The sequence below is a fragment of the Amia ocellicauda genome, chromosome 4, assembly GCF_036373705.1.
Source record: "Amia ocellicauda isolate fAmiCal2 chromosome 4, fAmiCal2.hap1, whole genome shotgun sequence".
Classification (NCBI taxonomy): domain Eukaryota; kingdom Metazoa; phylum Chordata; class Actinopteri; order Amiiformes; family Amiidae; genus Amia; species Amia ocellicauda.
This window is the reverse complement of record NC_089853.1, coordinates 38,481,741-38,770,098: the sequence shown is the minus strand read 5'-3', so window position 1 is coordinate 38,770,098 and position 288,358 is coordinate 38,481,741. Positions and strand designations below refer to the sequence as shown.

The 288,358-nt window shown below is 44.2% G+C and overlaps 4 protein-coding genes across 7 annotated transcripts in view; 1 reads left to right on the top strand and 3 right to left on the bottom strand.

The window, feature by feature from the left end:
• The window catches only part of mtss1 (MTSS I-BAR domain containing 1), a 64,677-nt gene extending 43,984 nt beyond the window's left edge, over positions 1-20,693 (bottom strand). The window contains exons 1-4 of the mRNA XM_066702096.1: positions 20,376-20,693; positions 20,119-20,209; positions 9,679-9,740; positions 8,505-8,578 (exon numbers count right to left, since the gene is read on the bottom strand). Coding sequence (XP_066558193.1) covers positions 8,505-8,578; positions 9,679-9,740; positions 20,119-20,190 — 208 coding nt within the window. The 5' untranslated portion in view covers positions 20,191-20,209; positions 20,376-20,693. The remainder of the gene's footprint in view (positions 1-8,504; positions 8,579-9,678; positions 9,741-20,118; positions 20,210-20,375) is intronic.
• A 7,496-nt stretch (positions 20,694-28,189) lies between these two features.
• On the bottom strand, positions 28,190-34,664 carry osgn1 (oxidative stress induced growth inhibitor 1). Its single transcript, XM_066702095.1, has 6 exons — positions 34,467-34,664; positions 32,495-32,568; positions 31,851-31,987; positions 31,540-31,731; positions 30,690-30,781; positions 28,190-30,394 (listed from the first exon to the last, which is right to left on the bottom strand). The coding sequence occupies exons 1-6, from the start codon at positions 34,472-34,474 to the stop codon at positions 29,362-29,364; spliced, it is 1,536 nt and encodes a 511-aa protein (XP_066558192.1). The 5' UTR covers positions 34,475-34,664; the 3' UTR covers positions 28,190-29,361.
• A 6,944-nt stretch (positions 34,665-41,608) lies between these two features.
• On the bottom strand, positions 41,609-47,722 carry pigu (phosphatidylinositol glycan anchor biosynthesis, class U). Its single transcript, XM_066702094.1, has 12 exons — positions 47,557-47,722; positions 46,820-46,884; positions 46,291-46,350; positions 45,969-46,031; positions 45,599-45,708; positions 45,299-45,399; positions 44,943-45,040; positions 44,685-44,839; positions 44,392-44,535; positions 43,931-44,055; positions 43,657-43,799; positions 41,609-43,511 (listed from the first exon to the last, which is right to left on the bottom strand). Exons 1-12 carry the CDS (start codon positions 47,684-47,686, stop codon positions 43,398-43,400), a joined length of 1,308 nt encoding a protein of 435 aa, XP_066558191.1. The 5' UTR covers positions 47,687-47,722; the 3' UTR covers positions 41,609-43,397.
• A 15,728-nt stretch (positions 47,723-63,450) lies between these two features.
• ptprt (protein tyrosine phosphatase receptor type T) lies at positions 63,451-260,350 on the top strand. Of its 4 annotated transcripts, none has more exons than XM_066702091.1 (33): positions 63,451-63,752; positions 104,614-104,739; positions 120,508-120,782; positions 123,510-123,591; positions 126,247-126,362; positions 129,132-129,306; positions 141,302-141,595; positions 165,937-166,233; positions 171,814-171,923; positions 182,567-182,768; positions 184,408-184,510; positions 187,221-187,494; positions 195,422-195,458; positions 204,031-204,166; positions 214,769-214,795; positions 222,777-222,928; positions 225,280-225,357; positions 225,686-225,721; positions 230,705-230,892; positions 237,511-237,598; positions 241,804-241,880; positions 242,022-242,058; positions 242,201-242,298; positions 242,697-242,813; positions 244,919-245,073; positions 247,767-247,902; positions 249,945-250,094; positions 251,105-251,278; positions 251,662-251,793; positions 252,364-252,489; positions 254,548-254,711; positions 257,303-257,438; positions 258,229-260,350. In XM_066702091.1, the coding sequence occupies exons 1-33, from the start codon at positions 63,677-63,679 to the stop codon at positions 258,280-258,282; spliced, it is 4,428 nt and encodes a 1,475-aa protein (XP_066558188.1). In that variant the 5' UTR covers positions 63,451-63,676; the 3' UTR covers positions 258,283-260,350. The 4 variants fall into 4 exon arrangements, with proteins under 4 accessions (XP_066558188.1, XP_066558190.1, XP_066558189.1 ...); XM_066702092.1 differs by having other exon boundaries at positions 63,452-63,752; positions 214,766-214,795; positions 249,951-250,094; XM_066702090.1 differs by having other exon boundaries at positions 63,452-63,752; positions 214,766-214,795.
• Positions 260,351-288,358: the final 28,008 nt, after the last annotated feature.

Here is a 288,358-nt window from a genome sequence, read left to right as displayed (position 1 = left end):
CTGCGCTGGTGACCGCACACAAGCACATAGGCCCCCTAATCAGCCCTCCCTCGAACACACTGCCAGCACTCTCCCTGTCTCAATGCAAAGCTATTTAACACAGCAATTAACAGAGCCAGCCAGCTCGCGTTTCGTGGACTAATTATAGGTGTTCCAGTGGCAGTTACTCAGGGGGGCGTCTGCACAGTGAGATCAGAGTCGGCGCTTACTGTGTTGGACTGTGATTTGTGCTAATTACCCTGGCGTCGCAGCCTGACGTGTCTGTGATTACACTGTTACACTGGGCCGTAACTCCAGTCACTATGCTACCTCTCCCGGCGGTCCGGCTACATCCCAGATTCAGTCCACGACACTCACAACACCAACCCAATCTCGCTTCAGTCCACAGCCATACACACCACCAGTTCTCCGCCTTGTCCTCAAAGCAAGATGCCAAACCCCACTCTGAAGATTGACACACGGCAGTTTGACCGCTCCCGTGTGTCCGGACTGCACCAGACTGCTGGGCAGAGAAATCCAGAGAGACAGAGAAGAGAATGTGTGTACTATATGCATGTATTTATGTACATATGTTTCTTTAAATGCACAAAGTGTCTGTATGTAGGTTTACACACACACACACAAACAGCACTATGTGGAGCTCTGAGCCCCTCTTTCCCCACTGTCACCATGCAGGCAGCAGTGCATTTAGGCTGCTGAGGGAACACATGGCAGGGCTGCCTGAGCACGCTGGAGGAAAGTTATTTAAGTAAAGATGTGCACCCTGGCAACCAACCACCTACCCTGTAATCTGTAACCGTGACAACCGTAGACTTCATTTTCTCTATCTCTATTTTCTCTGTGTTCTCTTTGCCTCCCTCTCTTTAATTCCTGAATACGCAAACCCAAGCGGCCGGCTGCACAGCAATTGTATCACCAAACCACAAACACCATGGCAACACAGCAACATGGCAACCGGTGGGTAAACAGCGAGTCACAGAAAGAAAGAAAGAAAGAAAGAAAGAAAAAGAAAGAGAGAGAGTCGGAACAGGTGAGTGAGAGACAGAGCGGGGTGTGGGGTGGCCTTGATGCCTCTCAGAGTGCTCTCTCTCACACACAGACGCGCACCGCGACAGGGCAGCGTGAGCAGAAGTGACAGGCCATCAGGACTCCAGAGAGTTGGATCAGACTGCCCTTCAGGATTCCGATGGCTGAAACCTAACCTCTGTGCGTCTCAGCGTCTCCTCTCACCGCCTCTGCCCCAGTCACTCCCGACAGAGCAGGCAGGGGCAAGGGCCTCCGCAGCTGAGCAGGCATTGTAAAGCGAGACTTTGGCTCACTCGAAACCCGCCCCAGAGGCCCGAAACGGCACATTATGCCTCTCACTGAAACCAAGAGGTCTCTCTCCAGAGGGCTGATACATACATAAACACACACACACACACACAAACACACACCTGTATCAAGTGTGTGTGTGTGTGTGTGTGTGTGTGTGTGTGTGTGTGTGTGTGTGTGTGTGTGTGTGTGTGTGTGTGTGTGTGTGTGTGTGTGTGGTGGGTGGGGGTGGGTGGGTTATTTCCTCGGAGAGTGAGAGAGTAGGACCCAGACTGACAAAGACATCAGGGCTTGGCCTGGGATGTGCATTTCCAGACAGGAAGCCCCGTCATATATATCTGGATACTTTTTTTTTTTTTTTTTTTTTAATTATTATTCATAGTTCAGATTTATTTTCTAAATTGTTCTTTTGTTTCTTGTAATTAGAAAAGGGCACGTACAAGGTACAGGGACAAGTAGGGAGTTGAGCGCTCTTGTCTTTCACTACAAAAAATTAAAAACCTTGGTAAGATTTCAAAGTCAAAGAATGGGAACTTTACTTTAGCTTTACTTTACATTACTTTAAAGACACACACTGAAGGTATAAATGGAAGTCCGGGAGTCAGTGGAGGCATGTGGGGAATTAGGAGACGCTGGGCTGGGGGAGCAGAGGAAGCTACAAGACTACAGACCTGCCCTGTGACCAGCAGACAACCCACATATGAGAAAGAAGAGTTTGGAAACATCGGTAAAAATAGAGCTCAAGATAAAACACAGTAAAGCAGAAAGAGCAGAAGATGCTGCAGGGCATAGTGATACAACACCACACCCACATACCACTGTCTGCCCCTTCACAGAATGAGAGGGGGGAGAGAGGAAAGGAAGGGAGGTGAAGAAAGGGGGGGATGAAGGGAAAAGTGAGGGGAAAGTAGGGAGAGAAGTGAGAAGGGAAAAGAGGTATGTGAATGAGTGTATGTGTGTGTTGGGGGGCAGTAAGTCAGCACTAAGGACAGCTGGTTCTGACTGTGCGTGACTCCTCTTGGCCTGAGGGCAGCACTCTGTGGAGCCCAGTCACATGGGAAACATGGAGTTCCCTCTCCCTTTCCCTCTCTCTCTCTCTCTCTCTGGGACTATCTGACAGCCCGCTTCACAGAGACTCCCTGACCCTGCGCCAGACATCGTCAGAGCCAGTAGTCACACCAGGGCTTTCCAACCACAGACATCTAAATATGCACACTGCCCCTCCACCACAGCCAGCGCAGGAACAGCTTCACTGCAGATACAAACAGGGTTCTTTGATAAACCTTCAACTTCATTCATGTGCATATACATAAATATACACATTTTCAATGCCTTTTCTGCCTTGTTTGGCAGATGAAAATGGTTAAAATTTGGACTCTGGCGTGCCACAGCCCCCGTACAAGGCCTGTGCAGAATTTAAATTAAAAAAAAATAATAATAATTAAAAAATAAAAAGGCCCAGGGCCAAAGAGATTGACATACTGCAGTTAAAAACCAGTTATGTAAAAGAACATTAAACAAAAATTAATGTATTTAATTTTACGACTTCAAAGAACTCCAAGCAGTTTCAGAATTGCAAATGTGAACTAGAACAGACTAGAACAAAGTTCCCCAAGCAGGATAAGGGGGAGGAGATGTGGGGGGGTGGGATTGTAAACAACAGCTGAATTAATGAACAGACAATTCTGTGATGTCACACAAGTTTCTAAAGCAGCGGGCCTTTCCGGAACCTCCACTGTGCCTTCCAGCAGCGCAGGGCTCCAACCGGCTGATTGCTGTGATGAGGTAACAGCCAGGTCAGAACCCATTAATAAATCAAATGAGCCGGACCAGCTGCAAAGCTGGCAGACAGAAACGGGAAGAGCCTGCTATCGGTGGCTGGTCCACCTTCCACGAGCCTGCCAGCACCGTGCTTCCAAGTACACCAGCCTAGGGCATGGTCACTCGCAATTGTGCCACCATGCCATCGCCTGTACACCACTCTGCCATGCTTCTGCCCTTTCTCCTTCATGCTCTCATCGCCTCCTGCTTTGTATGGCTCCAGCCCTGATGCCCACCGTCTGAAGCGGTGCCAGGGGGGGCTGTTGGCAATCGTTTAAAAACGCTCAATGCATCTGTGAGCCGATCCTGCGCTATAAACCCCACCACCACTCCCCCTGTGTCTGGCCTGTCTCCAGTGTTGTCTCTGCAGTGGGGATGACTGGGGCCAGCAGGGGTGACAGCTGGGCCCCTCACCACCACACTGTCCCAGGACACTGACTGGGCAGCTGGGAGGAGGCTGTGGCTGGGGGGGGGGGGGGGAGTCAGGCTCTCAGCTGCCCTGCCCAGACCCAGCCTGTCTCCAACAGGTGCAGGCAGAAGACTCCACCTCATATCAAAGGATAATAAATAGAAAGATAAAACTAAGATAAAAGTCTGGGAAGCGGACTCCTGCAACGTACCCAATTTCGGCTATTTGACAGTTTCAATTTCTCAGACCTCTCTCTCAGGTCTCACTCATGTTGTGAAGCAGCAAAGAATGGACGCGCTGGACAGCAAACCCACTGCGGCTGAAGCTGCGCAATTTCATAAGGCCGGGCTCTGTGGGACAGTCATTGCGCCGTAGCTCTGGACACACGGGTTAATACACTACCTCTGCTCCTACACTGGCGCCAAGCAGGACCTCCCAAGCAGGAGCCCATCACCCCAGCAGAGATCAGGATAATCCTCAAGAAGAGAAGGGAAACGGAAGCAGCTAGAGGGTTTGATTTAAAAGCTTGACAAATAATGAGAGAATAATCGCAAAGCACTAGTCTGACAGTCAGGGAGGGGTTCAAATTAACCGGGGGGGGGGGGGAATCTTAAAAAATATTTTTATTTTTTTCCATTATACGGATGTAATGACAGCCCATTACACCCCCCCCCATTTGGAGACTGTCATTTTCACTTTTCAAACGGCATTTTGTGCTAGTCTGTAATTTCCTCGAATCCTAATGACATCCTAGAGATTTGCTCAGAGTGCTCCGCCGAGCGCCTCAGCCTAATTGCGGTGCCTCCATGGCAAGAGACGGAGACAGAGAAACAATAAGGAAAAGAGCAAGAAAGAAAGAAAACTGAAGGCACAGTCGAGCAGAAGAGCTATCTAGTCCAATCACGGCCCAGCCAAGCCCAGCCCAGTCCAGCCCGTGAGTAACTTCTCACCAGGAAACTGCCTGCCAAGTGGGAGCGGAGATGGGAGCGCGATGCGGGGGGAGCTCGGGCAGCTGTGCATTTCCTGTGTGGCGGGCAGATGAAAAGACCGTACCCGGCCCAGGAGGAGGAGGCCCGTGGAAAATGAACGGCACTGCCACCAAGGCACACCTCACAGGGCCAGGACAGGGAGTGGGAGCAGGCTGCTTTAAATAGAGCATGGATCAGAAGGCCCTGCCAAGACTGCAGCATGACAGCTGAAACTGGAGGCCCTGCGATGCACACTTGTCTCGGGAAGAAGGATGAGACGCACACTGCTGCAGGAGCACAGAGAGGGCCACTGCAACCAGGACGCAGGGCAACACGGCACAGAAACCGCTCTGCCTGCAAACACAGGGACTGATCACAGTCTACCTGTAGTGTTTATTTTTATATTCCTTAAAGAAGTGAGTTTTCAGCTGAGAGTGCCCAGGACAGCAGTAGGGAGGCCAGAACACAAAGACTGTACACCCCCCACCTCACAGCATGTGTCTGCCAGTGTGCGTGTTTGTGTATGAGTGTGTGCACACGTTAGTGCGTGCGTGTGTGTGTGTGCGCGCACACGCAATCAGTGACAGAAGCTCAGTGATTTCACCCTGGCTGATGCAGCCTGTTTGTTTCGCAAGCCCTCAAATACTGACCACAAGGCACAAGCAGTCAGCAGGTTAACACCAGATGTGCTGTGAGTCACCACAGTGCCAGGGGGGGAGAGGGCGGGATGAGTGGAGATACGGGTCTGCCAACATCAGGCCTCGATGCTCACCAAAAGGGGAGGCAGGGGAACAACAGGTTCTCAGCCTGCCTCCACCACACATCCAGGACAAGTTCTTCTTCCAAACAGATTTGAACTAAGCTAAACTTTCGGATTAATCAATCAAACGAGCCTTCATTGATTAATTGATTATGTTGTGAGGACCACTTAAAAAGATGCAGGGTAAGCTGGAACAAGAGACTTGCAGAGGAACCGAAAGAAGAGGGATCACCAATAGGAGATGCCTCCGCTCAGAGATGAAAATCTACAGCAGGAGGGAGAGAGATACACCCTTCCTAATCAGCACACATGCCTAGCCATGACTGAGGACACCTTCCCAGGAGCAAAATACTTCTACCCCACGAGCTCCCAACCCGCCTCTGAACCATCTGTCAGCGGGGCTGGAGAATTGCACACATGGACTGAGCTGCTGATGAAGAGACAAACCCTTCCCCTGTAGTTGTATTATATCAGTATCAATTACGGGCTAATAAAAGACAGATCTGAACACTCTTGCAAAGCAGTCACCCCTGACTTTCCCCGCCCCCACCGCGGCCAGCTGCGACCCATCGATCGATATGCACAGCCAGTATTTATCCCTCCAGCTGAATACCTGCCGACTGAACCACACACTTAGTCAGGGTTTGGCTTCCGATGATTATATTGTATTTTTTTCTCTTTGCATTCCAGCCGAGTCATCACAGTGATAAACCCCTTGCATCTCTCCCTTCTTTCGTTTACCGCTGGCAGGCAGAACAGCGGCTCTTTCTGCCTGTGGGAAGGCTATGGCCAGACTCTTGGCGGTCCACAGGGAGTTGCCCACTGTGGAAACATCGGAGTCCAGGGTGGCACCGTAGCTCGGCCCCAATGCCTCCTCCCTGAGCTCTGGGCCGTCTCTTCCTGCTCTGTCCCTGTTCCCCGGTGTTTAGGAGGCATTGGTTCGGCACCTCAGCGCACAACCTCAGACAACAGGCTTCAGGGTGGGGAGCTGACGTGTTTCGTGCTTCCTGGCATTCTGTATCGTGAGGGGTTTATTGCTTTGCCTCTTTTTTTTTTTAATAACTGTCCACTGGCCCAGGGAGCAAAACTTGCACAGGCAGGGAGCCCTATCTGATGTCTAATGTTCAGAAGAATGCAAGAGCTCCACAGACAAGTCCGCTCTAGCTGGGTGACAGCTGAGGCTTAGTTTTCTGTGCTCACTTCCCTCCCCTCCCTCCCCTGCCTTCTCCTCCCCTCCACAGCCCCGCAGGCCTGGAGCTGCCATTCTGCACTCCCCTCACAAGTGGAGGAGGGGCTCTCGCCGTCTCTCTCTCCAAACAAGCCTGTATAGCAGAGAACAGAACAGCAGCTGCGCTGAACAGGAGCTGCAAGAAGCTGTGTTCTCAGGGCACCTAGGGACAGGAAGACATGGCAGCCTGTCAATCTGTCTGTCTCTCTGCTTAGGGCAGCCAGGGACCAGAGGACAAGGCAGCCCAGTCCTGACCTGGAAGACTCACCCTGACCTCCCTGCATGGTATTCCCCTCTGGAAAAAATAATCTATCTTACAAGAACAAACTGTAGCTGGTCCAAGGAAAAGTGCTCAGAGGGCCAAGTAAGCTATGCTGTCGGACTGGCTGCACAGCCTGGCGGGGAGATTACGTCACTCTGCAGGACAGCTGTTCCAGATGTGCTGCCTTGTGCAGACCTCGATATCTGCAGATCATTACAGCAGATTTATGGGAGTGAGAGAGGGATGGAGAGAGAGAGAGAGACAGACTAGGGGAGGTTCATAGATAAGGGAACACACACATACACACACACACTTCAACAAAGAACAGAAACGCATTCCTGGTGTGAAAAACACATTCCAAATAAAACACAGTTAGAATGTCCAGCGATCTGGACGGCAGATAAACCGCACAGAAAATGTGTTTCTTAGAAACGTGGGTGGAGTTGGGTGGGACTTGCAAGATTGTCCAGTCGAAAACATAGTAGGTACTGTGATTGTAAAAGACCTTTTACTAAACTGCAGCATCAACATAGACAAAAAATAAAACAAGGAAGGATGAAAATGGCATAAAAAAAGAGGAGGGGAGGAGGTGGTGTAGTACACAGGGATTTATCGACAAACACACATCAGACGCTTAAAACACAGGGCCACACAGTCCCATATCTACAGAGTGCAGGACGAGAGAGTCAACCAATGACATCAATCCACAGGCAGACCACCCCCATTTGCCGAGAGCCAGCCTGTGCCACAGTGCCCTGGCAGCGCCCCCCCAGCCTGGGTAGTGAGGAGTTACTGCAGGTGTTTGCAGAGCCTGCGGGGAGATCAGGGCTCAGCACAGTCAAGTCTGTCACATTGGATTCTCCTCTTTATCGCTCCTAACTGGAAACACATGGGCGAGCTCAGTCTGTGCTGAAAAACAAGCAAAGCTTCTCTTCCCCTCCCCCTCCCCCGCTCCTTCCCTCCTCTCTCCAAACCTACTGCCCTCTAGCCACCAGTCCTCTGCCTCAAGCTGCAGTGCATGTGTGTGTGTGTGTGTGTGTGTGTGTGTGCGCACGTGTGTGTGTGTATGCGCGCGTATGCGCCCGTATGTGTGCGTGTCAGTATTTATTTCTCCATTTTCTTTCTTCTATTTAGTGTTTGACTGACAAGCAGAACCAAGAACTCATGATCAAACGAGCAAACGGAAAAAACAAAAACATAAGCATAATCCCAGATTTCACCATCAGGTTCCTGACTGGCTGCAGGAGGCCTTCTTTAAAGATGAAAATGGCTGTGTGTGGAGAGCCGTTCATCTACATATTTATTTATCTGTGTGTTTTTTTCACATCTGAACCCGGGGTAAAGATTCAACCAAGGGACCAGCCAGCCAGCTGTCTGCTGTACAGAACAGCTTGCACTGCCCAGTCAGTGTGCGCAGGAGGCTGAATCTGCAGCTGAGCATTGGGCCGCCTGCCCCGTCGAGTCAGGGGCACAGATCGCCACCAGACCACCATCGCCTTCTCCTTCTGTACTTAAACCCTCAGTACCCAACATGAGCCATGACACCCTCAACACCCGACAGGCAGGCGCCCAGGTCAGAAAGAACAGAATAAGAGGGGGGGGAGAGAAAGAAATTCACAGAGGGAGAAGGGAGAAATGGAGAGACGGGAACACTTAAGTGAGAGACAGAGACAGAGACAGAGATAGTCAGATAGTTGGAAAGTCAAACGGACAGTCAGACAGGGACACTCTGCTACACTCACCCCTGGTGCCCGTGGCCATGTCAGCCACTTTCTGGAAGGCATCTAGGAATGAGCCGGTGACAATGATGGTCGTCCTGTGGTCAGAAGAGAGAGATATAATGAACACCATGTTTACTGGACATTATGCTGAACACCACACTCACTGAACACGCAAAGCAGCAGGGTCTTCATTCTGCACAAGGTGTACAGATGTCAAGTGTAAACACAACGGGGCAAGGGAGCCAAGAATTACAGCTGGCAGCTCCTCCCTGTACAAGATCACAGGGAATGAAGAGTTTTGTGCAGCACCCCCGAAAACTATAGTGGCTCTTAAACAGGGAACACGAGGAGGAAACTTAGCCAAAGCTGATCTGTATGTTTTTTATGCAACTGGCCCCTTTCCTTTCATTCTTCACCCCCACGCCCTCTGTTGTTGTTTGTTTGTATAAATCTGCTCTTAAGCGGTTTTGAAACACGGACTTCGGCCTTCGACCTCTCTCTCCAGATTCCCTTCCCTATTAAGCGCGACAGCACGGCTGATTCAGAGGCAAATTTCATTAAAAGGATCTATTGAGGAGATCTCCATCATTGCTGGGCAGCTTGCTGGACTCCAAGATCATTTGACAAGCACCCACTCTGTCCCGGCTGCTATAATCTGCAACCCCCTCCTGCATTAGGATCCTGCTCATCACAAAACATTTTTTCTGACCCTCAAGGTGATGATTTCAGCTCAGGCTCAAGAAACACTGAGGTCAGTTCAGCTTGTCAGTTGTGTGTGGTTTCTGCTTTATTGTGGGTTTTAGTTTTGTCCTTCACATACTCCCACCGCCCCGCTCCCTGTAACTGGACAGAGTCTCATTTGCTGCTGCTGCTGTTTATGCTTGCAGACACCACAGCTGGGTGAGAGCAGTAATTGGGCATAGCCAGGCATGTGCTGTGATGTTTATCAGCTGCCGTGGTCCGCAGGGAGATGAAAAGGGGCCTCCCGCCGCGGCTCCGAGGACAGTACCTAACAGGCTATTGGCAGAGGCACCTGACACCCCCCCACCTCCTGGACCCTCCTCTCCTCAGGTCCCCAATTGTCCCTCCTAGATCAGCCTGAGAAAGGTTTTTGCAAAGTTGTTGTTTCTTTTGTATGTGTTTACTTTATCTTCATTTAACTGCAACAGTAAACAGGAAGGCCCCGAAGACCTACCGTAGCTGTGACTGAAGCTTCGCTCCTTTGGTTACAAAATCCTCCCACGCTGGATAACTGGACTGCAAAGCAAACATCAAAAAGCTGCATTATTACAGGAATAAAAAAATATATACAATTACAGTAACATTAATTTACATACATACATTTATATACAGACATCTCAACTTGACAGGGCACATAGGATATCACTCCTCTTCAACTAAGTAACAAACACATCTACACTCGCGACAATTTAGGACATGGTAGAATTCGAGGTTTCCCACATGATGCCTGACAACACTGCATGTGCTTTGCTTGTGGGCTGTGAACTGCTACAATACACTTACATCTGGTGTTGATATCGAACAGTCAAGCCCAATACAGGACACACCTCCCTGACATGCAAGACGCGCCGAACACAAGGGCGCTGCCTATAGAAGTTTCAGAAACTGACCAGCTTAGGGGGCACTGAACGCTCTCACTCTGTGAAAACACCTCTGAAACCCTCTGCCCAGACTTGGACAGCAATCTTGGGTTTAGCCCAGGACACGCTCAGACTAAGGTCACTGTTTGACCTAGAAGTAATCGTGGTGCAGTGCAAGCTGAAGCAGGGGGAAATCTGGCGGCTGCGTTGCGGTGAATTCCAAAGGGAAATTTTTCCGCTGTGGACCTGGGTGTAGCACACTTCCTAATTCCTTCCTCATTAGGATGTCTTGCCAGAGGAAAATGGGGGTGGGGGGGATTTTTTTTTTTTTTTTTTTAATAAATCTGTCATCTTCATTTCTTTCTCAGATGCTTCCAAACTGAAAACCTTCAACAGCTGAAAACCCGACACATTCCATCAGTGTCACCCGTGAGACAAGTGCTCTGCCAGTTCTGCCCAATGGGACTTGTAAGCAGTGGAATCACGCCAGTCCTCGATAACCCCGCGAGGTGTGAAGTCTGCAGGTAACCCTTTGCAGTCATCTTCGAGACTTGCTGCAGTGGATTCCAGAAGAAAGACCCTTCAAACTCTGCCTCCCCAGCCTCCCTCGGGGCCAGGCAAGGTAAACAGAGCTGTGAAGCAGCTGTGTTTCCAGTAGACAGTGTTTCAGCTGCATGGCGGCTCCTGAGACACAACAGAGAGAGCGAGCAGAGAGCGAGCAGAGAGCGAAGGTCGGTGTTTAATTGAAGTGTATGAGAAAGCTGGTAATTGAAGATTGGGGGGGGTGATGCTCACACTCTCACCAGAAACCAAAACAAGCAAACCACAACAATGGGCATCTAGCTCTGCCGGTACAGCGACTTGGAAATGCAGTGGTAGCAGGTGGCTTACGATTTACAATGCAACTGGGCCAGGGTTTACCAATTCGTGATTTCCTGGCAGGACCAGGACAGTGTGGGTGTAATCACCCCCCGAGTGGCTTTTATAAGGGGGTGGGGGATGGGACCTCTCCATAGGAGATCCTGCTGGAATGGCATCCCCAACTGAATCCACCTCCAGTACCAATCCTCCCTTAATTTAGCGCTGGTGACCTGCAGCCACGGCTGGGATGATCCAGAAAGCACTTGTCTCCTTCTGATTCAAGAAAGGCCCGAAGTCCCCAGAGCCGCACTGGGCCTTCAAAACTCCAACACAAGGGGCCATGTGACCTGTGCCTGCCGACAACTCCATCTGCCTGCAGGATGACCAGTATACACTCAGACTCCTATTCACTGCCCTTCCATCCTCTCTCTGGTTTCTGCATTCAACATAAAATTTCACAGGCACAGACAAAAACTAACAGAAACGCGTAAAAAGCATTAGCAGCATTTCATAGCAGCCTGTGGGACAGAGGAGCAGCTTGCCAGCTGGCTAATGGAATAAAACATCTTTTGTGTGGGGAATTGGGTCCAAAAACTTGTTTGATTGTTTGTTACTGTTTGTTTTTTCGCTCATTTTCCAGTGGCATTCCAGTGAGAGTCGTAAACTGCCTTGAGGACTGCAAACTGCACGTCATCAGCATCTCTCAAAAGCGGTTCCTTCACAGGCCCCCCAGCACCTTCACTTCACAGTCCCTCGGACCTTCAGTGATCTCTGAGATGAGCCAAGAGCACGGGGCACTGCCTGACTCTGCCCAGGACCCATTTTGGACTCAGCTAGAGTAGACTGCTTCATTTAGAGCAACTACAGTCTGGGCTACAGGTCTGAGCGCTCCTCCCCTCACCGCCCTCTCACCCTGGGGACACCAAGAGCCATTGGCAATCAAACTGGAAGTCACCGCATCCATCAAGCCCCAATGGAGGAGAAGATGCCTTCAGGATGCTGCATAACGTACTGGAGATCAAAGCCAATACAAACAGCTGGGGAACTGATTACAGAAGCAGGAGAGGGAGTGGGGTGGGGGGAGGGTAAAACAAAAGCAGAACATTTCAACATGTCCAAAACACTGCTGTGCGCTCTGCTCTCCCTTCCGCACTGGCAGGGCTGTGCGGGTGGTGACAGAGGTGGTCAGTAAGGTTTAACATGGGGACCAGTCTCAGCTGGGTCAGGGTTAATTCGTGCTCAGCAAGGGCTCTTGTGGTTGCCAGCCACTAGGTCATTCCACCCAACAAAGCAGAGGCACAGAGAGGCTCAATGCAGATGGCCCTGTGCCCTCATATTTTCTGTTCAAACTGTGCATGTTCCAGTAAGGGAGAGAGCAAAAGAGGACAAGAGTGAGAGGGGGTTCTTGTCCCCTGGTCAGCTCAGACAGGGAGAAGCTGTGAAACGACACAGAGGGGGAAGACGGTGACAGCCACCACCCACCACTGCCCGACCACCCACTCTGCCCCAGCCTGCCCCCCAATCCAGCCCAGCCCGACCCAGCTCAGCACCTGCCTCAGGACGCAGCAAGACAGTGACCGGCTGAGGCACAACTGTATGAAAGGCCCAGAGTGTCGCTGGCTAAGGGGTGTCCTTAAACCACCCTCTCTCTTCTGCACACAAGCCAAAGCAAAAGAAAGCAAAAGAGAGCAAGTGAGAGTGAGTGAGCGAAGCACCCCGGCCAGAGGGCTCTCCCCTGCTTGAGCTCAAGGGAGCCGAGAGGCTTACTGCCTGACGGTCCCTAATCCAGCAGGAAATGAGCCCTGACAGTTTTGCCCTGCTGTAAGCTGTTTTCAGTTGTGTTCTTGTAAAAGCGCTCCACCCTGGAGGAATTCCTATCTTGCTAATTTGGAGATTTCAGTTCCTTTTTTTTTTTTTTTTTGCTGCTTTAGCTGTGTTTGCTGCCCTTCTTCCTGCTCTTCGTCGCAAGGGTCATTCCATTCATTTAGCTTTTATTTCCCGACTGGAAGTTAAGGACGGAAGTCACCTGTTGTGCGACAATGCATCCGTGACAATGCAACCACCATGACAACGCACCACCCGGCTCAGGCTGCAGTGCTGTAGCACCAGCTCCTTGTCATTAATTGGTATCAATATTTAACAAGCCTGTTATCACCCAAAGGCACTGCTGTCGATGCCAGAGGAGAATTTCAGGGGAACCAGATACAAGGGCCTCTGCGTGAGATTTCCTTGATTAATAATTTACAAACGAGATGAGATTGGTGTCTTCTCCCAACTCTGAACAATTTAACTGGAGCTAACGAGGTCCGTGGGGAGAATCGGAGAAGATGGTGGTAAATCATAGATCATGTTGCAGCTAACGAGGGCGGCTACATCAGTAGCAGCATGGTGCTGAGGCAGCCAAGCATTTTACTTTTATAGGCATTAACAAATACATACAACAAGCCTGGACCAGCAAAGGAACAAAAAAAAGTTTAATGGTATGTGAAATTAAACAAGCGGTTTGTTAACTATCCTTCCCAGACAGCAGAGGGGTGAGTCTCAGAGAGAGTAGGGTCCCACCTGCACCCTGATTGTTAGTTTAACTGTCTTGTATTTAACTCTGCACAGTACAGTGCCATGCCACGCCACGCCACGCCACGCCACGTGACGGGACGACTTTAGCTTGTGGGGTGCTGTGTAACAAATGTGTATTGTATTGAACAAACGAACGTGCAGATCCACTGTACTCAGCGAAGACCACACGTGTGGTTGAAACATGTGCCACTGAAGGGCTATTTTCTCATGTAAGGGATTTATTTTACTGCACACACAATCCAGCACAGAGATCTAGTCTGCTGACATTCCTCCCGCTCATAAAAATGCAAATAAGTTGCTAGCAATCCAGGGCTGGGCTGGGAGGGGCACAGCTTCACGGCAACCTTGCGTGAAGAAACCCATTAAAACACAGCGTAACATCCACAGAGACGCATGGAATGCCGGCCCCTCCCCCGACACAGAGAGCAGCCAGAGGGACACCTGTGCACACAGTAAAATGTGTGGGCGGGGGGGGGAGACCAGGCCCTGACTGTCTCTTGTCACGTCCCTGTGTCATAAACCGTCCTGAAGCAGCCCAGCCCCGACATGTCTCAGCCCACTGTCAGGCTGACTCACATGGCGAGCCCGAGCGTGCGGGAAGGAGGGGGGGCGGGGAAGATGGCAAAAACAGGGACTACAAACACACAAGGATAAAGATTCAATGTAAGTACACAACAAATGACTCTGTCCCGCTCCCTCACTCACGGTGCGGTGCATTTCCTGTGAGCAGGCCGCTTGTGCCAGGAGGACACTGCCAACCCAGGCCGGTGTCTGGGGCGGACGCAACACAAAGGTGACAGGTGAGGGGAGGCTGTGTTGATCATTCTAGTTGATGCCGAAAGCCCATCGGCAGGACTTTAGTACACCCTCTCCCCACTGCACCCTCCTCAGTGACTCCAAAACTAAACCCTGAAGGGAGTTCTGTCCCACACCTGAGGGGGAAAGGGCCTCCTGTTCTCAGTCATGACTTTCAATGCTCTGAACGTTGCTCTTTATCTCCGAGACCCTGTAGAGAGTTTGATGAGGCGGTTTGGTCAAGGACCCTGTATTCAGTGGGTCGGAGAATCCTTATCACCTCAGCCAAATCATTCTTCTGAGTCTGTACCCCCCCACACCTGAAGAGATCAATACAAAATGATGTTCCCCAACACAAAGGCCACGTGCCAGAGAGCTACTGGAGTGGGCTGGAGCTCCTGTGGCAGCTCTGGGGTCAGCCAGGGGTCACCCACCTGGAAGCTAAGGACTGTGTACTGCTTCTCTCCAACTCACACACACTGACCCTAAGCCCGTGTGTCCACCAAAGCGTTTTTTCCTAAGGTCGGCGTGTTTTCTCAATTGTTTGCAATGGCAGCGCCGTGTTTTTAAAGCGCCAGCAGCGTTACGTGGCGCTGAGCGTCTTTTTCACGCTGAGCGCTGCACATTTTTTTCTCGTCATCCTTCCTCTCTCTCTACGCGCTTCAGCTTTCCCTCTGCCTTGTGCAAGCATTGTAGTCAGTATTTGTTAGCAACACAAACTATCTGTGACATTAGGTACTTCAACACATGACTGCCGCGGATATTCCGTATAATAGCACTGAAACAGCGCTGCGCCTCCAGAGCTCTGAAGCCTCGCAGTCGGGCGCTTTCAGACGAGCGCCTGGCGTTTTCATCTGCGGAAAACGCTTTGGTGGACACCCCCTGCACCTCTAAAGATAATAGTAGCAAATATCGGATGAGGCAAGTTCTGAAACCCTGAGATGCTGACACAGCACAGCCTGATCTTGCAATGAGAGCAAAACCGGGCACGTAAAAGCAAAACTTGTGGCAACATCTTGGAAATTCCTGCTGATTGCTAAACTCACCGGAAAGCTGCCGCCCTAATATGCACTGGTAGAACAAGTGCTGATGAAGGAATGTCCATTAAGGTGACACTTGCGCATCAGAGGTACTGTCCAGCCTCCGCATGATACATAAGCTACAGGGTCTGTGTTGGGGGGGGGGCACACTGCCTGCCACCAGCACCTTCACACTGCGTCACAGCCCACAGGGAATGCGTGTAAGAACACAGAAAGAATGCATGACGCAAGAGCCCGACACTGACAGCCAGGTTACAAAGCAAACCTGATACGGCTGTGGAAAACAGAGATACAGGCAGGGAGGAAGAGTGAGAGAGAAAGAGGAGAGAAAGAAAGAGAGCGAAAGAGCACGAACGACTGCCTGTGTGTGAAATCTGAGCCTGCTCTCGGCACTGAGCCGCTGGACATCAGCCGAGCACACTGACACAGGCGGCTGAGCCCCCCCAACGACTGCGCCGGTGCCCTAACAGTGGCATGGAGCATCCCCCCACCTCCTGGCTAATCCTCAGCTCCGTCTTAGCAGCAGCAGCCCTGTCTGGCCTAGAAAAAAGCACTGCATGGTTAGCATTAATTCTGTCCTTGTTGTCACTTTTCTTCTTGTATTCGCAGTACTACCTACCTAGCCAGTCCCACAGTATTCGCGCCAGTGTTTAAACACGTGGTGCCATGGCCACAAGAGTGCTGGCTTTGGAATGTGCCCACAATCTTTAAGGTCTATCGATTTATTTCCCCAGGTGTTTAAAGAGCCTACCCTGACTCTACGAGAGAATAACGCAGAGCCAAAGCTCCAGATTTCTTTTGCATTTGCATGGCTGCTGTTCAAACACAGGAAGGTGCACAAGAAGAACAGGAACCAAAGTCCCATAATCCCTTTGTTTAATGCACTTTCCACGGAAGCAGAGTGGCTGAAGGGACCCGTTTCCTCCTGTGACCGTCAGCGGGTGCTTGTGGTCTTGAACACACAGATGGCCACAGAGCGCAAGGGCTCCGTCACAGCAGGACTGGCCGAATAAATGTAAAAAGAGGATCCTCATGCACAGCCTCTTGTTCCCTTTCAGGGCTTTCAGCTGCAGGCTGTCATTCCAGTTCAAACCACTTTGTCACAGGAGTTTATTTGCTTGCCTTGCTTACAGTACGCCATCAGAAATCCCTGGGTTGCCCACGACGTCAACAATGAGAAACTCAGCCTAGTGCAACGACAGCTACCCCACCCCCACCCCCACCCCCACCTCCACCTCCACCTCCACCTCCACCTCTACCACACCAACAGGCCAGACACCGGCACCGGGAAGTAGGACAGGAAAGCTTGGTTTGTGCATGAGTGTGAGAGAGAAAGAGAGGGGGAGACAGCCCTGCACTGTTTGCATTTCATTTTGCATCTCTTTTCGGCAGCAAACTCTCAGACACAGAGTAGGGAGAGAGAGAGAGAGAGATAGATAGATAGAGGAAGAGAACAGGAGAGAGAGAGTAAGTCTGCAGGCCGGGTGCACAGCCAGCAGAGCTCAGACCGGCATTCCACTCCTGGAGGCGGATCCATCGGAGGCAATCAGCTGGCCATTTCGGTCTCTTAATAAAAAGCGCATTATTACAGCCGACACTAATCTCCTTCGAGAGGGAGGAGGGAAAAAAAAAAAAATCAAACTGCTCCTGGTCCTTTGTGTTTATTACACTGGTGCTGGTGCTGTCCGGCTGCCAGCAGTTTGATTAAAAACGAATCGTATCCAGATGGCTGGAGATGCCCTGCGCGATTCCACTATGCTGGTACAGACAAGCCCCAGAGCCCGTGCCAGGCTGCTGACCCTAACGCAGCCCAGGATTTCCACTATTAACTATTAACTTCCCAGGACAAGGGCCTCTCTCAGTCTCACGTGCACACGCAGAGATACACACAGGCCGGATGTATAGGAAACACAAAACACAGATGACAAGTGCAGTGAAGAGAGCGGACACAAGCAGGCATGCCTGGGTCGGGTAGACAGTTCCGGGTTGGGTCTGTATTGACACCACTGGTGCAGCAGTACTGTGAGGGTGAAGAAGCACAAGACAGTGCTGCAACCCTACCCTGATGGTTCCCATGTGGGCAGGGCTCTATAGAGATTTACACACACATCTATACATAAATACAGAGATCATTGCCCTGTTTCAGGCAAAGTGATGGCAGCCAGTAATAATTTCCCCCAGTCCTGTTAAATTACCTTGGAACAGAGAGTTCCCAAAGCACCTCTCTAGCAGTCACATGGCCTGAGTAACTGTTGTGCAGTTAATAAATAAAGAATATAGAGGGAAGGAGCAGGGGGGTGCTTAATTATTTGGAAGTCAATATATTTAGTGGCATACAGATATATTCCTGTCTTATGAATATCAGCCAGGAAACGGTCAGGCAAGACTGCTGACGAGTCAGCAGAGAACAATTATCTGGGAGAGGGAGTCTCGCGTGCTAAAGATTTTTCCTGCTCACAGCTGAGCTGTCAATCGCGAGGCTGACAGGGCAGCACACACGGCTCGGCTCCTGCAGTGACACACGCTCGGACACAGCTGGCAGCTCCCTTCACCTGCGCTTTGCCTCTGACGCGCAAACACACACACTGACACTAATACACACATACTGACACAGATGCATACACACTAACCCAGGCACATGCTTACACACACAGGTATGTGCACAATGACAAAGAAGCACCGCCACAGAACTACACACTGGCACAGACAGGCGCACACACAGACAGTGATCGGGAATCTCTGTTCACTGCCATCTCACCAGCACTTCTGAGTAACAAGGATTACAGAGAGCTTGGCCTGCATGTCTCAGCCCTGTGCACCTGAGTACCTGTGCGAGGGATGAGTGCGTTGAGCAATGGCAGCCGCAGACACACCCAGGAAAGCTGAGCGAGACGGCAATCACAGAGCCGGGCGTCAGGTTCATCCTGGCACAGCCTGCGCTGCCTCGCTGAATCACTATAGAGCTGCGTGCCCCGACACAGGCCGACACTGACACCGACACGCCCCACAGTGCGATGATCACTCACACCTGTACACTCTTCTCCTTCCGTTTTTTCTTTTCTCATTGTTTTAATTTGTTTCTTGTTCGGTTTTTTTTCTTTTCTTTTTTTTATATATATATGTATATATATCTTTGTTCCTAACTGGGCTGTTCTAGCTGGCCTAGCTGTGTTTCAGCATGTCAGAACTACCGGGTACAGAGAAACGATTTTTACCAAAAAGGGGGGGGGGGCTGTACAGCAGAGTAATCACTCTAGCTCACTTCTTGGAGCCATGGTGATGGACTCTCGTGTGGGTGTGTCGGTCTAAAAATCAAAAACAAAACAAAAACAAGACTCCCAGATATTCCAGCCGAGTACAAAACAAAACATACGACGCACATGACATACTGGCTGTAACAGCTCTAGTAATCAATGGGCCAAAAAAAAAGAAATTACACCAACAGTCTTCCATTCTGTTAAAACTGTCATTCTTCAGCAGGTGCCAACCTGGAATCGAATGCCTCCTAAATAAGAGCAGGGTCAGACCGACTCTGCCTGCCCGCCTACGCTCTCCACAGACTGAACTCGGACTCACAATAATGGCAGAAAACCGTCTATAGCCTACCCACCCCGGAACACTCAAGTTCTCAAATTTGCCCTGACGACACAATGACTGGCGCACAATGGCCTACGCTGAAGTGCCCCAGGGGGGGGAGTGTTGCATGGCACACAAGGGCAGCCCATAGCAGTTTATACCCACTTCATCTCGGACCATTCACCACTAGCTACATTACAGCTTCAACCAAATGAGGCTGCTTTCTGCTGGAGCGCAAAGTAGCACATTCTGGGAAGGACCCAGGTTTTAAAATGATACAACTTCGTGATGTCCACTGACAGAAAAGGTCTACCTCACTGAAACCACACCTAAAACCTACGTCAAGCTGTTCCTATTTGTTTTGCTCTTGCTCTTCGGAAACATCAGTTGCACAGCTCGGTGTGTCCGGGTCTGTCCACGACGCCCCCACGCACGCCTGCGCTTCCGCCTCACCTGTGCCACCAGCGCCGGCACCCGGATGAGCGGCCACAACAGCCTGCGAGGCTTTACCACGACCCCACACCACCCCACCCACCCACCCGCCTCTGCCTCCTCCCTCCGGCCCCAACCCCCCATGTTTTCATGTCTCCCAAAATGGCAACTTCAAAAGGAAAAAGACGCACAACAGCCGCCCAGCTGAGAGGAGCCGCGGGCCGGTCCGTGTGCGCGCCGCGTCCTTTCTTCCTGATCCGTCGGCGGCGCTGGACTAAAACTCGGGCTGAAGCTTTCTCCCTCCGGGATGAAGCAGGAATACCTTGACATGCAATGCACAAAGAGCAGCAAAGCCCGGCTCAGCCCAGCCAGAGGGGCCGGAGCGCCAGTGCCCCAGTGCCCCACTGATCCCATGTGCGGCCCGGGCGTCTCTGCCGTCCTGCGGGATCCGGACGGGTGTTCACTAACCCGCGCGTATAGTATGCAAGACACAGCTGTGCTTGAGTTAGTTACAGCAAAAACACATTTCCATTTCAAAAACAACCTGTAAACAGACGTGGCGGAGAGGGGGCTGCAAAATGCTGTGGGTTTCGGAGGGTTTTAGGGATTTCTGACACACAATCGTGTAAGGTCGCAGATCTTGCGCTGCACTAGCTTGCAATGGTGCCTGCATTGCCAGACACTGTGGGGATCCGCAAGTTATAATGTATTGATGCCTGTACGCATGTATGAGCGCATGTATGTAGCACTCACCTTCATGTCATTCATGATGGTCTGGAAGAGCCCCCCCAGCGCGCTGCACTCCTTCTCAATGCCCGCGTCCATGTTTGTATCCACGCACAGGCTGCTCATGCACGCATCAACAGGGAATATACACAATCAGGAAATTAAACATTAAAAAAATCCCAGGGCTCGCTCAAATCCGCCAAGGTGGAGGGAAGGGGTGGGAGAGGGGTGTATTTGGGGAGGGGGGTTGTGAAAAACGGTAATCAACCAAAACAAAAAGATACAAAATCCCAGCGGCAGAAGGAGAAACCGGAGTCAACACTTCGGAGGAAACATCGCTGCAGCGCACAGAAACTCCCGACACGGTCCCTGTCTGCGGCTGCCCGGACACCCCGCAGCGGGACGGGCTGCGGTCCTGCTCAGCGCCCTGTGCTCCTGCTCCCCATGGCCCCGGGGATTCGCGCTGGCTGACGGAAAGACCCCCCGCTTCGTCCTGTGGATGCCCCCGGGATGCAAAGGCCGGCGGCGGTAGCGGCCGGTAAAGTTTCCCCTCGGTGTGAAGCGCCGCTGCCCCAGTCCGGCCGTGCTGCGCGGTGGCTGCTGTCTGCGCGGCGCCGCTCTGCCTCCCTCTGCCTGATTCCCGATCCGTCACAGGGCGGAGCTCCGGCGCCGCCCCTTTCGGCTGCTTTCGTCCTTTTCCGTCAGATCACCCGAACGCTGCCTAGGCCCATATCAATGAATACCTACATGTAGTAATAGATAAATATGCACACATTGGCACACAAAGAAGCAAGCAAACATTGTTGTCTCACTTTTGGGATTGAACTACAAAAGCATTATGTTTACTCTAATGGAGACTAACACCTATTACACATACATGTCGGGAAGAAAAACAACAGGTAATAAAACTAAGCACATGAAAACATCATTTAATAAATATAGTTTGCACCTGCCTTACTTTAGACAAACCGAAGCCCAGAGAGTTGTTGCGTGGGTGGTGCCTTCAGATGAGTGAGACAGTATCACACTGTCAGCTTTCCACGCAGGATCTCATGACCACTCTGTGTGGGTATTAGTCACTCAGTGCCAGGAGACTTCTGCAATAGCACACTGCTGGTGGACCAGACGTGCGTCTTCAGCAGATTTTATCATTACTTGTCCACACTTAACCATGAATCCCAGATGTTTTGTCTTGTTATGTATGTTTGCTTCACTTTGTACAGTTCCTTCTGTATTTGTGGTGGATTTGTTTTCACAGTGAGTCACCTTGGTAATGATAAAAATAATTAATTAATTAATAATCATATACACCGATATATGGTGTAGGTCCCAAAACAGCCCTGACCCGTCGAGGCATGGACTCCACTAGACCTCTGAAGGTGTGCTGTGGTATCTGGCACCAAGACGTCAGCAGCAGATCCTTTAAGTCCTGTAAGTTGCGAGGTGGGGCCTCCATGGATCGGACTTGTTTGTCCAGCACATCCCACAGATGCTCGATTGGATTGAGATCTGGGGAATTTGGAGGCCAAGTCAACACCTTGATTCATCAGACCAGGCCACCTTCTTCCATTGCTCCGTGGTCCAGTTCTGATGCTCACGTGCCCATTGTAGGCGCTTTCGGCAGTGGACAGGGGTCAGCATGGGCACCCTGACTGGTCTGCGGCTACGCAGCCCCATACGCAACAAACTGCGATGCACTGTGTGTTCTGACACCTTTCTATCAGAACCAGCATTCACTTTTTCAGCAATTTGAGCTACAGTAGCTCGTCTGTTGGATCGGACCACACGGGCCAGCCTTCGCTCCCCACGTGCATCAATGAGCCTTGGCCACCCATGACCCTGTAGTTTGTTTGGAAGACACTGGACTAGATGTTAGAACCATTCATATTTGTGATCTTAAGCTTTTTTTATCCCACAGCTGAAGAATGTGATTTACAGCTTCGGTCAAAGGTGATTGATATCTTTATGAATACGGATGATGAAGGAGTGGAATTTCTGGGCTTTACCAATGAGGATATAATCACAGTGACTTGTGTTTTTCCTTCCTTGGACCACTTTTGATAGGTACTGACCACTGCAGACCGGGAACACCCCACAAGAGCTGCAGTTTTGGAGATGCTGTGACCCAGTCGTCTAGCCCTCACAATCTGGCCCTTGTCAAAGTCACTCAGATCCTTACGCTGCCCATTTTTCCTGCTTCTAACACATCAACTTTGAGGACAAAATGTTCACTTGCTGCCTAATATATCCCACCCACTGACAGGTGCCATGATAACGAGATTATCAGTGTTATTCACTTCACCTGTCAGTGGTCATAATGTTATGGCTGATCGGTGTATTTGTAGTTGTCTAGCTTGACATTTTGGTGTCTGGGTTTGGGGTTCAGGGTGTTGTTTAGCCTTAAACTGGGGCAGTCGGGTTGAGAAACACTGCACTCACACTCACACTCGCTCACACACACAGATAAGATACCTCCCTCTACACCGCAGGGGAGATTTGGGCAAGGGCACCACCATGCTGCCTCTGCCTGTCAGAGCAGGGAGGACGCTCATATCTGGAGACGGCGAGGACCTGTGGGGGTCAGGAGGTCTATTCCGCGTGGTGCCCGGCTCGACTCGGATCGGCTCGGCTGTCTCTCATCAGCTATGCCGACACAACCCCCCCAGCCCTTCCCTTCCAACTCCACATCTCTGAGTCACTCAGCAAACCAGGGCAAATCTGACCAGCTGTCATAGTAACTGCAGTAAACACAGGGCATCCCTCCCCGCCCCACTGCAGCTGAATGGGGGAGTGCAGTGCGTTATCTCTCTTCTACCTGCTTTTTATCCTCCTGTGTGACTCCCTGTTGCAGATTCTGCTGTGCCTGGATTGTGTCTTGCCCTGCTCATTCTCCCACCCACACGTGCAGCGCCTGACACCTACTGTGCTGTGCCGTGCCGTGCTGGGCTTTGCCGTGCCGTGTGCTATGCCGGGCTGTGCCATGCAGGCTGGATCTCCAGTCAAGCCCTGCAGCCTACTGGCCCCTGGATTCATAAAGTCAGTGTTCTGTAGCTGAGCCCCGCAGAGCTGAAACACCCCTCCACACATGAGCTCCTGCCATCAAACTGAGAAGCTTGCGATTCCACATCACTGGTGGTTTAAACTGTGGGGGAGATCCCTGCCCCACCCCCGACCTCCTCCAGGTGATAACCTCCCTATAAATCTGTAACACATCGCCTGCCACCGGAAGACACAGACACGTCGAACACTTTCCGAACTCTGTGAATGTGAAGAGCGGATCGAATTAGAAACTGTGCCGGGTCCTACAGCATGTGCCCAACCTGCCTACTGACTTCAGCTGTCCACTGAACTCGGGGAATGCTCCGTTTTTTGTAGTTTGCGTGTGTAAGTCGGGGGGGTTGTCTTTCCACTGAGCAGTGCTGTCTGTGTCAGTTTACTGCATGCATAAAGTTAATAAGTATAAAACTGTTTCCCCAGAAATGATTTAAAGAAACAACACACACACAAAAAACACAGTGATTATCTCATTGTCTCTGGGTGTCTCCTTACTTCAAAACACTGTCACAATGACCAGGGGCAAACTGAGTAAAAATGGAGGAATTCAAAGGTATCCCAGGAGCCAGTTAGATATGACCAAGCCTTACTGAACAGTTTTCTCTGCTGCTCTGGGTTTGGAGCCCTACAATAGGGATGCTCTGTCTGGGAGACAAACTGACAAGCAGGGAACAATATCCTTTAAGTGGTAGGTGGTGTTGCTGTGGTTACCATTGTAGTCCAAGGTTATTGTGCAAGTGCAGGACTTTTCACACACTCACACTCAATAATATCACAATGGTTACACACAATAATACCACGACTGAGCCACTAAAGGACAGGCATGAAACCTTGTTCGGTGTTTCCAGTCGCTGCATTTCTCATCAGGGCTACATCTTGACAAGAGCTGCTGCTGCAGGGTATCTTAATCTTTTACAAATATTTTCCTTAGGAATAAGATGTTCAGTTTTCCGATGGGTAAGACAAGAATCTGTGGGACGGTGGTCCGTTCTCAGACACTGCTGATCTCTGAAGCCATATCACTTCAGAGCGTTCATTCTCAAAGCACTGGACTGTATAGAAGAAATATAAACATATTCGAAGGATAGGTCACTCCTGGCCCGGGGTGTCATCAGTCATCACACATAGACCCAGCCTTACCGTACTAATATCATCTGCAAAGGCTGACATCATAACCCAGCCTCGGAGTCCCTACTTAAAACACTTAAAATAGAGAGGTCCGTCTCTGCTACTGTGTGCGTGGTACACAAGTGTGTGGCACCCTCTGGTGTCCAGCCACGGGAACTAGAATATGCCGCTTCTGTGGAAACAGCTGTAGTTCAGCGTCACTCGTTTAATTGAACCCTTAATTAAATTATGTACGAGCTTTTAAGAATACAATACCACATGTCTAATGAATGACTTTATTAGTTCAATGATTAATTAATGGAACTCATTGGGAATAAAAAGCCTCAGACACAGCGGCTCGCCGGGACGGGTTTTGCCGCAGTTTCACATTCTGAAATGATGCAAATGACCCTGGGCTTGGTAAGTGAGGCCAAGACAGGAATGGTTTAAAGCGAATTTAAAACGCACATTTAAAGACAAATCCTACAAATCCAGAGTTTTTTTTTCTAGTTTCATTAGTTTAAGGGGGAAATGTGTTTTCTTAAGCCATCACTTGCTAACCAAGCCAATCATAATCAACATTGGGCCAATAACATTATGACCACCTGCCTAATATTGTGTTGGTCCCCCTTTTGCCGCCAAAACAGCCCTGACCCGTCGAGGCATGGACTCCACTAGACCTCTGAAGGTATGCTGTGGTATCTGGCACCAAGACGTCAGCAGCAGATCCTTTAAGTCCTGTAAGTTGCGAGGTGGGGCCTCCATGGATCGGACTTGTTTGTCCAGCACATCCCACAGATGCTCGATTGGATTGAGATCTGGGGAATTTGGAGGCCAAGTCAACACCTTGAACTTGTGATTCATCAGACCAGGCCACCTTCTTCCATTGCTCCGTGGTCCAGTTCTGATGCTCACGTGCCCATTGTAGGCGCTTTCGGCAGTGGACAGGGGTCAGCATGGGCACCCTGACTGGTCTGCGGCTACGCAGCCCCATACGCAACAAACTGCGCTGCACTGTGTGTTCTGACACCTTTCTATCAGAACCAGCATTCACGTTTTCAGCTATTTGAGCTACAGTAGCTCGTCTGTTGGATCAGACCACACGGGCCAGCCTTCGCTCCCCACGTGCATCAATGAGCCTTGGCCGCCCATGACCCTGTAGTTTGTTTGGAAGACACTGGACTAGATGTTAGAACCATTCATGTTTGTGATCTTAAGCTTTTTTTTATCCCACAGCTGAAGAATGTGATTTGCAGCTTCGGTCAAAGGTGATTGATATCTTTATGAATACGGATGATGAAGGAGTGGAATTTCTGGGCTTTACCAATGAGGATATAATCACAGTGACTTGTGTTTTTCCTTCCTTGGACCACTTTTGATAGGTACTGACCACTGCAGACCGGGAACACCCCACAAGAGCTGCAGTTTTGGAGATGCTCTGACCCAGTCGTCTAGCCATCACAATTTGGCCCTTGTCAAAGTTGCTCAGATCCTCACACTTGCCAATTTTTCCTGCTTCTAACACATCAACTTTGAGGACAAAATGTTCATTTGCTGCCTAATATATCCCACCCACTGACAGGTGCCATGATAACGAGATGATCAGTGTTATTCACTTCACCTGTCAGTGGTCATAATGTTATGGCTGATTGGTGTAGTTTGCTATCTGGGGAGAAAGATGATGCGACTGTGCACGGGGTGCAGCGCATATTCTGCAGCAGAAAGACAGACACCAATCACAATACACAGAGGGTATACACCCACACAGCCCCCACATGGTATTGGTGTCATTGCATTTGCAAATATTGGCTGCTGTAGGGAACAGCATCCATAGGTGTGCTATGGGAGAATCTGGAGTATCAGTTACATTTGGAGCATGTTTCTACAGAATGTGTGTATGTGTACACTGTACCCTGTAATCCTGTCAGTTTCTGCACAGATCATAGCAGTTTCAATCAGTTTTACTTTTTCCATAAGACAAAATATTGACTCTCGCTTGCAAGCTCTCCACTAACCTGGGCAAAGGACTTCCACCTTGTTCTGCAGTTTAAAGTCAGATAAATACTAAATACAGTGCATCCGGAAAGTATTCACAGCGCTTCACTTTTTTCACATTTTGTTATGTTACAACCTTATTCCAAAATGGATTAAATTCATTATTTTCCTCAAAATTCTACAAACAATACCCCATAATGACAACGTGAAAGAAGTTTGTTTGAAATCTTTGCAAATTTATTAAAAATAAAATAAAAAAAAGCACATGTACAGAAGTATTCACAGCCTTTGCCATTACACTCAAAATTGAGCTCAGGTGCATCCTGTTTCCACTGATCATTCTTGAGATGTTTCTACTTGATTGGCGTCCACCTGTGGTAAATTCAGTTGATTGGACATGATTTGGGAAGGCACACACCTGTCTATATAAGGTCCCACAGTTAACAGTGCATGTCAGAACACAAACCAAGCCATGAAGTCCAAGGAATTGCCTGTAGACCGCCGAGACAGGAGTGTATCGAGGCACAGATCTGGGGAAGGGTACAGAAAAATGTCTGCAGCATTGAAGGTCCCAATGAGCACAGTGGCCTCCATCACCCGTAAATGGAAGAAGTTTGGAACCACCAGGACTCTTCCTAGAGCTGGCCGCCGGCCAAACTGAGCGATCGGGGGAGAAGGGCCTTAGTCAGGGAGGTGACCAAGAACCTGATGGTCACTCTGGCAGAGCTCCAGCATGTCTCTGTGGAGAGAGGAGAACCTTCCAGAAGAACAACCATCTCTGAAGCACTCCACCAATCAGGCCTGTATGGTAGAGTGGCCAGACTGAAGCCACTCCTCAGTAAAAGGCACATGACAGCCCACCTGGAGTTTGCCAAAAGGCACCTGAAGGACTCTGACCATGAGAAACAATTCTCTGGTCTGATTAAACAAATATTCAACTCTTTGGCCTGAATGGCAAGCCTCATGGCTGGAGGAAACCAGGCACCGCTCATCACCTGGCCAATACCATCCCTACAGTGAAGCATGGTGGTGGCAGCATCATGCTGTGGGGATGTTTCTTAGCGGCAGGAACTGGGAGACTATTCAGGATCGAGGGAAAGATGAATGCAGCAATGTACAGAGACATCCTTGATGAAAACCTGCTTCAGAGCGCTCTGGACCTCAGACTGGGGCGAAGGTTAATCTTCCAACAGGACGACCCTAAGCACACAGCCAAGATAACAAAGGAGTGGCTACAGGACAACTCTGTGAATGTCCTTGAGTGGCCCAGCCAGAGCCCAGACTTGAACCCGATTGAACATCTCTGGAGAGATCTGAAAATGGCTGTGCACTGACGCTCCCCATCCAACCTGATGGAGCTTGAGAGGTCCTGCAAAGAAGAATGGGAGAAACTGCCCAAAAATAGGTGTGCCAAGCTTGTAGCATCATCCTCAAAAAGACTTGAGGCTGTAATTGGTGCCAAAGGTGCTTCAACAAAGTATTGAGCAAAGGCTGTGAATACTTGCGTACATGTGCTTTTTTTGGTTTTTAATAAATTTGCAAAGATTTCAAACAAACTTCTTTCACGTTGTCATTATGGGGTTTGTTTGTAGAATTTTGAGGAAAATAATGAATTTAATCCATTTTGGAATAAGGCTGTAACATAACAAAATGTGGAAAAAGTGAAGCACTGTGAATACTTTCTGGATGCACTGTATACTGGTGACTGGTGGTGAATCCAAGTGCTCAGTCCCACAGCCCCATGCAGAGAGAAAAGGGTCTATTTTTTTTACTGACCTGATAACAGCTTGGCCAATTAATGTCAAGAACCAATCTTAAACTTGATGGCTGGCAGTAAAACAAACTTTCATTCATTGTTCAAAGATAAATTAATCAGAACAGACGCATGAGTGTGTGTAAGAGAAATGCAGAGTTCAAAGAAAAAAAGTATAACGAGATCAAATGAGAAATTAATTAGATTTAATATAAAACTTCATATATATAAAAAAGAAAAAGTAAAAAAACAAAACATACATTGTATCAAAGCAATACATCTCTATGTTTATAGTCCATAGACGGACAAAAAAAAAAATCTGATAATAGATCAATTTATTTTGATAGTACTGCAATGTGGAGCCACACTCCGGCCTCAGTTCACACTCGCCACCCACCTCTCTGAGACACTTCCCACTAAAGGCAAAAAAACAGCCCGTCTGTGTGTGCTAGACCACGAGCAGCACATATTAAAGTACAGACAACCACATTTCATGTAAAGGGGCTACACGGATGGAACTTGTTTCTGCGGTTGTGTCGAACTGCCAGGATAAATAATGCCATTCATAACTACACTTCATTCCGATTAATGCTTGTGAACACTGGAAATGGTCAAACTTTTGTAGATTTAGAATTGTAAATCAAATGTGGACCCAACACGGACCAAGAGGATAGCTATGCACTGGAGAAAACGCAGTGAGACAATATATTGTCTGAGTGTGAACTGGTTTTCACAGTCGGCCCGCCCTCAGAGTGCGCAGTTACCCAGTGACCCCTGCTCTGGCGATCTTGAAATCGACTCGAGGTTTTGTACAGGGTGAAAAATGAGTTCAGTGCCGAGTGTGGGAGAGAGATCGACATCCTATACACTCCCTGACCCCAGGCCACGAACAGCTTAACATAGACGAGCTTGAGTTCAAACATTGAACATGCTATGGGTGGCATCATTTATGGGATAAAGTAGCAGCTTTTCAGAGGTTTTGAAAACAAACATCATGTACAAGTGCAATACACTACGGACAGAAACTAACAATGAATGGAGAAATAAATAAAAGGCATGGTTTCCTGTGAATACAGTTGTATAAAGAAAACAAGCAGCTTTTAACCAGAAGAGAAATATTGAGGCCATTATCATCCGCCATGAGGCCGGCAGAGCTCCCCCACGCGCTCGAGGCCTGTGCAGAGGGCAGCGTAAGTGCATGATCAGACCCTGTATCGTCAGAGCGCCCTGCTGCGGCTGGTCTGAGAGCACAGAGGTCAAGAGGGCCCGTCAGAGCAGCGCACACAGGCAGGGCACGATTTCCCTCCACCATTTGGGCTGGTGTTGCTAACAGAAACAACTGTCGTCCTCCTCCACCCCCCCTACACGTGCCGCCCCTCCTCCACCACCCGCGAGCCGCGCCGCCGGGACAGGTCACTGCTGATGGCCAGGGCGCCCCCCTTAAGGAAGCGCACAAAGTTCTCCCCGACCAGCGGGCCCATGGCGTACAGCCCCGGCTCGGCCAGCACCTGGTGGGTGAAAGGGTCCACGTCCACAGGGTTGCGGCGGCAGGAGATTGGCTGGGCTGGGTCCACGCCCAGCCGCCGCCCGCCTTCGGGCAGGAAGGAGAGGTTGGGGTGTGACCCGATCAGCACCAGCGCCATGGACACCTGCAGCACGGTGCGCCGGCCGCACTCGTCCTCCAGCACGCACTTCTTGCCAGGCCGGAAGGAGACCACGCGGTGCCGGGGGAAGCTGGCGTAGCCCGGGTAGGAGCCGCAGAACAGGCCAGGGCTGCTGCCGGGGGGGGCGTCCGGGTCGGCCGGGCCCCCTCCCCCGTGCTGCTGCTGGATCATCATCTGGTGCACCTTGTGGTACTCGGGGTACAGCACCTTAGGCAGCTGGTTGAAGATGAGGCCGGGGTCAGCCACGCCACGGCGGAAGACGTGGTAAACGGGCGCGTTCAAGTGGTGCGCTGCCAGCACGGCGTCCGCGGCTGTCAGCCCCGCGCCCACGATCAGCACAGGGTCCACGTGGCCCCCCAGCTGCCCCCCCGCGATGGCCGCCTCCAGCTCCCAGAAGCTGTGGCCCACGAAGGGCAGGTCCTCACCGGGCACGGCCAGCCGGGCAGGGATGTCGTGCGTGCCCGTGGCCAGCACCACGCTCTCCGCACACACGCAGAATGGCAGCTCCTCCGCCTTGCCCCCCTCCCCTGCCTCGCCGCTCTGCACGCCCCGCACCTCCCACACTGTCCCAGGGCCCCGCTCTGCACCGGCAACCGGCTTGCATGCCACGCGGCGCAGTGACGTCACCAGGGTGCCGCTGGCAAAGTTGTCTTGCAGGCCGCTGTGGGAGACGTAGTGCTGGTAGTACAAGGCGATCTCGGCCGGTGTGGCGCGGTCGTTACGGAGGTTCCTGTGACAAAGAGGGCAAAGGAATGACATCAGGTTGCGGTGCTGATCGGGGCTACAGACGAAAGACATTCTCGTGGTCGTATTCTAATTGTCCAAACTTCAATGCCATTTAGGAGCTGAAACCCAATATTAGTGCCACATAAACAATGCTTCCTAACTTTAAATAAATTAAATGCATACAAGCTTATTAAAAGTAACTGAATTAAGGAGAGGAGGGAGGAAATAAATAAATGCATATACAGCAATGATTGCCCTTGGCCACTAGAGGGTGCTGCCGCCCAGTGCAGCGCTCTCACCTGCGCTTCTCTCTGACCCAATCCTTCAGCTTCAAGCCTGGCAGCTCCATCCAGTTGGCCAGGCTGAGTGTGAGCATGGAGCCCTCCATGGCCTGCAGAGGAACAACAGAGGGGCTGCGTCAGCACCAGCCTCCAGCTCTGGGCATGCAAACCAGGCTGCTGTGAAGAATTAACTTTCCCGTCAGTAGTTTGCATAAAAATAAAGTTTCCACCAACTAAGCAACAAAGCACCGTCTGTTCTGGACGCAGTAAACAAATGCAGGTCCTGCGTCAAATCTGCGCATGCAAATGGTGGAGCACACCGCGCAGGTGTCCGCAGGGTGGCCCCCGACACGCCGCTATTGGGATGGGTGGGTGCCATTTCCAGATAAAGCCGCCTCAACTCCCACCCCCATCTCGCCTCGGCCCGGAGCGTCAGTTAGGGCTTTTGCTGGCCATTTTTTCTCCGCCGCCTGAAGCAGAATCCCAAACCCCAGCTGCTCGGCTCTGATCCCTTCATTCACCATACCTGATCACCTTGCTTAGAAAAACCAAAGGGTGCGTCTCCATTTGCATGTGCGTGCGTGTGCGTGTCCCCCTCTCTTTGTACACGGGAGGAGACAAGCCTGTGAGCAGCTCTTCAGACACGTGGTCCCCAGCCCAGCGTATCCGGGTTTCCTGCAGAGCACACCCTCCCTAACACGGTGTATTAAGACGTCTCCCAAAACAGTCCAATGCACCGCAGACCAGACCAGACAACAACCCTCTCTCTCCGACGCACTCGTCCTCTCCCCCTGCCCCCCAAAATACTTGCCCCTCTGCGTATACCTCCTCTACCCACCCCTCTCCTCAAGCAGGCAGGATGACTTACATGCCAGGCTCCCCCCGGCGGCCCCTTGCCCAAGACCAGGTGCGGGACGGCGCGTTCCGGCTCGTGGCGCCACCGCAGCACGGAGGCACAGTCCATGCCGAAGTCGCTTCCCGGCAGCAGGAGCGAGTCAAACAACACGGCCACCGGGTTCGAGGAACGGCCCTCCAGCCCCTCACACAGGTACTCCAGGTCCTGAGGAGAGAGAGAGAGAGGCAGAAACAAAATGATCATCACTCTCAGTAAGAGGAGGAGCAGGATCTTTAGGTGTGGAAAGCGTGTGCGTGTTGAACAGTCCGGCCGACAGCGCTCACCTGCTCCAGCAGGGACTGGTGGGGTCTCTCCTCCAGTTTTCGCTGCAGAAGAGTGTTGGGGTGTGTTGCCTCTTCCGTTACATAGGGGGTGAACCCTGACAGCAGGTAGGACAGGCAGATCCCCGACGGGCCATTTCCTACGACACGCCAGAGGAATCGGCACAAGAACCACAAACATCACGGTTCAGCAAACACATGAATTAGGTGTTCAAATTTTTATGGTATACCAATCTGAAGTTTTGCCAACTAAGATAGTGTTGGATAATTGCAACAGGAGTACCGGAAAAAAAAAATTCAACTTTAATTACAACAGGAAGTGTTCCCATGCACCGCCCTGCAATCCCCTGCCTGTCAGTAAGAGGAATCTCTTCAGAAGATACTGATCACGACTCAGACACGCCACTGCCCCACGCTCTGCTCCACAAGAATGTAAATCTTTCAGCGCAAACAAATCATAAAAACAGAGGGAGGGAAAAAAAAAACAGAAAAAAAACATACGAGCTCCACACGCACTGGAGAGCCAGCACAGCACGCCACACTCTGCCTAATGGGCGGAGAAGCCCTTAAACCGATCTGATGCTTTTGTAAAGGCTCAGGGAAGCGCAGCCCTACCCCCCAGGACAGTCACTGTAGCACACACTCACCAATGATGACCACCGGCAGCACCTCGGAGGTGAGGATGTGGTCGTCCAGGATAGACGGGGCAGCGCGTGGACACCTGGAATAACAGCAGCGCACACACCGTCAGCACTGGACACTCCATCACCTCAGCACTGACACACATTCAGACACACGCACACACCCAGTCAGCACTGAATATCCACCTCATCAGCACCACACTCACACACTGCAATCACTCCCTACAGCGGTTCCTGCTGCACATTATTTTGTGATCTCTACTCCAATTTATTTAATGCCGAGTAATGTTTCCACCAAATACTTTTTTAAACAGTTACTTTGTAAATGAGGTGAGCCAAGAGAGAGTGTGGGGGGAGAGAGCGAGAGCGAGAGCAGGAATGACTGCCCCACTTCTCTGCTCAAGCACGCTCACACTCGGGTCATGCTGACTCGGCAGAAACCGTGCAGGCGGCTCAGTCTCTCGCACTGCAGGCTCACATTCCCTCCCGCATCAACACCAGACTCACGTACGTTACACGAGGGAGCACAGACGACACTGCCCAAGGCCTGGCCTCCCGCAGGAAAGACACCTCACACTGAACGGAAGGAGCGGGACACGTGCTTTGCTCAGGAATGCAAGAAGATCACGCTTGAATGTCCGTGACTAGGCTGGGAATGTTTTGAGAGCCAAGCACACACACTCCAAATGTAAAAACAACCTTTGAGAATCCATGTAAACGTGACTTACAGTTATGTCAAGGATGGTTTCTTTTCTAGCCTGTATAAACTCACTCTAGACCTGCCCTGCCCTGCCCTTCCACTATTTATCACAACAGGTTTCCATTACCTTTTTAGATCGATTTTCAACCTAAGGAATGTAAACTGACCAGCCAACCTCTAATTAACACGGCTAATGGGCCGTGCCAGGTACAGCACACTCGCCGCCTCAGCACTGAAGTGTTCACTTGCACAAGAAAAGAGGAGCCCAGTCTCCTGGACAGGAAGGTAAGGAGTGCCAAACACATAAGCAAATACTCCCATAGATGCACACACACAGGTGTAACAACATACATGGTATTAAGCCCTTTCACCTTAACTGCAGAGATGACAGGCTTATCTTGCCTTTATTCATGTTAACAAGCTTAACTGGATATGACGCAAATGCCTTAAAACCTACAAAGGATGTAGTGCAAAGGGTTTCCACAGGGTCAGGCAATGTCACAGTGAGAGCATCACCACGTCAAAGCTGTACAGGGTGCGACACACATGAGACGGACAGTGACTGGACTGCGGACAGCACGGCGCACTTTAAATAGCCGGGCCTCTCGGCGGCTCCATCACGCATGTCAATGAGTCTTACTTTCCACCCGCTACGGCCGGGAAATCGGCGCAGCAAGCCAAGTGCAATGTCTCCTTTTAAAGGCAACCCACGACCAAAAACCACCGTCCGTCCGACAGCGGCGACTGCGAGCACGTCCTCCTCACAGTCTGCACAGGGTCCACAGACAGCATGACAGCAACCATTTTAAATCGGCGTTCAAAGACGTCTGTTCTCAGAATACATTTTGAACTAGCAAGTTGTAAAAACAATGACAACATTAGTCTTTTCGTTTGTTTGTTGTTGTTTTTTTAATTCGGATCATTAACGTGCATATAAAAAACTGAACGCGTCCGGCCACCGTACCGCAGCTGCACCACGCCGCGCCGCAGATTACAGCGAGCAGACGGCCAGGACAGTCAGCCGGGTCGGGGCTGGCCGCGTCATTGTAACAGGCGGATACAGACAGGCGTGAAGCCCCGCACAGCACCGCCGGCGGATCGCCACAGCGTGCGTCCCGCAGACACAAGCGCACGCATACTCGCGTCCGGCTCTTTTTCTCGCATCTAACCAACGAACGGTGAAGGCAATGGCCGAAGAAAGAGGGGAAACAAATACAGGGTGCAATTCAAAGAAAATGAAAAGCACTCGGGCAGCAGGCGTAAGCATCGGATACTCACCGGCTCATTGCTAAGCCCGGCCGCAGGGAAGCGAGGCTGTCACAGAGCAGTTCAATACACAGACCGAGGTCGCACTTCGCCCAGTCCTAGTAGTAGGAGCTGAAAATGCATCGCCCTCCTCACGACGCGAGCCAGGGCCACCGGCGCCCTTGAACACGGACGCGCCGCCGGGGATTCACACACGCCGGCTTCCAGGGGGCCGAGGGGCGGGACTCGGAGCGCTGTCTCTCGCCGGCCAATCACAGCCGGGGGACCGCAGAGCGTTGCGCACTCCCATTGGCTGCTGCGCCCCTTACGTAAGGTTCGAATGTTTGTATAATTAGGCCCCACCCCCGCCGCGCTTCCCGAGCCGCCGGCCCTGCACTGTGGGAAGAGAGAGCCTGTGCTGCACGGAGGCGCTCATTTTAACACCAGTCGCAACGTTTTGTTTGATATCTTTCTTTGTCAATGTAATGGTAATAATGATGCGCTCAGATTGGGACGCGGCTCAGGCGCATGCGCCGGTCTGCGCAGTGTCTGGGGTCTGGGCGCTGCAGGTCTGCAGACAGGTGTAGGAGGTGCGCTCACTGCACATTCATGCGGCTGAGTGTTTGGGGGGCCACAGTTGGAAAACAAATTAAGATTGTTATAAATGGTTGGTATTTAATGCTTTTAACTACACCTATAATATATTTAAGATGTAAGTGTGCTTTAATGTACTGCTCTACACATATATCCAACAGTGCTCTGCTGTTTTTGTTGTATTGGTACTGGTATTTCTGTTAAAACATCTTCGCCAGTCGATCTTTTGGCATGATTAAACTAGGCTGTTTCTGATTATTACAAAAAAGTCTTTAAAAACGGTGTGCATACCTTATTGTACAAACTATAAGAACAATTAGGTCAATGCAATTGCAATTGAAGCTTTTTATAAGTTTCCACTTTATGGATTACTAAAGCATTTATTTGGTCTTGTACCATTTATTTGTGTCACCCTAAACAATAACACCACCTCCTACCTGTCTGAACCTCACTGGTGCTGCTACTATTGATACTACTTGAATATGCTGCTCTGCATCTTTGCTCAATCATTTTTTCAAATATGCAAATATGGTGGACATTTCATTTTTGTTTGCCAATTCCAATACTGAATGTCTGAAAATAGTGTTGTCATTCATTTATGCATCAAATACTGTACACTTGCATTTACGTTGCTAAAACCCACTGTAGTCTATGAAGTAGTACAGTGCAAGTACTGTAGTTAGTAGTATTGCAAGATCTAAGATTTTTTTTTCTTCTCCATTAACTGAGGTTTAGGAATTGAAATGCAGGAAAGCAACTGAACACTTAAATAATAAAGTACCAAAAGTAAAATGATTGACAGCAATTTATGCTGTACACTGCAGTTACGCAAAAACATGTAATACATTTACTATCTTACTATTTATATTACTTAAAAAAGGTTCTAAGCAGATTACATACTGATTCAAAATGGAACATTTTCACATAAATATGACATTAAAAAAAGAAGAAGGCACAATATACAGTTAGGTCCATAAATATTTGGACAGTGACACAATAGTCATCATTTTGGCTCTGTATGCCACCACAATGGATTTGAAAGGAAACAATCAAGGTTTGCTTTAAGTGTAGACTTTCATCTTTAATTTGAGAATAGTTACATCCAAATTGGGTCAATGGTGTAGGAATTACACCCATTTTTATATGTGGTCCAAATATTTGGACAAACTAACATAATCATGAATTACCACCAGATGCTGAGTTTCTTCCCTGGTGATGCTCTGCCAGGCCTGCACTGCAGCTGTCTTTAGTTCCTGCTTGTTCCTGGAGAGATTTGCCTTCAGTTTTGCATTATACATCAATACAAACCAATCAGAGAGATAGCAAAAGCATGAGGTGTGGTCAAATCAACTATTGGTACATTCTTAAAAAGAAAGAACGCACTGGTGAGCTCAGGAACACCAAAAGGCCCGGAAGACCACGGAAAACACCTGTGGTGGATGACAAGAATTCTTTCCCTGGTGAAGAAAAACCCCTTCACAACAGTTGGCCAGATCAAGAACACCCTCCAGGACGTAGACGTATCTGTGTCAAAGTCAACGATCAAGAGAAGAAAGACTTCACCAGAGTAAATACAGAGGGTTTACCACAAGATGGAAACCGGAAACAGGAAGACCAGATTAGAGTTTGCCAAAAAAACAACTAAAGAACCCTGTTTAGTTCTGGAACAACATCCTATGGACAGATGAGACAAAGATCAACTTGTAACAGAATGATGGGAAGAGAAGAGTATGGAGAAGGGAAGGGACTGCTCATGATCCATAGCATACCACCAGTGCAGATGGACAATGACCCAAAGCATGCTGCAAAAGTAACCCAAGACTTTTTTAAGGTGCAGACGTGGAATGTTCTGCAATGGCCAAGTCAATCACCTGACCTGAATCCAATTGAGCAGCATTTCACTTGCTGAAGGCAAAAGTGAAGGCAAAACGCCCCAAGAACAAGCAGGAACTAAAGACAGCTGCAGTGCAGGCCTGGCAGAGCATCACCAGGGAAGAAACCCAGCATCTGCTGATGTCTATGGGTTCCAGACTTCAGGCAGTCAAATATTCATGGAACTAACTGTATATGCTTACAACTGCCACCAAATAAGCAAATAAAATGCCTAAACAAAGCAAATATTTAAGAGCCTGTTGTAATAATCAAAGTGTTGATCAGTGTGTGATGTACTGTACCTGCTGTCTTGCACACAACGTGCAACTGAAATACTGGTGGAGACTGTCGATGACGCACATGCACAGATTCAGGGGCTGTGGCTCAATTGCATACTGTAGCTGTAGTGGCGAGGGATCATCTAAAATAAATAATATTTACTGAAATGTTTCTACAGGTTTGACATAAAAAAATATGAACAATGGAATAATTTTTCTCTGAGGCCTGTGGCCCGAGCCTGCAAAAAAGATTGTCTTCTGCTGTTTACACATTTGTGTATTTGCATATTGTGCTCAGACATCTGCACAGCATGTTCACTCACTGCCCTCCCTCCTAAAACACGACTGGGGATATATATGCGACAAGCTTCATCACCTAGTAACAAGCCATCACCACAGTGACTGTGCAAAGGGCTCAGTCTCCAGGGCAGAGCTGCAGTCTGCGCTCAGGTGAGGCCGCCCTGGGGGAAACGCCCACTCCACCATGACAGCTCAACAGGGGATGGTGCGGAGGGCTAAAGAGGAGTCACTTGGACCACACATTGTAAATTGTCTTCATTGTGAAAGGATCATTAAAGGATTTTAGTTAAACAATCCCTTGATTCAGATTAGTTGTAATCCCATGAAGGCAGTTCTGATGTGCCCGATCCCCTGGAATAACCCTAACACAGTGAAAGATGGTCCACTGGCCTTTCAGACATATTTTTCACACTTTCAGCTCTCTTCTGTCTGGTGCCCTTAGGGAGCTCATTGGCAAAAAGCTCGAGGCTCTGGTGATAAAAGACAGCACAGCCATGCCAGAGAGCTGTCTTTACATGGACAGGAGTCCAGGAGTATGAAGACTGACTGGGTCATTATGGGACGAGTCCATAAAATTCTATTATTTACATGAAATGCAAACTCGTAAGATATCAAACTGAGGCCTGCTGGACCAAATCAAAACTGTCCTATAAACAAACTAATACAGACCTGTGGTTAAATTTATTGTGAAGGCACTTTCTACTGCTTAGAAATCCAAACATTTAAGTGTACAAGTCTTTATTTTCAAATCTCAGGTTGCTACCCAATTATAACTCTATAAATCACACAGGACAGCGGCTTGTTGCTTTGTACTTCCTTCTCCCCAATTCAAATGCAAGGGTTCTGGCTAAAGTCCAACCTCAGTGACTTGGCTCAGCTTGACATGGAGGCGTGGAGGACAGTGTTATGTGCCTTCAAGCAAATTGCTTTGGTTATTATATATTTTTTGAAAAGCTTTTAATCCTACTTTAATCACGCAGATTTAGCATTAGAATTATCAAATTTAGTCATTACTTATGCATTTTCTTATCATGATTATTATAGTAGTAGTTGTAGTAGTTTTTAAAATAAAATTCTTCCCACCCTGGTCTTTGGAAACAAGTTTGTTTAATTACGATATAACCACACTTATGACAATGACACGTGATAGAATGCACACAAGCGTTTTAAAATCGACTGTAGTGTACCATGCTAAAGAGTAGTGGTGTGTATCTTTCCCTATCTGACAATTCAATATGCATCTAGACACACACTTGCACACACACAGACACTCTCACACACAAACACACACACACACACACACACACACTCATACACACACTGACACACACACACCCTCCCTCAAACACACACACAGACACACACAGTCATGGGGAAGGGGAGAGATAATGAGAGCCAGACTGTCCGAATGCCCAGCCAAGTCCACTTCTAATCAGCACAGCCTAAAACACAGTGTTTCCTGCAACCTGCCCGAGGAATTCATACAGAGGTGAACTAACAGAGTTGGTCTTTGTTTCGGAAAGAGGTAAAGCGTACTGTGTGACAGAGAGAGAGTGTGTGGGGAGGGGGAGTAAGAGAGAGCTTGGCAGTTGGTTATGTACTTATGTAATGGAATATAGAAATTATGTAAGCGCGCTCAACAATAGACCGCTTCAGTGGTCCCTGGAGACGGGAGGTACACAGTGCGGTGGAGAGATTACGGGCTGATCAGATCTTCCCCAGACGTCAAGATACTGACACTTGCTATGTTCTTCAGCTCTTTTTCTTCGTCATTTTCTTCTTCCAGAGAGAGAGAGGGGGGTGGATTTGGTCCTCTGAATGAAGGCGGGGCTCGAGGCCTGGCTGCCACTGCCATCTCTGTGGCCCTGCACCACCTCCTGAACTCTAGCTCAACTTCCAGTCCAGTCCATACATGCCTTGTCCCTTGGCTGCTGAGATCAGTGGCGTGGAGCTGACCAGCTCTCCCTCACACAGCCCTGCGGACAATGCCCCCCGCACCCCCACCCGGATGATTTCACTAGCAGATACGCAGGAATTCCCGCACGCAGCACACGCCTCTGAGCTCTCGCTTTCTCGCAGGCAGCTCAGCCAGTCTGAGAGTCAGCTGACTGGCACACAGGCATCAGAGCCCGGGCAATCATGGGGGCACCGGATTAGTGGCGCAGTGCAGAGGGACAATGGGGCGAGTGTTGGGAATGCCTGGCTGAGCATTCCTTGCCCCGGCCTGTCTGACAGTGACAGTCTGTTTTCAGTGAATCTGGGGTCTAGTCTGTCAGCACTGCAGGACAGGTGCTCTCTCGGAGCTGAGAGCAGGAACACGTCCAGGGAACACATCCGGCAATTGTTAAACCAACAGGGAATTTAGGGAACGAGGGAAGATTGTTGTTTTTTTAACACATGAAAAGATGTGATAGAAAACCCCACAGGTCTTCAGCCATCAAGGATTTACAGACCTAAAAACCCTTTAGCACTGAGGTTCTCCAAGACCAGGGCAGGCAGTCACTGATTCAGGGGGCCCTGCCGCGTTTAGCTCACTCGTCTGACCGCCTTGCGTGCGTGCGTTCAGAGGGTGGTGAGCCGGAGACAACCCCTCTGCAGCAGGGGGTCCGTGAGTGGGCACTGTCAGCCTCCCTGTGTCTCCGGCCGCTGTCCACAAGACACAGGACACAGAGGTTGTACAACACTGTGACAGGTCGGTCCTGTCACGGCACAGCTGTTGTTGGGGGTTGGCTTGTTGCTCATCAGTGTCAGCAGCTCTGTCTCATTTAGGTAGTTAGAAGCGCCTCCCTGTTCTTTCTTTCAGAGAGATCCCTGAGCCTGTAGCCTACCAAGTCTGGGAGTGCCCTTGAATCTTTCCTGTCCCCATTAGTTTTGTTTGCCTTTCTTTTGTTAGTTTGTTGTTTTTGAACTCCTCCGTGGATATCATTATTTATATTTCCAACTATTAAACATACTGAATAAAAACCTGTCTGCTCACTCGAACCCTCCATGTCATGCTACTCTGTTAAAAACATCCAGTTCAGTCTTGTCCAAAAAAGCTAAATATTGAAAAAAAAACTATGGAAAGAATGCAGAGTCACAGTGAGTGTGTGTGTGAGTGGAGCTCTTAGGGGAAATTGTGCTTGACAGTTCTACAATTCGAGAGAGAGAGAGAAAGAGAAATGCAAGACAAGAATTCCTTGATCGGAAAGTGAATTGAGTTCAAGTTTTTCATTTGTTTTTTTTTTTAGTTTGCCTGTTTCTTTTGTATGAAAATCAGACCCCAGTGGTAAGTTTTCGGTGACTTTGGCAGTGGTCTTTTTAAGTTGAAGAGCGACTTTCTGTTTACCCAGTTTTGCAATCTATGCTGATTTGGTGAGCGGGGTGGGTGAGGGTTGTATTGTTTTGCTGCAGAGTTATTTATTATGGGCTCTGTAAGATGAACCGGGAGATTGCGACTAACAGGTCGGAGACGACTGGACTCCTCCAGTCTCCAGGATCAGCCTGCGCTTTCCAGCTGGGCCAGGCCGTGACTTTGCAAAATGCATGACAAGGCCTTCTGCAAACTCTTGACTGAGGAACTCCTGCCCCTTTGGTACACCCTCACATTCCTGTCAAACAGAATCCTTGGGCTGGGTGTTCACTTCCCCTCAGTAATGAATGGATCGGCCACTTTACTCCACACAGGAAGGGGAGGTGGAGGATGGACTTATCTGATTTCTGGGAACATGTCTTACTAAGAGGTATTTTTTCTGTGATCAAGGGACTAAATGACTAAAGAACTCCTCCAACTATGGGATGGAAGTATGGTTTGGATGTAAAAGTACTGCATAATACTATTTAAAATGATAAAATCAATAAATAAACTAACAAGAAATGTCAATGTTAAGCTGGCTTTCTTGTTTTAAGGAAATATGCCATCTAGTGGTAGAATTTTGTAACTGTACATTTTCAGCTGTTGGGTAATTTCTGTGGCGAGATGCAGGCTGAAGGAACTGGTAACAGCAGTTTCATAACGTGACAAAGTCTTACCAAAGCCTCTAGCACGATATAAATATTTATACAGACTATATATAAAGACTGCAACACACTCTCAAAACAGAAGGAAAAAATACACTGAGAACGAAAACAAAACTTACAAAGGTATTCCAGTGGTGTTTATGTAGTTTTTATTTTTCATATCTCAAAGTAATGTACAAATTATTTAAAAAACAGTTATGTGAACACTCCACATGCCTCACAGCCTTGAGAGCAGATGAAGAGGAAAAACAGGTGAGAGTACATTCTTACAGAGAGACAGAATCGGATGTTACTTCATTATCATTATTATTAATTGAACATTCATACTCCAGAGCCAGGAAAAGAACAGTTTAGTATTGTGAGTCTCAAACCCAGTCTCCTCTGTTCGGAGTGACCGTTGTCCCGGGTCAAGTCACTCCGTCATCCTAACACTTCTTCTGCACCTTATAACCGTTAATACATCCCAGTTAACGACCATTATGAAGACAAACAAACAAAAAACAAATATAAAGCTTCCTTTTGTGTATGGAAAACGAACAACAACAAAAAAACAGAGTTAGCGAGTTAACCCCTATACACAACAAGTGTCAGCAGTGTGCCTTCTGACCCCTGCAAGGCTAGGAAAGATGGGGAAGAAACGAGAGACAGAATGAGGAAATAAAACTGTGAGAGAGAACAAGAGAGAAGCAGAAAGAAATAGAGAGAGTGAAAGGAAGCAGAGAGAAAACACGAGACAAGAAGAATTCCTTGATCAGACACTTGTAAACCCCCCCACCCTCCACAGTCACGCTGCAGAGACGAGTGCTGTGTGTGTTTCTGGGAGGGGGGAACAACCGTCTTGAGTAGTGCCAAACTTTATCTATCCATCCACCACCCACCTCTCCCTCCCTCCCTCTCTCCGCAGTTACTCTGGAACACGTATTGGTTGTGGCCACCAGAAGGCGAAGCTATTTCCCTGAGAAAACTCACACACGCGTCGCACGATCAGACTGGAGATGATGGGGGGTGTGTGCAGGATAGCATATAGTATGATATATGTAGTTTTTAAGCCACCCATGATGCATCACACTAGTGTGGATGCTAAAAGCAGGAAGTCCTGCGAGCTCAGTGCCCTTTAACTGCAGTTACACAACCGCTCCCATCAGCCTGCTGGGAAAAATCAAAATAAACAAAAACACAGCTAAATACATAATAGTGAACTGAAGGAACAATCTCTCCTGCTCCCCCCCCCCCCAAAGGAACAAACGCACACAATCGTTTTGAAGGATGCTATATTCAGTGTTCTTGTGATGGCACTCACAGAGGAAGCTAGCGCAGGACAACTAAACAAGTGCCGTTTAATGCCCGGGATGCTGTAACCCCACCGTATATGGATTTGCATGTGTAACAGCAATGTCTATAGCGGTTTCTTGAGCTGAATGTGCACGTCTCCCTCTGCTGGTGGAGGCCTGTACTGCAGTCTGGGGCCCCTGCGTGGCGCAGAGCTGGGCTGTCCTGCAGGGGGGAGGGAGCTGGATTCCGGGGAGGGTCGAGGGATGCATCACAGGAAAAAGGAGGGGGAGAAACTGAGGAGTCTTAATTAAAGTAAACCCTGGGCTCGCAATCCCTCTTTCACGCTTAATCCTTTTTCCCTTTTCTTTGTTTTGGCAAGAGAGCAGCAGCTGGGTGGTCAGTGTCCCCGCTGGGGTGTAATGTCCCAGCTCTCGCCCTTCTCTCCAACCAGAGCAGCGGAGCCACCACGGAGCCAAATCTGAGCCGTCAGCCCGCGCACCCGCAAAAAATAAAAAGGGATCATAACAAAACAAATACAAATCAAAATGAAAAGAAAAGAAAACTCTAGATGGCAAACCTTGTCCACCAGATACACGCGCATGTGCACACGCGTGTCCGACACATGCTCCCCCCGCGAGACGTGAGGGCTTTATTTGAGCACCAGCGTGGCCTCGGAGCCGTCCTTCCTCTTCAGGTAGAGCCCGTGGGCCATGTGGTGCTCCCTCCGGAGGTAGGCGTAGAAGTAGTCCGACACCAGCAGGATCTGCAGCGACAAGAGTGCATCAGAAATTAGCGTGTGTGCGGACCGTGTGAGTTGTGTTCTCGATAACAATGGTGCGGTATAGCCGGCTGGCATGACAACAGGCAGAATGGACGGATGAAGGCGAGGGAGAGCAGACGGGACCCACCTGGCCAACGTTGAACACCAGGGTGATGGCGTAGTAGAAATTGGAGTTGGCGCTGCCGGCGAAGATCCACAGGTGCCAGAGGACAGGGAACAGCGCAGAGCAGGCCAGCAGCACACAGGACACCAGGAAGATATTCCTCAGGACTGCGGACAGGGGGGCAGAGCAATGTCACTCTCTGTCACGGTCTCTTTCTCTCATACACTCACTCCCTCCCTTCCTCCCCCCATCTCGCATCTACACCTTCTCCCTCTCCCCCAGCAGTGCCGATACTCACATCTGTACAGGTGGCTCCAGACGGGCAGGAAGGCCATGTACAGGGCGATGTCCCCCACCGTGGGGTAGGACTTGAAGATGGAGATGATGGCGATCTGCATGAACATCAGGAAGACGGGGTGCTCCCTGGGACAAGAAGCACCGGAGTGAAGGACTGAGGGAGCAAATCTCCACCCTTGTGTTCTCAAGCAGTCCCGAACTCCTGCACCCCCCACCACACGTTACAACTGCCGACTCTGGTTTCTCACTACCTCTCTGTGGATGTGCGTTAGCCCGTCAAGAGGGAGACTTCAATATGAGATACATATGCATATAGGGCGTTGTCTATAGGTATACATTTATTTATGGATTTATTTTGTCAGGAGAAGACAACCAGTCTCTGCGGCTTTTTGTTAACTCCTCTGATCTCTGAGCAGAAAGCACTACACGACCCACCAGGTCCCGGGATAGAAGGAGCCTTACTTTAGCTTGATGGAGAGAGGGATGATGTAGAAGAAGACGTTGATCTGGAAGACGCAGAGGAAGAAGAGGCGGAAATGTTCGAACATCTCCGCAAAGAAGTACCAGAACAGGCCGATGTTGGGGGTCAAGTCGGGCACGGATAGGCTGCAAGCACAGAGAGAGAAAGAGACTTACTCACATGAAAACTGTACACGGGGGAGAAGAGAAACAGAGAATGGAAGACAAGGAGAGGGAGAGAAGGAGAGCAAGACAGAGAGACAGACCGAGGGAGAGAGAGACGGAGCGTTACTCACATGAAGCCATACACGGAAGGGATGAAGTCCCAGGAGCTGAGTAGGAAGAAGGAGAGGCAGACGATGACCACCAGGCTGCCCAGGAACATTACCCCGTACTGCAGCGCCTGCACCCAGAAGCGGGGGCAGTGCAAACTCACCGGGATATAGAGCCGCTGCAGAGACAGAGACAGCAACAGTCACCTCACACAGCAACAATTTTGCTTTAGATTTGCATCGGTCGCCGTGTTGAGGACCGGAGGGAACCCTGGCATTCACCTGCAGCAGGAACAGCAGCGCGGGTGCGAACAGCGTGATGGGGTAGATGGACTGGTACGTAGCCAGGGCCAGGAAAACCGCACTGAGGAAGGCACTTCCTACAGAGGTACCAAAACAACACAAGGCGTGAGGCTCCCAGGCACAGAGATGCTCTATAATAAACATTTCAGCATCCACATTCAGGATTACACATTATTGTACAGCTGCTGTTAAGTGAAGTAACTAATTTAATAATTGACTGTTAAAAGTTTGATACACAATTAACACAATTTCTCCACAGCCCTACAGGCCCCTATCTCTGACCTATCTCTGTCTCGTGCTGTGGGCCGGGCCTGTGGCGAAGTAGGGCTCCTTACCTTTGATTGTACATAGGATGAACAGGGCGATGACTGCATTGTTGAGCCCACAGGTCGACTGGGCCACACAAGACAGGATCGTGAAAGGATTCAGCAAATAACTAGGGGGGGAGAGAGCGAGAGAGATTGATTAATCGAAGAATAGATGATGTTCTCCCCAATCTCTCTACAATAACGTCTCTAGTTTACAGTTTCAGTAGTCATAGCACACTGGCCTCTATTCTGCTGCACTGAGACACACAGAGAAGCTGGCCGATCACATAAAGCAGGCTGAAGCTGAAGAAGACAGGCTGTACTCACAACAAAGCCACTTTAAGGGGGATGTAGTACATGTCCTTAGGGGTTTGGATGAGCTCCAGGACGTCCCGGGGGTACCGGTCTGCCTCCAGGGCATACTTCTGTTTTCGGAACTGGATAGACAGATCATTATTAATTAAGATAATATGACTACATATCCAACTACAGCTACAATTTCCATGGTTGGTAGTAGTAACAATAATGATGATGACAGTAATTATCCATCTCCTCCCCACACACACTGCCAGGTACAGAACCGCAGAACCCAATGCTCACGCGGAACCGTACGGAAGTGACACGGCTAATGTTTTCCAGGAGGAAGGTCTCCCCCTGTGCGCCAGGCCCGAGTCCCCCTCTCCACACGCTGTCTTACCACAATCTTGTTGTAGTCCTGCACCGCCAAGTACAACGCCACGGCCGTAATGCCATCCGCTATCTGCAAAGACAGCAAGCCGGGGTCAGATCTGCACAGCTACAACACAGCACAACTGCCAGGATGGAGAAAACAGGACAGTCCCACCACTACCCTCCGATGCCCTCCCACTGCAGCGCCCTGTTTCACCGCTGCTGTGCAAGACACTCACTTTCAAAAGGAGCAAAACAACAAGCTCATTTATAGAACCTCATTCTGGTCACTTCATCACCTCCTTTCACAGGGTTAGAAGAAGAAGAAGCAAGTAACAGTATTTACTTACCATAAAAACAAACTCTGAGTAATCTATTACAAAGTGAAAGAGGTATATGATGAGAGGTGTCTGTGGGGGAGACAAAAAGACAAAAAAAATCCTCAATCACAGATAAAAACTACTGATTCAATTGATAACTTTACACTACTAGATAGGGATACTAGGGATCCAGGATGAATAAACAAATAACTAATTCTCATGAGGGAAGGATCGATTGGGACATGTTAGCTGTCCGATATGCAAGAGAAAATACTGGACAGGTATGAAAGATATATATAAAAGAGGAATTGTAGGATTATGTGATTCACAGTTCGCAACCGAGGGGTTTATTTTGGTAGTTAGGTGAAGTTAGACTTGATTAGTATGGGATGTCCACTTGTTTTTCAGGATTGCCCCGGCGGGAGATATACTGCTACATGAACACATGCATGAATAAACAAAGAAAAGCTGCAGAGTACAGCCCATGCACTCTAATGCAGTTCAGTACAGCGGCCCCTTGTTCGGTGGCGGAGGGGTGAGAGGGAAGGGGCTGACTCACTTCGTGGAAAACATCCCCGGAGTACGGCGTCACGCCCAGGTCCAGCAGCGCCAGGCCCTCCACCACTGCGGAGACACGGGGGGTTAAAACATCTGTCAAAGCACCGCAGAGCACCACAGCTTTTAATCTGCAACACGAATGACAGTGGGCAGCCTGATCCTCGTCCACCCCTCGAATAATGTCCTCAGTGCATCATGGGAGCAGGTATCCGTCCCCCCAGTCCCAGCCTCGATTTCACAGCTCAGGCACTGCACTGCTGGTGCACTAAAAAGGCTTTTGTGTCCACTTTCACAGGAACATGGCCAGCTCTCCAACCAGAGACCATTAATACATTCCCACACGTTAGATAATACTAAAACAAAGACAATAATAATCATTAAGGGCACATGCTTGTGTAAACTGAGCACTCATCCAGTATGCACCTGCGACTGCCTGATCATTCAACTGAGCACATGAAACCAGTAATAAAGTCAACTCGTTTAATTTCGACGCGCTACGTCCCCCGGTGTTGCTTTCACGACATGCGGGGAAACCCAACACGTCTCCCCGGGACAGGCCTTCGGAAACCCTGTTTACAGCTCAGCCCGATTTCCACAGTATCTGGTTTAGTTCCGAGAGAGCAGACAATTGACTGTCTGTGTCCGAGCTGTCACAGGGGTGGAGACTGACAGTAGTCCGGAGTCACACATCAACAACAACGCAAAACGTGGCCACCGCCACCTCGGACTGTTGCTCACCTCGTTTCCACGCGTTTAACGGGGACACCACCTCCACCCGCTGCGCTATCAGCTCGGCCAAGCTCGATCTGAACAGTACAGCCCTGATAGTCACGGCTACAATCAAAACCACTGCTAAGGGAGCCGCCATCTTTGCCGGGAGGAAGAAGCCTTCTCCACAGTCCCTCCTGCGGGATGCTGGGAAATGTAGTCACCATTCACTGAGCCCGCTCTAAGAGGCTGCAAAGCGGAAAGGTATGAAACTACAAAGCCGGTAATGCATTGCGGTGCGGAATCCCTTGTGTGTGATTGGTCAGTCAAGCAGTTGGGGGCGGGCACTAGGTCGGTGTGTAAGGTACACAGGTGCGGAGACTGCGCAGACGCGTTGATGCGGGTCCGTGACGAGTTTCTCCAGGCTGGTATTTATGTCCGTCAATTCAAATGCCACATATTGTAAACCAGGGGTTGCGTGGGATGTAAAAATTAACCAAATATGTCCCAATTGATACCTTTTTATTTCCTATACATTTCTGTTAGGGAACATTTATGAACTGTAATTGTTGTTTTATTATTTTGCCCCAAATTACATGTGCAATTTGTAACAGAACTTTTTCAGAAAGTGTAAACATACAGTGAAGGTTCAGGAAAGGGGTGGTGAAGGGTGGCTTTGGGGGGCCGCACTTTGTGAAGCCCTGTTGTAAACGAAGTATAGCCTTTTACACTGGCTTACACACAGGTTAGCATTTGTAACCGAGTCCTCAATTACTTAAGTTGTCTAATTAATGATTCAATTTGACATATTTAAACAATATGCCGGGGAGCGGTGCCTGCGGGGTGGGGGTCACATGACCAGGGCCTATATTAGGGTGGTGAGGCGCCTCGGCGAGCTGCAGCGGAGTTATACACTGAGGAGACCTGCGTGTTGTGAGTCAAGGGAAAGTTGATGTACCTCAAGGAATTGTCCAATAAAGCACAGTTTGTGTTGGGGGAAAAGGGTATTTAAATGTATGGAGCTAATTACACAGACCAATTAAGAAATTGAAGACTCTGTTGGAAGGAAAGGCCCTCCAGGAATTGAGTTTGAGACCCCTGCGTGACACTATGTATACAACAGTACCATATAACATGTCTGTAAATATTCAGTGCATCATGTCTGTATTTATTGTTCACGTTGCCCTGTTCCTGGACATATCTGTCAATGCTTTGGCAACACTGATGTGTATGGATTGTGATATTGACTCATTGATTTAATGTACCAGTCTAGTTTTAACAATCAAGTCCATTGTTTCCAAATCTATGGATACATTTAAGCCTGGATATCGCTCCCCATCTTCCCCTGTATAGTCTACAGGCATCCCTAATGACTCCCAGCGGCCTGTCCTTCAGCCCGCAGTAAGAGTTTTCCTTCTACTATGAATAGTAATCATGCAACTACCCCTATTTTCCAGCAGGGAGCGCTGTGGTTGTGTCTGAAACACAAATCCTCCCCATGGTACCGAGGACAGCTCTCACCTTACGTTGGAGAGAGAGAGATGGCCTGGGTCTGGCAGGAGGGTGGGCAGCACACAGGGGGTGTAAAGCTCACTCTCGGGCATTAAAGTTGGAAGTGTTGTTGTAATGCATTTGGAAGTCAGTCAGAGAGATATTTGAGGGTTTTGTGTTGCTTTCGAAGTTGCAGCACAGGCTTTTCAGGTCTCAAGGTGAAATGTGAAATCCTTTTATTATTATTATTTTATTGGCAGCATAATGTGATATCCCCCAGTTGTCGTCACTCGGAACTATGCACAGCGCTTGTGTGTGTGTGTGCGTTTGTGCGTGTGTTAGGGTGTCTGACATGGTCAATGGCGTCACTCTAGGTCCCCGCAGACAGACTAATCTGCGGTTTGACTGTTGTCTCATTCATTCCTATCCCACACCGTGCAGGTTTAATTGATGCCCGCTGGGTCTTCCATTTAAATCTCAAGGTGGTGTTTCTAAAGGGGATGGAAATGCTTCATTAGTCTGTGTTCTATTATTATCACCCCAACGACAATAAAGAATAAATCTGACACTTTTATCCCCCCCCTCTGATAATAATCAGAAGGAAATAGAAAATTGAATATGAAGACACTTTTTCTGCATGTGACAGTACTTTTTACTTAAGATATTATTGAGTATGCAACATCTTATGGTAGTGTTCATGCCTGTGATCTTGTATTTTGTAGTGGGGAGTGTCAGTAAGTTGTGATAAACCATTTATAAACTATAAATAAGCAGAGAGCTGGAGCTGTGGGTCTGTAGCTCTGTACATGCCTGAGAACAGTCCTCTATTAGCTGATAGCCCACTAGGTGAGCAGGTACAACATGCTAAAGATAGATAAACACATAAATAATTAAATAAATTAAATGAATAAATAAGAAGACCAGGGGTATTTTGTGCCACTGTATCCTGATCCAATTAAAATTTAACACCTTGAGTCTGGTCTCCTCTCCCAAATGCATGCTGGGTAGCAGGCTGCCTTTTTATAGTTTTGTGCAGTAATTCAAGTTTAGGGATTTTTTTGTAAATGTTTAAAATATTATACTGTATTTCTTTTCCAAAAGGCACAGGGGACTTAAGGAATTAGTATGATCCTGGCAGCTTTATTCAGAAGCCTGGCTGTTCATAGCACCAAATTAAAACTTAAGTTAATTAACTACTTGAGTAAGTACAGAAGATCAGCTTTAGCCAAATCAATTATCTATTGGCAGGAGTGAGGGACGCTCTCTCTTCTCTGGAGGAGTGAAATGAACAGGGCTCTTCGGGGTTTATTTATATCTCACTGCTCTGTAAACAAATCGGCCTGTGATAGCTGTTTATGTCAGCCAGGGTGCATTGAACTCTGTTTTCACTCATTTTCTTCTCAATTTCTATTTAACAAGATGGTTGTTGGCCATAAAAAGTATCACCATTTACAAGGTACTCTTGCCAATGCTTGAATTAACCCTTTCTTAGTTCTGACAGCTCATCTTAGTAGAAGTTTGTTCTGTATTCATAAAATCCTCCCTTATATAGCTTTCCTACAGTCTGAAGCAAAATCTGGGAGTGTAATGCGGCCAGGGAAAATACATCAAAATTGCAGATTAAATCAAATGAAATCACACTCAGAGTCTGGCTCTTGCTCAACCGCCGCACCTGTTTGATATCTGCATGGCAGTTGTGAAGTGATGAAGCAGAATCTGTTGATGCTTTTGAGATGGGGCAACGTTATATGAAGATGGCTTTCTCTTCCTGTAATCTCACAGTCGACCTGCCACCTGAAGCATTTCTGACTAGGCAGTAAAGTGTCTTTACACCCTCTGAAGGTGACTTGGAGAGATCAAACATCAAATACTGCTTTGGTCTGACCACTCCTCCTGGGACAGAGAGCTGAATTTGCGATGAATGGCCGGGGGGAGTGTCTTTGTTTGGAACAGGTGAGAGCAGAAGGAGGAGACGAGCTGAAGGGAAGATAATCTTGGCGGTGACTGTAGCGCTGCAGGTGTCTGCCATCAACAGGAGATGTCTTTGTGTGTGTGTGTTTTAATGGTTGTTCCTGTCACTTTCAGCTTGTCGTATGACGGACTCCAGGCGCTGGGCTCTCCCGGTGCTGGCCTCTCACCCGGGCAGTGCCAGAGGAATCCAAGACGTCCTCCTTTTGCCGGCGCTGTGGCTGTAGGCAGTGCTAGTCCTCATATCCTCTGGGTGCATGCCGTCTGCCGTGGTGCTTTAAGAAAGGATCTGTACAGGTTCAGAGCAGCGGGCCAGGTTTTCTCCTGCGGTCACACTTTGGACAGATTGCCCATGTAATTATGTTTCTGTGCTGCAGCCACCGCGGGCACAAGCATCAGGCCTCTGTAATGTTTTCCCTCTCTGGGAAATGGGCGACTGTGAACATGGCACTGCAAGGAGTTAACTTCTTCTTTTCATTTTTTTATTTGATTTGATTTTGATTACTGTATTTCTTGCCAGAGAGTGAAATTTAAAATAATTAAATTAAAGAGAGACAAAGTAAAACACTATTTTAATTGGAATGGAATTAAAGGGTTGGAAACTTTACTGTAACTATAGATTAAATTAATGGCCCTTGGGACTGGAAAAAAAAAAAAAAATCTAATAACTTTCTTTTCCAGAAAAGATTTATAAGGTTAATTCGCATTTTCCATAGTTTGTTGAAATGCTCAAACAACAGCGACAAAGTTCAGTGCATGAATTATATATTCGGAACAGGCAATTTAAAAATTTAAATTAAAGTTGTCAAAAATTATTTGAAAAAAAAAGAATTGTGATGACTCATGAAACTAAGTAAGTTAAAAGTCAGTATCTAAAATCCCCCTTTGTGTGGAGACGCAACACACTTAAAACACTGAACTTCAGAGTCTAAGTGCTTGTGGTTTAATTTACTGAGCTCTGAAAGATAATACAGCTTTTGAAAATTGCTTGTAAAACTGAAAACTTGACTGCATTGTGTAGTCAAGCTAAGTGAGCAATTTAATTTGACTTTCTGCTTTGTTCGCACAGGGAACGTTTCTTTCTGTCATCGGGGCTCTGGTATGACGACGCCTCAGACAATGGGCCAGGTTAGGAACCATGACACGGATGGGACTCTGACAGCCCATTGGATGCATTGTATCCTGAGGATATCACCTGATGTCTGGGCAGAGGGGCCGTGTATAATACCTGTGGTTGTCACTCTCTGTTTCCGACTCTTTAGGTAAGTTACATTTAACAGCAGAGCGGTGGGGAAGGTGGGGGGTGGACGGATGGACCCCACAGCTCCAGCTGCAGAGCCAGTAGCCAGCCAGGAGTGCCGCATCGCTGTGGGGGGTACCTTTATAGTTTCTAAGGCCAGCCTCCTGTCACCACTTAGTTTGTCTGGCGTATGTACCAAGTACAGTTTAATCTGCATAATAGCAGCGTGTCTCCTTCAAGTGCTGTAGAGCTCAATTTTCTTGCAGGATAAGCATGAAAGACTAAAAATGTCATTAGCTCAGGCCGCAGTGGCTTCAGGGAGCGATGCGCTCGTTGTGCTGGGGTCCTGCCGTCGCGCTCTCGCACTTCAAAGAGCCTCCTGCCATCTCCCAGACACATCGACTGGGATCCTTATTGAGCACTCCCTGCCCTTTGCTTGCCGCCGGGCGCTGAGCGCTGTATAAATATACCGCAGCTCACTGCCAAGACCGAGACAGTGGGCTTCAAAGACAGGGAGCGACTGTGTGAACACAATGAAGACTGATAAACACTAATCTAGTGCACGGTGTAGTGCAGTGTGTGGGTTTGTATATGAAGATAATAGATTGATATGCCCCTATATATACATTACTGGATCTGAAGACATCACGCCCTTTATTCCATCCTCCTACGTTTGTGAATGGCTCTTCTGTGACCGGAACTGGAAACGGCAGAACTGTCTAGAGTGCGAAGGAATCCTGGAAAAGCTTTTTCGTTTTTTCTCCTCCCCTTCATCCTCCTCATTGTTATTATCAGGCCTGTCTTTAATGGAAAAAACACAAACAGATGATGAGTTTAAGGGAATGGCACTGGGGTCTGCAGCAATTACCTACTGGATGAGCATCACCTTCCCCCCGCCTGGTTCCCCTCCATCACGGCCTGCAGTGTAACTGGACCGTCCGTGTGTTGTGTCCGCGTCTTCCCTCCCTGTGTTGTGCTGTTCCTGTGTGGCCTCAACCCTCACCTTCCTCTCTCGTCGAAGTTCAGAAGCTTATCTAACTGCTGCTAATGATTGTGCTTCTATAGAGCTTGAAACAACCTGAAACGGATACCTGAACAGCCTGGTTTGTATTTTATCTGGACCAGATTTGTGATCTACTCCCCCTCGATAGCTTGTGGGCTTAGGGTCTCGCCACAATGCTTGTCCTGCTCTGTCCTGTCATTGTGAAAGTGACATAAGATAACATGGCCAACGCTGCATAATCACCTAATCCGGGGTGGGGGTGTGTGGTCCGTGTTTACGGTAGAAGCTCATGCGATCCGTTAATTAATGCTGATGGTCTAATGGGGCTTTAGACACTAGGAGGTGCAGCAGAAAAGCCCTGGGGCGAGGGGGTGGGGATTATGTGGTTCCTGTGCAGGCTGGTCAAGCCCAAGTTAGCATTAGCCAGCGCTTAAGGTTGGAGGTCCAGAAGAGGAGGGACAACATGATTAAAAGCAAAACAACAAGCAAAAGTACAGACTGCAGCAGGTGCCTTGTGCAGTTGTGTTGAATTGGTAGTGCAGCATTCTCTAGTGCCTTGCCTCAGGGCGTTCAAGCACTACTGGGGTCTTACCTCATTAAAGCCACGAAGGCCAGGCGGGACATGCGGTCAAGGGATGTCACCAGCATTGCTGTTGCCTTGGGCCAACACAGAATTGTCCAGCAGGCCGGGGCTGCTGTCTGTGTGTCTGGGCCCTGTGAGGACGGGGTGCTGCGGTGCGAGTGAAAGCATCGGGAGAAGGGGATTAGAAGAGGAAGGCGGATTAACTGAAGTGTTGGTTCATTCTAAGTCCTTGTGAGTGTACGCTGAGCTGCTAAAAAGCTTGTGTGCCAAGTTTTTTAAATGCGGCCCGGCTGTGTGAAGTGATCATGAGAAAGCATCAGAGAAAGAAACAAGACATCGGGTGTATTCTTCTCAACAGCACAGTCTGTTCTGTACCTGCTTTCTTGCAATTAATTCATATTCATCCATGTTATAATTTATTGAATTCCTCTATTAATTAATTGAATTCCACATCTGGTCGTGCCGTCCCGTTGGAGTGTTTTCTTGTGAAATGGCTACGTTAATCTCTCTCTGCAACAGACAGCACTAACATAATCAGAACCCCCCCCTACACACACAAAATAAATCTTGAGTATTTCACAGCTGTGCTACAGTGATTCAATAATAGTATAGAAAAGATTGCGGTAAAGCAGATCAATGAGAAGTGGGTTCGCAGTCAGAAAGCGATTGCTCAGGTCTTCTTTCCTCTGAGCACAAACCTGTAACGGCTGTACAATGTTATTGCTGCTCCTTACGTTAACTGCTGTGGTAAAGAAATCAGATAAAAATGCTATTTATTTTTCATCTTCATATGTAATAATGCACAGCAAGGGCTTTCTGTGCTCCTGCCTGTAGACACATGGGGTTTCGGAGCAGCGTGGAGGGACAAATACAAAAGTGTGTGTGTGTGTGTCACATATCAGTTTTTCTTTTTTGTGTATATTTTTTTAAGTTCTCTTTTCTTAGAGTTTGGGGCTTCATTTTATTTTACTGTCAGACTGCAAGGTGTTCTGCCCATGTCCGCAGTGCCCACTTTTAATGACGAGATGGCAGTTGTCATCGTAAAGACCCTGCTGTTGTCGTGAGCTCCGTTAAACCCAGCTGCTGACTGCAGAAGGTGTTTACTATAAGGGGAGAATACATTAAAGAGAGAAACGCCAATGAATGAATGGGTCTCTCACTGCCTGTAAAGCAATAACAGCCCTGTTTCTGTTCCAAAAAAACAATGGAGTCTTAAGCAGAGATATCAATCTATTAAAAAATCTACGTCTATTAATCATATCCATACATGAAGCACAAGAACTGTATCCTGGCAAATCACTGTACGAAGTTTAGTATGTGTAACGCATGGACTGTAGGGCAATATTAATAGTAATCGTCATCATAATAAAGATCTTGCAAGAGAATAAGACTACGTGTTCTCACATGCAGACTAGCAAGTCAAGAAAACAATGAGAACAGCAAAAAATGATCTAAAAGACTACAGATATTTTAGTGTTCAGAGTCAAGTCTTTCCTCTTATCCTTAACATTCAAAGACAGTTGTTGCACGTCTCAGTGTTTAGAAACAAACAAACAAACAAACAAACATGCCAACTGTGGAGAAGCAGCTGTTCCTTTGTTAGTTTTTAAAAGTCTAAACGCACCCGCTGTTTGATTTTCACAATGAGTTTTTTTTTTTAGGTTGGCACACACGTTTTGCCCATCCTAGCAGGCCATGTGAGCAGAACAGTGTGAAGAAAAGCACGGGATGGTGGCACGCTCCTTGCTGTGTAACTGCACTGCACCGCATGTGTGTTGAGGTTTTGCTCGTAGCTCTTTGTGTGCAGAGCAGTGTTTGTGTGTGTGTGTGTCTGTCTGTCTGTCTGTCTGTCTGTGTGTGTCTGCCTGCTGTAGCTCTGTGCAGCCTGTCGTCAGTATTATTATTATTTTATTTATTTATTTATTTATTTATTTATTTATTAACAGACACCCTTATCAAGTGCGACTTACAAAATATAAGAGTAAAAGTGCAGTAATACAGTACAGTTCAAATCATGATGCAATAAACAAATTCCAATTTACATAAGTGTGTAGGAAATATACAGTAAACAATACAAGTCCTGCATCCTAGATTGGTATTCCATGGCATGTGTGTGATATATATATATATATATATATATATATATATAATTTACACACACACACACACACACACACACGTTTTCAGTGTTTTGGATAGGTGTTTGATGCCCAGACAGAGAGCTTTACTGCAGCGTTGGGAACTCTGCTTCTCTGAGGCAGTTGACGTTCTGCCTTTTATTGGTGCCTCTAAACGCTTTACTGCTTTACGACCTGTTGGAATGATACGTTGTCTCCATTAGGCTATTAATTAAATCAATTAAGCGCACTAATGCTCCAGAGGAGGCTGAGGGCAGAGCGGATTGAAGGGAGCTCCCTCTGTGAGGACTGGAGGAGGCTTCTGTATGAATTCAGAAACTCCAGTGGTGAAGCAGATGTTATCTGGCTCGAACTCCTGTGAGATGAAACAGCCAGTCGGTGAGAGGCAGCCTGAAGAGAGAGGAGGCGAGACGGGGGACCAGCATCAGTCAGGGGTCCAGATCCTGGTCTCTGGCGGTATTTCTGAAGTTGTCTCCGCTGATAAGCGGGGAGGAATGCATTTAGTAATTGTCTTGGCCACCCCCCCTTTTACTTCTCTCTTCTCGTCTTCTGCAGTGTATTTCTGTGCAGCTGTAGGCCCCCACGAGTGTCTGTCTGATGTACGGACAGTAATGATGGTGGAGTCCTAGGGAGGCTGTGTCTAAAGTAGTGCACACAATTATATACCCAGCGGGAAAGCTCTTGATAGTTGGCGATGGATACGCGCAGTTGGGAGTTTTACACTGGTTTTCCCAGGCTGAATTAATTGGCTTCACTCCACAATGCTTTTCCAGTTGGTCTCCCCGTCTACAGTACCTGTTTTTCCTTGATCTTACTGTCCTTTACTGCACTTTTACTGTACAGGTCAGCCTGGCATTGGTTTCTGTGGTAATGTTTTGCGCACCCCAGTCCGACTCCCAGCCGTATCCTCACAGGGGGATTGCCCCTGGGCTCCTACTCCATGCAGTGACTTTTCCCACATCAATATCGGGAGCCCCTGAAGGCCATTCTCTCACTCGGAGGTGGTAATATTAAACGCATTAGTCATCCCATTAAATCATTCCGTTGGGGTTTTCTCAGAGTGTGTGGTTATTAAAGCAGCTCTAATTGGAAGTAAAAGGCATTCTGAGATAATAAATAAATAAGTGAATAAATTAATAAAAAATACAAACCGAGATAAGCCCCAGCTCTCAGGTTTGAGGAGCCAAAAGGTGGAGCTTTTGGGAGTCCAGCTTGACCGATTCACATCGGTCTTGAGCGCCCCTCGGGTTTGGAGTCTCCAGCTCTCCGGTAGTGTGGCGTGTGTGACTTGGGAGGGATCCTGGCAATGGCGGGGCGGAACCCTGACCCTCACCGTCCTCAAATGTGGTCTGATTAAAACGGTTTCCTTCCCCAGGTGCCCCACTGGCCTTTCACAGCACACGCTCACATGTTAACTTGGGCACGGTGTGAACCCCACGGTATGTGCCTGTCCTTATTCACAATCAGCTTGTCTGTTTGATTGGAAACCCGTAAAAGCTGTGCTATGAATCTCTGCATGACGTGTAGGGAATGAAAAAGTCGTCTGAGCTGTGCCATGCTGCCCCCCCCACCATACACGCACACGCACACGCACCTGTTTCATGTAGGTAAATCCAGGGATGTTGACTGACGGCAGTCCAGCCTTATCCAGAGAGGCTGTCCTGCATTCAGGGGGTCCTGGGCTAATTAGCAGCATAGTGTTGTCAGCCTGGAGGGAGAAACCAGCCGACTCTCCTGGAAGTCATTGAAACACCTGTTGCACTCTTAGCAACAGATTAGCGAGGTCCATCTCCACGGGGGGGTGTGTGAGAGTGTGACACAACAGAAAACGGCCAGAAGTGGTCGACACATCTTAGATGACTAAAGGAGCACACGCAGTTACCCACACATAAAATTGGTTGATACTTGGAGCACTGCTGGGCCTGAAGGGTTTAATAATAAACTCGCTAGGAAGAGTGTGCAGGACTTAATTAAGAGGAAAAAAAATATTTAAAACCATTATATGCTTTGCCTGTTAAATTAGCAGCTAATTTTTACAGCTCTGTGAGACGTTGGCTGCTTGTAAAAAAAAATAACCCAATCAATACATCTCTTTTGCGAAACAAAAGGTTAAACACCAGCAAGAAATTAGAAGAGGGGACGAGGTTATTCTTCCTGCACGTCAAGCTTATTACAAGACTTAATTAGCATGCATATGGCGAATGTGGAGTATAATTATCTTAATTTTAGAACTGACTTTTTATGGTGGGTTTCTGTAACAAAAGTTAATTTAAATTACTAATATATTTGAAGAACTGGCTCTGTGATTAGATTACAAATTCAGTTTCTTGTTAACGCAGCACATTTTTTAAAATCCAAAATGTTACGTTAAATAAATATGTGTGTTTATCTAAACAGTGGACAGCTGCTACCGTGTAATCTCGTCGTCGGGCAAGTGTGCACGGTCAGAACGGTCTGTTTTAGTGAGTAATTTACAACACATCTTCAGTAGTGGAGTTTGATTGCTATTATACTTTTCTCAATGCATAGAAAGTGAAGTCACTGATACATCACAAGAGTCGATATCTGGAGAACTGGAGACGTTAAATATAGGCTGATGTCTGTGCACCACACCTTTGATCTCGAGCCTTGTCTGCTTTTGTATATTCCCCTCTTTAAGTGGGAGAGAAAAGAGAGCGGGGGAAGGAATGGGAAAAGAAAGCACTCCGCTACTGAACTACTTCTCATAACTCGAGCTTAATTAAAAAGTGCTGTCATAAGTCATCTTATTTTGGGTCAGGCAGTCTGAGACTCGGGTAACATTCCTGGCTGCACAGCTAGAGATGAGGAACCATTTTTCTGCTGGATCATGCTTCTCTGATGGAAGCGCTTCAACCTGACAAGAATTCTTTACTGCAATCCAATAGCTGGAATGACTTCAGTAAATTCTCCCAGCCCTGCAGCTCACAGCATTATATCCTCATCTATCGCAGGACTCCTGGGGTTGTAACTATTGGCAGCTGAGTAAAGCAGGCGACCTTGTGTCGTAATTTACATATATACCTGGCGAGGCCGGGCTCCCGGGCTGAAGATATACAATGCAATTTATAATACCCGCAATAATAATAATAATAAAAAAGGCAAGATCTGCCTGTTATAAAGAAAGTTGCTTTATTAAAAGGATCAGTTATATATCCATGCTGGGGCAGGGAGACTGTCATATTTAAATCTTGTGCAGCACAGTATAATATAGTTGTCTTTCCAGCTGGAAAAGGCACTTCCCAGGGGACAGATGTGGTGGTATTTATTGCTACACTGAGAGTGATATTGCAATGTAATATAGTGATGTGTTACAGTTATGCTTTGAAGTGGGGAAAAGGCGTACATTTGGGAAGTATCCGAAAGTCTTCATTATTTAGCTGTTAACCTGCCTCCATGAATAATAACCTGTGGCCGATATGCAGGAGCTGTTAGTCACCGGTGGAGAGGTTACTGGGAAAGGAATGGTGGTCTAGCCACTGGAAGACAGAAAACAATAAACTTACATCAGACTGCTCTGCTCCTGAGGAGAGGGAGATAAACACGCTGGCTCATTTGCATTGTAATGATGCTGACCTGTTTGGGGACTTCCTGTCAACGCAATGCAGAGTTATGGGCCCATTTCTCTTGGATAGACCGGAACACAGTCCATAGATCGACACGCTTTATACCGTTTCAGTTACAGCCAGAGAATGGAGCCAGATGTCACAGGTGGAGGTACATTAATACAGCCTCTACCGCTGAGCAAAGGGGTGTGGCTTTCCTTATGAGGAAGTTTTAGGGAGGGGTCTTAGTAACGGCAATCCTTATTAGGGAGTCTTCTGACTATCTCCCAGACTCCCCATTGTGTACGTCCTCTTTGTCTTGTGTTTCAGAGCACAGTTTTTGAAGGAGTGATGTACCTCTGTTGACCCTGAGACTCTTCACAAAGGTATTCTCTGTGGAAAAAGCTGCTGGGACTGGGAGCCTGCAGAGGACGATCCCATCTGGCTTGCTAGCACACAGAGACCACCGAGGAAACACTGGCGTAAGTAATGACATTGAATGTATCGTTTTGGACGTAGAAGTATTTATAGTATTGACCTGCAGACCGATCAGCCCTCTGCTCCTCTTCTATGCTGACCTAAAGCCCAGTCCCGTCCACACATTGCAGGTGCCTCACCCTGATAGGCAGAGCAAGCTAATCCAGTTTCCAGGCTGTCGGATGAAAGCAAAAGTTTTTGAATTTTTGCATTTTATGTCCATTACCATACCAAGCCCGCATACTGTTCCCTTGGTGTTTGAGATAATTAATCATGGTTTTGCTATTGCAGTTAAAATTGCACAAACATTTAGTTTTGTTTTTAACACCCCTGCCTTCCTGATTAGCAAAAGAATCTTCCAAGCTGCTGAAATATCTCAGACTTTAATCTTTTCCTGCAGTCACGCTCCTACGGGGAGCGGCAGGAACTTGGGCAAGGTAATCGAAGGCCACCCATAGGCTAGGAGATCGATAATTAAAATGCCAAAAAGCTTCAGCTGCTATATTTGGAGTGGAATTAAAAATACAGAAAAGGAAATTATAGCCCTGACCCTCTGAAAATATTATACCAATCAGCAGTAAAGAAGCTTCTTTCTTGTTTAATGGCGCATTGATTTTTACATCACTAAATAATGGAATCATAAATTACCTGTCACAATAAAATACCATTAAACTGGAATTTGCACACGGAGGGAACTCCTGCTTATGCTGTCAACGTTTTAAACGAAGAGTGGAGAACTCAGCTGCTGGTCTGTAAGTTCAGAGCAGGATCCCTCTCCCTTTGATCGTAGATGTCCGGGATGTATGTGACATATGGCGGACAGGCCCAGGACAGGCCCCCAGACAAGCCCCGGACAGGCCATGGTGCTTTCTTTAGGTAAACTGGCCAGTAATGTGACTGAGTGTTTGTCAAGGCTAAGAGATTTAGTGCAGTCGGGTACATGCGTGTATGTTTGTATGTATTATTATTATTATTATTATTATTATTATTATTATTTATTTCTTAGCAGACGCCCTTGTCCAGGGCGACTTACAAAATATAAGAGCAATACAAAGTGCAGTAATACAGAGCAGTTCAGGCATAATACATTTTACAAATTCAGAATTTACATGAGTGTATCGGTATCGGGAGCCAGTAGAGGGAGCGGAGCAGTGGAGTAGCGTGTGTGAATCGGGGCAGAGAGACACCAGACGAGCCGCAGAGTTGATGAGCTGGATGAGCTGGAGCGGCGGGTAGTAGCTGCAGGCAGGCCAGCCGGGAGGGAGTCGCAGTAGTCCAGGCTGGAGAGGACCAGTGACTGGATGAGCAGCTGAGTTGAGTAGTTGGTGAGGAAGGGACGGATTCGGCGTATGTTTCTCAGGAAGGATCTGCAGTATGTATGTGTATGTATTTTGAGCAGGGAGGAAGGCATGCTGTGGCTTTTGGCTGTGTGACTGGGGGCAATCTGAATTCCAATCCACAGACTTCAAAAGGAACCAAATGCTAAGTGTCAGTGATTAGATGCAGTAGACAGAAAGTAACTGTTGTCAGTTGACTGATGTTTTGCAGTCTTGCAGGTGAGCTGTCCAGGGAGTTAATGAATCAAGTTTAGTCCATTAAAATGCTGTAATATTCAAGCCATATCTCTGTTCCTTTTTTTTTTTTTTAAGTAAGCAAAATAATGATGTTTTAAATTAAAATGTGAAGCCAACTGCAACTAAACATGCAAATTATGCAAATGAACAGTGAATTAGAGTAAAAAACCCTTCTGGTCATAAATTAACTAATGACAAGTATTTCATTTATTTATTTATTACACAAGTTACTGTAAACTTGGCCGCGTTTCACACCTAATTAAATAATTAATCAGGGTTCTGAACATGGAACGAGTTTCAAAAGGATCTTGATGTTGGATTGAATTACAATAACTCGAACATGGGTAGGAATCTGCATGTGCGTACTGTGTCTAAGTACAGTTACAGGCAAACACAGACATGCTTAGCTGCATGCTTTCTGTGCACAGGCAGCTAATGCTGGTATTGATTTTGTAAGTCAAATTTTGATATAGCAGTTTCTAAATGAAAGACAGAAAGAAAGAAATAAAGGCGGCATTGTCTGAAGAGCAGATAGAGTAGGTGCACATCTCTGCAGTGCTAGGAAATGTGCTTTTCTCACTGACAGGGCCCTTGTGTGTCGGCAGGGGATCCCCCTCTAAGCCTGAGAACAAGTGCAAAGAATATCCAATCAGTGGGCAAACAGACAGTGCCCTGTGGAGTATTGACCACCGGCAGTCCAGAGTCGCAGACAGGGATCTGCAGGCCTGACTGCTCAGGAAGCCAGTCTGAGTTGACCTCCCCAAACCAGGCTGGGTGGTACTGTACTCAGGGAATTAACGTCCAATCTGTCCTTACCACTCAGACTCATTAGCTTTCATGCAGTCACTCCGCCTTATCTGTCAGAATAATTAAAGGATTTATTGATGTTTAAAGGTAATTAGCAAATTACCTGAAGATTAACTGTGCCCTGCATAAATCCTGATTATTATTATTATTATTATTATTATTATTATTATTATTATTATTATTATTATTATTATTATTACTCTTGAGCACAGAGGGTACATTTCCTCAGGGAACAGTAATTCTGACAGTCACATTGTTGATTCATTGGTTACAGAAGTCCAGGCTCAGGCTGTCAGATTTTCATCAATAGAACTTTAGGTGGGGTTGTCCTCCAAAATAGTCCGGAAACAAAATACCAACTCTCACACTTTCTAAACCGCTTCTGCTGAGTGGTGAAACAATACAACAAAGTCACATATTCTATGTTGTGTATTCTATACTCTATTGTAAATATTATATTCTATGGAGCTATTCTGTGTTCGACATCATATGTTGTTATATATTCTATTTGTAGTCGCAAACAAACGCACTGACACTCTTTCTCCTGACAATAAACGCAATATTTTGGTTTAATGCATCTTGTTTATTAAAACTACAAAGTGTCTACTGGAATTTCCAGTCTGAATCAACGGACTTTAAGCCAGTTGCCATTTAAATACTGCCGGTGGATTGTGTGCAATCAGGGGACTGAGTGTAAACTGAGAGTCTCCGCAACAGCAAACTTGTTTTGCAAGTAGATGTCCGCACGGGAGAGCAGGCGTGTGTCTTTCATTGCACCCCCCCGCGCATCCCATCACCGACACAAATTGCGCAATTACAGATTCAGGTTGTGTCCAAGTTTGTTAATTACACATCCAGGATTGCCTTCAGACCCCCCCTCCCCCACTCCAGCCCCTTCCAGTTCCGCCAAAGTCAGCCAGAGCGCAGAATCGTTTTTGGGCACAGCCGGGATGGTGCGCCCCTCCGTCTCCACACCAGCGCTCCCCTCTCCCTGGCAGGCGAGAGCCCGAGCCGAGCGGGAGAGACGCGTCGGATAGAATAGGCAGGTGTAGGGACCCGGGGGACAGAGCTGCGTCTCTCTCTCTCTCTCTCTCTCTCTCTCTCTCTCTCTCTCTCTCTCTCACCCCCTTTTTTTCCCATCAGTTACTGCTACTCAACTGGAGCCGAACAATCAGATCAGGATAGCAGCTTCTGCCTGTAAATGCTCTCCCACCGCAGTACCAAATGCGAGGATACTTTGCATCCATACAGACAGCAAGCTTACGGACTGGCGGCGGGCATGTAAAATAACCCTCACCGAAATAGGATGGACAGAAGGATGTATCTTGTTCTTTTTTCTCTCTTCCAACTACTGGACTTCATACAAGGGCAATTCTTTCCTGGTAAGTTTTATTATTATTTTCCCCCCACTCATTTATTTTTAAATGTAATATTTTATAATTGCTTTATTGATCATTTGCATCCCCTCAACCCACTGGTTGTAATATTACCTTAATATTACCTATTGAGTGGAAAGTGACCGGTATTTAATGCGATGCATAATCTGAAGACTGACGTGTAGATTCACAAACTTTATCCACAATTGTATCCATCTTGCACACAAACCTCGTCCTCGGATATAAAGACGCCGAGTAGAATGCGCATTAAGTTGGGTGTCCAATATCAACCTGTAATTGTGTTCACCTCATCCGTTTAATTTGAGGTATATGTGATAGACTCTTGTCTTTGTGAAATGTTGTCTGTGTGTTTGTTTTGAGCAATGTTAATTTGACTTGTTACACGATGAGCCCCATATATTATTTATCTTAACTGGCACAGTAGTTACCTTTTAATAACCCTGCGTGAGTGTATAAAGTACCAGGGACACTAGCGGACCGGTGCGCGTCTTTACTGACAAATGTGCTGATTATTCTTTAATTGTTTTGGGCACCGGGTGGCCACTTCTATCCCTTCTGCGTTGCTCTCCAACACCAAAAGAAACTTGGCGACAGCTTTCACGGATTGCAATTTTAACTCGATGTTTCTTTTTTTTATGTCGTTTTTTAGATGGGCTGGTGTGTAGACAAATATCGAAACCCCTGGTACTATATCCATTATCTGTCTGGATGATATCTATTTGTATTTTGTGTTATTATCACAAAATCAATGATATGGCCTTTCCAGGTATATGTTATGAGTGTGTGTTTGCCATTGTGTCGGGCAGTGCCCTGCTCTCATGTGAGCTTGCGTTTGCGGTGAGCTGCCCGCATGCCCGTCCCAATGCCCGCACCGCACCGCGCGTCCCCCGCCTGAGAGCATGGCTTCCCGAGCTGCACGCGTGAAATGCAAACTTGTTGCAAAGTTTTGTGTGCAAATTCAGTGCCAGCCGTGCTCCGGCACATTGCCGCTAACAGAGATGGATCACCCCTGTAGAAACGCAGCTGACGCTATTGTGCGCATCCGTGCAGTTTTGGGAGACTGCGTTCAGTTACCTTCCGCAGTCTTTCTATTGAAGCAGCAGCCTGTACAGTAGTCACTAAGGTATGAGAACATTGATCCGCGGAATGGTGCTGTTATACCTTGAAACACGTTTCAAGTCAACTATTAATATTATTATCATTATTGTTATTATTAATAATAATGTTAGTATTAATAGGCTAATACTCATGTTTTATTGTATTTGTTGTTGTTGCTGTTATTTTCGTTTCCTGCGTTGCATAGGTAGTCCTATCAGTAACATATTCAGAGCTGAATTGCAGGTCTCAGCATCCTGATTAATTCCTGATCACTTCGGTGGGTTAATACTATGACTAGAGGCAGACCAATATTTTAACGCATGATTTACGCATCTCGAATTTAATGGTCTCCCATGCTCTATTTGTGTCTATCGAGGCATCGGTCTATTTGACACATACACGTGTATGTATAGGTGTGCAGCTATTTTAATATAGGATGTAAATATTCCTCATGTACAAATTCTCATATCCCTATATATCATTGCAGCGGCTCCCGGACAATTATGATATTCTGCTCTTGTGCGCACACTCTGGCTCCCTCTCTCACACACAAGAAAACACACACACACTCTCTCTCTCTCTCTCTCTCTCTCTCTCTCTCTTACACACACACACACACACACTCACTCACTCACTCTCTCTCACTCTCTATCTCTCTCACACACACACACACACTCTCTCACTCTCTCTCTCACACACACTCTCTCTCTATCTCTCTCACACACACACACACACTCTCTCACTCTCTCACACACACTCTCTCTCTATCTCTCTCACACACACACACACTCTCACTCTCTCACACACACACTCTCTCTCTCACACACACTCTCTCTCTCACACACACTCTCTCTCACACACACACACACTCACTCTCTCTCTCTCTCTCTCTCTCTCTCACACACACACTCACACTTTCCACCGTTAGATGGTGCTCAGGGTACATAGAATTAATTCCCGTTTCCCCGAGGTCGCTTTCAACTATTGCTCAGCGCACAGACTCCGACACAGCGCGTATCTGCTCACAGAGTTCACTGCAGTTATTTATACGGTTCAAAAGCAGTCATGTTTAATTTGGGTCGTGCCCACACTAGTTTCACGCAATGGACTTAATACATGTATATAGTATATATTGCGGAGAGTTACAATGTTTCTTTGTAAACGTTGCTGTTGCTGAATCACAGACTTCTTCCTCGGCACACTGTGGTGAATGACAACCCCCCTGTCTAACGCAGTTTACATCCTCATCACACACACGATCCAAATAAACAGAGAAACGAGGCAGACGTGAATGATGTCGTACAGGATGGGATGCAGATTAAGCAGAAAGCGCCGGCGTGCGGAGACTCGTTCGTCGGCATTAATGACGCTAATTTAGTCAAATCGCGGTGTATAAACACTTCCGCTGGGGACTACAATGATTTACTGACACAGAGGAGAAGGATGATGATGATGATGATGAGGGAGATTATAAATGCCAAGTATAGTAGAGAGAGGCAAAATAGTTTTTCACCGCATGTGATCTCTTGCAGTCAGTTCTCTAATTCAGAATAGCAACATAAGAGAGATTTAAAGAGGATAAAACAAAGAACAACAACTCGGATGTAGCAAAAAAAAAAAAAAAAGGTTGTTGCCCACAATTGGCGCAGCGGACAGGTCGTCCGCTGCGCCAATTGTGGGCAACAACCTTTATTTTGCACCTGTGAGTCAGCACTTAGTATACAGTGAGCACAACATAGCTGTAGCACAGAAGAGTATTTCGTTGTGTTTATTTGATCTGTGTTATTATAATTGAGTCTTTGGTTGCAGTTGTAGATTCAGCTCTGTGAAAGTGAGCCCTCTCTCCGTGGGCAGTCTGGTGTAAACGGCTGGGCTCCGCTCTTGGGCTGCGGGCGCTTGGCTGCTCCCCTGGTCGCTAATTGTTTTAATGAACAGGTGCTCCATAGGTGGCTGCTATTGGACAGCGTTTTGAGAGAGAGAGAGAGAGAGAGAGACGGACAACAATTTGGCAGCCGGTTGGTGCTAATTAAATATCCTTGGCTGGAAAGAGAGAGGTGACCTGCCGTGCTTCTCTCTGTCCCATCCTCCTGTTCTCTCCCTCCCGTTATCTCTGAGTCCCGCATACCGCCAGCCGCTCAGCTGTCACTGTATCAATTGTAATGCCAGGTTTTCCAAAGCATTTTTCTTGTGTGTCAAATCCTGTTGCTTTGAGTCTACCTTTTATGACACCTGTTAATGGACAAACTTCTTCTGATTCGTGAATAGTGTGCAGTTCACGATACCAAGTCAATCTGCAATTAGCCAACTTTTAATATTATTTAATTATTATTATTACTAGAACTTGAATTATCTGTATTGTGTTTGCATGTCATAGTTTGATATATTTGATATATCTGTCCAGATCACTTGCCTGGGAAACGTGTAGTATTGTTTCAATTTGCACACAGAGGAACACCTCTGCAGCAGGACTATTTTAGACCCAGACAAGACTGATGTGGGTTTCAGTGTTCAAGGCACACTTTGTAACAAGTCAGCGACCGTGCGACCTCACACACTGTGCTTCCCCAGTCTCCTGAGCACCATGCAAATGATCCGGTTTGCTGGAATTTGCCTTTTCACTCCTTAGGTTGTGGTGGTGCTGAATTCTGATGCGGTGTCTGTGGCACGGAGGCCCCTGACTTTGTGTGCACCCCTGTAGGAGCTACTCATAAACATGTTAATGTTTGCCCGAGCCACTTGTCCTCGCTGTGTGGAAACAGTTCGTGTACATGCTGGCAGAATCAATTGGTATTCAGAGCACCGTCGGCCCCGCAGTTCAGTCAAGGCCGCTGAGTTGCCAGTCTTTAGGCCTCCTGTCAACTATTCATTTTTAGAAGTTATCCCTCTCTGAATGAAATGATTTATTCTTTCTGGACTGTGGCGTGCTCCAGGTGGGCCGAGTGCAGGTTTTTGTGAGGGTTGTCTGATATTTAATCTTGCCTGAGATGAGCAAGAGGAGATAATATTTTTTGGAATATATAAATATACAAACAAACAGCTAAATAGTTGATGGCATCCCAACCCTGGTAATGTAGGAGGCCAGGGAGCTGGAGAAAGGCAGAAAAGGATTCAGGTTAATGCTATGTGTAAAAAAAAAATGTATTTATGTGTCTATATACAAGAGCAACTGCTGCTTTTATGCTAGTGTCGTGTGCCTGACCTTCACTCCCTCCGCTACTTGGATGGATAAAAATTGTCACAACTCTGCCTCAGAAAAGCATCGAGTCTGAGGCCCGCATTTCAAATTTTGGAAGTCCTTAAAGACTGTGGGACGACTGAAAGCCTGAGCTTAGGGCAGGAATCGGAGTGAAATGACAAGCTGATCCCTTCAGTGCCAGTCATATAAAATTAGGCAGAATTGCATGCAAGCACTGATTCAGTGGTGATTACAGCTGTGTGATTTGAACAGGCAGATGACAAAGAGACGGAGAGAGAGAAAAATAATAAATCCAATTCAAAATAATGAATAAATACTGTTTATAGATAATAAAAATACAAACAGGAACAGTCTGAGAAAAGTACTTCATGTTGCTGGAGAAGTAAAGAAACGAACAGGAGAAGTGGCCCGGAAGCAAGTCTCAAGTGAAGGGGTTTCAGAAGCGCGGCAGTCTGTGATCAGCACTCGGCAGTTATGTGGCTATTTCTGCTTTCGCTACAGACTTGATTATTTCCTATCTGCTCATTAGGAGCAGTCTGGGCTATAATTGTTTCCGCTAACCCCCTTATCATTGGCTTCTGATGTTGCCAGGTAGCAGTGCAATGACGTGATCTGACAATCTGTCAATCACCCCAGTAATTAGTATGCGAGCCCCTCTGTAAGGCCCTGCAGTAGCAGTGTTGGGGAGGCAGTGGCTCCAGATTTATAAGCAGGGGGCCTCTTATCTACTTGGCTGTGCTGTCTAACCCCCCCGTCCCCCTCCCACACACAGCTTTTATGTTGTTTGTCCCACTAATTTACAGCTTCTTTACAAAAGCTGGTCTCTGTCAGCATGTCGAAGCACAAGGATTGTTTTAAAGAGACCATCTCACCCCCCCGCCCCCTCACTCTTTCAAAAAGAATACAACATGTTTCAGTGTTAGACTGGTGTTTAAAACAAAATGTTTCAGTGTTAGACTGATGTGTTTAAAACGAAGCCCCCCCCCAATAAAAAAACAAAATAAAAGCCTTTGCTCTTGCTTGAAAAGCTCTATAGAAGTGATCCATCTTGTTTTCCCTTCACTTCATCCATGCTGTTTCCAACAGCCACATTCCTCTTTGAGCAGCAACAGAACAAAACACAATAATAGAGACTGAAAGGAAACGCTGACACAATCTCTTTGCTGCTGGTCCAGAGATTTATATCTTTTATTTGTATGTACAAAGTATTGAACAAATATACAGTGGTCATCCTGGACTGGACACAGTGCTGTGCAGTTTGCTTGGTGCAGAATAATCAGAAAGATCACACCTGCCTCTCACCTCTGCAACCATTCTGCAGCACTGCCTGCAGTATTGCTGGTTGTACAGGATCTAGGTGCTAGATAATATGGGAGTCTGGGGGTATAATAGGTGATAAAAAGTAATTATTATTTTTTATCGCGTGGCACGTGCATGATTTACAAGACTTCTGTGCAAAGATTTATGAGTGGGCGCCTGAAAGAGGCCAGTCAGATTGATTTATTGTATTGTAACCTGGGAGCTGGTGGAGCAAACACAGAGATAAACAGTAATTTGCTCACCAGCGTCCTGCACCACTGTTTTGAGGAAGGAAGTTGCAAATTCAACATCTGGTCTGTCGCTCTTCAAGGAAAAAAAAAAAAAAATGTACATTAAAAAAAATAATGTGTATAAGTGTTATTTTACTTTACTGGTGGTGCCGGAAGGTGGGGGAGGTTGCAGTGATGTATGTCCAGTATAAATTATTTCAGAAACATTATGGTGAAAGTGCTGGACACCTTTTTGTGCATCTTCTAGCTCAACGAGACACTGTTGGAGTAGAGTTGACCTGCAAGGCAATTGCCGAAAGATGCCTGTTGGACTTGTCTCTGTCCAGACAAGGACTTCATCTCCCAGCATTGCCATCTGTTGAAGGTGAGGACCCCTGAACCTGGGCCGAGCTTGCTGTGCTGTAAACATGCAGAGAAACACTTCAGCTTTCCCAGACAAAAAAAAAAAAACGGGGTCTCTGTGGTCCCATCTGTGTGGGAGGTCTGAGGGGATGTGTTCTACTTTCCATTGTGTTGTCTAGTTTTCCGGTCTTGTGTTTCCTTGATGTGGTCATGCGATTGAGCAGACACGTGGTCAGTAAGCCGATGTAGTGCGGTCCAGCGGTCACTGCCGCAGTCGTCACTGAGAACCTGATCGGTGCTTCCACGTATCGGTGAAACATAATACCGCTGAAATCTGGATCTGAAGCTGTGGATCTAGTGTCTGTTCTGCTGCCAGCGAGCCACATTTGTTGGCTCCAAGTCGCAAACTCAGATCTGCAGTCGTCAGAACATGATGACACACCTCTGTTCTCTGCATCTGGGCTTAGTAAATCCATACAGAGCAGTCAGCGTTCAATGCTGACTACAGCAAGTTTGGTTAAAAACAACTATCACAAGGTAGAACCAGGAGCCCTGTAGTTTTTCCGAGATCCAGAACTCCCCCTCACTGTCTGCCACGCTGGCTTTGTTTTTTGTAATAGACATGCACAGGTTTGTGCAAATGTCTGGTCTGAGTTCCTTCAGTTGCACACGACACAACCCGTTTCCACGATGTGCGGTCTCTCCTGCTCTCTGCCGGGCGGGCTGGCAGGAGACGCATTAAAAAGAGAGTGAACGTTTTATTTTGTTTTTTTGTGTGGAGCTTGGGAAGCACTGGCAACTTGAAGTAGGGACTGACAGTCCCCAAGAGGGTATTGAGAAGAGACAAAAATCCTATTGTCTAGCCCTGTCAGCCTCCTCTTGATTTCGTTTATGCTAAGATTCTCGCAGCACGCACAAGTGTCTTTATGTGCGGGAGGGAGTTTCAGAGCTGCCAGTAAACGCTGTGTAATAACCCAGCAGCTGGCTCGTTTCTCCATCCTGTCTCCGCTGCAGAGGTAGCGCCTCAGGAACGGAGGTATCAATTATTATTATTATTTTTTTCTGTCTGTAAATCAGAAATAATTGTCAGGATCCATCAACAGATTGCAGTTAATTGGATGGAGAATTAGAAAGCGTTTCTGTGAATGCAGAGTTAATTAATGGAGAATTACTTTTGTAATCAACAAGAATGATTAGGAAACAAATTGCACTTCAGGATGTTAAATGCCATCTAGGAGAACACAAGGCCAACGCTTCCCCAACTCCCTCCCCATTTGTCACCGTTAGACACTAGATGGGTTATTTCCAGGGGAATTGTGAGCAGCATTGTACCATCATTATTTTGCCCAAAATAGAAATCTATAGGGCTCTTCTGAAATAGGGGAGTTGTTCTTTTTATTTTATTAGAGTGAGCTGGGGCCAACAACAATAGCAAGAAGAAATAAAATCCAGGAGAGCCCTGCAGTTAATTTTCTGAGCTTCAGACCTGGCGTTCTGTTCTGAAGAGGTTATCTGCGCAGAGCTTCTCTTCACCGACCTGTCACCCCCCGCCTGAGGGTGGCAGGAGACCTGACTGGGGGAATGGGGAATGTGTTTACAAAATTGTGAAGAAAATATATGCATATGACATGTCTCTGCTTCTGTTCCAGACGTGTAGTACTGAGTTATTGCCCAGAGTCAGACATGCATCTGCTTGCAGTTGGTTGTGGTGAATTATTGGCCACTGTTTTCTCTGTGATGAGTGGTCAGATGCACACTGGTATCTTCCAGGCCTCCTGTAGTTATTTCTGTTCAGTTGTGACAGGACCTTCATTTCCATCACTCTGATGCCAAGTGTTGTGCTAATGTTCAGCACTGTTTCCCTTGAACTGAAGGGTTCTAGTTTCCCATTGCAATAACAATAATAAACACAATAATATGTATGTCAACATCTATAGCAAGCTGTTGTCCGTAAGGATTGTGTGTTTAAGGATTGTCTTCAACACAACGAAGGCTAACACACCTTATCAGGAGAGAGTAATTGTTGCAACTACAACTTCTGATGTGAGAATGTATTTATTTAAGGGAAAGGTAACATGGTCATCTTAAAAATAATAAAGCAGGTGTGGAAATACTTTGAGAAACGAACTTGTGAGGTTAAATACTTGACCTCGATGACATCTCGGCGTAGAAAAGCAAATCAAAGAATCAAAAGAGGCAAGTTAATTGAAACAGGACCATTTACAGCAGAGCTACTGTGACACTGTGAGCCCTCCAGGGTCACCAGTGAGGAGAGAAGCTGTGGGGAGACGGGACAGCACAGGACACTGTCAGGGTGATGGGGTGCTGAGCAACGCAGGGCTGTGGTCTCTTATTAGAACAGAATCTTGTGAACATCGCTTTCACGCCTTACCAGACATCATTAACCTGTTTTAGTGTTTTGAGACATCATGCAGATCGCTTATGGGCTAGGCTGTTTGGGTTCTTCTTGGCGAGATTAAAAGAGGTTTAATTGGAAATGGCTAATGGCAATTTACTGAAGTGTCATGTGGCAACATTACTTAGCTGCTCATGAAAAAGGTCAAGGCTGAATACTTGGGTGCTCCAAGATATGTAAATCATACGTGTCTGAGTCGCGTTCAAGAGCGGGCGTCTTTTCTCTCTTGCACACAGAGGAGCGAGGCAGAAGGATCTGAATGTTAGCACTGCTAGGAGATGCCCACGGTACCCTTTCAGTATCAGTGAGATAAGAGGAGCGGGTTTGTGAACAGACAAATTAAATGCATGATATTTCATGATCTAATCTTAGTCCAGTGTGCTTGCGGTGGCAGTTTACTGATCTGCATTGCAGAGGGGGAAGAAATCCCCAAAATACCAAGAGGAAAAATAATAAATAATAATACAATAATTGCCTCACTCTGGATTTTTTTCCCTTTTTCTTTTCCCCTAAAACAATTTTCTTTGAAAAGTCTTTAATATGCATAATACGAGCTACAGCCACTTGATGTCATGTCTCGGATGCAAAGCAGAGAGAAAGTGAGTAGTCTGAAAATCGAGGACGGGATGATAATGAGGTGGAGAGACAAATCCTCGCAGGTTATAAATGGCATCCTATCTGCAGAGTACTGCACTGCTGTCTAAGCCATCTTAGCGTGAAGCTCCAGTAATAAACACTTTGCCAACACTGTATAATAGATTACATTTTCACACTATTACGTAGAAGATTAACAATTGCATTTAATAACAAAGGTGAAAAACTTCTTGCAGCAAGCTGGGAATTTGCGTGCTGTCCGCTTGGCCCTCTCATCGAATCCATGCAAGTGATTGAGTCTGTTCCCTTTGCCTTTGACTATTTTCTTGCATTAAAAAATCTAAAAAAACAGACAACCCCACAGCATCTCTGCATTAATATGCCACCTGCCTCATTTACAAGCCGAATCTTCTCTGTGCAGTTACTGGAAAGTGCTGATACTAGAATGCGTTACGTTTACCAGACTGTGTCTCAACCTCCAACAGCTTTTGTGTTTTGACTGTCCATCGACCGTGACGGTTATAATTCCTATCAATGATTAGCTTTTTCCTCCCCCCACCCCTTAAAAAACAAAACAAAACCAATGTGTGACTATCTCCTATGACTACCGAAGCAGCTTCATGGTTTTACAAGTTGAAGGAAAGTCTGAAAACAAGACGAGCCAAGATGCCACGGTAAGGGGTTAGGTGATTCGCTCAGCTCTAGTGATGTGTTATTACTGTGTTGTAAACCAGCTATTAAAGCCAGTCATTTAGGGTGCACTCTGGTTATGAGCAATCTATTGCTTTCCTTCTCTTGACAAGGGGACACTTCTGTAGTCAATGAAGAATCTCTCTCTCTCCATCCATAACTGCATCCCCCTCACTGGCATTTCACAGGGAGAGATCAATCAGGCTCTGATTGCAGAGCACTTTTTAAATTAGAGAAAAAAATTAAGAGAATCTCTCTCTCTCTCTCTCTCTTCTTGGCTTTCTCTCTCTCTGTCGGATAAGAATATCAATGTTCACCATTTAGAGTCTCTGGTGAGCCTGGAGAATAACTGTGGAAATTAACTGCTGAAATAAATAACGTCTTCTGGCATGAAAAATAGCAGAAGGTTGTATCTTTTCAGTTGGTGAAATCCAGAGCAATGATAGTTTTAAATTGCATGTGGGAAAGCAAAATACATCGGAAATGATGGGGTTCACACTGGACTGGGCTGATCATCTCTCATCCTTGAGCGATATACACCTCCGGTCTCCAGGCTGGGAGTGCTAACCTCAGTTTTTGCAAAAAAGCGGGGGAAGAGGTGGTTGTTTTTCGTGGGCGTCTCTAAAAACTTGAAGAATTTGTGCTTTACTTGTGCTGGGGGGATGGGGGGGAGGGGATACATTAAATAATTACCTAATTAGCTCATTCTGTTTGGAGTCAAGTAAGTGCTGTGTGTTTGTGTGTGTGTGAGAGAGAGCTGGAAGAAAAATATCAGCAGTCTTATATATATATTATATATATATGCTTTCTGCTCCTATACATAGATCGTTAGCCAGTAAATGTACTATGATAGATAACTCTGCATTGGGATGAAAAGGTGTTTCTTGTTCTTGCAAATTTATTTATTTATTATTTTGTACTTCTTGTGCTGTTGGTTTTACACCTTTTTTTACAGCAGATACATCTTCTCTTTATTGGCTTTTTCATTGGGCTATCTCACCAGCAGCAGGGTTCCCATCCTTAATTCACAAAACAAAGCAGCCTGATGTCCTACAAACCTTGTGCATAATGTGCACTCACACACAATTACAGTAACGGATAGGATGTGGGAGAAGAACATGATTTTAAAGCACTATTTAGAATGCAACTCTGTATAGTAGCGAGAGGTAATTATTTTGGATTCATTTATAATTATAGGAGGTACAAGGTGTGTCTGGAGTGTAGTGCGGCTTCTGTTGTTGTTTTTGTTTGGGTTCATTTGTTTATCTTGGTGAGCAGCACTGGCTTTGGAACTAAAAATGCTGAACGTCTCAATAGTTGTTGACAGCAGCCCATTAACCATAGCACAACTAGATCATTTAGATGCGTGTATATATATATATATATATATATATATATATATAGGATAGTGGCCTGTCCATTGGTCTGTCCCACTCGATTGATTGCTTGTTCCTCACTTATCCAAAGAAACCACTCAGAAAAGGAACCACCCTGTTCCTTTAAGGGAATCTGCTTCAACAGTGTGGCTGGGTCACTTGCTCCAGACTCCCAGAAGTCTTTGCGTTATCTTTGTGTTATCTTTATCTGTATGTCAATCTCTCTCTCTCTGTCTCTGTCTCTAGAATAAAATGCTGCTGGTGTTTTCAGCAGCGTGCCATTAAAACCATAGCCCATTGAGCTTACAGCTCATCCCTCTATTTTATACACTGCTGCATGGAAATAAAAATGAATAATCAAGCGCCCTGCTATGATGACTGTGGAATAAAAATGGCATCCTCAGAAATGAACATTAAAGCACTTGGAGCAGCTGAGCTTCGGTGTGTGGCTCATGTGACGGCCCATTATGGCTTGATGATGATGATGCTGATGATGATGATCTGGCTTTTCCTTCGGCGGGCACATTGAGACGTGCATATCCATCTGAGTTGCTCTCTCATCTCTGTTTGTCTTCACTCCCCCCCACCCCAGTGGCCTGCTCTTAAACTCTTCCACTGTGTCTCGTTTGATGGTTACAGTGGTTAATGTGGGAATAAACTGCAGTAGACGCACTGTAAACTCACATTAATGTTTGGATCATTATCGTTGTCGCCTCCATTATCGCCGTTGCAGTTTTCAGGCCTCGTCAGCGCAGCCCCAGCTCCCTGTGTGTGTTTTTTACACACCTGTCGGGAATGAGTGCCGTTGTGTGAGGGCCTCTTGTGCTGCAGGGACCCCTAGTTTATTTTGTTTTTTTGTGTGTGTTTTGGCTTGGCTCTGGTAACAATTCATGAGTTACTGCAGTAATTATTTATTTGTTGGCGTTATTGTTATTGTGAGGAGCATGGTAGGACAAGGGGTGTAGGACAAGAGAAACTGTGCAGCACAATTGCACCTAGTACATTGAAATCCTGCAGTCACAATGGAATCTGCGAATACACATAATCTTTGGGGGGGGGGTGAACTGCCCATTTGTTAATAATCTCTGTAAGGTTGATTTTTATGCTAAGAAACCTGTGTAGCTGGCCACATCTCAAAACATCCCACTGCCGTTGCTGCATCTTCCTCGAGGTTTAAATGTCACTGCGGTGTTGTGTGCGTCTCCTGCGCTCTGCTGCAGTTCAGCGCTTCCCGGAATAGCCAGTTTCCTGCCTAATGAGCACATAATTGACGCAGTTTGTCTGCAGAGGTGTGCCGTCCCATATTCTGAGATTTGTTTTCTTTTCATTCATTCATTCATTCTTTTCTTCTCCCTCTAAAAAAGAGCAGGAATAGGTATGGAAATTAGTCACACGGGCAAGGAACGAGACTCCCTGTGCAGGGCAGTGCAGGCCCAGGCGGGGGGCAGCTCTGAAACCAAACAACAAGGTGTACCAGCTAGCACCTTGCATTTATTTAAATGCACAATGAATATGCCAAGCACTGTGTGAATGGTTGCAATTTGCACTACAGTGGTGCTTTCCAGCGATGATTCTAGCAAGAGGCACAGTGAGTCTCTACCAAGCCCTGTTTACCTTCCCCCTCCTGCCCCCATTGTTGTTGCTGGTTATCCATTTAGTGCTTGCAAAGGGAGTTTTTGCGGCTGACTGACTCGAGGTGTCACTTTCCCTTCAGGGCCTGTTAGGATAGTGCCTGGCTGCTGCTGCCAGCACAGGAGAGGCTCAGAGGCAGTGATCCCATCGTCCCTCTCAGTGCTGCTCTGCAAAGACAAGAAGAGACACAGAGACACACACACTGACAGAAACATCCCTTTGCACCCAGGTTTTACAGACAAAGGGTGCAACCCCTTGATTGATTTATTTATCTATATATACTGTATATGTCGGAAACTGAATGAATGGCACCCATCCCTGGAAACACAAAGACTGTAGCGGTTTTGTGGACTGCAGTGGTTCTGTGTCTTCTGGCGGCACATAGCCCGTCAGTAATGCCCCGTCCTGTAGAGCACCCATAAGGGTGAATCTCCTATGTTCTGCCCCTACACACAACCTCCATTAGCTGAATGCTCTGCTATATGCTGTGAGTCAGGAAATGTAAATCAGAAATGGAGGAAAAAACAATACAGTTCCTGCAGTCATGGGCTTAGTGCATGCAAATTATGACAGCTTATATGAGCGTCCCACTGGCGGGCTGAGGTAAATATAAACAGGTTCATTTGTATGTACGGCGCTGGATTAGCTAATGATGCATTACCGTAATCTGTTATTATGCCGATGGGAATTGCTGCTCCCCGCTGGCCTTGCTGCCATCACACCTCTCCAAACCTGAGGGCACGGATACTCTGCTCCCAGCCCACCCCCTTTGCATCCTCACGTCCTGTCCTCCCTCCCCTCCCACCCTCCAGAGTGTGCCCCCTAGTCAGTCACTCTTAAGAAAGTCGATTTATCACCGTAAGGAGGCCATCATAGTCAGGCGCACTCCTCACTGAGGAAGAACAGAAACCACATTGTTGCCGCAGACTGAACTGAGGTGAAGCGAACGCATTAGTCTTCAAATAAAGACACAGCTCAGCGAGGGTGTTTCACTGCCTTGCCATTTCAAAACCTCTCTGCTACTCCCCTGCAACACTTTGAATACATTCCCCACCTCCACCCACAGCTCTCTTACTCTCTCTCCCGCGCCGCTGAGGGTTCTGATCCGGCCTTATGCAGGACCCCCGCGTCTCCCGCGCTCCTTCCAGCTGAGCAGTATCATACTTAATTAGGCCCTTCACTGAACTTAGCCGTCTGCCTTCCCTGCGCTCCTCATTGTTTTCAGCTCTTTCACAGTCGGGAGCTTTCAAATTACCTCCAACATCTCCTAAGTACTGTAACTTTTTTCAGGGTGGAGGGGGGATTTAATTAAAAATGTACAAATAAAAATAGGTCTAATTAGGCAAATTACCAGTTCAGTTAATGTTCAATTAAGCAATTGAAAACGTTAAACGAGAACACAAATCAGAAACCATCTCCAGAACTGGGGCTTCCTCACACTCCTCCAGGAGAGCTACAGTCCAGTCCAGTCCAATCCAGCTGAAGTCTCCAGCCCTGGTCCTGGAGAACTGGCAGTGTCTAGTCCATCCCAGGCCTCAGTAGTGTAACTGAACCACTTACTGGTGTACTGGGCAAAGATGAATGGCCACTGTACCCGCTAATTGAAGCCCACGATTCTCAGAGTAGTGGGACTCTCCAGGCCCAGAAATGAAGAGGAGGGTGAGCAGCAAGCTACTATAGGTCCTGCTGCTTATGATAATTAAGCCGTGATATCATAGTCAAAGCTCACTTCAGGCATTCCTTTATTCCAGTTGAAAGGCAACTTCAAAAGCTCGTCTTGCCTCAATGTGTTAGTTGTGTTAGTGGGCTGGTCAATTGGGGTCACGCTGCCACCCCGAGATCATGCATGGCATGACTCCCGTTGAGACCACTGGATTGTCCATGTGTTGACCAGCGACTAGGTCTCTATGCGTGTGGCTGAAAGATATTTTGCATACATTGTTGGATTATTCAAAATGTTGTGAATTATTTGATAAACATAGACTTGCTCTTGACTGATTTTTTTAAAGTTTTCTATATGAAATCTGGAAGTTTTTCTTCAGTGGATTGCAGTGGAGAAATATGTACCCCCTCAAGAGTTAATAACAGCTTCATGATTTTCCCAGGCTGAAGAAGACGGGGGACTCGGCACTGTACATGAAGTTTTTTTTTTCAGCTTGAGCTTTAATTTCCCTTTGCTAAAACTTGTGTCTCTTCTTAATATTTTATATCTTGTTTATGTTTTTCAGAGATAAGTTTATTAAGTCTTGTGAGAAACTGCCACAATATTTTGGTGGTGACTTTTCAGATGATTAAAATGCGCCCCAGAGTGCGCTCCGCCGCTGTAATGTGCGCAGTAGGAGGCTCGGTGTTTGCCGTGTGTAAACAGCGTCCATATTTGCATTCCAAAACCATTTGTTCTCATTAGTCTGTGTTGTTGTGAAGCCACCTTTTGATTTGTCTGCGTTTTACCCCAAGGGCCCCTGCTGCAAATGAGGCCCTGTCTCATGTGGGTAATGCAATTAAGCGTTTTAATTAATTAATAAACAAATTAGGGAATTAATGACTTCATGTTGACGGGAATGGCTGATGACAAAAGTTAGTGAGGGATGATACTGGCTTTAATCTGACTCTTCTTTTGTTGAAGGGAGCTGCTTCTGAGTTGGAGGCAGATGCTGGGCGTCTGTTGTGTTGTTGGGTGAGGAGAGCTTGTCTTGTGGGAGACAGACATATGTGAGACGTGTCTCTGGTGTGGTCTCATCAGTCCACAGTCTGCCGGGACATTGTCCTCTTTGACTCTTCCCATTTAATTAATTTATTTGTTTATGTATTTTTGTGGCAAGGAGTGGCCTTTACGTCATGCCGTTTATGTCCTTTACACAAGGTCAGACAGACAATGCAAAAAAATGCACTTTGTTTAAAACGTTGGCTACATTAAAACACAGATCCAACTTTGCAAGTTGTAAAGGTCTGATGTTTGTCAGAGGATACATGAGGTTACACAGGGGAGACCAGCTGTAAGAATGTGTTTTGAATTTGTGCTTGGTGGGTGAGTGGGAGTTCTGGATTAATCTGCATCTGAATTTCAGTGCTGCATCCGTGCCTGCTAGTGGTTACCCTCCAAAGTTTTTTATTTTAATAAATGTATATATTATTTTTTTAATAGATGTTTTCAGTGCTTTTGTTATATAAGAGGATGGGATGAGACAACAGGATCAGCTGTGAGTGAGCATGCTAAGCTCTCTCTCAGGACCCAGCCTAGGCAATCATAGCTTAATCTCTCCTGTCATAGTCCAGTGGCACCGCTGCCTGGGTCCTAGATGAGTGCGGTCAGATGGAGTGGGGAAGCAGACTCAGAGATTAGAGCAGGGAAACATTCAGTGGGGCTGTGGAATAAACTCCCACTGCAGGATCGGCGGGAGAGGCGTAACCTTCCCCGACAAATAATTACACACCGATTTCAGCCCTCTCTGTGGGCTCTGCAGGTCGAGCCAAGTGAGGTTCATCAGGAGCTCCCAGCTGGCATGGAGAGAGCACACTTTAGTGGTTTCTATGTGCCTTTAATCCTGACATGGTTCACAACACCACACGTAGGGAGGCCTTTCTGCGTATGGCTAATTACATGGAAGTGTCATGCCTTCTGTTCATCCATGGGGGGGGATTGTGTAGGTAGATTGAGCAGCGAAAGGTCAGAGCGCACTCTTCGTTGCGATCTGTACTACAGTCCTGGCTGTCACTGAGCGCTGTTCACATGCACGCGTCTCAATTCAGCCACATTTGAACTCCGGCTTCTGGAGCATCTCTGCATCCCAGCTTCAACCACAAACCAAGATTGATTTTAGTTACTACCGTTAAATATCAGCGGATTTTAGCACACCAAGTGTTGCTCGGAAGCAACACGTCAGACCTATAAACACTAGTCCAGATGCGTGGCTCCTGTCCCTGGTTGTGATGCTGCCAATCGCAGAGGGACCACCCCCTCCCCCCACCCCCCACATGACTCTGCCATCTCAGACAATTCATCATCTTCCTTAAAATGCTGACAGTGTAAATCTCACTCCTTCTGTGGCATTACTTGCACAGCTTTCACACTGGGACCCCCAGTCTCTAGTGCGGAGGAGCAGCCAGCTGTCACTCCCTTTATCCTCGGCATCCTGAGGACTTGGAAGGAAAAGGGGAGGGGGGTGTATTTCTTTTTCTTTTTCTTTCAGTTTTTAATTTTTGTTGTGGAGGGGGGGCTTGTCTCTTCTTTCCTTATTCATCCTCTCCATCCTTTTGTTCTATGTGGAACCTCTGTTATATAACTTGAGCTAATTGCCTCATTTTTCAATCCCCACAAAAAGAACTTAGAAAGACCACGGCAGATGTGGCAATTGTTAGCTTTACTGTGTCACACAAAAAAGGTTAGGATACATTAGCATATAAATTAGCTAGAAAAGAAAGAAAAATGACTACAACATTATTCCTGTGGTTCCTGCACATTTCACGGTCATACCTGACCAGACAGGGGAACAGCAGACGTCTCTCCTATCTGACATTAACTGTTTTGAATTGTCTCTGTGGCATTGAGCTGCCTCACAATTAGCTGACCTTCTGTAGCACGACACGGACTGTCCTGCAAACTGCTTAGACATTTGCACAATGGCTACATGGCTGAAGAAATTGTTACGGCTTCCGTCAATGTGAGCTTGGGAGAATATTTGTCATTGTTCCTTTACAAGTTCCTTAACAAGTCAACACATTACCAGAGCACTACCCCCATCTGTGTGGTAGGTATAGCCACGCAGCCGCAGTACGATGACAGATCGGCACATGCCTTGATGAACAGCTAACCACACTGTTCCAGGCGTGCGTTTTGTCACCGCTGACGGAGTCGCCTCTTAATGACTGATGCTGCTCCTGGCTTGTAAACAGCTGTTTCCTTGGAGGAGTCGCGCTGCGTGAAGCGCTCATCGGAGGGAAGAAGTTCAAGAGCAGGTTTGCAGTGAGAGCATCCCTGGATGAGACGCCTCCGCATGGATCAGGCCGGGTCCTGTTGTTATAGCTCCCCGGTGTATCATTAATTACCGTCTTACTTAATTACCATATGGCCCAATGTAATGCAATTCAAACAGCACTGTCTGTCCTCTGGGTAACTGATGGCATCTTCAGCATGCTCCCTAAGGCATGTGTACCAGATGCTGGCTGCACACCTCACAGAGACCTTTGTTTTCTTGAGAAGATGGTGTTGCTTCTCTGTAGTAAATAAGTATTTTAATATCCAGAAGATGCATCTGATGGCAGAAAAAGATACAAAAGACAGAGGAGAAGATAGCGATAGTGACAGCATGAGGATTTTACCCCTGTGGGACTTTAGAATGGCTGCGAGTTACACATGCAGAATCGGAGAAGACTGCTGCGTGGAGTATTAGAGATGGCTAGGCCTAGTGTATTTAACATGAGCTGGTTTGCCACTGGTGCACACGAGTGGGCTCCAAACCACAACTGCATTGTAAACCTACAGCAGAGGTTAAAAGGTTACACACTAGTGGTGCACAGAATATGTGATGTCTTAATGCACTCAATTTAGCAAAGTAGTTCAAGATACAGTAAGGACAGCAATTGACATTTTCCAGGTCATAATAATTCAAATTATAGTTAGATACGATTGTAGTTGCAGTTTTACTGGCAGTCCTGGTGTTGCCCTGTGTAAAAGTCGTTCTTCCTCAGTTAGGCAGTCAGAAGATGAAAGTTGTATTTGTTGCAGCTGGCTGTGCAGCTCTGATCGCTCCTGTAATTGAAATCATGTTTCTCTCTTGATCGGCCGTGCATCGTGGGTAACCAGGTCACCAGGATTAGTTTGTCAGGAGAATTAGTGATCTGCAAAATCACCCCGTAAAGTTCGCAGCATCATCATTCCTTTATATTTTTACTCTCTGCGCCTCAATTATGCAATAATGGCGTGCCATTTATTGCAGATTAATCCTGTTTTACATACAAGACAGCCTTCATTAACAGAAGCACAGCTCTATGCGATTGTCAGCAAAAGGTTAATTACACAATGTCCAGTCTGGTAAACCGGACTGGAAAAATCGAACATTTATTGCCTTTTGCTTTTTTTTAATTTTTTTTTATCAATTCATTTTTTTCGTTTCCATGAATGAGGTAACTGCTCACTCGGTGCAGAAAGGGATTTCATTTTCAGACTCAACAGAGGAGTCAGTGAAATGACTAATGTATCTTGTTAACTTCAGTGTGCTGAAAGAATAGCCATGTATGGTATTCCTTGGCAGAGTTGCAGTAAAATTAAATGCAGATGAGAAAAACTATTTTAACACCATGACAGTGCTTGTCCGGGCTTTCATTTGGCACATCTGAGTAATACAGTTTCTGTCGATAAAAGGAAGTGGATAACTGAGGATTTCCTAAGTAACACAGATCTTTTTTTCTTTCTTTCTTAAATTTGTATTTAAGTGTTTATTGAATTATTGATTTTTGATTAAGCATATTGATTTAAAGGAATAGGGCATCAATAATGGCTTTAGAAATTCAGTAAATCCTCAAGCAATTACTTGCAAACCCAGGAGCATCATCACATAGCAAACAATGGTGAACGATCATTCTTACAATACTTCACTTATACAGTTACTTACCACACCATATTATGTGAATATGTATTCAATTAACATAGATATAAAACACTATAAAATAAAAGACACTTAAAATGTTCATTTGAGATCAAGGACGATCTTAATCATTAAGACCTATCGCTGCTGGCGAGGCTGCTGAAACTCATTGTCAGGGCTCTTTAATGCAAATTCATTATCTTCTGCTCTCATAAAAAGCAAACCCCTGAGTGGCCTGGCTGGGCAAGCGCCCCAGCGTCCTCCCCAGAAAGCCAAGCTGCGCATGACAGTGTTTGGGTAGAGAGAGGCTGAACATATGGTGGTGCTTCAGAACTTCCTTGATTGCTCTGGAATGCTCCCAAACATTTCTGACAAGACAATATGATAATACAATTTTAAATTTTAAATCGATTTAATTGGTTTAATTGCAACACTGGGCCGGAAACTACAAAGTAATTACACTGTAACAAGAGTATGTAGTTACAGATTAAATGCTAATGTAATGTATACATAAGCCACAAGCTTACATAGCTGACAGGAGCTTGTTGTGTTTTTACATGTTTCATACTACTATTCCATCTCTAAATACACATTATGTCCTAATACTCAGTGTGTTAGTCTTATTATCATGCTATTACATTGTAGTTAATCATCCTGTATTATGGAGTGTCTCCAGAATTGTATAGTAAAGATACTTCACAACAAAACAAACATACAGTGGGTGGAATGGTTTGAAATGACTGGCCTCCATACTGCCTGGCAGGGAGCACTTTTCCTGTGTGGGGTTGGAGGTGCTGTGCTGTGCTGTTAGAGGACCATGGCCTCATGCACTGCAGATGGGGGCTGACAGTGACTGGCCTGCCTTCAACCCAACCCTCGGGATATATATTTTCTGGCAGTCAAAACTAGCTGCAGCCATTATCGGCCCATATGCTGCAGCCAGAGACAGTCGTTGGGGGTGGGGGTGAGGTGGGGGTGAGGGGGGGGGGGCGGCAGATCGGCACAGCAGGGGCCTAAATTGCAGCTGCATGATTGACAGACAAGCGACCAGGCACTTTAGCTGAAAACTGTCGTCGATTTGCACAGTGGAAAGGGTGACGAATGATGGTGTTTAGGGGAGCACTTATCAGTTTTCAGCTGCGTGGTAAGGCGCAGCTGACCAGGTACAGGAGGGCAGGAGTGCTTTCTAATGCATAACTATTGGTATTATTTTTATTAGGCTCTTCCTCACAAACAATCAATAAACAGGGTTATATGTTTTAGAGTTGTGTTTTTTAAGTCAATCAACTAATCATTATTAAATTGATTGATGAAAGAACATTTGAAGGGATGAGAGGGCAACTCCAGTCTGATGAGTTTGAGAGCTTGTAAACACAGGGAAGGTAACTGGTGACTTTCTTGCTCACCTGCCTGTTGGAATCTTCCTGATCCTAGAACACAGTCCAGGATTCTTACTAACGGGGTTTCTTGTGTCATGTGACTTTGAGCAGCGAAAAAGACGATGTAGTAAATCATTAGCGCATCATTGTTTTTTTTAATTAAAAAACAAAACACTAATGATTTCACACAAATGTAATTAACATAATCTAGCTGCTTGGATAGGGAGCTCCATCTACAGAGATCTGCAAATTGTAGATACACACACACACACACACACACACACACACACACACACACACACACAGAGTTTCTAGTGTGTTACTGCTTCCTTATGCCAAGGAGGTAATGACTTGTAAAATGCAGCTGAATTTGAAGGACTTGGGCCATATTTTCTAGCCACTACACACGACAGCTTAATGAACCGTCCTGACTTAATACAGTCAGTGAGCTGTGAGCGCATTAAGGCATGTAGGGGCCGCACACAGCTGCCTGGCTGCTCAACACTACAGTGCTTAGCTGGAGAGCTTGGTAATAAATGGCAAGAGTCTCTCTTTCTCTCTTCATCTTCCTCTCTCTCCTTATGCATCTCTGTCCCTTTTCCTCTTGGTTTTGTTCCTTCCTTTCCTTAATTTCTCTCTCCCTCTCTGTCCATCTCTTACTGTTTCGCATGCTCTACATTTCTCTCTCTGTCTCTTCTTCTGTCCTGCATTCAGTCTGCTGTGTGTGTGTCTGAGAGAGGGTCGGTGTGGACAGGCCCTCTGAGTGAGGCAGTGTCCTCTGCCTGTGGATGAGATGGTACCAGCGCCCATTTTTTTTTTTAATACAGTAACAGCAGAATCTGTGTGGTGGAAATCTTTATATCTCAGTTGGCTGTGGCTTATTTTGCCACCAAACAGACCTTAACCGCCAAAAATCACTTCAGCTGAAAAAGAGAGAAAAGGAGGCCCCTGTTGACTGGGAACCGTAGGCGTCTCGGTCTCTGTGGTGTGACTTACGAAAGCAAATACAGTTCAAATGCTGAATTGGCATTGTACTCTCAACAAGAAAGGAAGAAGCTTAAGTGTTAGTTCAAGAGCCTTATTCATGGCGCCTTGACGAATTGGTTCTCTAAACAACGCCGCTGTCGGGCTGTGTGTGGAGCGGAAGTTAAAGGGCCGGTCTATCGAATGTAAGTGAAGTTAAATGTTAACATTAGGGTTACATTTCAATCCAGGCTAGGGTTATAGCTTTGTTAAGGTTAGGGTTGCTTGTCTCAGGACTGAATCGGGTGTGTATTTGTCAGTGTTGTCTGAGGTTGGGGTTCAGGCTGTTGATTGGTGTGGAAATAGGGCATACCGGTTGGGAAACAGACGTCAACCATCGGTTTCCATTGCGATGGAAGGAAATGTGTTCTTTTTATGGATCACTTTATAAAAGTAATTTCTTCAGTTAAGTCAGGAGAGCTTCATCTCTGGTCCCACGGGACTTCAATCCCCCTGATCCCAAAATGATTGAACTGAAGAAATTGCCTGCTTAAGTGGGCAGAAATGAAACTATTCCACATCTTTAGAAATGGATGATTTAGACCTGTGAAGCCTGCTGGATTGTGCCTCTCCAGGACCTGACCTGGCCAGCCCTGACCTTGTGATTTATGAGCTGGAGGGGTGCGGACGAGAGGGCGTTAGTGTTTATGAATCTCGCATTCTGCGGCCCTGAGCCCACGCCAGAAGAAACAGTCAGCCCACAGAGCTCTTCAGTTTCAATGGTGGCACAGTAAAAATGACTTCAATTGGGTGTTTTACCTTGAGCACAGTGTCTGCCAGCCTGAGTGCCTTCTCTTTATGAAGAACATCCACAACAGCAGGGCTGCTTGGAGTTATGAAGGATAACTTCTGAGGAGGATTCAGTTATGGTTAAATTAAATGGAAACGTTGTTCTTTAATGACGTTAATGTTTTAGGAAAAGATTCCTTTAAAATGCAATCCCATTTGGCTTTCTTGTGTTTTCTTATTTCTTTAACCTGCAGCTCCCCATTATCGGATGGCTGTAAGGGGAGAACACAGTAGGTATATTTCAGAGCCGAAAAACTAATGATGTAGAAACTTTCATAAAGGACTCTTAGAGCCACTGCCTGTAGCCTCTCTTTGGCTTCCTTGAATTTTTTATTTTCTTCTTATAATCAATTAACGGCAGACAATTCACTTTAATTTGCATTCCCCTCTAATTAAAACTGCCGTGTTTAACTTACACTTTATAACCCAGTTTACACAACGAATTAAATTAGATTAAACCCTATGAATGGAACGGAATATTTTAATATAGACAATAACACTAATCAAAATCCAGAGAGCCTTGCAGACAATAAGCATTGAGAGATAATTAATTTTATTTCAGTGAATTAAATGTATAATGTCTCTGCGGTAGCCAGTACTTCCTTTCAGTTCTGGAAGGATGAATAATTAATTGAATTGGATGGCATTGGTGCTCTGAAAACCTAAAAAATCACCTATAGTCAGTAAGCACCTTAATTATTAAAGGTGAATGGAAGAGTGAACCGCAGGCAATAACTACCTTGTTTTCACAAAAACCAATGCAGATTTGATTTGATGAACTGAAATTCCAAATAAGCCAGTTTCATCAATTTTTCATTCTAGACTCGTCCCTCATGCTTCAAGCAGTGGGCTCAACATACGGTGGATGATAAAGCTGGGGGCGAATCAAAAGTGAGGTGCCTTGCATTGTACCTGTAAGAGCTGTCTGTCTCTATTCACCGTCTCTTCCATTGACATTGGCGTTGCGCTGAATGTAGCGCAACGTGCTTTTTGGTTCTAATGCAACTGAGTCAGAGCTCCCACAACATGAGCAGAAATGGGTTTGCAACTGCGTGTTTGCATCCAACAAGGAGAGTTTTGCACGGGCTGTCAGGGCAGCCAATTAAGAGTGTGTTGCCAAGGGCAGGTCTCTCTTCTGGCAGTTAGGGGAACATTGTGCCTTACTGTTAGGGGGGGGGGGGGCGGTGCTGTCTCTCTGTCTACCCAGGTGTATCAAAGAGACTGCTGCTGCAGCCGACAGTCTGTCAGTGTGTCAGTCAGAACGATGGAGGGGGGGGGTCCCTGCCTGACAGCTGTGCTGGAGGCACTGAGCTGTGCAAGAGTCGTCAGTCTGCAAGGCCGAGCGAGTCTGGGCACCACGCGCACATCAATCAGCCACACAGCCCTGACGCGTTCACTCCGCCGCCAACTGTGGGCCGGTGTGAAAGTGACAAGGCTGACCTACAGGGAGGAAACGCGTTAAAGAACTAACAAAGCCCAGGCTTTATGACGAAATAAGGTTTAATGTTCCTTTAAGAATCTCGTCTGGTGTAATTAGATGCCGATGGCAGGCTGATAGAGTTGTTCTATTCTTGCACATAGTATGCGTTATGCAATCGATATACTACCGAACAGTATCTGGCACACAGAGCCAGAAGTCTACGCAGGTTCCTAGTCAGACTACGGATCTGAAGCGCTGTCCCAGAATGCCTCTCAATGCCTGAGAACAAAGCAGAAGCTACTGTACCTAAAGACAAGTCCTCAGTGCAGGGAACATAAATCACAAATACTCCTTGATCCATCTTCTGTAAACCACATGCAGAGTTGTCTTGTATGAGGTCTCTAACCTTTTTCCCACACACTAAAAGCCTTTCTTGAAATCGGGCTCTTATCACCTGCTAATTTAGGAGAGGAGAGAGTGATAGGAGAGCCTTTTTCTCTTCAGGAAGGAAGGAGGTCTTTACAGAGGACTGAAAGCCACCTTGTAAGTGACATATAGGAGAGATTCAGCTTATAAAGCAAAGAAAACAACTGAGATAATTTTGATTGACTCACAGAGCTGGGATTGAAATGCAGGCCCCAATCAGGGCGAATACTGAGGGATGCAAAGACCCGTAATCAAGGCAAACTGGAGTGAAAACCATGTGACTGAAAATGATACATGCGCATACACACATATATATGTACATTTATATGTGTGAGTGTGTGGCGCTGCCTGTTGAATTTTGATGACGGCATATTTAATTTAATTGTAATGTATTTAATGTGTTATATATACTTTATGCATTACAGCCTACTACTACAAAGCATGTACAGAGATCACTGTACACTAGAATGCTGTTGCTAAGCAGTTTAAGTGCACACAGCACGGCCTACAAGTACCTGCAATTGCACAGGTCTCTGCTGCTTCCTTTTAACTTTTCAAGCTACTCTCATGAGTGTGTAAATGACATGCGGCGTTTTTTTGTTTTCTTAGCCTTTTCCTTTCCATGTGGTTTAACACGGTAGCTGCACTTGACCCAGTCAGTCTCAGGGGTCTAGTTTGTACCCTATCTAGGACGTCAGCCCTCTTATATTCACGAATCCAGCAAAAAGGAATTTCCTGATCAGTTCCACTCCAGGATTGTAAACCTACCAAACCAACGAACAAACAAATAATGAAACAACATGTAGTGCACAGCCAACTTCTTAATTGTTTAGTTTATCCTGTTTCTGGTCAATTAAACAATTAATGATCTTGATTTAATTTGCTTTGTCACAGACCCACAATGAATTAGACTGGGAATACCAGAGATGACAGAAAAGCAATATTGTTTTCATAGCAGATATGTTGCACTGTGACTTTACCTCACTGGATATACAGCAAAAACACCGTAAGCATCCCGATGAGGCCTAATTAAATTCCTGGACACTTTCTACAAGTCCTACATGGTCAAAAACCAAACAGGAAGCAGTGGAATACACTAGAACAGAAATACAGCAATGTCATTTCTCTGTGGTGTGCCCTGAGATGTCGCCCTCATACAGACACCTTGTAACAAGGGGCTGGGGAAAACGAGAGAAACTATAGAGTGAATGATGTGATGAAAGGTTATCGCTACCTTAGACACAGTTCAAATGAGAGCCACAAGAATATTATCAGGCCTCCAAGGAGTGCCAAACACAGGCAGGTTAAAGACATCTCTCCTGGACTGCAGATATTGTGTGGGAACTCAATTAAAGTATCCAGAACCCTGAAGGGCATCGACGGTGACAAATTAAAGGACCTACTCAAGACCATCAGTGTAACAAGGACCCGAGGTGCAGGTGTGCAAAGTCATAGTAGCTGTCTTAAGGACTTAAAATACATGAATACTTAGGAGGCCCTTCTTAACACATTGCTCTTGATCAGACTGCCCAGCCATGCTGTTGAAGCTGAAAGTGGGTCGAAGAGTTTCTCGGATCGATTATCAAGTCAGTACCTAAAGGAGCACGATGGACCCAACGGCGTCCTCTCAATCACAGCCTCTGCTGCATTCTCATTGGTCTTCTCTGAGCTGGACAGCTGCAGGCGTGTCAGGGAGATGCCAGAGACCGATATCCCCAAGGGCTGTTCTGGCTGCTTAACAGCTGGGTTCATTTCCATATAGAAAGTAGAGGCAGCTGTCAGGGCGGAGAGAACAACACGGAGACGGCTGAGTCTTTCTGTGCTGCGAGTCTCTTGACAGCTCAGCCCGTTCGCGCCCCGGAGGCCGGGTCCAGTAAATGTTCAGGACTGTGACAAAGGGCCGAGCTCCCAGGGGTGTGTTTCCCATGCTCTGCTAAATTAACGAAGGGTTGATTGAATTAATTTGCATAATAATTTGTTGTTTTTAGGACTAGAAACCCGAGCACATAGTCGACATGCTTCAGGGGAGTGTACTTCTGAACATGGTGCACACAGCTGTGATGTTGTTTTCCTTTTTTTTGTGTGCAAAGTTATTTTTATTTATTCTCCCAGATGTTGATGGTGGTATAATGTTTGAGAATGATATGCTTGTTGGCTTGAGTAATGACCTATTTATCAAACGAGCCTGGAGATATCGTAATACTATCAACGCAGAGCAAAAATAACCAAAACATAATTTTTGTTTCTTTGTTTCTGTATTCATAAGAAAATCCAATAATAAATGGGACATTTACATTTTTTTTTAATAATAAACACACACACACACACACACACACACACGCACACACACACGTAAGTAACACTTTATAATAAGGGGCTGCTTATCAATGTGTTATTGATTATTTATAAATGTTTAATATATGATTAATATATACTTTATAAACAATTAATAATACATTACAACTAGTTATAACTCGGTAATAGCAATACATGTAATAGCCACTGTCGAACAGGTAGCTAAAAAGTGTGCCTTCTAAAAAAAAAAAAATCATGATAAAAACTGAAAAAAAAAAATTAGGAGTGTGTCAAAGCAGTAGTGAAAAGGGACACTTTTTACCTACCTGTTAAACATTGTGACCATTCCATGGAGTGCTATAACTGCATTGTAACTAATTTATGATGCATTAGTCATGCTCTATAAAGTATCTATTAATCATTTAATCATAATTTATTAATCATTAATAACTCATTAATAAGCAGCACCTTTATTTAAAGTTTAATATATATATATATATATATATATATATATATATATATATATATATATGCACCTCTGGACAAAATACAGAGACCACTCCAAGTTCAGAAATCAATGTTAAGTGGTCTCTTTATTTTTTCCAGAGCTGTATATATATATACATAGACAAAAAGTACTTAAAAGCAGCATGTCAGTCTGTGTTCTCAGTAATATAAGCCATTGCGCAGAATTCCTCTCAGTAATGGCACTGTGTCCTGTGATCGTGAGCGCTAATCCGCTCCTATCCTGAAGTACCGAAGCTCAACGACACCAATGATATTGGTATTGACAGAAATCCTCTCTGCGTTTAAGGGATAGCTCTACAGCAGCTGAATCTGCTCAGGTCCTGTAATTGTTGTGAAAATCCGACATATCTGTGCACAGCTGCATCCCTGGGTGCTCCTGGGCACCTATAGGGCTGTGGGAGTAATGGGGAGGTGGTGGGGGTGTTTGCTTAATATCAGGGAAGGCATGAAGAACATAAAAAACAAAGGATAGCAAACAATGAAAAGATTTACTCGTACGTCGTGTCATGCCAGTTTGACCCATAGACTAAATTCACATTAAATGTATTAGAAATATATATACATTTCATTTTTTTCCCTTTTAAACTGCATTTCTATCCTTGTCGTCTTCTCCTGGCTCCAGGCTGTTTCATTCAGTGGAACTTAACATTTCAATAAAATGCAAATGCCTGTTGCCTTAAGCCCTGGAGTTGCTTGCTTTAGCTTTTGTCAACTTAAGAATGTGTTTTATTTCTATATGTTTAAATGTACTTTAAGAATAGAGTAAAATATTTATGTACTTAAATGTTACAGATTACAGAAGTAATATTTGTCAGTAATTTCTAACTATTAAGAAAATGCTGAACTTGGCAACTGGATGGTTCTAGAAGGCTAAAGGACACAGACGTCTGCCGCTCTGCTAGTGTGATCTGTGTAGCTGCTTTCCTTTTGCAGTTCAGTTGTGCTGCACCAGGACTGTGGATATGTGAGGGCAAAATTGTTTGCTTGTCTTTTCAAGAAGAGCAAAATTAAACTTTCACAGTGCCTCTTGAGCCTTAGTAGAGTTGGTGTCATGGGTTTCCCTGTTGTTTAGGGAAGAAAAAGCTAAATATCAGTGTTTTATTTAATCTGCATTCATGATCAGCAGTTCTCATCTGAGTCTAGCACTGCGAGAGTCGGAATGTATTGCTTGTAGGTGATGGGCTGCCCCACAGAGCCATACGGTTCCCACATGCCACCATTTATTGTACCCGAGGAGCTGCAGCCAAGAGAAGTACTCTGCTGAGGACTCTAGTCTAATAGATCAGACTTTCATCTTCTCTCTGAGAGCGGCTTTTTGTGACAATTAAGGCAGACACTTAGGCAGGAGTTTAACATGGTTATTCATGAGTGGGCCCAGTCATGTGCTCTTCAGGACGCCACTCATCATTTTGTTGAACACAGTGAGGCGTATATTCCACCCTCAGGCCCTGTGAGACCCCCCAAAGAGCCCACAGCACATTACCAATACTCTGCGGTGTGTTTTATCATCCAGGATCATATATTATTAAGCAGAGACCTACCTCATCATCCTGGGTAGAACATATGTAAGGATTTGTGCATAAGGCCAGCCATAGGAGTCTGCCTTTTCCCCTAAAATGGCTAATGGAGATCCTGCACCAGTGTGAGTGAAAGGCGGCTCACTGTGCTGTGAGTCACTGACTGGGCTGCCAGTCAGCTCTGTGTGGACACTGAGGCCTCGTGCTCCTTCTGTTGAGACCTTGTCCTCCTGACACCACTCGCCATGTTGCAATCATGGGTGTCTTGCTATTTGGGAAGATTAAATCAGGAAAAGGGGTCTGGACTGTTTGTCGGATTCAATCCCACTGCTGCCACTAACTGTCCCACAGCCACCCACCAAGTGTTTTTTCCTGTGTGGGTAGCAGGCTGACAGGTTCCCAAATAATCAATACTGGGATGTCCGGAGTCCACAAAATAGGTTAAAAGAAGGAGCTTTTATTTACAGTGTCCCTCACGCCCTTCAAAGAGGATACAATGACATTTACCCCTTCCATTATACTCACGAGCCCCCATTAGCCCCCCCCAAGCTGTAAGTGCTCTAGTAGCGCTGGGCTTGAGAGGGGCAGGGCCTCTCCACAGTGCAGGTGGCAGGATTAATCCTTGGGGGGTGATGAACTCTTGCTGGACTCTGCTCCTCTGGCCGCCATGTTTTGGGAAACTCTGACAACCATCTTCAGCAGTGACTGGTGCAGTACAATTGCAAGGAGTCTGTTCTTTTGTTTTCTTTTAAGTCTTACTAAAAATGTTATGAAGAAGTGCTATGGGCTGCGAGTGACTGAAATATCTCTCCCCATTCATCTGCTGTGTTTAAGGAAGGAATTGTGCATGTCACATCAGTTCAGGCTTGACAGTGTGGAGGGAAGACTTCTGCAGCCCCGGCCTTGAATGTCTGTGGATTCATTACTCAGCATTTATTTTGTTTTATAATGTGGCATTGGCACAGTCTTCTTTTGTGGCACAATTACCCATGCAATATGAATTACAGCAGAGTTAGGAAGAGCATGAGAATTGTAATGCTGAAATGCAAAGTATCTGTATTACTTTAATTAAGAAAATAATTAAAGTATTTCAATGAACAAATGAAAATATTTAATCTAAATCAACAGTGCCTTAAAAGAGTCCTGATCGTTGTCTGGAGAAAAAACATGAATCTGCAGCACACGGCTACCCTGCCTGAATTTATAAACGGACGGGCGAGGGTTCATTATAAATAAGGTGTCCTGCCGCCAGCAACTGCACTGTAATCCACGAGAGACAGGCAGTATCATTGACCTCATTTTATAGTTCTGTCCACAGAATGACCCAGGGTGTATATCTGATGAATCTCTGTGGGCTCAGACTCCGCTCACCTCTATAATTAATGCTAGGATTTTTTTTTCTGTGCCAGCATACCCCTGGGCTGGGCTTTTTTTTAAGTTTCAAGGTACTCTGTTACTAGTTTGCATGTGGCCTCCAAACTGTGTTTGTCGAGTCCAGCGGCTGGGCTGGGACAGTGTGGCAGGAGGCAGAGGGGTGCAGTGACGAGACGGACGGGCTTCTCTGTTGGTGCGACTTGGGATCAATGAATCTGTTTCTTCCAGGAATCCAGGGTGTGGTGAGACAGTATTCATTATCAGAGGCTGTTTCCTAGCTTTGGCATTACTGTGGTTATGCGTATTTTATATTTTATTTAACTGTCTCTGTTGCGCCTCTCACTCTCCTGAGACAAGACTGTGAGCCCTTATACCTAAAGCCCCTTTAGGTGTGGCAGTGGATCAGCTGATTTGCTGTGGCTAAGCAGTGGAGTCAGGGAATATTGAGCTGCAGAATGAAGGCTGCAGTGAGACACTGAGCTCCATGTCATTAATTTGAAATGTACTCGTACTGGACAATTTATCCTGTGACAACTACTGCTAGTCTTAAGAACCACTGGGCTTTTTTGCAGAAGGGAATATTCTTGGAATGCATATTTTTTGTGGTGGCGTTTCTTGTTTTTATGGTGCCGTAATATGGGCCCTGTGCATGTGTAGGCAGCAGACCTGGCTGTGAGTTGTGTGCTTCTGCTGCTCTGTCTCAGTCCCAGGCAGTGTGCCCGGGGGCAGGGTGCCCATCCTCACCCTGTGAATAATGCACAGCCACGCTGAAACTGCCCTGCTCCCTCCACATCACTCTGCTCTTCCACACAGTGTACAGCAGCGAGGCCACAGCAGCGACAAAGCATTCCCTGAGCGTGTGAGGGACGTAGGGTCACACAGTCACACATATAAGAGAGGGTCTTTTTCCCCTTCCCATCCCTGCTCCCCAAAATGGTTTATCAGTTACTCTGTTCCACACAGACAGTGACTGAAGATCACTCTCATTTCCCTCTTGCTCTCCCTGCTCCTCTCTCTTTTCTTGAAAACCGAGAAGAAGCCATTACCGACCACGGTGTGGTCACTGGAAATAATTTCCTTTATTTATATTACTTAGGTTCATGACGCATTCTCCCCTCATTATAGGTAAGACCCCCTCAGGTGTGAAAGGCTTCACCGTGCCAGTGAACATAGGGCTCAGCATGGTGGCTGTCTGGCACCTGTACAGGCGCTGTGTAAAACCCATGCCCTCTCCTCGGCACTAGGAACTGTACCACTACTGCGTGCCAGATAATTGTGGAGTTTGAAAGAAAGAAAGAGGGGCGGGTGTGGGGGGAAGGCTGCGAGGCTAGGAGTAAGTTGGAGGCACCGATCAGAAAGGAGATTTGATGAGCCGTCATCCCTAGCGCTGGGGCAGGGAGAGGAGAACCCAGAGTTAATCCTCCTGCCAGGAGGCAAACCTGATAACTCCTCTAATGAGGGCTGGAGAGGAGGCTGCAGCCACCAGTCCACACTCTGCTCTTGAATCACTTTGAGCAGCTGAAAACTGTGGGGTTATGTGAAAGAAGAAAAAAAAGAGAAAACACTTGTGCAATAGCAGTCATGCATTATCTGTGTGTTTATTTAATTGTTCATGGCATACATTTTGATTTCTGCTACTTGGGGGTTTAATACCGTAATAAAACCATGCTGACCATTTTAATTGCAAGGTGAGGGACCTGCAGTGTTGGAGGATGGCATGGAGAACTGGGACAGTCTCACAGAAGAGAAGGATGCAGATAATAAAGGAATGTGTGCTGTTAACTGAAAGGCACTCATGCAATATTCATGTTACATTTGATTTGATTTTTTTCTTTCTTTGGTGCCTCACGACTGTCAGAACAATCTTGTTCATCGTGCAACTAAAAGAAAGAAGGTTCCTGGAGGTTATAACCTCTCCCTGTCCCAGCTCCTCTCCGTTTTACTCTCCCTGCTCCTCTCATTTCCCTCTTTCTCTTCCTGCTCCTCCCACACTGTACTCCACTGGAGACAAAGACCAGGAAGGAACTCCTTCTGCGTTGCTGCCCGTATCCCTTCTGTTCATAACGTTTAAAAAATAAAATTTGTTTCTGTTATGAACTGCCGAAACTGTTCGACCAGATGGGACCTTACACTGGAGTCACCCAGGGACAGGATTGAAAATTAACAGACAGTAACACAGTACTACAGAGCAACATGGCTCTGCTGGGGATGGCAGTATGCAATTATTTGGGTCAATACACACTTGTGTGCTTGCTATACAGTTTGCACTGTTTCGCAAATTGTGATATGTGTTTGACTAACACGTGTGACTGTTTGAGTTAGCATCTGTGTCCATAGTGGCTGACGGCTGCATTAAGCAATGCGTTGGCTGATGGCAGGCTTTATGATCTACTGGGATTGCATCCCCCAGCAGGTGAAGGAAGAGGTGTGCGTCTCAGCTCACCATGCCTGACAGAGAGTGAGACTCCTGCAGGAGAGAAGGGTGTATCAGCTGGGTGTAAGGAGGATGCACAGTCTGAGCTGAGTGTCTTAGGAGAGAGGAAACGTCAGATTTTTATTTCATATATAAATATATAAATGTCACTGGGCTTCAGCGCCCTTAGTGTGGCCACTGTGTGCATCAGGCCTTGCAGGATGCAAGTTTGAAAGAGAGGGACGTTAGTGTGTGTGTTTTCGTGCTCTCTGTTTTGCGTCAGTGGCATTAACTCTGTGTCAAGACTGCCCATTTTCATACGGCAGGGCTCCACAGAGAGACAAGACGGATCTCGCTGAATAGCAATGAGACTCACTTTTGGAAATTGTCTCTGTAAATCCGTAAGCTGCCAGAGTTGCCTGTGTTCTGTCGCTGAGTGGGAATCCTGAAGCATGTCTAGTCAGACAGGCCTGAAATCCCATTTCAAAGCTTTGCCGTGACTCCGGAGTCGGCTCAATTGCAACCCGGCAAGTGGCTATTATTATGCAGTTCAAAAGAGCGAAGTTAAAGCCTCAGAAATGTGCTGTCAGATTTTTTTTTTTTAAATAATAATAAAAAAAAAGATTTTCTTTTAATGTATATTTGAACACTTTATTGCATTCATCCACAGAGCGAGTTAAATTGCCCTGAGGCAGATCAGGAGGCACACGCAGAAGCTGTGTAATGGTGAGAGTGGAGAGCTCCGAGGGGTAACAGGGTGTGCGCAGAAACCCAGCGCCTTCCCATTCCTGCTGCTTCAGCACTGCATCTGTGAGTGGATTCACTAAAGTCGCTGCATAGCTAACATGGAAATGAAAGCTATATTTTGAAATGCTTTACTGTTTAAATAAAGGATTTTGCATAAATGGATCATCTTTCCGAAGCCGTAGCCAGGGGTTACACAGTGAGGCAGGATCAGGAAGCTCTGGGCCGGGGGCTGTGGTGGAAAGGGGCAGCAGTGGCTGATGGCTGAGACACTGGAGGAGAGCAGTCACAATGGCAGGAGTCTGGTATCCTTCACACAATAAGCTGCTGTAACCTTGGGAGGAGCTGGCTGGGATGCACAACAAAGACTTCACTGCTTTTGTGCCAACATGTGTAATCTCTTGGGCTGGTGTTTTTTTGTTGTTGTTGTTTTTTCCCAGCACCAGATTTATTTATACAGATTTGAAAGCTTTGGTCTGTGTGAATTGGTTCCTAGTTTGTTCCTGCTACAAAGTCTCATTTTGTAAAAAAAAGCCAGGAAATTACAGACCAATCAGTCTCACCTGCATTACTTGTAAAATGTTGTAGAAAATGATTAGACAGAAAATAGAGGAGCATCTTAATGAAAACCATATTCTTGGAGATAGTCAACATGGGTTTAGACGAGGCAGATCGTGTCTTACTGATTTATTAGAATTTTTTGAACATGCAACTGCAGCTGTAGATCATGTGAAAGATCATGTGTAGATCATGATATGATAGCTTTTGATAAGGTTCCACACCAAAGACTGGTGTCGATTAGAGGAGTCGCTTCTAACTGGAGTGAGGTTGTTAGTGGAGTTCCACAGGGATCAGTACTAGGGCCTGTGCTTTTTCTAATCTATATTCATGATCTGGACTCTGGGATAGTTAGCAAACTTGTCAAATTTGCAGATGATACTAAAATAGGTGGCTCAGCAGATACAATCTCTGCAGCACAGGCTATTCAAAGGGACTTAGATAATATTCAGTTGTGGGCCGACACCTGGCAGATGAAATTCAATGTGGACAAGTGCAAGGTAATACATGCAGGTAACAAAAATGTCCAGTATAATTACACTATGGGAGGAATAGAACTAGATGAAGTAACGCATGAGAAAGACCTAGGAGTCTATGTGGACTCCTCACTTTCTCCATCCAAACAATGTGGGGAAGCAATAAAAAAGGCAAACAGGATGTTAGGGTATATTGTCAAAAGTGTAGAATTGAGAACAAGGGCAGTGATGTTCAGACTGTACAATGCACTAGTTAGAGCTCATCTGGATACTGTGTACAGTTCTGGGCTCCACACTTCAAGAAAGATATCGCTGCTCTAGAGGCAGTTCAGAGGAGAGCAACCAGACTTATTCCAGGTCTGAAGGGAATGTCCTACTGAGAGACTGAGGAACTGAACCTTTTCACCCTGGAACAGAGGAGACTACGTGGGGACTTGATTCAGGTCTTCAAAATCATGAAAGGCATCGACCACATCAAAGTAGCTTTTCCAGATCAGCAGGGACACACGATCCCGGGGACACAAATGAAAATTGGGCTTCAAAGCATTTAAGACAGAAAACAGGAGACACTTCTTCACACAGAGAGGCGTCACAATCTGAACAAACTCCCCAGCAATGTGGATGAAGCTGAACATTTTGGAACATCTAAGAATAGACTGAATTGTATCCTTGGATCACTTAGTTAATTAATGGACACCAAACGAGCATGATGGTTCAAATGGCCTCCTTGTTTGTAAACTTTCTTCTTTTAAAAACAGACAAGTCAGGATGTGAAGTCATTAATTCTAAGCATGAAGCAAAAGCCAAACAAATCTGGCCATTCTTCCACAGCACAGCCTACACACATCCTATTCCTCTACTCATAACTGTGTGCAAGTTGCTGAATAAAAACTATGAATACTGGTAGTTATGTGAAGTGGTACACGGGTGCTGAGTTACCGTAATAGAACCATAACCGTACTGCTGTTTGGGCCTTCTGGACTGCATTCTGGGAATGAACTTCAGAATAGGTTTAACTGGCAAATTTATTCGCAGAATGCATTGAGTAGTGTGTGTGTGAGGGGAGGTTGTCAATGACCAGGGCAAACATCCAAATCTCCAACTGACTGTCTAGTGTCTGGTTTGTGATTTGTTGTTGTCGAGGTAAAACGGTCATTCTCGCCCCAAGCGTATGAGTTGACATCTTATTATTGTTGTTGTTTTTATTTCTCATGAGAGGTCAGTGACTGGGCGCTGTAATTCCAGAGTGCAGAAGAAGGGCGGGGGGGTGGTGGTCTAGAGATTAGGAACTTTATCGTCCTGTCCTGTCAATCCACTCTCATACAGGACTTGATTACCGCCAGCTCCTTAATAATTGAGCTGTGTCTGTGAGTGATCTGGTATTTGAATAATTCAGAACCTGGTAGGAAGGAAACACGTTGGAAAGTTGACGCACAGCATTAGAGTAACATAGCACAACGCACAACAGTAACACGCCACAGCGCACTACAGTAACACATCGCAACGTGCTGCCTGATGTGATTAAAACTGACCGCTCTGGCATCAGGACCGGACTTAAATAAACAAATAAACACTGTGAATAAACAAGCTCTGCTATTTCGGGGGAGAATTTGCAGTCTTCAGCAATCTGCCCCGGCAGCAGGAGCAGGCTCGGGGAGCAGGCTCTTTAGGTCACAGCCAGGGAAGCTGATTGCCAGTCTTGCATCGTTCCCTCTCGGCCCTTGTCAACCTTTGCCCCCTTGGCTTTATTCAGTTAAGTGAATGTTTAACATCTCCTTGCTGCCACTGCGTCTGGTCTTCAAGCGCAGCGCAGGGGATAACAGAGTTATTTTTAAGCAGCAGACCAAATACATAGAGACAGAGATTGATAGCAGAGTCCTGACAGGCTGAGCTGGTTAATTGCAAGGGCAAGAATGAATCTCTGCAGCGTGGTAGGGATTAGTACCTCTCGTTGGCAACGTGACAAATAGAGAGCTTAGATGAATTTTGCAGGCTGAGGAAACAGAATCAATGCAGGAGCTGATTTATTACATGGGCTTTTTGTTTTGTTTTTCACTTTATTGTCTTCCTCCTCCATCTGATTTGGATATGAGACGCATGCAAAGAACAAAAGGCTGTTGCTTCTAAACACCTACACTTAAAGATAATGCGCACAAAGGAAACAAAAGTGTAATAATATCTCTGCTAGGTTATGTGCTACATTTTCTGCGATATATATATATATATGAGCCCTACTTAAAAAGTTTTTAGATTTCCATTTTTAAATAAAAAAAAGAAGAAAATGTGTACATTGTTGCTGATAATCAGCTTCTTTGGTGAGAACTGTGCCTCGGGCAAACACGCTGTAGAGACTGTCTGCTTTCATGATACTCTCTGAGGATCGCCCTTTATGCATAACCTGTCGAAACGGCATGAAACAGCCATTTATAGCTGCGTACTGTACTTTTCTTTACTGCCGGTGAGGCCGTTTTTCCAGTGTAATCATTTTTGTTTATTTATATAATTATTCTTTTGAAAGAGAGCGGAAAACAAACTGCAGGATGTGCACTTTAGAGCTCCTAATGATTTTTATTAGTGATGAAATGGAGTGATGTGTGTTTGGTCATTCATCGCCCGTAACCAGGCAGAGCTGGAAGGGGCTATTGTTGCCCACGCAGTCGGACTGAACAGGACGTGTTTGACAGGCCTGCCGGTCGCTGCCGTGGGCTCGGGTCCCTGGCCATCACCAGGGCCCGCTGCCTCGGCTCATAAAAACACATCTCTGAGAAGGGCAGGAGTCACCAGAAATACACTGCCAGGACAGGCAGGCTCAGAAACACAGACACAGAACAACCTTTTTCCTGCAGGGTTTATTTTCATATTTTTTCAGGAAGCTTGAGGTATTTTTTTTCCTTTGTCTTTCTTTCTTTCAATCTTTTCCTTTCTGTGTGTCAGCAGGCTGTAGTCTCAGTGCGGAAGACACTTTTTTCCCCATCTATTATTACAATCCACTTCTCTGATAAATGGAACTCACTTGACCTTTGTACAGCTTTCAATAAATTGCCATGAAGGATATGTTGTGTGATTAAATCCAAAAAGAAAAAAGAGAAGAAAAGAATGAATCCAAAGCACTCCCAAAGGGGCCTGGAATATAGCCATAAGCTGTGCCTGTCACATTTTGATTGACTGACGTCCTCCGTGGTACTGAATGCAATACACTGTTTCCTCAATGTATTTGTCTGTAGTATTCGGCTGCATCCCCAGTGTTATGAAATTCTAGTTGTGAGTGGATTAAGAGTACCCTTTCTGGAACCAATAACTTCTGTCAAAATCAAATGGGAAGGGGGGAAAAAACAACAACTCATTTTTAGATTCAATGTTCTGAGAATGTATAACTAGCTGATCCCAACTCACTGCCTGAACTCTCCTGCTGATACGTCACTCGTAGGGAGCAGAGCAGTGTAGCCTCTCTTCCTGAAACACACTTCGCCTCTCTCTCTCTCTGACACGTGTAGAGGCATAAAGAAGCGCAGTGCTCAACTTATCCATACATAACTGAAGACACCTAACCTAAATCACAATCAAAGTTCCTCTTATTAGGCACTCACAATAAAAAAAAAACTAAATCCTTCACACTCTACCCTATGACATGTGACCACTGGTTCAGGTATTTTTCAGTAACCCACATGTCCCTTGAGTTTTGCTTTCTGCGGTGAGATTTCTCCAGGCTTTCCACTGGAGGTGGGTGGATGGGCATGATGTGACCGAGGACACATCGCCCCTTTCACCTGGAGAAGGGCGCATACCAAATGTCTTCCGTCCCATTGGGAGCCCAGGACAAAAAACATGCGCAGCAAAAATGATCCGTGGTGACAGATGGACTAAAACAATAGTTTCTGTGGCTTCTCCTGGCAAGGTTAAGAGTTGTAATTGAAGAGGGAAAGGCAGACCGAGTAGGGGCTGAGGGAGCTGCTACACTGAATGAGCTGCGAATGAGTTCGAGGTGACTGTGCCATTGTCAGTCTGTTGCAGGCTTCCGTGGCTTAATTTAAAGTGACTCTGCAAGCTGGTTTTTAACTGAAGTGCAGTGCCCGTGTCTTCCACACAATACCTCAGCCCCATGTTTCCAGTCTTGTCCAATCTGGTTGTGCTCACCGTGCTCCAGTCTGCACACGGCTGACAGGCACACATTCACGGGCCTGTTCAGCAGCAACTAGAACAGTTCCTGAACACCTCCTGGGAGGCAGTCCGGCTTGTTCTGTTAAGGAAGAAAAATAGTACATTACATGTATTTTTGTATTGAATACTTGTTTCTTTATTGTGAGTAAAGCTTACACATGTCTTTACATGAAAAAAGTGTGTCTGTATATGTGTGTGTGATATATACACACTAAATTCCCATTAGCTGGCATTTTAATGAAAGCCATTTCCGCTTTTATGTCTGCTTGCTGAAGTGGATATAATAGATTTAGGTCCCCGACTTGAAATTTGACTGCCTGCTCACACAAAATGTCACAAAAGGCAGAAGACAGACATATGCTAAGTAATTGTATTAACTACATTTTAAAACATGACAGTAAATTTAATATCACGTAACTAACACTGTAAATGAAGCGCAAACATCTGCTTTAACCGTTTAGCTCCAAATCGTGCTCTTTCTCCTTTCTAATTAGCTTGCGGAAATTGCCATAGAAAGAGCGGGCCCCGTCAGTTAGCATTAGCGCTGCGGCTCTCCTTCGTGTGCAGGACCTGGGCTGATATAGAGGGGAATCTTATACATGGGCCCCGCAGTCTGTAGAGGTTTTGGGTCACGACTCTCGGATATAGAGGCATCCTCACTGGACGGAGAGCATGTGTGACTGTATTGGCATGTATGGCAATACAATACATTGGCAATATGGAGGTTAAAACTTTCTGGACTTTTTCTTTTAAATTTTTTGCGTATGTGTTATTATTTCCGTGTGGTGTCAGCCCAGGCCTTTGTAACATTGATGGGAAGGGTTTTCTGAACTGTTGCGACTGCAGAATTTGTTTCCTGTTGGTGTATGCCTTTCCTGATTAAAAAAAAAAAAAACAGTGCTTGCTTACTGCAGGCGTCTGATCAATAATGAATCACATTTGTAGCCAGCATTAATTAGTGAAGATGAAGGGCTTTTGCCTGTTTTTATTTATGAAATGCATTACCAGAATGCAAGCAAAACAGACCCGAGAGTAACGCTAAAATTAAATCTGTTTAGCCTAACGGCATGAGGTCGTATTTGAACTAATGTCTCGGTCCACAGCTGTGACCGCTTGGGAAACTGTACAGGCCAGTCAGCTGCTGCATTAGTGCCCTGTCAGGGAACCAGGTGTTGTTTCTAAGGCGATTTTGACTTTAAAGATCAGATGAACTCAAGATGGATGCTGTAATTATTGACAGCAGAGGACTGAGGGCTCTTCTGAGTAGGAACTAGAAAGATGCAGTTTTAATGACCTGTCTCTTTGTTAGATTAATCCCCCTGATTGAGAAGTCATCGTCTGAAATGGGTTTGAATGACCTTTTATGCTTGGAAGGGGAGTTTAGAGAGAGAGTGAGTGAGTGAGTGGTTTGCCTGGGAGAAGAGGGGTGCTGCCCAAAGGATTGCCTTTTGAAAGAAAATTTGATCAGGTAGCAACAACCCCTTGACATTTCTGATGCACCAGATGTCAGTCTGTCCTGAAAATGACCCCCGAAAATAATCTGGAGGAAGCAGGCAACCACTGTCCAGACCCTCTCTCTGCTGCATTGCCTGAACAGAGCCAGGCAATTAGCTAGCACAGCGTACCGTCTGTCTTCGGGTTGAGCATTTTAACAAATGTAATCAAGTTGAAGGCAATTATCTTGCAAACTTTGAAAAAGAAAATAAAAAGAGCTCGGATACAATGAGAATTCTTGCATTTTGTTTCATGTGCTTTGAAATAAATCTAGAAAAGAAACATAACCTTGAGCATGTGGATTGTGTTACATGCTGTGCCAGAGGAAGAGAAACTGCAACTTCATTGTAAAAATAGCACTGTGCTGCACACACTCAGAGCCAATGCCGTAATGAAACGGAAGGCAACAGGATGGAGACATTATAGACGTGTTGGTTCTGATTTTGTGTTTGTTTAAATAAGAAATGATCCGAGAAAAATAACGTTCTAGCGTAAGACACCCACACCGTCATCAGCATCCTGCCTTGAACAACAGCATGCTGAGGCCAGAGTGAGGAGGACTTGGGGCTCAGAAACGCATCTTCACAATTAAATCTTCGCATTACAAGTAATGCATAAAAAAAAAAAAAGACCCCCCCAACCCCTTAATCTGTTGCCTGTGGCATACATTAAGCCTAATGTGGTGGAAAATCATTATTTAGCACAGATAAAATAATGATGTGATTTTATGGCATAATCATGTTGACACATGCAACCCTGCTCTCTTCCCTGCAGGCAGCTGCTCATTTGAGGAGCAGTACAGCAGCTGTGGGTACAGCGTGGCTCTGGGGACCAATGGCTTCGCGTGGGAGCAAGTCAACACCTGGGAGAAGCCCACGCTGGACGCTGCCCTCCCCACAGGTACGCTACTCACAGACCTGCACCTAATCCACACAGACTGCATGGGATTGTCAGATCATTAAGTTATTGGCTTTCACAATGACTTCCACTTGTTTGCAGACTTTCCACATTCTTATGCATAAACCTCAGCCGTCCTCATCATTCACACGTGTCAATCATCATCATTCTGATATAGTCCCTGCCAGCAGGCCGATTGGAGTGTGTGTCTGTGTCTTGTGTTGTGTTGTGTTGTGTGTGCTCCTCAGTCTTTGGGGAGGATGCAGTCATTCCTGTAGTCCAGTCTACTATGAAGGTGGGATAGTTATAGTCCTGGCTGAGACATGGCCTTCACTGTCCTTCTCTTTCCCTGTGGGGCTCCCGTGTCCCAGCAGGTGTGTCTGAAGGCACAGCAGACCTTCTCAATGACGGGAGTCTTCTAATTTTAAATGAACGGCACAGATTTCATACCACAGATTAAAACATCAAAGACATCTTTCAAGCATTATAAGCAGGCCATTCAGAAATCAAACAAACAAACAGGAGGCTGCTCCATCTGCCTTCATATTTATATGTAATCATGACATAATTGTCTTATCAAAGGAAATTGGGGCGCCCAATCTTTCTCATCCAGCAATGAGATCTGTGAGGTCAGAGCTCTGATAAGCAGGGCTGATTATTTGGAGTGTCTATTAAAAAACAGCATTGAATAATGCATGTCTCTTTTGTGATGGTAAATCAGAAGGGCACCAGCGTAAACACAACGTTTCAATGGGAATTGGGAGGACAGTGGCAGCAGCTCAGGTGGCAATTTGGAGGTGATAATGTCCTCTCAAAGGAGAGATAATAAACCTTGAATATTCAGGAATAAAACACATAAACAAAAGTAATACAAACAAACAAAAAACATCTGACTGTGTTTCTAATTCCAGTGAGCCGACTGTGTCAGGTGCATGTGTGTGTGCAGTGTATCAGGTGTGTGTGTGTGTGTGCACGTGCGCGCAGTGTGTCAGGTGCGTGTGTGCGCAGTGTGTCAGGTGTGTGTGTGTGTGCGCAGTGTGTCAGGTGTGTGTGTGTGTGTGTGTGTGTGCGCAGTGTGTCAGTTGCGTGTGTGTGTGTGTGTTTGTGTGTGTGCGCAGTGTGTCAGGTGCATGTGTGTGCAGTGTGTGTGCAAAGTGTGTGGTCGTACGAGATGAACAAATCTGGAAGCCAAACAGCAGCATTAGAATCGAGACACGGAGTGCGTCTGACATCCCCCTGCCTCCCGTCATTCATCAGCTGACTGCTCTGCGAGTCCGGGAACGAGGGAGCTAAGATGCTTTAAAAGCCATTCCTCCAGTTTAATGCTCTTTGCCTTTCTTCCCATCTTAAAGTTGAGAAGAAGGAGCTTCATCTGAAACATTTCTGCTGCAGCAGCAGCAGCTTAGCATGAGCGACTTTTCTGATTCCACTTCAATTTGTGGGTGAAAGTTGAAGGCGTTTTGAATGTGGAGATGGGAGGACATTTCAGCGCTCATGAATGCTAGAAAGTGATGACTGAAGGTTAATATTTGGTCTTTTTTATGCCTATTAATTTGGACTTAGCAGTAGCTGAAATACTGATTTGCTTAATGCAGTCATGTTTCACAAATAATTCAGTGTGCTAATATTTGTTCTCATTCTGAACACCGAAGTGCTTGGCACCATTTCTGAACTAAATATTATGATTCATTCGGTTACTCGGCTGATGTGTTTATTCAAGGCAATTCCAACTCAATTCTTTGTGTTTGTCTTGCAAACCCAAGGAAAAAATTCGCAGAGTGCTTAATCCTTCTCCACCTATACGTTTCTTATGTCATTATGAAAAGACATCTGCGTACACCAGTGGAGAGCCGTCACACAGCTGCGCTTCTCAGGATTGTGTGTATTTGAAACTGGACGCTGAATTACAGGCTGTCAGGAATGAGCCACATTAGCCAGCAAAGCCTCCGATTGCTTGATGAGGGTAAAGGGGTTAAATGGCCTGTCCACCCTTTTCTTCATCTTGATGATATAAGTGCTCTTGTGGCCGGCGAAGTTGATTGCATCGTCACTTTGTGTGTCACAAAAAGAGGGAGAGCGGGAGATGGGAGGCTACTGCTGGAGATTGCAGTCAGACACCTGCTGTTTTTGTGTTTTGTCTTTTTTTGCAATTGACTGTATCTGCACAGTCGGTGTTAAGCAGGCAGTTTCTGTGCCACAGACCTGGAAATCTGTTAAAATCTACTTAGTAAGCAAGTCTATAAGCCTGGACACCACAATAAATAATGAAAATAACAACAGAAGCAACTTCTATACCTCCAGAAACTGGTAGCATGGAGCTAGCTGTGCACACAGAGGGCCGCCGCAGCAAAGTACAGCAGGGCGAAAGGTAATCTGACAGACTTGCCTCGTACTTAATCTTGACGGCAACGAGCTCCGCAGCTTATGGGGACTGGTCACTGGTAACCTGCAGCTTGCAATAAATCTGAGGGGATTGTTCATTTATTTTTTATTATTTTCGTAGCAGATTATTGAGAAAAAGCCCTTTCAATCTTCGAAGACATCCAGTATAAATTAGTGACCAGAAATAGCTCCACTCTTTGTCGTTCAGCCCACTGCATCCCAGAGATAAGGGAGAGCTACCTTGAACTGCATCACATCCCTGTCTTACTCGCTGGAAACACACTGTACTAAATATTTTATATAACTTAATATACTGAGCCAGGGTCACTAATAACCAAGGGTTCATCCTGCCTCTTTAATTAAATTTCCATGAGGCGGATCTCTGCTTTGACACTCGTTGGTAGGGTTTAAGTAAATGTCAGCGCTCCTATGAAATATTTGATTGATAAAACTCATAAAAAAAAATGACCTTGACGGAAAAATGGCAAATAAGTAGCTGAATTTTTCATTTTTGAATGTACACCGAAGATGGATTACATCTCGCTACATCAAGTGAACCAGAGAGGTAGCCGAAACAGCATCGGGTGAGGGATTGAGGTTAATAGCCACGTTGAAGTGGATGAACATGTAAAAGGACCAACACTGAGAAATGGGAGGCTGCGTCGGGTGTCCCCGAGACAGCAGGGGAACAGCGGGTTTTAAAAGGAAAGCATGTACAGGTATGTCAAGTGAAAATGCCACAATAGTACAGAGAGAGAGAGACAGTGACAGTATGGGGCCTGAAGTGTGAATGCCTTGAGAAACTCCTTCTAGAACAGTGGGCCTCCAGGCACAGAATTCAAAATCGGTTTGAGACCCCACTGCACTGCCCCGGCACCCGGCCCCCTTCGTACAAGCTGCAGAGCACTGCAGACAGAAGAGTTAACACGTCTCATCCGCAGCTTCACACACACATCTGAAGAGCACATGCAAGCAGCTCCAGTTGAAATCATGATTTCAGAAGAACCTGAGTCCAGCTCCGGCGCCTTTGAAAAGCTGCTTGCTATGACTGAGAGACGTATCCTGGCACACGTGGGGGAAAAAATAGGAGAGGAGAAAAACAGGAGAGTGTCTCTGCAGTGGCAGCACAGCAGCTACATTTAAACCCCCATCATTCCTGCACTTTTCCCAGTAGGAGCTGGGCAGCCCGGAGGGAAATCAGGAGCCAATGTGACGTCAGTTTCCCTGTCACCCTATCCCTCCGAGCCTCGACTTCCAGTTCGTTTTCTTAAATGTTTAACGTGACTTCGGGGAACTTCCAGGGGATGCTGAAGGACAGGGCGACGGGGAGGATTTGGAGACACAAAAGGACAGAGAACACCATCGCAGCACAAGATACCTGGGGGTTGAGCGGCACAGCGAGGGAGCGTCTGTCTTGCAGCAGCAGAGTGGCCAGCCCTGTTTGCACATTCCCTCTGTTTGTTCCTCTCCAGAGGTCTTTGGAGAATGAGCTCCTCAGCGCCTTGCTGTGTGCCGTCTGTCTGCATGGCTCTGGGGATTTCCCTGCAAGGAGGATGCTCACCCTCCTGTCCTACCCCTCCTCTACAGGAGTTAGATGGTGTGTTTTTGGCCGGTGGAATACGTGAGTGTTACAAAAAGCAGCCAAATTTGTTTTGCAAAAAAAAAAAAGAAAAGAAAAGCACCGTCAACCACAAAAAAACAACACAAAAATGAAGCAACCATCTGCTTCTTCTCAGTCTCCTTAGTGACTGTCCCCTGGAGCTCCAGCCCGGTTACAAATCCCCCCCGGCCCCACACGTGCTCGTCCTTTAGAAATACACCTGGGATGCCTGTGAAGGGAACACTGCGGCACATGGAGAGAGAATGGCTCCAGCGAGGTCGTGAACATTTAGCTTCAGGCAGTCATGAGAAAGAGAACGGACACAGGGTAAAGCATGCCCAGCGAGTGTCCCAGGTGCCAAACAGCCCTGTGGCCCTGGCAGCATGGTCAGTATTGGTGCCCATCGTCCATCAAAGTTACCCTGGAACTGTGATCCTTGACCGCGGGAAGAAGGAGATAGATTGTTCCCAGGTTCAGGCAGCCGCAGTGCAGCCAGCATCCTGTCTGCACTGGAATTGCACCTTCGCATGCTCACCTTAAACCCCAATTGTATCCCTCTGTATGGGGTGCATTACAATCTTTTGAGCCTGCTTTCTCTCTCTTTCCCTTTGTGCAGGGGTGTTTAGTTAGTAAGTTGTGAAATTGCCTTACACTCTGTGATTGCAGCACACTGTGATTGCCTGTATAAAGACTTCCCATACTGCTTGACTCCTGGTCTCTGGGTCTACACGCCCCCTCCACCCTCCATTAGGCCAAACCTTTTGTCTCTGGTCTTATTGGTTTGTACTTGACTATTTTATATATTCGTGGAAGCGGATCACATTGCATATTAAACTAGCAGAATAATTTTAAATAACCTTTTGCAGTGAGGTTGTGAGCAGTTTGCAGATAGTATTCTAACATCACGCGTACACACATACACAAACACACACACAGTTTTTAGACACACAAGAATAAAAAATAAGGACCCCTCCACCCCAAACCAAACAGGTGAACTCAAGTCAAGCCTATCAGCAGGGGAACTAAAAGTTGGTTAGCTCCCTGCACACAAGAATAATTTTTCTCAGGTGTGAATTTAAAACTGAGGCAACTTGTCTATAAATAACCAGGTGCCTGAAAAAAGAGATAGAGTGATACATTGCGGGGTGAAAGGCTAGATGCGGAGGGAGCAGAGCTGCTCAAGCCTGATTACATTGCAGCCTTTGCAAGTGGTTTTTTTAATTTTTTGTATTTATTTATTTATTTCTGTTCCTTTAATGTTTTTGCTGCCTGTTTATCTTTTCCTTCGGCTGCACAGATTGCTCTTCTGCAAAGTGTATTTTTAATTTATTTCCTTTTTTTTTTTTTTTTTCCAAAATTAAATATCTAAGGGTAAATTGTGTCATTGTGTTATGTATAATAGCACGTAGGTCACCATCGAAGCCTGACCTTGGAATGTGAAGTGTGGAGAGACGCTCGTGTCAGGATGATTCATACTGTGAGACATGTCGTAAGCCTTGATGAATGTGCCAGCTCTGAACATAAAAAGAAGAAAGAAACAAGAATGTGAAAATGGGTCGTAATTGTGTGTGTGTGTGTGTGTATATATATGTATAGACAGGGTGTAAGAGCATAGATTTGTGATAGAAACACAGCTGCTTGGCTCAGTGTGGAGTGGCAGCAATGTTACGAACCCTACCGCCCGTGGCAGTGGCATTCAGTAAATAAAAAAGAAACTGAGGAGTTTATAGAAATGACATCCATGTATTAATGAGACTGAGCCCGGCTAGCCAGCCTTGTCATACCTGTCACAGGGAAAATTGAATATCCGGCTTGATTGAGTGGATGCTTCATAACCGAAGGAGTTCTCTAACTAGATTTTAGTATTGCCATTTGTTTTCATTTTACTGGCAGGTCAGTCATTATTATACTGGAGACACGGAGGTTACACAGGGTGCTGAGCCGAACACGGGCCGTGCCCTGCTGTGCTGTTGGGTTGCGGTGCTTTTGCCGATTTCACCGGGTGGTTGGCAGTTTAGTCTACTCCTGGCTGTTGGACATGCAGGCACTTGGTGGGGGGTGCACAGAACAGGCAGAAGCAAGTTTGTTCAATATGATTTTAACCTCGGGCATCTGTTGAAGCAAATCTGTACCAAATTAGCGAGGAACAGAAGCACACCCAGACCCTGTTGTCGTGGGGTCCTGTCAGTTACAAGGCAGTTAAAAAACATTGAGCGGACCAGTCTGCCTTGCGATTGGTGTCTCCGTCTCTGTGTCTCTCTCTCTCCCTCTCTCTGTCTCTCCCTCTGTCTCTCTCTCTCTCTCACACTCTTTTCGACTGTCAATCACGGGAGACTGTCCGCAGCTCTTTCAGATCTATACAACTCGGGAACTGAGTGTCTTTTATTTGAATAGGCTGACTGTATTTTTGCAAGTGGTTGAATCCTGTGTCTGTCACGGTGGCTCACATCACCTTCCCAAGTGCCTTTTCATGGCAGCAACGAGATACAATACACTGACATTGTTTTTTTGGTTTTAAGAACAATTGAGAAGAATCCCCCCCTCCCCCCCAACAAGAAGAAGACAAAGAAAAAAATCTTCTCTTCTTTATAAATAAATATATAAATACAATAAATGAATAAATATCATAATTGAGGCTGTTGTTTTTTTAACCTGAAAGCAGAACAATTTATGCAATTAACGCCATTCCTGATTCTTGCATGATTAACTCCCGCAGATTAGAAAGCAGGTTGTAATTATCTGAGAATAAAAGTAAGACCTTTGTGAGAGGAAGAATAGAAAGAAGCTCATTTAGGCCACCACTTTTCATTTTCGATATGTGTATCTCAGCCAAAAATAAACTGAAAAAACAATGTAAAAAAACCTTTCTGCCTGTGGGGGGATGCCTCTGTGTTTTTCATTTTATTAATAAAAAAAAGAAACATATTTCCCTCAGAATGTTTCAGGCAGGAGTCGAAAATAATTTAGTACAATTTGTAGACTGAATTAATTTGGCCGCTCTGAAATGAATGCATTGTGACAACTGGATGACTCTCAGCTTATTTAGTAAAATGACTGTTTTCGATGATATCCCTTTCAGCACAGTGGGAAGAGGGAGGCTTTGTCACTGGGGATATGAATGAGAAGTGTCTCACAATCCCTGGCAGAGTAAAGGGGGGGAACAATGTGCGTCTCACTGTGCTGTACCGGTTCAGGACTTAACACCTGCACACCTCTGTCCCTCACCTGTTGCCTGAGAAACTTTAAACTTCCATATGCGTTTTTGCTGTGTGTTTGTGTGTGTGTGATGCTTATTACCGGTTGTGGCAATGTTCAATTCATGGGCCCCACAGCCCACGGTCCTGACAGTTGTTTGTTTCCAGCTTAAAGGGGCCAGCAAGCACAGGGTATGGCAGCCCAGGATGGCGCTGCTATGTTACCCTGCAGATTAGACCCAAAATACGATTTGATTAAATATAGACTCCGCTGCTGCTGCGTTGTTGTGATTTGTCCAGGGACCCCCGGATCATCTGCACAAACAGCATTACAATTCCACCTGAATGCTCTGCGGTGTGGAGACGGGGATGTGAACTGTGTCCTTTGTTCATGCTTTGCTTTTGTACATATTTACCTTACAAGCCCCAGGGAGAAATGACTAACTCATCCACAAGATCATCGTAAACCAGCCTTTCCCATAGACTTTGTACTGGTTTTAGTCGGGCAAAACAATCCTTTTGTTGCCATTTTGTTTGTTTGTTGTTTTCTTTCTTCTCGAATCTGGCTTCCTTGAAAAGCATTGTCCTTTTTTTTTTTTTCTTTTTTTTTTCACAAAACAATGCCTCAGGGTTGTGCTGATTGGTTGATATTTTGAATTCTTTGGATAGTTTTTTTTGCTTTGTTCTACAGCTTTACAGGAACAAAAATGACACAAAACTGCTTGGGTTAGATCTGGAAAGAAACTAAACTCAGAAATCATCACTTATACCCCCCCACCCAATAAAGAAAAAGTGCTTATCACAAAAAATCCAGCTCTAGCTATCCAGACCTCAATAATGGAGTTCCAAAAGTCTCATCAATCACTTCCATACATCTCAATCAGTATCCTCGATGATCGCGGATTAGTTTTCTCCATCATGGTACTGGGTGCCTCTCAGGGTCTTTGCACTTTCATTAGTTTTCATTTCGGGAATAAACGTCACTTAGAAATAAAGGAAAAAAAAGCCCCCCCATCTCCCATAACACTGTTTCAGCCAGAGTGCACTGTAACAGAGACACTGTAACGGTGTGCGTTTACTCAGAATAAGATAACAAGCACACGACTTCCAGCAAACAGGTGTTGCCGCGTAAGGAACCGGGAACTCAACAGAGGCTGAAATAGCTCACTTCCATTTCGGGAACCCACGCTGTCATCTCAGAACAAAGCCAGACCCCAATTATCAGCAATCAGCATCGACTTGGAAGGCAGATATTATAGTGCGGTGAAGACCGGGCTTTACCCTCGGGCCATGTCAGGATCCAGCTGGAATATCAAAGGCAAAAAACAAGGAAGGAGAACAATAAACAAACAAGCAAAACACGATGTAGTAGCAACGGCAGAACGCTGAGTGTCAGAGACAGTCTTGTAATGTTTAACGCACAGTTTTGTAAAGCTCTGATTTAAGCAGAAGCAGTTTAGTACCTGCCTGGAAGGTGTTCAGTGCCGCACACAGAGGGGTGCCAGACTGTAAATGAGGGAAAGGGAGACTTCAGGAATCTCCAGGAGGCCAGGCGTTTTAAACGGGCTGTGAGCAGACATCTCTTAAAGCATGTACGCATACGCCAGGCCATTAAAAACCCAATTACTCCCCGCTTTCATTATTTTTATTTTATTTTATTTTATTTTATTATGTTTTATGATGGTGATATAAAGAGACAATATGGGAACAAAACAGCTACCATCTGTCATGAAAGAAATTGGAGCTTTAAATCTAGTGTTTAATTCAAAGCCACATCAATCACAGGTGTGTGAGCAGAATAAAGGTTTATTACAGTATTACAGTCATTTTATAGTGAGAGTGAGTTATCACTTCTCTGGGAACATTCTCTTCAATATTAAGTGACATTAATTATTTCGTATAGTACTTACATTAAATGATACGTGTCTGTGTACGGACTGTGTATCACTCTCATTGGCCGTGTGCTTGGAGTAAATCAGTCATAGTTGCCATAGAGCCATATCTTTATATTTGTGTGTATATGCACTGTATGTACAGTGAGGGAAAAAAGTATTTGATCCCCTGCTAATTTTGTATGTTTGCCCACTGACAAAGAAATGATCAGTCTATAATTTTAATGGTGGGTGTATTTTAACAGTGAGAGACAGAATAACAACAAAAAAATCCAGAAAAATACATTGATTTGCATGTTAATGAAGGAAATAAGTATTTGACCCCTTCGACTTAGTACTTGGTGGCAAAACCCTTGTTGGCAATCACAGAGGTCAGACGTTTCTTGTAGTTGGCCACCAGGTTTGCACACATCTCAGGAGGGATTTTGTCCCACTCCTCTTTGCAGATCCTCTCCAAGTCATTAAGGTTTCGAGGCTGACGTTTGGCAACTTGAACCTTCAGCTCCCTCCACAGATTTTCTATGGGATGAAGGTCTGGAGACTGGCTAGGCCACTCCAGGACCTTAATGTGCTTCTTCTTGAGCCACTCCTTTGTTGCCTTGGCTGTGTGTTTTGGGTCATTGTCATGCTGGAATACCCATCCACGACCCATTTTCAATGCCCTGGCTGAGGGAAGGAGGTTCTCACCCAAGATTTGACGGTACATGGCCCCGTCCATCGTCCCTTTGATGTGGTGCAGTTGTCCTGTCCCCTTAGCAGAAAAACACCCCCAAAGCATAATGTTTCCACCTCCATGTTTGACGGTGGGGATGGTGTTCTTGGGGTCATTCCTCCTCCTCCAAACACGGCGAGTTGAGTTGATGCCAAAGAGCTCGATTTTGGTCTCATCTGACCACAACACTTTCACCCAGTTCTCCTCTGAATCATTCAGATGTTCATTGGCAAACTTCAGACGGGCCTGTACATGTGCTTTCTTGAGCAGGGGGACCTTGCGGGCGCTGCAGGATTTCAGTCCTTCATGGCGTTGTGTGTTACCAGTTGTTTTCTTGGTGACTATGGTCCCAGCTGCCTTGAGATCATTAACAAGATTCTCCCGTGTAGTTCTGGGCTGATTCCTCACCGTTCTCATGATCATTGAAACTCCACGAGGTGAGATCTTGCATGGAGCCCCAGACCGAGGGAGACTGAGTTATTTTGTGTTTCTTCCATTTGCGAATAATCGCACCAACTGTTGTCACCTTCTCACCAAGCTGCTTGGCGATGGTCTTGTAGCCCATTCCAGCCTTGTGTAGGTCTACAATCTTGTCCCTGACATCCTTGGACAGCTCTTTGGTCTTGGCCATGGTGGAGAGTTTGGAATCTGAATGATTGATTGCTTCTGTGGACAGGTGTCTTTTATACAGGTAACGAGCTGAGATTAGGAGCAGTCCCTTTAAGAGAGTGCTCCTAATCTCAGCTCCTTATCTGTATAAAAGACACCTGGGAGCCAGAAATCTTGCTGATTGATAGGGGATCAAATACTTATTTCCCTCATTAACATGCAAATCAATTTATAACTTTTTTGAAATGCGTTTTTCTGGATTTTTTTGATGTTATTCTGTCTCTCACTGAATTAAAATTATAGACTGATCATTTCTTTGTCAGTGGGCAAACGTACAAAATCAGCAGGGGAGCAAATACTTTTTTCCCTCACTGTACATGCATGTGTTTGTGTATCTCATGCTTAGCATGTTTTGAAATTTTAAATGGGTAATCCCACTGAGAGAATATAATTGCGTCCATTAGAGCCTTATCTTCCTTGTATATTATTTTCTACTCAGTAATTCTAATTCTAGCATTGTTATTGCATGGACGAGACAAAGAGATGAATATGTAACTGCGGCCGTTTCCCACTACTGGAATGTATATGGCATCGGTGTGGTGGTGGTAAAGTACTACAGGATCAGTCCTCTCACCACACGGCCGAGAGACCTGTCCATTCCTTTGCAACCTCCAGCCTTAATGTAGGGTGTTTTCATTCCCGCCATCCAATCTCTGCAAAGGGAAGAGAGAGTTAAAGCCCCAGGAAGTGAGTTTGGCCATTTCTTCACCTCAGCTGAGTTTTCTGAAGGAATTCACAGGGTTCAGTCTGCACTTGCTGACATAGCCTCACATCAGACCCCTATTATCTCCTCACTAGTTCACACTGGAGCCAGGCGATCCTTGGTCGTACATTTCACCGCCTGAGCCACAGCGAAATTAAACCGCGCTTTATCAGAACAGAGGAGGCCGTGCAGGAGGTTGGTGGTGTTTGCTCCCGGTGTTCTCCCTCATCTGATGCATCTCGTCATCTGTCTGTCTGACACACACTGACAGACCAATCTCTGTCCCACAGTTTTGCACATCTGCAGTTTTACTTCAACTTTCTTTGTTTTTATAGTTCACAGCTTCTGAGACCTGCTGTGAGTGTTTATGTTTAATTTTGTTGCATCACACTCTGATCCTCCATTCCACTCTCCCCAATCCTCACTTTTGCACCTGGTTATCTGATGTTGTTTTCTCCAGGAAGCTCAGATTAATCTTTACTGAGATTTGTTATTTCTGTTACCAGCAGATTGTTGAAGGTATCCTTCCCCCCCCCCTTCCCATAAAAACAAACTAACAAACAAATATATAACTTTGAAATGATCAACAACATTACAAAAACAACCTATATGTATCTAGGTATGCGAGTTAAGTTTAAAAAAATAAAAACACATACAAGCAAGCACAAAACAATAAAACATCACCGATAACAACCAAGTACAAAGCTATTCCGATTCAGCTGCAAGATTGTTTTGTCTTAATCTCCCGAAATGGCACCTTTGAAGGACTAGAAGTGCTGAGTTAAATTGTTTAATTATTTAGTTTTAATTTGCCAAGGATTTCTTAGATTTATTTCTCCCCTACATAGAAATGTCTTCCCTTGCGAATCCGTGCAGTTTTGAATAAAATAATATGCATCCTTGAGCAGTCCTTTGCCGTACCATACTAATAAAAAAATTGGCAGCTTCTGCTCAATTTTAAAATAACCCCAGTCCTCTCTGGAACAGCTGCTACAGAAGGAAGCTTCACAGTTGAAAAGATACAGGGCATCTTCCTGCAGCAAAATGACAAAGATCCACAGGGAAATATCTCCTGCCACAGTATCTCAGATGAGGGCCAAACGATTGTTGATTAATTCTCCATGTCCATAGCAGTGGAGCATGTCAAGGGCTTGATCTTTAATTGTTTGTGCGCCTAGAACTGGATTGGAGATGCATGCTGTTTTTGCAGGATTTTTATGAACACTCATCTGAATCTTGAAAACGGATGAATTAGTTATACAATATTTTTATTTATTTTGCTTTTTTTGCTTTTTTATAAATGAGTTTCATATGCAGCCAGGCATGGATGCTTGTACTGGGGTGCTGAGGAACCCTGGTAATGGGGACAAATAATTGTTAAGTGCAAAAGGATCACGATTAAGACACTTCTTCTTCTTCTGAAAATCGGCAAGAAATAAACGTTTATGTTAAGAAAACAATCGGCTGCATATAGCTGTTCTTGTTGTGTGTAAATGTTAAGTGTCAAACGTTATGTAACTCTTGTTCCCTTTTTCTGGCGTTCTCTAGATACAGTTGTTACACATTTATTTAATGAAATGAACAAAACCAAATAGACAAACACTATTAATTCTTAATGCAGAACAATACATAGATTGATTAATATGGTTCATGGGAGATTGGACTGGCAGAAGCGGATGTACGTTATTACAGTAATGTTATTTAATTAATTCTCAATTAGACTTTAAAGCGCCTGTTTAAATTCAGGGCATATTTCTCTTTCATTTAAAAGTATTGGTGCGTATTAAGAACATATTACCGTGAAAGGCCTGGAGACGTCTGGACGGGAGCGTCGGCAGAGGCGGTAGCTGTTTTCTCTGAGTAAGGGATTGGGGGGGGTGTTGGAAGCGTTCAGTCACTGTACACTCCCCACAGTGACAGTTCAATTATTGATGTTGCACTTATCAGATTAATGGGATGGTTTGGGGGCTTTCCGCACCCCGTGTTTGACAAAATGAAGGATTTTCGACTGACTCCGAAAAGGTCAGCGAGCGACGTGCGCGGTATTTGAAAAGGCCGAGCTGGATCCGGTTTGAAGCCTCGCGTTTCGGCAGGGCACAGCTGATCATCCCCGGCCTCAGCTCAGTGGCGGCAGAGTGGGTGGAGGTGACCCTGATCCAGAGGGAAAACAACATGGGGGGAAAAAGAAAACAGAACAAAGATCATCACCATCCAATAAGACAGTGATGGAGTGGTTTTGTAATAATTAGGACATGGAAATCAAACAAGTCGAATCATGTAAGGCCATTTCACATCGAGGACAGGAAACATGTGGTGCCCAGTTTGATTGGCCAGCGATCCCCTAGTGGCGGATTCGGCTGCCGTGGATAAATCACAGGCGGAGAGACAATTGTGTGTGCCATGTGACCTGTAGGGGAGTGCAGTCTCTTACTTGCCTCTTCATACACAGCCCCCCCCCCCCCCCAAACATACTTCCTTTCCAGCCCATTAGCTTCGCAGGGGACAGTGAGATTACCTTGCAGATAGAAAGCCATGGTAAATAGGTGTTTTATTGTCTCTGAAAATTACCTTTGGGATTGAAGCCAGGAAACAAGTCTATTTTATCTGTCGTAGCAGCAGTAGATCAAAATTTGCTCTAATTGCATATTAAACTGACTCTTGGTATGGCTGCTCTTGTTTATCGTGGTGGCTTGGACGACTGGAGGAAATGGGATCTGACAGCCCGGATGTGGTATAAATGGGTTGTGAGCTGCGGCCACAGAGATCACGTAGCTCAGTCGGATCCAGCCCTCACAGGTTGACTGGTTTCCAGAATTCTTCCCAATTACAGAAAAGCTCCCCTGTGTGTGATCATCATTCATGACGTATGGAAATGAGCACCAGCAAAACACACACTCACACACACACACCTACCCACACACGCGCACACAGACACAGAATGTACTCACAAACACTCAAACACAGACACACTTACAAAGACAGACACACACTCACTCACACTGGAGCGGGAGGTGGAGAGGTGAACAGGCAGAAAATATGAGCTAAAAATTGTGTACTTGCCGAGAGGCTCTTTATCTTCCTGGCCTGAGTGTTAGCAGTTAGTCTATCATGCCACAGCAGGTAGGATTAAGGCTGGGGAATTGGTCAGAAGTGAGTCTCGTTTCTGCAGAACTCAATCTAGCATGCCTGCTTCTGATAGGTTTGAGTGTCTCTCATAACAATATTGATTTGACAGCTGGTCTCTTTGCCCTATCTATCTATCCATCTATCTATGTATTTATTTATTTATTTATTCCACATGCAGAAATGCTATTTCTGTTTCAGTCCATTATTACGGACGGCTACAAAACTGAAGTGGAAACTGAAATCAAGTGTGCCTATAAAACAATCAGTGGAGAATACCACTGCACTTATGCGGTGGTGGGGAGAAATAAATAAATAAATAAATAAATCGAGTCTTGCACACACACTCACAAAAAAAAAAAGCTTTCGAAATACATCTCCATAGCATTTCAGAAAAAAGCCAATTCCAAAGTCAATTTCAATGATGTGCATGCAGGCTATCACTCAGCCTTTTAGAGCAGAATATATATAGTGTGTTATAGCGATGGGGACAAGGTTTAAAGTACAGAGGCGTGCTGTGCACAGGACTGGTTACATACAGTGCTTTTAAAGGCTTTTATTCCGAAACGAAAATGTTGAGTAAAGTGTGTTGGGAAGGTACTGTAATTGAAATAATGCCAAATAAATACGTTTACTTAAAAACATACACACACTCATATATACCTACAATAATGGATAGCATTGTCTAAGCTTATTGAGAATGCTGATCTAGAAGTAAAAGAAATACATTATTTTTGTGTGTGTGTTTGTGCGTGTGTGAGTTTTATTTGCTATTCAATCAGTCGAAGTTCCCAACGGTAATATCTTCAGTAGACTAGTTTACTGTGCTGTATTCATTGGTCAGTCTCCTCACCATCCAGCAGCTTGCTGATCAATGGCCTCTTTGCGTAGAGGGTGTGCTCCAGACTGTATCACATGATGGGTTCCGATTGATTTCTGAGATAAATGTTCATTCAGTTCCCCCCGTTAAAATCAAAGCAAACACTTTCATCGCCAGACGGAGTGTGGGTTAGTGATTAAAATACACACAATGCTGAGCAGATACAAGTATCACAATAGTACCCTTATGCGTGCCTCTCTCATTTTTCAGCCCCCCCACCATTGTGTACATCCTCCAAGACATCTTGCGCACTTTTCATGAAACTCATGGGAAATTCCACTTTTCCTGAAATGAAAAATAAATCGTTTTGGGATTGTATCACTTTCATTTTGCTGGACAGCTAACAAACTGCAGATAATCCTGCAGGAGAGAGGGGCGGACTGGAGGGGGGGTGATAAACTAAGGCTTTCCTCCTGCTTTCATTATTTCTCAAACTACACTTCATACTACATTTTCATAGTCAAAAACCTTTTTCTCCTGTCATTCAATGAGTCCCTGCCCTTTTCATATCCTCTGCAAATTACTGTAGTAATTCCCACCTTCATCTCCCTCGCAGTCTTCAAGACCAGGCACTTAGATATCTCTGAATCCACTCTCTCTCCTCCTTCATGCACAGGCTCCTTCATGATGGTGAACAGCTCGGGCCGGGCGTCGGGCCAGAAGGCCCACCTGCTGCTGCCCACGCTGAAGGAGAACGACACGCACTGCATAGACTTCCACTACTCGCTGTCCAGCAAGGACGGCTCCAACCCTGGTGCCCTCAACGTGTATGTGAAGGTGAACGGGGGGCCGCAGGGAAACCCCGTGTGGAACGCTTCCTCCGCGGGCGTCACCGAGGGCTGGGTCAAAGCGGAGCTCGCCATCAGCACCTTCTGGCCCAACTCCTACCAGGTCAGCTGCTGTCCCCAGGGGGTTATTGCGTTTGTGTGTGTGTCTGTGTGTGTGCATGCTTAATTTGTTTTTTTAACGTGCTGTAGAATAGACAGTCCTAGGCCAAGCGTTCCCAGTCCAGGTGGGTGGCTGTATCCTTTTTAGTAATGCCAAACTGAACTGCTTGCTGCGCTGGTCCTGGTAAAATGCAGCGCTTATGTCCCTAGGTAATGTAGACACACACATTCGCAAACATGTCACCAGCCACCACAAAGCCTTGACCGAAGGGATTTGTGGTTTTCAACTGGAAGACATGAAAGAGACAGTCGGAGCTGGTTTGGTTAGGTCTCAGTCATGGTCGTCAGTCCCACTGTGCTGTGACAGCCTTAGAGGGGGTCTCCCTCACAGGTTATATTCAGCTTTTCCGTTCGTTCATAAAACAAATTTCCCAGCCAAATGAAGTGCATTTTAAATAACCTTCATGGGCAATGATTTCTGGTGCAGTTTGTGTGTGTGAAATGCTCTGTGTGAGGCAGAGAAGGAGGGCTGTGGTGCATACACAGCTATAAAACTAAAATGTCAATAGATGTGTTTCTTATTAATGGAATAAAGTGGTAGAGATGTATTGCTCTACAATTTGCACTACATGATGGCTTTTCTGTTACAGCAAGACAAATATTTGGATAGAAATATGGATATTTAGCTATTTGATTTAGCTCTAATGGGATATTTGCTTAGCACATAATAGCAGCTGGTGGTGAAATTATATAATGGAACTCGTGTTGTTGTTACGTCTGTGTTTCTTAGACATTTTGCTTTGGTTGCTTTGAAAGCTGACGTTAATTTTTAATATCTGTTTTAAGAGCGTGTGATAATATCTTATGTCAAGTTCCGTTTTTATAATTCATTCATTCAATTAATTTATTTTTGTTTATTTGGTGGCGTAAGGGGCTCTGTGTTGGTGTTTTAGACCCAGAGGAGAAGGCAAACCTGCCGATCATGTGTTTGATCAGTGAAATGAATGTTATCATTGGATAAACGGGACCAACTATCTCCTCACCCGCCAGTCTGTGGACATATCAAGTAAAACATCTCACGTCACGCGAGTGGCTCCCAAGCCAAGAGGCGTCCTAAAATAACTCCTTGCAGCCAAGATTTTAGACCAGCTGGAGCTGCATGTTTATCCCATCTCTGGATCTCAGTCAGGGAAGTGGAACAGCGCACATTTCACCTGCCTCCCAGACCTAATGTTTGTTTTGCCTCCCAACTAGAAAATGAGAAAACAACAACCACCACTTTAAGTTGCTCAACACTGTGACCAACACGGCTGCAACAGGCTGGGGGTTAGGGGCATGGGGTGAAATAACAGCCTGGTCACAAATAGGCTAAATGGTGCATCTTGGTGGGTTGTTATTTCAGCCCTTTCCGTCACCCCCCCACCACAGAACACGATGATGCTGTTCTCTGTGTAGCTTCATGTGCTTAAAATTGCACCCTTAAGAAACACCTCACGGAATAATGCCTTCCCTGGCTGAGAGACTGAACCTTGCCAGCGTGAAGGTGGAGTGGGGGGGGTGTTGTGCTGTAATAACAGCTTTTGTCAGAAGCCAGGATTACAGCTGTTTGCAGTCTTGCTTTTGCTTACTGAAACCCCATGATCCAAGACGCAGGCGGTGTATTATCACGCTGCCAGCGGTGCCGGGACACCTGCCTCTTCTCCCCTGCCCCCCAGGTGCAGGTTCTGTGGATGAGCTGTCCATTTAAAATAACAGTTCACTACTTAATAAAAGCCTTGTTGCCGTTTTGTGGGTGGGGGGGCAGCGTTCAGGCTGCACACTGAGCAGGCGCTCCTCGTTGTCGTGCTCAGGGTGTGCTGTGTGTAACAACAGTCTCTGAATGAGCTTGACATTCATTCATGAGCTCTGCAAGTGCTGCGTCGGGTGGCTGACAGGGTGAGGTCACTCTTTACTCGCGCTCTTAGATTACACTCCTCAATTTTCAACCTTCTTTCCTGCTCCGGCTGCCAAGTCTGGGGAGGGCTCTGAGCCGCAGAGGAGGCTGGGTAGAGTTGCTGTAGATAAGCCACTGTCTTCAGGGAGGGGTGCAGTGTTTGAGTGGGGGGGTGACTCTGTGACATGATACACCTCCACCCTTGGCAGCAAGTCAGGCAGGCTCTCAGGGTCCACTGCTGGAAGTTTTTCCTGCCGTCACTCATGTATGTACCTCTGCAGCTGTCGAAGAGCATTCGCTAGCAAACTTTGTGTCGACTTTATATAAGAAGAGCGAATGGCATGAGTTTAGTGCCGAGCGTGGTGCAGGCGAGGAGATTTCCTAATCTCACTGACACTCTGAATTTTCTGGCAGATCAGTGTAGAATTAAGTCCAGGCATCTCTCTGCCTCCAGATTTGTTGTGTTTGAGCTCCTCAGCTTTGGGGGATTTGAATTGAAAGTAGCTGACTCTGACACACAGTCAACAGCAGCCAGATTTCCTAAACTAGTGGCCTGCAACTATTGCGTACAAACACACTCTCAGGAAATCCAATCCTCTTTAAAAATGCGATTAACTGCTTCCCCTCCACTCAGGACTTATTTCCATGCTGTACTGCTTATGCTTCTGCTGTTGTCTGAGCTGCAACAAAACTTAAACTTAAAAAACCCATGTCGTTCTCACTCTCTATTTCTGTCCCCCCCTGCCCTGCCTTCTTCTCTCCCTCCATCCATCCCGCTGTCTCCTCTCTCCTATTCAGGTCATAGTCGAAGCAGTGTCCTTGAAAGGCCACCCAGGGTTCATCGCCGTGGACGAGGTCAGAGTTCTCGCCCATCCCTGCCGTAAGTGACCAGCTGTGCCTCCTTTCTTTGAGAAATGTGTTCACACCTATAAAATAACTTGTGTGCATGTATATACACAGACTGGTGACAAATTTATGGAAAAACCAACATAAAGTGTCTCAGTAAGGTGTTGGGCACCACGAGCCACCAGAACAGCTTCAATGCTCTTGGCACAGATTCTACGAGTCTCTGAACTCTACTGGAGGGATGAACACCGTTCTTCCATTCTTTGATGATGGTGGTGGAGAGCGCTGTCTAACACGTCTGTCCAAAATCTCCCTTAGATATTCAATTGGGTTGAGATCTGGTGACTGCGAAGGCCATAGCATATGATTCACATCATTTTCATACTCATCAAACCATTCAGTGAGCCCTCATGCCCTGTGGAGGAGGGCACTGGCATCCTGGGAGAGACCACTCCCATCAGGATAGAAATGTTTCACCACAGGATAAAGGTGATCACTCAGAATAACTTTGTAATGATTTGCAGTGACCCTTCCCTCTAAGGGGACAAGTGGACCCAAACCATGTCAGGAAAATGCCCCCCACAGCATAACAGAGCCTCCGGACCCCCTCACTGTAGGGGTCCAGCAGTCAGGCCTGTACCGTTCTCTTGGTGTCGCCACACATGCACTCGCCCACTTGTCGCGAATATGACAGGATGACTCATCTGACCAGATCACTTTTTCCCTCATCTCTGTAGACCAGTGCCTATGGGTTTTGCACCACTGAACTGTCAAATGTGCATTTGTCTTTGTAATGAGGGGTTTATGCACTGCAACCCTACTATAATATCCCTCTCTGTGTCGTTCTCGACGGACTCTTCTTGCTGACACAGTCTGATCACGTCCTGCATTGACATTCTCAGTCACCTGGCAAAGAGTTGCTCTTCTGTTTTTCCTTACACATCGCGGTAATGCACGAACATCACGGTCATCAAATGTGTGCTTTGGACCACAATTTCCCTATTTACTGAAGTCTTTCTCATAGATCTAAATGCAGATGTAACTTTAGTCACTGTTCCTATTGAAACAATAGCCAGTTGAGCAGTCTTTGTGACTGAAGCTCCTGCCATTCGTGCCCCAATAATGACCCCTCTTTCACAGTCACTTAGATCCTTTGTATACATGCCACAGAGCATGATATGATGTCAATTGCTTAATTGTATCATGTAGTACACCTGTTTGGAGGCATCTGCATTCGTTATGTTGCTCCACTCATTTATTCAGGTTTTTCCTTTAATTTGTCACCTGTCTGTATATATGTTTTTTATATGCCCAGAGGTGTACTACGGGAGGCTTGAGACACAGGAGTGATGAGAGAGGCAGGGGGGAGGTCAGATCTGCACAAACATGACCTTCTGATTAAGTGCTTCCATTAGTCAAAGTGGACAGAGCAGCACAAACCTCCCCATGTTGCCCCCCACAGCCAGTGCTCTCCGGAGCTCCACATCAGCGGCCATGTGCTGCGGCGCGGAAAACTCTGTGTGCTCAGACTCTCGAGTTAAGAGAGCGCTGGGTTCCAGTGGCACTTTATGGAGTTCCTTTTTTATTGGAAAACTTGAAAGGGAAAAAAAAGATGAAAAAGGAAAGAGCTGGTGTTGCAGCAGAGCTTTTTACTTCCAGTTGCCAACAAGGGGTAAATAAGTGCCCTCCTGTGCCAGTGAAGATGACAACAGTGCCCATGGCTTCTGTTGTGATTTTCCTTCTGAAACTCAATTCCACGAGCCAACAGACACCACATTGTGATTCCAATTTGCTTTTTTACAGGCGTACAAAGCTCGGCAGTCGTTCTTGGTAATTGTGCAGTGACCAAAAAAGTTACACATTTGCTCTTGTAATGTAAGATTCAGCCATCTCCTTTCGGTTCCTTCACTTGACAGAACAAATTCATACTGATACTGAAACTTTTCTACTGTTACTGCTACTGCTAATAGGCACAACCGCAGAGTGGACTGTGTGTGTCTCTCCCTGTGTGTGGGGCCCTGACCCTGACCATGTGTTCTCTGTGAGCGGGGCCCTGACCGTGTATTCACTGTGAGCGGGGCCCTGACCGTGTATTCCCTGTGAGTGTGGCCCTGACTGTGTTTCCTGTGAGTGTGGCCCTGACTGTGTTTCCTGTGAGTGGGGCCCTGACTGTGTTTCCTGTGAGTGGGACCCTGACCGTATGTTCCTTGTGTGTGGGGCCCTGACCGTATGTTCCTTGTGTGTGGGGCCCTGACAGTATGTTCCTTTTGTGTGGGGCCCTGACAGTATGTTTCTTTTGTGTGGGGCCCTGACCGTGTTTTCCCTGCGTGTGGGGCCCTGACCGTGTTTTCCTTTTGTGTGGGGCCCTGACCATGTATTCCCTGTGATTGGCGCCCTGACCGTGTGTTCATTGTGTGAGGGGCCCTGACCATGTGTTCCTTGTGTGTGGGGCCCTGAGCGTGTGTTCCCTGCGTGTGGGGCCCTCACTGTGTGTTCCCTGTGAGTGGGGCCCTGAGTGTGTGTTCCCTGTGAGTGGGGCCCTGAGCGTGTGTTCCCTGTGTGTGGGGCCCTAACCGTGTGTTCCCTGTGAGTGGGGCCCTGAGCGTGTGTTCCCTGTGAGTGGGGCCCTGAGTGTGTGTTCCCTGTGTGTGGGGCCCTGATTGAAATCTCTGTCTCTTGTGATCTGCAGGGAAGGCGCCACATTTCTTGCGACTGCAGAACGTGGAGGTGAACGTGGGGCAGAATGCCACCTTCCAGTGCATGGCTGGGGGCAAGTGGTCCCAGCACGACAAGCTTTGGCTGCAGGTACGAGCCGTCCCACCTCCAGTCTCCAGCACCCCCCTCCCGTTCCTTGTCTCTGGAACAACCCGGTGTGGTCATTTATGGGATTGAATGCATCCTCTGCCCAAAAGGGAAGATGTCAACGAAGTTCATGGCACACCTGTGTCGAGTTTTAAGAGCTTTGCGAAAGGTCTGGGATGTGAATCTCGGCCCGAAACTCTACACTAGGGTGAGGCAGCCTGGGCTCCACAGTTCCCTACCCTTTCGTTACAAGGCCCTTAATTATTGAAGCCGTCCTCATCTCCAGGGTCACCACAGCAATTAAGAGTCAATCAAGTAGATAAAGTACTAGTTGGGCTACAGTGCAGTGCAGTGGAGTGGAATGGACCCCCTCCAACACACGTGGCTGGATCTACTCTGTTTGCTGGAGGGGGTTTGTGAGGTAGCAGTGATAGGAGCTCCTGGTCCTGCTAGGGCTGGCGGCGCTCCTGGTTTTTCACTGTGCTGGAGCTCTTATTGACTTCACTCAATCAATTATCGACTTGAGTAAATGGCTTTAACTGGCACAGTTTCCGGGTCGATGGCCATGAGGGGATTTTAATGTGCTCATAAATGGTGCGCGTCCTACAGTAATAGGAGTGCTGTTTACCAGGGTTGTGTTGCTGTTGGCTGACTCCTGTATACATTGACATAAGACCACTACCATTGAAAGAGAGCCACAGTACTGCCACTGAATTGCAGATGATATTTCCCTCTTCTTCTGCTTTGCTCATTTGTTTATTTTGTTGATTTTACCTGTTGTAGAGAAATTTGCATTTCTAAATCAATTTGAATCAACAGAGTGTGCTGGCCGCATAAGTAATACATATAGAAAACCCTGACATATTTAAATTTGTTTCTTTGGGGACATTTTGTCAGAGTGTTATTATTACATTTTAAAAGTGTGGGGTCTCAGAGGATTAATTTTCCGCTTCCTCGAGTGTTGGTTTCACACTGAGGGTCTGAGTGAAGAGACGGAGGCGTGAAGACAGGCTGTGTAATTTCTCGTAAACACCCATTTCTTTCTTGGCTTTCTTCCGTGTGATTTATCATTTCAGACCCTGAAAAATAATAGAATAGTCAAATAACTACAATGCAATTTAATTCCAGTTAATGTTTCATGTTTATATATATGTACAGTGAGGGAAAAAAGTATTTGATCCCCTGCTAATTTTGTATGTTTGCCCACTGACAAAGAAATGATCAGCCTATAATTTTAATGGTAGGTGTATTTTAACAGTGAGAGACAGAATAACAACAAAAAAATCCAGAAAAATGCATTTCAAAAAAGTTATACATTGATTTGCATGTTAATGAGGGAAATAAGTATTTGACCCCTTCGACTTAGTACTTGGTGGCAAAACCCTTGTTGGCAATCACAGAGGTCAGACGTTTCTTGTAGTTGGCCACCAGGTTTGCACACATCTCAGGAGGGATTTTGTCCCACTCCTCTTTGCAGATCCTCTCCAAGTCATTAAGGTTTCGAGGCTGACGTTTGGCAACTCGAACCTTCAGCTCCTCCACAGATTTTCTATGGGATGAAGGTCTGGAGACTGGCTAGGCCACTCCAGGACCTTAATGTGATTCTTCTTGAGCCACTCCTTTGTTGCCTTGGCTGTGTGTTTTGGGTCATTGTCATGCTGGAATACCCATCCACGACCCATTTTCAATGCCCTGGCTGAGGGAAGGAGGTTCTCACCCAAGATTTGACGGTACATGGCCCTGTCCATCGTCCTTTGATGCGGTGCAATTGTCCTGTCCCCTTAGCAGAAAAACACCCCCAAAGCATAATGTTTCCACCTCCATGTTTGACGGTGGGGATGGTGTTCTTGGGGTCATTCCTCCTCCTCCAAACATGGCGAGTTGAGTTGAGTTTGGTCTCATCTGACCACAACACTTTCACCCAGTTCTCCTCTGAATCATTCAGATGTTCATTGGCAAACTTCAGACGGGCCTGTACATGTGCTTTCTTGAGCAGGGGGACCTTGCGGGTGCTGCAGGATTTCAGTCCTTCACGGCGTAGTGTGTTACCAATAGTTTTCTTGGTGACTATGGTCCCAGCTGCCTTGAGATCATTAACAAGATCCTCCCGTGTAGTTCTGGGCTGATTCCTCACCGTTCTCATGATCATTGAAACTCCACGAGGTGAGATCTTGCATGGAGCCCCAGACCGAGGGAGACTGACAGTTATTTTGTGTTTCTTCCATTTGCGAATAATCGCACCAACTGTTGTCACCATGAGTTTGGAATCTGATTGATTGATTGCTTCTGTGGACAGGTGTCTTTTATACAGGTAATGAGCTAAGATTAGGAGCACTCCCTTTAAGAGAGTGCTCCTAATCTCAGCTCGTTATCTGTATAAAAGACACCTGGGAGCCAGAAATCTTGCTGATTGATAGGGGATCAAATACTTATTTCCCTCTTTAACATGCAAATCAATTTATAACTTTTTTGTTGTTATTCTGTCTCTCACTGTTAAAATACACCTACCATTAAAATGATAGACTGATCATTTCTTTATCAGTGGGCAAACGTACAAAATCAGCAGGGAATCAAATACTTTTTTCCCTCACTGTATGCATAGTAGAGTATGAATTGATTGTTAACAAAATAAAGATGTCTGCTATATTACATAATGATAATATGTGTTTATTTATATATAAAAGTATAACACACGTTTGTATCTATTTACTGTTTTTCTGTGTCTGTCTGTCTATGCGTGTGTACTGATGTTTCCCGTGTTGTCTCTGTCAGCAATGGAACGGAAAGGATACTGCGCTCATGGTGACCCGGGTGGTGAACCACCGGCGCTTCTCCGCCACCGTGAGTGTGGCCGACACCTCACAGCGCAGCGTCAGCAAGTACCGCTGCGTCATCCGCTCCGATGGGGGCTCCGGAGTGTCCAACTACGCAGAACTAATTGTGAAAGGTAAGGCTGGTAATAGCCCGTATCAACCATCAATCAAAGCACAGCTGGGGTCTTTGAGAAGCGATATCTGCGCTCAAACCTGTCATTATTTCAGCCATCAGCAGCGCGTGTTTTGATGTACTTAATTAGGTACAAACGTCTACAGCCACTGGAAAAAAATGGTGCTGGTTAAAATAAACTGAAAACTCCCCCCAGCTTTGCAATGCTAAGCACCGCACAGGGTTCTGGGTTTCGTCCAGGGGGAAATAGAAAGAGACGTGTTCTTTAGCTGATTGTCCGGAGAGTCTTCGTCAACTGTCCCCACGTCGACTGATGCTTGTCATTCGGTTTCAAACGGGTTGTTCGATGCCTCCTTCACCTCCCCCTGGCTGATGCGAGTCTGCAGCTGATGCAGTCAGTGTCTTCTCATTCCTGTCACTGCGCATCTGTGATTGTAATATTTTTATAGAAAATGTGGAATGCTCTAACTGATTGTTGGTGTTCTTTTGTTGCGCACACCCAATTTGGAACATATTGGTATTAGTTAAACTGCTCTGATTGCTCAGCTGCTGCCTCTCTGATGAAGACAGCACACGCAAGCACCTCCTCAGGAGCACGGCCTGTTGGGGTCTCTTTACATACAAGGGCATCTTCAACAGCACACAGAAGGTATATCAGGGAGGAGCGAGCTTTACAGGTGCTTGCAGACGTACGAGGGTCGTGTTGCTTGTTGCTGATACCTTATCCAATGGTGCACCTCCACTCCACTGTGGGCCACAGTTTGAGGAATCTCTGGTATAGTGGCCTAGGACAGCAGCTTCCAAAACTTTCCTAGAGTACCTCCTCCTGCCCTTGGTGGATTTTGTTCTATCTGAGCTCTTACTAGCTTAATTAAAACCTTAATTAAGATAACATGCAATATACAGTTCAATTATGTAATTAAATGCTCAGTTGGAACAGAAACCAGCAAGGGCAGGGGACACTCCAGGACTGGTTTGGTATTCCATGTCCTAGGATATATTCCCAGACTCTGACCAGCGATTGACTGGTCTACAGGGTGCACTTTTACCACCTGACCCCAGACAGCAGGCCTACAGTGCAGTCTTTAATACAATACACTTGTTTGCCACTATCACGCTGAACTGCAGTGTTTGTCCGTGCCCGTGATAGAGGTTAGAATTGGGTGGCTGGATTTAGTTGTTTCAGAAGTTGACTTGTATAGTTAAAGTTTCTCATGCAGGCCCTGATAATGGATAATTGTGTATTCCACCATAATCTATATTAAACCCCGGCTACCCGGTTCGCGTTGCGGGAGTATGCTCATCGGCACGTCAGAGGTTAATACCTTACAGAACTATCAATTGCCCGGCAGAGAAGCAGACAACCGTATGAGGTGCTGATGACTCCCTCAGTGCTTCGCAGTTAGTGTTCAAACATAAAAAAGTTACAGACAGAGGTCTAACGGGTGGTGCCGTAATGTTTGCTTGTCACGTTTGCCGGAGACGATGTCTTTCCAGGTGACTCGGGCTGTGAATGATGAGACACTGGCATGCCATGCATAAGCAGCGAGCTGACACTGAGGAGGCTAATGGCTCTGCGGATACCTGTTTATGGAGGAAGGCGCTGGCATTTACATGAAGTCTATTTCGTGCTTTCATGCAATTTCGCTATATATGTGTTTGGGAATTCTGGTGGCGGCTAAATGATTCTGATAATAATGGTCTTTGGCTCTGTGCAGAATACAGAAGCACCGCGAATGAAAATAAACTGTTGCTCACGGATATTTTCGCCTTCATCTGAGGTTGATTTGACAGTGCGTTCAGTGCTGCAGAAGACACCAGCAAAGAAAAAACCTTTTGATGCCATTCAGGCTCTCTCAGACTCGCTCTCCACACATTCCTGGCAAGAAAGAGGGTGTGTGTGTCGGGGAGGTAGAGATTTTGGCTAAGTGATGGATGAGACTGCAGATATTCAGATATGTCATGTCTGTCTGTCAAACCACAGAAGAAGGAGAAGAGGAGGAGGGGAAGAAACAAACACATTATTAACAGCTTTAAAAAACTGCAGCTGGCTTCTCAGCGTGTGAACGAGGTTTATGCGATTTAACGATATCAAATAGGGAATTGTTTTTAAAAAATGAGAGAGAGAGAGAGGGGGGAAAAAATGAGAGGAGGCATCCATCTCCCCCAGCCCCCTGCCAGGCTGGCTCCTCTGGGGCAGAGCTCAGCGGCTGGCTGTCTTCCAAGCCTGCTCAGGTGTTGCAGAGATGGGCAGGGGAGCAGGGGGCTGGGGGTTAGTGCTGCCAAGAGCCCTGGATCACAAGGGGGCTGACAGGCCAGTGCATGTGCAAAAGAGAAATACAAAAAACACACACACACACACACACACACACACACACACAGGTCTACCAAGTAACTGCTGTACTAACGAGAAATTAGTAATTACTAATATGAGAAAAGAGAAGAAAACCACCCCAAATGAGTGGAATGGGATTATTAAGCCCCACTCCTAGGCAACCTTTGCTCTATTTAATTAAACAGAGCCGTCCAGTTCTCTAACCAGCCTTCCTGCACTGCTGGTATAGAAACACCAGCCCTGGCCTGAGTGTCTGCAGCGATGCCAGCCTTGCCCTGTCTACCTGGCACGGCTGTGCTTAATCTGCTCCCTTCTCCACGTTGTTCAGTCGCCTCTGACCATAATGCCCTCTCTGTATGTACATATTTGACGGGTTCTCACTTTACTGTGTCGGTTAGGGGAAGTACTGTTCATTTTGCTGATCTTTTTGGATGTGCCGCAGCCCCCCACCACACACGCACACACACACACACGCACACACACACACACACACACACACACACACACACACGCACACACGCTCTCTCTCTCTCTCAAACACACATACGCTCTCTCTCTCTGTCTCACACACAAACACACACACACTCCATCCCCACCCCTCCTCAAATAAGAAGTTTTTGCCGGGAGTTGGGAATACGCCAGGAGCGAATAGCAGGAGCGAGGCTGACTGTGAAATGAATGTGAATGTTGCTCCATAACTCGGCTCGTTCCCCTGCCAGGGCTGTGTGAGGAGAATAATGTGAGCTCTTCCTTTCCTTCTGAGAGAAGAAATGGGGAAGGGGGAAAAAAGAATAAAAATAAAAAATAAAGGTAAAGACAGATTGAAGATTATTTTGCAGCCTGAGCCCCCAGTGTGAGAACAGAGCATCGTCTAGCCGGTGCACTACATTTTAATTTTCACATAAAAGCACATAAATATATGAGCTCTTTTAAAACACAAGGAGAGCACAGAAACTCTGGGAATTGGGGAGATTAAAATGCTCTGCTTTATAAATGTGCTTTTCACTCCTGGGTTACATAGCCATTAATAACGACTGGTGATGGGGAGGTGGAGGAGGGGGCGGGGGGTGAGTGAATTGTGCTTGTGTGTGTGAGAGAGTTTGTGTGAGTTTTTGTGTGTGTGTGTGTCTCTATGGGGAGGGAGGAAGGGGGGGGCGTTGGAAGAGAGGAGTAATGCAGTAGCCTGGCTCTCCTTTTAATTCTAATCTCACTGTCTTCACCCCCCCACCCCCTGAACGGCTTCTATTAATCTCAAAAGCGGTCTGACTGCTGCCTGTTGCTCTGAACCCAGGGCGTACCTCAATAGACCCCCTATTGAACTGCATTCATTCATCTTCTAACTATTACATCACATACTGAGCCCTGCAGTCTTCCTTCTTCACTCGCATTGAACTCCTCCTTCTGTGATTGAACAATGGCTAATAGTAGTAATAATAATAGTGACGCTAATGATAATAACGATAACGATGATGATAACAGGGCCATGGTCTGCTGTGATCCAGTCCGGTTTCTTTGCTCTCGTCCTGCTACCTGGACACACTGTGTGTGGAGTGAAGAGACTTTTGTTGGAGGTGTAGTGGTCGAATTAATAGTGGGTGAACTGTATGGGCCAAGGCTGGAATTTTGGCCTACATGACACTTTGGGGTTTTTATGACACTTTTGTTCTGTACGAAACCTCTGTCCTGTGGGACACCTACCGCTTTCTGCCTGAGCGCCGCGCTCATATTCTCGTCCTGCTGCCTTGGGCTTTGTGCAGTGTCGAGGATAGTAACAAATATATGTTCTAGTCGGAGACGTGGTTTTAAAAAAAAAACATTTATTCTATTGGACACCAGCGGCGCTATAATTACATGGGACCAATCATGGCCCCGGGTTCACAACACTGTTCTACAGAATAATGATTACTACATGCATAGAAAACTGCGGTTTAGTCAACCATGGACTCATAATCACAAGCATGTTATTATAATATAAATATTATTATTATCACAGAGATATTATTACAGTCAAATGTCAGGAAAGCGTGTCATCCAGCTCACACTGAGTAAATTCGGTGCATGCTCACTAGGTGTGCGTATCAATAAGTGGGCGGGCGTCGGATGCATGCATGTGCCCTGCATTCCTGAGTGGACTACAGTAACTTCACCTCCGACTGGCAAGAGATCCTCCCGTTTGATCCAATTGTCTCATGGCAGGAAAGGCCATTGAGAAACATCACATTGCAAGCAGAGAAGCAGGCTCTGCACTGGGGGAGCCTGCCTGCCCGCCTGCCCGCCTGCCCGCCTGCCCACCCGCCTCTCAGACTCCATAACACTAGGCACTTGCCAGCCGCGCTTCTCCTCGTTGCTATTCCAGCAGCTTGTCCTCAGCACTTTCATGCGGTTAGGGCAGCGGTTGGAAGAAAAGAGAATAATATAGTGCAGGTATGATTAATTTATTAATAGTTGGGGGGCATGGCCAGGGTTCGGGGACGGCAGAAGGATGAGGCCAGTAACAGCATTTGACAGCTCATTCCTTTCGTTTCGTTGGGGGCCGAGGACGTTACTCCTGCTTCACGCACCCTCCCCTGGCTGTTCCTCTGCAGGCGTGTGTGTGTTCGTATGTATGTGTGCATGTGTGGGGATCACTGCCCTGACCAACCCTTTAGAATAACTGACCCCTAAACATCTCCGCTCCTGCTGGTCCACAGCTGTCAGCAGCCCTTCCATGAGACCTGGTGTTGCCAAACTGCAGCCGTGATCCACTTTTTATGGATTGGCATAAACTAAGAACTCAGTCCAGACAAAGGTTGAGGAGGAAAATACTTGAAAAGTGAAATTCCAGAAATACATGAAGTGACTGATTGATTAATTTATGTAATTGCACAAATAATTCTGAGAGTAAATTAATATTTTCAAGTAACATACTGGTAAATATACTATCCTGCTGGTTTATGCAGGAATCCCAATCCCATGAGGGCAACAGAATCTAGTATTTCTCTCCAGTCTCAGTCTGCTTATTAGCTTATTGATGGATTAATTGATTGATTTAGAATATGCAGATTTGCCTTACAATTCCAGCTGTCTTAAGGCCTTGTCATCCCTAGGATTATGGAAGGCCACCAGGCAGTAAACAGGTAGTCAGTGGCCATGAAAGTCAACAATATCTGCTGCTTCCAGTGCGGTCGCTCTACAGTGAAAGACACCGCAGCTGTACCCCTTACATCCCCATCACTCTGTGCCAGGGGGGCCGAGAGGCTGTGGGGTTTGTATGCGTGGGGGGGTGGGCAGTGTTATCTGCCAGCAGCCAGGGCTCGGAGACACCGTTGCCGGAGAAGCGCAGCTCTGCGGGATGAGGAGGGAAGCAGCCTGTGAAGAGCTGAGTTACAGAGATGGATTAAACAGCAGCAGCACAGGAGGGGGAGATAAGAAAACATCTGAGAGTGATGTCTTCCAAAGTTTGCTGGTTTATTTATTTAATTTAATTTAATTTATTTTCATTTAATTTAATTCCCCCAGCATTACAGAACAAGCACCACTTTTATTAAAGCAGCAAAAATGTTATTTTCTATTTATTTATTGATGCATTTTTTTCTTCCGTTCCATTCCCTCTCTACGCCAGCAGTGAGATTCCATACAATCTGCTACACAGCGCGCCTCACTGCGTTTAATGAAGCGAAAACTCTCAACTTCACAGTAACTCCTGCACACACACTTTCCTCGTCTGTAAACTCTCTGGGGATGCATCCCTTGTTAGATATATGTTGTTCGGCTTACGCAAGACCTACTCTGGCGAAGTCACGGATTTGTTTGTTTTACGAATTTCTCGGCACGATGATAGGACATTTTGCTCCAGTACAGTGTGCGCTACTCTGTGTGTATTGCACAGTAATTAAACACAAGAGAATCATGAATGTATTGACATGGAGAAGAATGCAGTCTCATAGAATTAGGCACTTATGGCATCTATGTGCAAGTTATGCTTATAAGTTTTCTGCAGTGGAAATATTTATTACTCTCTGCTGTGAAGCTCTGGGATATGCTGTCTTTTCAGAGCAGGGGGAAGGATGCATACCATATGGTGCATGCAAAACAACTTATCATGTTATCTTAATTTACTGGAATTGCTGGTCATCAAGACTTTGTTAACAACAGTCGAAGTTACAGCGCAGCAAAAAAACTACATATTTCGGGATCAGAACTGATAAGGAATTTAGTTTATTGAATGTAGATGCACCGAAAACATCAGATAACACAACCGAGACGGGGATGGGAGCTAGAGAAAGCAACGCGAGATTGAATGACTGATTGGGAGGCTGAGGAGAGCTTCAGATGGCAGGGCCTGCAGATAGTGGTGCACATCAGGGTGATAAGGAGCTGTGATTGGGTGGTCATGAGTGGACAGGATACCTTTCATAGCTTTGTGTAGGCCCTGAAATGATGCTGTATTTGAAAATGAAAGAAAAAAAAAAAAAAAAAATATATATATATATATATATATATATACAAAATGTGGATTGGTCTTTATGCTAATTTAAATTAATGTATTGCTAAGTACAAATCTTAAAAATAAAACTCTAATCCATCTACAATCCCCCCAAAATGCTCTTCCCAAAATTAAGCATCCCTGACTCCATTGAAAAGCTTTAAAGCTTTATCTTGTGATTAGCAGCGAGTAGAGTGCGCAGGAGGTGGACTTGGTGCGCATTGACTACATTGGACTATATTAGGTCTGTGAATTTCGTAGGTTATAATGATTAAAATAAAACTAAAAAAACAGAGTCACAAAATGAACTCGCAATGAATGCAAAAGCAATGTCTGGAAACAAGGAAGAATGTCTTCCAAGGGGATATGTGTTTTAGTTTAATATCCATTTGAAAGCTGTGGGGGTATTGTTTTTGTATTATCTGCCGCTATGTTGTTTTTAATAACCTTTCTTGTTTTGCAAACTTGTTTATTATTGAATAAGGAGAGAGAGAGACGAGAACCCATTGTGCCGCAGTAACGCTGGGAGCAGAATTCACGTCTCATGACGATGGCATTTTTTTTCTTTTCCCTTTTTTTTGCATGTCTAGAAAAAGCAAAAAAAACCCAGCAGATTTCAGTAATTGTTGTCTCACAGCCACAAATTCCCATTTTACGCTATACTTTTCTCCTTCTCCAGTATCTGCTGTGCTCAGTGGGGTTTGATCTGATAGTGTGTGATTGCTGAAGCTTTACAAAAATCCGCAGATTTAAAAACTCCCCATGGAGTGCAGGTGATAAAGACTGAAATTATGAGGCTGGTGTTAGAGACTGGCTTCGCCGGCAGCGTGTATAGATATCCGGTTTAAGGTTAGCGTACATTGAAAACTATCAAAATTTGAAATGGAAGTGAACCCCATTTAGTGGAAAGCCGTGATAAGCGCTCTGTGTCCTGCCTCCAGCGAAACCCAGTGCTGGATTGTGCAAAGAGCAGACGGACAGCGAGGGGCCGCGCTATTTCAGGAAATTAGACTCTTTGTTTAGAGAGAAAACAAAAGCCTAAATCGCTTCCGATTTTTTTGTAAGAATCAAGTCAAGAAATATAATCCTCCTGAGGGTAGTCGCCCTTTTCGAATGAATAACTTAAAAAAAAATATACATATATGTATCTAATCACAAATAAGTAAAACAAATTTAAAATCGAAAGGATTCACCTGGAAGCACAGGCCCAAGGTGGGATACACTTTTGCAACATGCGGGAAAGAGTGTGTAGTGTAGGTGTCGATAATCCCTGCAGTTGGTGCCTTGCAAATAACACAAATCCGGGGCTTGGAGATGGATAGCGATAACAATGACTGTCAGCCAAAGTGTGTGACCACTCTGACCTCGCGGGCTCTGGATTCTATTGCACTTCTTCCATCGCTGCCATGCGCTGCTACTAAAGAGGACATCCTTCATAAGAGGGTTTTCACAGTCGGTGTCTTTGCACACCTGCGCTGTTGCACCCTAGGTGGGTCTGTCCAGCGGGGCCTAGTGGTGACATCCTGGTGTCCCGTCCTACGGGTTCAGTGCCTGTTCATGTGGACTCGAAACAGACTTTTCAAAAGGCGATTGAGTTGTGGGCGCTTGTATGCTGTCACAGTCCCTTGCAATGACCATCTGACCATCTGACCATCTGATTTCACCTGGCGGGTTTTTCGTTTCTGTACACCGTTGGTACACAAACTGTTTGCATGTCTGTGAAAAGTGCTACCTGGTTATCTCCAGATTCAAACAGAGAAGCCATTTTAACACAAACAAAGCAAAAACAAAATACAAAAACTTAAGACACACACACGCACACACAGAAGAACAGCTACACCACCAAAAAAACTAAAAAAACAACTAAATCCAAGCCTGGCACAGTAGCACAGGTTGCAGTTGCTCATTCTCACAAGTTCATTAGTGCCTTCGAGCAAAGAAACAAGGACTGCATTAGGGATTACTGCCCTGATTGATGGAATAATTACAGACTCACACTGCTCCTGAGAAACAGACACACAACAGCTGTTCTGCATTGTAAACGGAGCACATGTACATGAAACAGGACAGAGCCGGCTGGCATTATTTGTGACAATAGGAGGCAGAGACAGTAATGCCCATTCTGAAGGCAGTGAAGTGGATAGGTCTGTGAATATGCCCTCTTGCACCTGTGCCTCACTCCACAGTCCAGTAATGAGTTTGGATGTCACCAGTAGCCCGAGTGGTACCTATGCTCTTCAGATGCATGAGGGAGTGACAATACAGAATGGAGGGACTGCCGAGCTCTCTGACTTTATTTACCTGAGACTTTTGATAGAAAACAAATCCAAACAAAAAGATGCTGAGTATGAATGCAGTTAAGACACTGAAAAAACTCAGCTGCATTTGAGAGCTCTAACACAGGGTGCGGTGCTGGTCGGTTTCTCTTCTAATAATGAAAGTAATAAAAGAAAACTCAGATTTTTTCGAGTTGGTATTTTATTTTTTGAATTCTGCACCTCCTATTCCCAGCCCCCATGGGCAGCCTGTGGTCACCAGGCTAGGTGATGAGTTACCGGAGCCCCAGAGTTTGAATCCATTAATCTGCCGTGTGTCAGCATGCCAGGAGCCGACCTCCACACAGCGCTCTAGTGGATACTGTTTGAAACGCTTACAAAATCCAGTGGAAATAGGTCATGGTGATAGGGAGTTCTGCAGAAGGCAGGAAGAGCTCAGAAACGACGGGACTGTTGAAAAGCAACAAAAGTGGCAATTGTGATGCATTGTAACTCCATCTGCAAGGACAGTGAGGCGAGCCCGCCGGGAGCCCCCTGACCTGTGACAGGCCTCCACTGGGGGCTGCAGTTTGAATCGGTTTATTCGAGAAACACAACTTCAACTGTGTAAACACAGTGAAGTGCAAACCTGAAAATAGTTTCTTTTTCAACTTCCCCGTTCTGCTCCTGGGAAATATTTTTATTTTTTACTGGTAGTGATGCATTGAGAATAGTGGTGATATATACCTTTTAAATGCTGGTTAAATCTGGTTTACATTGTTTGCAGTTCTACAAATAGTTTTGGAGGAATATTGTCTCTATAATTTGCTGATTTTGTTCTTCCATTTCAAAAACACTTTTACTTTATATAAATCGTCCTGCCACCAGCATGTTGATAGCATGCTAGCTGAATAGCTGCTGAGAACAGTGATGCTTTGCAAATAGCCCTTCCGCTCCCCCTCTGTGACAGAGAGAGTTTATCTTTAAGTTGCTGAAAATGCTGATGTGTTGGGCTATTGACCAGGTCAGACGCAGCCCAATAAAGTGACTGAACTGATTATGTAGCAGCAAGCTGGTGAAAACTCTTCATTAGCGATAGATCCACTCTGCTACACACAAATTGTGTGGATTTGTCTTTTGTTTTTTGCCAATGTCAGCTGAAGAATATTGTTTGGCATTTTGTTTCATTTTTATTTCACCACATCTCCTGCAGCTGCTGCATCTTGTCCTGTTTTTTGTGCCACAGTCCATACAGTGAGCACAGACAGCCAACGCATGGGAAACATCCAGAAAAAATTGAGAGAGCACAGAGAAAACAATGCACCTGCTCACAGAGGAGGCTCTAAACATCCTTTTAACAATTATTTCTCTAGGAAACAACCTATAGCGATCTGTGAAACTAAGTCTGGGGTGCACAGCTTCAGCTTCAGAGGGCCCATGGTCCACTAGGGATTACATGTCTCTGTCTACATCATCAAGACCTGTAAACCAGTGAAATCAATGAAAAAATATACATGTAGATAAATAATTGATGCAGCTGGTTAATTCACAGCTGTAATAAAAACAAACTAAAACGCTGTTTCCCTCAGAGATCGGAGATGTGCATCCCCTGAAGGATAGTTACATACATATACACCAATCAGCCATAACATTATGACCACATGCCTAATATTGTGTAGGTCCCCCTTTTGCCGCCAAAACAGCCCTGACCCGTTGAGGCATGGACTCCACTAGACCTCTGAAGGTGTGCTGTGGTATCTGGCACCAAAACGTCAGCAGCAGATCCTTTTAGTCCTGTAAGTTGCGAGGTGGGGCCTCCATGGATCGGACTTGTTTGTCCAGCACATCCCACAGATGCTCGATTGGATTGAGATCTGGGGAATTTGGAGGCCAAGTCAACACCTTGAACTCGTGATTCATCAGACCAGGCCACCTTCTTCCATTGCTCCGTGGTCCAGTTCTGATGCTCACGTGCCCATTGTAGGTGCTTTCGGCAGTGGACAGGCGTCAGCATGGGCACCCTGACTGGTCTGCGGCTATGCAGCCTCATACGCAACAAACTGCGACGCACTGTGTGTTCTGACACCTTTCTATCAGAACCTGCATTCACTTTTTTAGCAATTTGAGCTACAGTAGCTCGTCTGTTGGATCGGACCACACTGGCCTGCCTTCGCTCCCCACCTGCATCAATGAGCCTTGGCTGCCCATGACCCTGTCGCTGGTTCACTGCTTTCCCTTCCTTGGACCACTTTTGATAGGTACTGACCACTGCAGACCGGGAACACCCCACAAGAGCTGCAGTTTTGTAGATGCTCTGACCCAGACGTCTAGCCATCACAATGTGGCCCTTGTCAAAGTCACTCAGATCCTTACGCTTGCCCATTTTTACTGCTTCTAACACATCAACTTTGATGGCAAAATGTTGACTTGCGGCCTAATATATCCCACCCACTGACAGGTGCCATGATAACGAGATTATCAGTGTTATTCACTTCACCTGTCAGTGGTCATAATGTTATGGCTGATCGGTGTATGTTGTAATAACAGTTCCTTCTCTGTATTTATCAGGCTGCGCATTCCAAATGTTCCAAAACATGTATAGTTATGCAGTGGACTGGAAAACTGTCTTGAGATTAAATTAATTTTACTGTCCTGTAGTTGACTACCGCTGCCCTACTCTATCCTGGATCTGTGAGGTCTTTTGTCGTAGCTGTGTGTGCTCTGCAACAGGCCTTGGTTCTACCGTTCCACCAAACTGCCAGGCTTTGGTCCAACCCCATTCTTAATTACTTAAACTGATCAACAGCAACTGTATGTATTTACTAATTAAGGATTAATTCACTAATCAAAGCAGTGGCTTCAGAACAGGAGTGCAAAGCCTGTGGATCTGTAAACCCGAAGCCATACGTTCTGCTGAGATTTATATTTCTGTCTCCCACAGCTCCGCCCACCCCGATCGCACCCCCAGAGCTGCTGGCAGTGGGTGCCACCTACCTGTGGATTAAACCCAACGCTAACTCCATCATCGGCGATGGGCCCATCATCCTGAAGGAGGTGGAGTATCGCACCACCACGGGCAACTGGGCTGAGACCCACATCGTCGACTCGCCCACCTACAAGCTGTGGCACCTCGACCCGGATGTGGAGTACGAGATCAAGGTTCTGCTGACCCGGCCTGGGGAAGGAGGCACCGGCCCGCCCGGCCCGCCTCTCTTCTCGCGCACCAAATGTGCCGGTAAGAGCAGCACCACACACTTTCAGTACTGCTGTGTGTAAACAGGGAGTCTGGGGCCGGGGGAGAGTCCCTGATTCTGTGCATCAGGTTTAGTTGACAGAGACAGCCACATTGCGGTAGAGATGCTGGATTGCAGGGGCTGGCCTGTTCCTGCAGGTTTTCCAGGTCTCTCTGAATCATCAGTCACTGGGTGCCTTGAACACGTGAAAATTGTGACTAAGACCCACAATTCTCTCAATTAAGCAGTTAACAGAACAAAAACTGCTGTTGTGTGGCTGAAGCCATTTGAATGGATCTGAATATGTCTGTTGTCTTGTTTGTCAAACTGGCTGATTAATTACATTCCTCCAATTCCTCTCCTTTAAAGGGAAAAGCTACACCAGCTGTACGCGCATTTTCATATTTTTTAAAGTTGCAGATGAATGCGCTCTTTTCGTTTAAATTCTTTTAACTTCGCTTCGTTCTGTATTGTTATACTTTTTCATTGCAGGCCAGTGCCATCAGATGAAACACTTCAAATGACACAAAGGATTCATTTCAGGGAAAATAATACTTTCTTACAAATTAGAAAAAACATATATTGAGAGTTATTATTTTTCAGTTTCTTTTTTTTTAATACACAAGTACCTAGCAGCATAATTGGGATTTGTAATGGTAAAAAGAGGAGAAAAGAGAGAACAAAAATGCAATTCCACAGGCAATTATTTACACAGTAGGTAAGATATCAGCCAAGCCTGGAAAAAAGCACACTCCATTTGATAAACTGACAGATAATCAGATAAAACCACAATTTTCTGTAATTATGCCAGTGTGTAATTTCTGGGAATCAATTTTTTTTAGTGCTTTCTGATTGCATAAGTTGAAGGCAAACCTGCATGTGAACTGAATGGAAATTGAAAGAACAGAAGATCAAGAAGTGAAAAGTTTGTTGTCCTGCTAAGACAGATGATTTAGGAACGTGTCTTCAGTGGGAGATGGATATCCATGATGCTACCAGGCAAAACAGGTTCTGCTGCCTAACAACACTGCCACTGCGCTGTTCTCCTCTTCTCTGTGCACTGCCTTTACTGCGTTTATTTCTCTTGATTTATTTATCATTTGCACGGTATAAATTAAAAATAAAGCCCTGAGATAACATGCTGCAGATGGAGTGCTTGCACCCAGGTCACTGCGAAATACAACAGAATTAATACCTTCCACGTCACCCACTCTCACAGTACAATCCATCTCAGGAGCAAGAACAGAATAGATACATCTGTTTTCTCTCTGATTGTATTTGTTGTTACTCGGTCAGATGTTTGAGATCTTGCCTCCGGAAAGGGAGTTCATTTCGTTCAGTGTGTTAATGGACTGTTGGTAAACAGTTAACGAGATAAGTGCAAAGGAAGTGTGGTTTTGTGAGTCAGGGGGACCCGAGTGGAGTGGTGTAATTTTACTCCAGGGTCCTGTGTCACAGCGCCCTCACCCTGTGTCAGGTTATCAAGGATTAATTTGGCGGTTTAATTGTGAAGGGAGAGTTTTATGCTGTTTGATGCTATTCAGCGAAGAAGAAAAGGAGAGGGACAAAGGGAGAGCATAGCTGTTGAAAGGTCTCTGTTGCCGTCATTTTTGACCTTTGTAAGTTAGAGATTCTTCCTTTGTCACCATGGTGTGTTGGCATGTGGTTCTCAGTATAGAGAGAGAGACAGAGACAGACACAGAGAGACGGAAAGAGGCAGGCTAGTGAAAGAGTGTGTTTTATTTTTAGGTTGGAAAAGACTGCGCAAATGTAGCAGGAACTGTGCCAGTTTCCTGCAGTGGTTCTGCAGTGCGCCAGGCACAGCCACGCCGGTCTTACCTCCAGACATTTCTGTGAGTTTCCCAAACTGATGGTCGCTTTTGATCAAACACTTCCGCTCCCAGCTGACTGGAGAGTGCTGCTCAGAGCCGCCCCAATTATAAGTTTCTAATTCCAAACCTCAGTGATTCATATTATGCTAATTCAATCCGCTGTAAACTGTTTCCTCTTTTCTATATACCTACAGGCAGGAGAATTCATTATACTCACACTGCAAGGACACCAGGGCAACGCACTCAGGAAGGAATACATTAGCTGACTTGAAGGCAAGACAATAACAAATAAAAAAAGAAAAGAAAAAAGCTTGATGATAAAAATACAACCTGAACACGGCAGATCGCAATCAATCGTACAATTTCTTGCGGGTGAAGTTAGGCCTCTGTGATGCAGACATCATGGCTGGGAGGCAGGGATGCTTCTGTCTGCCTTTGGAAGCTATTTTGGCACACTTTCAATTTGTATGCGAATATCAAAAAGGCCCTAGAAAGTAGAGCTTGTCTTCATCCCAAAGCCTTCGTCCGCAGTCACAGAGCTGGCGGAGACGGGTGTGTGAGCGGGTTACAGTTGTCTGTGCACTTTCCCCGAGTTTATGGTCTAAGGTTAAAGATCTTGCAGTGTTTTATATTGATCGCATTTTTGCTTTCTGCCATGAAGTGTATATATCTTAAGCTACTCAACATTAACTGAAAGCAGAAATTGGGGGTAAGGTTATATTACACTTTAAGCTGTGTGTCGTGATGAATTCAGTGCAAAGCACAGCCCTGTCAGGATGGCACTAGGGCATGAGCGCTGACTCGGGTTCGAATCAATGCCTGTTAAAGAAACCGTTTTCGGGAAAAGGCAGGAGCACCTGGTATAAAAAATGATATAAATTATATAATGGTATATATTATATAACAGTATATATTTACAGATCAAGTAAGGGAGCCACTGCTTACAACATTTCTCGATTTACTAGGAGGTGTGGGGTGCAGTCTGTGCAGGGACGTGTGCCCTGCATGGGGATGTCAGGACGTGACTTGTTTAACAAGGTAGGAACCCAGGTGAGGAGGGACACGGAGGCGTGTCACCATTACTACTGTGCTGTGAACTGCAGCTCGAAGACAGTGCATTTTCTAGGCGGCTGGGTTGGTGGGAGTTGTTGCCTATCAGTCCTTTCGCAGGTGCCAGGCTGCATTAGAACACAGTGCTGTATTCAGGGCAGGCAGCTGTGCTCTCACCTCAAGTGGTGGGTAGGACAGTCCCTGGGCCATGGGACGTGCTGTCAGGTCACGGCATGGACAATGCAGGCATTCCTCAGAGCGGTCCGAGTCGCTATCCAGACTCCCCCCCCTTCCATGGCATCGTGTCTGAACCTGCCACCCTGAGGGCTGTGGGAGCAGTTTGTTTTCTGTCTGTATTTTGTTTTCTTTAGCCGCAATGCCCGCAGGGTATCCTTGGTCTAGTAAAATTTACAGACTGCTGGCCAGTGTGTTTCTCTGCTAGTGTAGGGCAGAATTCATCACTGTCCAGTGTGTAGTTTTCACTTTCACGGTTTTTGCTTTTCTTTGATGGGATTTTGTTGCAAATCCCAGTTCACACAGAACCACGCCCGCCTCCGTCTGATTACATAGAAAGAGTGCAGGAGAAGCCTGGCTGTTCAATCTAAACAAAAAAAACTAAAAAGGAGGAAAAAGAGAAACAATGTTGTGTGCGGTTGATCCATTGGGTTCAATCTGGTGTTTCTGAGTACTCTTAACTGTTGTTTTCATGACCATCGCCGCTGTGGTTCAGCTCTCACACTGGTCGCAGTCGGAGTCGTGAGTCTGAGCGAACTCTCCTCTCCTAGCGGATACGCGTGAAGCAGATGGCGCACAATGTGAGCAGAAGCGATGATGCAGGAATGGTTAACAACAACACGCACTGCCACGGTCAGACCTCTGAAGAAAGCCAGTTGATTTTTATAGGAAATCATTACATCCTGAGCAGTAGTATCTCAGATGTCCAGGATTCAAGGTTTTTTTTTGAGAATGGATTAGGTGTATTTAAAAAAAAAAAAGAAATGTAAACACCGTCTCTTGAAATGTATGGGCTGCTGAGAGCTCTCCTGATTGCACAGACCAGGTGATTGGTTTTCTGAGCAATGTCTGTTCTTAATGTGAAACACAAGGCTTCATCCCTCCCTCCCCCCCCTCCCACCTCCTTGTTGAGTCTCCCCATCACTTAATCTCTTTCTGTCATTACTCCTGCTGACACACTTTTCTAGCTTAACTCTGATAGTTGCGAAAGCTTGTTAGGAGGTGGACTAATCCATTCTTGCAATGTAAAGATCTATAGACCTCTGCTTGACTTAAACACAAACAGGATTATTATTATCGTTTCTTACAGTTTATAATAAATCTCCTTCTCTTCTCTGCGCTTCAGATCAAAGCATTAATACGTGGAGTTTTCTCTACCGCTCTACTCCCCCTCCCGTTCGCTGTACCGTGTTTTTCCTTCCATCTGCTGTGTGCTATAAATTACTTAATTGAGCTAATTAAATTAAGAGCACACATTAACACCTTTCCTGTATAAACATAAAAAAACACACACAATTGAAATATGTTTGACACCGTTCGACTTTTCTGTGTCGTTAAGAATTATAATGATTTATCCCTGCTTGCTATATTTATTTACTGTATGTATTTGCTTGATTTACACAGCCTAATGTGAGTTTCATCTCTGCTCAGTCCTCTCATGCTGGTCTGACGGATGGCACAAGAGCATGTCTGAATATTTTACCTTGCTGGGCTGTGTGCCAAGCCGGTTCAAAACATCTCTTCCAAGTGTGCACTGTTATACAGTAGCTCACAATACCCGAGAAAACAATTACGTATTGAGACTTTAGCTGCTATGATTTTCCCTCTGGTTTCAGTTTTAGTCCAATGAAAGCCTTCAAGTCTGAATTATCTAATTGGGTTTTTGGAAACTGTATAAGTCAGCAGGAAAGACTTTTACAAGTGACTGAGTTTCTCACACACTGCTGGGTGGCTGGACTGGGACTGCTTATCTTCCCTGGTAGAGAGATGAAACCTTCGCAGCTGCTAATATGTAATAAAACAAATTGCTTTTAATGACCGAGAGAAGAGTCCCACTTCAGATTTATAGCTCTTTTAAATGCTTCTCCTTCTTAGCTAATTGTTTAAATATTTATGCGACAAAGTTCAATACATCATAATCTTTATCTCTCGCTATGGTTCCCCTCGTTCGGAATTCAATTAGCGAGGTCAGTCTGTGGTGCTCTTTCACTGCTGTCTTCACCACATCAACGATTAAAAAGCCTCCGCAGCTCGGTGCAGCGCCGCGTCTGGAGTGCAAGGAAAGCTCTCCTGCCTGGAGGTCACAGGTTTGAATCTAGGCCATGTTTTTATTGTTGTGCATGGATAAAAAACACACACAAAAAACAGTGCAGGGTCTAGCCAATATAGCTGTTAGCTTCTAGAATCTCCACAGCTCCCATTCCGGAATTGGAATTGGACCAGCAGCAACTGTCCTGACAACATGTGACGCAGGAGTGTGAAGGACGCCTTCAGAAGCCAGAGGAAGTGGATGTTATCATATAAATACATACATACATCCATCAATACATAAATCAATGCACATGTAAGTGAGCAGCTCTGGCAGTGTGTGGGTGCCGGCTGCACACACTTGTGTCTGAGAGTGGAGATCAGAGCTCCAGCGTTTGTTTCTGTGCGCTCTGTAAGTATCTCCCTGCGGTTCGGAATGGCAGTGCGCTCTGTGTCTCTGCCTCTCTGTGTGTCGCACTCGAGGGACACACTTCCCGAGCAGTGCGTGTCCGTGTAGAGAAGCTGGTGCTGCTCTTCACTGTAGTGCACGGTTAACAGAAACCCAAGGGGTGTCAAGGCAGAGCGGGTATGGTGGTGGTTATTTAGACAGGGTTACATTGAGAGAAACGGGAGGGAGAACAATGGATATCACCGGTTTAATTTCATTTCTGGTAGTGCTGCTCTTTTGCTTCTTTCTGGACAACAAGTAAACCAACAAACAAATTAATTACATCAGATGCAGAGATCTTTCCTCTTTCCTCTGAATGGTTCTGAAGCCAGACAGCTATGTTTCTGTCTGCCGTTCGACTTGTTTCAGCTGTAGCTTCAGGGTGGAACCTGCTTCACCCCTACTGCATAATGAAACCAAGAACACAGAACACACAGACAGGGAAGCAGCACCAAATTCTCCAATGCCACCCCTCCAAATACAAATTCTAGGTGTTGTGCTCAATTACAATCGTTATAACCTGCACTGACACTCCTTTCCCTGCGAATGGTGGCCAGCAGCCTTAATTTTTCATTCCTGTTTTCATTATTTGTACTTGAAATGGATGACTGTACGTGTGTGGGGGGGTAATTGTGTCTGTAAGCCCTGATTTACACAATGCACACTCGCGTTTAGTTTAAATGCTGCACTGCTGCTGTGGGTTGACAACTCTCCTCTTTAGACTCTCTGGATGGCGTTCTCTCCGCACTGCTGTTCTCCCGTCCAAGTAACTTAAAAGTACATCTAGACTCATTTTACTAAATTACTTTGCTGTGAAAATAAAAATGCTTCTCGATTGTTTTTCTTTTTTCTCTTTCTTGGCAAGGTAATCATTTCTCCTTGTCAACTGCGCTGATGAAAGCTTTCATTACAGCCAGCCAGCTAGCTATCAAATCCCTTCTTTTTACATTTCTTTCCTTGCTGTGTGTGCTGACACCTTAACACCACATTTGTCAGATATTGGCACCGTGATCTCTCTGCTCCCCTGTTTCCCTGTCAGTATTTGTTGGAGCCTGTCCAGCATAACATCTCTGTTGAGAAGAAAAATAATGAAGCACAGATATAAATAAATAATTGTCAGTTTGACTTCTGTACCTGGCCTGTAAAGTGCCACAAAAAGCCTGGTGGTTACAAATTGAGGACCATGTCTTACACAGACAGATAAAGTCTGGAAGCTTCTTTTTAAATGAATCATACTGAATGGAACAACTAAAGTAGCAATAAGAAATCATAAAGTAACACTTTTTCAAACATAAAGACCTTTTCTGTCTGGCAACCCCTTTCTCCTTGTTCAGGTCAGCTGTGGAATTGCCCTCTCTGTATCACAGTAATACTGTCATACTCTCAAATCAAAGGACATTTTTATCTTAAAAAATAAAAATCAATACACCTTTACCCCTAATCCCCCTTGAAGATTTGTTTAAATTACTGTTCTTGTAGGCTGATTGTTTTGGATGATCTGAAACAAAGAGTTTACGTGTCTATAGTGTGTAATATAAACTACACCCACACGGGTATCATCGTGTAAATCGTTATGTCATCCTTTCATAAACGCAGTCTCGCTGTTTATTTAATATGATATTTGCCGTACATCGCGGATAAGCTATATCTTCAGCGGGTTTCATATTATAGTCATGGTCCAGGAATGTTTTTAAGGGCAAGTAATAGATTTCTCCATCCGAGCAATGGAGTGTGTTATTGAGATGCTTTCCTGACCTCAATCTATAATTTAGAGGGGAAAATAAATCCAGTTATAGTTATTCAAATCTGGCAATGAAACACAGTGAGTAATGTAATAAAATGTTGTACCTGATCCATTTTCCTTTCAAATCCCTGTGTTAACATTTTCCCAGTCTCGTCCCGCAGCTGGAATTACTCCAAAGCTGAATTATCTGGACCCTTTAAATTTTTTATCTTAACATGAATATCCCATCCCATAGATTAAAGAATCCCAAATAATTACTTTGCAAGCTACCTATAAATTAAACATGGAAAAAAAATGCAAGTCAGTAAGTTTATCCCAGAGAATATCAGGTACAGCTTATGACTTAAATACAACCATCTGTTCCTTTATTAACAGTACATTTACATAAAAAATAATGTCTTGTGTATGTAAGTGTAATACAAGTCTTTCTTATAGCTATGTGATTTGTTGCAGTGTGGTAATCACATTTCCCACAATTTAATAGTTGTTCGGTATGAATTTTAAAGCTGCTCATATGAAAGGTAGGGGAAGAAGTATATCTTAGTGATATCTTACAGAAAATGACTGCAATAATCTGAAATGAAAGAAAATAACATAATAATACTTAGTTTGTACTCCCATTCAGAGCAACATTGCCCAAATGTTTCATCACTGATGTAGAAGGTATAATAATAAATTAACATCATTTAAATAAAGAATGTAAAAATCCTGCTCATACAAAAGAAATACCGAAGTAGGATAGAGGACATTCGCCTCAGCTGTAATTAAAAGTCAATTTTATTGGTGTCCATTAGGAGAGATTAAAAACATGTTAGACTTGACATCCCTCGTTTTCTTCTCAGTGGCTGACAGATACCAGACTCCCGGTTAAAACACTGCGACATTAAACATTTCAAACTTACAGCTGCAAAATAAACGCCACATTTCCACTCTGAAGCGATGATGAGCATTTTAATGACTTTGAGAGGCACATTTCTAGTCCGTTTTAGAAATGTACATGTTTCAGCCTTTAAACATTAAACTCTTTGCTTGCTTCTGGGCCCGTGGACTCCAGCAGTGTGATTACTGTTAAATACCTGTTAGCTATAGCAGCTATGTAATTATAGTCAATATATATATGTATTACTTTTCCCATAAAAAGCTACAAAGCACACTGCAGAGTTAGTTAGTACCTTGACAACATTAATGTGCTTATGCTTTCAAGCCAGCCTCAATACCCCACTGATTGTCACCAGTGGGTAGGGCCATTGTTATTGTAAGAATTGGGCATCCGTGCCACACCCAGTCTATGACATGTGAGCATCCTTATACAGGATGGCTTTTCAGATTCTGGGCAGGTATGGACAATCAAACTAAATACACTGCTGTCATTCCATTACCATCTTTATGGTGGTGATGCACAGATGAAACCATTTTGGTTTTTTGCACGAGGATTAAGAGAACAATAGCAGCTGCTTTTACACGGGCACATTTCAGCAGCATTGCTCTTCACAAGACACGCACATATTTATTCAATCATTCGTTCATTCTGTTCTCCCGTTTCGAATCACAGTTTCTAATGGGTGTCCGCTCCCTTTGCGAATAGCAATGCGTTAATGTGGCAGATGAGTCTGTACTTCTGTAAGTGCTGAGTACGCGCCATGCGGCTTTCTCTCTGAAAAGCAGAAGAATAACTTTAATGGATTCAATTAAAAAGAGAAGTAATTACTGCATTACCTTAATAATCTAGGGAATTTAACTTGGGAGCTTTCTTTGGCTGCGGAAGGAGTGCTGAGGAGTAATTTCCACCTGGAATAGATGTGTTGAGGGCATGCTTTAAACAGTAATTCCCCACACTAACCTGCTGCTGGCACAGCCCTCTGGTCCCGGAGCCCCTGACAGCTTGACACAGTGTCTGGTTTGTTTTTTGCTTCAAAAGATTTAGTTTTGTCCTTTTACCCACTGATCTCTGTAATGCAGAATGCTAGTCAATGTGGAAATAATTCATTTAGCTTTGTTATATACTATATATCTATCTATCTGTACATCTAAGATCATGACATACTTAGATATGTTTATAAAGTCATATATTTCTGCGAACATTTTTGTGTGTTTGTTTTTGTTTTTCTTGCTTTCAGAAGCCCCTGGAGGGCCGTTTAGATTTTTTATACTCTTCATTTTTTAGTTGAACAAATGGAGCTGCCATGAGCATATGGCAACATAATAGTTCTCTATTGGATGTCTCTGTTGCAGTAGCACAAGGCTCCAAAACATCCCATCTGGGGAGAGAGACAGTCTGTCAGAGCGTTGCGATTAGCAGCTCCAGCCCTGACAGATCAGGAAACATAACTAATGACACCGCTTGGCTTCCTGTCATATTAAAATGAGCACCCCCTAGAGCGAGCGGTGCGAATTGTGCTGATTTCTCATCCAAGGGTGCCGCCAGAGTCTGTAAGATTTTGTGTAGCACTCGTTATTACAATGCACAGCACCCATGTTATTACACTGTGTAGTGCTCCTGTTGTTACACTGTGTGGTGCCCCTGTTATTACACTGTGTGGCGCTCCTATTATTACACTGTGTGGCGCTCCGGTTATTACACTGTGTAGCGCTCCTATTATTACACTGTGTGTTGCTCCTATTATTACCCTGTGTGGCGCTCCTGTTATTACACTGTGTGGCGCTCCTATTGTTACACTGTGTGTTGCTCCTATTATTACACTGTGTGTTGCTCCTATTATTACCCTGTGTGGTGCTCCTGTTATTACACTGTGTAGCTCTCCTGTTATTACACTGTGTAGCTCTCCTTTTATTACAGTGTGTGGTGCTCCGGTTATTACACTGTGTAGCTCTCCTGTTATTACACTGTGTGGTGCTCCTATTATTACACTGTGTGGTGCTCCTATTATTACACTGTGTGGCGCTCCTGTTATTACACTGTGTGGCGCTCCTATTATTACACTGTGTGGCGCTCCTATTATTACACTGTGTGGCGCTCCTGTTATTACACTGTGTGGCGCTCCGGTTATTACACTGTGTAGCTCTCCTTTTATTACAGTGTGTGGTGCTCCGGTTATTACACTGTGTAGCGCTCCTGATGTTACACTGTGTGGTGCTCCTGTTATTACACTGTGTGGCGCTCCTATTATTACACTGTGTGGCGCTCCTTTTATTACACTGTGTAGCGCTCTGTTTATTACACTGTGTAGCTCTCCTGTTATTACACTGTGGTGCTCCTATTATTACACTGTGTGGTGCTCCGGTTATTACACTGTGTAGCTCTCCTGTTATTACACTGTGTGGCTCTCTGGTTATTACACTGTGTGGCGCTCCTGTTATTACACTGTGTAGCTCTCCTGTTATTACACTGTGTGGCTCTCCGGTTATTACACTGTGTGGCGCTCCTGTTATTACACTGTGTAGCTCTCCTTTTATTACAGTGTGTGGTGCTCCGGTTATTACACTGTGTAGCTCTCCTGTTATTACACTGTGTGGCTCTGCGGTTATTACACTGTGTAGCGCTGCTGTTATGTATGTTAAGACACAGTATCTCACCTGTGATTACACTGCTGTTACATCTCTGCCTTTTGAAATTGTAAAGTTTGTAGCATTAAGAAAAATGATTAGAATTTTGTATAAATATTTCTCGAGTTTGCATTTTGTGTGGTTACGGAATGGATTATAAGCCAGGCCACGCAGGCCGCAGAGAGATCGGCAGTGTGGTATGTCTGGTTCTCAGCGATAGGATAGCCAGAGGCCGCCAGCGAGACATAACTGGCTGTTCATTATAGAAAATGTTTGTTCATTTGCTTTGCAATAAGTTGCTTCATTTTGGCACCATGTCCCAAATCTATCAGAATCCAATTTTTAGTTCATTAGAGCTCTGAATAGTTGAGAATGAAGTGCGTCTCAGATAGAAGGAAGCCTTGTAATGGTAAATGGCCTAATTTCTGCAAAAATCTGCTAGATCAATAATATGGTGTAAGGCTATTCTTCTCAGCCTGTGTCATTCAATAGAAGAATATGGGGCCTCAATTAAATATTATACAGTGACACCGAAGGAAAGAGCACCAAGAAATCTCCATTAACTTTCATTAGAAAAAACAGACCTCTTTTTCTCCTTGACTTTATGGCAGTATAAAAAAATGGAGAGCAGCGCTGAAAGTGTACCCAGTCTGCACAGGTTCACTGTTGTTAATTATCAGCACTTACTGAATGCAAAACACACATTTATCACAGAGGGACACTGCCAGTGTTTTGATAAGCAAGTGTAGCTGTTTGCAAAGTCTGATAGCTCAGTACAGAGGCAAGTATGACCTTTCCAATGAAGAAATGCATTAGGGAAAGGGACTATTTACATTTAACTGCTTTATCACATCATTATCCTGGGTAAATTGTTTGCAGGCAGCCTCACTCAGGTTTCATAGTCTAGGCCCGAAGAACAGTTGGGAAGAACTGTTTTATGTATGTCTGTTTTTATTATTATTAATATTAATACTAAAAGTCAACCCAGTCAAGTCAGAGTCAATACCTAATCTCCAAAGATCAGTGTGTGATTAAGTGACTCTGCGAGGTGATAGAGAGACTAATCCAGTCAGTGTGCTGTCATGCTGCCCAGCTCTGAGCAGCGCACAGTAGGCAGTCAGTGAGATGGGACCGCCTCCCCCGCGTAGCCTGCTCCCAGCAGCTCTCGTCCTCCGGCTTGTGTGTCACCAAAGATGAAAGGATGCCCGGAGATGCCTGTCAGCTGAATGTCCCTTTCTGTCTGCGATGAAAATAGAGCTACTTTGTGATACTGGGGGGAAAGTGAGGCACCCAGGCAGGTAATCGAATAATATAAATAAATAAGTGCAACTCTGACAGAAGAGGCAGGCAGGTTGGCAGTGGAGTTGGTGGTGCTGGCAGAGGTCTGCACGGTTGGCAGGAACTAGATTGAAGGCGCTAATGTCACTCTTCTGTACTGAAGCTTTATCTCCTTTGGTATTTCAATCTGCACTGTGTGCCGCTTTCCCATACAGTGGGTTTGTGAATCCAGGGCTGGAAAGAGACGCGATGACAGAGGTTACCCTGGAAACCAAAAACAATGCAAAAAGCACCATTTCGGTGACATCACGGAGAAGAGGCTGCCCAGGAGATTAAGTCATTTTCGAAACAACAGAGGTGTACAGTTGGGGAAGCGGAGTGACAATGATGTAACCTTTGCAGCATTTAATTAAAATGTCAGTGGTAATTTATGTTCCAGGAGTCAGCATTGTCAGAAGGCAAGAGTGGTTTGTGATAGCTTGAACCCAAGCTGCAGCACACCATTTCCCAGATAACAATTAAACTGAGGTAAAGCCCATTAAAAGTCGGGCAGTCAGCAGTATAAACGCTGCTGTGCATCTGACTGAGATCACTTCTGCAGAGTTGAAGACACTCTGCATACATTAAACTGCACTGCAATTAACTTTTCTATCCAAATTATGTAATCCTTTTTATAATTAGTTAAATATATTATTAGTTTAAATGTATTCTGAATTTAAAATTAGATTCTTAGCCTCTATAATGTATTTTTAAAACTGATACTATTATTTGTGAAATAGACCTACGTAAGTTACGCCTCCAACCTTATGGACACTTTTATATTTCTAATATGCTCTTTATTTTAATAGGCCCTGCAAATATGTAATGACACAAGTTTGGGCATATGTTCCTTCATGCATCGACTAACAAAATAAATTGAAAAGCTCTTGCCCATGAATATATATGTTCAGAGAATTTAAAAAACTGGTGCTATAAAGAAGTTTGACAAAGGCAGGAGATATGCATAATGCCGACCAAACCTCCACTGTGAACTGTGTGGCGGTGATGGAGAATTATTGCTGTTCTGGAGTTCAGAGCAGGCAGAGCCCTTTGCATTGCAGCCAGAGTGAGACCTATTTGTACAGAGAGAGAGAGAAACAAAAAAAATATGACTACCTTTTGTGTGGGTGTATGTTTGCGTGTGTGTATATAGGGGCTAATCACACTCAATCTCGCGCGTGCTTATTTGTGTTAAAATATGCTTGTCAATAACCGATGAGGGAAAGCCGAGTGTTTAATTGAGACAAAACATCTTGTGCTGCACATCGGATTGCTTTACACTTTCATTCAATGGCAATTACAAAAATCTTTAATGTGTGACGGATTGCATCTCTCTCAGCCCCATTCAAACCACATCATTACAGATGGAGCAATTAGCACTTTGTCCTGCCACTCATTACAAATCAATGCCGACGAGGTGCTAGGAAATTGCACCCACATATTACATCTGCAGGCAATCAGCTGTTGACTGAGGCAGACTCCTCGCTCTTCAGGGCAACATGGCCCAGGGTGGGGGGGGGGAGATAGACTCTCTCTCCCTTGCACTCGTTTTCTGTTTCTCTCTCTCTTCTCACACACTTCCTAAGAGCTTGCACCAGAACATAAGAGGAGTGCCAGATCTAAAAGTCTGAACATAAACTATTTTTTCCTTTCTTTCTTCATTGCTAATTTGTTTTTTTGTTTGCTTTTTCCTCCAAAGAGAGATGACCAGTTCCCACAGTCTTGGAGTAAGTTGTTCTCACAGGTAGACAGCAGCCACTGTGTGCAGACTAAACAGCACAGGGTAGTGCAGCACAGTACAGCGTGGCACACTGTAGCACAACATAGCACTGTACCGAACTGTAACATCAGAATTAAACTGAGGGGGATTTAATGTACTTGCATTTCTTCTGTGGCTTTAGACTGTGTGTGTGTGCTGTTCTTGAACACCTATGAATATACCCTGATTGCCTTGTTTATAGCTGCCGGGGAAGAAAAACACAACACAAAAACATGTATAGAATATTAAAGACAGTAACTGAAAATGCTGGAAACATGGCTTTTCTAATGTGGAGAATGTAATCTATAATTGAAATCAAATTGTCTGAGTAAATGGTGGTGCTCTAATATGAATATGGATTATAGATTGTTTTCCCTTTCAATAACGTCACTGATACTTGTGTTGGATTTGCACAGCATGTAGCCTTTGAATGTTCAGCTAATTCTGGGTAGATTTTTTCTTCTTTAGGGTTCTAAAAAAACATTTATTTTAGCCTGCAAATTAATTTATTTCAATCAACATGTCAGAGAGTAAAAAGCGAGTGAGATTGAGCACTTAGCTATAAATTAATTCAGATGTTTTAACAACCCTGGATGGAATATTGCATCCTGAGAGCACTCTTTATCTAAATTAATTGAAGTCCAATTTGATTAAAAGTGTGCATTTGTAAATATGCTATCAAGATGTTGTTGTTATTCGTCTGGATGTGAGGACAGGCAGACCGGAGTCATGTTCTCTGGCAAGATCTTTATTAAGTGTGCATGGTGACTCAGACATCTAGTATCGGATCTTTAAACTTATAATCATTCTGGTTTACGCCAATTCTTTATAGTCTCCTTCTGCTACAGTTTTGTTATGCACCTATAGCATGTGATTAGATCGCTGAAAGTGCTATATAAATGTGTGCATGACTGTAGTCTACCCCCAGAGCACCCAACACTACAACACATGTACAGATCGAAAAACTTGCAGTTATACGTTCTCCGCCATGTCCCTTAAAGTGCCTCCTTTCCACCTGTTCTGATGGAAACCCTGCTTGCGTTTCAACCAGGCCTCCACTCTGAGGCCATCGCTCCTTTAATCCCCAAGTTGGGCCGTTAGAGTAGCTGTAAATCCCTCTCCCGAGCTGCACAAACGCACTTACCTTTCAATCCACGAGTGTAATGGCTTTATCCACAAAATTTAAGAAGGTACCTGAAAATATCTCCGCGGGCGTTTGATGTATCTTGATCCTCATTGTGAAAACTCATTACCCAGCTCGCAGCCAGTAACTTATTCTCCTCCCATGTAGCTAAATTATTGGAACGAGTGCGGGTCTGATTGATTCTGAGGGGAAGGGTGATTGCTTTTTCAAGCCCAGTCTAAGGTGAAGGGAGCATAATAACAAGAAGTATCTCTTGATGTGAACCTCTCTGTGGCTGAATTATCTGAGTAACTGTAGCTGCTTTCTGTCTGTGAAGATTGCCTCCCCTTGTCTTTTTCTTTAATTTTTGACCTGTTAATGCTGCAATAACTACTTCGAAAAAAAACGTTTATTTTTATTTTATTTTTGTATATGATCCCACCGTGGCCCCAGCGCAGATGAGTGTTTGAAGGTGCTTGAGTAAGAGGCAGCCTGTAATGGACGCCCATCTTTCCCACACAGCTCGGTTCTCACGCACACTCATGCCCCGCTCACTGTGCTGTGATTTATGCCTTTTTTATTATTTTCTCCCTGTGGGAGGGCTATGCAGTAAAACTCAAATGCGTCCTTACGTTACTTCATCACATAATAAATAAATACACAATTAAACAAACAATCAAACAAACACACAAATCAAACAGTCAATAAATAAATCAGCAAATCAATCAATCTCCCTGGTCTTTGCTTCCATTCTGTTTTCCTCTGGTAGAATTCAACTCACTTTTGATATACAACAAGAACAGTATATTTATACTGAAGCAACAGTGAGTTATGAAGTGCCAAAGAGTGATACAATATGAATTGTTAGTGGTGGTAGCTGCAGAAGTTTTAGCACTAGTGGGAATAGTGGTGATTGATCGAACACTAATGCAATGGAAGGGGAGGTGAAGATGAAGGACAGTGATTTGTGTGTAATTATTATGGTGTAGACATGTCCATGTTTGTGTGTCTTACTGACAAAATACCAAGACAATGATATCTGCAGAATGACTCTGACCCCTGTGATAGATATGTAGACTGCATTCATAGTGCAACCTGATATTTAATTGATTGAGAGAGGGAGAGCACAGTGTTGCCACAAACCACCTCGGCCTCATCCTTTCCTGTCATGAATTCAGCGCAGCCGTTGTGGAGGTGTGGTGAAGTGTGTAGCGGCTGAGAGGTGGGGAATGCATTCTGAAAGAGGAGCACTGTAGTGTTTGCCTGTGCCATGGAAACACAGATTTAGGTAGAAACAATATCACAGATTGAATTCAATGTATTATTATTTATATCTCTATTTAGAAATAGATTATCTTAACAAAATATAGGCCCCTGTGTATCTTTGAAATTGTAAGAAACAATATCAAACAAACAAACACACCATGTAATGCTTCAGAAGTTTGCCGGAGATTAGAAACCAGAATGCAAGCTGATTTTAAACAGACGTCTAATTTCAGGAACAATGAACATTATTAAATCGAGCACAATTAAATTTAACATAATGGAAATCAAAGGGGTCAGGTCATAGAGGGGCAGCCAGCAAGAGCTGTTTGAAATAGTCTTTCTATAGGGAAATACTGTGGAGAATAAAACACAACACAACGCAACAATCAAACTCGCTCTTAGCATCAGCGTGTTGTTTGCATTTCAATGCACATAGATGAAGCTTTTCAGTTGTGAAGAGGATAATGTTGCCTGTGCAGGTGTGCTGTGTTAGTTGACTGTACACGTGCTGCTGAGCCCTCCTCTCTCAGAGACGATTGCTTTCTCAACCGGTGGTGTGGGCCATCTGAGTGGAGCATAGCAGCGCGCAATCAGGGAACATTTGCACTCCGGCCTGCTCGACCGTGCAATCTCTCTAATTGTGCTTTGTTTAAGTGTGTGAGCTGCAACGCACAGCATGAGAGGGGCCGTGTAAAAAGCAGGGCGACTGCGCTGGGAACGGTGGATGGGGAAGCGGTTTCAGAGCTCAGCGAAGCGTTTACTCCATAAATCATATCACTCTCGGCAGATCTGAGGGGTCTACCTCACCTGCTTTAACAGATAGCTCTGAGTCAGAAAGGCCATCTGAAGACTGGAGGGCTGAGCTGCTCCCCCAGACAGGCTGCTCATTAATCCGAGAACAGTCCAAAAAAAAGAGTTTGAACTCTCCTAAAGAGACGGGCTTCGTTCACCGAGGTCAGCGTGACCCTTTCCGTGGAAGATGGCTGCAAATTGAGAAAGACAGTGATTTCATATTCGGTGTCTGACCTGCGTGGTGTGTTAGGGAACTTGGGGGGGAGAAAATAACAAACCTGAGAAGTTTAATCTCTTTTGTTCGTTTTTGTTACACAACACAATCATCTGGATTAAAAAAACAACAACAGGTATATTTTGCTTACTCTGTCGTGATAGCTTTCTCCTAATATTCCAGTCTCTGCCATGTAGTGTACCTCAGAGTATTTCAACAGACATGCTCTCTGTGTATCTTACAGCATTTTGTGGTTTATGGGTTGGAGAATTGTAAGAACATACAGAAGTGGAGGAAAACAATATATATATTTTTTTCGAGCATCGCATCTCAGGGTCTTGTCTCCATTAGTGATCCCCAAAGCAGCCTTTGTCATTGCTAGGTCACCTGCACAGCCATCAGCACGGTGCTGTACAGCACTGCAACGAACTGGCTGTCCTTTATCTTTGTGACAGGGGGTTGAAAAGATGCGGTAAACAGAGAGCTCGTATCTGCTTGTGTTTGTGAGGGCGTTGCAGACCTGCAGTGTGTTTCGTATGAAATAGCGGTGGACTGAACTAGAGCTTTGATCTCAGTCTGTGCCGTGATGAAAGGATGGCACTCTGAGCTGTCTCTGTTGGTGTGTCTCAGTGGCAGCCTTGTACCCTCTGTGGCTGTGCATTCCCTCTATCCTCTCATTCTTCATCTAGGCGATTTTCTTTCTATGAAATCAGTTTTCTACACCCTGTGTTTACACCTCTGCCTCTTCCTCTTGTAGCATTTCTTGGCACTCAGGGACAAACAGAGCCAGGCACGGGCCAGCGGAGACCGGAGTGCTCAATTACACCGAGCAGCCATACAACAAATGCCCAGAGTCAAATTATTATTCACGTCTGAGTAATTTAGACCCCCATTTTTTCCCGACAAAGGAAAGACACAGCAGCACTTAGATCCCCTTACAGTGCCTGGGTACGACTCCTCCTCGCCTGGGAGTACTGTGGTGACTTTTTCACCTCAGCCCACGTGACCAACACACCTCAGCATGAGACGGATGTCGGATGAAATGGCCTCAAACATGCAGACTCCTCGATAATTATGTGCATTCACAATAGCACTTGTTTTCTGTGTGCCATCCAGCCTCTAATAGGGGTGTGAAGGAAGACTGCCTTGCTTAGACTGCACACAAAACACAATACTGCTTTTGAGGATATAATTAATGTTATTTTGGTATAAAAGGACATTTACATCAAATATCCCCTCTCTGAAAGGCTCATGCTCTCTCACAGAGCAAACCATCAACTATAATCACCCCTAGCTTTCAGATGCACGCTTTTATTTGTGCTCTGCACGGCGGGGAAAAATAGGAATGTGAATCCGTTTCATTTAAATATTGATTTCTACCTCTGTAACTCGTTTCAAATGCAAATATGCCAGCGCGAGATGTGATAGGGCCAGGAGGCAGGGCCCGGAGCGGTGCAGGGAAAGAGCAATGCATGGATTGTGATATATTGAACGATTTTCTAATGGATCCAAAGAACTGGCGATTTATGTTAATAAACACCATTAGGGCCTAGTATGAGGCAACGCTTATTATTTCATCTCCATCTCGGCAGGCTACTCGGTACTCTCAGAGCATGATAGTGATTGTTCTTTCTTTCGTCCTGTTTTTTTGGACTTCCTCCCCAGCTCAGATTGTTTACCCACAGATACATGAAAGTCCCTGTTGTTGAGGAGTCGCAGTGTTGTTGTGTTGTATTGTGTTGGCCAGCGCTTCCGAGCTGCAGCTCAGTGCGGGACTGGCGAGCGCAGAGCCGGGGAGCACGCCGGGGGCTTTCTGGTACAGCAACCTCCGTGCATTCCCAGTAACAGGCTCTGAATTAAGATTTTAATTATCTGCCAATCTCTCATGCAGCTACCTGTGTGAGGCCCATATTAGTGTAAATAAAGACCACATTTGTCACTACTTGAGCATTCTGCCCATACAATGGCACTTAGCACAGGTCAGTGAGCACGTTCAGCTCGTGACTTTCTGTCATTACAGGCCTGGGTTCTGATAATTAAGCTTCAGCAGCAGGTAGTTAACCTTTGGGCAAAACCCAATTGTCTTCATTTAGCATCACTTTAAGCCTCTTTCTGCAAATTTGCCAGAGCTGGACTGTCACAGCCCTGTGGGTTGTGTTAGCAGGAAATTGCTGGAGAAGAATAGATTTTTCTCTTGTTGTTGTTGATTCAGAAGCTCGGCAGCTCCAGCTTACCAATTATAAAGCCGCAGCTCTGCAGGAGACGGAGTCACAGAGAAATGATATCTCTATCTGACTTACTCAAATAATGAACAAAATAAAAACATTTGACTTATCCTATTGGTGTGTTCCCCATGCCTGATGCTAATATACTAGCCCTGCTTTAAAGGTAGGGCATCCTGAAGTACTGTAGCTCAACTAATTGCTGTTTTTGGTGCAGTAGAGAAAAAAACGGCAGCTTACATCAGCAACAAAGCAGTGTAACTGCATCAGGTGAGGCCAGCCTCGGTCCAGAGGGTTTTATAGGTCACCCCTAATCATGCATTTTCAAAGCCTGTGGCAAATGTCAGTCAAAAAAAAAAAGAAATCAATTCAGAAACCGCTTTGTTTAGTTCAGCCAACTCTGGATGCAAGCGTCTCTCTCCAGTCGAACAAATCACAGATTTCTTCTTAAGAGAAATATAAATATAACTAAAATGAGTTTTGTGTTGCAATACACATTCACTTATGAAAGAAAAAATACATTTTGACCACTTGGATCCAAGTGAATGTGTATTGCAACACAAAACTCATTTTAGTTATATTTATATTTCTCTTAAGAAGAAATCTGTGATTTGTTCCATTGGAGTGAGACGCTTGCATTCAGAGTTGAACAAAGCGGTTTCTGAATTGGTCTTTCATGTATTTTGTTTCTCCATAAAAATATCATAACGGTCTTATTATTTTTTGAGGGGGAATTCAACTGCTCTAGGGAAAAGAAAAAAAATTGATAGATTTGTTTCCTCTTAGCGTTGAGATTCATTTGCTGTTTTCTCCGTCTCCTGGTATTTTTCAGCTTATAGCATATTGAAATAGACGTTTTGTTTGTTTTGTCGAAAATGTCAGACGACTGATAAAAAAAAAAAAGAAACTCATACAAAAATGAGAAGAAAGAGGAATAAACTTGAGTAACAGTGCCACTCAGTAGTCTGTCTTGGGGGGATGCATGGCCCTTAAATCGGAAGCTGCTGACATGTAGACTTATCAGATTTTAGTTTTTCCCTCAAAATGGTCTAACTTTAAAGGCCTCTGAAATCACCTATCCCAGTCATCCGTTGATATGTTTATCGCTTGCAATTTCCTCTGTACCCTGTTGACAAAAACACGGTGATTAATGTGGCAGAGTGGCGGAGCAGGGCGACGGGAGGCAGCAGGGAGGGGAGCTGGCAGGATGATTGATTCCCTCCCTGTTTTTCCCAGTGCATATCTCCCCCAGGTCTGGAATTAATGACCCTGCTCTGCACCCATCGATCAGCTATGACTGGTGTGAGCCCCAGTTCAGCACTTGGGGAAAGAGAGGAGCTGCCATGCCCACACTAATTCTAATTGGCTTCGTTATCGAGTCAGGACGGTATGGCCAGTGCTGCGCTGCGCTGTTCTCCTCTGTTCAGGTCCGTTATTCTGCAGAACTCCAGCCTCCTCGAGCATAAGACAAGCCTTTTTAACACAACACTGTGTGGCACCCCCGCCTCTCTCGCCCACCCACCCCATTATCAACTTGAAATCAAACAACTGACTTTTTTTTTTTCACTCTTTGGCACACCTGCTCATGCCTGATGGCACACCGCAAGCCATGGCACACTGGGTGGGAAGCCCTGTTCTACTGCACAGGAGTTATTAGTAGGCAGAACACTTCTGTGATGAACTCGTCATTGATTCACCACAACCACAACAATGTTAATCAAAGTGGGCTGCTTAAAAACACCATAATTGTTACAAGGAAATTGTTTCTTTTGTTTCTCTTCTTCTCCGCTTGTTTAGTCACTAAAGGAAAGATCATAGGAGCACCTGTCTCATTTCAAGTTCATAAGATATATACCTCCACACACACACATATATACACTCACCTAAAGGATTATTAGGAACACCTGTTCAATTTCTCATTAATGCAATGATCTAACCAACCAATCACATGGCAGTTGCTTCAATGCATTTAGGGGTGTGGTCCTGGTCAAGACAATCTCCTGAACTCCAAACTGAATGTCTGAATGGGAAAGAAAGGTGATTTAAGCAATTTTGAGCGTGGCATGGTTGTTGGTGCCAGACGGGCCGGTCTGAGTATTTCACAATCTGCTCAGTTACTGGGATTTTCACGCACAACCATTTCTAGGGTTTACAAAGAATGGTGTGAAAAGGGAAAAACATCCAGTATGCGGCAGTCCTGTGGGCGAAAATGCCTTATTGATGCTAGAGGTCAGAGGAGAATGGGCCGACTGATTCAAGCTGATAGAAGAGCAACTTTGGCTGAAATAACCACTCGTTACAACCGAGGTATGCAGCAAAGCATTTGTGAAGCCACAACACGTACAACCTTGAGGCGGATGGGCTACAACAGCAGAAGACCCCACCGGGTACCACTCATCTCCACTACAAATAGGAAAAAGAGGCTACAATTTGCACAAGCTCACCAAAATTGGACAGTTGAAGACTGGAAAAATGTTGCCTGGTCTGATGAGTCTCGATTTCTGTTGAGACATTCAGATGGTAGAGTCAGAATTTGGCGTAAACAGAATGAGAACATGGATCCATCATGCCTTGTTACCACTGTGCAGGCTGGTGGTGGTGGTGTAATGGTGTGGGGGATGTTTTCTTGGCACACTTTAGGCCCCTTAGTGCCAATTGGGCATCGTTTAAATGCCACGGCCTACCTGAGCATTGTTTCTGACCATGTCCATCCCTTTATGACCACCATGTACCCATCCTCTGATGGCTACTTCCAGCAGGATAATGCACCATGTCACAAAGGTTGAATCATTTCAAATTTATTTCTTGAACATGACAATGAGTTCACTGTACTAAACTGGCCCCCACAGTCACCAGATCTCAACCCAATAGAGCATCTTTGGGATGTGGTGGAACGGGAGCTTCGTGCCCTGGATGTGCATCCCACAAATCTCCATCAACTGCAAGATGCTATCCTATCAATATGGGCCAACATTTCTAAAGAATGCTTTCAGCACCTTGTTGAATCAATGCCACGTAGCATTAAGGCAGTTCTGAAGGCGAAAGGGGGTCAAACACAGTATTAGTATGGTGTTCCTAATAATCCTGTAGGTGAGTGTATTTATATATATATCAAAAATAAGCACATCAAAGAAAATAAATCAATATGATTTTCTACAGCTGACGCATAACTATTTTTATTTGGTTTTGTACATCTGTGGAAGAATCACATTGTGTTTTTTTTTCCCTTTCTTGTACTTGTTTCTGAGAAAACATCTATAGCTCCAGCTATTAACTGGCTGAGTGGCACATAGGATCCTTATCTTCCAGGCTGACCTCTCCAGCTTGTACAGACTGGCCCTGTGATTGGGGTGATTGTGAACACTAATAACCAGCATTGTTTCAGACTCTTCTCCTCACTGCAGATGATTTGGTTTGTGCAACGTAAACTCTGAGATGGTGCTGGGTTATGCAGTCATTTCCTTCAGAGTGATTACACTGTCTGCCCTGTTTCTGTCTGGCAATGTGTTGCATCAGTATAATTTTGTTTTATTGTTACTATGGCTTCCAGCTCTCTTTCAATGGAAGCATTTCTATTGCCACCCTGAGCAGCATTACAGTCTCTGTCCTTGGCTGCGTTTTTATCGGTATCTTGAGAACTGCGCTTTCAATAAGTTTTATAATTGAAGCTGAGAGTGAAAACCTTCATGCCTTTGATTTCTCAAAGATGTGCTGAGCACAGTACAGCAGAGACACCCTTAACTTCCTGTGGAAGCCTTGTCTGATATTTTATCAGCGGGACCCAGACAAACCTAATGGTGTTTAAGCTGTGGTGCTTAAACAGTCCTCCTGGAATACAACGCAGGACAGCATTGCTGTGGAATCTGCTCACTTCCTAATAATCCATATTAAGAAGAGACAACATGCTTCCTCATATATAAAGAGCCGCCGAAAAGTAATGCCAACAGCCAACACATATATATGTAATAAAAGCTAGCAGAAATAATGCTGATTAATGCCTCAATTATTTCTTATACATTCAGCTAAGCCATAATACTGTATGAGTTAATTGTCAGCTTTATTCAGAAATTGATTGAGCTATAGACTGGCTCTAGCTTCAGATGTTGAGGTGGGGTTAGGGTTACCTTTCTCTGTAAATGTATTCTTCTGTTAGTCTTAGGGTTGTTTCTACTGCGTTAACTAAGTAGGATTGTGTTACAGATTGTGTGAATCTTGAATTGTAGATTTTGAGTTTTAGGGTTTGGGTTTATATCCATGTTTTCTTGGAAGACTTCCATTAGTGGGAGAGTTGTGTTTCTACTGGGGTGTCTAAGATTTGCAGATGTGCAGCTTTTGTGGTTGACTAGAGCTGGGGCTTTGGGCATTTTAATGACCTATAATACTGTGCTTATCTTAATCCTCAACCCAGCTCAACCCTTATACCAGTCAGGGTGCAGAAAAGTGAGTTCCCATTTTTCTATGGAACTGAACCTGTGGTGCAGGCCTGTTTTTTCACCGTCTCTGTAGTGGAGAAAAAGTTTGGTCATTATGGTTAGGTGAATTAGTGCTGACTTTCCAACTGTCGCTGCATAGCTAATCAAAATGTAAGTCTAAATCGCTATTCAATAGTCATTTAGATGAATCCTTCTAATGGTTCGCCTCCTCTTGGAGTCTCTTGGAGATTAATCTGTTATTCCTGGGCTCTCCAGGACAATGCAAGGGCGTTGGCAAACCTTCGTATTATAAACATCTACTGAACAATCATTACAGTATAGATCAATGGTTCCCACAGGAGATGACTGTGTTTTCTGTGTGTCTCTGCCTCTCTCAGACCCAGTGCACGGGCCGCAGAATGTGGAAGTGGTGGATATCCGAGCACGTCAGCTGACCCTGCAGTGGGAGCCATTCGGCTATGCGGTGACACGATGCCACAGCTACAACCTGACTGTGCAATACCAGTACGTGTTCAGCCAGCACGAGTTTGCGGCCGAGGAGTTGATCCAGACCTCCTCGCACTACACTCTGCGCGGCCTGAGGCCCTTCGTGACTGTGCGGCTGCACCTTGTGCTTGCCAACCCTGAGGGACGCAAGGAGAGCGAGGAGATTGTGAAACAGACAGAGGAGGATGGTAAGATCCCACTACTAACACCAATTGCATGCACATCTTGGGCTTGTTCCTGTTTTTCTTCGTGATCTCACGTGCAGCTTGTTTGTGTTTGCCTGGTATCTGCATCTAACAATAATAATAATACTACATGTTTGCTTATTGTCTATTGAAGTGCAATGATTCTGTATACACGTATGGACTGTTTTGGTCCTGTTCATTGTAATTCCCCCTAAAAAACATGAATATGCATTTATCGCATAGGTGCTTTTTCCTAACTTGGTATGTGTTTTTTGTAGTTACAGAAAGACAAAGATTGTCTGGTGAAACATTTAAATGACTGTTCACAGACCCGTAAATCGTTGTTTTTGTATGCACTTTTTTATTCAGAAAGGCAATCTAATGCCCCTTGGCAAAGAGCAATGTGTACCTCACACTTCAATGGAGCTGTCTTTCCACAAATCAGTTTAGGAGCACAAAAATCCCTCTCACTCCGCCTGCTTCTGTTCATCACAAACACCTGCTCAGAACTGATTGAATTATGTACCAATGTCAAATTCAATTTTCTTTCACTTTGGGGGTAAAAGCATTTTAGAAAAACAAAGAAAAGAAAAAAAAACTTAACACAGACGAATTAAATTCAGGAAAAGAAAAACAAACAGCAGAACATTGAATAAATTCTGTGTTATTTTTCTTTTGATTCAATTTGCTATGTTTGGCGTATGCATTTCCCCTCTTTTCCTGCCAGTGTTTTCCAATTCAGGACTAATTGGAATGGGATTGCGGTCTGGGAGGGGAGAGCAAAGGAAACATCAGAAATAAGCGCCTGGGTTTTACATACAGTGCACAGTGCTGCTGTTATATGTTCATTTTAAAAATAAAACCAAATACAATAAATAAATAAATATATGTTTTGCTTATACAGTTGCAGTACCTCTTTATATAAACATAAAAGTAACAATAAACTAGCTTATGAAAGTCCCTATTGCTTTTGGGCAGAGAGTACCTATAAATCAGAAAGCATAAATTACTTTTATGTAATGATCGTTAATCTTCAGATTTTTAATTCCGTGCTGTGCGTGTGCGGTTCGTGTTCGTGTTCTGTGTACCGCTAATTAGTGTTTCTTTTTGTAAACTACCTTTTTTCCCCTACTTAATGCAATGCCTGTTTCCCAGAACATCTCTTAATTCATATGTGAATAGCACAGCGATAGCTCTTTCGAGTTAATATATCTGTACCAATTAAAGACCTAATTGCATGAAAATGCATTATTAAAGCCTCTGAAAAATATTTGAGTTCTTAATTGGCTCCCTTATATATGATTTGGAGAACTTTGTGCTTGCAGATTTATTTATTTATTTATTTAGTTAGTTATTCATTTAATTTATCCTGTTTGAAAACCTAGACGCATTCAAACCTCCCAACCTCACACAAGTGTGGCTTTGTTCAGTCTTAAAACACTATGAAATAAACAACGCAACTGACCCTTGTGTACAACAAAATGATGGCTTTGACCTATTTTCTATGTGATAACTCTCATTTTATCGCTCTGCTTTACTACCTGCGTTTCTGACCCCCACCTGCATGGTAATTAGGCCTGCATGCACGTCTTCCTCTCTTTCGCTTGCAGCCGATCCAATCAGCTTACTGGGAATTCATTGTGCCCTTTACCGCGGTTCGGTACTAAAGGAGGCAGTCTTGTGGAATAACACCCTGCACTCGTCTCCAACTCTGTGTGAAATGAGAGTGGACACTATCAGAGCTGACCTGGGGCAAGAGGGGAGGCTGCTGGCTAACTCCCCCAGGTCCCACTCTTTCCGCGGGTCCTCTCCACTCTCTGTGTAATGAGGCTAGACAGTGGCCGTTCCAGCTCTCCGCTCATTTGGACAGGTGAATCTGGGTACGCATTTGCCCAGCAGTTATTTTTTCAGATACATATATGTATGTTTGTATGTAGGTATGTATGAATTTGGGTCCATCAGTACAATCAAAGCCTTTAAATACTGTCCGGAGTATTTTTAGTTTTGTCACAGATCTGGCTACTGCTATTACTACTACTACACACTTACGACTTCTGTTACTACTAGTGGGGATGTGTTTCAGGCTTAGTGAAGGATGTTCCCAGCTTAGGAGGCACTTTTAAGAGCAAGTAAGATCAACTCAAAGGCTGCCACAGATTTAAAAGAAAAACAGCCCTCTACCATTTCTGCATTTCATTTGAAAGTCATATGTTTTTATTTTTTGTTTGTTTTGTTTTTCTCCATTGATTTGCCATTGTAAACCCTGCTCCACATATACAAATAAAATAAAATAACCTCATTGCAAATTAATTCAGAAATCTTTCAGCGTGTGTTAGTTACACTAAAATCACATTGTGCGTTATTGCTTTTCTACTTTGCTATGAAGTTGTTTTCAGATCCGAAAGCATTTGTATGCCGAGTTTAATTTACTTTTTTCCCCAGGGTCCCTACGGAATGTATCAAATCCATTTACAATTCATTTTTTCTGGATCTTTTTAATGCCATGCAGTAAAAAAAAAGAGAGAGAGTGAGGGGGGAAATAACAAAAAGCCATAGCAATACAGTGGTTCTGATTCAAAAGCCTGCATTATTTGTATTCCTGGCTAATTCATTTCTGCTCCCAAATGTGTTCTCTTGGAGACGCCCGGAAGACAGTGTAATTTCAGAGAGTGATTTGTCCCAACTCTGCTGTGCTGTGCAGTCGTGTGTCTCCCGTTCTCTTGCTCTCTTCAGCCCAGTGCCGAAGTACGCGCGGCCAAGCGACCTCAGTCAGGAAGGCAGTTTCACAGCGGGAGTCAGCCGTCATGTCCAGCTTCGGGCACGACAAACGCATCTGCACTTGAAATGTACTCTGGTCCTTTTGTCAATAAAGCAATGACATGCAGGATACAAGAGCAGGAATAATTTGTACTTTCTGACCTACAATATAGAAAGCACCTTTGTAAGGCTTTATGGGTTTCTGTTTGATCTAGCTGAGAGTATTTATTGGTTATTAGAACTATATGAGCAATTGGACCTTTTCTACAGCTGTATAGTAACACACAAACAAGCAGTAAAGATGCCACAATAGTTGGTTTTAGCACAATATGGTGCCAGACCATTTCACTGACTGAGGCACTGTAGGCTTGCTAGGCCCTTGGGGGGCCTTGCACTACCTTCACACTGAATGATGAAGGTAAAGATGCCAGCATGCACAGTTTTCAACGGGCATCTGCAGCTCCGCTATGCAGACCGCCGGCTATCTGTGTCTTCATCGCCAGCCATGGCACGGCATCCAAAAGCTTGTTAAGGGTCTGCGGCGGCCTGCCCGGGTTGTGGAATGCTTGCAGATCTGTGAGTTAGTAGGTGTGCGTCACCCGCTGAGAGAGTTTCCTGTACCACAGAACGAAGGATTGTTTAGTTAGTGATTGATTGATTTAATGATGCAAAATATCATGTTTCACTAGCAGTAACAGAAGATGCATGGCAGCTGATGTCCGTCGACAGTCCCCAGGCAGACATTGACCAGAGAACAACAGCATCACGGCGGTTCTTCTTGCTTCTAGCTACAGCAATGCATCCTCTGCTGAAAGTCAAAACAATGCACCTAATTAAACTAAACAAATTGCCGCCGCAGAATCTCACGGTAGATTCACCGCAGGTTAAATGATAACAATGTCCCAAATTTCCCATTCACATTCCCTCTACGCTGCTAAAGTGTAGAGAAATGTCACCAGTGTGACATTTGTGGACTTGCGCAACCCTGCATAGAGCACACAGTGAGAATGTCAGGGCAGTTACCATTAAAGAGAGGCTCTGCCTAGGCAGCGTAATGAAACATGCCACTCAGGCGCATACACACAGGAAGCTAATCAAGTTTGGATTAATTTGTTATATTGCCATTTATCTATTGTGTGAATTCTGACTTTTTTTTCCCCTCGTTTTTTTTCTTACAATAGAGATAAGACCCAGAATGTGATGACAAATCTAATTGTGCCTCATTGTTACATTAATTTAATCTGCTTACTCAGTTGAGGGAATCCGAGCTGGCAACTTCCTGTCAAATCCATAATTAAAATATGATTAGAATGTTTTCCATCCAATTTCTGTGCCACAATTGAAAAACTGAGGTACAGACACATTGATTTGTTTAATTCCCCCCCCCCAACACACTTCAGTGGTTATTGTCAGAAGATATTTCAATATTAACTATTTGCTGCTTGGAGTTTGACAACAAATACCTTTTGCATGCAGGGTCAAAACTGCAGAAGTGTTTTGCTGATATTATTCTAAATGTTGCTGAGCTTTCAGTTGTGTAACAGTCTCAGTGTTACCACACATACATACATCTGGATGCATAGACTCTGTTGGATGAATTTTCAAGGTTATGATTTTTGATGATGATAAACTGTTCTTGCAAGTATCCCGACTTTATAGAAAGGGCATATCTTTAAAAGCAGTAAAGATTAAACTGTTTGGTATGGCGCCTTTAAAAAAAACTCTTTCAGGGCTTGTCAGTGAGATTAATAACCTGATATTGAGAATTAACCTTGAAGGGCCTGGTTTTGGGGAAAACCAGGTCACAAATAAATAAAAATGACTTTGTGGGAATGGAGCTGTGGAATGGCATTCCGAGGCCTGCTTCTAATTCCGGTTCTTAATTCCGACTCTTCATCTTACTTTGCATGCCTTTCATCAGCTCTGAGCAATTAGCAAGGGTCGCGTGTAATGCACACACCCTGAATGTGCCGGTTAAGAGTGACTAAATGGGCTCTCAACAAAGCTATTATCATAAGTTTCCTTGCTGTGAAAAATTAAACTCATTATCCCACAATAAATGAATATAAAATTATCCAGGGTACCCGGAGGATATTTTCTTGCTTAATACCACTCTGTGCACTGATGAATCCAGCAGTGTTGCCAGTGGCCTGTCGAAAGACAGCATTGGACGGATTCTTTCCCAAACCAGTCATGCGCTTCTTTTAATTAAATAATAAATACATGAATTTGTTTATTATTTTAAAGAAACACCTGGGGGGTAGTTGGCTCCGAAGTCTATTACTTCCTTTCCCAAAAACAAGCTCGAGGCCCATCCCTGTGACACCTCTGCAGTGCTGTATTAACACAGATTGGAGCTATGTGGCCACCTGCAGAGACACGGGGAACCTTTGGGGGGCGGCCCTTACATGGCACAAATGATGCAGGGAAATTGGTAATTTTTCTATCATCATTCAGTCAATCAATCATTCATACATTCCTCATTATAGGGCAGAGTAAAGTTCAATAAAAGCTCTGTGCGACCTCTGCTCCCAAACACAACATCTGTGGCCACGGCTGACGATTGTTTGATTCGTCATCATTCATGCTGGCCCTCACAGTGCTGCCTCTGTAATGCACCATATAGATTGATGTATATATCATCTTTGGTGCCTGCGAGGTACGACCCACAGAAAAACAGAAGCTATGCCAAAGCAGGAGCGAGGCTGGCAGTCTCTGAAATGGGTCTCTGCTGTCCGGGCAAGACACAGACGGTCTGATATCCAAGTCATATTAACAGCCCCTCTTTGTGCTGCCTGTGTCACTGAGGTTGTCCTTCTCTTGCAGTGCCTGGGCCCATCCCCATGGAGTCCATACAGGGCGGCCCCTTTGAGGAGAAGATCTACATGCAGTGGAAAGCACCCAATGAAACCAACGGGGTCATCACGCTGTACGAGGTGAGGCGTCTGCACGTTCCGAATCCTGTCCCCTGCTCTTCTTTCTTCATCCTTTTCCACATTGTTTACTTTTCTTACTTTTTTACTTTATTTTACTTTTTAACGATGACGTGGAGATGTTTGAGTGTCTGGAACTTACTTAAGTAGGACTGAGATAAGTGCAGTTGGAAAAGTGTGGATTGGCCTCTGTGTGGTTAACTTGCTGTTCACTGCATTAATAGTTAAACATATAGGATTCTCAAACTCTGATTCTGCTTGTCTTACCAGCTGCAAAAGAGGAGGGAAGCTTGTGTAGAAAATATTGTATATTTATGACTGAAAATGTAATATATTTATCTACCACAATCTGAAGGACATCTGACTTTGATAAACAAGCCTACTAGCAATTGTCAAAGTAAAACATGATTATAATAGATTAAATTTAAAAAGTCCTGTGTGCTGTTTTCAAAGTTCTTACTGGCACGGTCGCAAAAGTTACTTCTAGTTAAAAGGATTTCAAAATATGACTGATGAGAGAATTGAGATGATGATTTTCTTTTTTTAATTAATCTGTAATTAGTCTACAGCCTCTGTGTTGAATGACAACATAATTGCGGAGTCAGTGTAGCATTAGAGCACCAAAAACTAATTAATTTCCAACTGTCCCTGTGTTTCTCTGATGCATCAATACAGAAGTCCAGTACTTATAATAACAGCAACAACAAAAAGGAATGTCAAGTAGAATACAAGAGGTCAGACTCTGCACTTTGAATGCAAAATAATGCAGAAAGTCTGAGTGCGTGTGCGTGTGCCTGTGCATGTGCGTGTATGTGTGTTGGGGGGGTACACTCTGTGAACCCACATCATTTTCACCATAACGATTCTTGGAGTCCCTACCAGACAGGAAACAACCAACATCTTCAGTTCTTATGAGATTTTCGGGGTTAGAATGCCGATACAGAATGATCGATGATGATGTCGAGACATTCCTTCTTTCAAAGACATTCCTGTTCTGATCCTTGCTTTCCTCTTTTTTCTTGTTTTTTTTTCCTGAAAAGAGCAGTGCAGCTTGGGAGAACTTTCAGAATAGTTCTGAAGCAGTGGAGAAAGTTTACTCCTGTTCTTGAGGGACACAACAGGGATTGATTTTTGCTTCACGTCGACTCATGTACTTTCAGTGCAAAATGGGTTGTTCATAAGAACTGCATATTTGCATTTGAATAACTGACACCACGTCTTATAAAACCAGCAAGACTTCTCTGAGTTTAATAAACACCAGTTCACTCACTCGCTCGCTTTGGAGGCTGGTGTTGAGTTTCTAAATCACTGTTTGAAGGTAAATTGTTATTCGCTTTGATGTGGAAAGTGTGTCTGCCAGTTGGGCTCTAATCCTAATGGATTATTGATCTATTTAAAAATTTGTTTCATGGGATTATGACATTAAAGTAACAACATAAAAAGTGCAGTGCTAAATCCATTTCTCGTTTGAAGGGGGTGGGGGGGCTGTACTAAAAGCCTGTTATGCCTTTTCATTTTATGGATTTAAGTCGGAGCAAAAGCCATTTTGTTAAAGCTTGTAGGTAACCATTATTTAGAGACACATCATTAAGGTGAAATTAGTCTCTGCCATCTCCTAGATAATAAGTTTGACAGTGCTTTCTAAATGCATTCTGTCCAGTACAATTTGTACTAATTTTCTGTTGTAATTGGCATAATAGCTTTCATTGATTCAATTAAAAGTCTCTGATCGTATTATCCCTAAGATCTGACTGACTATATGAACTGCAAACTGCTTCTCCGAAACTATGTGAAGGCTGGGGGCAATCTCATCTGGCCATTAGTCTGATGGTGTTCAGGAGAGGGTATTGGTATTTAAAATATTGATGATCGGGAAGGTGTGTATGCACACTAAACAGGGCTCTGCCATGCGGAGAGGCTGTCACCCCTCTGTGAAGTGACAATGCCAGGGGGCCCGTAGTATTGATCTTGGCAGTGTCAGATAGAAACGCATCTCCCTGCTAACTAGTAAACTCGGGCTTGTTGTATTCCCTTAATATCATTACATTGGAAATCTCACTGCCAGCAGTCCCACAGTCCATTGTAATGACTGTGCCAGGGCCCTGAGTCTTTTCACCACACAGTGATTAAAAAGGCACCACAAACACAGGAGCAAAAAGATAAACAGATTTAAAAGCAGGTAAATAGCCAGAAAGGTGCTATAGAGAAAATTGACTTGTTGTGTTAAAGACCTGATTGACATGTTGCTGACGGCCAGGGTTTCTTGTCTGTTTAAACGGTTGGCGTATGTGTGTATAATCTGCCAATCCAGTTTCATTGTAGAGGAATGGTATTTCACAGCTTCACGGAGAACAGTATCAAAATAAAAGAATAGAGAGACTCTTTCAAGTTAGAGAAAATTGTTGACATGTTTAAAAAGCAACACGTACAAATCTGCCACAACATAACAAACTCCACAATACAAACCCTTTCACAGAATCCTTTTTAAGTTCCTGTATTGTTTTTTTGTTTCATTTTGTTTGGTTTGCTTACATAACTGCCTCCTTCTAATCAGCACTGATTTCTCTGCTTGCGAATCCATCTGTTGACATCTGGACTCTAACCTTGCTTAGATATTTCCTTTTGTTATTTTTATGTAAATTTAAAAGATTGCTGTAAATGCTTGAACTGCGAAGTGCTTTGTACCAAGCCCCTTCATCTTCGTTTCGTAATTTTGTTCTGAAACTTGTTGATAGCTTGATTGTATTTTTTGCACATCCTGCCTTTATTCCTCCGTATCTGGTAAACACACAAGGATAGGGGAAAGCCAAAGAGAAGATACATGTGATCAAGAACAAGCTATGGGCATCTTTTGATCCTGAAAAAGTGAGTCACTGATACTCTATTAGTTGCGAGAAAATCACGATGAGAAATATGGTAGCAATCTGGGGGGAAATGAGGGGCTGCAGTGAGTTTGTGTCTGGGTCAGTTCTGCACCACACTGAACCTTTGTCGGCCGGTCCTGTAAAATCTTGGAAGGCCACACTCATCAGCAGGCATTGTGTTTTGAGCTTAAGAGTGACATTTGAACATTTGCAGAGTGAAGCAGCTTCTCCCCAGCAAGCCAGTCTCCAATCACATTAACAAAGCAGAGAATACGATCTTCCACCCCGGGGAAATATTGTGTGAGGCCTTGATGGGAAGATGTTGAGAAAAAAGATAAAAAATGCTGGTGCTGTGCAGTTCAGCCGTAGTCGTTGGGAAGAGTAATTGCTGTGCAAGAATTTAATAGCATGATTTCTCCCTCTTTTTTCCTATTCTCATTACAAATGTTATAGGATAACCTGCCCCTCACAGACACATTTCCAGGCAGTCGCCAGCTGTTAAAAGAATCGTAAATGACGGAGAAAAGTGCCCGTGCTTCGTGAGAGCTGTTAAATTGACGCTCTTCCCATGCCCAGTGCGTTATTTACATAAACGGGGACACACTCATCAGTCCAGATGAACGACAACTGTGGCATATTTTTCCCCCTATTATCAGTATAGCGGCAGCACCTTCTCGGCACCTCTGTATGTTCACGCACGGCCGGGAGGAGGGGCTGTGCCGCTCATTGGGAACTGCCTGTCAGGCCACGCTTGGGGAGTTTCGCTGTTGATTGCTGCTCGTCTGGGAGGAAATGCGAAGTGGCTCAGAGTTGTTGTTCTGTTTGACAGCGCAGAGATCCTTCAGGTGAAGAGGAGAGATTGATGGCTGCTCCGATTGCGCGAGGGAGAGAGAGACCGAGAGAGAGAGAGAGAGAAAGAGTGAATGAAAGACAGACGTAAGGAGAGATCACTCTAAACATGGCTGCAGCAGGCCACCCCTCCCCTGTTGGAGAATTGCATACAAACAATGTTAAGATGTTATCCTCAGATGGTTTATTCAAGATTTCAATCGTTTTTGTTTTTCCTGCACATCCCTCTTTTTGATTATATGGTCTCATCAAACACTTGTGTTTTTACAATGTTGAAGGGCCCCCCTGTGTGCACTAGTTTTACTATTGCATTTTTTTTCTTTTATTTCTGTTCCTATCTGTTAAATAATTATCACAGTTATTTTGTTTCCAATTAATAGTATTTATTTTTGTGTGGAGGTTGGTAGTGCAGCATAACGATTTTGTTCCTCCCACAAACTCTCTGTGCATGTGTAGAAACGGCAGGTAAAACATCCAGTAGCTGAACAGATCCTTCAAGTAGATTTCAACGCATCCATCTTACTACATCAGTGTGTCAGAGCGTGTGTCACCTTGTCCAGGTTGGCATGCCGTGTAAAGACCTGTCTGAGAGCCTGAGATATATTAAAAAATATCTCTGACTAACGAAGACAAATGGACAACTATAACCTGGGAGATGTGAAAAGACCAAATCTGTTGGAGTCAGTTCTCTCTCTTATTTCCTTTTCTTATTTTTTTGATTGCCTGTGCATTGTTTTCCATGTAGTCAATAGAGGATTGTTAAATTGCAGATTGCGAGCTTGCTTACATGCAGTATGATTGCTGTCCTAGTTGACACATTTCTGTAACTCCCCAACTCTTCTGATTGATTGATGTGTATCTGTATTTATTTTACTACCTGTTGCATTGCTGGCTCTTGCAAGAGGGCATAGACTGTAGGTACAGGAAATATTTAGCAAACACACTCGCACAAACACACAGACTGTGTTTAAGGCTTTCAAGCAGCAGTGTGTACAACACATCTTGGGGGCTTGGGTTGACTATTTAGATGCAGAGCTCAGAGAAACACAGGCACCAAGCTCAAAGTCTCTGTGTCCGTGAACAAGTGTTGAAACAGAGGATTACAGCCCCTGCGAGGCCCTACTAAATCGAGCTTTATTGACTCGTTGGATTTTTTTTTTTTGTATTTTTTTGCAGAGTAAATTAACAGTCACAGGTCCCTTGAGCGCTCATGTGTTGACTGTCTCAGATTAGACTGCTCGATTCTCTTACAGACGTGGGTCTTCAGCAGTCTGTAATGAACTGAATATGACTGAATAATTTTATTGTGAGGATTTAATTATTCATATTTTTGTTGCTGTTCGCCGTGTGGGTGTGCGCGTGTCTGTGTGTGTGAGAGGGGGTGACTGTGCATTTTATTCACATGTATTGCGCTGTGCATGCCCGTGCGTGTGTGTGTGTGTGTTTACGCACCGCGATGGAGGGCGGCGCAGCTGTCGGGTCAGTCCGTTAAAGCTCAGTCACTCGATTCCCAAGTGTAGATGAATTTGCTTTTTTACTGACCTTTCTTTTTGCAAAATAGCTGCTCAATTAAAACACAGCCTGTTTTTAAGTGTCAGCTGATGATCTGCCTGCAGTGGAGTGGTGAGTGCAGAGCTGGCAGGGCCTGTCTCTCGCCCCAGGGCAGACTTGACCATCGAGGGCTCTTGGCTGATCGTGCTCAGAATTCTGCGGGCCTTTGCCACCTGAGCTTCTGAAGTGCCGTTTGCCCAGCTGCTCTGTCATTGACACAGCCTGCTCTGCCTGGCACTGTCCTGAGACTCCTGCCCTGGCAAAAACCCCGCTCATGCCACGCTTGCCACTGATTGGCACCAGAGCAGAATATTATATAACGGCGCATGTGACAGACCGCAGATTTTGTCAAGTGGCTCCCCTGCAGGACCGAGTGCGTGTTGCTCAGTGGGCGTCTGCCACCGCGCACTGCACAGGAAATTGGCAACGCCACAGGCCGCTCACCCCAGGAACGAACCGAGCTGCTGGTGCTGATTGCTTACTACATGTGAAACAAGCAAGTCAGCAGCTTTTATCAATGAAATAATAAGGAGGGGTGGGGGATTAAAGATAAAAGAAAAAGAAAACGTGGCATCTGCTGAAGGATGCTGAATTGACTCATCTTCTTTCAATATAAATAATCGCCTACTTTGTCAGTGTTCATACTCACCCCAACAAAAAGACAACGTCCTGGGAGCTACTGAGCTACTGCCCTTTGCTGGATGTGCAGGCCAGGAGACCCTGCCTGTTTGTCTTCTGTGAGTGTGTGCTGCGGTCTGAAACACAGGGCAGGGGAGCGGTGGTGTAGAGTGAGGGGCCGTGCTTTGAAAACAGACTGACAAAACAACACCCCAGCAGTCTCTGAAGTGCTTACCAATAACTATTGCAGCTTTTGTATGGATTTTGTTGTGCAGAAATGGGAGCATGAAAAATCTCTGATCGATTAGTGGCTTAAAAATAATGGGGCAAACAGGCCCCCTGTCGCGTGTAACCTTCCCTGACACCTTGTTACCTGACTCTTTATTTATTTATTTATTTATTTATCACAGCCTCCATTTTGTTATCAGAGGAGATACTTTTCTTGTTTATGCTCACAATTTTTGTTGTTGTTTGTGACCACAGCACAAATTGTTGCGCTATTCTGTGTACACTTTCCTTTCGTCTCTGTATTTATCTTACAGCAGGCCTCTGTGTTATTGCAGCTCATCCTCTGCATATAATCCCGAGACTTCCCTGTGAGTTATTCTGCCCATGAAATAGCCATGACACTAACTCTGCATTGCCGACCGGGAGAAGTGTGGTTTGCGATTTGCGATTTCATTGAGCTGTAAAAAACTCATGTTTTATGAGGTTCAGGTTTGCAGGACCTTCTGTCTGCTATATATACACTCACCTAAAGGATTATTAGGAACACCATACTAATACTGTGTTTGACCCCCTTTCGCCTTCAGAACTGCCTTAATTCTACGTGGCATTGATTCAACAAGGTGCTGAAAGCATTCTTTAGAAATGTTGGCCCATATTGATAGGATAGCATCTTGCAGTTGATGGAGATTTGTGGGATGCACATCCAGGGCACGAAGCTCCCGTTCCACCACATCCCAAAGATGCTCTATTGGGTTGAGATCTGGTGACTGTGGGGGCCAGTTTAGTACAGTGAACTCATTGTCATGTTCAAGAAACCAATTTGAAATGATTCGATCTTTGTGACATGGTGCATTATCCTGCTGGAAGTAGCCATCAGAGGATGGGTACATGGTGGTCATAAAGGGATGGACATGGTCAGAAACAATGCTCAGGTAGGCCGTGGCATTTAAACGATGCCCAGTTGGCACTAAGGGGCCTAAAGTGTGCCAAGAAAACATCCCCCACACCATTACACCACCACCACCAGCCTGCACAGTGGTAACAAGGCATGATGGATCCACGTTCTCATTCTGTTTACGCCAAATTCTGACTCTACCATCTGAATGTCTCAACAGAAATCGAGACTCATCAGACCAGGCAACATTTTTCCAGTCTTCAACTGTCCAATTTTGGTGAGCTTGTGCAAATTGTAGCCTCTTTTTCCTATTTGTAGTGGAGATGAGTGGTACCCGGTGGGGTCTTCTGCTGTTGTAGCCCATCCGCCTCAAGGTTGTACGTGTTGTGGCTTCACAAATGCTTTGCTGCATACCTCGGTTGTAACGAGTGGTTCTTTCAGTCAAAGTTGCTCTTCTATCAGCTTGAATCAGTCGGCCCATTCTCCTCTGACCTCTAGCATCAACAAGGCATTTTCGCCCACAGGACTGCCGCATACTGGATGTTTTTCCCTTTTCACACCACTCTTTGTAAACCCTAGAAATGGTTGTGCGTGAAAATCCCAGTAACTGAGCAGATTGTGAAATACTCAGACCGGCCGTCTGGCACCAACAACCATGCCACGCTCAAAATTGCTTAAATCACCTTTCTTTCCCATTCAGACATTCAGTTTGGAGTTCAGGAGATTGTCTTGACCAGGACCACACCCCTAAATGCATTGAAGCAACTGCCACGTGATTGGTTGATTAGAAAATTGCATTAATGAGAAATTGAACAGGTGTTCCTAATAATCCTTTAGGTGAGTGTATACACACACACACACACACACACACACACACACAGATAAAACCATAAACTCATGCTTCTGCTCAAATAAGAAGTAGAAATAAAATTTCACCGGAGCACATAAAGGCAGCCAACGTTCCCCTATTAATAGGTTGTTGATTCATTCGTAGCGTTTTATTATGAACAAGCAGGTTCTCTACAGAGTTTAAAATGTGTTAAAAGGAACTTGTGGTAGGTATATTATGTGGGCAGTTGGGTGCAATAGCCCTGTATGATTGAATTCAGAGCGTGCAGCTGGTTCTCAGGGAATCTTGCTGTAAATAAATCATGAGTTTCACTTTTCACAGGGTTTATATCAGCAGTCAGGACTGGTAACAGTAATAGACCCACAGTCACGTCAAAGCGGCAGCCGGCCCGGTATTAACATACCTACAGTGACGGTTGGTTCTTTGTGCCGACGCACGCGCTTTTATAAAGGAGGATTCATCTAAAAAGCTGTGTGGCGGCAGCAAGTGAGAATAATAATAATAAAGTAAAACCTAAAGTATAATAAGATTAAACAAATATATAAATTAAGAATATATTAATAATCAGAAAGATAAGATTCCAAGGAGAAGATATGATCCATTGTGCCTTGCCTGGGGGAGTGTTTTAGATCAGTACCACTTTTTGATGACAGTTTTCCAATAACCTTACATTATACAAATCTGACAAGCATATATACATTTATATAGGAGTGTCAGCCATTTTCCATATGTTACTGGGTAGAATATCAGTTTGTCTCAGGTGGTTCAATTCTACGGTTTCCTTTCTGCCCTCTGATCCAGAAAGGCTCTATATGTTACTGTATGTTAATTAGCGAACAATTTATTGATTTAATGGATGCCTGTACAACGCAACGTCACTCATTCTCTGTGGATTTGCTGCTGTAGTATACAATCGACTCTCAGTGTATGTGTGTGTGTAGAGCAGCCTACCTGCTTTACTCTCTTTCTCGTATACCAGCAAAGCAACCTGGTATAAATAAATACAGGATGCTTTATTGGCTGGGTGGTTAGTCATGCTGCTCAGTCTGCATTAGTTTGTAGATTCCTATTGTTTTTCCTTCACGACTGATAGCATTTCTTGTAGGAGTTATTTGTGCACACTGAACCAAGACCAACCTTCCAATGAGTCTGTCTGCCTGTTTGTTTGCTTATTTATTTATTCATTTATTCATTCGTTCATTTATTCATCCACTCACTCGATGACTCACTGCACTGACAGTGATGCTGTCCCATCATGCAGTGCTGTGCTTCCAGTGTTTTGTGCTCCAGAATCCTTCCGGTCTGTCAGACAGATTCCAGAACTTTGGTAACAATTTAATTTGCGTTTTCCCCTCAGATTGCTGGTGGTAAATATTTATTTATTTATTTATTTATTTATTTTCCCCTCTCTTTCCTTACTGTTTTGCTTGTGAAATGGTATTTTATGAATCTTAACTTCCCTTGACTGATCTCTGCCTCTGGTCGCTGCAGAGTCTGTGTGCGGGCCGCACGGTGCGCTCGCTCTGAGAGGCAGACCGGCAGGCACTAGAGCTGTCTCTCCCTCTTAGTTTTAGTTTTTGCCACCTTACAAAACAAATTGCAGGAGGCTCTTACCCTGTGCAGACTGTTTACGGCAACACTGGAGTTTGTTACAGCATATTTAAACCCAAATCACGCATGGCCACGTAGCAGAGACGGTTGAATTTCCCCTTAACATACAGGGTGGACTAATGCGTTTAGGTTTGGATTTGACAGATCAAAGTACAGGAGTTTTCAGCCCGAGTCCTGCAGGATGTGGGTCTCTTCTGGTTTGTGTTCCAGCTGAGTTCAGAATTACTTAATTCACATTTTCATTTGCTCACCAGACTTTTGATTATTATTTTTCAGCTGAGAACAATGAATATGTCTTACTAAGCACGTTATTACTACAATTAATGTGTCAGTTAGGAAATCGAGAGCTCATTTGGAACAAAAACATGAATGAACAATGGCACTCTAGTACCAAGGCTACCAAACCTCACATACAAACCAATAATAATTATATAGGGTATGGTATTGAGTATATATGCAATAAATGTATATATGTGTGTATATGTATCTGGTCACTAAACATAAAAATGATACAAAAACTAAAACTAAACGACACAGAATCGTGGAGGGAGAAGAAGAGACAGAAAAATAAATACATCGATCCTAGAAGTGTGTTAACATCATTAAAAGAGTGGAGACATTAAAATGGCAATGGGCTGGACACCTTGCAAGAGCAGAGCAAAGATGGACAAAAGCAGATATAGAATTGATCCCAAGAGATGATAAAAGACATAGAGGAAGCCCAGATAAAAGAAAATTAAATCTGAAGCTCTGCTGGTGTGACCTGCAAAAGAGACCCAGTACATCAAAGTAGAAACATCTTGCGGAGGCCTTCTTCCTGCAGTGGATTGATAAGGCTACTGCTGATGATTTTATATATATATATATATATATATATATTTATTTATTTATAATTATAATAAATAATTAATGTGTTCAAGAATTCAGTTTTACAATTAGTAGAAGCCTTATCAAAGAAGAAACGAATATGTAATGTTTAGCTCTGTCTTCTGCTGCCTCAGGGGAGATTTACTGGGAGAAATCCATTTAATTGCCTTATTAAGCTGCAGGGTCCTTTTGACTCATATCTTCAAATTCGGTTATTTATTTATTTGCAGTAGTACAAATGAAATTTGGGGGGGAAACTAAACAAAAACAACATCTGAGCTGTTACTTGATCTTTCTTTTCCTCTTCCTGCAGATCACCTACAAAGCGCTCAGCTCCCTGGACCCCAGTGCCGAGCTCTCCGGGCAGCGCGGCAGGGTGTTCAAGCTGCGCAATGAGACGCACCACCTGTTCGTGGGCCTGTACCCCGGCACCACCTACTCCTTCACCATCAAGGCCAGCACCATGAAGGGCTTTGGACCCCCGGTCAACACGCGCATCACCACCAAAATATCCGGTGAGAGAGAGAGAGAGAGTGAGGAAGGGGGAGAGACCTCCTTCCTAATCTCCGTCCTGGAATCGTTTTTTATATTCTATCTTTTCTACCTATAATTTTGCCTTGGCATCGGCTGAATTAATCAATAATACACAACCGACAAAGGCTGCCCACTACTAGAGGTGTATATCTATTGTATATCTATAGGCACTGACCACAAATCCTGCTATAGAAGTTCTTGTTTTATTTAGGATTTATTTTATTATTTATGATTTGTTTATGTGTTTGTTTTCAATCTGTAAAGCATTCTCTGTGGCTACCCTGAGAAGTAAATAAATATTGATTCATTGATTGATTGATATTTGGGGGGCGATCACCTGCACAGTCCCAGTTTGGACAACCAAACAAACAAACTGACATTTTCAACAATACATTTAAGGACATCATAACAGTATTGGGTGACTGTACCTTCAAAAATAACACAAGACAGGAAATGCCCAGCACTCAAAGGCAGTACACACACACAGTATTGAGACCCATTTTGCAGTTTGCATGCGAAATCAGTGAAGTGCGTTAAGTGAGCCCCCAGGAAGAGGACATGCGTATTATTGTTACAGCATATGGCACTCACAGCATCTTATTTGAGTTCACTTCTTAGTCCATATTGTCCAATACATAAAGATAATTATTGTTAATGATAATGTGACATTTTAAAAGATAATTAGACATTGCTGAAGGCAAGCTGCAAGTGCTGTACATGCTATAATTACTGAAGCAACCAAACATCCATCCCTCTGATGGGCAATTAAAATTGATCCAGACATCATTTTTTTTTTTCTTTTTTTTTTTTTTCTTTGTAATTCACGTAACTTACAATTAAAACCTGTTTGGTTGTATTATTAATTTCACTATCACAAACGATGAGAACGCTTTAATATAACGTGTTGTACCTATTAGTACACCACCCCAGCCTGTGGTGTGTAATTGTAAATTGTTAATCTGTGCGTTTCATGACAAAGACATTCCCATACATGCCTTACATTTTTTTAATGAAATATACTGGCGACGCCCCTTTCTCATTTGCTATGGCAACTGTCCTCTCTTGAAAGCCTCTGAAGCCATCCAGTGTGATGGGGTTTATTCACTCCTGACCTATACGGCGGATACTGTATATTTTTGTTGGTGTGACATGACTGTAAAATGTTTAATAAATTCGCCCTTTACAGTTTACAGCACGTTTTGCAGCCTGTTAGCCTCTACAGTGCTCCCGGGAAATGTATTTATGACCGAGACGATCAAAAACTCCTTTTTGTTATTAAAGCTGGATTAAGTTTGTTCACAGGGTGGTGAAATCATACCCTAGAAGACAATATAACACAGATGAATGGATTTGGGGGTAAAAATTAAGAACTGTAGGAGGCTCAGTTCAAAGCTTCAGGATTGACACGTCTACAGCCAAAATGTGCTGATATATATTAGGGATCCACATGCTTACTGAACAATCCAGAGATGGCTATATGCTGTACATATATATTTATTTCCTTATTTATCTCTAGTTAGTCTTGCATTCAGACATTCATTTATTTATTTATGTTCGTTTTATCTTTTTTTTTTGCATGCAACATGTAGAATAATTCTCTCTCTCTCTCTCCCTCCCCAGCGCCCTCGATGCCGGAGTACGAGACAGACGTGCCTCTCAACGAAACGGACACCACCATCACAGTGCTGCTGAAGCCAGCGAAGTCCAGAGGGGCCCCAGTCAGGTACTGCCCCTCTGACAGCCCCCCTCACAGCACCTGCTCCCTCAACTCCAAGCTGACAGGTTCACTCGCCCCCACTGGCTTCTTCACGATCTCCAGCCCCAGAGTCCGGCATCATGGGATTGATCAAATTGCAAATAAGTACACAAGTAATTTCTCATGTTTTTTAGATTTTTGGGGGGAAGAAATTATTAAAAATGCAACCCCAAAATTATAAATATCCCCTCATCAGCCGGTGGGGAAGGGACACGATTCCATTCTCCAATTCGAGGTTCAAAGCTGGTGCTCAGTGAAAAACATAATTATTGTCGCTCCAATGGGTGTTTTATGGAATTAAAAGCAGTCTTTCAGATTAGTGCAATTTGTATGCAAAGTCATAAGACAGAGCAAGTTCTCTTGGCTTCGTAACACAATTCTTCCTTTCAGAGTTTTGTTTTCTTGCTCAACCCTCCTGTTCTAGTGGCCCCCTCCCCCCCCGCTGTAGAGTTCCTGCCTCACAAAAGTGAACAACGGCAACCAAAATAAAAACAACAGTAACAAATACAAAAGCACGACACGCAAACTTGTTCAAAATCGAAATAGCAGCAGATTCTGATTGTCAGAGATTAGAAGCAACCTGCTTTCATTCAGGATGATACAGTGAATCTGTGTTAGCCCTCTCACTGACACACTTAAGTACCAGCTTCTCTGTGGTGTGAGTCTAGTGTAAACCAGATTTGCACACCTCTGTCTGCAGGTCCAGCTAGGGCTCAGTGGAGATGGGAAGTCCCTCAGCTCAGCACAGCAAAGGCGGTTCTGTACAGACCGAATCGCTCTTAAGCAGAGCTGTAGACATCAGCTGCCAAATTCACAGACAAAACGTGTTATACATCTATAATTCAAATACATATTTATGCATAATATTTTTTTCTCCATCTTCAATGCTTTTCTTTCTCTTTACCCCATCTGTAAGCAGTCCTAACTCAAAGAGCCACTGCAGGCTCAGTGATGTTATCTGGTTTTAAACTAGTTCAGTTTCCACGTCTTGGGATAGAGGTTTTTGGAGTCAGATCAATCACACCTGAATACCTCAGGCCTCCCGCTTCACACGAGGGGGCTGTTTGCTTTTTAGATCAAATAAGTCAGTAAGTAAACAAAGAAATCCAGGCGTTTTTTAAATGCCTTTCTGTAGAACAGGGTGTTTTATTTGGAAAGCAGATCGAAAACCTGTTTTCCAAATTCTGTTTCTTTGTAAAAGGAAAATAATTTGGGGCCAATAAATGAATAAGAAACTGCATAATCACAACCCCCAGCCACAAAAACACACACACACACACACACATACTCTTTCTCTCTCTCACACGCACATACATTGACACTTTTAATCTGCCTTGGAATTCTGGCATGAATGTTAAATAACCTGGGGCTGTTCTGACAGGTCAGCCAGTTAGTGCTCAAGGTGGCAGCGTCACAATATGGTAAAAATAAATGTTTTTCCGCCCCAGTCGCAGCAGCATGCCATAATGGAGACCGGGCTTTATAAGAAGCCTTTCATCTTACCTTAAACTGTCCTGTGTAATTGCTGGAAAATGCAAGTCCTTTTAGGACAGCGAACATTAGCATTTAGCCTACCTTAAATACAAATAGTTTTCTTAAAAGCCTGAGGAGGGGGAAAGCAAGAACTCCTTTGTTTGAATCCCATCTCCTTATGAGATTTTCTTTTTCATCCTTTGTGAAGAGTTGTGTCAGCATTGTGTCAAAATTACCAAAAAGCTCTTGACAAGTTGGATGGCCGTAATTGAGCCCAATTTTCTTGTATGTACAGTGAAGTATGTACTTGGCATAGATGGACTTAATTACTGACAATAAGCACAATATGTAAACCTTGGAAGATGGCTTGGGTCCTAATTAACTCATGCTGCCTGCCTACTAGAATAAAGGGTTTTCCCTCTACCTTTCTGTTCCTCAAGGCCAAAATCGCAAGCACGAAGCCAGAAATCCTGAGACTGCTTCCAGCTGCTTTTTAACTGCTAATTAGTGGTAGATTTCCCTCTACTGGCATGAGTCAGAAGTGTTTATTCGGCACAGGGCAGGACTTAAGTCATTGCTGTGAAGATCCTTGCTGTGATTGTGGAGTATTTAGAAAGTGGTAAAAAAAAACAACAAAAAAAAACAAAAACAAACAAACAAACAAACAGACAACACACAGACGCATTTGGACTGGATTAGAGATCAAAGTTGGATGAACCGTTAGTGATGTTTGTGTTTGTAATTAAGAGAGATACATTTCACCATGGTCAGGGATTCATCTGTCTCCACAACAATACATCAAAGCACCGAGACCTGAGATGAACCACTACCGTTGATAAAAGGGATAAGGGGACAGAAGTTGAAAAGCAAATTACTTTGGTATTGAGCCTACTGGCACAAAATTCATCTTTTTTCAGGTGTTTAAAAAAGAAAAAATGTTCTCTTTAATCATCTGTACTGACTCATTGGGCTGAACAGCGAGACACAATTAGGAGGGCAGTTTGGGGGGGACATTTTAATTCGGCAGGAATCGTAAAGGTAGCACAAATTATAATGTCCTGGAATTTAAAAAAAACATAAGAAATATACAAATTATAATATCTACGATGATACTCTCTCTTGCTTTCTATCAACGACTTGGCACTGTAATAATAATAATAAATAATAAAGTCAATAAGCATCTGTCTGTGGTCTTTGTCCTCAGCGCCTACCAGCTGGTGGTGAAGGAGGAGCGGAAGCAGAAGGCCAGGCGGGCAGCCGATGTGGTGGAGTGTTTCGCGGTGCCCGTCAGCTTCAAGAACGCCTCCATCGTCGACTCCCCGCACTACTTCGCGGCCGAGCTGCCCCCCCTCAGCCTGTCAGTGACGCAGCCGTTCACCGTGGGCGACAACAAGACCTATAATGGCTACTGGAACGCCCCCCTCTCGCCCGCCAAGAGCTACAGCATTTACTTCCAGGCGCTGAGCAAAGCCAACGGGGTGAGTCCGCCTCTTTCTTGGGTCTTTCTCTGCCCTCTTCCTCTCCCCTTGACAGTCCATTTGGGCGGCACATCAGTGAGCTTATTATCCAGGTGGTGACCCCTGACCCCGCCCCAGAAAACCAAAAACAATATGAGAATGTAAAAAGTCCAAAGCACTGCTGGTGAACCCGATGCGCCGTGGCTGCAGTTGTGTTTCAGAGCTGTACTGCTGCCCCAGGCCACTCAGTTCTGTTTTGGAAGTTAGCACATGTAATGTGTTGCCTGAGGAGGTTTATTTTTTATTTTTATGGATTTCTAAATATGTTTTACAACATCCTGTCCTAGTTGGCCGAATTTGTTTCTGATGTGTGGCGGTGCCTGTTGCTTGTACTCCCCATACGGTCTTTTTACTCTCCTTCCTGCTCTCAGTGGTGCGTCTCTCTGGGTCCTACGGCATTTTCCCACTCTACTCTTTTTATATATATATATATATATATATATATATATATATATATATATATATATATATATATATATACACATTTTTATCCTGTGATTTGTTCCTGTGAACCTTCATAATGAGCAATTCTAACTGGAGTGTTAAAATGCACAGCAGGGTTCCTTGGCTTGTACATGGGTTCCTTCTTCCGCGTAGCTGCAGAATCGCAACCAGCCTTTAATCCCCTTACTGCGCCAATCAGATAGCATGCGTATCATGTAAAAACAAACAGCCTTTATAAACACACTATGCCACCCAAGTTATAGCACAAAAGACGAGAAAATTGCCTGGAGGGATCAAGAACTACAACAGTGAGGGAGAGGGAGAGAATGCATCATTTGTTTTTTATGTTTTCTGCAACATGTGCACTGTGTGTTTATTTCTGTGCCAGAACTCCTGGCACCAGCTGGATGCGGAAATTCTCTCGGCACTGTCAATCATGCCAGGCACCCATGAGTTTTCACAATGAGACCTGACTGAACTATCTAGTAATTAATTTCACAGGATCCAGCAGGAAGGGCTCCGGTGACAACACGTCATGACAAGAGTTTATCTGCATCCGTGCAGGTTGCTCAGCAGCTATTCAGCAGCACGAAATAAAACCCAGAGGAAAAGAGGAGATCCTCCGTGAGACACACAACATAATTGTGGCTCCTGGCAGCCTCAGCCTAGGACTCAGCCCTAGCCTATAAATCAAAATCGAAATGGCTCACACAGACGCAAGTTATAAGCTGTGCTGTGAAAAAGAACCTACCCCCCGACACAAGAAAAGGAAGAAATGAAGACAAAACAAAACAGTTTTATTCTATAGAAAGAGGGCTTATTCGATCGTTAAAATGTGTTGCAATGACCCTCAAACAAAAGCACAGAGAAGACGTTTCAGTGGCCATGCTGCTTGGGCCTCTTTAATGAAATACCAGCCAACCTGTGGGATCTCTGTTCAGTGATGTTGTGCTGTTGTGCGGTTCATTACTGTTGTCTGGCCATCAGACACAACCTGGCCCTGCCCACACTGCCCTGCCCCTGGGGAGCCGGCCTTTTCCATGGCTGTGATGTCACTCTGGCAATGTCTTAGACACAGGTGGGAGGAGAGGTTCTGGAATATCAGAGATGTGGGGAAGGTCCCAGTCTGCACACTATCTGTCTATTAAATGTAACTCCTCAGCTCCTCATATATATTATCAGATTTCCATTTCAGGATTCGAATCATTCGAGTTTTACTCCTGGAGTGGAATAACAACAGTAAGCCTCATGCCGTCCCCGTGACAAGCCAGTGTGCATAAAGCACGGTTTCTGTTGCACAGACCCGAGCCTTCCCAGAAGCCTTGCGGAACAGTCACTCTCCTCCAGTGCCTCTCAGACTCTCTTTTAAGTGGCACTACTTGAACTTGTTCTTGAAGTCCTGTTCAGTTAAAAAACTGTCACAAGCTAAAATGGAAATTAATTGCTGGGAACATGCAGTGCTTTCAAGATGTCACCTTGAAGTTGTTCAGGGACTGTTATAACGAATGCTCTAGCTGCCATGCACAGAGCCACAGTGCGGGGCACAATCAGCTGAAGTTCAGGTTACTTGTGCACCAGACGAGCCGTTTCTCTTTTCACCGAGGTTTAATAATTCTGCATATGCGGGCAGATTCTGCTGTCCCATTGACTGGGGTTTACCTTTTTGCAAGTTTACCACAGTTCTGTGTGGTAATTTGCCAATTTTAGACCTTGCGTGGTCTTTGCTTTACCAGGGTTTTCTACGGTCCGCATCATGGTTTATTAGATCTCACCAATGCGCTACCATGATCATGCTTTGCTTTCCTGCACTTTACTGTGGTTTGACAATTGCATACTGCGGTAAACTTTTATAAGGTTGTGCTTCTGTGCAGCCAGGGTCCTGCAAATCCAAAGCATTGTACTTCTGCAACCCAATTTAAAACCATTAAACAAGAGTGCTTTACCTTTGTGTCCAGGGTCCGCTTCAAATCTAAAACAAACCAGCTCTTATCGTTAGCAGTGGTGCTGTTCTGGCTCCCTGCCAGATGCAGTTAGTGGAGGTGAAATGAAATCTGCTCATTTACTGTTGCACCTCTTTAGCACTTTCCATGTTATTTATAGCACAGCTGCAACAGAGACTACAATCTCAATATAATCACCTTCAAAGCTGGAAAATATCCTTTAACAAATTGCTGTGGACTGCAGAGGGTTAGGGTACAGGGGGAGATGCAGGAGGGCGGTGGGCAGTGGATACAGCCTAATTAAAAAGAGTCGGAGCACAAATGAAATCTGATATTACTGTATAGGCTCTGATGAAGCACAGCAGCCCTAGGTATGTGTGGGCTGCCTTTGGCCAATTGTGCTCCTGCCGTGTTACTGTTCCATGGTCCTACACTATACCTGTGCTAATGACCGGCGGCTGCCAAACAGAGGGAGGTCCGGGTACTCCTGAAAGAGCACACAGAGCCGGTGTGGTGGGCTGCAAAAACACAGACACATCAGGGCCCCATGCCACGTGGTCTGCTGGTCTTAAGACATAAGGAAGTGTCTGGAATGCCTCCAGCTGCTGTCTGGGTGTCAAAGCCCTATCTGGTGACCCTGTCAGAGCAGCGTTCATCCCGGCTGGAGCTGCAGTCTTTCTAGTAGACAGATCAGTTGTGCTGCAGATGTGGATTTGCATCTCTGAAATTACTGCCATATGTGCATCCTTCTTTTCTTTCTTTCTTTCCGATAATATAATGGCTTCTCATATAAATACATCTTTATTTCTTCCATTATTTTCATACTGTCTTTTATTTTCTCCCAGGCTCTCTCTGCCGACTGAGAGAGAGGCTGCTGCTGCTTCGCTCCCGTTTGTGTAATAATTGAGAAGGGAAGCTTTATTCAGTGTTTTCTGATGTCGGCACTGAGACCAATCTTTCCGCTCAGCGAGATGTTAGCAAACCTTTTGTGTCCTCCAGTGCTGGAGCCAGATGTAGCCTCTTTATGATAGAGACCTTGATATTCCGCTCATGCTTCTCCTTTGAGCTGCGAGATGTGCAGTAACTCTCATAAATGACTTGCATCTGGTAGTTTGCAAGGCAGCTATTATTTATTGCCTTAGTTTTGAAAGCTTGAGTGCCATAAATTAGAATTATGTTCATTAACTTTACAGTTACTGGTTCCTGACAACCGTTAATTAGCATCCTAGTGTACAGTGCTTTGCAAATTGCAGCTTCTCCTTAGTAAAACTAAATTAGCAGCATAGTGTGAGAAAGCAAAGGTACGGTACAGGAGGGAGGGGGTTGGTAGGTGGGGAGGCATGTGCGGGGGGAGGGGGGGGCTTTGGCTCTGAGATTTTTAAAGAATGAAACGGAGAGATTCAAAATCACCCTATATTCTAAAGCTGACAGGATTTACACAATTACAGCTCTTACTGGACGGGGTTTGGTGCGAATGCCACTATGCGGTGAACGCGTGTTGACATGTGCCAGCCGCAGAGGGGACGGCAGCGCCATAGAGGAGGTTCTTGGTTCTCCCCTCAGCATTTCCCAGCAGCCCCGGAGACAGAGCTGCCACCACCACAGCAAGCAGCGTGGAGATGTCTTAGTTTGTTGAAAGCGCAAAGGAAACTCAGAAAATCCAGAAGTGAAGAACTGTCTCCCTAGATTAAAATAAGCAAATAAGTAAATATCGCCATGAAAAACAAAACATGCTTTCCCTGTCAAGTCTGCTTTCTGTTGCTTGAGCTGTGGTGGCATATGGTGCCCTTGGCTTCAGTTAGCATGAGCTAGCAGCTACTCGCTTGCGCTTCGGGAGGACTGGGACACTGGTAGCCTTTGATGTTTCCTCATGGTCTTAGGTTACTGTGAGGCTCAGGGTAATCTAGACTGTTTTAGTCAAGGATTGATTCACAGAAGCCATTAAGGATGGAGAACAAAGAACAACATGCAACACATAGTGATCTTAGGTTGTAACAATTATGCATCTTTGAAAAACAATGCAAACAGCTTTTAATAACAGGCCACATTTGTCTTGTTTATAGAGGGCCTAGGATTGCTTATGAAATGCGTCATGAAACAATAGAGCTCTCACTGCTTTCTAAAATGTATTAAACAGGATGCAGCTAGGGAGAGCAGAGTTCTCACCTGTCAGTCACAGCTCTTCTGCCGCTTTCCCTTGCCAGCCCCCCCCCCACCCCTTCCACTTTTCTGCTTGCTCTGTTATTTTTTCCCTCCTTTTTATTTCTCGCCTTTATTGCTTTCTGGGGAAATGCCTTTCTATGTCTCTGTTTATTAAACGGTGCTGAAATCTCAGTTTCATTTCAGAGGAAGCGTCCAGTGTGAGTATAGGGCACTGCAGCAGGTCTGTGTAATCACAACAGGAGGCACACTGGACACTGTGTCAGTGAGGAGAGGGAGAGGGATGGGGTCCTGTGAAAACAAACCTTCACCGCAACATAATAGCTAAACCTCCCATGAGGCTCTGGTTTTCGGCTGAATCTTTGTGACGCTCGAAAGGTTAAGATACAGAGATGCAAGTTTTCTTCTTCTCTCTACCCTGGCGAGGACACTGTAGTGTTCACCTTCCTCAGTGTGGCTCTGCGGGACATACAGTGATCGCACAGGTCATTGAGTAGCCTGCAGGGGAGAACTTTATCTGTCCATCTGTCTGTCCTCAAGGAGAGGATCTTATAATGCTTCTATATCGTTATAGAAATCTGTCTAATATGCTACTATTTACTATGCGTAAACTTTCACCCAAATGTCATTGTTTTTTTGCCCTTACGCCAGTAAACAAGAATTGTGCAGACAGATGATGCTGTTTTGCTTTTGATACTAATTGTTCAACACATTTAATATCATATAAGCAATTAGCTGTATACAAACCTGGGGGGAATGATCATCTGCATCTGTCACACGTGTAAAATATGACATATGACGGCTCCCATTTAACAGTGAAGCTGCGTTTCTGGGAGCCATCCTGAAATCTGCCTAAAAAAACCCTGCTTGACAGTCTGTCAATGCTTTATTAGACTGTAGGGCCAGAAGTCAAACCTCAGCTGTCACTTTTCGAAAGTGATGTAGTCCTGTTATCTGCAGTCCTCTAAGCCTGTCTTAGCTGACAGACCATCAGGATGAGCTAACTCATGCAGACTGGCTCGGTATTACGCCGCTCTCTCCCCGGCCGTGCTCAGTCAGTTCTTGTTGCGCTAAGCGGCGGAGACTGAAGCGAGACAGCGCGGTGAGTTGTGACTCTGAGGAATTCAACTCTGGCAGTAAAGACCTGCCACCTCGAGGCCTACCTGTGGTCAATCTACACAACTCTGGTCTGATTTACTGGCCAGACCCCCGGCCCCTGGTCTGAACTCAAACCACATAGATTTCCGAAAGAGCTACACCTGAGTGTTTGTTTTTTATATGTCTTGTGTTGTTTTTGTTGTTTAAGTGTGAGCATTTCCTAAATAAATGTGCAGGAATCAGATGTTCTTTGCTTCACGATCCTGTGTAGGGTTTTAACGCTGTGACTGGTCATCCTAGCAATCACAGAAGGGTGCAGACCATTCACTTCCATAAAGCCTTTCACACCTTTTCCACAATGTAGCTTCTTGAGGATCTTACACCACTGAGCTGCTGATTTAAAAACCGACTGTAGCTCCTGCCTGTCAAGCAGACAAAGGTGTGGGAGTTGCTTTCTTGTGCGGAGCCAGCGGTGAAGGGCAGCCGCAGCCTGAGCTGACACTGATAACTCAGTCCACGGAGTCCTGTGGTGGCTGTCGCATATTATCACAGGGAGCGCAGTAACGCACCAGGGAAAGTACAGATTGAAGTTGTCACTTTTGTTTTAATTCTTCTTGTTTACTGTTTGTTGGAGGATTTTGCATCACCCAAAATATTTGCAGCTTTGAAAGGGTTTACAAATTGATGCCCTTTAGACTCGGCAGCTGATATTTTACAGACAGGGCTGCCACTATATCGTGGGCCAGGAGATGCCCAACCACTGTTTATTTTTTCTATGCATTTTTATTTTTATTTTATCTCCCAGAATGCTGCCCTTCTCTTCAGCAGTTCTGAGTCTTCTCCTCACCCTCCAGACCCAGTAAACAGGTCCTTCTACCATCCAGGATGGAATAAGCACATTATTAGGTAGCATAACAACTGTTGTAACTACTTGTAAGTACTCCAGGAATGCTCCTTGTGTGGAGTAAGTCCCAGGATAACGGGATTTCAGCATCGCAGAGAAAAAAAAAGGAAAAATCAATATCCAGGTTCATTTAAATGAATTATGTAGCATCCTGAAGCCCGATAAGGATGTCACTGAAATGAAACTAATCGATCTGAGAGCTTCACTCCAGAGCCTAATATCTGTTGCTAATGTTTATTGTGTGTTGTAGAGACGGGACGAATGCCTAAGTGTGCACAGCCTGTTCAAATATAAGACACAGGAATACTCTCAGCTTGATTGCGGAGTGGGTTGGACAGGGGTTCTGTACGCATGTTTAAATTATCAAACAGGTGAGCTCTCGGCATCTGCTGGACATGTAATCCAAGATAACTGTAGTATTCTCAGTGTCAGCTGTGTCTGTGCTCAGAGGAGCCTTTTGCATTGTGATACAGAAGTCTGCTGAGACTAGAGGTACTTCCACTGGGATGACATCTGAATTCCCACTGATTTGGGTCTTGCTACTGGGTACTGTTGAATGTTCTGGCTAGGACTAGTAATATGAAGCAGTGCAGTGGTGCTTTAATACCCCTCCCCCCCCAATCATGAGTATTTAAAAAAATAAAACAAAATAAAATAGTCAGCCGTATATGAAGTGATAAACAGAGGGCCTCCCAAGACCTGCCAGCTGTTTTCATCTGCCTGACAGCACACCGCCACCGGGCGGCGAGACAAACACCTCTTAGATAGCGTGGCAGTAATTGCAGCCTGTCAAAAAGCTATTAGCCTAAAAGTTGCCAAGGAGGATATGAGAATTGTTTTATTTATTTATGTTTGAAATGCAATTTCTCATTCTCCCATTTGCTGCGGTGCTCGAATGGCATCTAAAGCTGGACCGAACTGCCCTGCACTTCAGGACTGGTCTGTTATTACAGACCCATTGCTCTGCTTTCCTCAGAGCTGTCCCTGACTGTGCTGGACGCTGGTCTCGGGATTTGCGTGGTTTAGATCTTCTCCTGATTTGTACTTTTTATGAAATATTTTTTTCCAGGTACCTTCTGACAAGCTAGATTGTTCTCTTCCTTATAAACCAGTGGCCCCTCTCTCACAAGACACCCCCCCCTCTTTCTTGCAGCTGCGTTTTGCGTATAACATACATTTATTCTGATATGATTTAAAGTACATGTAAAATGATGATTATTGTTGTTGTTTTTAGTTACTACAATCTTCATTGTCATCATGAAATGTACTCTTGTAGTAATGGATTAAAAAAAGCTCCTTAAAGGCTCCACAAAATGACGTCTTCTGTTTCTTGTCATTTCAGGAAGTCAAAATCAACTGTGTCCGACTGGCTGCTAAAGGTATGACATTTTCTGTGACATTTCTGCATGCGTTGCCACAATAATTTAAAGGGCAAAAAACGACAAATGACTGAATTAACAGATTAAAGTGTTGGAGTCCCTTTTATGGGGGTTACCGGGTCATTCTTACCGAAATGGTCTCTGGCTTAGCAAAAAGTCACTGCTGTGCCGTTTATTGATGCACACGGCGGATAAATCCGGCCCTCTTCACAGCCTGGTAATAAACTGACAGGAGACAGGAGCCGTTGCTGTTTTTTTTGTCTTCTTTTTGAGGGAGTTGGGGGGGAGTCAGGGACAGAGTTAATCCTATAATGCGGTTGTAATAAATTCAGAAAACGCAGCGTTTGCATTGTGAAATAGACCACGGCAGTAAAAGCAGAGACTCTTAAAAAGCAACTTCGAAGTCCCTTTCCCATTTCGCTATTAGTGACCTCAAAGTCTACAATTTTATTGCTGTTTTACATGCATGATATCCAGACTTTAGATAACGAATCTGTGCAATAGCTATTTTCTTTCTTCTGCTTCTTCTTTTTTTCCTTATCCCTGAAAGATCATTTACATGAGAACACTTGAGTGTCAGCAGAGAAATAGGAAAAACTCCATTAATGTAATGGATGTTAGTTACAACACTGCTACTTTTCATGAAGCGACCCGGAGTCGCAGCATCATCCCATTATTTTTTATTTGTTTTGCTTATCTATTAGGAATATATATGAATCGATGTGAGCAGATTTATTTGTTTATTTCAATTTATTTTATTTTTGTCCTTTTCTTTCTCTTGCTCTCAGCCATTTTTCCTGCCTGCCTTTTTTCATTTTGATTTTGATTTTTGTTCAGTTGAGCATTGCTCTGTGTGAGAGGAGTCTGTGGTGTGGCGGCTTGTCAGCAACGAGGAAGACAAGCTTTAAACTTTGTGGCAGTCCTTGTACAATAAATATTAAAAATAATTAAAAGCAGGCCTGTAGGAAAATGTGCCTTCCCTTTAATGAAGCCAAAGTCACAGTGCTAACTTTACTGTAAGCCTTTGCTCTAGCCCGTGTGTGACAGTTTTGAAAAGCCTGTAGCCACCATGCCACAAAGTTAAAACATTTTTATTCATTTTATTGTTTGTTTTGTTCCATTTTATTTATTCTTAGTTAGAATCACAGCAGAGATTTGAATCAGCGCATATATTCCAGATTTATCCTTCACACTGACAGTCTTTACATTTAAAATAAAGCTCAAAGTTGAGCTTATAAGGTCAGACGAAAGTGCAATTGGAAAACATTTTGATAATTTGCACTGGCAGCATCCATTTTGTACGATTTTCACCTGGTAAAACATCAAGAAGCTTATTTTATTTTATTTGTTTTCATTATTTTAAGTTCTTTTATTTGATGTTTTCAGCCAATATTCATTATCTAAATCTTTTTCTTTATTTATCTTTTATTTGTTTTCTCTTTTTTTAACTGCTGTATTAATTTGTGCAATTCAGGGGGAGACCTGAAAGACTTAACTCTGAAGGCGTATTTTGTTTTTAGACTTTTTTCTTTGTTTCTTTCTCTCATGCATGCTGACCTGGAACTTTAAACCTTGTTCTTAGTGGTAATAGGTAGGGGACAAATAACCACGCCGTACATTCTTGTCATCCCCAGTGAAGGTGATTATCGTCTCCATAGTCAGATTTCTTTATTCTGTTGCTCCTTGGTTTCGTTTTTGTTTTTTCTGTTGACATTTTAATGCATCTAGCTGCATGTCTGATTCACAAAAATTGTAGTTTGCTTTAAATTATTCTATTGAGAAAACCCTGGTGCCCTTTACATCTATTATTATTATTGTTGTTATTATTATTATTATTATTATTATTATTATTATTATTATTATTATTATTATTTTCTTCCCTCATGTCTCTTTATATTGGTGCGGTTTTGCTCAGTCTTTTATTACAATCTCGAAGAGAGAAACTGCTGTAACAATCGGCATTGTGTGCTACTCTCAAAAGTCAAACTTTGTTCTTCTAGTAAAATAGCCAAAGGAGGCGAAGGAAGTGGCTTTACAAATGTTTTTAATTTGCGGCCAAGCATGTCCTGTCAGTTTGAAGAGATGAAAGGAGATGGTTTCATGCTTTCATGCTCTGGTTTTATGATGCGCAGTCTTACCACCCCTGAAAAGGAAAAGAAAGGAGAACTTATGTACTGTATCAATAAATTATCAAACTGTTTCCTTTAGAAATGGGAGCATGGTGCTCCTGGAGGAGATCTTTAATAAGAGCTGAGCAAAACACTGGAGTGATGGAACACAGAGTGATGTAACCCCCACCCGCTACCCCCCAAAGGAAAAACTTGAATCTGCTTCATTTACATCCTCACCCCTGCCATGCATTACTCGCTGTGACAGTGTGCTGCTCGCTGTGTCTGTCACTGGTGAACTCAAATTCAGCTCGGGAATGACACCCCACACAGGCCCGGCACGCAATTGCAGCTCTGAGGCCAGAGTCCTTGTCTGAGTGACTTCTCTTTCTGTGCACGCCATGCGTGTGTCTGTCTGTGTGTGTCCAGTTTCACTGTGAAGTTGTGGTCTGCTCTCCAAAGCTGGCCCCTCGGGACTGTTAAATGTTTTAAGTGCCGTGTTGATTCTCCGACCCCGAGCAAGCTGAGTCGAGGCTCGACGATAACTTTCATCGACAGTTTGCTTCTTGCATGTTTCCTAAAGTGCAGTTTGGAGGATTCCGAACAAAAATATATATGTATATATCGCATTTAACATGGTCACGTGTTGTTGTCAGTAGTCCTGCTTGCTCTGTGTTGTGTTATGGATTACATTTTACTGGGAGAAAACACACCGTGGGCATCAATGAACAGATTTATTGTGACAGTTTTTCGAGGGGGAGACCACGACCGTCAATCTGGGTTCTATAGAGCTGTGAGAGACCGTGCATATGAACACAAGAGCAGCCACAATGTCTCTGCAGGTGTCTACAGCACCGCTTAAAATTCTGTTTTATGCAAAGGTTGACCTTGCTCAGTTCATTGCTTTCCTGTCTGCCCAAATGCACTGTTACAAGATGTTAAATTGTCCTGACTGAAATCTGAAATGGATTTCAATAAAGCATCGTCTAGGCTTTCTGTGGCCCTGATTGAGAAAGGGACATGAAGTTTGGTTATTTGGAAAAGAGGGAGAGGGAGGTGTGTGTGTGTTTCTGAGAGAGAGAGAGAGACAGAGACACAGAGAGAGAGAGAGAGAGAGAGAGAGAGAGAGAATGGGCAGAACTTTCTTTCTCAGTATAAATATTGAGGGAGGTGTTCAATTCCTAACTGGCGTTTTCAGTGGTCATTTTTTCTTTTATTATTTTGCAGAACTGATCTTTGTTTCCCTCCAGCCTAATCCAGTGCAGTGCTTCAGCCACACTGTGTTGAAACGATTGCACTGGGTTGTATTGCTAAGTAATTCATGCATATTGAATGGAGGGATCGATTGGTTATTGTTCAACTTCAAACTGACAGCTGTGCAACACAAACTCCATTCTCTAATTCCAGTGCTTAGAGTGTGACGCTGTTTTATTGAATGGAAATTGAACCGTGTTTGTAGAATATGGATTGCTGCTCTCAAGGCAGACAAAAACACAACACAGGCATTTATGAGAAGCAAGGAGCAATTAATTGCTATTTAAAATGACAGTGAATTTGCAACATTGTTATCATTAGTAGAAGTACATTCATATTATGATTATGATGATTATTATTATTATTTCTATATATGTGTTAATATTTAATAGTCTAATTCAAATTAAAGTTTGACTAAACCCTTTTGGTTTTCATACAACAATTCTCAATTCAACTTATTATTATTATTATTATGATTTGTATTGTTATCATTATGATTGTTGTTGTTGTTGTTATGTGATGGGCCTTGCTGGTCAGTGCCGTTGTTGTTGTCTGTGTGTGTCTGGGCTCCACACTCCGCTATATGGCCCAGGCTGTTTCTGTATTACCATTTTGCATTGTTTATACTTGGATAAGTAACACTAATCTTCGGCCATCTGACCCATGCTTTCAGGGCTAAGATACTAATCTTGTTATAATGTAGATACTTGGGAACAATGCACTAATCCCCACTCAGTCCTGGTGGGCTGCCAAATAATGCCCTATAATGCACCCTCGATACATGGCTGGCTGGCACTTGCTGTGGTAGACGTGGACAGCAGTACAGGTCCTGTTTGTCTTACAGTTTAGCCCCGTGATCATCCTCAGAGATGCCTTCTTAATAAAATTTGACATGCATTTTCCATTTAAATTCTATGCAGGAAATGGACATAAATGCTAGCAATTAATGGTGCTGACTGCTAAATGAATTCATCCCATATAGTGCAAGGGATTAGGTTTTAATATCCGGGGCTTTAGGCATAATTCCGTTTTGATACTTCATTTTTCCCCAACCAAAAATAAAAGGATTTTTTTTTTTTTTTTTTTGGTTCTTTATGGCAAACAAGCCATGATATTAAAGAGGTCCGCGGCTGAATAGCGCCAAGGAAATGTATAGTGAGCGTTTAATCACAGGAAGATTAAGATCTTTAGGACTTTGATTGGATCAGGGATTGTGGATAATGCACAGAATGACTCCAGTCTTTAAAAGGCTCGGCTGCATATGCGTTGTTCTTCGCCGTTAAGACGGGAATTACTCTGACTGTTTGTCGTTTCCTGCAAAATAAAACCTAAAACAAAAAGAGAAATATATGAATAAGAAATTTAAATTCAACATGTTAGGATAGGATGTGAAAGAATCCCTGTAAGTGTTTTCAATTAATAATCAGCATGTTATTGTTATTATTGTGGTTTTAGCTGAACCAGCTGCAGTGCTTTGGGATGGTAAAACCTTGCTGGGCTTGGCAGGGAGCTCCCAGTGGGTTCTGTACTCAAGTTTGATGAGGAAGTGTGTGTGTGTGTGTGTGTGTGAATGAATGTGAATGTGTGAATATGTAAGTGTCTGTGTGTGTGTGTGAGAGGGGGATGTGGGTGATTAGTTGTATACATTTTATTGTTGTTAGCGGCCCAGTCATTAGCAGCATCCTTTTCAGGCAGGTTGACCATAGCATATAACACAGGGTATAAAATAGAACTTTAAGACACACAGGACAGATAGATAGTCATATCAGACCTCATCCTGAAGCCACAGGCCCCCGGGCTGCCCCCTAGCTGGTAGGGACGCCAGTGCCAGTGGAACACAGCAGCCAGAAAGGATTCATCTTCCTCTGACCGTGTTGGTACTTTTCCTAGTCTGGTGGTGGAAGTTAAGTTCCGTCCCTTAATCAAGAGCCCAGACACTGTACTGTAACTGGTCATATGAGGAACAGAGTAGAAATTGTGCAGACGCTGGTCCTGCGCTATTCACAGTCCCAACCGTAATGAGGTCACAGGTTTAAAATACCTTGCGGTAGACTATGTACCCATCAGCATTATTCGCCCCCGCATCAGTTCTGAAAGCACAGAGCTGTGTGTGTGTGTGTGTGTGTGTGGAGAGGGGGGTTGCGGTGGCGCTGGACGACCCGGTAGACAGCTATTCAGAATGGTGTTCTGGAACACACTGTAAAACACAGACAGGCATCTTTTGTTACACTGTGAACTGTTGAACCCAATCAGCTGTTGTCTGGTACGGGGATATAGAGTCAGGTTGCAAAGCAATAAGCAGGACATGGGAGAGACGTGGAGAGGTCAGCAGGAGTCACCTACACAGAATTACAGAAATTCAGTGATACTACTTCTGAATAAAAAAATACATAAAATAAATATATTTAAAGAAAAACATGGTACGGTATACGGTATACTCTTGGCAGCCTCTGTTCTCTGACAAATAAACAGAATAAACAACAGTAAAGGGGAAAAGACATTGAGAGAGTGGAGTCTTTTTCGTGAAGCACTGAGTGGTAGTTTGCTTAGCAGTGTTTTTTCCTGGATTATCGTCCTGTGGAGGAGGAGAAAGGGAAGACACTGCCTGTGCCAGTGGTTTCTGGAGTTGAAGAGAAGCCACCGGATCCATATTTGACACTGTGGCTGCTTGTGTTGTGAGCCGACAGGTTTCTGTCCTCTTTGTGATGCACAGTGTGTTCCTGCACAACAAGGTACCCAGCTGTTAAACGTTATTTGAGGATCATTTCCCGCCATTATGTGAGTCGCTCTGCAGAGAAACTTTTCCAAGGAACCAGTCCCAGTATGAGGGACCTTAACACAGTGGTCTTTTCTTCCCGTAGTTTATAATAGACCTGGAGGACTCTGTGCAAGCAGTCTCTGCAGACATCTTCACAGGACTTCTCTTTGTTATCAGCATTTCTTGAATCCACACTTTTCTATCAGCTGAACTCAAGGACTTGAAAAACTAAAAAAAGAAAAAAAGAAAACTGGTATAAAGCCTCTACAAAACCTTGTCTGAGCACAAATGCTATTCTGAAGAGTTATTAGCTGGGCAGTGAAACTATAAATACTGTGGCTCCTACAGACAGCCTAAGTGGGAGTTTGCGAGAGTGGGAAGCTGCATAATTTTGAAATGTCTCACCTTTGTGATTTAAAGACAAATTATCTTGTTATAGTTTCAAGACAATTTTGGAGCATCGCTGAGGAAATCTGAAGGCCTTTAACTTCTAAAGCTGAAAGTGAAAAAAGGTTATTTCCCTTGGCTGAGTGCTACTAAGTGAAAAAATCTGCCTGAAGTTTAAATGAACCGAACGCCCACACGACAGAGTTGACACATTAGACGGGCATAATGACTTGCCAAGGTACTGCGCTGCGTTCACTTAAGTTGCGATTCATTAGAAGTTTGCCTTTAATACCTACACTATCAAAGCAATTACTAATTTATTTGTCACCGCTACACATTATTTTTTCACACCTTGCTAGGCCACAGAAGGTCATACTTTTTCCTTAAACTACATTGGCCCTGCCAATGGAAAAGCACAAAGCACGTCTTCCCACAGCTCCCACTTGCAGAGGATGCCTGCCCATCTCCTGTGAGGGCACGATTTATTATCTATGGATGGAAAAATATTGCAGACTTTGAATATTGTATTGTGCAGGGGGTTCTTTGCTGGCAGTTTCAGAAATTCTCTGCCCCGCCACAGTGTCCAGATGTGACCGAATTCGATTTCTCCCCCTTCTCACTGCCGTCCCTGTTGCCGTGGCTCTGGGGTCGCTGACAGAGCTGTTTGGTGACCCAGTGTTAGTGCTTTCAAGATTTCAGACACACATCTTGAATGAAATAATAATAATCATAATAATAATAGTGATATCATTGTAATGTTTATTCATTTATTTAGCAGCTGCCTATATCAAAGGTTTTGCAGTCACTAGCATGCAACCTTGTTTGTATGCAGAGTATTACAAGGACAACGGCATCACTATAAAAATGTATCTACGCAGTGCAGTTAACTCAGTTTCTCACGCACCGTATATGGCGGGGGTTGTGTTGTGTATATATAGTATGGCATGTTGCGCAAATCTTTAAATCGCAGCTTGTTTGCACTGGCGCGTTGCTCTCGCACGCTGGTCCCGTGCTGGTCCCGTGCTGGTCGGCACCTTACATTCAAACATGGCATATATACAAGACACCATTGCCGTCTGGAGAGTTTGTAGTCACTGTTCAGAGGCACAGAGCACCACACAGGTTTTCACTCATCTGCTCATTCTCCTTCATTGTGTTTATTTTCTTAATCGCTTTATTTATCTGTTATTTTATTTTATTTTGTCTTTGTATGTTCATTTTTTATATGAATTTATGTTTGTTTCAAGGTGTTTTCAATGAGCCTAATTGTAAAAGATAACCATAAGAGCAAAAGCTCACCCATTGGACCACCCAGCACCCGGTCCATTATAGAAAAGACCTTTCAGTTCATCTCCCTCAAATTCGATTATCAACATAGAACATATTCATCAACATGGAAGCTTTTTTTCCTATATGTATGTGTTTTTTAATGTATTTATTTGCAAGAAAGCTAGACGTCACTGCATGGACATTGCAACTGGTCACCCCCATGTGTACAGTCTCTCTGTGGTCTTTACTGTGTCACCTGTGATGCTCTTTGTACGAGGCACTGAATGCTTGCTTGGCAATTCCCAAGGACATGGTGGTATTATAATAATAATAATAATAATAATAATAATAATAATGATCATAATCATTATAATAATTATGATTATTAATATTATGATTAATATTATTATTATGATTATTATTATTATAATTATGATTATGGCACTGCTGCGAGCATTTCCAAAAGAGCACCGAGGTGATCTTTGTTCCTTCGTGTTGTGCCGCTGTTTTGCTCATGTTTTTCTTGTGGTCCCAGAGTGATGGATGGATTTTCAGTAGTGGAGGTGGAGACTGGAGGTCATTGTGGAATGAAACGACTTCAACACGCATGCTTCTTTGACACCTCTGCATTCTGTTTGTTTTCTATCCTCTTTTATTGTCAATGTTTGTTTGGTACACGTTCCTTTCTTTCGATCTGTTGACCTTGGTGCAGTGTTGCACCATGGCAGCCGGCAGAGCGGCATCTGTGGCCCGTGCTGGTCTTCCCTCCTCCCTGATGTCTGTGTTGATGTTCCAGGCGCATCGACGCAGAACTCCAACGCGGTGGAGCCGGAGAAGCAGGTGGACAGCACGGTCAAGATGGCGGGCGTCATCGCTGGGATCCTCATGTTTGTCATTATCCTGCTGGGCGTGGTTCTCACGGTCAAACGAAGGTAAAGAGCGGATGAGAAGCTGCTATTTTTTCCCAATGCTCTGCCAGCGCAAGCACCCATCATCATGTGACTGAATGTATCGGTGCCAAAACCTTAGCCATTGTAATATCTGGGGCGCAGGGTGGGGGGCACTCTGGGCATCCACAGCTTTCCTGTCTCTTGTAACATGCACACTGGCTTAATCCCATTGCATCTCTGTCTCCTCTACTCGTCTCTGTTCTCTGGAATCCCCCTAATTACATACGTGCCATTCTGCAGAGAAGGATCACCAAATTTTATTTTATTTATTGCTTTATTTTACGATTTTTCTTTGCATCATTATGATGAATAAAATAAACTAAAAAACAAGGCAACACATTACCTGTTACATGTGGTCTAATTACACTGTTTTATTCATGTAATTGCCATGTAAATAAACACACAAAATCATGACATGGATCTACATTGTTGTCAGGCATTAAGCATGTACTCCGGTGCTCCCGCACTTTTGGAACAAGATTTAGGTATCTGTGGCGAGGCAGAAATGCAGATGCTGGGTAACATACACTGTGATCTGAGATGGTTAATTTGAGAGAGGCAGCCCAGGTGACACACTTTAAACACTACAAATCAGCAGCTTCTACACTGGGCATGGCCTAGTGTGGGTTGTGGTGTCAATAGAAACATTTAAAACAAAATAAAACAAATCTTTGGAGAGATTTCTAGACCAACTTCCAAAGAAGAAGTCTTAGACATTTTCTTCAGAGCACATCTTTGGGAGTTAATATGGGGGTATGAGCATACAAAACCCTAAGCAGACGTACCATAAATACCATCTTTTGGGTGCCAGACTCAGTCCAGAAAACATGCTAAAATACATAACAAAACACATCCTTGCCTAATGAGCTATATCTCACAGCAAAGGTGTTTACAGCAGCACCTCTTACCTCAAAACCACAGGATGTCAATTGTGCCAACCTCTTTCTAATATTCGCTCCATCCATCAAACCTCCTATCCTTACTAGTCTTGCTTATTATCATGATGCTCGGACGTAAATAAATAAATACATACATAAATACTAAATAAATAATAACATTATGCAACAACATAAAACACCAACCCTAGCCCTAAATATGACATTCTATAAAACGGAAAGCTGCCTTGATTTAGGCTTTTATCTGTACTGGCGGAGGCCCAGGCAACTTCAGAACTCCCCCAAGAGAATTAGCTGCGGAGAAGCTGGATTAATGGTTAGCCAGTGATCTATAGAGCCGTCTATTCTGTGCCGTAACTGATGTATTAATTAAAGTAGAACGTTTGGGAATTAGAGCTTGATTCTGAATGAGGGGAGGTGGGTGTTAGTGGTGCAGAGAGTTCTGTATGTAAATGACACAACTGGAAACCAGTGTTCTCATCAATAGTGCAGATCATTGACAGGCAGAGGGAGGGTGGGAGGCCGACTGGCGGGTGGGGGGCAGCACTCAGTTAAGTGCCCTAAAAATGCCTTGTACAGAAGCCGGGCCGGTCATCCATATTTCATGCAGGAGACGCAGGCATGGACACGCAGCTGATGTTAAATATATTAGAACTATTTCATGACTTTCAAATATAATAAATTATTCGTGGAAGCAACTTGTAGGAAGTGAGTAAACTGCCTTTTGCATTTTTTATCAAGGTGTTTTATGTGTTCTTGAGATGTTCTGGAGATTAAAAAAAAATGTAAAAAAAAACCCTGAAGCTCTGTTTAAGAGTGAATTTGTGATATTGCCTTCGGAGTCCTGTCTGAAACTGGAAGAAGGCGCTTAAAACACGGCTGGCCTGTCCCATTATATTATACTGATCTGACGAGACTGAGGCAACATGGCTGAGTGCGGCCTGTGGCTCCAGGGCTGCAGGGCAGACTGAGGGCAGTGAGACACCCGCAGGCTCAGACTGCTCTATATTACCTCTCAATCTTGGTTCCTCTGTTCCGGTTTCAGTCCACCTTCTTACCTCCCTGCTCTGTCCCGTGGGGCTTCAATGTTCATAGGTATATACGCAGGACACAGCTTGCCTTTAAGTATCACATTCATTGCTGTCTAACATTTCAATAGTGCAGATATGGTTCCATCACCAGCTGTTAATAGGACATGCGTAACTATGTTATAAGAACTTCACCGTGGCTATGCATGATTTATTACCAGTTTTATGGACAACATTCATGTATCTTCTAGTAGTTTTTCCTTAACAGTAGCCATGCTGATCGCAGCTATTGAGAGTCTGCCCCATCTCAGCCACTTGAGGACTATGGAAACGCGCTGGCAAGGGCAAAGAAGACATCTTGACCCTTTGAACATCAAGCCCAATTACAATCTATGCTTAATTCCGTTCCTATCAGACGGATTCTCCCTCGTTTTAAGCATTCTTGATCTGGAATCTTGTTTCTCAGACCAATTTCCTTATCTCCTGAACCCCTCACGGCTTATTTTCTTTAGCTACTGGATATGTCAATATAATTGGAGCCATTTGTAGCTTAAGAAGATAACCCCTCCCCACCTCACATTAACACACATCCTCTTCAGCTTGACAATTTAATGTAAAAAGAATAAAAAAGAGTTGATACTTCCTCTTAAGGAGTTCTGGTCAAGGTGATACAAGGCCCCAAAGTCTGTTAGGGCATTAGGACATGCCTTCTGGAGTTTTGGAGGAGTAGGGCATTCTGTTGTGGCCCTCCACTCTGTACCTGCCCACTCTGAGCTGCTTGTCCACTGGGCTCCAGGTGACAGAGAAACCTGCCAAGTCCCCATGGGATTGAATATGCTGCGTAGTCACTGCCTTGCAACCATTTAGGAATACAGTCAAATTAATCTAAACAAACTCATTACATTGTTCCGCCATCGTCATTTTATTTCATTTTATCTATACAAAACAATCAGACAAACATATAATAAAAAATTAAAAAAGGATATGCACCCAAGCATCCAGTATCCTGGGAGACTTTTATTGCATGAACTAAAACTGCACGATGCCTCCTCCATTATTTATTAAACTGCTGCGGTTGTTAATCAGTTTCTGTGTGTGCAAGTGTGGGGAAAGCACAGTGATGGATCTTTTCATTTTTCCCTACTGAGCAGATAAGGCTTCCATTTGAGATGCGGTAACAGATTAGGTCACTGGGTCCCCCCGATCCACACACACTGCTCTGCTCCGTTTGCCCCAATGCACAGAGGCAGACAGGCAGACAGACTGTTGGGTCAGGCTAAAGACTGCATGGCGTTGGGGTGGGCGTAGTGCATAAAGGTGTAGAACATTCCTCTGGTTATAAAGTGGGTGTGTAGGTACAGAAGTGCAGGGCGATACAGTGACGATTGTGCTGCCACTGCACTGACTTGCCCTTCTTTAGAGAAGTGTCAGTGTGTGTGCTTGTGAGTCTGAGTCTGTGTGTGTGTGCTGTAGTAGCTGCCAACCATGTTTTTTTCTGCTATAGCTGGAACTTGCTAAATGCTGAACAGGCCTGATAGAAAGGGGAAACTAAACTGGAAAGGTGACGAGTCATTTGGTGTACTGGTGTGTACTGGTACAGTGTGAGATGCGTAGGAATGGGCTGTAAGTCAGTCCAGACTGCGACAGGAGACGGAGAGTTTTCAGGTTTTCAGATCTCGGCTTCCTTTTGTTCAGGTTAGACTGGACATGGAAACCGCGTAGGGCACTGCCTGACAGAGCCCTCAGGAACCCTCACTCCATTGTTGGCAGTTTTCCGGGCTGTAGCTCAGAGTGGACATGCATTGTATGAGTCATTCAAGCTTATCCATTCCAGCAAACACACAGGGTCAGCACCTTATCTATTATTTGTTTGTTTGTTTGTTTATTTATTGATCCATTTATTGATTTTCTAAATTATTTTAACTGTTTTGAGCATGAGATTTAAATATATATTAATTAATGTATTTGTGGGTAGTTTTTTTGTTTTTCCAAAGCCATATATTTGTACTATTTTAAAATTAAAATTTATCTTGATAAAGTATTGTTTTTAATCTGTAAGTGTCAACATTATCACAATAAACATTGTGCCATCTCCTCTCTTAAAATAGTCTTATGCCCTGTCTTTTATCTTTCTGTGCTGACAGTACACTGTGAGGTAGTACAACACATACATCAGGATGTTTGTGTTCAGGTTAACGTCCAGTTATACATCGTTATGCTAGATCCGTTATTTTGCTGAACTATCCTTGAGAACTACAATTAAGGTCCCATTTCCAACAAGATGAAGTTCACAGAATGTCTTTTTTCTATCTGATGGATAAGCACCTTATTTAATATTACTAATGAATAGATCAAGGCGAGAATGTCTGTCACCGGGAATCGAGAAAAATGTAACGGTGGCCACAATACAGTGTCGCCACTTTATGACTTTGACTCCCTTTTACGCATTTAATAGTTGAATGATAGTTTTGATATCTGCAGTGATATAGGTGGGGCATGTTTGACTAGCTGTGGAGAAACGCAAGCCATCAAAATTAACATATTAAACGTGTTTAATTCAGAATCTGAATGTCATGCACTGTAGAGTAAGTACACCTTTGAATGCGGCACATTTACATAAGCCCCCAGCGCAATAATGAACGCACTCAAGGCCTCTCTTTGTACACTTTACCAGCTCTCATTAGCCAAGAGTAAGGCTTAAAATACTGCTTTACATTTGGTGTCAAATTAATCATTATATTCTACTAAAAATGGCACGACCCCTCTCAAGTGGCACACTCATTTAAATTCATTAAACGTTTTGCCAGTGAAATGTGTGCAGGTACCCGAGAGCCTGCATGCCTCGTGGTGAGCTCTGCTTTCTCCTCCTCATCCACAGGGCTGAGAGGCATAGCATGCAGGAGCGCGTTACCAAGCCTCCTGGGTCTTACAGGCAACCAAGAGGCCAAAAATGATATCAGTATCAATTGAATGGCATTACTGGAAGCCTCCGTTGCTCCGTAGCTTTGTGTGTCACTGTAGTAAGAGTGTGTCGTTGTGAGGCACAATCTTGAATCAGTGGTTTGTGGGTATACAGATCTGTCTGCTTCCAAAGCCACATGTGGGGCCTGGCTGACCATCACACTGACCGCTACAGGAAGGGTAGTCAGACACATTTTGTTTATAAAACATTCACCGTCGTGCTCCAGGACACGAGAGCATTGCAACAGCGACCCAGGATTTGTAAACAAATGGGGAGACTGTGTGAGCGGTAAGTAGTGATCTTTAATATTTTGGTTTTGGAAACCGATCACACTGCACCACAGTGGCACCGTCTGGCTGAGATTTTCACCACTGCGATTTGTGAGGCAGCACATCTCAGACAGCACGTCACACAGCCCTTATCCGACAGACGTATTCCTCAACTAATGTGGAATGGGTTCTTTGCAGTAGTAGAATACCAGTAACTGAGATTTGATACCACACTCGCCAGCTTCTCTGTGTGACAAAGTTTTCTCTTTCACTCTTTCAAGAAATGTAAGGAGTGGGAGCCTGGATCAATAAGCTACTAAGAGCAGTGACAATGCAGCTATTAATAATCCAAGCTGGCAATAGATCTGCTAATAGACGGATAGTTAGTGTGTGAGTCTGTGCTTAATGTTATTTCTCAGGGTAAACCGTCAACAATAACATGGCATTAGACTTCCATTGAAAGTTAGTCTGGTTGTAATGCTCGTGCAGTCGGGCTCTCAGACGGTGGGATCTGCCAAGGGGCCACTGGCAATATGAGGCTGCAAATTTAGCTCAATGAACTGGCCAATGAATCTTCTTGATTCAGATGCTCAAAACATTAAAGCCTTAACAATACAAAATTTGAATCTATTAATTGCTGCCTGCACTCCCAGTGGAGGCATGAGTCAGTCTGTTCTCAGGAGTGATGAATGAATGGGCGATAAAGGGAAGGGGGGTATAGCAGTACAGAAGACAGCTCTTCACACAATCAATAACTGAGTAATTATATTCTCGTATTTAGTTTAAATCAAAATGAAATCAAATTAGCCTTAAAAACGTAATGTATACATTTAAAGAATGTTTCTGACAAAACTGTTGTGAGAGTGTTTTTGTTTCAGGTTTTTTTTTTTAAGACAGCCTTCAGTGCTCATATTGAATTTAATTGAACTGAAAACCATTTAATTTTAGTTAATTTTAGAATATAATTATGTTCTAAATTCTGCACAATTATGTAGATGTTATAATAAAACTATATAGATACAATGTACAGCCATACCAAATAATATGAATGGCTGCAAGTTTCGATAAAAAAAAAAGATTTTTGAATCTTGCATTACAACATATGTAAGTTATATTTACAGGTGCGACATAAAATAGAAATACAACAAAATGTAAATAAAAGACAGTTTAGTTTAGGCTCTTTTCTCATCAGTGGTGCATAAGTGTTACATATCCATGTGCATCTATATCTGTGCATGTGAGTGCGTGCAGTCGTCTGTCTGCATCCGTGCATGCTTTGCTTTGCCATAGGTGTTGTGTGCGTCTCTGCCTCTACCTGTGGGAGGGGCAGTGTGGAGCGTGGCTTTAATAAAGTCTCGGGGGGAATTAGGTATATGTTCACTCAGTGTAGCTTCATCAGCTAATAAGAAGCTTAAATGTCATTTATCCGCCTCAAGTCTTTTCAACGGGCTGCTAAACATACATTAGGTTCACATTCACCACAACTATTGCTATTAATAAAAAGCCATGATAAATTTAAAGCTGTATAAACGAGATGATAAAAGCTGGATCATGAATAATTACATTCCATTAACCTTTCAGAGAGTTTCCTCTCCCTGTTGCTGGAGCTCAATTCAGTCATCTCACACCGCAAAGTGAAATAGTTTGTGTATAATGTTACATTATATTGTATTATATTATATATTCATTTTTTATTAAACTGTGCATTTATCACACCACGGAATTATGTTTCCATACCATCAAACACATACACACACAAAGTATTTATTTTGACGGTGGAATTGAGTGACTGTACGGTGGGAATTTCTGCACATTAATAGTATAATTGTGGTTTCCTATAGCTACTGTAGTTGGCAGAGCTTTAAATACCTTTGTACCCATGTTCTCTCTGCAGCACTCTGCTTTATTAATGCCTTAGGAAATAATGTCAGCATCTCTGTTAAACTCGAGAGAAAAAAAAAAATCTGTGCCGTTTGCCATATTGACGATACTTACTTATCTTATCTTACCCCAGAAGCTTTAGCTGATTAAGCTTCTTCTATGCTGAACTGTTATAAAATAGTGTTATTAAATAAAAACAGTAAAAAAACATGCTTTAATTAATCAGTATAAGTTCAGTGGAGTAAAGTGCAATTCATCATTACTGTTCTGGGAGTTCTCTGAGCACCTTTACTGATCATCAGATTAAGAATGGGCTCCGTTTCTGCTGCCGTGGAGGCAGGAAGTCGGGTATTGAACACTGTCCAGTTAGGGAGAGGGGCTGTAGGGGGGCAGGCAGTAGGGTGCCAGTCAATGCCCTGGTGAAGTCCCTGTGGTGACCTCTGTCAGGGGGTGTGGAGCTCAGGGGAGCCTGGCAGGTCAGCACTAGTGAACATCAGTTGCATTTGAAGTTATGGGCAGCTTTGTCCACTTAGACTGGGTTGAGATGGGTCACCTGTACTCTGAGCCAGACTGAGCAAGTGGACCAAGTCTCTATGCACTGATGCGGTTTCTCCTCTCTGTTAAGGAGTTTCAGTCTCCCTTTCAGAACAAATGTTGCAGATTAAACAGGAGCAGAACTCATCCTGCTGTCTCGTCCCACATCTGTCACAGGGCGGCTTGCTGTCCAGCATCCCTAAGCACACTCAATCACTCAATTCTCTAAAAGTTGGGAATTGTTTTTAAACACTCCGTGGTCAGCCTTGTGTCAGCCTTGTGCCAGGGTTACTATTTTCAGTTTTATGGTACATTTCAAAACCTTGATTTGCAGGGTTTTTGTTTTTCTCTCTGAGAACAAGGTGATTAGGTTCAGACCCTGAGACCACCAGGCACAGCTGGAGGAACCAGGTTCTTCTGCCAGCAGCTGGCTGTGGGTAGTTCTCACTTCTTGCTCCTCAGTCTATAAAAAGTGATTGGGAAGGGATGTTTTCTCTCATATGAAAGCCGGGAGGAGTGGTGTTGATGCAATTGCACAGACAGAACTGTTGTGCTCATTATTACAAGGCTAAATTCTGCACTGCAGTCTAACCTCCTATGTAAGCCAGTTGTTTGTAAGTCAAACACAATGTATAATGGGAGGTTAGCTCTGATCCTGCCTGGCCAACGTTTCCTCTGCTTTGTGTTTTGCCCTGAGCTTTGGTAGACTCTGTTGTAGCAATTGTTGGGTGAAAAGCACACAAACAGCATGGATTCAATGTTTTGTTCAGGTGTGAGGTAAAGTAGGCCTGGACAACAATATATATCATTGTGGACCTCCATGACCAGGGGCATAAAACTATATTAGACTGGTCCAAAACATTAGATTAGTCTTAATTTGACAGTTAGACTAGTCTATGCAAGTTAGTCAGTTGCATAAAAGTTAAGATTGACTTGACTAAGACTTAGCCTGAAAAGTTAGCCTCCTCACTCCCAGGTTAAATTGGAACTTAAATCTTTCCATTGAACCTGCTGACCCGAGTCTACACTGACGCTGTTAGGCAGAGCCTCCCGCCGGCTCTCACACTGTCCTGCCCACTGCAATCCCCACAAACATCGAGACCCCTCCTGACACACAATAACCAACTGTATATTTTACCTGCACTTTCGAAACTTTAATTTGTATTTAGCACTTTTGTTTTGCTATTTGCTATCCTAAGTCACCCTGGATAAGGGCACCTGGCAAAGGAATACATAATAATAATAATAATAATAATAATAATAATAATAATAATAATAATAATAATAATAAACTCTGCGCTGCGTTGCATTTAGTACGCGGATGTTTCCTCTTAAATTATCATATTATTTAATCGTTTCTCCCATCTTTTACATACCTCACAGCGCACACACGATGGTTTGACAAGCATAGTTTTTCAGTTAACTGTGATCATCACTGATTTAGAGAAATGTCCACCATGTTTTTTTTTTTTTCCAGGTGTCTTAAAATTCCCAGAATGCAGTGCGTGATTGATTAAGTATGACCAGTCTAAGGAAAGACTGTTTTATGCAACGGTCTTAACTGATTGTCTATCGTTAGTAGGACTTATTATCATACTAAGACAAAGACTTAATCTATGTTTATGCAACCAGCCCCATGGGCTTTCTAATACCTGGAGTGCTTCCTGGCTTTCCAAAGCGAGAAATTGCTTGAATTGTGAACTAGACTCAAGGCTGTAGAAACTCCCTGGGTCAGGGAGGGCAGACACTTTAGAAATGTTATTTTCATGTTTATTTATTGTTCTTTCTAATAGCGTGAAGGGTGGCATTGGCAAAGAGACATTTCAGAATACTGATTCCAGGCCCATTTTCAGCTTCAATGCTGTGCAGACAGACAGTGTGAGACCTGGGCACACCTGCACACATCCTCTGGAAATAACTTGTAACTGTTTTTTTGTCAGAATTATTATTAACTGGCGAGTGTTTGTCAGTTATTAAATGTCTTTTTCTTTTCCTTATGTATCTTTCTTCTACTGTTGCCTTAAGCAAAGAGTTTTGAGTTACGCTGTTTTATTCTGAGATTTAGAGATTAATTTAAAGAATAGTCATCAGGGGGCACTACGCAACATCTAGCTAGCAGCTGATTGTTCCCATCAACAACACAAATACACACACACACCTTAAATAATTAGTTCACGTTTCATCAGTAGTCCATTCAAAACATTTGAACCATCTCCATGTGATACCCGCGTACACACGCACGCATGCATGCACACACACACACAATAATCTCTTCAGAACAGGAAATAGTCTGACTCTGATGCTCAGACACTTATGTTTGGAATTTCGTACCATGTGTGGCACATCGGTTTTAATTAATTCTTCAATTCTGCCTCTTAAAACAAATCTAATTAGTCTGGAAGCATTTAATTGTGATTGTTGGAAAAAAAAAAAAATCTGCCAGATTTTGATGTCATGATGCAGAATTTTGATCTCAGTCCAAAGACAGTTGTGCTATAAACATCTGCCTACCATCTTCGTTAGCACAGAACGGCCTGGCGTATGTAATTAGTGGAATTCATCAGGGGGCAATAGGGAAGAACACTTTTTGGCTTTTCAACATGTGCACAAAACCGGTGGCGTCCCCAATCCCTGCCCACCCAAGCTGTGTCCCATCTTGCAGCGCTGTCTGTTCTCTCAGACACCTCATCAGTTCCAAGGAACGGGGAAGCCAGACTTGCTCTTTGTGAGAGGCGTGAATCAGGGCTACATACAGAGATGTAGCCTTGAGACTGTCTGGTTTTAATTGTTGACTGTACTGTAGGCTGACCAGACAGACCGAGAGACTGAGATGCACTTAGATGCCATTAGATGACTGCAGAGTTTTCCATAGTTTCTAATGTCTTTAACGCATTTTAATATCTCCTCATAAACTTTTCCTCTTTGATGTGGGTGCAAGATAACTAATAAATCTGTTTGTCCTTTTTTTTTGGTGCACAATTTTGTCCCATTGGCTCAACTTCATGGTTCAGAAGAAATGCGTATTCCTACTCTTATTACCTGTAAGTAGATCTTAGTACAGAAAGACTTTTGAAAAATGATATTTTCCTTTTCTGCTGCTGCTTATTTTCCTTTCCTGTTTTTTCCCCTTCTTCTTCTTCCTCCTCCTATTCCTCTCCCTGTTTGTCAATTTCATTATTATTATACTTTTGAATTCTTTACTTTTCTTTAGATTTTAGTTTTTTCCGTTTGGATTATAATTATTTCTTTATCTCACAGACACTTTCTGCCCTGTAACCCTTCTCTCTGTGCAGTTTGGTTTCCTGCTGTAATCTCAGAGAGGATTGAGAGGAAAATCTCCATCATAGCTTGTACAACAGTGTTATGAAATCAATACAAACATTATGGATTCTGATCTAGAGTTAAAAATGTTACTGTGATTTAGCTGTTGTATAATTTATCACAGAGGAGTAGTCTCCAACTCCAGTCCTTAAAGATCCAGTCTTTGAGGTGTCTTCAGATTGTGGCTAAATATTAAAGTCATTTGACTAATTGGTTCAATTGAGCAATTAAGAATTCCCTCCAGAAATCCCTCCTGGCTCTTCAGCGACAGGGTTGGACACCCCGAATGAACAATGGGTTCTATTGTTGCTTTGTCTTTTCAGTATTCTTTAGAAACTTTTACCATTTCAAATTCAGTTGTAAGTGCCAGTGAAGCGTGAGCACAGGGAGCAGTGCTGACTGACAGCGCCAACCTGCCCTGGCATCCTGTTTCTCTGATGCACAGAGCCTTCCAGCCTGCCTGACGATTCCTCTCACTCACTCCACAGCGCTTCTGTGCCATGTGGGACAAAGCAAGTTAACACCTTCAGGAAAAAACAAATAGACAGTCTTGTAATTGTATTAAACACCCACACAATCTGGGGTTCTGCAGGATGTTTTAGAACATAACAAAAACAAATCACACTAATTTTGGAAAATCTCTGTGTGGTGGGAGTGATTTGTTTTTTGGGATGCTAGACTCAATGGCAGGATGTTAACAACAGCAGGGTGTCCGTAATAATAATAACAAACACCGCTCACAGCATCTAAATTATTATGCTTTAACATTACCCAAATATGCTCCACAGCTATAGAAATATTTTCGGGTGAGCATATGAGCTGATAAATGTGCTTTTTGAAAGATACATACAAATAACAGCAAATACAAGACTCTTATACTCTTGCACTGGATTATCTCTTGCTTCTTTGTGTGATGGCAGGGGTTTGATCTGTAATATTATTTTAGTTTGTCTGCAGCTTCTTTGGATGGATGGTAGCAGACCCTGCACTGTATAGGTCTGTGTGTAATCACTGGACCTCCTTCATTCGGTTACATGACACTGCAGAACGAAGTTGTGATAAAGCTGTGGGACAGACAGCTTTTTGACTCTGATAAGATCATATGTTTTCATATATATTATCTTTTGTTTTTCTTCTCTTTTGTTTCCTGCCTCTCTTTTGTTGTTGATTTGTGTCTTTCGATTTGCACCCTCTCCCTGTTTAAATTAGTCATTTGAAATTAAAGGTACCCTGGCATGGTTTATGTAAATATAATTAAATATTGGAATTGCCCGAAGGAAATTGAATTAGATTATTAATTGTTTAGTAGATTATGAGTTCGGGCTATTAATCTTACTGGCAAAGTTGTTAATTATAGCAGGTGTTTCTGGTTCTGAAAGGAGAATTATGGAAACTATGTGAAGAATTTCAATGAGTTTCTTTGTCAGTTATGGGCTTTTATAAGATAAAATAAAAACACACTCAAGAAAACAAAATGAACAATACAAAACCAAAGGAAAATACAGGCTCCAGGTCTGCTGTCCACCAATATCCACTGCCAACAGGCATATTTACGGGGTGGCAAACAGCTGTCAAGTATGACTTGGTTACATACAAAGTCCTCCTGTCATAAGGTGCTCGGTTTGTGAATCCCAACATCCCCTTTTGTGACTCCGCTCCATGTGGTTTGTGAGAAGCTGTGTTTTTAACAGGTTTCCTCTGGAGTAAACACTGAAGTTTTTGCAGTTTAGTGTCTGACCTGAGATGTATTATCTGTGGCCATACTAATGGCATATGGATTATTTTATTTTACTTAAGGAGGATAAAGAAAAACCCAGAAAAAGTGCCCTATTGTGCATGTTAGAGTCAATAGAACCTTTTGGGGATTTCAAGTTATTTTGAACCGACTCCAGCTTAACATCAATAAATAAATACAAAAATATATAAAGATATAAACTTTGTTGTACGAGCAGTTTGGTTCACAGATCATTTGTGTTTTGGCTCTGGAGATGCTTATCCTTGTCTTGTGGTAACTGTTGTGTTTAATGTATCAGAAGTGCAAAATTGCTTTTTTCAACCTTGATAACAACAAGGTCAGAGATTTTATTCCATATAAATATGTTTCACACATTCACTCCAACACAGCTGGCAGCACAAAAGGATTAATTTACAAGATACAAGATAATATAAAAAAATAACATTTTACCGACCAAGGAAATGTGGAATTAAAACTCCGCAGCGGCTGTACGTTTCCCAGTGAGAGTACTGCCTGATGGGAACGAGGAAAACTCACGCACTGCTGCAGGGAGGGCTAGTCTAGCAGGTCCAGGAAAAGTCTTGTTTAGTATTAGTTTTTGTTCTGTTTTGTTTCAAATTCCATCACCTAGCCTTCTGTCTTGTCTCGCGAATGCTTGAACCCTTGTCCTGTGGCTCCAAATCTGCAACATTTCTAAATAATGCATAGGGGTCTTGCCTAGCTTGGGCTCGGGTACTGTCTGTCCACTCCACTGCTGCAAACACAGGGACAAGAGGGCAAGAACACAATACCTAGTGCTTATTACATATAGATAGATCCATAGATGGGTAGATCATAGATCATAACATATACAGTAGATGGATAGATCATGACATCCATATTTATATACTAAAGACAATCAATTAATCATGAACAGCTTCTCTGATGTCTCTTTTGTAGTAAGGATAAAGGATTGCATTTGTTTTCTATAGATTGAGAGGCACAGAAAAAGAAAAGAAAGGAAGAACACAGCTCCGGGATATTTACGGAGCGTGTAAAAGGTTTAAAGGGAGGTGGATCTTGAGCCCCTTCCTCTGTATATTTTACCAGTGATGTTCAAATATAGATGAAAGTTGCCTATTCCCAGCCTCTGCTGCTCACCGGCCTCACTGTAGCAACTGTCGCTCTGGCCCGCTCCGATGCCTACAGGCTATTGTTGGGCTCCTCTCCGCAGTCTCTCCATTGGCTTGTAGTACAAATAGAATCTTCTTGGCTGTCATGAAATCCCAGCCGGCGCACAGCTGCCAGCCCCTGCAGCCGCAGACGCATCCTTCAGGGAGAGTTTGGGTTCACCGTGCTAATGTAGTTCCCAGAGATGGGAGAGTGGGGACGAGGGGTAGTAGAAGGGGCTCCACTGCCATAGAGAATCAGACTGATATTGCTTATACAGTTTTATTTTTTGTATCCAGTATTTGGTTTGTCTGCCCACTGCTTCAGACCTGTTTGTGCCACCTCTCTTTCAGTGTGTTTGATGTTAGTCAATCTCTGTGTCTATCTGTCTGTCTCTATACTTATCAACGCCATCTACGACCCTTTAATGTACGTAGTAGTAGTAGTGGCAGTGGTAGTAGAGTAAAACTAAACCTGCTTTAGGATGATCTGCGGAACAGTGTAGGCCAGATAAATGATGAACAAACTGTGATGACATCAGTGATGGTGTCACCACACGATAGATCAGCAGTGCACTGAGAGTGGTTGGATGTTTTCCAAACACCGCAGGTTTATTTACCATTCTTGAATGCTCCCAGAGAGACAGCACAGGAAGAGATAAATGCTGCCCCTGAAGAAAATAAGTAAATAAACAGAAAACTCACACAAGCAGGAGACGGGTGCGATTCCAGATGCCTTGATTGATGACAACTGGGGTCAGAATGAGGTGACTGGACTGCAGAGCCCTCTGTGCCTTCACAAGTCTGGCCCCCATCAGCCCCACAGTCTGCAGCTCTGTCTGCTCTTGTAAATATCCTTCAAACACAGTTTCCATCAGTCACTCTTGACACAGAAACTTACAGTATATCAGGATGTATTATGTTGTTATAAGCTACAATAACATATTATTCCATTGTTATAAGCCACACTGATAGGTAATTACATGCTTGTAGACACTGCACCCGAGATACTGGCATATCTTGCCCTTTTTTGTCTGTTACACTGAGGATCCATGTGGTTCATATTTACCATTGGATGGGATTGCGATAGACCACCTTAGCGAACACATTCACGTACATGCCAGCTCGGATGGTTGTCATGATTTTGCATGGAGTGCCGTGTGATGTAGTGAGATCACCTCACTTACTCATTCATCACCACATACCGCTCATCTCTGATACTATGGTGGTATCATCAGAAACATGCAGCCATGCTTTAACTTAACCGCCCCTGGGTCTGTCCATTCCTCTGTCCCACCTGTTTGTCAGCTGGCTGTAAGACTTTGAATGTTGCATGCGGGACCACCGTGTTATGGTGTCAACATTTTCTCCAGGCAGTTCCTGTCCTGTGATATCTGTGAAATTGCATGCTACTTTGGCTTAATGTATATCTATCTATCTATCTATCTACACACATCATGCCCCAAATGAGAGGTTTATATATTAATATATATATATATATATATATATATATATATAAAGGCGCAATCTTAACTGCATCCCACTGTTCTGAGGAGGACAAGTTTAGTGTGATTTAATATCATCAAGGCCATGCTTGTAAAATCGCTGCTTTCTCAAAGATGCTGTCAAGTTGTGTGTTGTAAATCTAGTATTTATGGACTCAGTACTGGTCTTAAATGTACAGAATAACATCTGAGCTGTAGTCTTAATGTAAAACAGTTTGCAATTAGTGAAGTTGGAAACACCACAAAAATAAATAAAACAGTGATGTACACAACTATCCAGAGGACGATAACCTTCCTTTTAATTAAGTGCTGGTTTGACATTCATTAAATAAGGATTATCTCTAGTTCATTGCCACCTACAATATGCAATACATTTGTCATTTAAATGAGCCAATTATGAAAATATTCAATAAGCCATGCAATTGAGACGACTTCTATAATTAGGCTCCGTGTGACCTTTTGGGTGGGAGAAAAAACAAAAGAAAGAGAAGGAGAGGGAAATGTCTGAGTGCTTCTGTTCCTGCAGCTGATTATGGAGGGAAAACTCACACAATGATCCCTTAAGGGACACTGATTGGCTACACGGCTCTGTCCAATTTGTTGATATCAGAAGTCCTTAAATAGAGTAAATGGGCTGCCTGCACTGTGGGTACAGTGTCAGGGGGGTGAAGGTCAGGATCCCATTTATTAATGAACAGGGGCGGTGCAGCAGTGACATACAGAAGGTGGACCCTAAAGTCAGGATATGATCAATGGCCTTGCCTCTGACACTGCAGTCTTTCTCTCTCTCTCTCCCTCCCTCCATACCATCTAACACACACAGCTCACTTAGTTAGCAGGATGCTGTGGCCACTGTATTAAATTTGCTTGAGAAATAATTGAAAAGGAGACATAGAGCCAAGGAAGACATGGCGCTGTGCCATTGTCTGCTGCCCCAGAGGGCTTTGTAAACTGCTGTTAACCACAGTTACCCCTCTAGGAAAAAATATACCCGTTCTTCTCTCTCCTTCCCTTTCTGTGGCTGTCTCTCTCCTCCCTTGAGAAAGACATGTAGAGCATATTGAGAAATGTCAGTAGGCGCACCCTTCTAAGTATGTACATATAATTCTTTTGCTTTAGTAAATTGCTTTCTGTCAATCGTGATAACGTGCACTTCACTTGAGAAAAAGAGCACAGATTAGAGAGGAAGAAACTTATTCAAATGAGAAAACAGTATCACCTCAGGAATGGTCTGTTCTCACAGGCTTTAACCCAAGAATAACAAATAAGTGGATTGAATCCTGCCACCGCTGCCAGCAGTGATTATTTGTTTGGAGAATTCTGGCATTCCCTTCCCATATGTCTCATTATAGCAGTTTTATGACAAGCTATTAGAGACTTTGGTGAGCGGCCATTCAGTCAGTGAGATCCTATGCACAGAACAGTAACTGGTTAACAGCTAATAATTAAACGATACATCTTTTAACCAAGGTGTGCTGCCTGTGTGAAGCAATGATCTCCTAGGTATGCCTGTGCCAAAATGATATTAAAGACAATGCCATGTTATTTCCAGAAGACTAAGCTAGTCTTGTAATAAGAACTTTATAATCTCCAGTGGTTTACTTGCACAAAAGTAAAATGAATACCTAAAGAAACGAATAAATGTCTGAATGGCGTTTCCTGTCCGGGTGAATCTCGTCACACCAGAGCCAGAGCTGCCCAGTCCAGCACAAGTGCTGCCACCTCTGTGTAGTGACAATAGTGGATGAGACAAGCAGGGCAAAGGTGTCAACCCCCTTCTGCTCACATTAGGCTCCCCTTATAGACTGAACTCCGTGTTCTAGAACCGCTTGGATCCAAACTCACAGTCCGTCCTCTGTCTGCCAGTTTGCTATCAGGACGCTGCTGGGAGTTTGCCTCTCTGCTACACCACGTTGTGCGACTCACATGTTTACAGCTGTGGGTCTGCGTGTTACTGGCGAGGGCTTGTCAGTGTAAAGAGAGCTGTTTTCTACAAGCACAGACATGAAAGTCAAACTCCACTGGATTAGCAAAGGATTAGCAAAGACCTGCTCTACAGTGAACCTCATGGCACAAACCAAAGACTCCTGTTACAGAAAGTTATGTTGAGGGCAGAGTTCCTGTAGAGTCTAAATATCAACACACATCCTCCCCCCAACCCCCCCATTTTGTTCGGCTTCACAGAAACAGCAATGAATGAATGAATGAACAAATGAATGAATGAACGTGTACTATTTGACAAATCCTTCATAGATCTCATCCCTGCTGTGCCACGTCTCTTTGGCACAAAGTCATTTTGAAAATGGGCTGAAAAAGTAACGTGTAAAGTGTATATGTATTTGAAATTATATATAAGCAATAAATACATACCCTATTTATTATGTGAGGCAAAATTTCTCTTTAGCTGAGCCTCGCTGTAGGTGGGGTGAAGGGGACATTACCCCTCAGATGATCTCACAGTCTGTACACCCTTAACAGCTTCGTGCTCTGATGTAAAACAATGCACTGCAGATACGAAGGACCTAAATTGCTTTGTTCCACATGGCAAGTGTTTGTTATCCTAATGGCATGAAAAGCCATACGAGACTGAAATTTGTAGTTTTTATGGCATTTTATGAAACTTTTCCCCTCTCCCCTGCAAGCTGCCTACAAAGTATTTTGTTACCTTGACGAAATGCAGATAGAGCCATTAATGAGCGGTAACCAGCCCACCTCCTGTGGCTCTTGCTGTCACCTCCGCTTGATAGAGAGCTGGGTGGTGAGCATTGTCCCCGAAGGCAGGGATTAGGCCTTATCTGAGACGGAAATTTAAACTGTTTGACAGAATCGACGGCCTCCTACCGGATGTGGGGGGTGGACACTTTCCTGTGGCTTCAGACTGAGATAGCCACTGTAATAACATCCCCACTCTGTAAATTCGACCTAAATCCAAACTGCACTGTAATATTCACACTCTGTTAGGAGCTAGATAAGGCCAAAAATGACTTGATGTGTGCCTGCCATTCCCCTCCTGATTACAAACCTAATGGGGAGAAGAAGGCAGGCCAGTCAAGCAGGAGTGTCTATTTTTAAGAATGGTGGAAGATTTTATTTTTGTATGCATGTATTTTAAACATTTTTTGTTGATTTAAAAAATTATTCCTGTGAGTTTAAATTAGCGGACACAGTCAAACACAGCTCCAAGAAAAAAAAACATCTGTGTATCACACCTTTGTGCACTCTTCTGCTGTGTGTATCCCTTAAAGTTGTGAGCGTGTGCTGATGTCTTCCATGTGTGAATGAAAATGTCTCGCTTGTTTTGAACAAACTGAAGGAAACTTGCCAAAAAGCAAAAGGAGACACAGAGCAGCACCACTCAGAGAGAGATGGGTCCCGTGGGCACGGCGGACAAGAGCGCGGGCAAGGTCAGCACTCTGCTCAAGGACGACCCCTTCTCCACCAGCACCCAGGACATCAATGGCTTCTGTGAGTCCGTCGCCTGACCCTCCATGCTGTCCATCCTGTCCTGTCGCTCCTCCTCCTCCTCTCCTTCCCTTTCTCCACCCCACTGTCGCTCCACCCACAGCGGTGCCTCTAAAACATGGGAGAGAAACAGGAAAGAGAAAATATAAAGCTGAGGGGCGGCACATCAGCAACCCAAAGTGTTTTACATTTGTCAAATTGTACCATTTGAGTTGGTTCAGCTTTAAATCTGTTTATTTATGTCTACATTTTTGTTGTTGGTGGTTTTCCTTGTCTGCTTATGTGTAACAAATGGCAAGTGTAGAATCTGTGTTTGGGGACTGTGCTGCTGCAAGGGTCGACCTGCAGACTGAGTTGGAGTCGACTGTCAAGTCTCTGAGTCCTCTTTTGAACACTGCACAGTGCTCAGGAGCTCAGCAGGACTGAACCCCACAGCCCGCCTGCAGCCCTGCACACCCCATGAGGCTGCCCCCGCACGGATCTCAGGCTGTAATAGGAGAAGTAATGCCTGCTGCACATACTGATAGCATATGGAGATCAAAGCTTCCTCCTGCCTGTCATTACGGGCCAAGGCTTTTAAAAATAGAGCCCCATTGAATCTGACCTATTGTTATGCATATATGTATTTATGTTGCATTTGAGCCACATTGAGGAGCTTCTGTTAAAGGAAATGTCACAGTTCCCACCTGTGCCGAAATACCAGATATGTATTTTGGATGCTTTGCCTCAGGACAGACTTTGGCTTTTGGAAACTAAACATCAAACCACCTTTCTGGGGTTTGTGTGTAAGAAGACCACAGACTCCCTTTCATCTCTAAAATTCCCTGTAATAAGAGTGTAATTTTATCACAATATTAATTATTCAATCAATAAAGCTATTGCACAGATTGTTCTTCTGTATGGGCTCTACTGTAAACACAGCTCTTTCGTCTGTAAATCTCAAGATCTGTGAAGCTCGTGTGGCTCCATGTGAGAGTGTTCTCTGACGCTCAGGAGCTGATAACCAGCGGGCCTCCGAGCCCCTTGTTTTACCTGTGTTTATTAACACTGGGAATCAGTCCGATGTCTGACACGCTGTGGTTTTGTGCCCCTGATGAGCTGAATCGGTTCCCCACATGAGGATGAGAAAGCTGCTCCCTCCTGCTGCAGCCCTCATCTGCACACGGTACAGAGCCACGGGCCAAACACACAACATGAAAGCAAGCCCTCGTGATTTATTAATCTTTTCTTAGGTCTGTGCGCTGTGCACTGGGATAGCTTTTTTTCCCTGAGATTGGCACATTCCTGCTGGCCAGAAGAGGCATGATGCCAGGTTATACAAACAGATCATTTACTCCAAATCCCTTCACATCATATCAGAAATAAGATATCATCCCAGGCTTACAGCTTCTCGTTTATTTTACTGCTGGGTCCGCCATGCGCCAGGTTCATCTTTCCATTTCTGAGCTTTAATGAGAGAGTGTTGTAGGTGTTTGTTCAGCACAACAGTCCCCAGGTATCACTTAGGCATGGCACGTGTTCTCAAAAGAAACACTACTCTTGTTACATTATAGATTTATAAAATATTTGAGAATTCAAAGGAAAAAAGCTAAAGAGGTTCACATGGCATTATTGAAAAAGAAACATAACTGTTCAAAAGTGGTTTTAATCAACATCAGTTTAAAAGCATTGGGTCATGCAGCATTATTTAAAACAGTTCAAAACCCAAGTACATTAATATCACTGTAGTTGTGCCTTTCATTTACTGAAAATACATCTGTTCTTGTCTTATCTGTCCATATGATTATCTGAAATGAGAATCTTGTATTTTTTTTCATTACTTCCCCCCCTCAAGATCTCATTGCTGTGTGTTAATAGATAAAGCTCTCTGCATTGTTTTGTTTTTCTATTGCTATTTATTTTGTAATGCATTCATTAAGAAAAAAAAGGAACAGGACAAGGCTTGTCAGACACAGATTATGTCTAATGAGGCTGAAACAATTTTCTGCAACTACAGCAGTGCTTTAGTGTTTGGCTTCAATAATGACATGGATGGTATGGCAAATTATAGTTTTGATGTTTAATGTAAAATAACATTTCCTTTCAGATTCACAGATGATAATGCGTTTCTTTTGTGGTGCTTTCCTGTGTATCTATTAACTTATTTTCACATTTCCCATCTGTCTGTTTCCCTGCCTTTCTTTCTATTTGCCCTCCTGTCTCTCCATCTCCCGTTCCATCTGTTGTCAGTCTGTTTGTCTGTCTATAACAGTTGGATTCCTGTTCATTTCATGCCAGGGCACCGATGCCAGGCACGGACTGTGCACCACGGCTCTGTCTGTTCTCTAAACACTCCTTTTGTTTCTTCTCCCCAGCCTCCCCCTCTCCCTGCTCCTTTTCTGTGCAGAGCAAAACTCTCCAAAGCAAAACCCTGCTGAATTCCTACTACTCAGGTACAGCAGAACGGCTTCAAACACCCTTATACTGTACAGGCGTTAATGCTGAGCTGAGCTGCCTTGTCTTGGCTACCCATGTGTTCACCATTCCCTTGTGTCAGTCAGGTATCTCTTCACTTGATAGCTGTCTAAGACCTGCCTAAGGGAACAGGCCACCTGAAGTGTTTGTTTGTTTATTTGCTGCACAATGGTTTTGATTAGGGTAACATATTGCCAGTCAACTTCAACTTCTAATAAGGCTAGGTTTGTGTGTCTGCTGTGTATACATACTGGCTGTTTGGGATAAAACAAATTGCTGTCTATCTGTCTGTGGTTTCCTCTACAGTGTCATCGGAGCCGGTGCCTCCAGCTACATCTTTAGGTGAGCCTAACTGACCGCTGTCCTACAAATTTAAACCCATCAGCTGCATGCTGTTCAGTGCTTCTATAATTCATGCTTAAAGTACAGTATAAGATTGTATTATATGCCTGCAACAGGTGGTATGCTGATTAAAAATGCCATTGAAAAGAAAACTAAATTGGTACACAAAACAAAACAATCATCTTTACCGTACAGAAGTATTTCTTTTTGTAAAGCCACATAAAATTAAAAGCTATTCCGAGGCAAAACCTACTCAGCACTTTCAAATATGCAAATTCTTTGTTAATAATAGCATCTAGATTTGGCATTCAGTGTACACTCTCCGCTGCTCCATCCCCGTTGCAGGTAATTGAAATGTGCCATTAGTACAGCAGTACATTACAAACACATCCATAATCCTAATGAATTGTAATTGCATGTAGGAGATGTGATTAGAATCGCAGCTTTGAAAGTGAGGGTGACATTTTAACAGTTTTGATTTTAATGCACAAATATTAACACATCCTGCGCGATGAAACATGGCCTCGAGGCTCATGCTAATTTCTCAGATGACTTTGTAAGTAGCATTATTAAAATATCAAAAACATCACACAGGGTTCATCAGAGACCCTCCCCCTGCTACTTCATCATCTTTTTAATTCTCTTCTGATTCTCTTCTGATTCTCCTTCCACTTCCACACATTCTCCCTCTTTACAGAGTGTGTAACCAAAGAGCAGATCAGTGCCGCTGCAATTACGACACCTTTTGACATAAAAATAAAACTCCCGATTTCATTCTGGGCAAGGGCTTCGAAGTGCTTCGCGGATACAGTCTTATCCAGCCGCACTTGCTCTCCCAACTCTGTGAAGGTGTGATATTAATGCTTCAAGCCGGCTGTTATACTCAGACATGTGAGTGGAGCCCTGCTCAAGGCTGGCAAATGATGCTGTTGACAGAGAGGATTGCTTTAATGCCCTGCTGACACACCAGTTTAGTCGCATAGGGAATAGCTTTGTGTTTAGCAAACAGAACCGGAATGTAAAAAGCCTTGTCAAACAACACGCCAAATCACTGGCTTGCATTCGAAGCGTTTATTGATTCGCGCAGTAAATTTGTACAGTAAGACCTGCGTAAATGGCCTATACTACACGCCATAATCATCCTGTTTCTCAGTCAATAATTTGCTTTACTCATTCACTCTAACTTGACAGTTTTTTTGCCGCACTGATTAAAGGCAAAAACAAATAAGGGGGCTTCACACTTCACACTGAACTGAAGAGGAGGCAGCCCCTTGTCTGACACGGATGTGTTACTTTGAACAGTTAGTGCTGAACAGGGCTGAAGGGCCTGACCACACTGAGCTCCCTGGCACCAGACGTGATTGAGTATAAAATCAAGAGGACGGCATATGCATAGATAACAATCATTTAGCCATCATCCTTGCATCATAGATATTTCTTCATACGAGTCCTTAAAATAATACACTGTCATTATTGTTGTAGCTTTCTTAAGATCCACTTTCAGGTTAGCGTGTCGCCGCTTCCTCTTGGCAGATAACACCCCGAGTTGTCATCTCCACTCTCTTGAGATCAAGTGCACCTGTGCTCGCTGTTCTTCACATTGTCATGCTTTGATGTGACTTGCAATCAGCAGCAGGGATCTCCCTAAGAGACATCGGCTGTATATTAAAAGAGACTAAGAAAGACAGGCTCAGAGATACGGGGAGAGGTGTCTACTCAAGCCATGAGGGGCCCTTTGTGTGTGTTTCGCACTGGGAGTGCGAGATGTTCTCTGTTTGCAGTGATGTTTTCATAGGGGACTTCTCACAACTCCCAGTGCAGACCAGGTAACTCTGGGTAAATTCCCTTGTGCAGAAACGTAACTGTCAGGACGTGTTGCTGCTGCTCAGTTCCTACACTGCAGTGAGAGAGCATTGCACTTTTACATGAAACTGTCAACACTCACCTGTGCAAGACAAAGTGTGCCTTCCTCTATTTATAATACAAAACAATCCTCCTCCTTACATTTACCTTAAGATGAGTATAACGTTCCTCTTCATAGCAGGAACATAAAATCACAAGCAGCCTTTTAAAGTTATACTTACTTACATATAAAATGGAGGTATAGTTTATTGTAATTTAAAGTGTCATTACCTTTTTTTCCCTCACATAGAGCTGTCAAATGCATTTCAGCATGGAGGCTAATTGTTGTTAATGGGAGGGAGCTGCGTTGTTTAGCGATAATGTAACTGTGCTGATAATTGAGCTTAATGTGATTTCGGCACTAAACATTTCTCTCAGCCTCATACAAAAGCTGTGCCGAAGCCTTGTATTAATAAGGGGGTTATTATAAATAAGTGCCGTATTCGACTAGTAAATTGTATTTGCAAGCTCCGTCTCCGTGTCATTAGCAGTGGGAGCACACCTTTTGAAATGTAAACATTTACAACTCCCACGGGAGTGTCTCAGTGCCGTGGGGAGACTGGGCTGCTGGCGCTGTCTCTGTGCAGATGGAGCAGGGACCTTCGTTCTGCAGCGTGCTCCACAGCGGCTCCCCGTCTGCCGTGTCAACTGGAGTGCTGCACAGAGATCGTGTCGTAGACCGGCGTACAGGGGGGTGCAGTGGCGCTGAGTGAATTTGCGGCTTGCCTTACACAGCTCTCGCGCTCCAGGGGGTCTTGTTGTGTGGGAAGCTGCCCCGCTGTGCTGGGAGTTGAATCTGACAGTGAGGACTTTGACTTCTTTTAAGGGCCCTGTTCTTCTGAGGAAGGTAGATGCTTCTGTTTGATCACCTCACATTATGTATTATTATTATTATTATTATTGCCTTGTGCATCATTTATAGAATAAGTTTCCATTACAAACTTGTTTTTGACAGAAACTATTGAACGCTTCCTACTCCTTAACAGAAAAAGATGGACACTCACTGGTCAGAGGAGACGCACCTGTTGTTGCTTAGTTTCCACCTGTAGAGAGGGCCATAGAGTTTAACGTGTGGACACCAGTATCCTGTCTCCCTTCTTTGTAACTTGTGGCACAGAGAGAAGCTGTTGTACAGAGTCCTGGTGTGGCTGAAAGATCAATCACACAGTTCACATTTAACATGCTGCAACATGCTCAGATCTTGTACCACTGACAATTTACTGTGTGATTGACAGCTGTATGGAGCAGCGGAATTGTTGCTGTTCTCTGGTGATAAGATGATTCATGACTCTGTCACCCTCTGTGTACAGGCTATAACGGATAAATAAAATATATGTTTTTAACTTAGGAAGGTTGTGGTGAAGGTCAGCAAATCACATTCTTAACATTGTTATCTTTCCCTATGATGCTTTTCAAAGAGGGACTGTATATACTGAGCAGGCTGCTTTGTGTGACTAAATACATCTTTGACCTTCATCTTAGCCCTGAAGCTTTATGGCTTAATATTTCAACTGCTAATGCTTAGAGGAGGAAGCCTGTTTTCTGTAATATTTACAACATAATATACCCTTTGGGTTGCCATGCTGAAAGTTTCTCTGGCAACAAAGACAGAAACGCATGAATAATGAATTAAGGCTGGGCTAATGGGCAGAGGGATGTGAAACCGTAGCCAGAGTAAGCCGAGCAGCTTGTTTTGTCAGAGCCGGGTGCACACCTGATCTCTGCAGTCAATAGGTCACACTCAACCCACTGTCACTGGATCTCCCTCGTGTGGACCACTGATACTCTCAACGGTGCCGGACAGCCAGGGCACCAGCAGCAGCAGGGTGTTCTGGTTTGTGTTCCACCGAAACTCGTAATTAGTTAATTGGATAAATTATTGACTCGGCTGGTCTGAGTTACCACTGCTGACCGGTCTGCAGCCATGGGGTGGGATTTGCGAGGTCTATTCTCAACCTGCAGCCGCGTGGGTGTGTAGGTCAGAGACAGCACTGCTGGTTTGGATAAGCAGACCACAAGGACAACCGTCTCCAGACGGGTGGAACAGGCAGGCTTGGTATTCGGGATTAAAAGGAAACGTAATAAGAACAATATTATTTTATTGTATCTATTTCTCTATTTTGGTATCTATTGCTCTGTAGATTGTGTGAAGGAATTCTTTGACTGGGGGAAGTTGTCCCTGAAGACCTGTTATTTATTATTTTCTATTTTTCTCAGAATAAAAAAAAACAACAACAATAGCAACGACAACCTCAGTCTGCGAATGCTCTGCAGCAAATTCATTTTTATCTCCATGCCAAAGTCATTTTATTTCTCTATGTTCACTCTGCCAGCAGCCGTCCTTTATGAGAAATTTGTGTGGGAGACAGTAACAAAATAATTGTTCCTGATACAGTAAATTGTTTGTGCTGCAGTCTTCCCCATCCCATAAGCTCCCCAGTCCATATCTGATAGCAGCAGGTCAGTCTGAACTACTCAGTGAAGATTGTTTTTTTTTTTCATGGGAGATGTTGTGGCAAGACATATTGTGAATGGATTACAATTTTAGCACAGACTAATTTTGTGGGCAATGAATTTTCAAGTTAATGAGGATGCAAATAGCTACATTAATAAAAAATATAATACAATAAATAAAAAAAGGCTTTTCCACTTTAGGTAGTTAATGTGTGCAATATGGAGTCTTTCTCAGTTCTTTATCTCCGCATCCTTCTTCCTAATGCCCTTTCTACCACAGTAACATACTTCAGTTCTGGAAATGGTAATCTGTGCAGAAGCCAGTAACAGCTACATCTCGTAATTTGAATGTGAACTGATACGACTTAAGACTGAGTGAAGGATTTTGCAGATCTGTCCGTGGCATTGACAGCAAACACATCACCTACTATCGCTCTCCGGTTTGCTCATCATCTCAGTTATTTACCACCAAAAGTCCAACAGCTGTTGAAATAATAATAACTCTGCTAGAGGATTTCTCCACTCCACGTCTCTGAGCCCATGGGCAACTGGCTTTAGAACCTGCTCACACGATGCTAGGTCTCTGATGGTTGTATCCCTCCTTGTATCTGTTTCTCCCGGCCACAGACGGTAACCACGGAGAGATGGCCCAGCCCACGCTCACAATCCAGACATACCCGTACGGGGGCTGCGAATCGGTGGAGATGTCCTATCAGGCCGGGCAGTTCCAGCCAGCCATCCGTGTGGCTGACCTTCTGCAGCACATCACGCAGATGAAGTGTGGGCAGGGCTATGGCTTCAAGGAAGAGTATGAGGTAAGAATGGTTAGTACGCCTTTCTCACATATTGTCCTCAGTCCACCTGGTGGCCAAAGCTTGAAAGATTAATAGAAAAATGTGAAAAGCAGTCAAGGTTTCACCCTCAGGGGCAAGAGTCTGCCAGGGCCAGGTCACAGTGGTGCTCGGTGTCCGTCATGATTCTTATGCATCTGACGAGTTCTTCTCAGGTTTTAACAGGGCTTGTGCTGTTTGTAGTTGATCAAAATGAAACACAGGAACAAACAAACAAATGCGGCAAGTGTGTTCTGTGTATTATCTGCAGGCTTCGTGGCCGTGGTTTTGACAGCTCGGCAGCTCAATGTATTGATTATCAGAGCGGTGCGGGTGCAGACATCTCCCGCTGGCTTGGGAGGCTGACAGAGCAGGCAGGACCGAGGGGCCGCAAGGCAGCTCTAATCGCCAGGCTCTCAGAGCGGAAGTGGAGCTGTAGCCCCGTAACTCTAGGGTTAATGGCTGTTCACTGCGAAGAGGGGCCGTGGGTCATGCAGCGGGTCAATATTTATCGACTGCAGACCAGAGTCAGAGTCCCTGGAGTAGCAGCAAATACTTGTGTTCCTCCACTGCTTGCCCTGCACTTATTTATGCGAATCTTCAATGTGTGTTTCCTCGTTGCGTGTGCCGTTTGAGTGGAGATTGGTGCTCGGCGCTTCCTTGTGCGCACCCTGCTTTTGCCGTTGGAACAATTAATGCGTAGAATGATGTATTTTTATTTATTTATTCATTTAATTTATTTATTTTAATTTCCTGTGAAAATATTTCAATTTTATTATTATAAATAATAAAACAGTTGCAGTTAATATCATTTCAAGTTTAAGCGCTTAATTTCGAATGTATGACCTGTGTCTCCCAATCATATTGTTTTTCCGATATTCATACAGGCAGTGCTGTGATTAAATTTTGCTTCAACATTTTTTTTTAAATTATATTTATATATATTGTTTTGTTTTATTTTATTTTACAAGTGAGTGTATGGATTGCATGCTCATAAAATATTTATAGACTACAAGCTTACAAAAACAACATTAATATGGATAGCTTCCCAGAGCAAAGTTTAAAAGCAAATGAGACCATCATGCTCAAGCGGCCGTCTCTGAAGAGAGCAATCACATAAGAGTCTCTGCTCCTTCAGCCCACAGTAGGCAGGTTTAACAAGTCTTTTTATTCAAGAAAAACCACAAACCAGCCATAATTCAGCTGTGCTCTAACAACCCCACTGACAATTTGTCTTCTGGGGAAAGGAAATATACAAATGGTTTACGCCTCGCATTGAGAGATATTATATTTTCTTGTTTGTTGGTTTGTTTTGTTTTATGGAAAAAACACTGTCAATTACCAAAGCACAGTTCCCCAGTGGAAGCAGGGTCTTGTTTCCTCTCCAGCCTCCCTGCATTGCTCCTGTGTGTATTTCAATGAACCTGTACACCCCCCATCCCCTCTGTGTTGTTTTGCTATTAACTCTGGATATGTTGCCTGTTCTCATGGCTAACTGTGCCCTCGCTGATAAAAGGAAGCCTCCATTAGGCGCTATGTGAGTGAGAGGGTCATCAGTTATATTCTGCCTTCTCCTTATCGCCTCCCTCTAACCTGATTTGCTTCTCGGGTTGGGGGCCCATGCAGGTGAAAATTAAGTAGGCACTCACTTTGCCGCTAATATTTTATTTGACTTCCCTCACTTACGACTTTAAAAGGGCCCTGGCCTTGTGCTTCCCCCTGAGCTCTGCTTTCGACATAGCTGGCAGTCACTGGGTCGGTGGAGAGGGGGCGAGGTGACCTCCATGTTGCTAAGCCGATGATCTTATTTCATCTTCATCCTCTTATTCACATCTTCCTGCAGCAGTAAAAAAAAACAGGAAAAGAAATTGGCACAATTTGCAAACTTGGAGCACAATAGGCATCATTCCATGTTACTCCCCCCCACAATCCCTCCCATAGGCAGCCCTGTTTCATCATTCTTCATGTTTATCCCGGTTCAAAAACATGAATACCAGAGCTCCACAAGTGTAGCCGCAAGATGCATTTGCAACTCCGAGGCCCCACATTGAGCCGCCAGACAATGCAAGAGTCGAGACTCCCACGGGGACACGTTAGAGCACCCAGGAGACTGGGAGGCAGGGACATTACCAGGTTGGAGGGTCACAGACAACGGGAAATTAGAAGGCTTTTATAATGAGGCCTGTTTTGTTGCAAACGATTTCGGCATAAAAGAATCAGGCTTCCTTTGATGAGTATACAGGCTGGCAAAATTGGTCTTGTTCCTCTGTGCAGTTAGATCAGTGTGTCTGTTAAAAAAGATACACGTCTCTGATTAAAGGCAAGCGATTACTGTTTTGTTCCTCTGCGGGTGTCTTTCTCTTTTTTCTTTTCCTCCATACTTCTCAATCAGGTGGTGGTTCACATCTGAGGGATCTGCATCCGAAGGGAGGGCAGGTATGGAGGAGAGAGAGAGAGAGAGAGAGAGGGGGACGGGGACGGGGGGGCAGCCTGTGAGAGGGCTGCAGAGAGGGAGCGAGACCGAGACACTGCGGTAGGCAATCATGGCCAACATTTTGTCCGCGATAAGCCTTTCAAACTATGTTGAGGAAATAAAGAGAGAAAAAGAGAAAGTCTGTGCAGGGCACCATTAAGGTACATCAACAACCTTAAAAGTATGATGTGATTTGTGTGCTGTGAACATTATTTTCACCCATTCATCATCTGTCAGCCAGGTAGGCGCAGTTGTGTTGCGCCCGCTGACAGCTGGGTGCGTGGGGTCTCGGTTAGCAATAGGCCAAGGACAGGTGGGGAGGTGTGTGCAAGGAGACTGCCAATCACCTCTCCGACGTTCCTGTGGAAACGGATACAGGCACAGTGGGAACTTATACTCGTCCTTCCTGCAGTATCATATAGAGGAATGGTAACTGTGTTATTCTGCATTCCTGAAGTTTACTGTATTAACAGGTGAAAATAAATAAAATACGTGATATATATACATATATATATCTATAGATATAGATATATATATATATATATATAGATATAGATATAGATATATATATTTAAAGTGGATTTCTGACTAAATCTATTTAATTCAAATATTAGTTTCTGCTTCAGTAATACAGCAGATTAATGTGAATCCTATGGCATTTGTGTTGTGTTTCTGTCGTTCATTTCCGTGACTCACCACAAACAGCCGGAAATGACTCTCTGAGTAGATTAATTAGCATCAACACACTTACCTTAAAGCTCTGTGGAAGGCCTGTGATACCCACTGGTGCTGCTGTGTGCGCCTGTGTGTTATTGTGGTTGCCAAGGAAGCGGACTGCCATGGCGAGTCTGTCTCCTACTCCGTGTGAATTCCCATCTCTCCCCTGCCAGTCAGCCTCAGCTCCCTCGTGGGCAGAGTGTCGCACTGTTCCCGGCTGCCCTCGCACCGTGCAGAAGCAGCGCCGCTCTCTCCTCAGCCCGCCTGTCCCCCTGCAGCTCCAGCTGACATGTCTGATTCATCTGTGGCCCTCTGGAGTGGGAGGATTGTTTTTTCTTGAATATTAATTGGTAAAAAAAAAAAAAAAAGAAACACAACAAAAAACAGCTTTGAGATGAAAGAGACTCCATTAGGGGCTTTTTGTTTTTCTATTCAAATTTAAATATTTTTCGTCTAGCAAAGTGTAAGAAAACTTGTGAATCCTGATGGCAGGGGGGTTGCAACTCTGCATGTAATTAGGCACCTCTGTCTCTGTCTGTTTCATTATGTGCAGTAAGTAATGAATCAAACGTTTCTCTAATCTATAGGGTGCTCTTTGTGGATGTTTCCCTATGCACAGAATAACCAAATTCTCCTTTGCCATATTGTCTTACAATAAATACAAATCCCATGGACAAGTTGCACTGAAGACAAAGAGTGATGAGAAACAGTTTTTGGTTGAAAGAAGTACTATCTCCCCATTGCCACAGCCTTTAACAAATTCAGGTTATCTTTCGAATCGAGAACACTACCCAAAGGGATGGGATATTGTCATCACCCTGTGAACTCGGGAATGCATTGTCTAACGAATTGCCTACAGACTGATATGCTTTGTCACTTAGGCAGACCCCTCCTCTGCCTGCTTCAACTAGTACAACACAGTAAAACTGCCTTTTTTGTAGTTCGTTGTGACTTCAATCTCCTGACTCATGAGCAAAAAGTATTTTCTGATTTATTGTTGTATATATTATTCAGCACTATTAAAGTTATAGCACTATTTAATATATATTAATATTATTAAACTAGTACCTCTGGACACAGGGCTCTGTGTCGTTCAATATTTTTCGATCGCCTGATCCACCACCACCTCCTGTGGGCACAGCCTCAGCCTGTCCAGAGGAGGTCTGCTGGCCTCAAAATGTCATATGAGCTTCCTCACTAAATAATACAGCGGAGAAACTGGCCGTAAAAATCGCTGTTCTCCCAGTCAATGCCATTCCGCACCATTGGAAAGTAAAGGAAATGACTTGCAGTGAAAATAATTGCTTAGTAGAAAATAAATGTTTAACAATCTGCCAACCAGCTATAGTCTTTTTTTACATTTAAGTGTTTTTAGTAGATACAGCGAGTACAACCGTTCTGTAATATAGAAGGGGGGGTGTTGGCAACATGGAACAAAACCAACATCTGCTGTTTTTTCGTTTTATCTTCATTTTTGCAAAGTCAAAATTACAAAGCACAACTGTAACCACGGGCGATTCTGTAGAGATTCTGCAAAGTGGCAAATCTTATGTTGTAATATATATATATATATATATATATATATATATATATATATATATATATATATATATATATATGCACCGTTTGTTTTAGTTTTTTTCTGGGGGATACACAATGACTCATTTGTATCCCAAGTTCTGTACATTCTCCTCCTTTGATCATTATGTTTGCAAGCTTCCTTTAGCTCACAGCATGCCTGCTGCTCTCGGAATTGCTGCCACAACCCTTTCCGTGCCATTCCTTTTTTTTAACTCCCTTTCCTTTCCATGATCCTTTACTTCACCGTCTGTCTTCCCACAAACAAAGCCGTGCCCTTCGCTAAACCTGGGCAAATTAACCTCTTTAGTAAAGTAAATGGTTAAAAGAAAGAGGATGATGCAGGAGATCTGTGCTTAACTCCATGTGGCTTAAATGTCCCTGCTGCCAGTTAAGACCCTGCCTGGCTATCCTGTGCTGCAGCCATTAACGTCTTAAAGAAAAGCCCCCGCAGCTCCAGCAAGCATGAGGGTCAGGAGGAAATGGGAAATGTTGGCGGTCAGGTTGCCTTTTCTTACCTCTCTGATTCTCCGCCGAAGCTCCCAGGAGCTGCGGAGTTCAACTGGCTAGACTTGTAGAGTACTTGTTGCCTCCTGCGAGTTTAAAATAAGCTTTTCTTGGATGGGCTGATTAGTCATCCTTCCATCTAACTTCAAGAGCCTATTGATCAGTCTGTGTAGCTATCCATTTGTCTCTCTCTGGCTAGTTTTCCATCCACCTGTATTTTCTCTATATCTATCGATCTGTCTCCCTATCCATCTCTCCTTCTGCCTATGTCTGTCCGTCAGTCTGTGTTTGTGTTCGTCTGTCTGTCTTCCTGACTGCTTTCATTAAAAAGTGGATTTATTGACGGCTGTGGAGAAAATCAGCTTTACGGGAGGACATATGCCTCTTCAGTAAACTGCAAGCTTATCAGCATCTCCTGCAGAAGTAGTCCTGGCAGCTCAACCACATCTCCTTCAACAGATAATAAAGGACAATTCAGAATAAATTAGACACCACTGACAGGTTTTTCCTGCTTGTCACTGAGCTCGGGTTGGACACCATATGGATCAGAATCTGTAGTCACCCCGCAGACTTATGGCTCTGGAAGCTCTCCGCTGACTCACACTCAATTGCTCCTCTGTGATTAAGGGCTTCATGTTTTGTTGTTTTAACACCCTGCTTTCATTACACAGAGTTACAACAGTAAAACTGAGCTGAACTGATTCTCGGAAGATGCAAAACAGATGAATATCAAACACTGGGGAAAAAAAAGAAAACAATTGTTGATTTAACCCTTTGAAGTGTTCATTTGAAGAACCTTTTGGATTTAGCAAATAATATATCCCTATCCCCGTCTCTCGCTCTGTCTTTCTCTCCGAGTTTTATCTAGAGTGGGTTGTGCCCGGTGTGCTGATGGGCAGGGGGGACTATGGGACAAAACGACAGGAAGCTTCCTCTAGCTACAGCAACATGTTTCAAAAGTGGTTAATCGTCAAAGAACAGTCAGCCCGCTGCAAAGAGGCAGAAAGGTTAACAATCAAAGCATTGCTAGTCTCTGCAAACCCCAGTGAAAACCAGCCTTGTTGAATAGGGAACTGGTGTTGTCTTATCTTGCCGGGCACATGTGAAGAGAGCTGGGGCAAATATTTTCTTTGACTATAACCTTCTATTACCTTTTATAGCCGTGCCCTGTTCTTACCGTGTGGCTGGCATCGTTGTTTTTGTTATTGGTTTTAAGCAGGTTGTGAGATTGGATGAAATTGTATTATTGACTGAAATAATTTATTTATTTGTGGTGCGTTCTCTGCATTCCAGAGCATCAACACTGACTGAATTTTTGTCCTTTCCAGGGCCTGGCTGAGGGACAGACGGCCCCCTGGGACACAGCCAAGAAAGATGAAAACCGCAACAAGAACAGATACGGAAACATCATTGCCTGTGAGTAAGCCAGCGCGCTGTCCTGACACTGTCCAGGGGCACAAGTCTAGTTAAGGGGATCCTTTATGAAAAATCTACACGGTTCTTTCACTTCTCCTTCACCCTGCGTTTCCTCTGAGTTTTACACTGCTTTAAATACTTTCACCTCTGTTGTGGTTTCACTTCTGCCTGTGCCACTTCACTGGATTACTTCACATTAAAATGTCCATACGGTGGACTCACGTGGAGGCAGGCCGTTGGAGTATGGTTGAATGAAAGGAAGGAAGAGGAATCTGTTTGAAGGAGAGAATCAGGGGGACATACAGCATTGAAAACTGTAGGGGACGTTTGTTTAAGACATACAATCGGGAGGTTTTCAATACATTGATGGTGGAGTTGTTGCCAAAGGGAACCAGAAGGGCAGCGCATTAGAAATGGAACAGGCTTACAAATAAACATAAGCTCTCAGGGAGACTCTCCGAAAGTTTTCAAATCAATACCAACTCTTATCAGAAATGCTCAGCTTGCGTAATTACCTGTGACAATTTATTGAATCAGGGAAAAAGAGAGCCCGAACGTAGGGAAGATAAATAAAGAGTGCTATGGATTTAAAGACATCTGTCCCATTACATTCCTTGAGTGTTTCTGCAGACTGTGTAAACATAAAGTTCCCCATATGCTCATATATAATTCAGCAGAGTCTGCCACCAAAAATAAGCAGAGTTATTGGCAGGCATTACCATATCAGAAGGAAAGCAGTCCGCTGCAGTGATAAAGCTGTAGCATGTGTGCTGATTGTTTAAACTGTTCATTTGCACATTTCTGTTTATTTATTTATATATGTGTGTTGTTGTTTTTTCATTATTTATTTTTTGCTGTCAGACAAAACGTCTTGTCACTTTGGGTTTTTCCTCTTTCTTCAGAAGATTCCATCTGATTTGCCTTGAAACATTTCCACACAGCTCTTTCTCTGCTCAAGGAAAGCAGCATTGAAATGCAAACAGAAACGTGACACAGTTGCAGTCAACAGAGTTATCTGTACTGGATGTCGAAAAAAAAAAATTCAGACAAAATTAACACATTGAATTATAACACCACATCATCAGTGTGGAGACCTAGCTGCCACTAAGCCGAGCAGTTGGTGGCAATTTATTGGAGATCTTTCAAAGGCATGACTTATTTAACTTATATTTCACTCGGGACTGAAAAAGCTTGACTCTCAGAGGATCCTTCATGACTGACAATCAGGTTTGGGGCAAGTGTTGAGTGTTTCTGTTAGTTATGGTGGAAACTTTCCAGTCTAAAACAACAACAACAACAACAAAGAATAATAAAAAAGAGATAACTCACTAAATTCTTGATTATGGGAGCTGGAGTATTCAGCCATAGTTAAACACAATTCAATTCAATGGGACTTCAAACCGAAACAGATTAATACGGGAGAAATTACATTTTCACAAGGCAAGCACTGATCTGAAGCAAGGCGAGCTCCTCTTGTTGCAGAGAGGGGATCTGGGAGGGGGGGGATCTAAAGACTGACACCCAGTGGAAGAAGAAGAGAGAAGATAAACAGAGACATAAAGCAGAGGGTTCAACATCCGAGGGTTATTACTGAGCTCTGCTTATTCTGATCATCTTGATTTCACTTTTGGCCCAGAGTAGAAATTAAATATTGTATAACCTTTTACAGAAATGGGAACACAGCTAGGAGTGGAGGAATACCGGGGCTGTATAATAAGTTGTTATCCATGGCATTTCATCCTGATAACGAGCAACTTGTTACGCTTGTCCTCCCTCGGGCACTGCATTTAACTCGGTAGATGCCTGTCCTTTCAGACAGCAGGACTTTTGAATGAGGGCATTGTGTGCGAGCGAGTGAACGTGCAGATATGAATAACCTGTAATGGAGAGGGCAGTCTTTTTAAAACGTGTACTGCGTCTGTGTCACAGCAAAATGAACTGGGATTATTTTAGCTTCATAACCTTCAAGGGTCCACAGTGCCCCCCCAGCAGGAGCTCAGCAATGCAGCTGAAGTCTGTTTAATTTCTGGCAGCTTTGGTGCTGTCTGTGTATCTGTGTGTGTGTGTCTGTGTGTGTGTCTGTGTGTCTGTCTGTCTGTTTCATGTCAAAGCAAGAACAGTTGGCAATATTTTTTTAATTTGTGTAAATTCTCCACTCACACATGCTGGGAATATCTGAGACATTCTTAAAGTGTTGCTGTTCAGATCTGCTGCTGCCTCTAGGCAGATTCATATAACATTTATTTGATTCTTCTTCTGCTTCCCCCTTTCTCTTCTTCCTCTTCCCCCTTCTCTTCATTTTTACTATTCTTCTCCTCCTCCCCCTTCTCTTCTTCTCGCCCCTTTCTCTTCTTATACTTCTTCCCCCTTTCTCCTCTTCTTTTCATGCTTTCTCTTCTTCTTCTTCCCCCGGTCTCTTTTTTATGTTCTTCATATGAAACATACATACTGAAACACTGTGGCTTGATCTAAACTTTGACAGACAAGATCACAGATTGTACAGGGAATGGCACTCGGCACAGACAATATTGATGAATGGAGACAGACAGTACATGATTAACTACAACCTGGACTATCAGTGTCCTTCAGAAGCCAGCCTTGAGAAAAGATGAGACTGTGTGTGTGTGTGTGTTATTTTATTGGACTGGGAAAGGCCCTGGAAGTGATTTTCTATTAGTATTATAAATGAAACGATTGCAGTGACACCTTTATATTTGTTTTGAAAGCCATGGGAGCAGCGCAGTGCACCCAGTATTCAGTTGTTAATTTTGCAGAAGCTGTTACCTGTATCCACACCAAGGGCATTTTATTTCTTTATTTCTTTATTCATGGTATAATCAGTGCAGCTGAAAGAGGCACACCAGAGCAAGTGCCCATTACTGTGCTCAGCCACATGGCCACACTTCACAGAAGAGCCGATCACTCTGTTAGGTGGCAGGGCAGGAGTCGAAAGGTGCACGCTAACGTTGCCGTAATCCAATTACCCATGTTGATGTAAGAGGCAAAGTAAATGCACAAAAGATTACTTCTGGATTTCAAAGAGCAGGTGAACAGTGCTGACTGCATCGGCAGTTTCGCCTCCTCTCTCCCGCTCTGCATCGTGCTATTGATAGAGTCATGATTTGGGAAGGGGGGACACACAAATGAAAATCAGACAGAGGTTTGAGAGTCTTTCTGGGTTGTGCATTCATAATTATTTTCCAATGCTCAACCAGACGTCTTTTCTACATGCTCTTCTGAGTGTTTGCTGAGCCTTTTCTTGTGTGAATAGTCTGTGTTGCTTCGCGCAGGTCTGTGAGTTGGCATATTTGCACCTGTTTTCTTGTTTTTGGACTCATGGTGAAGATCCCTGTAGACCAGTCACAATATATAGTGTACTTCTGTCCCTGCTTCTGCTTATTTTCCTGAAGGACAGATGCATAATCACCATTATTCTGACAAAGGTGTGTGTGTGCGTGTGCGTGTGCGTGTGCATGTGCGTGTGTGTGTGTATGTGCGTATGTACATGTTGGAATGTGTAATGGGCAGATCTAAATCTAAAAGTCTTTACAACCTGGGAGGCGGCAGCAGGAACCAAGAATCGCAATCAATTTACAGGAACAAAAACGCTGCTCTTCAGACTGGCGGCTTGAGCGTCCGTGAGCACATGGATAACATTCAAGGGCTGCCACAGAGGATTTGCATTTCGCAGAGATCAAAGGCAAATGTCATCTTCTCATGTAGAGTGTGTAAGATTGATCCTTTTAAACATTACCTCATTACCAGGCCTCCTCCACTTTACAGCCCCCCAAATAATGCACTTAATTACTCAGAGCAGATACCACCGGGAGATGTGCATTAGTTTGTATATGTTTGAATTAATGGATCATACATTTATGGAGAGGAGAGATGCTGCTGTTAATGTAATTAATTAAATCATGCATTAAGGCCAATGCATGTTATATACTTACGCTGCCGTCGGCAATTTGTGAGGTGTCGCCATGTATGAAATTACTCCGACGACGTGCGCAAATATAGTTTATAATCCTTCCCAGGAGCATACGGCCGTGCGCAGTAGTGCTACAGTGCTTTAGTGCCCAGAAATGGATGTGTTGATGGGGAAAACAATCTGTGGCACTTAATTATCTGCTGATGATATGTTCTTCACTTCTAAGTTTGTGTCACGCTCCCACATGATGGCGTCTCTCTGTCTCTCTGTGTTGTAGATGACCACACTCGTGTCCGATTGCAGCTCCTGGACGGAGACCCCCATTCCGATTACATCAACGCCAACTACATTGACGTGAGTGCACCCTGTCACAGTGTCTGTGTTTGGGGGGGTGGGAGGCTGAGCAGACATGTTCTTGTATATCAGTGTTCTTCAAATCTGCACCCTGAAACATTAGTCATTTTATGTGTTGTTTTTTTTTTTTTTTTTTTCTAGGGTTATCATAGACCAAGACATTACGTTGCTACACAAGGTAAGTGGGGGAGACTCCGCCCAGCTGACACAATTGCACAATGTTAGACTCCGCCCAGCTGGTGTTCATGTGTAAGGGCTTCTTGAGGACAGGTGTCCAGTTCTGATGAGAACTATTTCTTCTGTCTGTTTATTCCTTTAAGGTCCGATGCAAGAAACCGTGAGAGACTTCTGGAGAATGATCTGGCAGGAAAACTCCAGCAGCATTGTCATGGTGACAAACCTGGTGGAGGTGGGCAGGGTAGGTCGATATTCAGTGGATGTATCCCTGGACAGGTAGTGAGCAGGCCGGGCCTTGGTGTCAGCCTTTCTGTCAGTCTGGGCAGAGGGTTATTCCAGCTCCTTATTATACCTTATTATATGTGGTATCTGTCCATATCACATTACCAAAACAAAACAAAACAGTCAAGGTGGAAAGTTTACCCACCCACTGGTTTCACTCAGTTTGATTAACTGGAATCTTTTTGGTTTCCTATAAGGGTCAGTAATCAACACACCTTTGAAAATATATAATTGATTTTAAAAACAAACACACTTTAAAACAGTTTAATGAACAATATATATTCAATAGAATTTACTACGACTGTATGTGTTTTGTCTCAGAGTGTCTTCTTTAAACTGCTATTCATCTCTCTGTAGGTAAAGTGTGTCAGATACTGGCCAGATGACACAGAGGTCTACGGAGACATTAAAGTGACCCTGATCGAGACAGAGCCCCTGGCCGAGTACGTGATTCGGACCTTCACTGTTCAGAAGGTAATTGCCACGCACAGCTGCTCAGATCTGGAGTATTGTGCTGTGCTTTAGATCAGAATACGAACATTTTGTTGTGTATAGAATAACTTGGAATGAATGAGAAGAGTCTCAATAACCTGCATGTGACTGTCCTCTGCTACAGATGAACTGTTATTAATCAAATGTTATTACTTTCAAAATAATAATACAAAATTAAAAATGTATTAATATAACAATCAAAGTTGCCATCTGTACTACTGTTGTTTGCCCTCCTTGCTGTGAACAACGCCAAACCACTGTGCATACACGGAAGGAAACTTGCAGTTTCGGCTTCTGGAAATAGACCATTTCTCTGGGTGATGGTTGTCCAAGGTTTGACGCTGCTTAGATCGAAGATAGTTGTGTGTGTTGGTGAATCCACAGAGTGAAAGAAAAACAAGCAAATGCTCTGTCAGGATATTAATATTTAAGCGTTTGGAAAGGCTTTATGCAGAGCTTGAAGGGTACATTGTGTTTCAGACCAGGAGGCAAGAACCTACACTGTTAGGAGGCAGGGCCTGATCCAGAAATGCAGGAGGAGGCTAGTCTGCAGTCTTTCTGTTAAAAATAAACTGATCGCCAGCATTTGTGGAAGATTGCAACATAGAAAAATTCTTCCAAAAGATGGTTGGCGCTCCAACATCCAGTATCGTTACCGGCTGTGCTTGGCGTGGTTAATAATAATGAGATGTAAAACCAAGCTGAGGTCAGCTCAGGTTTCTGATTTTGAACTTCTTCTGAAGCTGTTATCAAAGCAATTGTGTGTGTGTGTTTTATAAATAGTTTTAATGCAGATTAAGCTGACACTCATTGCAGCTGAAGCATATTTGCAGATAGCCTGACTGCAGCTCCACTATATGCACCTCGAGAATGAGAGAGAAATAGAGAGAGAGAGAGAGCGAGAGCACTGATAGAGATACAGGTGGAAATAAATCCAAACACTACCAGCTTTAATTCCATATTCTGTGTATTTTGTGGAGTGTGTTGTTAAGCCATTTGTATAATAAATATGACAGTGCATTAGTGTGCAGTGTATGGTCTATCAATTTGACCACGGGTGACTCACTCGAAACACATTAGATATTTCCATTTTGTCATCTAAGCCACACAGCCTGCAAATTAGGTGTTTTCTCCAATACAGTACTTCTTTCCTGACCTTTCACCTTACCTTGCATGGGAACTGCATGCAGTCTAATTACATCTGAAATACCCATTACACAGCACAATGAATTGACTTGGCTCAAGCCATCAGAACTGGTTAGGTTTAAGCTCTCCGAGTCTTGCCGTGAGGTTCCCGTGTTTTACTGACCATGTGGATGCGTTTTATCTACTGTGCTTTCCAAACAAAGTTAAGAGCCAAAAGAGAGAATGTGATTGCAGTTGTAAGCAGACACCTATCTCTGCACCAGCAAAAAACATATTATTACAGGGCTACTGTTACTGGCAGAAAGCTGCAGAAATGATTTGGGATCTTGGAGGTGTTTCAGCTCAGATGGGACAGCCTAGTGTGCTCAGAAACCCAAACTGCAATCACCCTGTTAGCAAGAGCGATACCCTCCGTTCATGGCAATGGCACTACAGATATTTCCTTCCAAGCACTTGTATGGTAATTTTTGGAGTGCGAATGAGGATTGTACTCCACAAGTGTGTTGTGTTTGTGTGGAAATCGATGTTTGTATTTTGCTCAGTAAGACACCCTGGGAGAGAGTCGATATTCGATCAGGGTAATTAAAGGTCTATTTTTAAAGACAAACAGCAAGATGCTTACGGTTCTATTAAAACAGGTACTGTGACGAACATTGATTGTGGACATGGATTTTATTATTGAGCAGGAAATTCATCAACTTTTGACTCCCCACCTGCAGTTCTCCTGCATGTGCTTTTGCAATACCCCCCACCCCCACTCAACACACACACATAAGATTTAATCAAATGCCCTGGAGTACCATACAGTAGGTTCATGTTGTAATGTCCCAATCCCTCTCACACACATACAGCAAACACAGACACAACACAACCACACGGTTGTCTGTGCCGTTCCTGAGCCTCTCTCTCAGTTTAATTAAAGCTTTTCTCTTCCTCCTCAGAAGAGTCACCATGAAATCCGAGAGATCCGGCAGTTCCACTTCACCAGCTGGCCGGACCACGGGGTCCCCTGTTACGCCACCGGGCTGCTGGGCTTTGTGCGTCAAGTCAAGTTCCTTAACCCCCCTGACGCTGGCCCCATAGTGGCCCACTGCAGGTAAGCCTCAGGCCCAGAGTTTTGGGATGCTGGGGGGGAAGACCAGTGTACCATAAAATTAGTCTTAATTAGAAAAGTGTGTCGATCAGCCAATAGCTTAGTTGCTGTATGACACAGTCCCAATTTTAATTAAAGGGAAGGCTCACTGTATTTTCAGTCTGTCACCTTTATTTTTTAAAGACTGTAGTGTGCCATGAGTGCCATTCTTAATGCATTTCAGAGTGTAATATGAGCACTTTAACACAACAGTTGCTGTTTTTGTAACTTGTAATTTGACAATGTTCTGGTCTAAAGACACTGTGAGATAAGAATGGAAATTTCAATTTGCTGTGTTGTCTTTATGTAAATTAAAGGTACAAAAGCTTTAAAAGGTGATTTTAAATTAGCTCTATCCCTTAAGTGTAGGAACCTCCCCTTTAATTTCAATGGCTGGATCAATACATTTTTTAGGTAGACAAATTTTACAGGACACTGGTACACAGTTGCGCTGCTCAGACAGACAGTCTGCACCACTATGCAACACAGTAACCCAGCATCATTTCACACACAGTTAAAGCGCAGCACACTGCAGATGAAGCGACATCCGCCAAGATCTAGATCCTTATCAGAGTCTTTTAAATGTAACTGACGTGGAAAAAAATGTCAGATTACGTTTAGCGACCGCTGGTAGGGCCCGTCAGCTGCCGAGCTAATGGGAGAGATAACTTCCCCGAAGGAAAGGTTAGTCCACCTTTTAGTGAAATGTAACCGTGCGGATAGCATGAAATATATGACTTAATATTGCATCAGACAGGTACATATACAGTCAAGCCAGTGGAAGAGAGCTGGACAGACAGACAGCAGTTGTCGCACCAAATAGGTTAAAGGGACTTTGGAGGTTTCAGGAAGGCAGATGCCCAAGACTTTAGAGGTTTCTGATGTCGAAAGGCTGTAAATATGCAAATTAAAATGACATTAAAACATAAGGTTTCAACAAATCGGTAAAATCCCAGATGGTTTTATAACTTCACAGGAAATAGTCTGGCTGTGAGTGCTCAGCAGCAAAGAGCAATAAAATATGAATTATTTTGCAACAGTGACTCGGTGCGTTGCAGTTGTAATGCTGTCCCAGTCTATATATTGCCCTGCAGTTTTGCTTCACCGTGTGACTAATGGCATTAGGCTTTTACACCACTTTGCATTGTGTATGCTTTCCACAGTTATCTGTGACCTAATAATCCATTACAAAAACCCACAAACATGCAGTTGTATTATTAAATGAAAATGTCTTGGATTGAGGCACATCAGCCCAAATTATTATAATAGTAATAATAATATAATTGGAAAGCTACAGTCAGAGTATACAACACACAGCGAGCCTATCATTATTTCTGGAATAGGCAGATAACTTTCCCTGATGGTATAAAGGAACAGTGCAAGTTGAAAGACTGAACAGCTGGTGAGGGACAGCTTGCGCAGCGCAGGTGTGTAGAGCACCAGGTGTGCTGAGCAGGTAGTCTGTTGCTTGGCGCTGGAAACAGGCCCATAAGGAAACAGGCCGTTACCTCGCCGTGGCACTTTTAGGTGTGGATGAGTTATATGTGATGGAAAATACTAAACACTTGTCTTGTTAAAAAAGGTTGCATGTAAACCACAAGAGCTCACAGCGATACACAACTATACAAGTTCCGTGTGACTGTGAAGCGCAGGAGCTCGGGAGACTCAAACCCTTTTCTTCTCTCTTCTCATTCGGCGAACATTTTCCCTAAGCTCTCCAAGGAGATGAGCTACAGGCTAGCCCGGCCTGCTCCGCTCTCACCATATAAATAACTGTCCGCCGAGAGCTCAGCTGTTTTATCTTTTGTTTAAAAATTAATACAGAAGGTCAGGATAAGACTTCCCTCTAGGCTGAAGAAAAGAGACGCGCTGAGTAACACAGGCAGGGGAGACGCGATGGGGACGGAGAGAGGCATCCACATGTGCGCTGTGGTTCAGATTTAAAACAAAAACACGGAACAGAAGAGCAAACAAGCTGAAGTATGAAAATTCAAGGTCATTAGGTGTACCTGTGCCAAGCATGCTGTTATTTTCAGCCCATACACATACACATGCACACGCACACGCACACACACACATACACACACACACAAAAGCCTGATTGAGAATGTGCTATTAAACATCACAGCACAGGTCATTAAATAGAGTTTATCTCTCCTCCTCTAATAATGAGGCTTTACTCATTTAGCAACAGAAACGTTTCTCTAGCGCTTAGTGAAAAAATAAATATATATATACAATTTTAAACTAGAGCACAATAGCTTTCTAAAACTGTGGAACAGCAGACACAGTCGCCGCTGAGTTGATGGATTCCCCAAATAATGTGGATTACCATTCTTTAATCCTGTGCATTGAGACAGAATATAAAATCCTAATTACCCAGTTCCTAATTTCCCCGTGTGATTATCCAGCACTACAGAGCTCGCCTTGCGTGGCGAAGTTTCTGACAGACTGCGAGTAATTTCTAATTTCCTTTAGCACTCTTCCCCAGCAGCCCTGTCAGGACTAACTTGTTCACCAGTCACCCATTAATCAAGGTCTCAGACAAGCAATGTGTGGCGCTGTGAGGAGGAGAGTCGGTGAGTGGGCGAGCGAGTGAGCGGTGACTGTCGGATTCCCTCTCCGTCACTCCTGATTCCCGGGCTTTCTGTTCGCAGTGCTGGCGCGGGGAGGACGGGCTGCTTCATTGCGGTGGACATCATGCTGGACATGGCAGAGAACGAGGGCGTGGTGGATATTTTCAACTGTATCCGAGAGCTGCGCTCCCAGAGAGTCAACATGGTGCAGACAGAGGTGGGTGTACCTGCCAGAGGAGGGGAGGAGTGGAGGAGGGGACCATACCCTTCCACACCCAGCCACTAGGCTCTCCCGTAACTGCCACCGAGTCCCCCTGCTCTCAGATCACCCACTGCAAAATTATTTAATCAGTTATTCACTCAATCAATCAATGAAGTATTCAAACAAATAATCAATGAGAAGCTCTTGTGAGGTCTGTGGTCAATACTGAAATGTAGCCGGATTGTTTTCATCCTCCTCTTCTTGGTCATGAAAGTAGACCTTTGGTTTGGTCATCACGTTCAAATGAAAATGTATTCTTTAACACATACAAATAAAAAAAAAAAAAAAAAAAAACGAGTTCAGGCAAGGTGTCCTGATTGACGAGCATGGAGAATCTGGGCAGGGTCTCTGGGTGATTCGTTGGGCCAAACCTCCTGCCTCCCTCTGGCTTCAGCCTGCCGTCGGTGTGTCAGCCAGCCGGGCTCGTTAGTGCCTCTCAGCTAGTTTCTGTTCTGCATGTCAGGGGCTCAGTAATGAAATCCACAGACCTGCCACACTTCATAGCGATAAGTAGGAATCATACCAAACTGCCCAAATTAGGAGGTAGTGCTGGAGAGAGAAATTGCACGAAATGTCGCTTTTGTGTGTGTGTTTGTGAGCGAGAGTTTGTGAGAGGGAGAGAGCTCCAGCAACTAGGCTGCATGAGCATCGAATTAAAGCACCAGACAAATCCCAGTTCAGCCCCACAGCGGGGCAGACTCTGTGGTCAAGCCAGTTTAATACAGGCTTTGTGTTCCTTCACTGCGAACACTTTGCCAGTTTAACTCTCTGTTCCCTCTCGCCGGGAGAGGGCCACCGACTCTGCAGTGAAGGAGCTGCTCGGTAATAGACTTTCAGGACTTGCTCTCAGAACATAGAGCCGTGATTACTGTGGCTGCGCCTCCACTCCACAATCCCTTACAGGAGCAACTGACTTGTGTGAAGGACACAAGCTCAACTGTACAGTAGCAGGACAATAAGCCAGGCTGTGGAGGTGTCTTAAGTGATGACTTTGTGTAAACTGCTTTATAAACGGTGTTGCATGCCTCAGAGGTCAGTGCCATGCATTTTAGTTTTTGCATTGATGATGCATCGAGATGTGATTCCATGATCAAAGTGAGCCGTGGCGTCGGCCTGCGTGTTTGGCCTGTGAAGCGTGAGAGAAAAGGCTCTCACAACAGGGGCAGGACAATGCTAAGTGTCAGTGCCAAAACCACTGTGCAGCTCGGTGTGTCAGCCGGATGCACAATTATGAAGATAATCCTTTACAAAACAACAAAACACAATTAATCCTTTAAAAGGCTCTCTGCAGAAGAGATGAGAGAAGGTAATGGATAGGGGAGGTCAGCGCAAGATGGATTAAGCATAGAGAGGATCAAAGGGCTGCAATTAACATTCAAAACCTTAAGCCTGCAGCATTGTTGGACCAAATATGAGAAAATCTATTCCGCTGTGATGGCCAGCTTTGAGATTATTTAATAGCAGTTACCTGAATTATCAAACGCTTTTAGTTCAATCTTTTTGGCCCCAAGTGATCTCTTTAAGCTGCCGTTCAAGCAGAGTATTGAGACCCGACTTATTCCTGTGCACATTTTTAGTCTCGAGGCTGGAAACTTTATCGCCAGGCCTGGGTGCATTTACTGGAGTAAAATATGAATCATCAGTAAAACCAGATGGTTCGCGTATCGAGTATTAATAAACCATGCAGTCTGGTGGCACGAGCCTCTCTGACACCAATCCTGGGCTTTGTGACGTATACAGAGACCCAAATGATGTCTAGCCACAGTTAGTTACACACAACACGGCAGCGAAACGTCATGAAAAATGGTTTTGAGATGACACCTCGTGATGAAAACCCTTTTCAACTTAGGGGCCATGCCACCACAATGGATTGGGTCGTGCCAAGGGCTATATTTATGGCCTGCCCAGACTGCTGTACAGCACATGCAATAGTGAGAGTGTTAAAGGCAGGGTGCTGGCAGTGAGATTGGCCTGTGATGACTATGGCTGTGTTGCAGGAACAGTATGTGTTTGTCCACGACGCCATTCTGGAAGCCTGTCTGTGTGGCAACACCGCCATCCCGGTCTGCGAGTTCAGAGCCATTTACTACAACATCAGCAGACTGGACCCGCAGACTAATTCCAGCCAGATCAAGGACGAATTCCAGGTAAGCCAAGTCTTGCTGCTGTCGAATGTGTAGTGCCCAGCCCAGCCACGTTACAAGAGGAACGTAGTGTGTGTATAGCATGGCAAGTACAGAGTCCAGCCTCTTGTGAGTGAAAATAACCCTGAAACTACTAGAACTCTCCAGCCTTCAGTCACAGCTCTCAGTTGCATTGTAAATCGCTAGGATGCTCGTTGTAATGTGGCAGAGTGTTGTTTACTGTGAATTTGGGAGACAGCTGTTACAAGCTCAAAGTCCTGTAATAGAAGGTCTTTCCTGGGATGATTGTCCCTCTAGCTATGCACTTCTGGAATTAATACAGCCTTATTTGTTCAAGCGAGAATTTTTCGATCTTTGTCCGCTGCAATACATCATGAGATTTCTCTCTGTCTCTCTTTCTCATTATAAATCATAAAATCTGTCTAAGGTAATCGAACCTACTGCCTTGGCAAAAAAACAAGCAGACAGAAAAAACAATTTATTTTTGTATGCAGGCACTTTTCACAGGTGGAAACATTCATAATTACAGCCGAACAAAGGTAAACGGAGACCAACTTATTTATATCCTCTTGTAAAAGACCTTGAGGAGAGTAAACCAAACAAACTGGTTTTCTTTAAATAACTGTGTGAGCGACACTTCTAATGTTTTGAGTTTAACAAGGAGGAAAAACCAGCTGGTGCTAAGACACCCACTGATATGTGTTGTCCAGGACCTGCATAAACTTACAGTCACATTCCCGAAAAAATGGGAAAAGGGTTAAGCTGTATCTTATTAATGTAGCACCAGCACAGGGGAAAAATACACCATGACACCAGGTAGAGTTACAAACAGGAAGGAAGTCTCTATTAGGCAAGAACTAGAAATGAAACACTAAGCCAACCCATCAGAGAGCAACTCCAGGTGGCTGTATAGTGCGGTGTGAGCTTTGATGCTGACCCCAATGATGAGCATGTCCCCCTCTCTCTCTTCATCTGTCTTTCTCCCTGCCCCTCTCCTTCTCTCCAATGTGTAGACCCTGAACATTGTGACTCCTCGTGTGCGGCCGGAGGACTGCAGTGTGGGGCTGCTGCCCCGCAACCATGACAAGAACCGCAGCCTGGACGTGCTGCCCCTGGACCGCTGCCTGCCCTTCCTCATCTCCGTGGATGGAGAGTCCAGCAACTACATCAACGCTGCCCTCATGGATGTAAGGATCCCCCAAGTAACTAACTAACTGTCTGTCTGTCTGTCTGTGCAATACAGGGTGTCTCCAATGCGTCAGGTTTTATAGATATTTATTTTGGGGGAAAAAAAAACCCAAGCAAAACTATTCAGCAATTATTCAATCATACCATTGAGCTGTCACTGAGGACAGGCCTTCTGCAGTGTGTTCACCAGACCTAAAGCAGAGCCATGAAATCTGTGATGGCACTGTGTTCACATCAGTGTTTTACAGGGGGGATTCAAATTGGCTAATTCTACTTTTTTATGAATCCACTCTGGACATCAGCCTCTGTTGCCCTGACTGTTAATGCCCAGCCCCCTGACTCAGGCCTGCCGAGACCGAGCTGTTGTTTTATTGACTTCCAGAGCCACAAGCAGCCAGCTGCCTTCATTGTTACCCAGCACCCCCTGCCCAACACGGTGGCTGACTTCTGGAGGCTCGTGTTCGACTACAACTGCTCATCCATCGTGATGCTGAATGAGATGGACGCTTCTCAGGTACCACACGCTTTAGTGTCTTTAAAATTTCTTTAAAATGAACTTATTTCTCATGATCTTTCCGTAATTTCACCCAGCCTTACACCTGACTTCACTGGGCTTACTGGCACTGCTTTGTCTTTTCTTATTTATTTTTTTTCATCTGTGGGTGTTCGTTAAAATAAGCCGAAGAACTCCCTGAAACAGCTGCCAAAATATAATTTCCAAACCCACGTCAGTACCATCAAAAAATGAACTTTAGAAAGCCAACAGAGGCTCGAGCAGATGACACTTTCAGGATTTTCACACTATTTTTAGTGCCTGGACTTATTTCAGCCCTCCATTCTATTCGATATTAAACCCTCAGTGTAATTGTTTCGAGGCTCATCGTGAGGGGAGTGTACCTGCTGCCATGATGTGTGATGTGGAGTTGAACAAGACTTAAACACACTAATTACATTGTGCAGTGCAGTAATCTACTACTAAGTAAAGGTATTTCGAAATGAAGCAGAATACAGACAGAATACAGACCCTCTAGTACGACGCAGTGCACGTGGTCAATTCTCCAGGCTGACTGTCCCCTCTCCACAGCTGTGCATGCAGTACTGGCCCGAGAAGAGCTCCTGCTGCTACGGACCAATCCAGGTGGAGTTCATCTCTGCGGACATCGATGAAGACATCATCAACAGGATCTTCAGGATCTGCAACATGGCGCGGGTAAGGACGCCTCTCGTGTGTTGGCCGCAGTCAGGTGCAGGACTGTCTTTGCGACCCTCTCCTCGTGGGAGAGGCGGCTCTGAGAACATTACAAAAATAATTATTACAAAAGAGAAAACAGTATTATAAAGTTGGAAGCTATTGCTTTTGCATTTGGAAACTGTCACGAAATGCACAAGCGAGTGGCAGAGACACGGGGAGACGAGTGCTCGTGCTCAGGGCTCAGCACAGGAGCTCTTCACAAAGTGTCTCTCCTGCATGACTCTCCTCAGACTGCTGCCCTAACAGGTGTGGACAAGTTGGATTTGCTTGCCATCTCTGCGAGGCTATGCTCTGGAGCGGAGGTAAAATGCAATGTTCTCACAAATTTACCATGAAATCGCTCCATCAGTGCAGTGATAAGCGTATCACACGGACCCGTGTAAAACACAGCCCTCGTCTCCTGCCTCTCGGCACAGCCAGTGACTTTTAACCCTGATATCTCTATCTGCAGGCCCAGCCACAGCCTTCGTAAGGCAAGCACTGATAAGATCCAAGCTGCTTATTACCTGGGGCAGCTTGTGATGCATCTCTTCAGGCTCTCAGCGTGGTTTAAATATATACTGTCACACCATGCCCAGCATTAAAAACAAATATCGATTGCAAATTTAAGCTGAGCAAAAAAAATACAAAAATAACATTTGTCTCAAGAAGAACTTGAAAGGTTGTTTAGATTGCAAGAAGCAGCTTTTATCTTGGACCTATCAAAGAGATTTTTCATTTTCATTTCAATTTCAGAGAAGGCATTGTAATGTAAAGCTAAGCTTTTGTTTTTACTGCATTTTTCGCCGCCTACCACTCAGACTGCCTACTGAAAGGAAATGCAATCAAAAAGTACTGTAGCTGTTGCAAATAAAGGCCTTGAGCATAGAAATTACATTTGAGGGAAATGCACTAAGTGGCCCCTCTCTCTATGAAGATATTGCAAAAATAAAATGTCTCTGAATGGCTTCATGAATGCATATGTCTGCTGTGAAGCGGTGAGTAGCCTCAGCCCTGTGATGACTCCAAAGACAAAGCCTACTGTGGGCTGAGGGTCGTCACAGCAGGGCGAAATGGTGCCAGCAGGAGCATGTCTGTACTGTCTGCCTCTTAGCATGAATTGGTGAGCTTCAGTACAGATAGTTAGCTGGATTAGTCAATCAATCCATTTCTGTCTCATCGTGACACCTTCTGGTATTGAGTGCCACCTCAACGTACACCGCAATCAGCCGTGCTTCATGAGAATAGGCAAAGTGCACACCACAATCACTGTCAAGTTAAAAGAAAGAAAGAAAGAAAGAAAGAAAGAAGATACTTTAGTATCAAGGTATTTTTTTAAAAAAGGCTTTCAAATGTGGGGAGAAATAATAATAAAAAAGTATTAATTGAATCTGCTGGCTGTCATTGTTTAGTCCTATTACCTTGAGGATTAGATTGCTTTTAAAGGTTATGTCAGGCATCTGTCAAAACTTTAATTGAACTGCCTGGTTATGGAGTGATATTGGGACTGTGAAGTTCACATACTTTGTAGATCCCCAAAGTGTCAGTGAGACGAGGTGCTGGACTGTGTTTGTGACGCTGGTTCATATTTTTCTATAACAAGACAAGACACCCATAACTGCGTTTATGTATAGATACAGGGGACGAATTGAGCCTTATTAAATCTGATGAATTAATGGAATTATGAGAAACTGACTCATCGCCACTAGGGCAAATATTTTACATCAGTGAAAAAAGGCGCTTGTGTAAAACCATGTGTTGTACAGCATTCGATACCTCACAGATACAAACAGCTCCCTTTTGTGTGCCTATCTCCTTTCCTTGTTTTATTCCTTATACATTTCTGTAGCTGGAAAGGCTTGTGAAAAACCAACTACAATAACAGTATTATCATATTAATAAGTTCCATCAGCATTCAAGCGTTTCGAGTCCTGTGTGCGTGAAGAGGACTCAACCCGTGCCTTCCTGCATCGATGACGTTGGTTGTGGTGGTGGAGGATGTTCCTGACGTTTATGGTCGTCTGTGTTTTTGTGCAGCCTCAGGACGGTTACCGCTTGGTGCAGCACTTCCAGTTCATCGGCTGGCCGGCTTACCGTGACACTCCGCTGTCCAAACGCTCCGTGCTGCAGCTGGTCCGGCGCCTCGCCAAGTGGCAGGAGCAGTACGATGGCGGGGACGGCCGAACCGTGGTGCACTGCCTGTAAGTAGTCCGTCATCCCACCCTTCACTTGTTCTAGCAGTAATTCAAGAGCATCAGAGCAGGAGTGTGAGAGGCCAACAGAGCCTGGATCGGCTTTCCTCTGGACTAAGTTACACAGGAGCCGTCCAGCCCGTCTCACTTGATTTCAGTTCCTCGTTGCTGATCCGGACTTTCCCTCAGCCCTTTCTGTGTGGGTCGATGGTGGGCAGCCCTTGTCCTCCAGGGGCTCGTAGGCTCTAGGTTTTGTTCCACTTCAGCTGTACCACTTACTGGCTACAACTGAACCAGCAGAGTGTGAGCAGGTGGGGATGTAAAGACACCTTTACAACCTGCAGCACTGGTCTAGAGTAACTATTGTCTGTCTAGATACATTACAATGCCAACCCGGTCTTTGTCACCCATGCTCTAGTCTGTATCAGCTCAGATCACAGAGGTGATCCCAGCTGTGCTTTTGTCCAAGGAAACAGATCCCGAAGTCACTAACAGCAACATAGCCAGCCGGCTTCAATTGAATTTTCTGGTTCACACTTTTCACAAAGTTCTCCTTGGAGGAACATTTTAAGTGCTAAAACTCTTACTCTGGCTGCCTGCGCTGTGTATCAAGATGTTGTCAGTTCTCACCTACTGTGGGATTTAAGCTGGTAAAGTGTGCTGTCATTGTGTCTCAGTACTTAGCGGAAAATGGAGACTGATATGACAATTTGCCAGCGCTGCTTGTATTATTTATTTATTCATTCATTCGGTTATTTATTTATATTGTGAATTACGGGGATTGTACTGAGCGCATTTGACTAAAATAAATGAAGCTGAAAATGAGAAAGACCATACTGCAAAATCCACAGTGTAATCCGTTTTTGTGCAGCTAACTCCAGTAATAATGAACGCCTGATTAGAGCTCAGAGCAATTATGATCACAAAATGCAGAGTAACACTTCTTTAGTGCAGCCGCACAGATGCCAATCAGGCCTCCATTGAGCAAGTTTTGTGTGGCGCACCAACTGAAGAAAATAATTACATTTATTTTCTGGAATTCAGAACCCAGCAGGCATTCTGGGGATGCATTCAGAAACACAAACAGCTCGAAAAGCTTTGAGCTGCCCAGTGGGTCAACCCACACACCTGGCTCCCAGACACGATTACCTACCAGCAGAGATTGATAACAGAGAGGTGCCACTCACAGACTGACCAGGTTTTTAATTTCACAGCTGCTCCCTATATAGCAAGTCTGCATATTTAGATTTCGGCTGTATTGTGATCGCTATCCCAGAATCCCATATGGATAAAATCTTGCTGAAATACCTGCTTCTCATGCTCGAGACAAATGAATAATTAATCAGCAGGTGCAAACTGCTATAAATTGAGAGAAAATTGATAAAACAAATCAATGGGAAAGTATAAAAAATGTTCCTCTTACAAGCATCCAAAACTGTTTTGGGTAGAATTTAAGCGTTTAGTTTTTTTGTTTTGTTATTTCAATTTTGCAAGAACTATCTGTCTTCAGGACACTGCCTGATACCAGAGGTTTATCTTTCGTCAAGGACAAAAGATTTAAGTTAACGAGGCAGTAGGCTAAGAAATGGGAAAGAGTGGGAAGATGGCTGCAGTGTGGGGCTACCATTCGAAATGTTACAAATGAGGGGCAATTGTATGTCACCCATCTTATTTATCTGAAGTCTACAAACTTAATGATCCAAGACCTGTTATTCACTACCTTCCCCATTATAATCTGCTGTGGGGGGTGATACCTGCAGGGTTAGGGCAGAGGCACTGATTCCCTGCAAGGCCGCAGCGTTGTCTGGCTTTACTTCCAGGTGAATTCATTGGTCTGATTAACTGGATGCATTTAATCTTTACCAGACATGGGTTTTACAAGCAGTAGCATCATAAACATGTCTCACATTTGCAATATGTGCAATATTCCAGCAGTATAAAATATGTATTCATTGATTCATTTGTGTTCAAATTTAGATTAGATTAAAGTCCTTGCCATTAAGGGCGAGAGATCATCACTGTTATGGTCAGCAGGCTGTACAGCCCCGTGGGAAGAGAGATTGATTCTGAATTCCTCAGTCTGTTTTAGGCTTTGATCGCTTTCCAAAAAGGCCCTTAATTAATCCATTAAACCAAAAAACATAACATCCAACAATTAAATATCCCAGTGCTGAACAGTGTGTTAGGCCTTGGACTGTGCTTCAAGGAGGGAGTACGCAGACTGCAGATTAGCATAGGAAGACAAAAAGCACCCCCCCTCGCAGGCTGCGAGTCTCTCTGGCAATAACAGTGTGTTGGACAAACCTAATAATAACAGCTGCATATGCACAGCGAATTGCCAGAGTCACAGCTCATCCGTGCTACACACTGTGGCTCTGAATGTCAGTCTGGATGACTTGCATAACCCCGACCTCCACCACCAGCCCCAGCCCCACCCTCACATGCCATCAACAGCAGATCTAGGGCGAGCTATTCAGTTATTCTGATGCAGACGGAAACCGTTTTCATTTCGTCCAATTGCCCCGTTCTGTGTATTAGAGCTGTAATATAATGTTTGTGCCTTTTTTCTTACCTGTATCCCTCCCTCTCTCCGAGCGCAGGACCGGAGGAGGCCGCAGCGGAACATTCTGTGCGATCTGCAGCATCAGCGAGATGATCCAGCAGCAGAACATCGTGGACGTGTTCCACACCGTCAAGACACTGAGGAACAACAAGGCCAACATGGTGGAGACAATGGCAAGTGGCAATCCCTCTCCACCACCACCCCCTAACTCTCCAGATCAATCAATTAATCAATTAAACACACACCCCCTGCTGTGTAAACATGACTCCCAGTAGAGGCAAGGTTCCTCACCCCAGGAATCCTGAACATGCTGAGATTCTGTCTTAAATGGCGTCCCATCAATTGCACCGAGAGTCCTGGCTCACGGGATGCTTTTGTGGCAGCTTTCGGTCAGAGTGCAATTCTTAAATGCCACTCGCTCAGTCCAGCCCATTCACTCAATACAGGACTGGGTTTATTTTTGTTGCAGTAGATTTTACATTTCTGTTTCAAGCCACCCAGAAGACACCTTCAGTTTGTAATCAATTACAGTCTTGTGCTTTGAGCAATCAATTACAGTCTTTCTGTGGTTTTGATTACATCCCGTTTAATATACGGTCTAAAAATAAATAATTAAACACACAAATAAATAAATAATACAAATCCCATCATGGCTTAATTTTCTAAACCATCAAGACTGTAATTTTGTTTCCTATTAGGCCACCGCACAAGTGGGTGAAGTCTTAATGAACAGTGAGCGAGTGTGATTAGTCCGTCTTCCTTCAGTGATTCCACAGACACAGCTGAGCCGCCGGTGCCTTCACATTCACACGGCCCGGGCAGCGTTTCTGCTCGGCTCTCTAATTACTTTCATTTGATGTGTACAGACTGTATGGGGGAAAAATAAAAAAATCTGGCCTGTCTGTGCAGAAAACAATAAATATGCAAGAGGTTTATTTCTGAATGCTTTCTTTTGTTTTTCAGGAACAGTACAAGTTCTGCTATGAAGTTGCACTGGAGACACTGAGCTCTTTCTAAAAGGTCCCTTGTGGGCAGAAGAGTTTGCAAACTGAAGCACTGGTACCTGCAGACAGACTGCATTAAAGACGAGGAGCAGCGAGCTGGCTGTGCGAGAGAACAGAGACCGACAGCTGAAGAGTTGCTCGTGGCCAAGGTACCCTTCTGCTGCGGTGAGGGGCGCTGCCGGATGGCTGGGGCCCGTCAGTCTGTAAAGGACAACATGTGAATACATTACTTCTCTTTCTTTTTCGTCGGTTTGTTTCTCAATGTCAACGTCAACGTGTGCATCCCTGGGCCGAGATGTGATCCTTGTACAGTAATTTCTTCTTTAGGTATATGCCTTCAGTGTGATCCCGTCAGTGTTCCCGCCCTGTTGAAGACACTGGAAAGCAGCACGGACGACCCAAACCGATCCTTCTGTCTGGGGCCTCACGGCTCATCAAACAACCCTGGATTTTAAACTTTCCAACAAAACAAATATGTATTAAATGCAGAAATAGAAGACAAATTGTTTTGGAATTTTATGGTTCCTGCAACATCTGCTGTAGACACACACATACTGATACTCTCACACACACACACACACACGCACGCTGTCAATGGCCATCTCTCGGGAGGCTGATTCTGTCGGTCACGTTACTCATTGTTCATGTCCTGTTGTCCTGCTGCCTGCTGTACTGTGCAGACAATCAACTCCTGTCCTGTGCTGGCCTAGTTTCTGGGTTTGGAGGAAAACAAAAACAAAGCCCAACTCATGGGGATTCTTCAGGAGGTCCCGGAGAAGCTTTTCGGTTCTGTTCTGGCTCGGCCCGTGGCTCGCCTGGGACTGTGTACGCTTGGAGCTGGAATGAGCTGAAGAGATGACGCCTCCGTCTGCCCTGCTTTCGACTCCTGTGTTTTCTCTCTGTATGCACTTTAATTTGTTGAAACTCCTTTGTTACCTCATGCAAATTTAAATATTAATTTTATTATTTTGTTTTATTTAATTAATAGTGCCATATTGAATTTTTACGGTAGTCAGAGCTCAACGTGCAAAACTAAACCTGAACCAAACTCTCTAAGACATATCAAAACGAATTGAGTGACACATCTGTGCAAGTCGTTTAACTAAACCAAATCCCACAAATAATAATAAAACGCAAACTAAATTAAACGTAGTCTTTTTCCTAAATAATATCTACGGCCGTGATTTCTTTTCACATTTTTTGTGTTTTTATAAGGGGTAATGTTTTGTTTCTGTTTCGTTTAATTTCTCTTGTTCTTTTGTCTGTGGGAATGTCCAATAATTAACCTTTCGCTTTCACTCATGGGATGTCAGCAGCACAGAATAAAACTGCAACCGGATGCAAACCGTTATGGGGGGAAACATAGAAACATTTCACCCTCTCCCAATCAAGATACTGACAAGCGCTGTCTGTCAGAGCAGAAGGCCAAGGTAACCATTTCAATCTGATAGGAACTGAAAACCAAAAAATAGCCACCGATTTGTATTTAAAAGGAAAACACGAAATTAACCTTTCAGACAAATGGTTTTAGGATATTTTTGAAAAAGCTTTGGCTATGATTCTCACCTTTAACTGAAATAAGTAGGAGTGAGTTATTTTGTTGTTTCAGGTGAGAGAGTTACGCGCTCGTCTCTGTTCATTAAGCTGGAGCGCCGTGCCGGTGGTGGGAGAGACAGTCAGCTGTTATAGGACAGAGAATCGGAAAACTGTAAACTGTGAGACACATACAGTTACACAGCTAGAGATATCGCATTGCAAGGAAAAAACAAAACAAATGTTCCAACTGACAAGTGAGTGCAATTGCTTTTCCTTTTATTTTTAAGGTTTGTTTCTATGGGGTGGGGTTTTACATATTCTGCAGTCTTGTCATGCTTTTCTTTCTCCTATCAAATTAATGTAAGGTATTTTTACATATTATTATTATAATTATTATTTTATTGTCCTACTAGTATCGTGATATTTAGAACTGGTGATTAACATGGTCGTTTTATTGTTTGAAATGTGGAAACCAATAAAGGGACCAAATGTTGAACATGAAATGAACTCATTCCAGCTTTTGTTAATAAAACCGTACAAAACCACTCGTGCCTGTGTGTTGTTTGGTGCTCTTAGGTTTATTAATTATTGGATCAATTTATCAGGGTTTGTTGGAGCCCATCAACCCCCAAAAGAGAGAACTGCCGTCCGAACTGCGCAAAGAGACGGAAAAAGTCTACAGATATCAAACGTTTAGGGCAGCAAAAGGAGGTAAAGAAAAAAATCTATACAGAATAATAATAATAAACATGCCTGATTAACTGCCATGTTACTGTGCAAATGTTTTTACTTACTTGCTTATAATGGCGATCTGCAAACCAGATCCATCAGCCACTCTGTCCCTGCGCTGCCCTGTATGGTGCATGCTGAGCAGTTGGTGCCATTGATTTCTGTTGCCCTTGCTCTGACGGAGGCTTCTGGAAGAGCATGAAAAGGAAGCTGACATGAGCCTCTGCCAAGGCAGTGAATTGCAAATCAGGTTTTGTTGGTTGTCGGACAAGACAGGAAGCAATTTGTTTTAATCACTTAATTTTCTTCCTGCGTCTAACAATGTGTCAATAGATTTATTGAAGTTAAAGGACAGAGTTCCAGATTCATTGACATTTGGGCAGATTAGCCAGAGAAATGAAGTGATAACATTAATCTCAGTCTGTCTAAATGTAGCTATTGATGCGATTTTCATGAGAGGGGTCTAAGGGATGTGTAGACCATTGGAGAAAAGAGTCGAAAGGAAAAAAAAGGAGAGAGAGAGCAAGTGGAGGAAGCAGCGTAGCAGCTCCCTGGAGCATCGCAACACCCCAGCTAATAGCCTGCTTAGTGCAAATTACTGCACACACACGTATATCAATATTCTGCTAAAGTCTGCTTTGGTTCTGCAAACTGACTGTGGAGATATCTATACAGGGGTGAAAGGGGCATTCTTTGCTGTGGCAACTGTTGACAAATTGTATTATTAGCCTGTGTAGGTGTCACAGGAGTGAGACCGTCAGTGTTTCAGCCATGGTTCCTAATTAACAGGCGGAATGGATAATACCTAGAGAAGGGTTACAAGAGCTCTCAACTAGGGTGTGTGTGTGTGAGAGAAAGAGAGGGAGGGAGGGAGGGAAAGAGAAAGAGACTCCAAAGGTCTTCCTAAAGCATCGGGTTTAGGTTTGCCGTGAATGAACGTTTTATTGTTTTTTTGTTTTCGTCAGAGATGAGGGGTGGATAATACAGCCCAGCCATGCAAAGGAATCCCAATCTGCTGCAAATGAGGCCTTTGTGTATTTAATGAGCTCAGGAATGACACCCTGACTAGCTGGAACACGGCACCCTGGCAAAGACATGAAAAGGACTAACAGGGAGGCTGCCCAGGTGGGAAAGAAAATGACTGTATTCTTAACATCTTGTGATCTGCCTTCACTGGTACATAACAAAAGCCAGGCACATTGTTTTAATTGCCTCTTTGCTGGGTTATAATTACAATGCTCCTTTGGTTTCATGAAAGCGATATTCTCAGCGCCCGTGTGTTTAATGGTACTTCCTGCCGAGCTGAAAAACACATTTTTTCTCTTCCTCTCTTCCCCTCGCTACTCCGGCTGTCTTTAGCGGCGGTGTGGTTTAGAGGTTTGTGACAGTAATGATCGCCTCATGTCGGCAGCCCTGACTTGCGGCGATCACAGGACTATCACCGCGAGACTCGGATTCAGGGGCAACTCAGTATGGCTCCATAAGCTGTGGCAATGCACTGTGGATCGCAGTGGGCGCCAGAGAGAGGGAGGAAAATAACCCTTAAAAAAGCATAAACACAGGCGACACACTGCTGTGCTCTAGCCTGGTCTGAACACTACTACGTAGCATTACTACGACACCATTCGTACACCACTGCAGTTCTGCACCTCTTATTGATAAGTCCTTGACCTTAAAGCTTATACAACCTAGTCTTCACACAACTGAAGAATGATTCAAAAACCTGCCAGAGGAATTTCAGTCAGCAGTATGTTTCTAAACACTTTAAAGACATCAAAGGTTTTGCATTTTATGACTTAATAAGACATGCTGGTTAGGGCCGTCAATGACATATTAGTTCCGCCTGTTTACACTCGGTGTCGACTTAGCGTTTCTTAGAGTCTTAAGATTCCTTTGAAAGCAGCCGTTTGTTAGCTTATTTATTAATTCAATGAAATGTGTTTTCCTGTAATTACAGCCCTTCCAGCAGTGCATCTGTCTATAAAGGCACATCGGAGATTTTAACAGCAAAGTCAGAAATAATAACAACAACAATATTAATAATACAATCGTGTTTTCATTTTATCAGGGACTAAATTGCATTGACTGTCCCTGCTAACCTCCTAACTGAGCCTTAGACAACTGTGTGAAATGTTTTATTTGTGATTGAGGGGGGGGGAACATTTTTATTTACTTTGCAAATCTGTGACTTGTTTTTTTAAGTCTTGTTTGTTCATGAGTGTCTTCTGTAAGGCAAGCTAACGCAGAGATATATCATATAATATAAATTCCAAGCTCCAGGTTTCAGTTGGATAAGCACATAATGAGAATGCAGTGTGATTAAAGTTAAGGTGAAAGCACCTGCCCGAATGTTGTGCACAGTTAAGCTGTGAGGGAGACGCTAACAAGATAACCCGCTGTGTTTGACAGAGATGCTGTTTGGTGTCATCGCTCATTAAACCAATCAAAATCAGCGACAAAACCGGTGTTTGTTTCCAAACCAGCCTGTACTTTATGAACACATAGGGGATAATGATTTGTTGTCTCATCTGTGCAGATTTTTCACTTTGTGTTTTTCCTCTGTGATTGTTGCGATTTTTGTCCTGTCAGTTTGACACAGCCATGCTTTTTGGTTTTGGTTTGTTTTTTGATGCCTGATGGGTGAGGGAGAATGAGAACGAGACCGACCTGACATCTCTGTATTCCTCCATCAGCACTGACAGCTCCTGCTAACATTTCACCCCGGCTCTCATTTCAATGCATGGCGCCGGCTGGGAGCTCGACTCTGCAGAGCGGGCGTGCTGTGCGGCTTTAGTTTGCATCCTCCACAAAGGCTTTGTCGAGCGGCCATCCCATGAGCCTCGTCCCAGAGAGACTGCGCTTAGGCCTGCAGCAAAGCAAACTGAGAAATAGAAGGAACAAGTAAGAAACGAACAATCAACCACAACAACTGTCAAACCCAACCTTGACCTTGTCAGTTAGACAAAATAGGCCTAAGTAAGACCTAATAATAAGGCTAAATATAGAACCCCCATCTCTAGCCAAATGCACAATACGGAGATACACTCAGTCTGCCTCACTTTGTGCCAGTAGAAATGCAATCCCGGCACCAAGGGAAGTGTACGTTTTCAAGGTAATCGAACTCTAAGCCCAGCTAAAAGTCAGTTGAAAACTCATATTGGGGCCCAGGTTTGTGTTCGGCAAGGCTTAGTGTTAGATCATCCTGTACACTTCTCTTGGTGTTAGTATGACTGACAGACTGGATGTGGCTTTGCATTTTGGTGTGGGTTATCTTTGGGCTTCTGGCTATAAGATTGTGTGTCTCAACGATAGTCAATCTCTAAAGCTTTCACCAGTCCCAAACTATCAAACACCAAACTACCTCATCCTTCTCAACAACCTGTCCTGAGCCTGAGATGCTAAATGGTGGGAACAATCTGCCAATCATTCCCAATCAGAGATTAAAATAGAGAAGAATTAATTAATAGATTAAAATTAATAAATAAATAGATCACTAATGATCACAAGGTTTCCATCTTGATTCTGTCTTAATACATTGAGACATTTTAACAGCTGTAAAAGAGTGCTACAGCATTTATATATAGCATTTGACTAACTTTAGACAGATCTTATATACAACAACTACACTTACATTCGAGATAGAAAGAAAGGGAATGAGAGTGAAAGAGTTAACGGGAGAGTCTCAGTGCTGTGTACATTAATTAGGGGTAACACCTTGATAGGAAAGTAATTAACAGAGAGTTTGTCAAAGTGTCAGAGTGGAGGACTAGTGCTGGCTAAACTGTAACTGATAATGAGCGAAGGGAGCTGGAATTAATCTCCACATCATATCAGGACACACAAGGAAGATGGAGAGTCTGTCACAGGCTCATTCACTGGGGATAACATTAACACAGAGAGGCCTCATATGTACAGCCTGTAAATCGCCCAGCTTTAGAATAATCGACTACAGAAAGAACAACTTGAAAGAGTTCGGGGCCACAGATGTTACGCAAACGAGAAAGGCGGAACAGCGACAGATCCTCACAAAACATTCGCTCTCCAACGCCTCTCCTTCTGAGTGAAGTCACAGACTAAGGGAACAGATACAAAGTAACTTGTTTAACAATTCCCAGAATTCAGGAAGTGTACAGCTCAGAATAAACCATGACAAACTTTAAGGGGCAATGATAAAAGTATAAAACTAGAGCTACAACAAGTTAATCTCATGATAATATCCGGAAGAACAATTATAACGGAGCAGACAGGTCTTGTTTGTAGCTGAGAACCTTTACAGAATTTCTGCAATTTTGTGCATGAATGCAGCTCTTAGTGGCTTAATGATCACAAAAGAGCTCCAGAACATTCCAGCCTGTTGTTCAATAAATTGCTTTCCAACACCAGCAGCCTCTTGTTTAACCTGTACAGAATTATGACACATCTGCTGGATGGGGCTCCAGGGAAGGAATTAATCATTCCGAGGCAACCAAGAAAAAAACAACGAGAAAAGAGAAAAGGCTTCATTAGAATGTAAAGCGGTGATGTCACATTAATAACCCACAGCCTGAAATCAACTCGTTTACTGTTGAAAAGGAAGAAGGATACTAAATGAAAGAGTATTGTCTCTACTGTACGGTGCCATTTCAGGATAAAGGAAGGAAAAAAAAGTCCCAAGCACTGAGATTCTCAAGTGGCCCATCACTGCTCAACAGTTGACGCCTTGTTATAAAACTCGACCTAATGAACATGTCAGTATTACATCCAAAATGCATTAGCCTAAATGGTAATTATGCTTGTAATCCATGTGTTAGGTGTCTCTGGAATTTTCCTTTCCTGTTGTTTTTTAAATTTGAATTCCTTTTCTAAGAGAGTGTTTTAATTGGAGTGTCTCGTCCTGCTTCTCCACACTTCTCTCTCAACTGAGAAAAAACGTCACTTAGCCCATGAGTGAGTAGATTTTTTTCTGGGCTTCTTTCAACCCAGATCGGTTTAATGCTTTTGGTCTCAATAGCAGCGGCATCTGCTCCTCTCATATAACTACATTCGTTGATTTATATATTTAAAATCTAAATCAAGGTGATTTTTGCAATATCAGATTGTTTGCCAATTTCCACCCAAGCGTGAGGAACAATGTTAACAGTCACTGCTGTTGGAAGCACTAACCTGAAAATTGATTCTTGAAGTTCGTATTTTCCCTTGAAGTGTGACGATATAAATTTTCCATTTTGGGAAAGCTCACGAAATGTATAAAATCATGTGTCTGTGTTGTTTATTTAGTGGTGTTGTGTAAAAAATAAAGCCAACAGTGTGGAGTCTGTGTTTTCAAGCTTCCCCTCCCTCACACCTGAAATATGTTTTATAATGTTGAGTGCTGTTTTTTCCCCTCCTACCACACTGATAGTACAGTGCAATACACAAATATCTTTTAAATCTTAAAAGTTTTCATTTTGCCATGTCAATTACGTCAATACACAAACCCATCTGTTTCCAAAATTCGAATGCCAATTAACACCATGAGACTGAACATATGTGTGGGGTCCTGTCGCAGTGGGGAAAAGTCACAGACAGCCAACAGATGTGCAGTAAGTAGCATCCACACTCAGTCGCCTCCCAACCCTCCAAAGACCAGCAGCATGCATTATTATTTAAAAAAAATAATCGTGTCATGCCAAACACACAAGCCGTGCTGGTGTTATACCTCGTTTTTAAACGTTTTAAAAACTGTGCACGTATCCAGCTCGCTGTACGTGACACTAATGCATTAAAACACACTTGCATAAATGTGTTACTTGTAATTGCAAGATAGCTACTGTTATCCACATTAACATTATACGGGGTAATGAAAACACAAGAGGATCCAGAAACCTTTGTTCCAGGGAGGCAGAAAAGAAGCCAAAGACAGACATTTTAAACACGCATTGAAAAGGTGCTATTTCCACCTTTGATGCTGCTGTAATGTATCACTTTAAAGGCTGAGCAGCAGCTCCACTCCACCAGGGTTTAATGTGCCAGCTCTGCATGACTTTAAAAACCTGCCCTTTACACGGGATTGGTTCTACTTTACTTTTGGTTAAGTAATGCCACAGCTTTAGGGAGACTTGAGCAAAGATCACACGGGGAATTTGCAATCCAGAGAATTGATTTTACCAAAGGTTTTTTTCTTCCCACCTCTGCAGAATTTCCATTTCTATGCTATGAGAGTCGAGACATTAATACACATTTGGGCTACTCCACTCTCACACATGCACACAATCACACCCCACTGGACTGTTTACATGTTTCTGGAGAAGTTTAATGACCTCTTTGGATATATATATTTCTTTAAATAAGGCCGTTTTTTTTTTTTTTTCATTTCTGTCCTAAGCTCTGCATTTAGTGCCATTAAATGATGGGTTATTTTAAGATCGTCTCTGCGGAAGATGAGGACACATTACTGAGCGCTCATTTCTCCTGAATAAACTCGTCGCTGAGAGGTGAGCTCGGGTCCTGTCACACTGAACACACCTCGGATCATTACTGGTCACTAGTGCGTGCGATAGATCTAATTGTACCAACTAATGATCACGGGCAGGCGCGCCTTCCCTCTTCCCTCTAATTATCATCAGTGTCTAATTGTGTGTGGAGGATTCATATTCACCATAGTCCTGTGGTACAGGATTCAGCACAAAACACCTGAGCTGTGTGTCCCCTACACAACACCGAGAGACAAACTCTTTAGAGATGAAACAAAGGCTTTGGAGAGGGAGGCCCAGTCCCTTTGAGTCTGTGTAGACAAGGGATGTAGATGATGCATTACATTTTGTCCAATATGGCACAATACACATCATGTAAGTCTTTGGATAAAGGCATCTCTTAATAATAATAATAATAATAATAATAATAATAATAATAATAATAATAATATAATTCGTTTGCTTTTGTGGTGTGGGAGCTTGAACTGGACTGCACTGTCACGTCCCTAGACGCTGCGATTTGACTTCCTGAGATTAAACAACAGGATGAAAAGGAAACATGAAACAGTCTTAGGTCAGAAAAATGAATAAAACATGGCTTTTGTTCAAGTTCTCAGCTTTAACATGATTAAAAATTATTAATTTCTGACACAGCCATACAGTGATGGGCGGGGAAGGTAGGCCATGGCGGAGAGGGGAAATTCATCTGCCTTTCAGAACTAATAATAGTGTTATGTTTCTGATAATTATATTCGACATTTCCCTCCATAAAAATGTTAATTTGGAAAACGGAGAGCTTATGAAACAGTTGTAAGTTGCGACCAAACACGATTGCTTTGTCAGCAGGGAGTGGAGGCAGAGGACAGCTCTGGCTGTTAGATTTTACAGGAAATAAAATTATTCCAAGATGTCGCTCTCACAGCCTCGCATCATTAGGCCAAGGCGGCCTTGCGTGCAGCGTGTGGGGGTCCTTCCTTTGTTGTAATTATTTTTAAGTTAGGCACTAAGGAAATATCCATTACACTGTGCCAAAAAACACTTTGTATAACTAATGCAGTTCACATCTAACCGAGCTCGCACTGGCAACCCCAGCCTGTGCACATTTATAATGACTCCACCTGAAATCAGTTTACACATTTCTGGAGAAGAACGGATCTGAACAGGAGGTACAGTTTTGCAGTCAGTTCTTTTTTTTGGGTTGGGGTGGTGGTGTGTTCACTCTGCTGCACAGTGGATGTGAAGCCTGGAGTTTGAATGACATCCCTGGTGAGGATTAAGACCTTTTCTGTGTAGCTCAACACTGGAGCCACTCGAAAACACGTGTTAACAACATCTTTACAGCGCTGACTGTTCTGTGCAGCCATGGAGGACGATGAGACGTGTGCGAACGTTTTTTCCCTCTGAGTTGCAGTCAACGTAAAAATTATTACGGTATCTGATGCTCAGATACAATGGTTTTCGACCTCAAAACTGTCAATATTATTATTGTTCTTGTTGTAAATTACGATGACAGTCAGGTTGAAAAGGAAGCCCAGTGGACTAGACTTCCACTAGATGTTTTGGCACCCAGCGGATTGCATGGTCTCTGCACTGATAACTTTGTGAAGTCTGGGCAAACTTCAAATAAATGTATGCTTTCATGCATGGCAAAGTTAGAGTCTATGTGAAGATCTTGCAATTTTTATGACTCAAACTGTGATGATAATATTTTCAGAGAGGAAACCTGTTTGAATAAGACTGATGCAGGGAAATTCAACTTTTTCTTCTTCTTTAAATTAAACATAACACATATTTACATATATAACTCCTATCAAACCTCCAGTCAACAGTCACCGATGGACTGCAGAAATGATCTGTATTTTGTTCCTGAAAACAACAGCCTGTCTTGATTAATGCAATTTAGTTCTCCTCATCATTCATTCCAGCATCATGATGATTGTTGTAACAAATGAGGGGCTTTGGGGGTTGTCTATCTGAAGATTTATTTTACAAAGCCGGTTTGAATACTGTAACATATCCTAAAACACTGCTATGAGCACCAGAGTGTTTTGAGGGATTTGTTTGAGTGTTTTATTTTTAAGTGCAGTGCAAATGAAGTCTGCACATCACAGGGAGAGGAGGAAGCCTGGAGGGCTTTCGTTTGTCAGTGATCTTAAAAAAAAATTGCAAATTGCTCTCGAGTTGGAGACCAGAACCTTTTCGAATGGAGTTGTGGTAATGAAAGCGGGGTGGGGGTTTCAAAAGGAAGCAGACCCCGTGTCAGAGCCTTGATACAGTCCGTTTCATCCCTGCGGACTTTAAAGGTAGGCTGCAGAATATTTCTTGGCTGACAGCTTGAAAGCCATTAGCATGGGGCCCTCAGCAGGATGGCTCATAAGCAATTAGTAAGATGCTAATCTTTTTATTTGGACGTCTTGTATGTTAATGGGACTGCTTCACACTCCTTCCTGAAGGCCAAGAAACACTGACGAGAAGGAGCAATAAAGCTTTGAGTGATGGTTAAGAAAATTCTAACTAAATGCACACAAAAAGAAAAGACAAAAGAAAAACACTTTTGCAAAACTTCTGAAGATTAAAGCACATGGCTTAGTACATCTACTAGTCTAACATGTGCCAAGTGTTTGGTTGTAAATGCAGTGTATCCTGGTATATAATCATTTATTTGTCTTCTCATTATTGTTACTTCTACTGTTTTTATTGTTGTTATTGTTGCTACTGTACAGGTACAGATACCAAGGCTTGGGGTCTTATGTCTCCATGGTGATCTAATGTACCTGCCTGTGCAGCGCTGAGACTCCGGCTACATTTGATTTCTTTTAATAAACTGGATTAAAGTCTGTCAGTGCAGTACGCTACAGCCTCCTCTGGGCTGCCATTTGCTGCGGATCCTAATGTACACATACTCTCCACTGCACACTGAATACAATCATTCATACTAACCGCACTCGCAGGTGTCTGGTGTAAATAGCTGCACCGTACTGCACTGCAATGCTATAGGATTTTCAAACTGCAAGAATGATAATATAGAACCCCCCACCCCAAGAAAAGAAGTACTAGTTTACAGATTACTAGTACAGTGTGACTGAATGCGAGCTTCGATCTTTGAAGGTCCGTAGACATGAAAAGGAATTTATAATTGCTGAGATGCTTCTTCGTCTTCCTTTTTAAACACTTAAAAACAGCTATCTGAGGCAGGCACAGAAAGGTCCAAATGACACATTTAGATTGTTTCCATAATACCGTTTCCCTTGCTATGTTCTCTGAGCTCATCTTTTCTGGATACAGTAATTTAAACTGACATAATTTTCGGCTCAATGCAGTTGCTATGCTGATTTTAAACCCTTTATTAATTTGAACATGTGACACTTATGCTGTCTGCAAATAGATGATTAAATGGAATTTTGACAGCTCAATTGTTCACCTAGCAATTGAACTTGTCCTGCTTTATAGCTTAAAGGAAATCATCTCTTTCCTTGTTTAGCTTTCAGATAGTCACTCATTGACTTTCAGGCAGCGAGGTTTCAGGTTGTCACTTCAGAGTCATGGAATAGGCATAGGTTTGGTTTCAAAATTGGGGGGGACGCGTCCACTATGCCTATGGAGCCAGGCACACTTTATTGGGGGGGACTGTTAAACGTTCTTTCAACATTGAGACCTACACCTATGTATATATACAGTGAGGGAAAAAAGTATTTGATCCCCTGCTGATTTTGTACGTTTGCCCACTGACAAAGAAATGATCAGTCTATAATTTTAATGGTAGGTGTATTTTAACAGTGAGAGACAGAATAACAACAAAAAAATCCAGAAAAACGCATTTCAAAAAAGTTGTACATTGATTTGCATGTTAATGAGGGAAATAAGTATTTGACCCCTTCGACTTAGTACTTGGTGGCAAAACCCTTGTTGGCAATCACAGAGGTCAGACGTTTCTTGTAGTTGGCCACCAGGTTTGCACACATCTCAGGAGGGATTTTGTCCCACTCCTCTTTGCAGATCCTCTCCAAGTCATTAAGGTTTCGAGGCTGACATTTGGCAACTCGAACCTTCAGCTCCCTCCACAGATTGTTTATGGGATTAAGGTCTGGAGACTGGCTAGACCACTCCAGCACCTTAATGTGCTTCTTCTTGAGCCACTCCTTTGTTGCCTTGGCTGTGTGTTTTGGGTCATTGTCATGCTGGAATACCCATCCACGACCCATTTTCAATGCCCTGGCTGAGGGAAGGAGGTTCTCACCCAAGATTTGACGGTACATGGCCCCGTCCATCGTCCCTTTGATGCGGTGCAGTTGTCCTGTCCCCTTAGCAGAAAAACACCCCCAAAGCATAATGTTTCCACCTCCATGTTTGACGGTGGGGATGGTGTTCTTGGGGTCATTCCTCCTCCTCCAAACACGGCCAGTTGATGCCAAAGAGCTTGATTGTGGTCTCATCTGACCACTGAATCTGAATCATTCAGATGTTCATTCGCAAACTTCAGATGGGCCTGTACATGTGCTTTCTTGAGCAGGGGGACCTTGCGGGCGCTGCAGGATTTCAGTCCTTCACGGCGTAGTGTGTTACCAATTGTTTTCTTGGTGACTATGGTCCCAGCTGCCTTGAGATCATTAACAAGATCCTCCCGTGTAGTTCTGGGCTGATTCCTCACCGTTCTCATGATCATTGAAACTCCACGAGGTGAGATCTTGCATGGAGCCCCAGACCGAGGGAGACTGACAGTTATTTTGTGTTTCTTCCATTTGCGAATAATCGCACCAACTGTTGTCACCTTCTCACCAAGCTGCTTGGCGATGGTCTTGTAGCCCATTCCAGCCTTGTGTAGGTCTACAATCTTGTCCCTGACATCCTTGGACAGCTCTTTGGTCTTGGCCATGGTGGAGAGTTTGGAATCTGATTGATTGATTGCTTCTGTGGACAGGTGTCTTTTATACAGGTAATGAGCTGAGATTATATAACTTTTTTGAAATGCGTTTTTCTGGATTTTTTTGTTGTTATTCTGTCTCTCACTGTTAAAATACAATTACCATTAAAATTATAGACTGATCATTTCTTTGTCAGTGGGCAAACGTACAAAATCAGCAGGGGATCAAATACTTTTTTCCCTCACTGTGCACATACATATATATATATATATATATATATATATATACATACACACACTATATATACACACATATATGTCATTAAACGTCAATTATGTATTATTATTATCATTATTGTTGTTTGTCAGCCTCCTCTGCTGCAATTCAAAGTGTTTTCTGTTTTAGTTTCCTGAATAATCCTTTCCACAATATGCTTCAATAGATTAATTTTAAACATAATATTACATTACTATTGCAAGACATGTTAATTACTGTACATAAGTGAGATGTGTGCTGAATTAAAAGTAGCTCCAATTTGCATTAAGCACTAATGTTAAATTACTTTCCCACTCACTGAAGCTACAGTAGAACTAGCTTCAGCATCTGTCAGGAAAACTGTGTTCTTCCACAAGTCACCAGAACTCACAAAGTAATTAAACTATAACAAAGATGCAATTATTATAAATAATAATAATAATGCATCACATTATAACACAGGAAAATAGATGGGGGTGACACGTAAGGACCTAGGTGACACCATTTCCATTCTCTGTCTTTACACACAGAGTTGTGGGAGTCTGGAACAAACTAACCAGCTTTGCAGCTCTCGGTTCCATCCATGAACAGCTAGATGAACTTGTGGGCTCGTTACCTGGCAGTGACCAAATGAGAGCGACGCTCCTCGCACTAGCGCTCCACCGTCTTCTACTCTCACTGCCGTCAGCAGAGCTCAGCGAGCAGGTCAGTGACCCCTCATCGCCTTCCGACACTTCTCTGTGGAAACCAATCAATCAATGAACACAAATTAAAGGTCTTCTACTTCAGTGCTGGAAAAACAGCAACTGAGGGGTCAGACTGCAAAAAGGCCGGTGTGGGAGATGGTGGCATCTTTACCAGCAGTGTGACTCAACACAAACACACACACACACACTCCCCAGCACTCTCACTACAGTCAGGGAGGTATTGATTCCAGGGAATGTACAGGGCCCCATTAATCATGGGATGACATTAAAAATATAGAGAAAGGAATAATAATGAACTTTAATGAGAATTGTATTATCCTGGCCTCATGTCAGCTTGGTACTGGATATGTCATCTGATAATGAAACAGAGGGAGAGAGAGAGAGAGAGAGTGAGAAATAAATTAACAAATACAAATAGAAATTAGATTGATTTCCACCAGTTGGTAGTATAATATTTTTTATTTATTTATATATTTTTTACTGTCATTCAAATTGCATGATTTTAAATTTTCCCTTAGCATGCTTACATTTCGTTCTTCCTGTGTCCAGTGAGACTGTGTATGTGAATCATACTGACATCAGGTTGAGGAGCACCGTGCACCACGTATTAGTGACAATGTATTCACAGCAACAGGCTCCATTTGGATTAGTGTCTGTTTTTGATTTTATTATTATTATTATTCCACAGCTGAACAACAGTGCGGGTGTATTAGAGCGTGGCTCGTTTATGAAATTTGATGTAAGGACTGTAACTTCTCTCTCCCGTGTGACAACTCAACAGCCTCCATGGTCCGGCCCTAATTGTTCCCTGCCACAGCCGCGCAGGAGTAGCGGCGGTTAATGGATGTTCCGCAGCGGCCCGGAGTGGAGTAAAGTCACAGTAGGTGTTTAAACGTTGCACACTTGATGGATATGTGCTTGTTTGATTTCCTGGCACAAGTCATTGGTTTTTACTGTCAGAGCTGACAAGCACACTGCACCTTGGGACGCACTGAATGCATCCTAATGACTAACTGGCAACAAACACCGGAGATAAATCCTACAGGAGGAGATAGAGCTGCTGAAAGACGGATGGAGTTCTTTATGAGCTGAGGGAATGGGACGTGACGCAGTAGCACTATATATCATGCCAGCTGCTCGGGCCAGCCAGGAAGGGGCGCCCACTTCTGAACGAGCGTCTACACCCAGCATCATGCATAAGAGGGCTACGGGGAATCTTTCCCCCGTCGCCAAGACTAATGCTTTTTTAGTTATGCACTGATTTGCCCAATGCAGATAGTGCTACCTGGCCTGTTAATGCAAGGAACAGGAATAGTTCCATATTTAATAATAATCTAAGATAATATGATGTGTGAAGTGCGTCTCTTATTGTTTAAGAGATGTCATCCAGTGCAGTTTGGGTGACAGGACCACAGAGTGAAGAGGTATAGGAATGTTTGGAAATGTTGCTCAGTGGTTTCTCACATGTGCTTTTCATCCCAAAGAATCCTCTGTGTAGACAGGTAGGACAGACCAGGTTAGAATCCCTCTACTCTTTCTCAGAGTGCAGTCTCTTGACCATAAGCAGTCAGGACCTTGGGTTGATGTTTCATCTACAAGACAGTGTGCCCTGTCCACACACTGAGGAGCTGATGTGCACAAATGTTACCAGAAGAGAACAACCGCGCCAGTTGGTCACCCAGAGTTGGACAAATGTTCCCATGGGCTCCGGACATGGGGGATATGGGTCCTGAAACGCAGAGATTGCAATCTGTTTGAGTCTACACCAGCAGAACATGCATAATTGAACCAACAGTGAAGAAAGCCCTGGCCTAAATGTAATTCTGAAACCCCTGACTAGCAGACACACTGCACACCAGGAGCAAGATATTACACAGGAAAAAGTAAACTCCACAGAACAAAAACAATCCAAGGACATTCTCATCTCTTACCGGGTTTACATTATTTATTTATTTAGTCTAAGCTTCCTTTGATATAAGAGAAGAGCTTCAGGACAAGGACATCTTTCAGAAGTTGTCCCGTTGATATTCGGAAGCCTGTTTCTGTAGTTGTTGCTGCTGCAAATAGAACAACATGTAAACAAAAAGTTTTCCTGTTTGTGTTTATTCCTCCTGAAGCCTAGCCTAGTGTTTTCTTCAAATATATTAAAACACACCATACAGTCTTTGTTTTTGGTGAACTCGCCAGACAGTAATTAGATAATTAAAAATAGAAGTTTTAAAAAGCTTAAAAACATACATACCATTCTAGGACACAAGTTATCTTACAGTGCACTAATCCTCTTGGGACCATATGCTTACATACATAGAAAGTACCTGTGTGAACTGGTAATGGCACAGCCATTACCATGTTATAACACATTGCTCACTTATTAAAAAACAATCACATTTCCTATCTTTTACCCTGCACTGAAGAGCACCACACTGCTTCTGTATCATCTCTTAAATAATGAAAATCTGGACGAGGATGATTTAATAAAACAGAGATGGAACTTCCATCATGCCAGCAAAGATCTCAGAGGGTCTATTTGCAAAAAAGAGAGAACAGTTTCTGACTTTCTATTGCCATTATGGAAGGAAAAGGTCAGAGAATCAAACAGAGAGAGGAGGCAGGGCTTTAATTATTAACTAGCATTCCTCTTGGCATTTCTCCATTCAAGTCAGAGGATCCGTTCAGTATTAATTGGAATTATTAAACATGCTCTGTCACCGGGGTGCAGGCGGCTCTGATAACACTGGCCAGCTTTCATTAAAAAACAAACACATTTTTTTTTTTTGGTAAAGTAAATTCACATTCTTTTTTTTTTTTTACTTCAAAACTGAATATAAATAGAATGATTTCCAATGTCATACTTTAAAGGCCAGGACCCTGTTGTGTAAGGTGTGATACTGCCTGTCACACATGCACAGACCTCAGCAATATTACAGGTGTGTGCGGAAGACACCAGAGCAACCTCATAGGTGGCAGCCCTGCTTGTGGATGGCAGAGCTGTGTGCATTGGACACAGAAAGGAAGAGACATTGCACACATTGGGTCTACCTTATGGCCAGTATCTGAGTACTGCAAAGTTGGTGTTTTTAATAAGATATCTCATATATATATATATATATATATAGTGCATCTGGAAAGTATTCACAGCACTTCACTTTTTCCACATTTTGTTATGTTACAGCCTTATTCCAAAATGGATTAAATTCATTATTTTCCTCAAAATTCTACAAACAATACCCCATAATGACAACGTGAAAGAAGTTTGTTTGAAATCTTTGAAAATGTATTAAAAATTAAAAACAAAAAAAGCACATGTACAGAAGTATTCACAGCCTTTGCTCAATACTTTGTTGAAGCACCTTTGGCACCAATTACAGCCTCAAGTCTTTTTGAGGATGATGCTACAAGCTTGGCACACCTATTTTTGGGCAGTTTCTCATTCTTCTTTGCAGGACCTCTCAAGCTCCATCAGGTTGGATGGGGAGCGTCGGTGCACAGCCATTTTCAGATCTCTCCAGAGATGTTCAATCGGGTTCAAGTCTGGGCTCTGGCTGGGCCACTCAAGGACATTCACAGAGTTGTCCTGTAGCCACTCCTTTGTTATCTTGGCTGTGTGCTTAGGGTCGTTGTCCTGTTGGAAGATGAACCTTCGCCCCCGTCGGAGGTCCAGACATCAAGGATGTCTCTGTACATTGCTGCATTCATCTTTACCTCGATCCTGACTAGTCTCCCAGTTCCTGCCGCTGAGAAATATCCCCACAGCATGATGCTGCCACCACCATGCTTCACTGTAGGGATGGTATTGGCCAGGTGATGAGCGGTGCCTGGTTTCCTCCAGAGAATTTTGTTTCTCATGGTCTGAGAGTCCTTCAGGTGCCTTTTGGCAAACTCCAGGCGGGCTGTCATGTGCCTTTTACTGAGGAGTGGCTTCAGTCTGGCCACTCTACCATACAGGCCTGATTGGTGGAGTGCTGCAGAGATGGTTGTTCTTCTGGAAGGTTCTCCTCTCTCCACAGAGACATGCTGGAGCTCTGCCAGAGTGACCATCAGGTTCTTGGTCACCTCCCTGACTAAGGCCCTTCTCCCCCGATCGCTCAGTTTGGCCAGGCGGCCAGCTCTAGGAAGAGTCCTGGTGGTTCCAAACTTCTTCCATTTACGGGTGATGGAGGCCACTGTGCTCATTGGGACCTTCAATGCCGCAGACATTTTTCTGTACCCTTCCCCAGATCTGTGCCCTGATACAATCCTGTCTCGGAGGTCTACAGACAATTCCTTGGACTTCATGGCTTGGTTTGTGCTCTGACATGCACTGTTAACTGTGGGACCTTATATAGACAGGTGTGTGCCTTTCCAAATCATGTCCAATCCACTGAATTTACCACAGGTGGACGCCAATCAAGTTGTAGAAACATCTCAAGGATGATCATTGGAAACAGGATGCACCTGAGCTCAATTTTGAGTGTAATGGCAAAGGCTGTGAATACTTATGTACATGTGCTTTTTTTGTTTTTTATTTTTAATAAATTTGCAAACATTTCAAACAAACTTCTTTCACGTTGTCATTATGGGGTATTGTTTGTAGATTTTAATCCATTTTGGAATAAGGTTGTAACATAACAAAATGTGGAAAAAGTGAAGCGCTGTGAATACTTTCCAGATGCACTGTGTGTATATATATATATATATATATATATATATATATATATATATATATATATATATATATATATATATATATAAAACATACTAACACCTTCATTTTTTGTGTGTCTGGGAAATTATATTAAAACCAGACATCCCGAAGGATAAACGCATTCAATTGAATTTGTAATTGCCTATTCTGCAAACAGATTTACTAGCATAACAGTTCCTGTGCCTGAGATTCCTGCTCTGGGTGCCGTGTAACTATGCAGTTAAATTGTTGCCTTTCCTGTTGCCCTGTAGCCCTTAATCGTGCAGGTGAGTTTATCCAATTATAGCATTTTGTTGGTGCATCTCTCCTTTGCAACTGTACTCTAGTGCATTATCCATCATGAGTCACACAAGTCACACACGCCATCGCTGGCAATCTGATAAGCCATTGTTATAAACAGTTATTGAAGGAAAGGCAATATGAAAAGTTAATTGGTTTGTAATCAGGGAAACTGCACATAAACTAATTATCTGTATAATTAATATTGAGTCAGTAATTATCTTATAACGAGTGATTTCTTTTATAATACCGAACTACAATTAATTATGAATGCAAGGGTGTACTTGTTCCATTCAGTTTTTAATGATTTGTAATAAGCAATAAATCCATTTGCTGAAGATACCACAGTGCCCTGTTGTCCTCTGCTCCTGTAGCATTGTTGTTTTTTTGGTGTTGTTATTTTTGCACATTTATAATTATAAGTTTTGAATATTGTCAATAGAAGACTAGCTTGATAATAATAATAATTATTATTATTATCCATTTTGTAGGAAAGCAGCCTTGTTCGGTACACTGTAAGTTGTTATATTTTCTCTTCAGACTCTTCAACGCTAAGAAATTACATACACTCACACTAGAGGTTTAGTCCTGAGCACTGCAGCAGCCTGTTCCTTTATTTTGGGTTTAAACACGTCCGTACTCTGGGTCACATTGCAAAGGTCAGTACACAAGATGGGTTCTTCTCATACAAACAATTGCCAATCAACCAGCAACAATACATAGACAGATCGCAGGACTTATTTGTACCTCCTGAACTCCAAACTGAAGCCAAACACTTCCTTATATAAGAACCCCACCCAATCAGCAACATCCTTCTGAGTGACTAACCTGTGCATGGGCCTCCTGGGACCTGTAGTCTTTTAGATGTCCTCCATTTTAACAGCCCTGAAAAACTACAGGGTGTCACATATATGGGGTGTGGGCTTCAGAGACGTTGTGCCCTGATGCACTGCCCATCCCATACCATACCAAGCACCTTACCACAACATGTACATCGCACAATCTACTTCTCAATTAAATCTCATTACAGAAAATCATGTTAATATACCTTTCAATTACACCTTTCTATAGAACCAGATTGAATGGACAAAGCTTCTCTCTGCTGGTAGTAGATTGCACCAGCCATCCTGTTCTATCTATATTTGTTTTCATTTTGCATGTTTGTCAAGGGCACTATTCAAACTGGCCTGTTTTATGATGTTGTGAAGTCAGGGACTGTTCAAAGGTGAACGGAAGTGAAGAGATTTCACTGCCTCAGTGCTACACAACACCTCTGAGATGAACTGGAAGAGTGAATCTGCAAAACCAGGACAGAGACCAGCCTCTTTCACTTTGTGCCAGACTCTGCACAGCAGAAGGATTTCCCTGGATTCCGCTGTACATCTCAAAAACTGAGCAGCACTCAGTGAGGACAAGGCTCGGCAGACGGCCTTAAGCACACAGAGATGTGTCTGTTGCCCTGATCTGTTTGGATACACGGTGCGTGTGCTTGAACACTGTGTGCACACAGCCACCCCGCTCCTCTGGCAACATGCGCACAGAGCAGCTGGTGTTTTTGCTGCATGTGGTACGTACCGCTCGTAGCAGCAGGGTGGAACATAGCAGATCTGTAGGTGCTCAGAATAAAACAGTGAGAGAAGCTGTGGCAGCAATACCCAGATTCTGTATTCTGTATGTGAGGGACAGAAGGTGTTTAACGATCAAATACATGGAAGTCTGCAGCAGTGGTTTTGCCCTTCAACAAGTGTCCTCTACAAGTGTCCACGGCACCTGTAAATCATCCATCCATTTATCCATCTATCCCAGCAAGCATAGGGTGCAAGGCAGGAATACACCCAGGATGGGATGCCACACACACACACACACAGGACAATTTAGTGTGGACAATTAACCTAACCAGCATGTCTTTGGATGGTGGGAGGAAACCGGAGTACCCGGAGGAATCCCACGCAGACACAGGGAGAACATGGACGCTCCACACAGATAGACACCCTTAACTGAGACTCGAACCCAGGACCCCTGGAGCTGTGAGGCAGCAGCGCTAGCCACCGCACCACCGTGCCGCCCCCCAGGAATCATTTGAATTTGTTTCTTTTAGGTTTTTTGTTTTGTTTTTTTGGTCTTCTGTATGTGCACTGTCCTTGCAGATGTTGAATCAGGTGTAGTGGTTGCTATGCAACAACCTTTCTGGGCTTCTGGGGCTAAAAAGTGATAAGAAAAAAAATACACCACTGCCTCTACAGTCTCAGCAAGGATGCACTGTAATACCTGTCCTCCTGCCTGCAGCATGTACACCTGTCTCCACTGCCCGCTGGTGACATTCAGCTCTGATGCACTGCTCCTCAACACCACACCCACACGCCCACCCGCACTCAGGTCACGACACCCCACACACCCGTGCTTGTGTCATGACGCCCCACACGCCCAGATCTGGTTTCACAAAAGCATTCTTAAAATAATTTTTCATCCTAAACAAGACAGTGAAAAAGACAGACATTAACCCAAGCTCCACCTGAAAACAAATAGTGTAACACAATGTGATTTATGCATTCAATTTTTTTTCTTTCTTTCAGTATAATTTGCAGCTGGTGAGGTATGAATGAAAAGAGCAGTGAGGCGTCTCATTACATCACATCTTCTGCTGCAAACCTGAGAGGAATACAAGTGCAGTCAGCAGGTGGAACGGAAGCGTGCCTGCCATCAAGATTTAAAGGGCAACTCTTATGTATATTGAAAACATATTTATAGTGCCAATACAAGAGCATGTAAAAAATGCGCAATGTTCTCACCTTTAGGAGTAAATCAGTCCTGGTCACAATCAACCATTGCACAATGGACTGACAGCCTAACCACCGATCGGTACATATTACAATATGACAAATCAGCAGTTTCGACATACGACTCTCTCTCCCTCACGTATGTTTGACTTGTCCACAACATGCCTCCATGCACATATATAGGCATGAAAGTCCATCACGATCGGGATCGGAACCCCCCCTGCAAATTTTTTCAATGAATTTGCACTTCTCAAAAATGGCCCATGGCATATGGTATTGCCGAAATGTCGGAATTCCGCTAAAAATCTGAAAACTGTCACGTTTGATAATTGGAAAGTGTTTCCAGGTAATACTGTGTATGCAGAAATAGCATCTTGATTTTAAACATTATGAACCAAATCTAGTTCAGATTAATTTCTATGAACGCTTGAAATGGACAGTGTGTGCACTCTAATTCGTGACACCAACGATACTGATCAGTATTTGACCCGAGGCAGAAGAGTAATCCGCCACATGGTAAACCCAGATTCTGAAATTTCACCATCTGCTCGGTATCTTTCTCATAGGCAATTATCCACAAATGTGTCCACACAGACAGAAATTACCGAGTGAACCATAAAGGCACAATGTTATTCATGGCTGTTTATGGTAATTAGCTTAATTGATTCATTTTTAATATCACAAGCAAATAAAAACAAATCCCATCCAATTTCACTTCGTGCATCCAATAGAGCCTTGCAATCACCCAGGGGAAGTCCTGTGGGCATCAGAGGATGTGATTCTCATGAGCTTTTTAGAAAGACATCCTAACCTGTCACACACACAACATTATTTACCAACAAAGCTGCGCAATCAGGTTGTATTTCAAACCACTGAAACACACTAAATGCCTGCAGCTCATCCTGACTGCATTTGGAAGAGAAAATACTTCTATAAACACTACAAATCTACCACCAAATGTTTATTTCTCTGCCAACATAAAAGGGTATTTTTTATGTTATTTTTCATTTCAATTTGGAATGGGTTTTTCTTAAAGCTCTGCTCGCCAGAAAGACACTTCCCCAGTAATGACAAAGGAGGTGACTTTTTATCAACAGGTCTGTGCACGAGGGAATGGCGACAGGAGTCTGGAGGCGTAATCTTGGGATAAATGGTCACTTGAGGACATTACTGTTGTCTTGGAATTCCGAGAAGATAATAGTGCAATTGAAGTAGACTATGTGCGACTCCAGAATACTAACTGCGCCTTGCATCTCTGATCGCTGTTATTCAGCATCCTAATTCAAACATTCAAACAGGTCCTTTCTACAGCTGCTATTGCTCACACACACCATCTCAAGGTGTGCGTGGGACAGACAAACACACACAGACACACACACACACACTCTCATCTGATTCTCACTGTTTAGCAAGGCCAGGTAAATCAGGACTACTATGGAGAAGCGGATTGCTACCTATGTTTTTAGTCATATTACAGATATATCTAGAATCAGGCAAGAACACTTTCAGATTAATGTTTTAAATCAACTTAAACAGCCAGAGGCGTGGGTTCCAGAGACGCATGTATTAGCAGCAGATGCCTGTATCAGCTGTGAAATGGCTAACCCAGGGTGGGGCAAGGGAGCACAGCACCTCACACAGCGGGCGGCAGTTCAGATCTGAACAGCGTCAGGAGAACTACCAAGGGTGTTCATGCTTTTCCTACGGCAAGAAACAATGCGCTCATTAGATGTCTCGCACCTAAAGCGTACGAGTAACGTTCTGACCTTAAAAAACAAACAAACCAAAAAAGAAAACGGTACTGCAATGAATATATTAATTGTATTCGGTTTCTTTGCCTGGAGCTGTGTTTTCAGCTTTCTGGGCATGAGTTGGTTTTTTTGACACCTGACAGGACTTAAAATAACTCTGCAGATGGGGGCGGCTCAGGTACTAGTGATGGGACGTTGATCCCACACACATAATCGCTGCCTTGTTCTGCGGAGAATCAAACCAGCAGCAGCCGCAGCCGCTGTCAGTCACTCGCCGCAGGTAATCAGTTTCCTGGCTCGGTCTGTCCACACACCTGTTAACTGTCTCTTGAAGTCCCTGCCCACCGCTGTGAGAGCAGTCCACGCTGTCTATCCATCACAGTAATAGATCAGCGGTGCACTGCGGCTCCAGGCTGGCACCGAGCCGCTGAGTAACTGACAACTGCAAGGATTAACAAAAGAAAAAAGAATCAATAATATATATGTATTGTTTTTTTTAAGAAAAGAACAAGGTTATGTGTCTTGTTATTCGAATCCCCCCCGCCCCCTTCCCCATTCAAATCGACCCCTCCTCTACAGAGAAGAGCAAGAGGAGACCCAGAAGGAGCACTCCTCACCTCTGAAGCCTGTCTTGCTGTTTTATACGAGTTGCTAGTCATAGCCCCCAGCCCCAGAACTGCAACCGCCGCTGATACATCATTTAAAAGCCCCCCGTGTGGGATGCGAGTCACGGCCGACTCTGGGACGTCAACACCCAAGTAATACAAGGTCAGTGTCACTCATCGTTGTGCTTTGAAGGCTAGAAAAGGTATAGATTCACGATTATATGTATTTAAAGCAACATTATCGCTCCAGTTCTTCTTGAGAAACCGGACGTGCCGAGTCAATAGAGCAGAGCGAACGCTGGGGCACTTGGACAAAGACCTTATAGAGCAAGAGCTGCTGAAACAAAGCCCTATAGCTGCTGCTTTAGAGATCACACATTACCATACATGAGCACTTCAGCCATACAACAGGCGCTGCTTTGTAATCGACACTGCATAGAAACATGCCTCACGTACATGTGACCTCTCTCCTGTGGCTCACAAACACCACCGTTAAAAGGGGCAGATTTGCAGTAATGCATTGCAAATGTATAACGCCTTGATGAATAGCTGTTTGCAGCCTGTAATGTAAAGCATTTCTCACTTCATTCTGAGCTCGAACCACTGCCCCCCCTGCACCCCCCCTGCTCCCTCCCTCCCCCCACTGCGCTCGCCGTCTCCCACACACGAAACCGGAGAGGCCCACGGCAGCCGCAGCGGCTCACCCTGAGCACCTCTGCGCTGAGTGCCGAGACTATTATCATCTCCGAGGGAAGAGCGGCCCACAGAATCAGTGCAGATTCAGGCATATCAAACACCGTCTTCCCAGAAATATAATTTAATTAAAAAAAAAAAAAAGAAATTGCATATTATATAAAAAATATATATATTTTCAAAAGTTTGCATTACATATTTTCTTGGATTTCTTTTTTAACTGATATAAATCTTTTTCTTAAAGGAGGGTGTTTTAATACATAAAATGAAGCCTCTTGATCTCTCGTCCATGCATGCTCATTCTTTTTGATTTCTTATTTTATCAGACTGGGGGAAACTGTTGCCATTATACATCTATGATTCATGGAGGAACAGAGCTCCTGAGATCAATGACCATTACAGTTTGCAGGCGATATCACACTGATATTCAACCACTTTATCGAAGCCTGAGAGGGCCAAATAGACACAGACATAAAACAAACTGAGCAATGCATGCTGTGGACCATCACTGGGATGTTAATGTGGTTACCCTTTGTTTTCTTTCCCCTCTATATTGAGTGTACTTACTTGGCAGCGTAGGCTAAAATAATTAAAACAAAATAAATAAATAAATACAAATATGAAGAGAAAAAAAAATTCTGTGTACGTTATCAAAGGTTTTGATCAACGAAACAAAAAAACAAAGTTTGTTTTTACTTGGGCTGTGCAAATTAGTTGTAATTAACACTTTGCCGAGGGTGAACCATGCACTGGAGACTAAAATGTTCTGATCATACAAATTTCCACTTGCTTTCAAGGGAGCACAATGTGGCTGCGTTGTGCCGTTAGATCTGGTTTCTCCGGGAACGTTTTCTAAATCCTGAAAGCATCTGCTGAGCTGTTATCATGTTTTATTGCTAGTTCTCTGCGTTTTTTCCCTACCAAGTTATCTGAACCTCATGAGTCAACATCAGCAGCTGCAGATTTACTTGAATCCCGGTTAGAGTGTAATGGAAACACAGTCAAATCAGTTCCACATTGCAGCCCCGGAGATAACTTATCCTTATTGTGGATGGCAGGGGGATGTTATCTTTGCTGTTTTGGACGGCAAGAACACCACCCAATGACTGGAGTACACAGGAAAGTGAACAAACAACAAAACAGAAAAAAAACTTACTTAAAAGTTTATTTGCTCTCCAGAGATAACTCTGCAATTGATTCTGTTACAGACAAACTTAAGAGACCTTGACTGAAGATTTTAAAGGAAAAGTCCCACCAGTTTTAAATTCACGGTTATGTTTGGGTAGTATGCTCTTCCTCAGATAACTGTGGTTGCATTTGCGACCTACCATTCTGTGTGTCTTTAATTTGTTGTTATAGAGTATAAGTAAGATACAGTCTTCCAGATAGAGTTCATCATATAAGCAACTTTTAAAAATGTAAGATTTAAAACTTCCCAAATAGTGGCGCATGTCAGATTCAAGCTGCTGTGGCGGTTCATTTGGATGTGTCGTGTCATAACTTCCTGGAGAGCGGAAAAAAATACGGAATCGCCAGATTTGCCTTCCCCACGGCAACTATTATCAAGTCAACTGTGGTTCAGCATCGTGGTCTTACTCCTTGATAGTAATTATAGTTTCCATTAACAACATGAAGTGTATGTGCCCACGGCTGCGGAAAATCAGTGAAGACGGCGTTATTACTTTCTGCTTTCCAAAACCAGAGATTAATCCACAGGGGAGATTGTTTGCAATAAACACAAAAAACAAAAAACAGCAATCTGAAGACATCGCTTTGATCGCAGTGCCTTCCACATCTGCGTCACCTGATCACACCACTCGCCTACGCTGGTGAATTGGCTAATGCACGGTAATGTGTGTTACAGTGTGTGTCTTTCTTATTCTAGTACAATCTGCACAAAGTAGTTTGTTTAGTCTTTTGCAATAACAAAGGTCACTTAAAAAAATAATTATTGTTTGTAGATATTATTACTTATGTTTTGTGCAAACTGAAATGAAAACATTCACTTCTGTAGGTATCCAAACAGATTGAAAGCAGACAATGAAAAACAATCTAGAAAAACAATTATTTGTTTTTTACTCCACATTATAATAATAATAAGTGTTGGAACAGCTTTATTTTTTTATTTTTTATCTTGTTATTGCAAAAGAAAACACACTACTTTGTGCAGATTGTACTGGAATAAGAAAGTTACTATTTACATATGAGCCTGTTGGGATGATGTCACTCTCAACAGTGTACAAAACTCTGCCATGTCTGGGGAACAGTCTATTGCTATAGCGGGCTTGTCAGAGCTGCATGGATCTGAGAGAGAGAGAGGGAGGGAGAGATGGAGATAGAGATAGATAGAGAGAGAGAGAGAGAGTCTCTGCTCCTCAGTGGACATTCTGATAGGTGATATTTAATAAATGATGAAGATTTAATTAAGAAAACGTTAGCTTGAATAAACGCATGAACTTTCAGAAATGAAAGAGAATGAGAAGGGCAATACTCCAAGGCTTACTTATTTAAAATGCATAATCAGTGACTGGATTTACAGGAGGAAGATGCTTCACTGATGAATTTTCCACATAGGTGGAGTGAGGAAGACATGATAGTGCTGGATGTGGCACCACACTGAAGGGAGGCCTCTGAGACAATTTACTCTTGTTTCACATGAAATGTACTACAAATATATATATTTCTTGAGTCTTTACGACTTTGTTTTGTAACCCTTCGATAATGTACTCAATCAAATGTTTTGTGAGTCACATCAAGAGCATGAAAGATGGATCTCAGCCTGAGGACAGAAGCCCTGCAGACACAGGCAGTGTTTGATATGAACCAAAGGGGCTGTTCTTACAAAAGGAGAACACCATCAGTGTCTTACATACAGGAGCCGTGCTGGGCCTGGGCACCTGGGTCCCCCAGCCTGGCGCTACTGGATGACTGCATTGTAATATGTTCTGTGCTGCACAAAAATAAATAACTAAAAAATATACAGGGCTCCCTTTCCTCAATCTACAAAACAAACAAATAGACAAAAAGTCTGCTCTGACCATCTGCTTTTGAAGTCTGAAGGTACCAGACTTGCAAAGGTGTATGTGCCTGTATGTGTGTGTCTCCAGAGATACAGCAATGAGTCCATTCTTCCATTTCTAGAAACACAGGCAATAGAAGTCAGTCATTTACCCACTCAACCTTAAGGACAGCCTTTGAGTACACTGATTTTGCAAAGGTTTGGTATGCTGCCTACGGGTTCAGTATTGATTTCTGCAGAGCTTTTTAAACTTAAGGTATCTACAATCAGCAAAGTGTCTCTCATTCAGCACCAGCAAATTACTGTTTTGGCCTTATGTATCCACAGTAATCTATATGTGTGCAATGCTGAACTAAAATGAATACCTCAGGTTTCTACAATGTTAAAAACCATTTAACAAAATAATAATGGGAAAGTATCAGCAGGAAGCCTGGTTGCCTGGTTAACATGCGTCAGCTGACTAAATGTTCTCAATGGAGTTGGACTGAATTACTTGCCAGAGCAGTTATGAGCTATTGTGCTTTGTGCTTTGTGCTCTGGAGGAAACAGGAGAAAACCAGACTGGATTTTCAGATTCAAATTAGAAAACCAAAAAAGGCAGAGGACTGAGAGTGTGTTATTAAAATGTATAAAATGCGGAGGTGGGAGCACAGTGCAGGTTCAACTCACAAAAAAACCCACAATTAATTATAAATCCAATAACAAAATTCATATGATAAGCTTGGGCAGGCCTGTCTGTTATCCCACATTAGGAACGGAGACAAGTTCATTCACAGCTGTCAAGCCCGACAGGCTGTGTTGACGTGACATAATTGTGCTTTTACAATATCCCCTCTGCATGTGAATATTACATTGATCTATCACGCTTAAAAGGGTTATGGAAAACTGACAAGCGGAAGCGGAATTCTGGAATAATTCATGAACTAATCAAACGAGCCAGAACAGGTGAGAGAGCAAACAGTCTACAGCAACTTTGTGATCCAGTCTCTATAAGGACTAACAGCATGCGAAAACCAAACTGAAGGTCGTCCTAGAAAACTATGTACTGACATCCCTGCCAATCCTCCCAGAAATATTGTGGTCTGGATTTTTTACCGGTCCGATTTGCTGGTTTTAAAACTTCGTATCCATTTTCCAGTGCCTTTGCAATTGAACCTACTGCTGCGTGCTCAGCTCTCAGTTGAGGCATGGTCAAATCCTATGGATTGTTTACAGCACTGGCACAAGCAGGGACAGAAATGGTCACGGGAATCTGGACAGTCACTGCACAGTCAATGAGTAATTAATAATCTGTTACCTGGGATACATTGTTGTTTTTTGTCCATCGGACAAATTATTATTTTTTTTATCCTGAAAGAAACGCAATTCAAGCTTAATCCTGCCAGAATCACAGCAATCAAACTGCAACCCTTTTGGTATAACATGGCCGACTGTACGTTCATCTCTGTCCTCCAAAATCTACGGCTGTCTGCTAACTCTTCTTAAAAGCAACAGACTGAGAAGTGATGGTGAGTGTTTCTCCTCCAGTTACACAGGTTCTGGGTGACTTGGTTGCACATTGCCTTTTTTTATTTGGGTAACACGAATATTCACACAATTGTTTTACAAGAGCATGATGGCGGAGGACAAAGCCGTGACAGTATTCTCCTCATCATCGCTTGTATCCTGGAAACCAACGTGTGCATTTTCAAAGAAGCCCAAACATTCTCTTCTTTCTGCAACTCTAATAGTCCATCAGATATTCTGCACGTCGAAGCCAGT

What these genes read in the sequence shown, in the direction of transcription:
- osgn1 (XM_066702095.1), bottom strand. An exon ending in ACCAGTCCCTGCTGGAGCAG is followed by an intron (nt 31,732 to 31,850) that starts GTGAGCGCTGTC and finishes CTCTCTCCTCAG; the next exon opens with GACCTGGAGTACCTGTGTGA. An exon ending in CGCCGGGGGGAGCCTGGCAT is followed by an intron (nt 30,782 to 31,539) that starts GTAAGTCATCCT and finishes GTTCCTCTGCAG; the next exon opens with GCCATGGAGGGCTCCATGCT.
- pigu (XM_066702094.1), bottom strand. Translation starts at nt 47,686, where the DNA reads ATGGCGGCTCCCTTAGCAGTGGTTTTGATTGTAGCCGTGACTATCAGG. An exon ending in GTTAAACGCGTGGAAACGAG is followed by an intron (nt 46,885 to 47,556) that starts GTGAGCAACAGT and finishes GTGTCTCCGCAG; the next exon opens with TGGTGGAGGGCCTGGCGCTG. An exon ending in CCTTCCGTGTATGGCTTCAT is followed by an intron (nt 44,536 to 44,684) that starts GTGAGTAACGCT and finishes CTGTGCTTGCAG; the next exon opens with CCTATCCGTGCCCGACTTGA.
- ptprt (XM_066702090.1), top strand. Translation starts at nt 63,677, where the DNA reads ATGGACAGAAGGATGTATCTTGTTCTTTTTTCTCTCTTCCAACTACTG. An exon ending in GAAACAGACAGAGGAGGATG is followed by an intron (nt 166,234 to 171,813) that starts GTAAGATCCCAC and finishes CTTCTCTTGCAG; the next exon opens with TGCCTGGGCCCATCCCCATG. An exon ending in ATGAGATGGACGCTTCTCAG is followed by an intron (nt 251,794 to 252,363) that starts GTACCACACGCT and finishes CCCTCTCCACAG; the next exon opens with CTGTGCATGCAGTACTGGCC.